General features: G+C 36.0%; 11 protein-coding genes across 35 annotated transcripts; 5 read left to right on the top strand and 6 right to left on the bottom strand.

Moving 5' to 3' along the window:
• The first annotated feature begins 5020 nt into the window (after positions 1-5020).
• On the top strand, positions 5021-24501 carry LOC121740452 (proton-coupled folate transporter-like). Its single transcript, XM_042133146.1, has 9 exons — positions 5021-5140; positions 6213-6426; positions 7439-7732; positions 9706-9858; positions 14415-14607; positions 15482-15583; positions 20360-20497; positions 22178-22261; positions 24224-24501. The coding sequence occupies exons 1-9, from the start codon at positions 5097-5099 to the stop codon at positions 24499-24501; spliced, it is 1500 nt and encodes a 499-aa protein (XP_041989080.1). The 5' UTR covers positions 5021-5096.
• A 2372-nt stretch (positions 24502-26873) lies between these two features.
• LOC121725466 lies at positions 26874-31922 on the top strand. Its single transcript, XM_042112469.1, has 6 exons — positions 26874-27063; positions 28790-28940; positions 29790-29901; positions 30786-30920; positions 31073-31286; positions 31709-31922. Exons 1-6 carry the CDS (start codon positions 26904-26906, stop codon positions 31861-31863), a joined length of 927 nt encoding a protein of 308 aa, XP_041968403.1. The 5' UTR covers positions 26874-26903; the 3' UTR covers positions 31864-31922.
• Positions 31923-35393: 3471 nt separating this feature from the next.
• On the bottom strand, positions 35394-42384 carry LOC121725465 (alpha-tocopherol transfer protein-like). The gene is made up of 6 exons (XM_042112468.1): positions 42184-42384; positions 40944-41094; positions 39823-39946; positions 38482-38616; positions 37709-37922; positions 35394-35718 (listed from the first exon to the last, which is right to left on the bottom strand). Exons 1-6 carry the CDS (start codon positions 42344-42346, stop codon positions 35564-35566), a joined length of 942 nt encoding a protein of 313 aa, XP_041968402.1. The 5' UTR covers positions 42347-42384; the 3' UTR covers positions 35394-35563.
• Positions 42385-68438: 26054 nt separating this feature from the next.
• LOC121740450 lies at positions 68439-74562 on the bottom strand. Its single transcript, XM_042133145.1, has 4 exons — positions 74443-74562; positions 73495-73563; positions 69236-69380; positions 68439-68599 (listed from the first exon to the last, which is right to left on the bottom strand). Exons 1-4 carry the CDS (start codon positions 74560-74562, stop codon positions 68439-68441), a joined length of 495 nt encoding a protein of 164 aa, XP_041989079.1.
• A 440-nt stretch (positions 74563-75002) lies between these two features.
• LOC121725282 lies at positions 75003-81156 on the top strand. The gene is made up of 5 exons (XM_042112173.1): positions 75003-75104; positions 75505-75708; positions 76189-76412; positions 79291-79440; positions 80848-81156. Exons 1-5 carry the CDS (start codon positions 75095-75097, stop codon positions 80932-80934), a joined length of 675 nt encoding a protein of 224 aa, XP_041968107.1. The 5' UTR covers positions 75003-75094; the 3' UTR covers positions 80935-81156.
• Positions 81157-88136: 6980 nt separating this feature from the next.
• On the bottom strand, positions 88137-95196 carry LOC121725284 (cysteine-rich and transmembrane domain-containing protein 1-like). 2 transcript variants are annotated; one of them, XM_042112176.1, is made up of 3 exons: positions 94921-95196; positions 93820-94134; positions 88137-88437 (listed from the first exon to the last, which is right to left on the bottom strand). In XM_042112176.1, the coding sequence occupies exons 2-3, from the start codon at positions 94119-94121 to the stop codon at positions 88260-88262; spliced, it is 480 nt and encodes a 159-aa protein (XP_041968110.1). In that variant the 5' UTR covers positions 94122-94134; positions 94921-95196; the 3' UTR covers positions 88137-88259. The 2 variants fall into 2 exon arrangements, with proteins under 2 accessions (XP_041968110.1, XP_041968109.1); XM_042112175.1 differs by having other exon boundaries at positions 88301-88437; positions 93788-94134; positions 94921-95111.
• A 3306-nt stretch (positions 95197-98502) lies between these two features.
• On the top strand, positions 98503-99091 carry LOC121725283. Its single transcript, XM_042112174.1, has one exon. The coding sequence runs from the start codon at positions 98640-98642 to the stop codon at positions 99045-99047; it is 408 nt and encodes a 135-aa protein (XP_041968108.1). The 5' UTR covers positions 98503-98639; the 3' UTR covers positions 99048-99091.
• Positions 99092-109857: 10766 nt separating this feature from the next.
• Positions 109858-112878, bottom strand: LOC121725281 (pyrroline-5-carboxylate reductase 3). 2 transcript variants are annotated; one of them, XM_042112170.1, is made up of 5 exons: positions 112747-112878; positions 112229-112491; positions 111740-111970; positions 110968-111179; positions 109858-109947 (listed from the first exon to the last, which is right to left on the bottom strand). In XM_042112170.1, the coding sequence occupies exons 1-5, from the start codon at positions 112826-112828 to the stop codon at positions 109884-109886; spliced, it is 852 nt and encodes a 283-aa protein (XP_041968104.1). In that variant the 5' UTR covers positions 112829-112878; the 3' UTR covers positions 109858-109883. The 2 variants fall into 2 exon arrangements, with proteins under 2 accessions (XP_041968104.1, XP_041968106.1); XM_042112172.1 differs by having other exon boundaries at positions 111030-111179.
• Positions 112879-118772: 5894 nt separating this feature from the next.
• On the top strand, positions 118773-242561 carry LOC121725279 (protein lap4). 23 transcript variants are annotated; one of them, XM_042112153.1, is made up of 38 exons: positions 118773-119103; positions 120828-120945; positions 160987-161155; positions 170698-170818; positions 171168-171460; positions 172912-173157; positions 173463-173632; positions 174662-174751; positions 175352-175449; positions 179289-179459; positions 181485-181604; positions 181959-182114; positions 188361-188430; positions 215710-215915; positions 216044-216177; positions 216652-216736; positions 217065-217254; positions 217494-217684; positions 218293-218404; positions 218707-219014; positions 219242-219340; positions 219692-219952; positions 223824-223934; positions 224140-224319; positions 225685-225843; positions 226431-226568; positions 226847-226939; positions 227386-227469; positions 228463-228582; positions 233317-234585; positions 234933-235038; positions 235754-235916; positions 237688-237708; positions 238110-238236; positions 238824-238919; positions 239216-239395; positions 240247-240289; positions 240944-241072. In XM_042112153.1, the coding sequence occupies exons 1-37, from the start codon at positions 118945-118947 to the stop codon at positions 240262-240264; spliced, it is 6432 nt and encodes a 2143-aa protein (XP_041968087.1). In that variant the 5' UTR covers positions 118773-118944; the 3' UTR covers positions 240265-240289; positions 240944-241072. The 23 variants fall into 23 exon arrangements, with proteins under 23 accessions (XP_041968087.1, XP_041968085.1, XP_041968093.1 ...); XM_042112151.1 differs by lacking the exon at positions 240247-240289 and having other exon boundaries at positions 218707-218819; positions 240944-242561; XM_042112159.1 differs by lacking the exon at positions 240247-240289 and having other exon boundaries at positions 233317-233481; positions 240944-242561.
• Positions 242562-244549: 1988 nt separating this feature from the next.
• LOC121725327 (putative inner dynein arm light chain, axonemal) lies at positions 244550-255292 on the bottom strand. The gene is made up of 6 exons (XM_042112219.1): positions 255137-255292; positions 252701-252832; positions 251208-251357; positions 246362-246490; positions 245498-245695; positions 244550-244637 (listed from the first exon to the last, which is right to left on the bottom strand). The coding sequence occupies exons 1-6, from the start codon at positions 255221-255223 to the stop codon at positions 244602-244604; spliced, it is 732 nt and encodes a 243-aa protein (XP_041968153.1). The 5' UTR covers positions 255224-255292; the 3' UTR covers positions 244550-244601.
• A 2420-nt stretch (positions 255293-257712) lies between these two features.
• On the bottom strand, positions 257713-264457 carry LOC121725328. Its single transcript, XM_042112221.1, has 5 exons — positions 264312-264457; positions 261570-261746; positions 258955-259052; positions 258289-258447; positions 257713-257795 (listed from the first exon to the last, which is right to left on the bottom strand). The coding sequence occupies exons 1-5, from the start codon at positions 264382-264384 to the stop codon at positions 257733-257735; spliced, it is 570 nt and encodes a 189-aa protein (XP_041968155.1). The 5' UTR covers positions 264385-264457; the 3' UTR covers positions 257713-257732.
• Positions 264458-265089: the final 632 nt, after the last annotated feature.

Raw genomic sequence — 265089 nt, 5'->3', positions numbered from 1 at the left:
TTTGTAGAACTACTGGTTCGAATTGAAAAATTATTTTTGTGTTGGATAGTCTTAGATATTGAAGAAGGCTTTAGGTTATATAATAGCATCACCCTGCAACCAATGAGGGAAGAAATAGATGAAGATGTGAAAAAACGGAGGAAACAATTAGAAAGTGCTTATCTCATGAACTGCTGAAGCAACTTTTATATTATTTGGCACAGTTATAGAATAGACCACGTGAAGGGACGGAGGCTATTTAGTTTTTGAGGAAAATGTACGGTTTCCGTGAAATTTATAATAAACGCGGGCGGACCCAAGCTTAACGTCTAGTACTACAATAAAATATTATAATACTCCCCACACCGGTTTCGGTGACGGTGGCCGGTTTCATTGAAACCAGACCAGGTACGCAGGAGTAATTTTATAGTGCCCAAGTGTGTGCGCAGTACACAAGAGCACTCTCTATTCCTTTACTCTCATAACCCAGTGGGACGGAAGATCGACACGACTGGCGAGAGATCAGGCGCAGGACCGACTTTTTACATGCCCATCCGACGCATGGATCATCTTACTTGTCAGACAATCAGGTGATCAGCCTGCATTGTCCTAACCAAACTTGGAAATAACATTTTTCCAACGCGGGATTCGAACCCACAACCTCCGGAGTCGAGAGCGACGCTCTAACCACTAGACCACGGAGGCGTTTTTTGGATATACTAGGGTTGTTAGGGTTGTTCTCGGTCTGACATACTTCTGAGTGCCTTGCAAACGTACCGTTGCTCTTCGCGATTCGAAAAGATAAGATTTGGTAACGGTAATAAGTCACGCAGAAGTATGTTTGACTGTGAACAGCCCGTATGTTGTAGTACAAGAAGTTCCGCTCCGCCCTGTTAATTATGTATTTCACATAAACCGTAAATTTTCCCGAAAAACAAAATAGCCTATGTCCCTCCACGTGGTCTACTTTATATTTCTGCTAAATAACATAAAAAATGCTTCAGCAGTTTGTGAGAAGCTCTTTCAAATAATTTTCCACATTTTTTCACATTTTCCTGTTTTTTTGCCCCTATTGGTGGCAACGTGATGTTATGTAGCTCAAGTCTTCCTCAATAAATAAGACACAAAACGAATTTTTCAATTCAAACCAGTAGTTCCTCAAATTTTTAACTTTATAATATGAGTATAAGTATGACTTACCATTCCTCATATTTATGAGGAATGGTACGTCGTATGAAAAAAGTGTCTGAATATTTTTTGTAGAGAATTCTAGGATCTACACTCTTGCCTTACCTATTTTTATGATAAAATGTAAAAAAAAAACGGGAAAAACATAATTTTCATACCTTTGACCTTTAATAAAAATTTTTGCACAAGGAGGATCGCCGGGGATTTTTGAGGTTTTATTTATAATGATATATTTAACGTCTCTACAAATTTTCAGCTCTATGCGAATTATTCCGAGGTTACGATTTTTTTGCGTCTAAATAGACCTGGCTAATCCTTTTCAGAAATCGTAGGATGATATGAATGATCGTAGGCTATTTTTATATTTTTTAAACTTTATATAATACGTAGGTCCCACTGAAGGTTTTGCGTAACTTAAAAGAACGACGTGTTATAACCAAAATATTATGTTTATTGCTTTTCAAAATACTCTCCTTTACATTCTAAATATTTTTTTATGCGATCGAACCATTTTTTAAAACAGGAGGACCACAGATCTGAAGGCATGTTTTCTACGTGCTGATTGAACGCTATCACTGCCTCTTCGGAGTTGGTAAAAGTAAAACCTCTCATTAAATCTTTAATTTTGCGAAAAATACAGGAATCACAGGGTGCTAGGTCGGGGCTATGTGCAGGATGGGTGACGAGTTGTGATTTTTCGGAACCTAAAAATGACTTTGTTTTGTTGGCTGTGTGTGAAGAGGCGTTGTCATAGTGTAGGAGAATGCGGCTTTTTGGTCGTCTATCGCGAACCTTTTTTAATATCCTGGGTAAACAAATGGTAGTATACCACTCAGCATTAACACTCTTTTGATCTCCAAGTGGAATTGTACAAATGGGATCTGTAGTTCAGAAAAAAAACGCGATCATTTTCTTACCAACGTTTCTCGCCTGCCTCACTTTTGTTGGCTTGTTCTCATTTTCAAACACCCACTCACAAGATTGCTGTTCTTTTTCGGGTTCAAAATAACAAATCCACGTTTCGTCTCCTGTGAAATTGTCATAAACAGCATTAGAATGTCCGTGGGCGTGCTTCAGTAGCATCTGTGAGCACCATTCCACGCGAGCCCGCTTCTGCTCCGCTGTCAGTTCATGAGGGGTCCAACGACAACAAAGTCTCCGAACTCACAATTCTTCGTGTAATTTTTTTTTAATTTGGCTCATACCAATCCCCAATAGTCTTCAAATCGTCTCATAGGTAATCTACGGGTTTTCTTCAATTAGCCGCTTAACAGTAGCCACATTAATTTCGTTGACGGCAGTTGAAGGCCGCCCTTCACGAAATTCGTCATGTAAAGAAACTCGACCTCTCTCAAATTCAATAAGCCATCTCCTCACGGTGCTCAAACAAGGTACTTCCCTCCCAAAAGCATTTTGAAGACGAGCAGCACAGTCTTGCGGAGAGAGAGAACTTTTAAAATCATAAAAAATCATCGCTCTAAAATCTTTTCGACCTAATTCCAATTTCGTTGCGTACGTAGAACTTTGATGCGTGATAAAAAACAATTGACAAATGATTTCCCGCCAATTTTTTTTATATTGCTAGGAAGGTTGCAACGTTTAAAAAAATATAACATTAAAAAAAGATCCGATTAGCTAGAAGTGCAAAACTTTTAGTGTGCCCCATGTATGTGCCACACCTCACGTAGTACACCGGTACCTACGTAACGGTGCGTAAAGATAATAACGGCGCTATTGATAAAAATGATAATTAAATCGTATATTTTAAGTTCGACTTCCTCATCTAACGACACCTTCAGACACAAATTAATTCTCAGGATTAAATGCATTTGGCACGTAAAATAATTATCAGTATCGGGTGATAATATGCTATCGAATTGAGATTAAAAGTGCGCTTGGGCCAAACGGACAATTAGCTTCAAGCAGACATTTTCCTCACTGTGTAAATTTATAACTTTTATAATATCTTGTTATTAGGTTACGCAGGTCAGAATCTAAAAATATATGGTCCGAAAATAGAACGAACCTCACCTAGGTTTTTATTTATTATATATTCGACACCTATAGTTTTAAATATGACGTACTTAAGTTAATTATATCTGCTTTTGGTGCATTGTGTTGTGTAATGTGTTGTGTTGTTCACAGTTAGGGTGAAGCCGCGTAAATGTATTTTCATACAAATCATGACTCATAAAATTACGCTCGTGTGAATCAAACAGGACTTTTGTATGAAACTGAATGCAGCAGAATTCTGCCGAACCGAAATTCTGCGACTTACAACTCACAAATTACGCTCGTTTGGCTTCGCCCTTACAATAACAAGTAGACTGTAGAACACAATAAATTACGGTCAACAGCAGAGATTATACCATTTAAACTCGGAATTATTATTTTTTAACAAAAATTAAAACCGACTTCCAAGGTAAAAACAAAAGTAATATACTTAAAAATAATCTAAAAAGAATCTAATAATTCTTATTCCTTATTATAGTGCCGTCTTCAGACTTCGCCTAAACGTAAACTATTTCTGTACTCAATCTTCGTACTTTTGAAGTCGCTACCAGCCCGGAAAAGTTCTGAGATCCTTGACATAGAACTTTTTTTTTAAATGAAATAAGGGGGCAAACGAGCAAACGGGTCACCTGATGGAAAGCAACTTCCGTCGCCCATGGACACTCGCAGAATAGGGTAATAGGGGAGGATAGGGATGGGAGGGAAAGGGAATAGGGGAGGGTAGGGAAGGGAATAGGGTAGGGGATTGGGCCTCCGGTAAACTCACTCACTCGACGAAACACAGCGCAAGCGCTGTTTCACGTCGGTTTTCTGTGAGAACGTGGTATGTCTCCGGTCGAGCCGGCCCATTCGTGCCGAAGCATGGCTCTCCCACTTACGCTAAGGTAAGCTGGTACCGACGTCAAAAGCATAAAATTTAGCCTATGTTTAGCAGAAATAATGTAGAATTCATTGGCTTTTGCTTGGAGTAGTTTAAATAAAGCCAAAATCCTCGAACTTGTATCAATAAGGATTCAAATGTTCTGTTGGGTACCTTCAGAACCAGGGTATATCCAGATGCAAAATCTTACTTTTTGGTAGTATATGCCTGAAACACTTCAGAAAAAATCAAAATCACCATATGTTTCCATATAAATTTTGAGGAGTTCCCTCGATAAATCATGGATCCCATCATCAGGTCACCACTTTTATGAACATGGTACCCAAATTCGAGTCAAACCCTATACAATACAAAAATAATTTTGTAAATCGGACCACAAACGGCTGAGTAATCGTTGAACATACCAAAAAAAAATACATACAGCCGAACGTATTACCTCCTCCTTTTTGGAAGTCGGTCAAAAATGATCGATCATCCGCTAAAATGGTACTATGAAACAAAAGCAAGAGCAGTGTGAATAGCCCCGATACAATGCACTCAGTTAAGTATCGCCAATTGGTATAATAGGGAGAGCCGCTGACTCTCACCAGTATCGCGACCAATACTGCTGAAATAACCGGTTTTGTTTCATCAATTTTTATAAAGGGATTTCTGGGCAGATTTTCTACTTATGTTAATATGTGTAAGCAGAAATACAAATCAAACGAATCTTATTTTGAAAAAAAAATAGTTTTATGTAGAGTGCAGGTAGGTGGTAAATGAAAGCACGCACAAAGAACGACTTTTCAATTTCAGGAATATCGAAGAATTCGTTCTTTGGCCGAGTTTACATGTCATAACGTTAGTAGATATGCCCAGAAGTTAATTTTACCAAACCTTATAATTATTGTACTATTTTATTGATTACGCATTGTCTTCTATATGCAAACACGGTATCTTATCGCAAACATTAACGGGAGATACGCGGACCAGACTGCACGCCTATTCGATAATGTGAACCCGTGTGTTGTTATGTGATATAGATATATGTGTAAAAATGACTGAGAGCACGCTAGACATCACGGAACTAGAGAAACTAAGGTAAATAGTAAATTTCGCCTCGTTTTTTTTATGTAATTATCAACAATTATAATTGTTGATTTATGGCAGGAAAATGATGTGCTTAAATATGAGTTGCTCAATGTAGACAGAATAAATAAATGTAGGCAGATGACAAACAAAGGCAAATTGTAGGTAGCTGATAATATTATATTAACATGTAACATACTATTGAACTCGTCTTCAATTATCATGTTGAGAACTATTAATGAATAATGTACTTAATTCAAATGCAATTAAATGTATCGGTCTGTGCGTCCTTCTCAAGCTTCAAAACTCTGAACCTAAGTATTTGAATATTTAACGAAAATTCATGACATACTTTGGGACTTGGGTTTCAGAGACGGACATAGTTTTTATGGAGAAAGATGTTCGGTTTCCCTGTAATAAACAAGCGCACGAACAAAGTTGCGAACAATATGTCGTTGATTTATAAAGATACGAATTTACACAATAATTTTATTTATCAAGAAGAAGTTATCCTTGTGTAACTGTTGTGTATCCTTGTCATTGACATTAATACAGTTCGTTTCGGCGCGTTAACTCTGCCCTCCATTTTGTTATCAGAATGTCGATATCATCAGATATACTATCTGTTAGGGTAACTAGACGTACAATATAGGCTTGGGAGAAAAATAAAAGATCTTTCTTATTAAGACGCAAAATTTTTGAGTTAAATTGTATGTTCATTAATAATTCATATTGACCAAAATGTTAATAAACTAATAATAAAACTACTAATTTAACTGCACCATAATATGTACATTGTACAAATTATTTGGGTTGAGTTTCAACTTTTTACTTTACAATATTTACAGCAAAATGAATTTAAACGGTAAAATAGAGAAAAAAATTGCCGCAAAAAGTTTTTACCTAGATAGGTACTAGTCCATTAGCAAAAATATTTTAAACATGCAAAAGTTGTATTTGTTACGTATAATGCAGTCTTATCTGTTGCTCAAGATGTTAATGAAAAATATTATCTGCATATCAACAAAACAGTAGGGGATTTTTTGTAATCTGTAGATCATATCACATCAGATAATTCCTCCAGGTCTACAAACTCGAATACAGGAGATCGGAAGGAGAGATCGGAGCACAAATGGCAGATGATACTGGAGCCCGCGCTCGTGGGAGCCATGATAGCCATCAACCTCGGCCAGACCTCACTACAGAACTTCTACCTGCGCACCGCCTGCACTGTAGACCTGGGGCTGTCAACAGAAGTCTGCGAGAGAGGCGTCGGAGAGGAATTCAGAAGTGCTGAGGTAAATTACTATAATTTGTTCGAATTCACTTTCGTTTATCTTGGAAGGCAAAGGGGAATATCCATACTAATATTATATTTGTAAAAGTGTGTCTGTCTGTATGTTACCTCTTCACGCCCAAAACTTCACCCATTTTGCTGAAATTTAGCATGGAGCTACTTTGAGTCCCAGAAAAGGGCATAGGATACTTTTTATCCCGGAAAAATACATGGTTCCCGTGCCATAAACGAATATTGTGGCAACGGAGTTGCGGGCGTCATCTAGTGCATGATAAAATGGGTAAATAGCTTTTTTCTGGTTCTATATTTTTATGTTATTTTAATGGAGGCTGTGGAAAGAAAAGTAGTTTTCCAATTAATTTCATTATTCTGCCTCAAGTAGGATCAAACCATATCCTTTGCTTTGAACATAATTTTTATAAAATCCAATAATAATTTCAAGCCGCACTTTTCTCGCTTAATCATAGAGAATTCATTTCTAACAAACAGAGTCAGATTACTGTTGCGTTAAAATCTCCACGGTCGACCTAGTTTCGGGAATAATCTTCATTAATTTTTCCGTTGCACCAGATAACGAAACCATGTTTCTGTTAATCCCCCACAATTTTATGTCATTTTGATTAAAAAATTTATTGCAAAAGTTGGTCAAATAATGCCAGTTGATTTAGAAAATTTATCTAACCCAGATAGTTGTTGCTAGTTAGATAATAGAGTTATTTGAGCGGTCAATCAACCACAGATTTAAGTCGTTTTGGTTCCTCTAATTTAACTTTATTCTAGTTTAAATTTTTCCATCTCGAAATAATTTGGCTTAGATTGAGTTCTTAAGCTGTTATAAGATACAAATTTATACTAAGATTAAAATTTTGTTATTCTGTAAAATACGAGTAATATCTAATTATTCTAAAATTCAATTTCTAAAAATTGTAGCAATGCTTACAGTAAGTAGCACTTAACTCAATAACATTATGTGATTAATCCACCCATTCACCCTATGACCATACATTTTACAGACAGCGAGTCAAATGGTGGTCTCCAGTGTGAACGTAAGCCGGAGTTTCGTCGGCTCCCTCCTGGCTACTGTGGTCCTACTCTTCGTAGGACCATGGAGCGACTGTAGCGGTCGCCGGAAGCCGCTACTGATCCTCCCACTGCTGGGCATGTGCGTGATGACCACTGGTGTGCTACTGATGCTCATCTTCCCTGGAGCCAATACCGCCCAAGTGTTGTACATGGTGCAGATTCCGATCTCGCTGGGCGGCAACTTTGGACTGCTACTTGCAGCGGCTTTCAGCCATATTGGAGATGTAAGTTCTATTCTTTATTTTATTTTGGTGCATTAGAAAATTAGATTGGTTTTTTAACGTCCATGCTTGTTGGCAGTTAAATAATCGGCCAAGTGCGAGTAGGACTCGCGCACGAAGGGTTCCGTACCGTTATAAAACGAGAAAATAGTGTTTGTATGAGAATGCCCCCTTAATTATTTAATTATTTTAATTTTATTATTAAATATTAAATAACAAATATAATTAAGGATTTTGTGAATATTTCAAGTGCCTACCTGTTGCCATTATGGATTACGAGCAAAAAAAGCCAAAAAAAAATAATGTTTGTTGTATAAGGGGGGCTCCCTTAAATAATAACTTTATTTTGTTTTTAGTATTTGTTGTTATAGCGGCAATCTGCATCTATTACCGTTCTTGAGTTACAGCCTGGAGACAGCCTGGAGACAGACAGACAGACGGACAGACAGACGGACAGACAGACGGACAGACAGACAGACGGACAGACATCGAAGTCTCAGTAATAGGGTCCCGTTTTTACCCTTTGGGTACGGAACCCTAAAAACGACAATACGAGTATGATTGAAAATAAAATAAAAATCCATGTAGATAACAAACTTGTTGCTAACTTCAAAATATTAAATCCTTACTAAGAGGTATGAGAGAGCGATTTTTTTATTTACACACCCCGTTTATTATCTCTTCGTCATTAAACTTTGTCATCACTTTTTTCCAAAAATGTGAAAATGATTCAATTTCGATGAAGGAAAATCACGTAATTTAATCACCATAACATAACAATTATTATTGTGTTAGATAACAATATCAGATATATCATCATTTCCAAAATAAATCTGATCTACAAATTTCTTTATCTTGTGTGTCAACTTTTCAAACAAACATAAATTAATAACATGTAATAATAAGTAAGTCATTATTTAAGTCCCAAAAAATTTCAGACTCATGCTCGAAACTCGAACTATGTCTGCAGTAGGTACAACTGTACAGTATTGGTATTAAGTCATCCTTTACAGGCAATAGACTAGAATTAACTCTTGTTAACGTTAGATAAGTGTTAAATAACACTTGTTGTAGTGCCAAGGGTCAGTGAGAACAGATGTTTGATTGTATGAAAGTATGCCCTCTATTTATATCCACGCAATGTGAGAGCGCTATCTCTAGATTGAACTCACAGTCAAGGTCGCAGTTACATTACAGTTAAAACTAAGAACTTGAATAGCCTGCAATCACTAATAGTCAGGGAGCCCTAGAACAATTATTTTTTACTACTATCAAGCTAATTTTTTTGTGAATAGCTACATTTTGATAACACAAACAACATTTTATTACCATAATCAACCAAGTTTTGTTGGTTACAGAACCCTAAAACGGAACCCTAACCAGCTGAATTTTTGTATGTTGGTAGGTTAATACCTAATAGTTATATAGCTTAAGAGTAACATCGTCCTACAAATTAATAGAACAATCCATAATATTTTAGGACCATCAAATCAAAGTATGAAATCCTTTCTACGTCTGTTAGCTACCACTTTCAAGATTTTTCGCAGATAAAAATGTTGTTTGTCTTAGCAAAATGAAGCTCACAAAAACAATCTTGATAGTAATAAAAAAAATTGTTATAGGGCTTCCCTGACTACTAGCTTCTTCTCTTTTTAGAGCTTTTTCGACATACTAGCCACTAACAGAATCTTAGCTAAAGACTAACATAATATTATAAATTATAAGCTATGTTGTCTCTGTATCCTATGCAGAATAAACAAGAATCCATCCATCAATTGAAGCTATAATAATAATATGGGTGATATTATAGCTTAAATTGATGGATTACTAGTAATTTTATTTATATTCATATTATTATGTACCCATATCTTCAAATTACTTTGATTGGAGGTAAAAATAGGAATTCCTCAAAACATTGCAGTACCTATATGAAAGTATGTAAGTAAATCTTTAAAATGTAGCTTGTCTGTTTTCAGCTATGCCACTCAACCGGTAGAGACGTGACCCGCACGATGGGCACGCACCGCGCAGCGATACAGATCTCGCACGTGGTGGGCGCGGTCAGCGGCCCGCTGCTGTACCGCCATCTTGGCTTCTACGGGGTCTTCCCGCTTGTGCTCCTACTACAGGTAGGACTGGTATTCAATATTTCAAGGTATCTTGTGCTGAAGAGACTCGCACGATGGGCACGCACCGCGCGGCGATACAGATCTCGCACGTGGTGGGCGCGGTCAGCGGCCCGCTGCTCTACCGCCATCTTGGCTTCTACGGGGTCTTCCCACTTGTGCTCCTACTACAGGTAGGACTGGCATTCAATATTTCAAGGTATCTTGTGCTGAAGAGACCCGCACGATGGGCACGCACCGCGTGGCGATACAGATCTCGCACGTGGTGGGCGCGGTCAGCGGCCCGCTGCTGTACCGCCATCTTGGCTTCTACGGGGTCTTCCCGCTTGTGCTCCTACTACAGGTAGGACTGGCATTCAATATTTCAAGGTATCTTGTGCTGAAGAGACCCGCACGATGGGCACGCACCGCGTGGCGATACAGATCTCGCACGTGGTGGGCGCGGTCAGCGGCCCGCTGCTGTACCGCCATCTTGGCTTCTACGGAGTCTTCCCGCTTGTGCTCCTACTACAGGTAGGACTTGTATTCAATATTTAAAGGTGTCTAGTCAAGGGCGTCGCCAGCCGATGGCCGGGGCAAGTTGACTTTACCTTCTACAATTCATACTTTTCTCATTCTCTATAAATGAGAAAAGTAGGTATGAATATTGAATTGTAGGTAAAGTCGACAGCACATGAAGCTTTTCACTTGTACCTACTACGAGCCTTACATCTATTACTAGATTTTAATGTTATATTGGTCGTTGTTTGCATTATATTTTATCGTTATTCTTCTGTGTTATAAACTCTGGCTGTGCTCTGTCCTTGTATGTTTAATAAAGATGTATTTTTTTTTTTTTTTTTGGGTACTTTTTTAGAATCTCTAGGGGGGGCAGCTGCCCCTCCCTGCACTTTGTGTCTAGTGTTTTTAATACGTAAAAGTAAAGACAGGTTTAATGTGGATGAGGTGTTTTGTGTCCAACCCAACCCCTAGACTTTTAACGTGGTCTACATAACAACGTTGTAATGAGAGAAAATGAAAGAATTATATGGAATATACCTTTCCATGTCTATTCCGTATGATCGGTCACCAATCAAGTCATCAAATTTGGCACCGAATACCGAGTAATTAATTACTTAATATTATCATACTAACAGTAAAGACCTATGAATAATGTTAACTCTTATTATATTTTATATTATTAAACTAGCGACCCGCCCCGACTTCGCATCGGGTATAAAAAAATATTAAAATCGATTCAGCAGTTTTGACTTAATGTATTCATTATTACTACCCGTGGCCCGCATCGGTAACGTCGCAAAAACTACTTCCAGCAATTTTTAAATCTTCGAAAATATTAATTTAAATCATATGCTGTAAGGGGCCATATAGATCTACATTAAATCAACAATGTATTTAAGTTATTTAATTGGATAAGGATTAATGCTGTATTTATTAAAATTGCTTCGAAAATTAGCCATTATTTGTCGCAAAAAGAAAATGAAGAAAAATGTTATTGTGGGATATCATAGATAGAAAGACATAATTATACCATCGCGGAGTTTTCTGTAGACCTTTTCAATGTGTACAATACTTGGTACATTATTTTGGTAAATCTCGTAGGGTTCAGCCTGCGTTTGCAATGTAAGCGGAAAAAATGTAATTATTTACGACATCCCATTGGAAACCCCAACAATAACAGTATTTCTCCACTATTTAATGAATGTTATTATACCTATAACCTTCCTCTTGAATCACTCTATCTATTAAAGAAAACCGCATCAAAATCCGTTGCGTAGTTTTAAAGATTGAAGGGAACAAAGGGACATGAGGGAAAAAAGCGACTTTGTTTTATAATATGTATAGATATAGATGCAACTAACTCTAATCATAATAGGTATATATCCTTACAACAACGTATAAACCTATAAACGTGAATGAAGCAAAAGTATGTCAGGAGCGCTGCAAGTAGGTTTCTATGTCTATTCCGAATCCATCAGTCATCCATTCCGTGGTCAGAGCGTGAATATGCCATCGCGACGGAGGGATGGAACTGAAAGAAGCATGCAGCATGTAATATCCTTGCTGAAGCAGACGGATCCGGATGAGGTGCCGGCTTTTGTGGCGAAAAAACTGCACAAGCTGCCGCCCGTGACGCTGGACCACGTCGACATCGTCATCCTCTTAAAGGACATCAGGTTCCTGAAAGAAGAGTTGGCCGAAGTTCGAGGTAGACTGCAGGCATCAGAGTCTACGATCAGCGATCTACGTAATGAATTATCACAATTATAGAGTGGTAATTCAATATGTAGGTCACCTGATGCCGCGTTCGTCACTCGCCGTCGTGGTGCGCAAGCAATCACGTTCAGCAGTGCAACAATCAAAACAGCCGTAATCGCATCGCGATTTTGTACATATTTACTGAAATATATAAGTACCCTAATTAATGTACAGTTCTAACTTTTGTAACATTAAAATCGAAAGTAAAGTGCTAAATCACTTTAAAACTCTTTTTAACACTCTTACCTTAAAAAGTCGCTAGAGTCCCGAGTCCCGACTTGCGAGTACGATACATGACAAAATTGTAACTCCACACACAAAAGGCTCGAAATTCACATTTTGTATAAATCGCTTTATTCTCTAAATTTCTTCTAAATACTACGTTTTATCAAGTTTTTACACTTATAGAGAACACTGAGTTCAATAAACATATGCGGATACAGGCGCACCAAGTATTCAATACTTATTAGTAATTTTTACGCAGCACATTTAGATGTTTTATAATAATTACTTTTTCACTTATTACTTATACAATTAAACCACATTGATTTATACTAAACAGCAATCCAACTTTCACGAATCTTAGCCGAAGACTGTAACTAACAATGTTTATTATGAAATATGTTCCACGAAATATTTCAAGTGGTTGGCGCGGGTCACTCGAGCCGAGGTACACTATAACTCTTATCGCGTAGTAGAAATTCTTTATTTTAAAACTAAATGAAGTTCGATCTATTCCATGTCCCTTGGTTTGCACTTTTGTTTACATATTTTATATTTTGTTTACATACGTAAGATAGAAGGTCAAGCGAGTTTTTTTTAAATTAACTACGAGAACTTTATAGATACGAGGTTCATCTTGGTACTTTCAACTTTTTGGATATTTTTTCGATGTATTAATGATTTTTTCTATTTGAATTTGTTCAAGTATGTACTACAAATGATAATTACTATAAAAGTTCTAATAGAGTAAAGTAAAGAGTTTATCGCGACAAAATACCTAAAATTCCTAAGACAAAAATGTATCTATAGTCGAGTCCACTATCTCAGCCGCAGCCTCGCCGACAGCCGCAGCCGAGACATCGTCGACGAGCTAATAGAGCTTAGAGAATACGAATTCTAACGCCGCGGCTACAGCGAACGATGTGACGGCTGCGACATCCGTGATCACAGCGACGAGAACAGCCTTAACGTGTTCCTTAGAGAATAGCCTAGCAGCCCGTCAGCACTTTCAGACGGGTCAACGCACGAGCACGTCATCGCCGCCACCGCCGCTGCCCCCGCCGCCCGCTCCCCGCCTGCAACGGAGCCGCGGCCGAACTACGCAAGTGTCGCCGCTTGCCCACCGCCTTCTCCCCCGCGTTCAAAAACAAAGGGAAAAAGGAGGCTCCCGCAGAAGAAAAGGACCTCCAAAAAGGACCGAAAACCCTCTCTCCAAAAAGGACCGAAAGTGCGATGATGACGGGTTTATAAGAGTGGAGAGGAAGAAGACGAAACCCGTCGTCCGCAACCATCGCGGCACCGCACCTGAAGGACCCGAGCAGCTGTTGCGGCGTGACACTCCCGCGACGCCGCTGTACGTGTCCAGGCTGCACTGGTCCACGACGGTCGAGCAGGTCGTGGACTACATCAGGAGAAAGACCCACTTCGTCTTGAGGGTCGAGCGTTTAGAGTCCCGCCACAAAGTCAATTTTAGCTCCTTTGTGGTGAGGGTCCCGACGCATCATCTACCGACCTTCTAGAAGGAGGAGTTCTGGCCGATTGGAGTCGTCTACAGGAGGTTCCGAGGACGACTTCCGAACACGTCGCGCCCCACGTCGCAGACAATACGTGTTTAGTGTTTAGTGCTTAGTGTTAGCTTTCGTTTATATGTTATGTATATTAGTCTATAAGGTATATATAATATGGACCAAGATGCGTGATTTAAATAAATAAATAAATAAAATAAAATCCTACGGGAAACGCTGGCGTGATATAACCAGTTTATATTTTAATTTTCACACACACTGATGGTGATGATGGTACTGATTCAGCAGACTAGCTTTGCTTACTTTCAGCTCAGAAACCGAAACAGAATAAAAAATATAGAGAAACTATTCTGGCATCTATCATCTGGTTCTGGCATCTAAATCTGGAGGAAAAACTAGTCTCAAATTATAACATTTTACATCTTGTCCAAGCTCATTAGTACTCGTACTTAGAAAATGAAATTTAAATAGCTTCATTAGTTCGGGTGCTATACGTTGAGGGTTAAAATCATTGAATGACACCCCTTATTAAATACTATGATGATATTTCAGGTGTCATCACTAGTATACGTGGTGGTGATGATAAAGGACGTGAACGTGAACGAGGACAACCAGGTGTCTGTGTTCAATTGGAGACTGCCGCTAAAGGCCATCCACTGCCTGCTGCGGCCGCGGGACGGACACAAGCGGTTCATCATACTGCTCATGATGGTGGTGGCGCTCGGAGACAGAATGCTGTTATCAGGTAGGTCAATAACCATGATCCCTATAGATTTAAGAGGATTCCACACCGCCGTTTTTCTATACAAACCTTGTCCCCTGTTTCCTCCCTGGATAATGCCGGTAGAGTTATGATTTTTTTCCTGAATATCTATGGCCACTATTAGCATGTCCCTATGTTTTCCTTTTTTTCATAATTTTATTATTAAAAAAGATAAGAACGTCCAAAAACCCAAAAAAATGGCCAGATTTTCCTCTGTGTTCAAACACCCAGAAAACAAAACTGGCTAAAATATACAGAAAAAATAAAACATAGGAACACAGCTCAAGCCTTCCTTTAATTCTTAATGAAAAAAGTACTTAAATCGGTTAAGTTTTGGAGAAGAAATCAGCGGACAACGAATCGAAGATTTTCTGTTCTTTTATTAGAACTTTTGTCGTGTTGTCTCTATCGCGCTCTGCGGTGGGAGACTTGAGATTGGTGAGACAGCAATACATTTTCAAATACCTATTTTCAATTTCTCTCTCCCCTGGTGTATCCTCTTAAGGCTTTTAGTTCGATATCATAGGCGAAAACTACACTGTTCCAAGGTATATTAATTAATAACATAAATACTAAAGATATTTTGACAAAGACAGATATTTGTGTAATCCTTTTATTCGTTTATTATTGTTTTAATTATTATTTATTGAATTATAAAAAGGTTTAAACTAATTTTACCAGTTTGTGAAGCCAGCCTTTGTGAGGTTCCGGAAAATCTCTAACAGATGGCGCTAGTAGTGTAATATTTCGATTAAAGTACAAAATAATATTTATAGTTAATTAAAATTTTAATAAATTTATACATTTAATACTCGTATATTTAATATAATAATAATTTATTTTCCCATTTTTTCAGCGGAGGTCCTGCTGTCATACATGTTCTTCAGAAACAAATTCCACTTCGACGACGTGTTGTTTGGATCTTACCTAGCTTATAAGAATACTATTAGCTTTTTAGGTATGTATATCACTATAATTATAAACATAAAAACATATTAGTCAAGAAGTTGTAGCAGAAAACAGGCTCGGAGCCTTCGATCACTAATATACAAGATACACAGTCCCATACAAAACCTCTCGAAAATCTGTCGCGGTCAAACTGTTCAACATTTTTTGTTGATTGTAATAATTTTAATAGTCCATTTTTTATTATTTTTTTTTAAATTCAAAGTTTAATGTATAAAGTGTGGAGTAATTATTTTTACTTGTAATATTATGTTGGTCTAATATGTTTAATTTTATAGTTAAGTAAAATATACATGTATACATTGAATATAAATGCTTAGAACATACAACGCTCGCTAAAGTCGGCTTGAAAAATTGTTCGCATCTTTGCCGTGCTATAACTGATATCCAATCTCCACATCTAACTGGATCTCGAGGAAACCTAAAAAAATATATATTCCTCAATAAAATAAATAATAATTAATAGCGACTCCACCAAATGGAACAGAAACACAGTGTATAACACATAGACATAATATAATGCTAAAGACCAACAAAGAGTGCGAGAGAGAAGAAAATCCTTTATGGAATTATAACAAGATGAAAAGAGAGAGGCAGTCTAATGAAAATTGTAACAACTTATATTTGACAGGTCGTCAAAAGTCGTCAATCGTTTTTATGCCCTTTCGGTATTTGCAATTTATTATTTAAATCGTATGTTATTTTCAACAAATACTATTATATATAACAATAATAACTTGTGCTGTGAGTGATTGCAGTGTAAATCATAGGAATAATCCTGAAAAATATACATTTCACCCGTAATTAATCTTCATGTCCTAATTGCTACGATGTGTTTATTTTTGCTATATTCTGTCTTTAGTTCTCTATTTCAAATAAAATATTGTGAATCCTCCCTCCCTTTTACTTTCATATTTTGCGTAACTAAAGGTACTATTGTTCCTATATTACACAAATTTTGAAGAAAAATTTTTCATCAAAATTTCTTACATATACGCTAGTGCTTGAATCAAATTTATCGATATGCTTATCGATATTTTACAATAACATAAATCTAAAATAAAAATCATTTACCTTTATATTTATCACCTTAAGCCCGGCCGCACATTATCCGAAATTTCTGATCAGAAAAATTCGGACGCCCGGCGGAACGCACTCTGTTCATACATTTTGTTGTAGACCCATCATACTAAAAGAATTTCTGACGTGTCAAAATGTATGAGCGGGGCGGGGCGTCCGAATTTTTGTGATCAGAAATTCGGAAAATGTGCGGCTGGACTAAAAAGGACATATTATCTTATTTTAACTAATATAATATAGTATAGTATAATATAGCTAATATAATATAACTACTATAATATAGAGTGACTCTAAAACTAGAGGAAGGTTTATATTTATATATCATAATCATTTGTTTTACAGATTCCCTCAAGATCCTCTAATAAGAGGAAAATGGCTGAAATTAATTGGGCGTGTTGGTTGGAATCCCAAGAAAAATTCAACAATATGTAGGCAAACATTTCATTGAAAATTTTAAAGAAAAATTAGAATAAATACTATTTTGGTTAAAGGAGCTATCCCAACTTTATTTGTGCCAGTAAGTTTGACATACTGTTGCACTTGTTACTGAAGCAATTATTAAAAATAAGCAATTATAAGCAATTAATGCTTTTTAGTTCATTTAAGATTATACTTATATGAACTAAAAAGTATTAAATAATCCTTATTCTGTACTCAATCTTCATAATTTTGAAGTCGGTACCAGTCCTAAGTATATAAGTTGCTGTTATACCTATTCTGTCAGAGAACTGGCGATTAGGTTAGCTGGTACCGATTGCAAAATAATGAAGATTGAGAACATAATTAATACTGAGTACAGAATAAGAATTATTTAATACTTTTTAGTTCATTTAAGTATAATATTACTATTGTCCTTGCCTTGGAAGTCGGTTTTAATTTTTTGTTTAAAAATAATAATTTTACTCATTTTAACTGTCCTTAACGTTTTCTATACTTACAGTTGGTGTTTTAAAAAATCAAAATCAAAATTGCTTTATTTCTGAACAAATCTAAAATAAAATATATTTTCAGAATACATGGTGCCTACCACCGGTTCGGTAACTAAGCCGACGAGAAGAACCGGCGTAAGAAACTCGCACGCCCACTTTTTACCAAAAAAAGTGAGAAAAAAAAATAATCTTTTAAAACAAAATTTACAATGCTGTAACTAAAAATTATACAATGTAAACATAGATAGATACATAATAATTGTAAGTCATGTAGAAGTAGCCTTGCAAGCAGTCATTCAGCATTCCCAAGATGTGCCATCAATTATGAAATCATTTTGGCTTTGGCACAAAACGTTCTTTGACCACTTTTTTAAATTTATTAATCGAAAGATTTTGAACGTTTTCTGGGACCATATTATGTTCCCATTTGAATATCAAGGAGTCACTTCGATTTCTCATTGTTTCCATCACCAGACCACCACTTTTGTGAACATGATACCTACTCGGAACAATACAATGTACAGCAAAAAAAAAAATTTGAAAATCGGTTCATAAACGGCGGAGTAATCGTTGAACATACATAAAAATATATCCACAGGCGAACGTCTAGACTCCTCCTGTTTGGAAGTCGGTTCAAAATAATTGTAATAAAATATTATGATATTTTATAATATGTATTTAATTTAAGAATAAAATATAATATACTATGTGTGTTGTTTACTTTCAACGTTTACTTTCAATGTAAGGACTGATTTACCAGATAGATTTTACCTGAGTAATAAATAACTTTTTAATGTGTTAAGTGTAAATTATTTACCCCTATAAGAACCTCATGTCATAACATATCCGACGATTGAAAAATCATTCCAAAAGAAAATGTGTATCTACTTTTCAATCGTCACCTTTTTTTGCCAATTAAAATTTATGATACCTAATTTGAAATACAAATCTATCAATATTGCATATTATTTATTTCTTATAGAAACTCAGGTAAAATAACTCGAACGGACTAAACTATCGATAGCAACTTACTATACTATCGATAGTAAAATATACATCACTAGCACACGCACACATTGACAGATCAAAAATGGTCACGCATTTTCGAGTTGTCAGGTGGTCTTTACGACAGTATATATTATGTCTATGGTATAACATGAACATTTCAAGTGGGCATGATAAACTACGATAAGTACCTTTAGTATGAGTATTCGCAATTGAGATGGTTTATACCTCGTGTTGATTTATTTACAACTTAATTTTAAAACTGTTTTTTGTTGATTTCTTAACGAAATACCAATATTGATAATACAATTGTATGAAATATATTAGGATAAAATTGGTACTTACCGGAAATATGAAATTCCATCCTTTTTTTGCGTTTTAAACGTATGGTTTTTACAATTGTTGAACGAGCACTGGGACATGTTTCCCAGCGGATCGTTCGAGCACTACTAAATCAAAAAGTCCACCAGAATGTTGCGTTTGGTGCTCTTTTAGTGAGGTCGTTTTTTGCCGCGGACTGTGTATCTTGTATATTAGTGATCGAAGCTCGGAGCCCGAGGAATAAGCTGGGAAAGCGGTCAACTAGATTTATTTTATCCCTGCATAAATATAGTCCGTGCAATCCACGAAGACGCGCCCCACCACTTTTTGGGTGAGCATCTTTCCCTTTGACCGTGACGCGTTTTAGGGTTCCGTTGCCAAATGGCAAAAAACGGAACCGTAGATTCGTCATGTCTGTCTGTCTGTCTGTCCGTCCGTATGTCACAGCCACTTTTCTTTAAGACTTCGCTTTAAGATTCTGATATAAAAATGCAAAAATTATTAAAAATTTTAGGGGCCCCCATAGATACAACTGAAACAAAAAAAAAATTTCATCCAAGCTATGCGTGTGGGGTATCTATGGATAGGTCTTTAAAAATCATATTGAGGTTTCTACTATCATTTTTTTCTAACCAGAATAGTTTGCGAGAGAGACTCTTCCAAAGTGGTAAAATGTGTCCCCCCCCCCCCCCCCCCAACTTCTAAAGTAGGGGCATTATAAGTCTAAAAAAAATATATGATGTACATTACTACAAAAACTACCAACGAAAATTGGTTCGAACGAGATCTAGCCAGTAGTTTTTTTTATACGTCATGAATGGTAAACCTTCATTAAATCAACTGAAATAAGAAAATAAATCAAAAACCTCTTAATTTCATAAAAATAAACCTTATTGGTGCTGCGGAACCCTTCATGGGCGAGTCCAACTCGCACTTGGCCGGTTTTATTCTTAATTGGTCTATTTATTGTAGTGTGCGCGTGCACTCATAGGTAATTAGTGTGTACCGATAACACTCAAACATTGGCGAAAGCTTGCACACATATATATAAACGATTAGGAGGAATAGTGGGGCGCGTCTTCGTGGATTGGACGGACTATACAAAAGTCGACGACCATTATTTTCTTAACTTAACGTTGAATTAAAGTTTATAAAACACCACAAAATAAAGGCATAACGTGTATTTGTGAATGTATTTTGATTTAATATGTACTTGGTTGCAAATATGTGAAGATGTTTGAAGAAGATCAAAAAAAGAAAATCAAAAAAAGAAAAAGAATATCAGTGCTACGATAACCAGCTGCTATAATTAAGCCATCAAGCCCCATAAGCTCACCGGTGAGCGAGACACAATAGAATAGCAATAGAATTCCAAGAATCCACGATCGAAGGATTAATATAAGTACATGAAAATTATCTCATTTCGTTTCCAGGAACTCTACTAATTCTGTCGCTGCTGAAGCGTCGCCTGCGTCTGTCGGACGAGGCGGTGGGCGTGCTCAGCTGCCTGTCGCTGGTGCTCGCCACATCCTCGTTGATGCTCATCACCAGCACCATTGTTGTGTTTATAGGTAGACTTCCTTGTATTTTGCATAGGTTAGGTTAGACAGGCACCGCAAGGCTTATTTTTTTGAGAACGAACTTAAAGAACGTTAATAATTCTATAAATTAGGAATTGGGTCTAAAAACCCCACATTGGCGCGGATACTAATACCCTGCGCCACCTGGCGGCCTACCACAACCTTTCCTAAAACTATCATGTTTCCAGAACACTTTGTTGTAAGATTACAATAACCTTACTTTGATTCGTACCATGAACTTTTTAAGGTGTATGAAAACAATCTTGTTTTATTCCTGCTAAGTGATGGGAAAGAACGAACGATATCAAATTATTTGTTTACATTTATCAATGGGTGGAAGTGAGATAGCAGCTACAAAGCGCTTTGTCTCTCTCACACGATTGTATAAACAAATGAATTGTCATGGGTGGAAGCGAGATAGCAGCTATAAAGCTTTTTGTCACTCTCACACGATTGTGTAAACAAATGAAGTGTCTAATTAGTCTAAACATATGTAGAAAAAACTTATTAGTGACTGTAGAGAATTTGAATGGTACTAAACCAAAATATTTCAATTAATTAAACCGATTCAGCGCTAAATTGTTAACAATAAGAATTAAATCAAATAGTGAAATTGTTGAAAAACCAATGCTGAAACCCAAATAAGACGTGAAGTGTTGGTGTGGTACGCTAAAACAAAAAAGTTTTAAGTGGTGTGTGAGTTGCGCGACTTTGAAGACTGTTTCGATATTTTCTATTATAAGGTAAATAGAAGGTACGTTTAGTAAATATTTAATACATTGGTTATCTCAAAACAAACGCCGTTTTTTATGTACATGGTTAACTTTAAATACAAATAAAGTTAAGAATTTAGTTGTTAATACATAATATGCGTAATTTAAAGTCGTACCGTACTCAATTTTCAAATATAATTTTACTAAAAAACAGTAAAAAATGCAAAACAATCTTAAAAAAGTTGATATTTCACAGCGGATTTAAGATCGCTAGTTTGACGTTAAAGTAATCTTGCTCATCTGTCAAACGGTGTCAAAATGGAGCTCATGGTACGCTGAGAGCGAATGAATCGGGACATGACGTCACAAAACGTCTTGACGGAACAATCATAAAGTAATCTTACTTTTAAGAGGTGATGGTACGAAATCATAAAGTAAGATTAAAATAATACTGCTTTAAGAGGTTGTAGTAGGCCCCCTGTTTCTTTTATAGCAATATATAATACAAGCTGTTCCCCGCGGTGTTACCCGCGGGTTTATAGTAGTGATCACGATGATGATGAATGTAATTTGCAAAGTAGCTTTGCGTTCTTAAAACAACAGTCCTCCGTAGACTATTCTTATGCCTTAAATCTGTGTCTAGACGTCAGTGCCTATTCCATCATTCCTCTCAAATAAAAATGACTTTCGACTAATGAATAGCAGAACAGCATGAGACATCATTTAGAAGCAATATACAGAATGCATACATTGCTATTCTAAAAAAAATAAGTCATTGCTCTGAAAAACTTAACATAAACCTAATATTTCACCCATGTGCCTAAGTATACAATGTAGTAATGGCAGTAGTAGTAGTAATCATTTTTTGCTTAAAAATAGGTGGTAAGGCCTGTAGCGCGAATAAGACCTTTTTTTCAGAATTTTGATACAATCTAATGATGGGGTATTTCTTTTTCAGTGCCAATTCTCGGCATAATATCCCAGGGATCTCAGGTGGTGCAACGGCCGCTACTAAACAAGCAGATTTTGCCAACTGAACAAGGTTTGTTCACAGTTTAATCTTTTACGTTTTCAAACGTTTACAGTTTTGATAACCACTGAATGGTGTAGCAATCTTATTACTTACGTACGTTGAAAATGTTGGTTTGACTTTGGATGTGTGGATTTTAAAAACCAGGAACAGCCTCATACCCACATCAAATTTAGGTCTTGCCCCCAGGCAACACCTAAATTTGACGTAGGCAAGATATATTTTGCGAAGCCCCCTGATGCATGATGCAAGGGGACGGATTTTGTTAAGAGAAAGATTTTTGATAGTCAAACTTTTATTTATAAAAATTTGAGTATCAAAACTTGTAAATCCTTAAAATATCCTCGTCGCCCACGCCTTACGCCGTCTCTAACAATTAACACAATTTTCATAACACCAGAGGAATCCCACGTGTAATTCCTCTGCTTTTGGATTGCTCTATAATTATACTATCATGTGATCTATGTGCTTGTATCACGCTTAATAAAAAAAACATTGAAGATTGTAACTCTGTCTTTATATTAACTAAATCGAGAAAAGATAATGTTTTTAAATGTATAGAGTCTGGTCCAAATTTCCACCATTAACGAGACCTATATACTAAAAATGTCTACTGAATACTGAGTCATTATAACCAGACCGCAATCGAAAATACCCAGTCAGTGAAAAGTTATGACTGAATAAAAAGTCGTGTTTTTTACCATTTTGTATGAAAAATATTGTAGATGTAATAAAATAGTGTTGAGTTTGGAGCAAATGTCCACAACCAATAACACTTACGTCATGATCTACTAAATACGGAATCATTATTACTGCACCTCAACCAAAAATATCCTGTAAGAAAAAAGTTATGACGGAATGAAACAGTTGTCTACCATTTTATTACCTACATAAAATAGTATTTATATGATCCATTGCACTTTTTAACTACTCAATCTATGTTATGTGATGTCGCTTGGCATTTCCTATTAGGTTTTTACTGAAATAGATTAATATCAAAGGCCGGCAACGCACCTGCAGCTCTTCTGATGTTGCGAGTGTCCATGGGCGACGGTAGTTGCTTACCATCAGGTGACCCGTTTGCTCGTTTGCCCCCTTATTTAATATAAAAAAAAAATATCAATATCAATATTTTCACTCAAAAAAATATTTTTCATATGGTCATAACTTTTTACTGACAGCTTATTTTTAATTTGTCTCATAATGAAAGTTCTATATATATTTAATGGACAATAAGTCAATATGGGTCTCGTTGGTGGTGGAAATTTGGACCACTTTAATCATTCTCCTTTCTCGATTCTTGTAACCTACCACTGTTAATTAATTTACTTACGTGTGATTGCGTTCAGATGCATAATATTTTAATTAAAATCATAATATTTTTGATTTTGTAATTATTTATATTTAATTATAAGTTTAAAGTGTTATTTTTAGTAAATAAGTACTAAAATTCACGAGAACTATCTTCAACAATATGACTAGTATAATGTAGGTACATGGCGTAGGAAAATAGTAGATTAGGTAATCTAACAACTATTTTCCTATGAATAATAAATACGCATGAGTGGTATTTTTTGGAGGCAAATTTATCATATAAATTGTATATTATTTGCGTATTGAATTACGTATAAATATGTACTTACATAATATTATGTTTTCGTAAGGGTCAACTCAGACCGCAACGTGACGCGTAGATGCCTTGTGATGCATTTCTGTATTGCCCTACCTACTGCCCTACGGTATAAATGTATATTTTTTGGTAAACTAAGATTTACCTACCAAGAAATTTACACATTAATAGCCATGGTCGAGATAATTTAGTATCAGAATATTCCATAAAAGTGAAGAAAGAAAAGCTAAATTACATAAAATGACGTCGTTTGGTTATGGTTCTGGTTATCTTATTATTTACAGCACTTTTAACTTTTAATTAACTTGTCGTGTTTATTTAATTTTTCCTTTTATTCTTTGCAGGCAAAATATACAGTGTGATGGGGGCTTTGGAGTCAGCGACGCAAACTATATCGTCCCCTCTCTACTCTCTACTATACACCAAAACGGTATCAGTGATGCCAGATGCCTGGCTGATACCTGGGATCTGTTTAGCCGTAATACAGCTTATAGCATACATACACACGAGGAGGCTAAATAAGAACACACAGAATAACGTAGCCCTCCCCATACTAAACAAAGACTGCAAAGAAAAAGACGAAAAATGTAACACAATTGAAATAAATAGTGAAACAAAATAAATTTTAAAGTATTTGTCTTATTGGAATCTAAAAAATTCTAAAATTCTACTAGTACTACCTTCACAGAAATTTATTTAAACGCAGATGGCGAAGCTGCGATTTGGTTGGGTTCATCTGCCGTCTGCGTTTGATGAAACGCGATTACCTAGCTACGCCATCTGCCTATAGCCACGCACTGACCAAGCGAGCAGCCACGCGAGGCAGCCTCGGGTATTTACCGCGGTACGCATGCCGAGGGGGACGGCCTCGGTCTGTATTTTTCTACAGAGGCTGCCTCGCGTGGCTAAACCGAGCCATCGTAAGGCCGAGCCAGAATCGATGCTCAGTTTAACTTGAAGTCGAATAGAGACCGCGCGTGCGTATAGTTTGCCCGAGACCACAATGAAGCCGCACATTCGGAAAGCGGTGACGACAACCACTGCCTTTTTATTAATTCAGCTATTGGAAGGTTCGTTTCTGGCTATCTATCCGCTATTTGTGTAATCAGGACATTGCGCATCCCGAAGTCGTATATGTTCACCATACAGTTGTATTATTTTAAGACACTGTTCTTTATCTATGACGCATAAGTCCTAACACGCAACGAATATGCGAGGCAAAACACTCCCGTCTTGAGCGCGGCAAACGTACCGAGGCGCCTTGAGCATCGACAAAAACCGACAACGCTCGGCTCGGGCCGCGGCACGCTCAGGCGAGGCAACGCATGCGTTTGACCGACTGAGCAACTGCCTCGCGTAGCTGCTCACTTGGTCAGTAAGCGGCTTATGACAAACTTTTCTGATGATTCATACTGATATTATAAATGTGACAGTGTGTCTGTCTGTTACCTCTTTACGTCCAAACTCCAAACCGCTGACCCGAGTTTGCTGAAATTGGGTATAGATACTTTGAGTCACAGGAAAGGACGTAATATAATAATTCCAGAATCCGATAAACGAATTTTAACGAAAAACGGAGTTGACTGTTGAGGGTATCATCTAGTACCTAAGTACCTACTCGGTTCGGAAAAATCCACGTAGCCTAGGAATACGAATTAAATGCATGAAGGTTAAAATATAAGATTTAACTCAATGGAGCTCCAAACACATGCTGTTCAACTAATTATACTTTTTTAAGTCTAGGTTATTAAAAATCTAGTCATTAAAAATTAAACGTACTTTTTTGCATCTTAACGTCATCGGATTTAATCATTAATAATGTTAATTTTAACGTAATCAAATATCATGACCTGAACCTTAATTTTAATTATTTACACTTTGCAACTAATAAAATATTTATGCCCAATTAACCATTAGGCTATAATCAACTTGTATTTAATAAAATAATTGAGGCAATATTGGCTGCGATTTACAGACTTAGGTAAAATCTTATGTTTTGTGCTTGTATTATTATATACTTTAGCATCACAATCATCGTACATACATTACTGATGCTAAATTTACAGTTTCTAACTAAGTAAATAAGCATAAGCGTAAATAGGCATAAATAAATAGTTTGTTACTTCTGCGCATACCAAGCACACTTGGCGTGGCCAAACCTGCCAAAGTAGAGAAGCAAAAGAATTGAATTACTGACTGTTTTTAAGTGCCCGATAGACGTACGAACTTAAAGTACGTGGGTTTTAACTTTGCAAACTTACTCGGCTCGCGTCACACACGAGAATCGCTCACAGTGGATTACCCCCCAGGCTCGCGGCTCTTTGCTGACACACAGGCGATTAAGATCCTCGAGCCATATCCGCGTACTCGTTACTCGCACGTCTGTCACCCCCTTTAGAGGCTAATTGTCATATTTCCTGTGTCAATCTGTCATTTGGTCTCTTTTCCCGTGAAAAGAAACCCTGTCTACTGTTATAGCCATACTGAGTTACACATAAAACAGGATAGAAAACAATAGAACATTAGGATATGAGATCGAATAGGCTGTGAGACCGTCTGCAAACTACAAAATATTTCAGCAACCCCATGGATTCAAAATACGTCTGTAGCACGTGGCATTAGATAAAGTTAGCCTTCAAAGTTCAAAGTATATATTGTATGGCCCTTTGTTGCCTTAAGTAAACCTAAAAATAAAATGATACACACATACAAAACATTTTTTACATATTAATATTATAAGTATAATCACAATTCACAACGTTTGAGCTGTTATTTTTATTACAGTCTGTCATAAAACGTAAAAAAATACAAATTTATTCTCCAATTAACTCAACCTTATTTAGTGTCATACGAGTTAAAACTGTTGAGCCTTTAATTTGTTTCGTTCATAACTTCGCCCGGCGCGGACTAGCAAGGTCCTGTAGCTTTTTACTGCTAATAATATAAACTTTTTTATTAAATATTATAAACAATAAGGCAAAGTTAAACCTGTCGATAGCTGCTTAGCCCTCAGAGATTGTATTCATGGAGGTGATTCCCAAAAATGAAGTGTTGCAGACACGCGCTGAAACTTTGGACTTTCTAAGAAAACAGTACAATTTGGACAAAAAGATAATACATGAGTCGATCAATCTTTTGGAGGAATGGTTGAAGAAGCAACAGCATTTCGTCGACAAGGATTTGGGTAAGTGTCTAACGAATTGAAGACAGGGTAGAAGCAACAATTTCAAGTTTGGGATATTGATTTGATATCAAAATGTGGATTCTATGTGTAGCTAGACATATTAGCTACCTAGCTAGTTACAAAAATTATGAGGAAAAAATTAGCTTTTATGCTGTAAAATGTTAGTTATCCACTTCATCCACTCATGTCTTCAATTTAGAATTGATAAAGCCTAGAGCAGAGGTTCCCAAAGTGTGCGCCGCGGCGCCCTGGTGCACCGTGGAAAGGCACGAGGGGCGACGTGAGTCGATCCTCCATCATTATCCGAAACCACAAATATTATAAAAAAAAATAATAATAATAATTTTACAAAGCAGATAGATGATTAAATATATGTTTGTTATTATTTACCCGCTTAAAGGTGTTAATTATTTATGTATCTTTTTCTAATAGCTAGGTAGAGTAGGGCGCCGCGCCGTGACAAAATATTGAACGTGTATCTGCGCCGCACGCTGAAAAAGATTGGGAGCCCCTGGCCTAGAACATTATCATTATGGGTCAGAAGCGAAGGCTGGCTCATCTTTTTTTCTTTCCTTCTTCATAGGGAATTCTTAACAATAGATAGAGGTTTTTCGATTACAGACCCGTTCAGACAGATCATAACGCCACTATATTAATTAATGTGTACTTATTCCACCGTAACGCATAATCTGATCTGATGCAAATGTAACTAAGTAATCCTGCGGAGTTAGATGGTTTAAGTTTTAAATTTTAATATAGATAATAGCTCAATAGTTAAGTACGACATGGTATTTTGCATTCTCGGTGCTGTTAGATTTTGTTTTTTTTTTTCGGCATTCCAGCACTCGGCAATTTTCAACAAAACTCTAAAACGGGCTTTTCAGTTCCCGATTTCTCGGAGCACGTACGCTAAAGACATTTTTCCATACTGGCAGGATGATTAAATTTTTTTCATTATTCAGTTTTCCGCCTCATTTTAACCTTGTTTCTGTTCCTTGACAGTAAAAGGTCAGGGTAGACCTTCTGTTCCGGTTATTAATGCCAATAAAACCTTTACGACATCGATACAATCACGATGCAATTATTGTTTATTTACCATAATAAAAGCAATTGAATAATATCACCAGTTTTTTTAAACCTGATTATTTTGATGCATGGTCCAGTGTCACTCTCACTTTTCATGATATTGAGGCATTACTAATAGAAACGTAGTTAGAACTCTTACGGCACTGCTTATCTTACAGTGTACTCTGAGTCTTTGACGAAAGGACATAATAGTACATTTTAAAACTTTTATTCAAGTAGCAAAGTTGATCTCATAATTGTTTTATTTTCGGGACGATATTCATTCTGCAAAAGCCTCGAAACTGAATAATTAACATATTATGACGACCTCTGTGGCTCAGTTGATGGGTTGTTGGTAGCTCAAGCGGGGGGTCGCGGGTTCGAATCCCGCCGAAGGAACAAAAAGTATTCAAGGTTCCTAGGTCATGGATGTGTATTATATATGTGTGTCATATAATAAAAATCTTAAATATATATAGTTATAGGATAAAGGTATTGAATATATTTCCGTTGTCTGGTATACGTAACACAAGTCCTTCAGGTAGGTACTTAGCACGGGGCCAGACTAACGTGGTGTGAACCGTACATAGATATTATTATTATTATTACCCCGTATGGTGTAATAAGATTAAACTTTACGGTCTATGATTTTGTTCTGCAGGTAGTGAATATTTAGAAAGAGCTCTGATTTTGGCGAAAGGATCAGTTGAGAAGGTGAAGAAGAAACTGGACAGACTCTGCACGTACCGAACTCTCCTGCCGAAATACTTTGAACAGTTCGACGCTGATATCTGTCGAGATTCCAAATATGTGTAAGATATAACTTTTTTCTTATCAATGGAAAAGGTAAAAAAAAATACAAACATAATATAGAATCTAAAGCCTTTCTCAAAATAATGTCGTCGTTATAGTTTATATAGGAGAAGGTGGTAATGTGGCCCCCACTTTGCTTTTACAAGCATTATTTAAAAAATATAAGAGTCAGAAACCTAAAAAATACATTAAGAGACTTCTTATTCGTTTAAACATGTCTTATTCGGGAATAAATAAAACTCGTGCAGGATAATCGAAAGTTTTAATTTTTCTTAATCAATCACATTTGGTATTTTGAGATCAATTAGTTATGTCTATTGTGATCAAGTGATGATAATGTGACCCCCCGGGGATGTCACATTAAATGTATTACACAAGTGAAACTTAACGGCAAAAATCACAAATGTTATAGTCACCTTTGGAGCCTCCACAGTCTACATAGCCCATTAGTCAAAAATTTGAGAATGTACCCATGGCTCTACAACCATCGAAATAAAATCATACACGATTAAAGTTTCACCGGTCAGCGGTCGCAAGTTTAAACTCGATCAAATGACAATCGAACTTGACAGCCTCTATTAGATTTGTATGGTGCTAAATTAGTAGCATGCCGCGAGCATCCCGTTCCACCAAAATTATACTGGATAGCCTTGTTAAAACATTAAAAATATTGAAGGGGGCCAATATATATACAGGGGCCACATTGCCACCTTTTCCCTGTAATATAATAATAATTTTCTTTCATGAACAAGTTTACCCGAAAAATACTAAAATTTAAAAATGTGATGCTTAGTATTTTACCTTATTTTTTATTCGGTGCTTAATAATAATAATTATTATTATCTTAGGATCGATGGACTACTGCCGAAGTTGACAAGTGATCACTACAGAGTTTACTTCCTGAAGATGGTGGGAGGAAAACCCGACGACTTGCAAAACTACTACAGATGGTGTACAGCAGTAAGAATCCATACTTAATTACTTCACTACATAGTATACAACAAAGTCGCTTTTTAGGGTTCCGTACCCAAAGGGTAAAAACGGGACCCTAGTAATGTAGACATTTTGTAAATCGAACGTATATAAATGCATGTGTCTATCTTCTACTTTTTTACAACCAAACCGTTAAGAATGCTTTGGTAGTTTGGTATGAAAATACATTGAGTTCCGGAAAAAAATATACTTACATAAAAACTGCCTAAAATTGACGAGATAGAACTTAACTTACTTGACTACTATTTACTATTCCATTTTTGCTGAGCCATTTTAAAATAGTGCGCGCCATAAACTAATAGGATTTTATTGTTCTTTTTTTTAATATTTATTTATTTCAAGAAACTTAAAACTAATACAATATATCCTCACAAAACCAAGGTTTATCGGCGACTTCGTTCGTGGTGTCATGTTCGTTGTCCTAAGCAGTGCCGGTTTTGGCGCCCTGGGCGAGATTCCTTCGGCGCACAGCGGGGCTAAAATGATCGCTTTGAAGAATCATGATATGAATCATAATATGATTCATTTTTCTAATGCAACTCTGCTTGCAATTCATTTCTGTATTTTTGTACTGATTTGACATTTGTCAGTTTGACAGTTTTGACAATTCATTTGCTGAATTGATTGAGAGGAATTGCTAAATGTGACCATTTTAGCCCCGCAGGGTGCTGGTAGTGCTTGGTACTACTAATATATATTCTGTGGTAGTGCTAAAAATTGTGACGCCTGCGGCGCGGCGCCCTTTTTTATCCGGCGCTCTGGGCAGTCGCCTAGCGTCGCCCCTCCAACTAACGCCGCTACTGGTCCTAAGTATTATAAATTATAATCTATAAGTACCGTATTATTTCCAGATGTTCGAATACCTCCATACCTACGATTACTGTAGCGGCCTGATAGTTATTTTCGACTACACTGAAGCCGATGTTTTGGATATTGTTAAGAGAACTGACATCGTCGACGTTCATAATCTTATAAGGATACTGGTGGTAAGCATCAGGCATTTATAAATTAATAAACATAACCCCAACGGGTCTGGGTTTTTTCTGGCATTGTTTTTTTCTACACACAGTTGCATTTTTAAACATCTCTAAGATTCTAAAGGATCTAACATTACATACAATTCTTATAATAATTTTAGGAAGGCTTCGGGGTGAGATTGAAAGGCTTCCACATAGTCTCCGACTCGAAGGTGATGAACATAGTAGTGAGCTTCTTCAGGCAAGCCGCCAGTGCTAAGATCGCGCACAGGGTGACCTCACACAAGGACTTCGACTCGATATTCCAAATCGTACCCAAGGAGATATTGCCCGCCGAATATGGAGGAAACTGCAAATCTATACACGAACTTCATCGTAAGTTTCAAAAAGATTTTTAACCATAAAGTTAATATACGTCCTGTATTAATAACTTTATGTTTTTAACTTACTTAAAAAGGAGATTATTAATTCGACCAGTATGTAAGTAATGTTTTGGGAACTGCCCAGTTTTTGTATTTATATTAGTCTATATCAGCGTCTGAATAAATGTGCCGAATTTTAAAAAGGTGTACGGGGTCATGGGTGTCGAGAAATGGATTCATAGGCAGTTGGCGGACCTAGTTACGTTATTTTGTCGGGTTAGCGCTAGTCCGTCTCTGGATAATAAGGATGTATATTATAATTTATACTTTTTAGAAATATATATCTAATAATAAATATATACCTTTAATTTGTGTGGTGTCTCGGTGGAAAATAAAGCCCGTTGCCTCTCTTAATGATGTAAACGTTTTTTTCAGTTGATTGGGTGAACGTTTTAAGTTCACCAAAATTCTCCGCGCATCTGCAGAAAATGAAGTCGATGTGTACTAACGAAGACTTGAGACAGAAGGACACGTTCAACAACGAATGCATGGGAATGCCTGGCACTTTCAGGACACTGTGTTTGGATTAGTCTAATTTGATAATACTATTTATTTGAGAGTAACAAGGAAATAAATTATTGATACAATTTTATAGGAACGTATGGCATGTGATATAAAATTAAATATTTTGTATACCTACTATTAAACATTATAATTGACCGTCTAGGGTTAATTATATTGACTGCGCCTGCATTTCAGTTTTATAGTCAAATAAATTGTTCAATTATATTGTTTAATTATATTGCACAATAGAATTGATCGTCTAGGGCCTAACATTTAGCTCAACTATAATAATCAGTGACGGATCAACCCTTAATCAAATTAAGCAATTGCCTAGGGCATCGGGTCTGAGGGGGCACCAGAATAAGGACAAAAAACATCCGTCCTTAGGCCATCACATCTCACTCTCACGTCACCAAAAAAACCACACGAAAAAAGTTTCTTAGGATAAAACTAATGTTTTTAGGTAGACCGATTCCACACACAGGCATAGATTGCTTAGGGCATGAAGTAGTCTTAATCCGTCACTGATAATAATACTTATATTATTATGACGTTGGAAGGGTACCATCTTACAACCTGAATTGTAACTAGATTAACAAACTAGACTGCAGTTTCTTGTAATTGTGTTTCCTTTTCAGATGTAAAAATAAAGTGTTGAACTTTGTACAGCTTTAAACTCTACTAGCGTCTTGCTCAATTGTTTTTCTCTTATAAGTTTTTTTTTTTTATATTAATTACCTTTTAACGTCATAGGAGTAACAATTTAAAAAATGTTTACTAAGAATTTCTATTATTTCTACGCAATATTACATTCATTAACATAATATGTTTTCTATCATAAAATATTTTTTTTAATTACATTAATTACAATGTACGTGCAACAGGTTGCTTAGGTATTTTCTTTCCGAAATTTATATTTTTCTGCTTTCCACTTCTATTAGTACTGTAAGAGACTAGATAGACATCTGGTTTTAGCAGCAGTCCAGTGGCGGGGCAAAACCTGATGTGGGCAAGATAAATTTTGCGAGGCCCGAGGACGCTAGAGGACTATCCTAACTTTAATTTTTTTTACAATTTTTGCCTTTTTTTTTCAACCGTACAAAAATTACTAGCCGTCTCGCCCTTTTATTATTTATTGTCAGATGAGTAGTTAAATCTATATATTTTTTGCGTATACGGACCATCGAGGCGCGAAACCCCTTGGACCGCGAGGCCGTATGGGCGGTCGCCTACATCGCCTACGCCTTCGCTGCCTCTGCAGCAGTCCATCGCTACGGAATCGTCGCGTCGATGACGATTTTAACAAAAAATTGTAAAACTCTAGCTAGAGTCTAGTCCTTGTGTCTGTCAATATTGTATGGAAACTGCAGATCGCCGTGCGGCAACCGCATCTTGCAGTCGGTCTCGACTGCAACTTAAACTGCCGTTTATGCGCCAGCCTTAATGATGATTAAACTTCAGTTTAATGAAGAGTCTGGCAGATAATGTGGCTTATATTAAAAAAATTTCATTTAATTAGAGGTAAGTCATTAATAATTATAATTCTAAAATCCAACTGCGACCGTAACAGACATTGTGCAGGAAAACATTTTACGAAAAAAAAAAATAATAAGACTTAATCAACTGTTTTCAATTTTTAAATAATTAACATAAATAGTACAACAATATTTCAATCTTTATGTTATGTAATTTACATTACATTTGTACAACTTATTTCTGTGTAGGTAATGTCTATTACACACAAAAAAAAAGTACTATCTTATTGATAACTTGTAAATCATGGCTTCTGAAATTATGTAGTATAACACATACTACAAGTAAGTAATAATTGTAAGTACCTATTAGGTAATAAAAATTACACACAAAACCTGAAAAATACGTACTTAATCGTCTAGAAATAATTTTGTAGTGTACATTGGACATAAAATATATTATCAGATGATAACCTACTACTTTTTAATATTGTAACAAAACTAGAACGTTTACAGAATATCTGTATCCGTTTTGTGTTTGGACTTAAAAAAAATTGATCACGTATCAGCCTTCAGGTTGAGGCTCAAGTGGCTTCCTATCCGTCTCCGTCGCAACTCCCATATCCTCTGTTTACTTTATAATATTTTGCATAATCCTCTCTCTCCATCCTATCTGCACGATAGATTTAATTTTTCCCACCCTCCTGAAATCCCGTGCAGATCCAGTATCAGAACTAACCTCTCCCTCCCATCCCATCGTACCAATTTCTACTCCTATTCCTTTACCGTGCACGCAGTCAGATTATGGAACTCGCTTCCCCACACTGTTCGTGACAGTCCAACTATCGCTGTGTTTAAAAGACGATTGCAAGAGCATTATCTTTATTCTCAATCACCGTAATTTGTATTATTATGTATACATATAGTATTTATTTATTATATTCATATTATTATTTATTGATTTTATATATAGGTTTTATATTATAGTCTTAGTGTAAATTATTATTAGTTCGATATTGTTGTATATATAGTTGATTTAGTTTAATTAGTTAATAGCTATTGTTTGTGCACGTCCTATCTGCTGTCTTTTAAATTGTATCTCTTCGTAGGGCTGCTGTAAGAGATTTCTTTTAGAAATGAGCAGTTCCTTTGTGTCGTCTTTCCGTGTTAATTATATCTTTATGTGTTTCTTGTGTACAATAAAGAGTTAAATAAATAAATAAAAAAATGTTACACTATATTTTTGGCTTATTAATCAATTGTGTAAATTTTTTGTTAGAAGAGATCATTATTTTAATACATTTAGATAATTGATTTTGTGTGGGAGGAGTACCAAGGAGATACACTCGTTTTCGTGAGGCCATTTCCGTTGAACCCTGTATACCAGCTGTATACATAATTTTAGATTTAGGGATTATTAGCAGCCTTTATGTCACGGTCACAGCAGCATCACATTATAAGCACCTCATAAAACTACCTTAACGAATATTTTAGCAAAGCCACGGTGACAATTTTGATTTGAAAAATCAAGGCATCACAGAAGTAAGTAGGAGTAAGTACTTCAACTAAAATCTCTGTATTCAGATCGTAGCGGTCATTAACCCTCTGGTAAAATACTTATCATATTTCACCGTTTTCTATACAAAACGTGATTGACAATAAAGTGATGTTTCTAGTCTAAGGGCGATATCGTAATTTACATACTCGATGTGAACTCATTATGAACACATAATTATATCACCTTAAAGTTTAAACTCATAAATAGTTGCAGTATATCATACTAAGAGTTACCAAAAGGTTTTCTGATGAATGTAATATAAAATTATGTGTCTTTATAATAGTTCAATTTTTTTTCTGAAGTTAATAGTTTTTGTGAGCGAGCATTTTCTCACAGCTCCTAGACTAGAAAGATCAATAACCACTGGTGCCACATTAAATTATTTTGACTTTAGACAGAATATATAGAATACCTAGAAAAGGTACGATGTCAAAGGATGTTTTATTTTTTCTTGACCCACAATTAACTATAGTAAAACAGATGAAACCTTGAAACAATTAATTTATTAGGTTGGTAATACATATTGAAAATTTCATATTTTCTTGTTCTACTATATAAGTATATAATACCAAGCAGGATTTAACTAGGCACCTCGTTCCAAGGAAACTTTTATAAAAGCAGGTATCAAGTTAATTTCCACGTGTAGGTAATATTGGAACTCCTGAAGTGCCAAGTAATTCTTAATTTAAATAATTCCTAATCTAAGCAGAGAGATCTGAAGGATCCAGGGGTTCCCATGAAGTCGTGGTTGAACTTGTCCTTCTGTCTGAAGTTCTCGTTGGTACATGCTCCTCTCATCTCATCCAGATGTGCACTAAACTCTTCCGAGCTCAACGAGTTAATCATGTCAACTGTAACGAAAGAGTTCATATTAGGGTCAGGGATTACTGCACGTTTAAGAAGTATTTTTATTTAACAGCCTTAAATGCCACTTGGTGACATGGTGAGTCTAAGAAGTTTGTTTGGATGTATGGATGTTTGTTACTCTTTCACGCAAAAACTACTGAACGGATTTTAATGAAACTTTACAATAATATAGCTTATATATCAGAATAACACATAGGCTACAATTTTAACCGACATTCAAAATGGGTGAGGTGTTATGTTCGTTTTTTTATGTTCAACGATTGCTCCGCCGTTTGTTAACCGATTTTCAAAATTTTTCTTTTGGTATGTAGGATATCCCCTCAACTGTGGACCACGCTCTAGGAGCTCGATGTCAAAAATGCGCGCATCTGTGGACCGCGCTCCTGGAGCTCGATTATCACCTTCGTGTATTATTTTAACCACAGTATATCGTAAACTATATCTTTACCGCTCTTACTTGCACAAAGTGTTCTTAATATAACAAAGACGGGCTATAGTCACTTCTAATGCCTCTAAAGCACACTTACGACGATTTCTAGAAGTTTCAAACTTGACCCTTGTCTTAAAATCGCGCGCGTACTGACAAGTTTTGTTTTTTGTAAAGCTTGTGGGTTGAAAAAAATGTATGGAGAAGTGTGTTTTTCTTATTGATGAATGTTAAATAACGTTTATTGTAAATTTAAGTGGTGACTTCGGTTTCATGATAAGTATTTTAAGCATAATATGCTACCAACAAGTAAGATTTTGCATCGAGGTATACCTGGTATACCGTGGTTCGGAAGGTGCTGAGAGAACTCCTGATTCTTTATAGATACAATTTTGGGAGTTTCGGCGTTGTTTTAAGAACGGAAAACATATTCTACTATGCTAATTACATTCATTATCATCATCATCTCTACCATATTATACCATACATCGTCCCATGGTTATGAGCCCATTATGACCCTGTTATTGGTACTTTTCAAAGTCTTTTAGATCGAGACTCGAGTTTGTCAAGCGATAATTTAAAAAAATCTATACCTAATATTATAAACCTGAAGAGTATGTTTGCTTGAACGCGCTAATCTCAGTAACTACAGGTCCGATTTAAAAACTTATTTCAGTGTTAGATAGCTCATTTATCGAGTAAGGCTATCACTCTAGACTAATACGACCGAAGACACTCAGGAAAATGTGGGAAAAACGGGGATAATATTAGAAAGGGTTTGTCTCACGAACTACTGGAGCAATTTTTATGGCAATATTTGGCACAGATATATAGAGTAGACCACGTGAAGGGAGTATATCTATATTTTTTTATGGGAATATTTACGCAGGCAAAGCCGCGCGGGACATCTAGTATATAATATTGGAATGCAAGGTAAACAGCCTAGAGCTTCATTTCAAAATGTAACAAGATTGTGGAATTAAAATATGACCCTGTACCAATATTATCTGACCTTCTTTTTTGTAACGCCAACGTGATATCACACCAACAAAAAACATAGCAAATGCAGTTTTCGCATGTGACTTTTCATTGCCAGCGGTAATAAATTACATGTAATTATTATTATGTTTGACACATAATATAATATTATAATAATTTAGACGAGGTCTAACGTGCTTTCTCAGAACTAAAGTCTACGATATTATCTTTTGGCCATGACAAGTAACGATACTGCATAGATTGCCGCTCGACGACCTTTTTGCTATATCCTTAAATAATAAGTTTTGTTTTATATCTCTTAATAGATATTTCATAATATTATACTACTGTATGTTAAAAGAAAATATTAAGCTTTTTATTTGTACAGTCATTTCATATACTAAAGTAGTATAGTATATTTAAATACAAACTCCCTCAGCTTTACAAAGAAAAGTTAGGTTTATGAAAGTTAGGCTTTTTAGCATGAAGGCGCAACTGACAAAAACTAACTAATAAAAGGCAGATACACTTCCGAACTCATTATGTTAATATGTTTGCTAATTACTTACTGTGCATTTGCTTTAAAGATTTTTGATGTCCATTTAAATCAGCAGGCAGAATATCTTTGGGGATAGATTCGTATAAAGTGTCGAAAGTCTTATGTAAAAATATACGTCGGCCAATTTTCTCACTGGTTGCCTGTTTGAAGAACGCTACGATTACGTTAGCAAGTTTTGAAGGAGTTACGATATGAATGCCTTTTAATCTTAATCCATAACCTTCCTGAAAAGTAGATAAGTTATTATTAAATATTTTATTGTTCTCTAAAACTCTATTCGATAGAGTTACTTTAAAATTAATGAAACTAACTAGTAGAGTTTCATCTGGTGAGAATCAAATAGTAACTAAAATGTTTGTTTACTTTTTGATTCTAGACAGATGAGTATTGCAACTTTGGAACAGTGCCAGATGTATCCTGGATATGAAATAACAGAACTTACAACATAGTATCTACTGGTTTGGCTTGGTCACAGTAGAAAAAGGACCACAAAAGAAATTCTAACAGATTTTAGAGAAAAACTGATAAGCTAGGAGGGGCATATCGAAGGGCAAATGAAAAGGCTTGAAAAAAAGTTCAACTTTTTAAGCTGTTTCATTATATTATAATATGTGAATGTGCTACAGCTTGGAAATGGGTTCCATGCAAAAATGCCTCTTCTCCTTTCCTGTGTCAATTAGTCATTTTGTATATATTACATAGAAGAAAACGCTTTCTATTGTTATTTGTTGCCTTGCTAAAGTTCTTTGGTACAACTTGTATAAGTATTAACTTACCACTTACCACTAGTATCTTAATAACTTGATGTACTTGCAGGATATCGAGTGTTTTAGCGATATCTATTACATTCGCTTCCGTGTAGTCCAAGATCATCACTACGCCATTGCAGTAGTCGTATGTATGGATGTATTCGCAGAGCTGGAAAATTATTTGCAATTTATTATTAGATATGCCTTAGATAAATGATTCATCTAAGAGATATGCGTTGCCCGCAACTACGATACGCTGAAAATCATCGCGTCCAAACCGTAATTTAAAACCGGGATTAAAACTGTCCTATAATATATTATCCTATTTCTGTCCTATTGTCTCATATAATATATTCATTATTCATAGTATATAAAGTTTATTTATCGAAATAGCTTCCTCGGTTTAAGCGTGAAGTGGTTGCTGATAGACTGCTAGATGCACATTCGTATTAATATAATATTGACTTATGGTTCGTACAGTACAAGCACCAGTTTTATTTATGTGACTCTTAAATCTCGTAAATGGTTTATAAATTTTATGCCAATGCCCAAAAAAATACCTACCTAGTACCTAGTACCTAAGTCTTTATACAAACAAATGAATTATACCGTCCAAATTCGAAGAATCTACCATTGACGTAAAAACTAGTACCTGTAACCTGTACCACGAGATTTTCATGTTTTGATAACTACGAACTTCTCAATATTATAATAATTAAGTAGATATCATAACTCATTAATCTAACTGCCACACTCAGAGACATTCAATTATGATTAAACTTCAATTTAATTGCGAGTTTGTTGTTTGACAGCAATAGTGTATGGGGTTTTTGTCAAAATTGTCATAAAAGTACAGTTATGTATTAGGTCCACCAGGATCTGATGGCAGATTTTCAAAAAATATCCTTGATCACTGGATAAATTGTTATATTTGCATGTTTCACACTCAGAATCAGCAGCTATAAGGAAAAAAAGGATCAAAATGTTTTATTTCAATTGCCGCGGTATTGCTAGAGTCATCTTTTCTCACGTTTCAGATCCTGGTAGACCTATAATGTCTGACTCTGAGTACGGCAGTAAGTGGCAACATCGCCAAACTGTGAAATTAATCGTTAATTCAAACATTCTTTCGTTGTATTGCTGTTAAAGTTGAAGTTAAATTCGGAGTTACTACGTGTGGTATTGGAAATATTCTTAAGGTACTATCAGAGATGTTGATTTCTATGCAGATTACGGAACTACGTAATTCGGTCGCGCTATGTCGAACCCATCCGACAGAGCAAATAACTAACAAGTACCAATGAATTGACATAACCCGACCAAATGACGTAGGTCCGTCAACTGCCTATGAATCAATTTCTGCGATGGTACTTACCGCTATGAAACATCTATAAAAATTCATGTTATCTGATGGTATTTTCTCTCCGTCTTTTTGGGTGACTTTCAGAATATACACTCTGTAGTGGTCTTCTGTCATCTTTGGTAACAAAGTGTCTAGCCTAAAAATAGTCATAGTATGTAATACATTTAATGTACTTATAGGTTAGGTATGTCTATACACAGATTACAGTGTGTAACAAAACTAATCACTTAGTTTTAGATAATACTTTAGGGTGTGTACGTGTTCCTCGTAGAAAGTTCACTGTGAAAGTAGCAGCGCTGAAAGACCAAATTTTTTTTTCGCTTTTGTATGGGGAAATTCGTGACGCTGGGGCGCTTTCCCATACAAAAGTGAAAAAAAATTGTTTATATATAACTTATTTATCGCACGGGAACCGTACATTTTACAAGGACATAAAGTATCCTATGTCCTTTCCCGGGACTTAAAGTATCTCCATGCCAAATTTCAGCAAAATCGGTCCAGCGGTTTGGGCGTGAAGAGGTAACAGACAGACAGACAGACACACTTTCACATTTATAATAGTTGGGGAGAGGAAGAGGGGATTTAGGGACAAGCTCGAGCGTGTCAGATTAAGCATGTATAGGCTTCCGACATGTGTCTAGTTATCATGGTATAGAAATCAGATTTCTCACGTGGTGGGTTAATTTTTTTTAAATATTGAAATGTCATCGCATCTGTCAGAAGATAGGGGATGTTAAGTATACCCCAAAGAAGCTTCCATATAAAGCACTAACGATTCAAATGTTAGGTAAGCCTGTAGGGACATTTTAAAATATAAAAAAATAAAGCTTCATATTGTCCTAACTAAGCTTCGCAGATATTTTATTTTGCACTAAACTAAATAATTTAGTCCTTGTTGCCTAAAATATATTTATAATTTACCTAAATAAGCTATTTTCTGAATATATTTAATTTTTCAAAACTTTAAAATGGCTGCAGTTTCTGAACCCACCGCTAAAATAAAAACGCTCTTATTATTTTTTTATCAGTTTTACCTAATGTACAAAACCTACTAGGTCTCCATGACGCTCGAGTGACTGCACAATTAGCACCTTCCCCTCCCATACATTTAGTATGGATATTATAGTACTCACAACATATCCGTTTCTTTTAAGGGCTCAGGGTCGAACATCTCGAAGTAAGTCGGCAGTAAAGTCCTGTAGGTACTCAGCACATCCAACTTATTTTTGACTTTCTCGATAGACCCTTTTCCCAAAATAATCCCTCGCTCTAAATAATCGCGTGCTAAAAAGTTATTAAAATACAATAATTACAATAATTCAATACTTTCAACAAGTAAGATTCAAATAAACTATAGTAATCTTATCTGACAGAAATAGCACGCTGCGCTCCAAAACTGGTATAACAGACATAGGCATAAAGGCTGCCAAACTGAAATGGGCTTGGGCGGGTCATATTAGCCGTATGCATCCTGACCGCTGGGCAAAGATCGCCACAGACTGGGTACCTGATGATGGACGACGCCGCCGCGGTTTACCTCGCAAAAGATGGCGCGATGAACTTGACACATACAAGCCAGGTTAGCCGACGGTGGCGATGGATCGGGATGAATGGAAGGACTTGGGGCAGGCCTTTGCCCAGCAGTGGGACTGCATAGGCTCTTAAAAAAAATCTTATCTAAGCAAGCACTGTTTTATACTAATCTTATATCTTTAAACGAGCAATTCTTGTATATATATAAATAATTGGAATCTCGGAATCGGCTCCAACGATTTTCATGAAATTTAGTACATAGGAGGTTTGGGGGGGGGGGGGGGGGTTTAGAAAATATCATTTTATTCGTGTTTTATCGAATACCGAGCGAAGCTCGGTCAAATAGCTAGTGACTATTAAATTAGTAACTAAATTAAAAAGTCATATAATATAGAATGAAATATGTAATTGTATGTAATTATAGAAACAGACCTCACACATCACAACGCATAAAAATATTCACACTTGAAACACAAAAAATGTAGACAAGGAAAAATATTGTTTAATATCATAGTAATAATTATAATGTAACTAGATGACGCCTGCAACTCTGTTGCGCCAAAGTTCGTTTGTCACGCGGGAACCGTACATTTTCCCGGGATAAAAAGTATCCTATGTCCTTTCCCGGGACTCAAAGTATCTCCATGCCACAGCAAAATCGGCTCAGCGGTTTGGGCGGGAAGAGGTAACAGACAGACAGACAGACAGACAGACAGACACACTTTCGCATTTACATTATTTGAAGAATGGATTTTAATTTTTAACCGACTTCCAAAAATTGGTGGAGCGTCTATATTCGGCTATGGATATTTTTTTCTTAAACAAACCCTACTAACTTACGATATTGTTTCTTCACAAAATGCTCCTGTTTCTTAATCCAGTCTTCCAGAATATTGATCGCTTCCTTCAACCTCAACGGATTCTGCAAATTGTACAGTTCCCGTAGATATTGTAAGGAATTGGGATTGAACTCCAGAAAATCGTTACTCGGTATTCGCTCCATGACTGTGATCTCCGATATCCAGTAACCGACTGATCACAGCATCGCTTGTACCGGTTTCTTAGGTGTAAGTTATGAACTCCAATCATAATACTTTATAATCTCATTTGCAAGACGTTCTTCCGAAATATGTAGCTTTGCATATTAAATATTCAAAATATGTTCGGGGAACTTGAAAGTAACAATGGAACTTCCTACTAGCATTAAGTATTCAATTATTTTTAAAGAACTGCTCTACTATTTTTATTATTATTATTAAGTAAAAATTATTGACCAAAGGCCTTTAGAAATTACGGCATGTGCCTTTATGACATTTTATTGTTACGTTTCAACAAGGTTTTAACCAAATGAACAAAAATAAAATGTAATTTTGTTACATCCAAAAAATTTATTAGTACTTAATTGAAAAATCAATAATATAAATTTTGCGACCTTTATAATATTAATATACTAAAATAAAATAATTAGAACTAAACAGTGCTTACAGTCATGAAAACAAATGGAAATAATATCAGGCTGATGTTTTAGTAGCTAGTAATAAAAATTTAATTACTAATACGTTTTATAATTTAATTATTATAAAACTTACGTTTTATAATTTTATTACTTAGCCAAGTCGCCTCAAAAATAATTTGCCAAAATATATTAGGTGGTAGGGTTTTCCCGACATAATATTTGAATAGTGATAAACTAAAAATAATTCAAATGAGTAGCATGATTAGTTTCAATTGTACGTATCTACCTCCAGAGTCCAGACATGGTCCAGACAGTGTCGGTTTTATTCTATACAAATTATAACGAGGAAAGGTTTTTTATTGTCATCGTTTATGCTTCGAAGGCATGGCCGATTCCGATAAAAGTTAGCATATACATAGAGTAGACTACGAGGAAGAACATACAATACTTTTGATTGGGGAATTTAGATGGGAAAATATATATTAAAACTATCTCGAGATACTCATCTTGTTCGGACATACGAAAAATGCAAAGGAACTGACAAATAATTATAGTATGCCCTTTTCGCGTATTTTGTTAATCTTTGCGGTTTTTATCGCATCTACAATAATTATTGACATTAGAAATAGTCAAGCAATCTAACAAAATTAAAATCAATAATATACTTATACTTTGAGTTACTTAATTCAATATATTATTATATTTCAAATAAAGCCCCAAAAATGAAAATCAGCCCACAAACGGCGGAGGTATCGTTGACCTACAAAAAAAACCACAACCAGTTTTTTAACCGAACTCCTTTTAAAGATACATGTAGTACCTAGTCGTTTTGAGGATAAATATCTATAAAAAGTAACGACTTTAAAATTATAATATGTAACCATTATTATTTTATTAATGTTATTAGTTATTACATTAACTACTTTATTATAAAAATAACAAAAGCAAAATATGAATAATTATAATTATTAACCATAATAATTACTTAAGTATACTGTACGTTACGAATTCATAACATATTTTATTCAAATATACATATATATTTCTTAAAATTCTGTAATAAACCACGGAACCTGATGCTAAGCGATAAGTCCTCTTTGGATAAAGTGCAACCCCATAGGAATTACATAAACAGGATGTAACAAAACAAAGTAATAATACTTTGCGGTGTGTGTGAATCCCCTGTATAAATTTCTCTGTGTAAGTAGCAGCGCTGAAATATTTTTTTGGCACTTGCCTATGCAAAAATAAAAAAGTAACTCTTTCAGAGTGAACTCTTATTTTCAAAGTGAACTCTGTAGCAAGTAGCATTTCTGATACTCAAAATTACCAGCCCTCTTAGGTCTTCGGTCTCCACAATTAGTCGGTGAAACACAACATAAGTATTGATTAGCCCCAGTTTTCTATGTGGCTGTAGTGTTGATCCGGTCGAGCCATAGTAAAAGAAGGGGAAGTAAGTTATCTTCATACAAAGGCACCGCACGCGGCTTGTATGTGTGCGTACTGCGCCATAGTATCAATGCGTCGCCACGTACGGCACACAACAAAATCTCGGCGGTACCAGCCTAGTAAAACTGGCCGAGATTTTGTTGTGTGCCGTACGTGGCGACGCATTGATACTATGGCGCACACATACAAGCCGCGCGCGGTGACTTTGTATGAAGATAACTTACTTCCCCTCCTTTTATTATGGTCGAGGTGGCCCGTTCGTGCGGAATCTTGAATATTCGACACTTTTTTATCAATACTGCAATGACGTCATAAATTAGTGTATTTTTGACCAAGTCCGTATCTGATGAAGTCGTAGATCAACCGATAAACAGGTTTCGATAAATCAAATCAAAAAACTTTATTTTACACTTTACAGTTTAAACTGCAAATTAAGCAGAGATTGGGACCACCTGGTAAGTACTTATCAGCCCCGCTCTTCCATAAAATATAGCATACTTAACAACATTAAACTAGGTAAGTAATCTAAAAATTCAAGTTAACAAAAATAAGATCTAGGCTAGGAAATTACATGCCAGTATAGTATATTATATATTAAGATGTGTGTGTGTGTGTGTGTGTGTGTGTGTGTGTGTGTGTGTGTGTGTGTGTGTGTGTGTGTGTGTGTGTGTGTGTGTGTGTGTGTGTGTGTGTGTGTGTGTGTGTGTGTGTGTGTGTGTGTGTGTGTGTGTGTGTGTGTGTGTGTGTGTGTGTGTGTGTGTGTGTGTGTGTGTGAGAGAGCGAGAGAGTAGGTGTGTGTGTGTATATGTGGAAGGGTGAGTGATTCGGAGATATATTTTTATGATTTATAAACCAGAGTAGGTAATCGACTGTGCGACGTGAAAGTGGAGTTATGTATTGAATAATCTAAACAAATATATTTTCAGCAACTTTTCAACCATACATGCAAAATAAAAATGGAAAATGCAGATGTATTTCATTATCAAAGAAATTTTTCTTTGATTTTTATGATTAATATGTAATATAATAAATTTACTAGATGACGCCCGCAACTCCGTTGTGCCATAACTCTTGCACAACGGAGTAACCGCGCGGGATTCGGGAACCGTACATTTTCCCGAGACAAAAAGTATCCTATGTCCAGTGGCGTAAATATAGGGCTGGCAAAATGCCACGGGCCCCCGACCCAAATGGGCAAAAATTTTTAAGTACATAACAGCTCCATCAATTTGCCACGGGCCTCGGATCTTATAGTTACGCCACTGCCCAATGAAATTTGGCATGGAGTTATCCATGCCAAATTTCAGCAAAATCTGTTCAGCAGTTTAGGCGTTAAGAGGTAACAGACAGACACACTTTCGCACTTATAATATTATTAGTAATATCAGTAATTAGTATATTAGTCATACTAATGTCGGTTCAATATTTATTTATTTATTTATTTATTTGTGTTAGGAAGACCAACAGCTATCAATAAAAATAGTAAATAACTTATACTAGAAAATAGGAAGCCAATTACAGGTCCTCACAAATAGATATACAGGATGAGTAACAAGTTCAAACATAACAGGCGCCACATACTACTAGGTATATTACAATGTGTAAAGTGAGACTTATTACTAAAGAGTCACAAATACTAAAATTTAAGCCTATACGTAAACATATTCTAACGTAAGTAACAAACACCGAATAAGGCCAATATAAGTGACAGTTGTATGACCAAACATTACTGGAGCAAGTATTCATAAAGCAGTCGCTTGGCTTTCACAATGCTAGTAGAAAACAGGTCTAAGTCTAAAGATTTAGAAATATTATTAAAGTTATTACCTGCGCGCAAGATAAATGAATTCTTACGGTAGTTAGTCGAAACTACTGGTACAAATATAGGGGGGTTAAATCTAAAAATTCTAGAGGGTACATTTAAATTAATTTTTTCTAAAATTACGGGGGAATCAATTTTATTGGAGGCAATCTTAAATCTTTAAAAGAAAAACTAAGTCGGCAACATCGCGTCTGATCTTGAGCGGAACCAGATGTTGACGTTTACACATTTCAAAATAATTATCGGAATCGTAGTGGATTTTTAAGCGATAACAAAGGTAACGAACAAATTTCTTTTGGATGTTTTCAATACGATCAATATAGTCATTATACATAGGATTCCAAACTTGCGAGGCGTATTCCAATTGGGGACGAACATAGGTACAATATAATGTTTTTATTGTTTTTATATCTTTGAAAGACGATGCACACCTTAGCACAAAACCGAGCGCTTTGTAAGCTTTAGATACTATTTGATCTACGTGTGCATCAAACAGTAATTTGGAGTCGTGGTATACTCCTAGATCACGAACTGACGTAAGACGTTCTAAAGGTTGTTGCTTGAGCGTATAACTAGTAAGAATTACGTTCTGTTTTCTCGAAAAGGTGACAACGCAGCATTTTGAGGGATTAAGATCGAGACAATTTTGGGAACAATACTGTTCTAGTCGTGTTATGTCGGCCTGCAGTGCAGATGCATCCGATTGAGACGAGATAGTTAAGAAAATTTTCATGTCATCTGCAAAGCAGAGCAACCGAGACGAATGTAAACAGCACTGAATATCGTTCACCATATTTATTACTAATTCCTTCAATATTCACTTTCGCCTTTATAATATTAGTATGGATAGCTGTTTCCCGCGACTTCGTAGGCGTTACCATAGTATAATAACGGAAATGGATAATTCTCTCCTTTTTATGGTCCCTTACTCAAATGGTAAAAAACGGAACCCGAGTACAAAGATATAATATCAGCCTGTCCGTCTGTCCATATCCAGGCAAAGCCTCCCTCAGGAATAAGAATTAAAACTCAACACTATCGACGCAACATGTTTTTGCTTGGCAACATTACCAGGGGGGGGGGGGGGGGTTAGAGGGTGGCTCAGCCCCCCCAAGTACCGGCCGGAGGCAAAGCCCCGCATGTTAATCAAACAACACGGAAAATCTGCATGTTTAGTTTTGGTTAGATTAATTTCACTTTAAATAAATAACTTTGTTGGATCCTAAAGGAGAATTAAAACGCAACACTAACGACGCAACACGTTTTTGCTTGGCAACATTACCAGGTGAGGGGGGGGGGGTTTGGGGGGGCGCAGCCCCGCCAATTAGGGGCTGGGGCAAAGCCTCCCACATATTAATCAAACGACACGAAAAATCTGCATGTTTAGTTTTGGTTAGATTAATTTCACTTTTAATAAATAACTTACTTTGATTCTAAAGAAGGAGAAGTAAAACTCAACACTAACGACGCAACCCCATTTTGCTTAGCAACATTACCAGGAGAGGGGGGTTTGGGGGGGCGCAGCCCCCCCAAGTAAGGGCAGGAGCAAAGCCTCCCGCATATTAATCAAACGACACGCAAAATCTGCATGTTTAGTTTTGGTTAGATTATTTTCACTTTTAATAAATAACTTACTTTGATTCTAAAGAAAGAGAAGTAAAACTCAACACTAACGACGCAACACTATTTTGCTTAGCAACATTACCAGGAGGGGGGATTTGGGGGGGCGAAGCCCCCCCAAGTAAGGGCAGGGGCAAAGCCTCCCGCATATTAATCAAACGACACGCAAAATCTGCATGTTTAGTTTTGGTTAGATTAATTTCACTTTTAATAAATAACTTACTTTGATTCTAAAGAAGGAGTAAAACTCAACACTAACGACGCAACATGTTTTTGCTTGGCAATATTACCAGGTGGGGGAGGGGATTGGGGCGGCGCAGATGCTAAGTTTGAATAAGGCATATATATCTGCAAAAACCGTATTCAAATCGGATCAGTAGTTTTCGTGTTAAAGAAAAAAGTTTTATACAAAATCTTGCCCCCTCTTTTGTCCCCTTAGGGGAAAAATTTTATACACCAGATATTAAATTGGAAAATAATATAATATGATGTAAGTTGAGAAAAAAGTTTGATACAAAATCTGCCCCCTCTTTGGTCCGTTTGAGGGGTGGGGGGGGGGGGGGGGGGGGGGAAATGTATACACCAGATATGAAGTTGGAAGAAGACAAATATATCTGCGAAAACCATATTCAAATCGGATCAGTAGTTTTCATGTTAAAAAAAAGTTTTATACAATATCTGACCCCCTCTTCGGCCCCCTTAAAGGGGTGGGGGAAAAATTTTATACACCAGATGTTAAATTGGAAAATACTCATCGCAGCCCCCCCAAGTAAGGGCAGGAGCAAAGCCTCCCGCATATTAATCAAACGACACGCAAAATCTGCATGTTTAGTTTTGGTTAGATTATTTTCACTTTTAATAAATAACTTACTTTGATTCTAAAGAAAGAGAAGTAAAACTCAACACTAACGACGCAACACTATTTTGCTTAGCAACATTACCAGGAGGGGGGATTTGGGGGGGCGAAGCCCCCCCAAGTAAGGGCAGGGGCAAAGCCTCCCGCATATTAATCAAACGACACGCAAAATCTGCATGTTTAGTTTTGGTTAGATTAATTTCACTTTTAATAAATAACTTACTTTGATTCTAAAGAAGGAGTAAAACTCAACACTAACGACGCAACATGTTTTTGCTTAACAATATTACCAGGTGGGGGAGGGGATTGGGGCGGCGCAGATGCTAAGTTTGAATAAGGCATATATATCTGCAAAAACCGTATTCAAATCGGATCAGTAGTTTTCGTGTTAAAGAAAAAAGTTTTATACAAAATCTTGCCCCCTCTTTTGTCCCCTTAGGGGAAAAATTTTATACACCAGATATTAAATTGGAAAATAATATAATATGATGTAAGTTGAGAAAAAAGTTTGATACAAAATCTGCCCCCTCTTTGGTCCGTTTGAGGGGTGGGGGGGGGGGGGGGGGGGGGAAATGTATACACCAGATATGAAGTTGGAAGAAGACAAATATATCTGCGAAAACCATATTCAAATCGGATCAGTAAAAAAAAGTTTTATACAATATCTGACCCCCTCTTCGGCCCGCTTAAAGGGGTGGGGGAAAAATTTTATACACCAGATGTTAAATTGGAAAATACAGTTAATAATATGAAGTTAGTCCATTGAAGAAAAAAGTTTGATACAAAATTTGACCCCCTCTTTGGTCCTCTTAGAGAGGTGAGGGGGGAAAAATTTATACACCAGATGTTAAGTTGGAAGAAGATAAATAAATCTGCGAAAACCATATTCAAATCGGATCAGTAGTTTCCGGTTAAAGAAAAAAGTTTGGTACAAAATCTTACCCCTCTTTTGACCCCTTGGAGAGGTGAGGGGAAAAATTTTTGTACACCAGATGTTAAGTTGGGAGAAGACAAATATATCTGCGAAAACCGCATTCAAATCGGATCAGTAGTTTTCGTGTGATGCTGGAACAAACATACAGACAGACAGACAGACAGACAGACAGACAGACAGACAGACAGACAAAAAATTAACTACAGTTTTGGCTTCTATAGCGATGTAGTAACAGCCCCCGCTTATTATTTTTTGGATATCTTTAATGTACAGAATTGTCATTTCTACAGTTTTATTATATGTATAGATGAACAGTTCGTTACAACGTTATTTAAAATTAGGCATTGGTGAATTTTTAAATTATAGTTATTATTAGGTTGCGTTTTACTATTTATAGTGAAACAGATGTAAGGTTTCGATAAAGTTTTTAGGTTTCGAGTTCCGAAATGAATTAATGAACTTTGGCTGAAGACCACGAAGAACAATTTAAATTATTATTTATTTATTGATTTATAATTGAAAACTAAGTATTGCCGTAACCTGTCCGTAGCGGCCGTTGACCCCCTGTCAAAAAACTTGTCATATTTCATCGTTTTCTATACAAACCGCGATTTAAAATGAAGTTACAGATGTTTCTAGTCTAGGCCAATATCGTCAATTTTATACGATAATACAAATATCGTAAATACATAATGCAAAATTGCATGCTCGATGAAAACCGAGTATGATATCATCATAACCGATGAGAACAGGTACATCACTTGGAATTCATTTATATATATACATATACGTACGGTGTGTACGTGTTCCTTGTAGAGAGTTCACTGTGAAAGTAGCAGCGCTGAAAGACGAAAATTTTTTTTCACTTTTGTATGGGCAAGGGCCCGAGCGTCACGAGTTTCCCCATACAAAAGTGCAAAAAAATGATGGTCTTTCAGCGCTGCTACTTTCACAGTGAACTCTCTACAAGGAACACGTAGACACCCTAAAGTATTATCACTTATTTTTGTTACACACTGTATATAAATCATAAAGAGGTGAAGATTATCATTCTTAATTATATTATCTATTAGAGTATGGAGAATGTATCAAAAAAGTTGTGGATAGCCTATCCGGCACTTTATCAGGAAGTGGTGAAACAGGTCCTCTGAATTACAATTTGGTTTCCCGATAAATAGACTATATAATATGAGCTGTGTCTTTATAAGAGTTTTATTTTTTCCTTACGTTAACTGGATACAGTGCAAGCATTTTTCATATAGCTCCTTGACTAAGAAGGTCAACGACCGCTGGGGACACCTTATTTCATTTTAACTATAGTTGTCACAAGTTTTCACATCTAAGTTACAAAAAAATTATTTTACATAGTGTGAATAGATATTTAGAGTGCTTTTTTAATTTCCACTTCATTGCTGGTTTCATGTAGATTAAAAAACATTAAAAATTATCAATTTATTGCAAAAATTATTCAAGGAACGTAATGACCTAGTTGTCTTTAAATAAAAAATGTTCATAGATATGCCGATATTTATTATGTTACTTATCATTATATCAATAATAATAATTGTTATTATCATTATTGTTGCTAGAAATTTTTGCGCCTCACTGTATTTGTTATCATTAGCAAAGGCTCAACTAAACTTCGCTTCACAAAATGTCCTTAAAAATATCATTTTTGCAGCCTTGCTTTAAATCCGTTTTTTTATCACTTAGGTATTATAAAACATTGAAGATCAATACGATTTGTCGTAATATTATAGTAAAATGTTATACTACGTACTCACATGCGGTTTTGCTCGATACTTTTACTACAATTCAAGTAATAATTACTGTGTGGACCGCAAAACTCTCGCTCGAAGGCTCGCATCGAGCTGGCTTGATGGAATTAAATATATCGATTTAGAATAAAACTATCGAGCAATGCTAAATGTGTGGGCGAAATCCCGAGCCGCGGGCTTTGCTCGACGTTATAGCTCGATCGAGCAAAACCGTATGTGAATACATAGCCTATCGTAGATTTTTTATGCAATAAAATTTAGTAAAATGAACTCCTTTTGGTTTTCGTAAGATATTTTTTAAGAATATTGTGTATTATTGGATAAAAGATAAACAAAAAAATATATACGTGAATCAATTTAAGAAATGAGGATACTATTACTTTATGAATTAAAGTAAGCATACTAGATGACACCAGTAACTCCGTTGCGTCAAAATTTGTTAATCGCGCAGGAATCGTACATTTTTCCGAGATAAAAGTATCCTATGTCCTTTCCCGGGACTCAAAGTATCGCCATACAAAAATTCTAAAAAATCGGTTCAGCGGCTTGGGCGTGAAGCGGTAACAAATAGACAGACGGATAGACAGACAAACAGACACTTTCACATTTAGAATATTATTAGTATGGATGAGGGACCTATCAGACAGAGAGCGGTCACGCGTTCAACCGTTCTGCGTCCGAGCGGTCAGTCACACAGGAGGAAATCTGACGCGGCCAGAACGCCCAGAACACAAAGAACGCACACCAACTGACACCCTCACAAACACTCAAAATACTAACATGAACGGACTTCACTATAAAATATAAATGTCGCAATAATTACTTTTCTACTGTATTGCAAGATGGTCCGGAGTCTCTGGTGTCCTGAAATACAGGCAACGCCTAGTTTAGGCATCAGTCTCCCACAAAATCTGTGTTTTATGTAGAATCTTTAATAATGGTGTAATTTTGTGGTGAGAAAATAAATATTTATTATTATTATTATTAAACCTGAACGCTTGAACGGTTGACCGCGTGACTGCTCTCCGTCTGATACTTCATTCATAATCACCTCGATTATTTGTCGGTCAAATACAATCAAATTAAAATGAAATCCAACTGTTATCACGTCAATCTGCATTTCGCTGATGTTCTATTTTTGAAATCGATGTTATCTTTATTATTGATATGCTTAAAATAGGTTAAAAAGGAAGTATCTAACCGATAGCATCTTTACCGATAAAGCGAAGTATAAAAACTAAAAGTCCTTGTCACAAAACACATTATCTCAGACGCCACTGAGGTTTACCAGTACTTGCTTTGTTGGTAATTAAATTCTTGCTAAATATTCAGGTAAGAATACAATAATAAATATACACAACCAGTGACCAATAAATAATTATATTCAAGTGTAAAAATGTACTCTCAATTTATTTCTGTTTTTATTGTATCTTCCATTGCTGCCAAAACGTAAAATAACATTTAACAATTATTATTTTGGAATATTGGATACATACTAATAATAATCTGCTCAAATTTCATGACATGCATCTATATTTTATGAAAAGTACATTAATTTATAGATGTTATAGATTTGTTAAAAGACTTATTTAGAAATTAAGAGGATACACCAGGGGCGAGAGAAATTGAAAATAGATATTTGAAAATGTATTGCTGTCTCACCAATCTCAAGTCTCCCACCGCAGAGCGCGATAGAGACAACACGACAAAAGTTCTAATAAAAGAACAGAAAATCTTCGATTCGTTGTCCGCTGATTCCTTCTCCAAAACTTAACCAATTTAAGTACTTAAAGCAAGGCTTGAGCTGTGTTCCTATGTTTTATTTTTTTTTTTGTATATTTTAGCCAGTTTTGTTTTCTGGGCGTTTGAACACAGAGGAAAATCTGGCAATTTTTTTGTGTTTTTGGACGTTCTTATCTTTTATAATAATAAAATTATGAATAAAAAGAAAACATAGGGACATGCTAAAAGTGGCCATAGATATTCAGGAAAAAAATCATAACTCTAGCGGCATTATCCAGGGAGGAAACAGGGGACAGCGTTTGTATGGAAAAACGGCGGTGTAGACTCCTCTTAAGGGTTGGTTTACGTTATGAAAACGCTGGCGGCAAGTTCGTAGCGCTCCCTACGTACGCTACGGGAGAGCTACGGACCGTAGAGCTTCTACGAGACCTACGAAAAATTATAAATTGTAATCTGGGAGCACGGCAGTGCTCCAGCCAAGCTTTTTAGCAAAGGCACGGTCGTAGCATACTTTTCTCGAAGCGGTTCGCGGCTTTTTCACACCCCCTTGTATCTTCGATGTTAACAAAGCTAGGGATTTAGAATTTCGGTGACTAAGAGCAAGTATTAAAACTAGCTTAACCTCCAAATTACATAACATTTCGATAAATAGTTTAATAGTTACGGATGATCAAAGTTACTACATTTTGTCACTCACTGACTGACAGATCTTCAAAATTCTAAGGTACTTCTAGCAGACTTAGAACCTTAAAATTTGGCAACAAGGTAGGTCGTTATCCATAATGAAAGGAAAAATTATGAAACTGGCCAAGTGCGAGTCGGACTGGCGTACATAGGGTTCCGTACCGTAAATTTGTATGGGAAAATCACAAGTTTATGCACTTTTTATTACTTATTATTAAAGTTGAAATACAATTAAGTATTTTCTGAAATTTTCAAAAACCTTACTTTTACCATTATGGATATAGAGCAAAAAAGAGCAAAAAAACGTGTTTGTTGTATGAGACCCTCGATTAATCATTTATTTTAAGTTGGACTATTAGTTTTTATAGCGACACAAAAGTACATCATTTGTGAAAAATTAAAATATCTAGCTATTGCGGTTCTCGAGATCTAGCCTCGTGACACAGGGACGGACGACAGACAGACAGCGAAGTCTAGACTCATTAGGAATAGGCTCCCGTTTTCATCCTTTGGGCAAGGAAACCTAAAAACTGAAAAGTATAACATAACTTTATTAAATAAAAGATAATATTTTTATGTTTGTGGCTTTGCAAGAACATTAAAAATAAGTTTCGACTTCATAATAATTATTTTACTTACAAAAGGAAAAATAGTGTTAACAAAGTTAACAATGAAACTATGATAATTAAATTCGATTAAAATATAAATGAAATCAGAACTGCGAATTACGATGTACACTCCATACTCGTTCGATAGATGGTGTAGCACTCCCTTTATATCGCGGTATCGCTTGTTTGCGGAGTATAATTATTATGGTTTAAAAAAATCCGGGATAGGTCGTAAATCTCAATCGAAAGTAACATCGGTGCACGAATAACCTCCTGAAAGTTCAAAAGTTGTTGGGCTATCGTCATAGAATTTGTACTTCGTAGAAGTACAAATTCTATGACGATAGGTATAATTGGCAATGAGCACTAGAGAAATAATCAGCGACTGATTGGATTTATTGGGTACCATCGTCCACATGCATCGTTACATTACTAAAAAACACTTTACGCTTGCCGTTTGTGTAAGTATGAACTACCCCAAATATGAAGTTTTATATTTGTTTTTCTTGTGCTCATTACCGAGCCACTATAATAATTATAAAATAAAGAAAACTATTGATAAATTCACTCAATGTTGATTTAAATTACAAAATAAGTTGAAGGCTTGGCTTGAATGTGATCAGAAAACTTTTTACGATAGATATATTGCATTGCTATGCAATATTTTGCTTGGCTCCTTTTTACATTTAATGTTTTGGTGGTATTTAGTTTAAACGATTTTTAATTGATATTTCATTTTATAATTATTTTTTTAAATACAAGATAGGTTAGGTTCACACGGCATAATCCTGCACGTTTCCTGCACGTTTTTTGCAGTATACGTCTTAACGAATAAACAGTGGCGCGCAATGGTCTATATACATAGGTATATTTGCTGCAATCGATGTATGAGTGTTAAATCGTATACTGCAAAAAAACGTGCAGGATTGTGCCGTGTAAACCTAACCTAATTGAAACAAAGAAATACACTTGCACCAATAATAATTATTATTAAATAAATGGAATTATTGTAGAATAACAATAATAGAGTACCTCTCTTGATTAACCTTTTTATGTTTGCCAGAATGCAGCGACCAGTGAGCAACCCCGCCATGGCTGGCTATCCCATCAACCCCACAGTACCAGCCCAGCCCAACAGGCAGTACCATGGACCATGCTTCGGGATGTATGCGCCTCCCCAACCTCCACAATACAGCTCCTGCTTCATATCAGCGGCTAGTTTGAGAGCACCCCATGCTCCAAGACAGTTCCAACCTCCAAGATATGATCCATGCTTCAAGTGATGTGGGTTATACTGTACGTTTTTGGAAGAATCTCAAAATGTTTTCTTGCGATTGGATTGGTTGGCGGCTGGCAGATGGTTGGAGATAAGTAGGCTATGGTATTCATAAAACCTATTTTTAATAAAAAATATATTTTATTTTAATAGGTGTTGGTTGGTTCTAGTAGGTACTTAATATTATACTCGTATAACTTACGTTTGATAGCTAAATACTTATTTTATAGCATTCGTTTTTATTCCATTTCCAATAGAACTTTTCGAAATACTTATAGGTACTTAAATATTCCAGGTTAAAAATAAGTATATAAAATATCATAATCATAATGTATGTAACTTTTTAATTTTTGTTATAATATTATGATTGCAATAATTTTATAATTTAACAATAATGTAATAATAGTTTGTATGTAGGTAAAGTGGTCATAAAATTATTTACTAAGTAATGTAAGTAATAAAAACAAACTTAAAATGTTATATTATTTTGTTCCCAAGCATGCTAAATATTATTTTCAATTATTATTATAAAGGTAATGAATTCAAATGCTTTTTATGTGATTTGTAATTTATAATGTGTTCATTTGAAGAACATAAAATATAACATGCATTTTTACAGCACTAAACAACTTAGAGCTGTACGAGTAGATTAGTGATTGGATTAAGGCGGGATTATAGGCAACTGACATTTTAGAATTTGCGACCAACTAGCTCAATAGATGGCGCTCGAAAGGTACATATTTACTTATCAAGCCGTCGTCGATTTTAATATTTTCAGAAATAATGTGATCACGTGGTAAACTCGACATACAGAGTAATGATTAACAGAGAGGCCATGTTCACAACTAAATAAACGAAATCTTTAATGATTTTTGTATTATAATAAAATTATGTATTATTTAAATATGGTGTTTATTGTGTACTCACGAACATAAAAAAAGTATTTCCTCATAATAATACAATTTATAACAAAATAAAGTATTACCCATTTAATATAGTTCACTAGCTGTTGCCCGCGACTTCGTCCGCGTGGACTTCAGTTTATAGCGCGCGATGTCAACAAAATTGGTGTCAAAAGCTTTTATAAAAAAACCCTGGTACCCCTTAAATCAATACAGCTGTGCAGTGTGCACACAATAAGTATTTCATTTTTTTATATTAAACTTTATATTTTATGCCAAATTTTAAAGCTTATTTAGCCCTCAAATTACACAACTTTACCAATAAACTATTTATCATTGATAGATTTAAGGTTACGTCACTGCACAGATAAAGTACTGAGTTATATTTTAATACCGTAGAATAGATATAACAATCGAAAAAAAATCGAAACTTAAATGTAAGATGATACCACGTCTTATAGAAAGACTTTTGAGCAAGCGTCAGCGCGATGTAGAAGACGCACGGCGCCATCTATTATGAATTGTTGGAACTAACTTAATTTGAACAAATTTACGCATTTTCACCCCCTTACAACCCTTTTTTCCAGTAAAAAAGTAGCCTATGTCCTTCCTCAGGTTTTAGACTATCTGTATACAAAATTTCATTACAATCGGTTCGGAAGTTTTGGCGTTTGGCGTGAAAGCGAGACTGACAGACAGACAGACAGATAGACAGACAGAGATACTTTTGGCGTTTGGCGTGAAAGCGAGACTGACAGACAGACAGACAGACAGAGATACTTTCGCATTTATAATATTAGTATAGATTATGTGCACACTGCATAGCTGTTTTTGGGTATTGATTAATTAAGGGCCGCGCTACACCGGAAGCACTTACCAGGGTTTTAAAAAGTTTTTAAATTTGACACAAATTTTGTTGACACCGCGCGCTATAAACTAAAGTCCACGCAGACGATGTCGCGGGCAACAGCTAGTTATGAATAAAAATAATATTATATAGTAAAGTAGGTATGATTAGTTCTGTTACAATAATAAAGTAAAAATTAAAACGCCATCTGTTTTCATATATTAGAATTAAAATGTTGATTGCATTGATATATTTTCTGGATGGAATATAGGCCAACACGGTACACTCGAACTCCTTTATTTTAGAGCGCCTTCTGTTGTCAACTTGTCACATATATTAGAAATGCAGTAGGAGTTCTATAAGATAAGATAGATTGATTATTATTATACCAAGTGATTATATTATTAAACATAATATTCTAACGTATTAAAAACTATAAACAAAAACATACTAACTAATAAGTATGATTAGTTCTATGTTACAATAAAGTAAAAAATAAAACGCCATCTGTTGAATCGTATTAGAACTAAAATGTTCATTGCATCGATATATTTCTGGATTTTTTATAATATTATACATAAAATATGTTTAAGATTTTTGAAATTTTATTGTAATACACATCCAAGACCCAGGAACATTGAAAACTTTTTGTTCCGCCTGCGGGACTCGAACCCAGGACCCCCGGGATGAGCGCTGGCCACGCGCAATGCGAATTAATTTTCATCGATATTTTCATGGAAATAAGATATTTTCCCACATCAAAATGTAGCCTATGTCCTTTCTCAGACTCTAGAATAACTGTATACAAAATTTCATTGCAATCGGTTCAGTAGTTTTGGCGTGAAAGCAAGACAGACAGACAGACAGACAGACAGAGATACTTTCGCATTTATAATATTAGTATGGATTGCATACGAAAATACGCCAACATTATGAATATGCCATAAAATAGTTAAAAAGAAATACCCCATTCATGATATTGGCGTATTTTCCATAGAAACATTGAATTCGAAAGTAACTCTTAGCACTGCTATTTTCACAGTGAACTTCTATATCTATTATCTATACATATTATAAAACAAAGCCGCTTTTTTCCCTCATGTCCCTTTGTTCCGTTTAATCTTTAAAACTACTAGTAGAGGAGTCGACCTTCACCGATCTGATAACCAGATGAGACATATTTTTTATCAAATATAATTTTTGATGAGGTAATAGTAGAGTTTGATGCGGCTTTCTTTAACAGATAGAGTGATTCAAAAGGAAGGTTTATAAGTATAATAACATTCATTATATAGTGGAGAAATACTGTTATTGTTGGGGTTTCTATGTGATGTCGTAAATAATTACATTTTTTTCCGCTTACACTGCAAACGCAGGCTAAACCCTATGAGATTTATCAAAATAATGTACCAAGTATTGTACACATTGAAAAGGTCTACAGAAAACTCTGCGATGGTATATGTCTATCTCTTATGGATATCCCACAATAATTTTTTTTGTTATTTACTTATTACTACAAATAATGGCTAATTTTCGAAGCAATTGTAATGTCGGCTGTACACTCTCACCGAGACACAATGAGGCGGCCCGAGTGCGAGAGTGTAAATGGGTGCGCTCGCCTCGTCTCGCCTGTCTCGGACCCTCTCAGTCCGGTGTCGGTATTTTGCGCCCGAGACAAAGGGTCTCGCGAGGAAAGCGAGCGCATTACTGTACACTCTCGCGTTTTTCACTACTAGTCGCGCCGCTAGACAGTGCAGAACAGAAAAATAACAACAATAAACGTCATTATCAGTCATTATCTGTGAGAAATAAAATTAAATATGATTAAAGGTCTTTGGATTACCATGATCGCTTTCGATGTATGGTGAATGGTGATCATCCACGTTTCCATCTATGTTTTCGCCATTTTTTTATTTATGTATTTTTAATATGTACTTATTAAATATTGTTATGTTAATATGTAAATATTTGATAAATATTTATAATAGATCATAGCATAGAGAGCTACGGCAGCTGCAAGAAAATTTTTTTCGTCCATCTCATAAAGAAAAATTAATAATGGTCCATCTTCTCTGAGTTCATAACTGCGATTGAACTAAGCTAGAAGGTACATGATCGCACTCGGGCATGGGGCTCTCGCACGAGACTCCCGCCCGAGAGCTCTCGGCGAGAGTGTACAGCCGACATAATAAATAAAGCATTAATCCTTATCCAATTAAATAACTTACATACATTGTTGATTTAATGAAGATCTACAGTGTGTAACAAAAATAAGTGATAATACTTTAGAGTTTAGGGTGTGTACGTGGACCTTGTAGAGAGTTCAGCAGCGCTGAAAGACAATTTTTTTTTTCACTATTGTATGGGCAAGGGCCCGAGCGTCACGAGTTTCCCCATACAAAAGTGAAAAAAAATTGTGGTCTTTCAGCGCTGCTACTTTCACAGTGAATTCTCTACAAGGAACGCGTACACACCCTGAAGTATTATCACTTATTTTTGTTACACCCTGTATATGGCCCTTTACAGCATATGATTTAAATGAATATTTTCGAAGATATTACAGACTAGCTGTTGCCCGTGACTTCATCCGCGTGGACTTCAGTTTATAGCGCGCGGTGTCAACAAAAATGGTGTCAAAAGCTTTTTAAAACCCTGGTACCTCTCAAATCAAAATACCCAAAACAGCCGTGTAGTATGCACATAATATATATATTTTTTTTAATTAAACTTTTTTATACCAAATTTTAAAGGCGCTTATCTAGCTTCACACAACTTAGCTGCATTACACAACTTTAGCTTTACCCTTATACTATTTAGTTTTTTTATTATTGGATGGAATGTTATTTATTATTGGTATGCTGTTGTTCCTGATATCTATGTTGGTAGGTGAGTTATTTGATAACGTGCATAACAATCGAAAGAATCGAAAAACTAAGCCCCACATGGTACCACCTCTTATAGAAATACATATGAGCAAGCGATAGCGCGATCTAGGCGACTCTTGGCGCCATCTGTTATGAGTTTTGGAACTAACTTAATTTGAACAAATTTACGCATAAACACCCCCTTACAACCCCTTTTTCCCGTAAAAAAGTAGCCTATGTCCTTTTTCAGGCTTTAGACTATCTGTGTACAAAATTTCATTACAATCGGTTCAGTAGTTTTGGCGCTGTTGTTTCTGATATCTAAGTTGGTAGGTGAGTTATTAATTAATAACGTGTATAACAATCGAAAGAATCGAAAAACCTACTTCAACATGGTACCACCTCTAATAGAAATACACATAAGCAAGCGATAGCGCGATCTAGGCGACTCTTGGCGCCATCTGTTATGAGTTTTTGGAACTAACTTAATTTGAACAAATTTACGCATTTTCACCCCCTTACAACCCCTTTTTCCAGTTAAAAAGTAGCCTATGTCCTTTCTCAGTCTTTAGACTATCTGTGTACAAAATTTCATTACAATCGGTTCAGTAGTTTTGGCGTGAAAGCGAGACAGACAGACAGAGATACTTTCGCATTTATAATATTAGTATAGATTTAAAAATTGCGGGACGTAGCTTTTGCGGTGGTACCGACCAATGCGGGGCACGGGTAGTAATAATAAATATAAGTCAAAACTGCTGAATCGATTATAAGGGACACATACAGACCCCAAAGTATTAATACCGAAATAGATTTAAAATTCTGTAAAGTAGATTCAAAAGTTCTAAGCTACAATTCATCATCGTCAGCTCGCTCACTGCTGGAAAATATAGAGCTTATTTTACGACATCAATGAGAAGGGTTCAAATATTTTTTGCGCTTGGATTTATTGCAATAGCTTTAATAAAATATAAGATGTAGACTCATGACGATCACATAAATGATCAAAGTAGGATCTCAGACAAAAACAAATTATTTGGCCTTTTTTTGCTCTGATGATAAATCGCGCGCGGGTCCGACTCGCACTTGGCCAATTTTGTTCCTTAATTTAATTAAAAGCATAAAAGTGGCTCCTAATTGCATAAAATGCAATCTCTTTACACTTTACTTTTAAATGCCGTCACGATTTGAGTGAATTTGAATTTTGAATTTGAGTGAATAATGACGTCACGATGCGAGTTTCTTACGCCGGTTCTTCACGGCGGGGTAGTTCCCGAACCGGTGGTAGGCAACGTAGTTTCTTCGTTCGACTTTCAAAAAGTGTATCATGATACCCATTTTGAATAAAAAGATATTTTATTTACTTATTTATTTTATTTTAATTCATTGGACATGGTCAATAAAATAACATAATATTATCATCTTACAATGTTTCGACACATACGTCATAATCTGTCTCTGTGTAGCGATACTCTGTACATTGTTTTCTGACTTAGCTGTAATAATGACTATTTACATATTTTTATGACTTTCAAACCTACCAAAAACGTAAAAATGATCGTTTGGTGGATGTAAATTATCAAATAGCATCTTATTTGGTAGTCTCTCACGAAATAATTAGGAAAAAAAACGATATTGTAATATTTGTAAACCAAAAATGTTGACTAGGTTCCGAAAAAAAACCCAGTCTACTGACTAGCGCTCAAGACGTCATATTACGGCGCTGTATTGTACTGGTATTCCACTAGTTAGACAAGTGTGACGTATTATAATTATATCTAAACATAGAGATATACGAAAAAGCACTGGCAAATATTCCGAAACGAATCAATGGTATGGGTCCACTGCAATTCTATACAAATTCTATACCTAAGGAGCTCTGGCCAGTATACAGGGATATATATGTGAACACACTCTAAGTTTTCTATAATAGACAATCAGTCACTGATTGACAGATTATTGACTGATGTCATTCAATCATTATCTATTAAAACACGTGTGGATTTGTTGTAGCAAATATTTAAAGCAAAATTTGCTTTTGAATATCAACAATAGGGATGATGACAAGTAACATAGAATATCATTGTGACAAGGTCAAAGATTAGCAAATTTTGTTAATAAAATAAAGAAATCACGGTAAAAAATAAGTGTTTCCAAAATTTCAGCTTGATAGCATTTGTATTTTTTTTGTTATGCGCCTTTAAAGTTGGATATTCAAGTCGAATTTTTTTTCAATTAAATTTCTTAATATTTGTATACAATTCGATAACTTATGCAATTAAAAGCAACTTTTGTTATGAAACCACTTTCATAAACGCAATATTTAATATACCTGTCGAACAAAGTTGTCTCCCGATGCGTACAAACTACGAAAGACTGACGTCAGTCTTTCGTAGCACTTTGTATGGAGCGTTTCGGACAGGTCTTTTTTATGAGATATTTGAATTGTCATATCTTGGTGAATTTTTAAGCTATCAGAGTCATTCTTTCAACGATGTTCCTATTTTTTAAGTGTCCTTCAATTACCGATAAGAAAAAAAAATAGTCATCATGCCTATTCGTTCGAATTTGTGATCTCAACGATTTATCATTATTATTGTTTTATTTATCAAAAACGAAGACAATGTCTGTCTTCGAAATCATAATTTAAACATTTTGGCATAAAATCATTTTTTCCTGTATTTGTTTTCGCTGAGTGATAGAAGAAATAAAAATTTGAAAGTATTATTTTTTAACACACTTTTTTTAGTGGTAAAATGGATATAAATCAAAATTTTAAGACAATGTCTACCTTAATAAGGAACGTAACAAACCTACAAAAAATGTTTGAATGCTTATAATTACTTCTGGTCAAAGATTTATCGAAAATAAAAACATGAATTTGCATAGTATAGGGCCTTAAAATTTAAGCACTTATTATTCAAATGCGTATAGACATTTAGCTTTGCAAAATAATATTGAGTGTTCTTATAACCCAAAAACTTTCATAGCATCTAAACACATCACATCTATTCACACAGCTCAGGAACTGCCACAATAACCGTGGCTAATATTCTTCCTAGTCGTATCCTCATGGCTGAGGGATGTGACCACCAAAATTTGCTTTCTTGGATAGGGCTCTCCACTTGTCTCTATTTTTGGCCTGATGAAATGCCTCCTGGAACGTGCAGTCAGCAGCCTTGACAATCGCGTCTGTCCATCGTGTAGCCACTCTGCCTCTGCCTCTTTTCCCCTCTAATTGCCCAGCTAGTATGAGACTCTCAAGATTATTAGGCTGCCGGCGGGCTATGTGGCCAAAAAAGGCAAGTGATCGTTGTAGACAAAGTGTGGACAGGCGGGTGGCAATTTTGAGTTGCTGAAGTATAGACGTGTTGGTCCGGCGTGCGGTCCAAGGGAAGCCGAGCATTTTGCGCCAGCACCACATTTCGTGGCTATTACTTAATATTAAATTTTCGTAAAAAATTCCATGAGTACAGCTTAATTATTACGACATAAATTGAATTAATTATATACATATTTGGTAGTTACTATAATTAAAAATATGTAAATATTTCATTTTTAAATAATATTTAATGTTTTAAATTAATTAAATTTGTTATTTCAATTTGCATAATATTATCTATTCTCGCGAACATGTTGGCATGTTAGCTTGAAAACAAGAATTGTATTGCAGGAATGCAAAATACAGATTTAATTGCATACGAGTATATTTAGGATTTGAAACAAAATATAAATTATGATACACAATCACACCGGAATGGCAGCGCAGCGGCGAGCATTTTCAGTGTCATATCGACGGTGGAAAGGCAAAAGTTACCAAGCGACACTAGGGGTCAAAATGAGTTATTTATATATTCGGTTTGTTATTTCAATTTGCATAATATTATCTATTCTCGCGAACATGTTGGCATGTTAGCTTGAAAACAAGAATTGTAGTGCAGGAATGCAAAATACAGATTTAATTGCATATATTTAGGATTTGAAACAAAATATAAATTATGATACACAATCACACCGGAATGGCAGCGCAGCGGCGAGCATTTTCGGTGTCATATCGACGGTGGAAAGGCAAAAGTTACCAAGCGACACTAGGGGTCAAAATGAGTTATTTATATATTCGGAATCAGCGAATTTTTCTCTATCGATTGGTCTTAGTCTCATGTCTCTACGAGCACATTTGATGTCGCTTAGGAAACGGGCATTTTTCTTATTTTCGGCGACCAAGCGACAACTTTTTGACACCTTTTAAAAAAGTAGGCATTTGGTAATATCTACATGTTTCTTTTTTTTTTGTTGTTTTTATCATGTTTTTAATTCAAACTACTGTTAGTAATTTGTGCCTTTCCACTGATGGTATCAATTAGGTACTTGGGTTTTACCTAAAATACATTTATTTATTCATGGTATTTTGGACTCTTTTACAAACCCTTGAGATATTTTTTCTGTCGTTAAGTATTTTTTAACAAACCGTAATCATATAAAAAATTCGATATAGTAAATTTTACTCGCCGAAACTAAGATAATAGTTGGCGCTTGGTAACCTTTTACCTGCCGTTTTATCTATAAATTTTGTTACTTGGATACCAATTGCTGAAATAATTATTTAATTTTAAATGTGGTTAGCCCAAACAAACACTTGACGTGTTGTCGCTTGTCCCCGCTGTAAATCATACCTAAAATGGTGGATAGTAACGGTTTTTTCGATCAGTCGTAGTTCCACTGTCGCTTAGGCAACCAGCGTGCGCGCTCTCGCGCATTTCCTTACTACTGTTTTGTGCGATACGACACTTGGTATCTATTAAAATAATTATGTTCAAGCTAATTTGTTTTTTTGAGTTTTCTATTTTGAATATAAGAACTTACCGATGTGGTAAGTTCTTATATTAATTTTATAATAAACTCATACCAAATATTTTACTGATTCCGAAGCAAAAGTTGATTATAAAATAAACGAATTTGTGAAGAGAATCGTCTTTTTATTTTGAACCGACTTCCAAAATAAGAGGAGGGTTCTCAATTCGATAGTATGTTCTTTATTTAGTTATGTTTGTTCGCGGATAACTCCACTATTTGTAGACCGTCTGTTGTAGTATAGGACATAGTTGAAATTTGGTACCACGTTCACAAAAGTTGTGATCTGATGATGCGATCCACGATGAATCGAGGCAACTCCTTAAAATTTGTAAGGAAACATGTACAGGGGTATTACCGTTATAGTGATTTTGACTTTTTCTGAAGGATTTCAAACATATATTATGTACTACCAAAAAGTAACATTCTGCAAAAATGTATACCTTGGTTATGAAGGTGCTGTACAGAACTTTTCAATCCTCATAGATAGATGTTCAGGGATTTCAGCATTTAAACAACTAATTTAAGCATAATAATATGTCAATATATCAATTTCATCAATTGTCATGATCATCATCACAAAGTTATTATGCCACGCTGCACGCACCGTCAATAATGACCCTATTATTGGTACATCTCATGTTCATCAATCAATCACATCAAAATAATGTGTATTTTTTTTAAATACACCCAGGTACAGTTAACTTTTGTGGTAGTTATATACACCTAGATAAAATTATTCACCACTGACTGCGTACAATATTATGCGTAATGGATATCTAGATAACTAAAAAAACCGGCCAAGTGCGTATCGGACCACGCGCAATATAGGGTTCCGTAGTAACGCTAGTTTTTGATAATTTTTCACCATCTCAGTAACATTTAATGGAATTTAAGCGAAAAATTCCTTTATACTATTCATACATTTTGTTTATGTCATCGACTATGACTAAATAACTTGTTAAGTCTTCTTAGCCGTGAGTGTTTTCCTTTTAAATTCAGCATCTTTGCTACTCCCGTGAATTTTTCACATTTCCATTAGACACATCCACAGCAGAATGGGGGGGGGGGGGGGGGGGCGCACTGGACTCTAACGTATTTTTCCACTTTAGAACTTCATATTTCACGAATGGACCCCGAAATCAGAAAATGATTTTTGAAATGAAAATGTTTTGGGATGGACACGAAAAAAACCGGCCAAGTGCGTGTCGGACCACACGCAATATAGGGTTCCGTAGTACCGCTAGTTTTTGATAATTTTTGTATAGTTACTGAATGTACATTTATAACGTGTTTTACATTACTAACAACATCATCTCAGTTACATTCAAAGGAATTTGAAATTTGAAGGAAAATTTCCTTTGTACTTCTACGAATACAGTTTTTTTAGTTGATCGACTATTACTCAATAACTCATGAATGTCTTCTTAGCCGTGATAGTTTTCTTTTAAAATTCAGCATATTTCTTACCCCCGTGAATTTTTTCACATTTACAGAAGCAACCGTTTAGCTGGTAGAAGGGGGGGACGGGGGGGACGGACACTAGACTCTAATGATTTGTTCCACTTTAATCGGAAAATGGCCTTTGAATACTCATAATATTTTTAAAAAAACCCATCCAACGACACTCCACACGGTGGGGTGGACGCGAAAAAAAAATCACCCCCGTACGCTTAATATGTATCGAAGGTGCCACAAAAAAAATTTAAAGGTTTTATATACTTACCATTTTGTCGGTTTGATTAAGATTCATGCCGAATTACAACTTTATAGGCCTTATAGTCTCTGAGAAAAACCGCGGACAGACAGACGGACAGACAGATGGACAGACAGACGGACAGACCGAAACTATAAGGGTTCCTGGTTGACTAGCCGTAAAAAAGAGAAAAATAAATTATTTTCAAACAAAAAATTGGAACTGACTTCCTCGGCAAAAACAAAATTAATATTCTTATGAATAAACTAAAAAGTGTTACATAATTTTTATTTTATAGTAGTGCCTTTTTAGGGTTCCGTACCCCAAGGATAAAAACGGGACCCTATTACTAAAACTTCGATGTCTGTCTGTCTGTCTCCAGTCTGTATCTCAAGAACGGCTACAGCTAGACATCTGTAATTTTCACAGATAGTGTATTTCCATTGCCGCTGTAACAACAAATTCTAAAAAAAAATAATTTTCCCATACAACAAACCTGATTTTTTGACCTTTTTTGCTAGATATCAATAATGGCAACAGCTAGGCACTTGAAATGTTCACAAAATACTCAATTGTATTTATACTTTTATAATTAATAATAAAAATAAAATAGACATATAATCCCATACAAAAAAAACCTATTTTAGCCTATTTTTGCTCTATAATGGTACGGAACCCTTCAAGTTGTGCACGAGTCAAACTCATACTTGGCCGATTTTTACGATTGGCCTAAGCCTCTAAACTATATTATCTGTACTCAATCTTCATACATTTTACAAGTTGGTAAGTAAGTTACGGTTCATTTAAATACTGAATATTGTTTTTACCGAACTCGGCTTCAATTATTTGTTTGAAAATTATTTATTCAAAGGCATATTTCAAATATTGTATACTAGATAGGTTTTTCTTTAAGTTAAACTGCTTCAGTTATTTTCGATTGCAGCATAACTATACTGAGCAAATTTCCTCACCGAGTCTAAAAAGTAAAAACTTTTGAGTTCTAGCTCAAATTTATTTGGCGGCAGGTAAATAATTACTTACACTAACAGAATTTTATTTGTCGTATAGTAAACATTGCTTGTTATAATAATGGAATATTATGAAATTTAGAACCCTTTGCTTGTTCAATAAAAAAAAAAAATCTCTACTTATCCCTTTTTGCTTCGAACCATTTGGAAAAATATATATATTTAGATATCTTTACTAGATTGAAAGATAAAACGTTTTTGTCGGTTGGTAACTTTTACCTGCTTCTTAATTTAGGTAAATTGTAACCAAACGCCACTTCTACGCTAAGTATGCAGAAATACCTATTTAATAAAGGCATTAAAATACTTTAACAATCCGTTGGAATTTTTAAAATATCTCTAATAGTTAATTTTCTACGATTTTTTAAAGAAAAAATGAATCTTTAATCGGCTCTCCTGTAAAAATAGCTATATGTCGCTTGGTAACTTTTGCCTTTCCACCGTCGATATATTTTATAAACATTCCCCCTTACTAATAAACGCTGTATAAGCTTTGAATAGTTTTACAGTATTTTGTCTTCTTCAATCCAATTGAAAATGTCACTTATGTGACAGGAACAAAACACTGTATAACTATTCAAAGCTTATACAACGTTTATTAGTAAGGGGGTACATCTTCAGTATTGTATACTCTCCATTACATAACTTACAACACATAAAAGGCTAGAGTTGAAAATTAATCTATAGTAACTGTATCGATATGATGCTATAAGTGATGACGCTGACTACAGTGCCTAGCAGCGTGGTGTAATTAATATGGTACAGGTTACAGGCGTTGAATTGAAGACGATTAGTGGTGACCAGCACTCGGAAAGTCTGGAGCACGCTCTTTCGAGAAGGATCTGAAGAAAAGAAAAAAAAAGAAAAAAACATTGTTTCGATTTTTAAACATTAATAGAACTATTCTATTTAACATTAGTAAGGTTAGGACAGTTAGGTAATACTAACTACTTACTAATCACTGCTTATGAAAGTGTACCTGACAGAGTTCGTCTTATGCTAAGTACTAACATACGGTTTTACTCGATAGTTTTACTCCAAATCGAGCAAAAACCACCATGTGGACCGCAAAACTCACAGCTCGAAGGTTCGCATCGAGCCAGCTCTAAGGCTCGCATCGAGCTAGTTCGATGGAATTAATATTATATCTAATTTCCTTCGATTTAAGTAAAACTATCGAGCAATGCTGAATGTGTGGACGAAAGCCCGAGCCGTGGTTTTTACTCTTCGTTTTTTTCGAGCAATCGCTCGATCGAGCAAAACCGTGTGTGAGTACTTAGCATTAGGTGGTTTTTAAATCAACAAACATCATTTTCAAGCTAGGAAGTTAACAAAATCTACTAGGTACTTCCTTCTATGGCATTTTAGCCTTCCATATAATGAAACAACATTGACAGCATAATTTAAACTGTCCTTAAGTGACTAGTAAAGTATCAAAGAGGTATGTTGTAATTTGTATCATTATTTAAGAAACTCACCAGCCTGAAAATCAATTAAATATTTGATGATGAGCAAGTCCGTGCGTTCCACTTGTTGGCGGATTTTATCATCAACATGGCATCCCAATACGAACCACAGATATATTTGGAAGCCTCTTATCACCTCCAACCACGGGATGGTCGCCTAAAAATAATTATTCTAAAATCGGGTACATAAGACAAAAACATCGGCCAAGCGCGAGTCAGACAGGATTTTTATCCATAATGGCAATTTGAAGTAGATAATATTGTCATTTTAACAAAGTTTTATAAGTAAGCACTGATTTACAAGTTAGGACCTGATTTTTTTTAGAAATAAGGGGGCAAACGAGCAAACGGGTCACCTGATGGAAAGCAACTTCCGTCGCCCATGGACACTTGCAGCACCAGAAGAGCTGCAGATGCAGCCTTAAAAGGCCTTAAAAAGGATGCTTTTTTCTTCTTTTAAGATGTTAAAAGATGGAATAGGGAGGGTAGGGAAGGGAATAGGGGAGGATGGGGAAGGGAAAGGGTAGGGGATTGGGCCCCCGGTAAGCTCACTCACCCAGCGAAACACAGCGAAAGCGCTGTTTCACGCCGGTTTTCTGTGAACCCGTGGTATTTCTCTGGTCGAGTCGGCCCATTCGTGCCGAAGCAAGGCTTTCCTCTGATTACAGCTACCAAGTGGAGTGGCGTGACAATGCACTCGACCAAGCACTCGGTATGTGTATAATGGTCTATGGATGTGCTCGGCCGAGGGCACTATCTCGCCACTCCACTCGGTAGGTGTAATCAGGCCCTTATTGGTTGTTTTGATTTTTCAAAAAAGTCGCTTTTTTGGTGTGCATATTCGCATCATGCTTCATCATTCTAGCAGCAACCATTTTGATGGAAGATTGAAGTTGGAGTGACATGACGTAAGTTAAAAGGACACTGGAACTGAACTACGATTTAGGAACCTCAGAAATGTGATGCTGCAATTAAGATAAGATCTAAGTTAATGAATCTTCCATTCTATAAATATCTTAAAATATTGTGAGTGAATTTATAATTATTTAGGGGCAACCTTTGTAGTGGTCATTTTTTTAAATAAGCTAATTGTTTTACGTAGAATAAAACGTGAGGCATTTAGCTTTATTCTGATGCAACAAGCTCTCAGACGGCTTAAAAATAAATCCTTTAAAATTAGAACAATTTTATGATCTGGGGGCACGGCCGTGCCCCAGCCAAGCTTTTTAACAAAGGCACGGCCGTACCATACTTTTCCCGAAGCGGTTCGCGCCTATTTCACACCCCCGTTATCTTCGATGTTAACAAAGCTAGGGATTTAGAATTTCGGTCACTAGGAGCAAGTATTAAAACTAGCTTAACCTCCAAATTACATGAAATTTCGATAAATAGTTTAATAGTTACGGATGGTCAAAGTTACTACATTTTGTCACTCACTGACTGACTAGCAGACTTAGAACCTTGAAATTTGGTACCCAGACAGGTCTTTATTCAAAATGAAAAGAAAACTTATGAAACCGGCCACGTGCGAGTCGGACTGGCATACATAGGGTTCCGTACCGTAAATTTGTATGGGAGCCCCCCTTAAATAATAAGTTTATTTAATTTTTATTATTAATTATTAAAGTTAAAACACAATTGAGCATTTTCTGAAATTTTCAAAAACCTTACTGTTACCATTGTTACGGTACATGGTATACGAACACGTAGTGCCATCTAGCGACAGACCAGCGAAACTTACCGAGGGAACACAGGCGCATGGTATGAGGTGCGCAAGTACATACTCGAACCTTCTAGAAAGTCCCAACATTTGTTTACGTGTTTACCGGTTTATTTTGTTTACGTGTTTACTACTTTAGTTACTTTTAGTTGTTTATGTTTATTGTGGTACATGCTCGAGCCTCCTAGAAATTTCCCACACTTGTTTACTTGTTTACGTGTATCGGGAACTTTCTGGAATTCGTCTCGCCATATAAAAAGCCGCAGGTAGACGGCCCGGCAGTTCAGTTCGATCTGAGCGATCTTCGAGGCGACAACAAGTGATCAATAGTGAGTGAACCAGTGAAACCTGCGACTTGGCTTACGACCTAGGACAGTGATAGTGCTTAGTGATTGGACCTAGTGATTAGTGTTTGGACTTAGTGCTAAGTGTTGTGACCTAGTGTTTAGTGCAGTGTTAATAAAGTCTTCAAGAGAGTCACCAGGTCTTTCTCTCCAAATCCTCGAACCCTAGCACGTAACACCATTATGGATATAGAGCAAAAAAGGGGAAAAAATCGTGTTTGTTGTATGAGGCCCCCCATCAATAATTTATTTTATTTTAATTGGACTTTTAGCTTTTATAACGACACCAGAAATACATAACAACGGTAACAGTGAAACAATAATCATATTCGATTTAAATATAAATGTAATCCGTACTGAGATACTCGTATACACTCCTTACTCGCTCGATATTTTTAATATTATTATTATTATGAAATAAGGTTTGCTCCTTTCCTGCGAGGAACGTCGAGATGCTTAAATCAGTGCTGCTATGTATTCAACGGTAATGCTAAAAATGACCACCTTCAAGTATTAGCTTAAGAGTCAATTATACTTATATATGAATATAAATCATAATAATCGACTCAGAACTAAGAAGTATTTACGTTACGTTGTCCACCTATAGAACTAACGAAGTCTCAAAGAAAAAATAAAAAGGAGATAGGGAATGGGTGCTAAGCTAAGCACAGAAAAGTTATAACGTGACCTGAAAAGAAAAGAAAAAAAAACCTTCAAAAAAGAAATGAAATCCCACCAAAACATGAAACGTAAAAGGAGCCAAGCAAAATATTGCATAGCTATTCAATACTTCTGTCGTAAAAAGTTTTCAGATCACATTCAAGCCAAGCCTTCAACTTATTTTGTAATTTAAATCAACATTTAGTAAATGTATCAATAGATTTCTTTATTTTATAATTATTGCATTACTTATTACTGCAACTATAATCATTAGAGGTGTATATTATTTATGTATATTTTTTTAATAGCTGGGCGCCGTGATAAAATATTATTGTGACGTGCAACTGCGCCGCAGGCTGAAAAAGATTGGGAACCCCTGGTTTACGTATTATAATATCATGGCTTTTTACCTTATTTTCCTGTTCTGAGCTTTTTACAATAGCATTTTAAACAATTAATGGTCTAGACTGTAGACGATAAACTAGGATAAAAACTAGCAACAATTCTTTCGACAAATTGCGTCATTTAGATATGACTAGCTGTTTGACCGAGCTTTGCTCGGTATCCTATGAAAATGACATTTTCTAGAAATTATTCCTAGCTAGATCGATTTATCGCCCCCAAAACCCCCTATATACTAAATTTCATGAAAATCGTTGGAGCCGATTGCGAGATTCCATATATATATATTGCTCGTTTAAAGATATAAGATTTATATGTTTTGTTAAAATATAATAACAGCTAAGTACCTAATTATGTATTTCTTCATCACTAAGTAGTATAATAAGATATAAAACAAAGTTGCGTTCTCTGTACCTATGTCCCTTTGTTAGTTTATCTTTAAAGCTACGCAACGGATTTTGATGCGGTTTTTTTAATAGATAGAGTGATTAAAAAGTCACTCTTTTAGCGCTGCTATTTTCACAGTGAACTTCTATATTATCTATACATATTATAAAACAAAGTCGCTTTTTTTCCCTCATGTCCCTTTGTTCCGTTAAATCTTTAAAACTACGCAACGGATTATGATGCGGTTTTCTTTAAAAGATAGAGTGATTCAAGAGGAAGGTTTACAAGTATAATAACATCCATTAAATAGTGGAGAAATACTGTTATTTTTGAGGTTTCTAATGTGATGTCGTAAATAATTACATTTTTTCTTTACAGCTTACATTGCAAACGCGACGCCCTACGAGATTAATCAAAATAATGTATACATACAAAATGAAAAGGTCTACAGAAAACGCGATGGTATAATATGTCTATTTCTTATGGATATCCCACAATAACAGATTTTTTCCAATTTACTTTTTACGAAAAATAATGATTTTTCGTTTCGTTCGATTTTTCTTCTAGAATAGAACGTTAAACGATAACACATAAAAACAATTGCAATACTACGCCTTCTCTTTTCAGGCCACTTACTCGTTGTCTGGGTTACAGAAACAGGCTAATATTGCAGCAGATAAGATACACTTATCTGTATTTTGTTTATGCAAGACACAGACTTAATTCTAATATTTGTACTAAAGAAATAGATGACTCACCTGATTGTTCGCTAATAGAGTGACGGTAATAACTGCGCTGGAAAACATCAACCAAATTATCAGCAGCACCTGAAAGAAAAAAGAAAAAACATCGTGTACAATTAATTCAGTTTTCTCCGTATCTAAGTACATTTTCTGGGAGAGTATAATTAATATGCATTAATGGTCTGTAAAATGGAGTTATTGGAATCAAGTTATGTTAAAATGGACATTGAAAAGGTTGGAAGTGCCTAGTGTTTACTGATAAACACGCCTTGCTAAATTTTAATAAGTAATCGGAACCCACGCTTTTCAGAAATCGGCTAAATCCATATTAAAGGTTACATATTATAGCTTTCTTGCGAATAAAAACATTTTTTGACACGTTTTATGAGCCAGGTACGAGTTAATTTTACAAAGTAATAAAAAGGGTTAGGTCATTCATACCTGTACTCCATGACATATTTCCAGTAGATCAAGACCAGTATACAACTCATCGTAAACGTTACATAAACACTTTAAATCTGCGTTTTTTCGCCGCTCGACGCCGCTAAAATAAAAGTCGGGGCTTAAGAAATAAACGTAACTTTTTGGTTTACTGTCGTTATCCTCTATGATGAAATTGTTGTTAGCTTTTCTAAAGCCTTCGAATGAATTCACTAGGAGATGGTTCAACAATTTCAGAACTGACAAAATTAAACACAGGTGGATTATTAAATGTAACATAGTTAGAAAAATTGGCATCCTTATCAGTAGTACGTAGGGTGGTCCGTCGAATACTATCTCCAAAATAATAAATGGAATAAAAATTAAGCTCTGCAATGCTATCCACAAATAAAATTTCATTGCTAACATTTTTACGCTTTTGCCGCAAATTTTAAGTTTCGATATAATTTTATTGAAAGTTTCGTAAAGCAAATACAGCGTCTTCCCATGAAATGCGTTGAGTATAATTATGACAACATTCACGATCATGTTGTTGAAAGAAGATATACTCTCCATGTGTTTCTCCCAATCTAGTTCAAAATGAAATTTAATAGCGAAGAGATGCGCTAGAATAAGTAACGTAGCTATCAAGAAGGAAAACATCTTGCTTTTCCAGTCCAAAGGTGACAAAAATGGCTTTCTAACGCCGAAAACTGTGTTTATCCAATTAAAAGAACTTAAATAGTCGTAGATCATTTTGCTACAAAGTTTAACGTGGTGTGCCTGTCGGAATCTAAGGTCTACTCAAGTATAACTTAAAACATTAATTTAAGGATATCAATATGAAAATTGTTAAACGCGATGTAAGATAAAGCATAATCGGGTTTTAATTTGTAGGTGACATGGTGGACATGGACATGGAGTTCTATTGATTGTAAATTAATTGCGACGTTATGAGTAATTTCTTTATCCTATAGCTCTGGCTACAGGATAAAGAAATGACTCTTAAGTGTCTCAGTGAATTCTTGGAAATATTTTCTTTATTATTTTATATGAAATAAACAATTTATCTTATCTGGCTTGGACATTTCTAGATAAAGCTGATTACAATACAGCGGCCGATAGTCACTCATCGAACTTGCAATAGTTGAAGATACTGTTTGTTTGTTATTTCAGTGCTTTGCTCTAGTTTAACATGTCACACAGTAAGTATTTCTATATTTTCTTATTCGTAATCGTCTGTAGATCATATTTTTCCAAAAATTCCATACTTGGTTATCTATCAAGTAATCGTGTGAGTAGTAGGGTATTTTGTACAGTTCCTACTTTGTTGTAGCAATATCCATAGAAAAACAATTTCAATGGACTTCTAATTCATGATTTACAGGAACCTAGTAATATTACATTTTATAACATTGTATTTTTTTATTTACCTACATTAAAAGTTGTTTTAAAAGGTCGTAAAATATATATATTTAACATTGTTTTTTATTGATATTTGTGTGATTCTCATTCCTCGTAGAGCTATGATTAATAACAAATCAAGCAATATCACTATCAGACAAATCCGTAAAAATTAAACTAATCAGGTGTCTCTCCTTTCAGTTCCACCCAACCAACCTTACTACGGCTATCCGCCGCCGAGTATGCCGCCGGGCTACACCTACGTGCCTACACCCGTAATGATGCCGGCCTACCCCCCTCCCCCGAATGACATCAACAACCAGCCAACATACGTCACCAACCATATATACCATCCGCCCGTTCAGGTGTCAGAGGTTGAGCCAACGCCCGTGATGGTGGTTGAGAGTAAGCATATTCTTAAAAGCTGTCACATATAATGAATAGGGTACATAATAAGTATAAAATGACGAAAACCGCAAAGCTAGGTCACAAGAGAGACAGTATTGTTCTTGAATAACTTGGGACAAAACGGAGTCTGTGAGTGGAAAAAACGGAGTCTGTGAGTAGAAAAAAGGGAGTCTGTTAGTTTTTGCATGATAAATGGTGCATTGTGTCGAGTCATAAGATTATTTTTCATAATATTTCCTTTCAACCAAAATACTTAGAACACTTTTGAAAGGTACAATTTTGTACCATCAGGGAAATTGATTCATAAAAAGGTGGACCTACGTAATTTTGTCGGATTATGTCAATCCCAGCCGACATTGATGAATGATAATGAACGACACTGACTTGACAAAGCCCAACCATATCACATAGGTCTACAATCTGCCTATGAATCAATTTCTGAGCGTGATACTAATTTTACCACCTCCATGATTACAGATTCACCCCAAGAGGTAATCGACTGGGCTCCTGCCACCACTTCCACTGCCAACTCCCTGATGACTCAAGCCTACTACGCTGGGAGGGAGGGGTGGGACGGCAGCCCCCTCTGGGTCATCAGAGCCCACCACAACGGCAACCTGGTGCCGGGCAAGCTGGCGATCCACCACAAGGCAGCGTATATACCCTTTGCGGGACTGGAAGTGCCGGTGCATAATTTTGAGGTAGGTTTGGTAATAAAAATGGTTATGCAATTTCAATAGCGGAAGAGTCAAAAAGGTGTTAGGTGCCACACCAAAAACTTAGTAGCAACCTCATCGTCATCATGTTCCTGATCTTGAATTGCTTCCTGCTTTCTTCAAATTGTCGGTCCATCGAGCTGCAGGGCGACCTACGGTGTGTTTGCCTCGACTTCATTCTCGTCTGCACGATGGATTATCGTCTGTCCTTCTGTAGCCATGACTGCGTCCTTCCAATTAACCTATACAATGTGTCTCGACACCGGTGTCCGATTCTTTAGTGTCATGATCTATGGCATATTTTATCGAAACTTGGCGCTCAAATTTTTTCTCTCTCTCTCACCGTTGTAAAATGGCAGCCATTTTAGTTTTTCTCGGGCTTTGACACTAATCTGACCAGTACTTCTCATATAAATATCCCATGAAGATAAAAAAGGTCTCATGTGATAGCTAAACTTGTGGACTACGCTTACACAGGCAATATGTTATTTTAAGGATCGGACACCGGTGTCGGGACACATTGTATAAATTAATTTATCCGTTATTTTATGAGCAATGTCGTAATTCCAGTTCTATAGCGATTAGCGAATGATATCGTTACGAATTTAGTCCGTCAGAGAAATCTTAAGCATTGCTATTTCCATTGCAACCTGAGTAGCATTGAGTTAATAATAATTTTAAAAGTTAATAAAACAATTAAAAATAATAATCTTAAAAATTTAATAAAACACTTACCGCCATACTCAGAGACATTTAATTATGATTAACCTTCAATTTAATGAAGATAATGTATGGGGCTTATGTCAAAATATTGAAGTAATTACATTTAAGTAATTAATGTTCCACTCTGAGTGCGACAGTTAAACTTATTGAATCTCTGGCTTCGTTTTTAACTCATAATAGTTTAGTAAGATAGCCTTATAACTTATCAAATACTTCCTTAAGCGAAGGTTATTCCCTAATTCAAGTTATTGAAATCATCCAAATAGTTGCATTCAATGTAAAACCAATAACAAGCTAGCGTGGTAGTTAATTTATTTATTTAATAGTATCAAGTCATTATCTCATTCATGATGGATAATATGATAATGGAATCCACGTGATGGACCTAATTGAGAACCGCCATTATCTTTATTATGTTATGTTTTTTCTGAAAAAATGTGGTAAGACCAGTACAATGCCGCGTGCTTCGATTTATCATAAATCTGCTAACAAATCATGAGCTGAAAAACTAGACAAGGTCTTATTTTTTACTTATATCAATTAGCATAATGGCAAAACAATGAATAGTTGTGACTCAGCTTATACATCTAGTTATAGTTAAACTGCAGTGTGCACATTTAAGAACTACACCTTTATTGCCTGAATTCAACTTAAACCTAAGTATTTTCGTAAATCTGTAATACTAATATGCATGCGACAAACAGCTGACCCTCACCACCAGGGGTTCGGCATACCTATTAGTTACTCCTATCCATCACTCGTCCGCATTCAGGGGTTGTTTTAGGTACTTGGCGAGCTAGATCTGGAATAACCTTTTACCCCCCTTTCGTGCTCTGCATTCTATAAATAATTTTAAAAACAAACCTTTTTTCCATTTTTTTTTGTTGTTTTCATATCGTTCACTATTATACATAGATATAATCTTTTAAAATTTTATCATAATAATTAAGTACTTATTGTTTTTTATGATACGTATAACGTAAGTTACCTCACATAAATTATTGCATGCCATATGTGATTTAAGATTTTAGTTCTTTTTATATATTTTATTTATTATATTACATAAGTTTGCCTTTATATTATTATTATCTGAAACATTTTGCATAATTTATTTTTAAACTGCGACACTGTAGCCTTGGGTGGTCTGTTTTGCGCCTGACATTTTGGATCCACAGAATATCAGGGACTGTGGTTATCCATAGTCGTTTTACCTGAGTGGACTCCATTTCAATGGCTTGAGCATTACACCTCCTACCTTCCCATAACACTCTTGCTTGCTAAGTTATAATTGAAATATTTGTTACTTGCTACATTTCTTATTTTTATTTTTTGTTCATTCTTAGTTAGGCTAGTTACAGTTCATATTAGACTACTGTTTTGTATTGCCATGTCAACATCATTTTAACTGTTCTGTGTTTTTTTTGTTTTTTTTTCTTGTAATGTAGTGTGGTGTATTGTCCAAAGTTCATGAATAAATGTTTTATTATTATTATTATTATTATTATTAATAATATAAAAATTATTTGACCAGTAAATCTAGAAAAACATATTTTTTTATATGTATCAAGAAACAAATAGACGGGTCAATGGCAGGCGTACCTATGAACACTCAATTATCTGTGAGTTTTTGAAATCCTTGAAAATGATACACTCCCCTTTTTTATAAAATAAGGGAGCAAACAGGTCACCTGATGGAAAGCAGCTACCGTTGCCCATGGACAATCACAACATTAGAAGAGCTGCAGGTGCGTTGCCGGCCGGAGGTTTGCAAATTGCAGGTCGTATGGGTCCGGAAATACTGCTGGTGACAGTTCGTTCTAGAGTTTTAGAGTGCGCGGCAGAAAGTTACGCGAAAAACCCACGGGCCCCCAATAACCCACGCCCTCCAGAAGAACAACACTAGTGAATTTGATGCTGATAACCCTTCAGCCTGTGGTATTTATCCAATTAACTGAAGCATGACTCTTCGAGACAACATTAACATTGAAGCGTACGCGACACATGCAAGCGCGCCAGTAACGCGCGCTTGCGTGTGTACGCTTCAATAGAATCCGGGGTTCTCAAGACACGCGTTAGCAAAGCGAGCGCTTCAAAACGCCCAATGTGTACCTGCTCTAAAGGTTTTCTCTAAACGTTTCAGGTTCTATGTGCCCAACAAAACGCCGTGCAATGGATCCCTGCCAATAACGGCTCCGTACCGCCGCAAGCAATCATAGCGGGCAACACGCACTCCGCCGAACCGCTCTACATCGGCAGAGTTAGACATAGAGGCTCTCTCACTCCTGGCAAAGTAAGTAATATTACTGTTAATTGTTGTCAAAATATCAGTGGCGAAAATCTTTCAGAGGGTATAGCCAAAATATTAAAGAGGCTACTATAATAGGTACGGATTTGCCTATTTTGATTGCCTATTGGGTAATACTTTCTGAGTATAGCTTAAAAACTTTTCAGTTCTTGACAATAAGGGCGATCGTCAGTGTAATGTTAAAATTGACCCATTGGTCAATATGCGTCCGTGTCGATGTTATAGCTACATAGTTACTATAATACAATTCGATCGTATATAATACGAGTGTTATGTTATATAAAAGCTTTTATTTAACTTGCTCTGTATGTATGTAAGTATGTATGTTGCGGTGGAATTTTGGAACTCAATTTTGAAGTCGATATTATATTTTTATACTTATAAACATGAACTGCATTGATCAAAAATTTAGTATGTTATTATTTTTAGCAATATTGCGTGAAATAAACCTCAACCTGTGAGTAATTTGAGTGAGTGTGCAACAGGCATGCGTAAAGCACCTCCCTCCTCTCCCACACTGCTTATGCGTACACTTGCATGCAAGAACCTGCAAACATCTCCACCACACAAGCAATAATGTTAGCAAATCCGTGCAAGGCCCCTCACCACCATGCAGGTTGAAAACCTCGACGCGCGTTTCGCCCCAACACCGGAGCATCCTCAGGATATTGACTCTACGAACAACGTCCGTCAAGTGCCAGAGGACTGAGGAGGGAGGTGCTGTACGCATGCCTATGCCTCATTTACTTACCTTACCGGTTGAGGTTTATTTCGTGAAATATTGCAAAAAATAATTACATACTAAATTTTAAGCCATGGATTTCTGGAAAGTATCGCCTGATTCTATTAACTGCACTGATCAATCAGTGAGTTAACGAGGCAGTCCTTTCTTAACATGAATAGACTTTGGACGCCTGTACGCCAAACCAAGAGGCTACCACAATGGCAAATCAGAAACATACCAGTTTAGACAACAATGTTCTGATATTTTATGCATCGCTTCGCTGAATATTATGGTGTCTAGGAATGTTGGTTGCGAAATTAAAATGTTTCGTAAGGTTTCGTAGCACCTCTACGATCGCGTATACTCATTGCGTGGGAGTTTAATTACTTTAATATATTTACCTATTTTCTGCTGAAATAAGCATGGCATAGACAAAATAGTTTAATTACTTTTATTTGTAATTCAGAAATTTAAAAAAAAAACCGCCAAACAACTTTAAAAAGTAATGAAATAACTTCGGGGTTGATTCTTAAAGCCCTCTTTTTCTCCAAATTTAAACGATTCTTTCAAACTGAAAGCATCAATTTAATACTTTGATTAAAAATAATAAAGTTCGAACAAGTTCGAATCAAAATGATTTTATTTCATATTATTCGTTTTCATTGCAGGTTCACCCCAGCCACAACTGCTGCTACATTTCCTTCGGTGGATCAGAAACATCTTATAGGCAATATGAAGTACTGTGCAGAGTCTAACAATAAGAAAGATGGCATTAAAATGAATACTTATGCGAAATATTATAATGATTATAAAAAACTAAGGCATGACAAAGAACTGTAAATAAAAAATACAAAAAAATATATGTGCGCCTGTCTGCTGGGGCAGGTACTCAATATATTCATATATTACGAGTAATAAGAGTATGTTCAGCCCCCCTAGATAAGTGGCAAAACGCTAACGCTAACGCTAGCGCTAACGCTACAAAATGTATGCGTTTCGCTCAAGTTTCGCTAGCGAATACTAATGTCAAATCCATACATTTTGCAGCGTTAGCGTTAGCGCTAGCGTTAGCGTTTTGCCACATATATAGGGGTCTGATACTTTTTTACTCAGTATTTTATTGTAAATGAAATATTTTTATGGATCCGGTCTTGTGAGATTGTTTTATTGGTTATGTTCTAATTTCATAAACAATATTTAATTTTGTGTAATAAAGAAGATGAAATATCGACGTTCAATCGTTCAATACCCTTTAAATTATTTTTCTCTCCTTCAATTTCAATAATTAACTATTATTGGTAAGGATTTAGAAGTCACAGTCAAGGTCAAATATGGTCAAATGAAGATAATAATATTATTTCGGTTAGGTCGGGGGCACACGCCGTTTTCTAAATAAAACAAATACTTAGCTGTATTACGAAAAAATACAAAAACGTGACGTTTAACATAATAATAATTTATTTGCATTACCAAAAACAAAGTTAAAATAAAGTTATTTTAAGTTGTAGTTTATTAATTTAGTCGTAGTTATCATCTGCCCATGGGTCCTGGAGCATCTTCGACGACCATGACGCCGCCACCTGTTGGTTCCTGGTGGAAGCTGTTGTCGTGGGCCTGATCCACCACGTTCACACCACCACCACCATCATCACCACAACACGAGCTACAGCAAGAACCCATATTTCCTGAAAAATTGTACATTTGAATAATATTGTACACTTTACATTGATCCGTAGCGGAACCGCGCGATTAGTTTACTTTAGCTACTTTCATAGCATAATGTCTTACGGCATCCTCTTGTGGGGAAACGCGGCGGACATTAATACAATATTAGTGCTGCAGAAGCGAGCTGTTCGTTCTATTTATAAGATGTCGTCTTTTGTATCTCTAAGAGAAAAATTTAAAGAAATAAGAATTCTGACCGTCGCATCTCAATACATTTTGGAAAATCTCTTATATGTTAGAAAGAACATAAATATTTTGAAAAAGAAAAGTGATAATCATAATGTAAATACTAGAAATAAGAATAAGTTAGCAATACCAATGTTCAGACTAGCCAAAGTAAGCAAATCCTTTAAAGGCCAATGTATACGCCTATACAATAAAATCCCAGAAAATGTTCAAAATCTACCATTAGACAAATTTAAAAAAGCAGTTAAAGAATGTTTGTGTGCAAAAGCGTATTATAAAGTCAATGACTTCATCGAGGACAGCACACCTTGGGAATAGGGTGGCTCCATGCAGGTTACTTTTCTTTTATTTTTGTTACATAGCTGTAAGCCATAACTTTGTAATTTTCCATTTTTTTTAGTAAAAGATGGCACCGTGCGAGTTTCTTACGCCGGTTCTTCTCGGCAGGGTAGTTCCCGAACCGGTGGTAGGCAACGTAGTTTCTTCGTTCGACTTTCAAAAAGTATCATGATACCCATTTTGAATAAAAAGATATTTTATTCATTTATTTTTATTTAGAACGGGATGCATTTTACATTCTAATTAAGAGTTAGGCTGTGTTTCCACCAGAGATTTGTTGCGAGGAATGTGTTTTTAAGATCCAATAGAATCGCTGCGCTGAGGGAGGTCACGTCAATGAAGTGATTCTATTGGTTCTCAAAAACACATTCCTCGCAACACATCTCTGGTGGAAACGCAGCCTTAGGCCTCCCACACATAACTGCGAATTCGCATCGCATCGCAAATATCTGCAACATAAAATTAAATTAAGAAATTAAAAAGAAACCGCCAAGCAACTTTAAAATGTAAATATCCTCTTGGATGAGGCCGTCAATATGAGTCCAAACATGAAAACTCCACTTTGGGTTCATACGGAGCTCGGCTCCTATAGAATCCAGGTGATGCTGCAGCAGCAGCATGCAAATATATTTACTGTTTATCTACGTCTTTCGCTAAGTACTCACATACGGTTTTGCTTGATTGAGCAATAACGTCAAACAAAACCCGCGGCTCGGGATTTCGTCCACACATTCAGCATTGCTCGATAGTTTTATTCTAAATCGATATTTATAATTCCATCAAGCCGGCTCGATGCGATGGTGGCGATGGTCCACACAGTAATTATTACTCGATTTGGAGTAAAACTATCAGACCGCATGTGAGTACTTAGCATTACTGGTTGTCGCAATTAAAATGAGCCCAAACACGAGACCTCTGCTCTAAGTTGGTGAGGAGTCGGGCTAGGTTAGGTTAGTCCTATCAATTACCAGCTCCAGGTCAACTTTCCATTAATGTGTATATGTTACCGTTAATGTGCGTAAACCAGTAAGACTGTAGATTAACAAGGTATTGTGCAGATTACCTGGATGAGTTAATTAAAGTTCAAATAGTTTATTATTATTAAATTACATAAAACAGGTTCTTGTTTGAATAAAACATGTAATTTAGCTGTAGGGAATTATTATAAATAGAAAAAAAAACAATCAAAACAGCAACAATCTTAGGTTGACAAGCATAAGTAAGCAAAGTTTTTAGGACTATTTATCTAGGTAAAGTGCAATTAATATAAGGCTTTTTTTTATTTAAATTTCACATTTTATCTGGGAATCTGCAGATTACCTACCTAGGTAATGTGCACGTTAACGTATTCTGCATTCTAACGGTAACATAGTTATTATATTATATTGATAAGTGTCACGAACCAGAATGCAAAATATAAAACCTAAACGACTGCAAGTTGCTAATCGGTCTATTAGGAACCAGATAAACCGATGCTACGATGCCGCAGACAGACAGACAGACACGTCAGGACAGATTACGATGCGATGCAAATTCGCAATTTTGTGTGGAAGCCCTTATGCCCGTTTTCACCAATCGCCACATTTACAAATTTTCACCAACGCTTACTTATGAAGGGGTTCACTGTGCTTTAAAGGTTAATTTATTGGATAGATAGAACATCCTACTTCCTACTAATATTATAAAGGCGAAAGTTTGTTTGGATGTATGGATGTATGGATGTTTGTTACTCTTTCACGCAAAAACTACTGAACGGATTTTAATGAAACTTTACAATCATATAGCTTATACATCAGAATAACACATAGGCTACAATTTTAACCGAGTTAATTATAAAAGTGCTGTAACATTTTGCTGTAAAATAAAAACCGGGCTATCCCTTACTAAAATGTACGTCTAAGCGTAGCAATGCGTTTCTTTTATACCTACCAAAAAACTAAATTTATGATTGCTAAAATTAGGCCAAAAAGTACAAAAATATTACTCACCAATTAAATAGTTATTTTCAACAGACTTTCAGCGTGATAATTAGTTTCTCTTTAGTGCCTCTATTTTATGGCCAATCACAAAATATCGACCATTGGCAACCAAAACTTAAAAAGTTTTGATTTCCATTGCTGTGTGTTGATAAGATATTGTTTAATCTTGTTCCAAGAATGTTATCAGAGATAAATACTGATTCATTTGTAATGTCCTGTGTTCCACGTATTATTACCTGCATTTATTAGCACTTATTTAGATACTTAGCTCATAAAAAATTTCATTTAATTACAGTTAAGTAGGTAAATAAATTAATATTCATTCCTAAGTGCAGCAGTAAAAATAAAATTATTACACTGAGACAATTATTTAAATATTGAAATTAAATCATGGGAAAAGTAATAATGGAAATAGAAGTTTAATTATTATTGTTAAGTTATATTTAACTTACATAACCAAATAAACCTACGAATAATAAAAACTAAAATAAACTAAATACCTACGTCTTATGAGTTGTTAAAGTTAACTATTACTTTTAAGCGCCTATTGTGGAAAATTAGACACGCGAAAATTTATTACTTATAAAACACTTTTCCAGGCATCGTACGAATAATAAAAAAGCCTGTACACTGTACAGCTACGTTTCTAGCTTATACAAAAAATCGGCCAAGTGCGAGTCGGACTTCTGCCCTAACTCTCTCAGTGAAGTAATGTAAAAGGAAGTGACGTATTAGGTAAAACTTGCATTTATTACTTATAGGTATACTATCGTTATATTATGGCATACATTTCTGTCTAGAAATCGATTACTAAGTAATTTTAAAATGAGATATCTATTGCTATCAGAGGATATTAGTTAGGTACTTTATAATAATTAATTAATTAGATATTAGGTACTCATTAAACCATTCTTTAGCTCACGTTTGTGATAATAAGGGGAAAAATAAAGAATCCACATAATGTAGAAATTAACACGTGATATTTATTGGTAAAAGATAACAATATTGATTAAAGATATTATAAATGATAACACGAACACAATTTATATCGATACTAGAGTCGCTAGAAAACCTAGCACATAGCCTTGTGCTAGGTTTTCTAGCGGTTAATAAAAAATAACTTAAGAACAGAAAATAGTAGACATTATTTACATTAAATAGTTATTCTAAAAGTAAGGCCTCAAAATAGAAAATACCTAGATATATTATTTGACTTGCTGCTTTTTTGCATTTTGAGCCTATTGTCTACCTAGATATAATTCTGATCAAATCCAAATGCAAAGTCGAATAAGTCTATTTCAATATTTTTAAAATATTTTTTGGTGTATTAACATCAAAACTACTACTTAGATATAATATAATAATTATAATAATTTATATTAGGACCCAATTACAAAATATGTTTTATTTGTGAATGTTGGAAAGTGATACTTACACAAAAAAAATATTTTTACAAACAAAAGAACACCTACACACCTACCTACACTAAAAATATTTGAATCTGGAACTTTTATTAACAGTCTTACAGACTTTTTATTACATCGCTTAATAACAGGTTGCTGCTGTATTTTCAATACATTATTAAAGTCGCAGCGATTTCTTAAGCATTGTTTCTTATAAATAAATAAAATAACAAATAAAGTTAGTCTTCATGTACCCGGCATGGCGATCATGGACCTTGCGACAGCAATTGCGATCCTACAGACATGTTCGCTGCGGGACTAAAACAGATGGTTTTTTATATGGTGCGTTAACTGGCCGATTAGCCTTATACTTAAACTCTCCACCCGCGCCGCGGTGGTATGGTCACAGAATATAATATATTAGTAGTACCAACAGAAGTCCAACTCGTGAAACCCGTTTAAAAAAATAACAACTCTTGCTGCGATACTATAAAGTTGTGTGTGGGCATTGTCCAAAAAAAATCACATGTACTTTTTATATTTTTTTTCGTTAAAATAGGGTATTTTAAGAATATAAATTAAATAATTTTGAAATACATTGGCTAGTTTTTTCTCAATAAATTTTTAAAGTTTCGCTCTGACGTCATCATCGGCCGCCGATTGACCTCTGCATATGTTTTAAATTTCCTTTCAATCTTATTTATAATGGCTGGTTCGTCAAATGCAAGTTCTCATTATGTGAAAGCTGATATGAGAAGCTTACCAAAAGTTCGAAACGTAATGTTGGACGAATTTATTGCTAATTTAACGCCATTGAAGGTCAAACAAAGGTTAAACGTATTTGTTCAAAAATATAAGTAACTAATGGGTATTTTTTTCGTTTATATACAGAAAAACGATCACTGACCTTATTCCTCGAAATGTTTTTGTAATGAGCAAAATTAAAAAAAATGGACAATCCCCATTATATTTGCCTACATGTGCGCTCTCTTTCTATCGCGTAAGAGGTACCCTTTCTGACGAAATCAAGATTGTCACCTTTTAGAAAATAAAATAATCTTCTTTTAATTACTATAGCTACTAATAGCAAACTTTTTTATAGTAATAATCAAATTTTAGTAACCCAACGTATATTTTATAATAGTTTTATATTCGATTATAGTGTAGGAGCTGGTCAGGATTTTTTTACAACTTAAACATAGTAACTTGTGTTTATTTATGTGTAGTATGCGGTTTGTTTGTAACAAATTTATTTGCTATGTTTGTGTATTTTTTTATCTTTTTTTGTATTTTAAAGTCTTAAATTACTTTATTGAAATATTTCTTTGACTTTTTTCAATTGTTCATATTTATCAGATTAATAATGATTATGTCGCAGCGGCAAATCAGTACGTAGATATATGCGACGAAAAAATCTTGCGCGCGCGTCACCGCTCGCTTGTGAGTCCCTTTTTTTTTAATACTTGTTTCCCCCGTACATTATACAGGCCAATTTTCTGCCTTGTTTTTTCTTTTTTACATTGTTCATTTTTTATAAGTCTGTATTTTTTTATTAACACTTTAATATTTTATCTTCTATGCTTTTACATATTCTATACATTCAAAGTACCTACTGCATTGCGTTACATAATTTTGTTATCGATTTACATTTCTATTCTTTTTTATTTACATCCCAATCCGTTATTCATTACATTTAATACGTTCTTAATTTTCTATAATTACATACATCACACACGAGTGTCCGATTTGCGCTTATATTAATGCTTCTAATTACAATAATAATTATTATGCTATTATATGTCAATGGGAACCAGTTTGATATTTTATTTATGTAGCTACTAGTTGCCAATAGATGTTGCAGTGCCTTACTATCGCCGATAAAATATTATATACATTACGTTATATACTTCTATAAATATATGAATTCAAAGTTATAAACTTGTGAGTCCCTTGTGATCTGCCCCTTTAAAGGGGTACTTACAGTTCGATACCTAAAGGCGCGAGTGGGACAGGCCTGGTATGGTGCTTATTGGCCTAGTAAAGGCATCGACCAATATAAATGACTGTAACTATGCGAAAACTTAAAAATTTGGAAATCCACCTATCAATATCGACCGTAGAACAGTTAGTGTTCATGGTGCTGGCTTCGCCCTGGATTCCCACTATTTACTTGAGAGATACATGCAAAAATATATGTAAGGTCTTGTAACCCGAAACCGCACTGAATTAAAGGTTTATTTAACAGCAGAAATTGCACAATATCTAAGTTGTCTGACAAAAAATCGTCAACAATATTTATAAATATTGTTGACGGTTTTTGTCAGACAGACAGCAGCAGATATTGTAAAATTTTCCTTACGTTGCTGTCGCAAGATACAAAACCACACTTCCAGTCCTTGCTTTTTAAACACGTTATTTTTTGGAATGGATGCCGTATGGTGCCTATATCTATCTATAAGGGGGAGGAGGTCCGTATCCCCCTGGCGGCGGTCGGGGGGGCATGTTAATGACGTCAACGTGGTGGTGGTGGACCACGTGGGGGCGCGGGGGGTCGGAGCAGCACTCGCAGCATAGACACGGCACGCAGCAGCAGCAGCACGGACGACACGATATGTTACAGCCCATCCTGGAAAATGGAAATTTTGGGGTTAGGTTATTTTGATTGCTGGCGTTTTTTTTCATTTTTCTGTCTATTCAATTTATTGAAATATTTGTTTCATATTAATTCTTATTAAGTATATTCTATAAGAACGACCATGACGATGGTCGATGTTAATAAATTTCGGCATATTTACGCGCTGGCCTTCCTACATGGGTGTGCATTGTGATTTGTGACTATAGAGTAAGGAGTCATAACTCATAAAGTCATAAACTTTATTATAATAAGAGTGTTTTATAATATAACTTGTGTTTGTCAAGTGTTTATGTACTTACTAATAACTAAGGTAAAAACCCACTGTAGCTGTTGTTGTTTCATGATTGACGTCAACCGACTGTATATGGTCCTGTGGTATCAACTAGCAATACGACAGCATTAAGTGTAAAGGACATCAAATTATTTTGAGTTTAAAAAATACTAGCTATTTGACCGAGCTTTGCTCGGTATTCGATAAAACATGAATGAAATTACATTTTCTAAAAATGATTCCTAGCTAGATCGATTTATCGCCCCTGAAACCCCCTATATACTAAATTTCATGAAAATCGTTGGAGCCGATTCCGAGATTCCAATTATCTATACTAATATTATAAATGCGAAAGTATCTCTGTCTGTCTGTCTGTCTGTCTGTCTGTCTGTCTGTCTGTCTGTCTCGCTTTCACGCCAAAAATACTGAACCGATTGCAATGAAATTTTGTACACAGTTATTCTAGAGTCTGAGAAAGGACATAGGCTACATTTTGATGTGGGAAAATATCTTATTTCCATGAAAATATCGATGAAAATTTATTCGCATTGCGCAGGCCAGCGCTCATCCCGGGGGTCCTGGGTTCGAGTCCCGCAGGCGGAACAAGTTTTCGATGTTCCTGGGTCTTGGATGTGTATTAAAATAATATTTCAAAAATCTTAAATATATTTTATGTATAATATTATAAAAAATCCAGAAATATATCGATGCAATTTAGTTCTAATACGATTCAACAGATGGCGTTTTATTTTATTTTAGTTCTAATACGATTCAACAGATGGCGTTTTATTTTTTACTTAAATATATTTTATGTATCTATACTTCTATACTAATCCATACTAATATTATAAATGCGAAAGTATCTCTGTCTGCCTGTCTGTCTGTCTGTCTCACTTTCACGCCAAAAACTAATATTATAAATGTGAAAGTATCTCTGTCTGTCTGTCTGTCTGTCTCGCTTTCACGCCAAAACTACTGAACCGATTGCAATGAAATTTTGTATACAGTTATTCTAGAGTCTGAGAAAGGACATAGGCTACATTTTGATGTGGGAAAATATCTTATTTCCATGAAAATATCGATGAAAATTAATTCGCATTGCGCGTGGCCAGCGCTCATCCCAGGGGTCCTGGGTTCGAGTCCCGCAGGCGGAACAAAAAGTTTTCAATGTTCCTGGGTCTTGGATGTGTATTAAAATAATATTTCAAAAATCTTAAATATATTTTATGTATAATATTATAAAAAATCCAGAAATATATCGACGCGATGCAATGAACATTTTAGTTCTAATACGATTCAACAGATGGCGCTTTTTTTTACTTCGTTGGAACATAAAACTAATCATACTTATTAGTTATTATGTTTTTGTTTATAGTTTTTAATACGTTAGAATATTATTATGTTTAATAATATTATCACTTGCTATAATAATAATCAATCTATCTTATCTTATAGAACTCCTACTGCATTTCTAAGGAGTTCGAGTGTGTTGTGTTGGCCTATATTCCATCCAGAAAATATATCAATGCAATCAACATTTTAATTCTAATATATGAAAACAGATGGCGCTTTATTTTTTACTTCATTATTATAACAGAACTAATCATACGGTACCTACTTTATTATATATTATTGTTTTTATTCATAACTAGCTGTTGCCCGCGACTTCGTCCGCGTGGACTTTAGTTTATAGCGCGCGGTGTCAACAAAATTTGTGTCAAATTTAAAAACTTTTTAAAACCCTGGTAAGTGGTACCCCTCTTAGGGCCGCGCTACACCGGAATGGCAGCGCTGAAAGTGCTCGCCTCGCCGCTGCCATTCCGGTGTAGCGCGGCCCTTAATTAATCAAAATACCCAAAAACAGCTGTGCAGTGTGCACATAATCTGTACTAATATTATGAATGCGAAAGTATCTCTGTCTGTCTGTCTGTCTGTCAGTCTCGCTTTCACGCCAAACGCCAAAACTACCGAACCGATTGTAATGAAATTTTGTATACTGATAGTCTAAAGCCTGAGAAAGGACATAGGCTACTTTTTTACTGGAAAAAAGGGTTGTAAGGGTCGTAAATTTGTTCAAAAAATTCATAATAGATGGCGCCGTGCGTCTTCTACATCGCGCTGACGCTTGCTCAAAAGTCTTTCTATAAGAGGTGGTATCATCCTACATTTAAGTCTTGATTTTTTTCGATTGTTATATCTATTCTACGGTATTAAATAACTCAGTACTTTATCTGTGCAGGCAGTGACGTAACCTTAAGACCAAATTTCACCAACGACTGTTAAAGTTAATGCTCGAATTAGTATCACGTTAGCTGTTTTGTTTTTCATATGAATGAAAGAGAAGACAGGATATTTTAACAAGCTGTTAACACTAACAGACGTTGGTGAAATTGGGGCTAAACCTATCAATGATAAATAGTTTATGGGTAAAGTTGTGTAATTGGGGGGCTAAATAAGCTTTAAAATTTGGCATAATATATAAAGTTTAACATAAAAAAATGAAGTACTTATTGTTTGCACACTGCACAGCTGTATTGATTTAAGGGGTACCAGGGTTTTTTTATAAAAGCTTTTGACACCAATTTTGTTGACATCGCGCGCTATAAACTGAAGTCCACGCGGACGAAGTCGCGGGCAACAGCTAGTATATTTATATATATACAAGAATTGCTCGTTTAAAGATATAAGATAAGGTATGTGACTAGCTTCGTTATAGGTATGTTTAGTAGTAGACCTACATGTTTTATAATCTATACATCTATACATATAAATAAAATTGGAGTGTTTGTAATATTGAAAGAACTGTTTTTTACTAGATGCATATGAATGTATATATGCTACATACATTAAAACAATTTTTTTTTTTAATTTTTGTCTGTATGTCTGTCTGTCTGTCTGTCTGTCTGTCTGTCTGTCGGTCTGTTTGTTCCGGCTAATCTCTGAAATGGTTGGAGCGATTGTGACGGGACTTTTTTTGGCAGATAGCTGCTGTAGTAAGGAATAACTAAGGCTACTTTTTAACCGACTTCCGAAAAGGAGGAGGATGTATTTCATTTTTTTTATAATTGTTCGCTGAATACTCCGCCATTTGTGGGCCGATTTCCAAAATCCTTTTGTTGTTGAATGGGATGTAGCCCAAATTTAGTAACATGATTATAAAAGTGGTGATCTGATGATGCAATCCATGAGAAATCGATGGGACTCCTTGAAATTTATATTGAAACACATAGTTATTTTACGTTTTTCTGAAGGATTTCAAGCTTAAACTACCAATAAATAAGAATTTGCGCCGAAGTAATACCCTGGTTCCGAAGGTGCTGTACAGAACTCTTGAATCCTTATAGATACGGCATACGTGTTCGGCAATTTTTAAAAATAACCAACCCTAAAGCAGATTTGACATATTCTTGGCGATCCTAAATTTAAACATACGACACGCTAAAACAAAAACAAAAAGTTGAAAAACAAACAATTAGTAAACCAAATAGTACTAGCCACTAGGTCTACTCTGCCAAAAGTACTTATGCAAAATTTTAACGTGCGACTTGCGACTTGCGAGTAAGATATTGTAAAAGGAAATTGTTGATAAGCAACAAGCAATGATTCGTCACAACTGGAAAATGACAATGATAACAACCGGTAGGAAATCGGTATCGGTCAAGCGAGACGATGTCTCAATGCCTTCGTCACCATTCCAAGGCTTACAACTTAAGCCTCGTCAAGTTAAAATAATATAATTATATTATTTTAACTACGTCATTTTTGCCAATTTACGCGCATGAGAAGTCGGCATATACAGGATGTAACAAAATAAGTGATAATACTTTAGGGTGTGTACATGTTCCTTGTAGAGAGTTCACTGTGAAAGTAGCAGCGCTGAAAGACCAAATTTTTTTTTGTATGGGGAAACTCGTGAGTCGTGACGCTCGGGCCCTTGCCCGTACAAAAGTGAAAAAAAAAATGTTCGTCTTTCAGAGTTGCTACTTTCACAGTGAACTCTCTACAAGGAACACGTACACACCCTAAGTATTATCACTTATTTTTGTTACACACCGTATTAGGGAAAAGGATGTAAGTAGAGAAAATAGTTTGCATAGGTGTTTACAAAAAAATGTCAAATTAGCAATTTAGGCGTGTGAACTGTGATATCGGCATGTATTAGGGGAAAAACGTAGAGAAAATGCTTTAAATAAGGGCTTTATCAAAAATCTTACGCACAACACTTACAAATCATTCTAAATTTTGTTAGTCGTGCTAAAATGCGAAAACTGATGAAACGATTTGGCTAATTTTAGTCTTGATATATTCGTGAAAGTTCAGTTCAAATATCTTACGGAACCCTATATTTTCCAAAATAAAAAGTAGCCTATGTTACTCGTTAATAATGTAGCTTTCGAATGAAGAAAGAATTTTTTAAATCGGTCCAGTAGTTTTTGAGCCTATTCATTACAATTAAACAAACAAACAAAGTTTACCTCTTTATAATATTAATATAGATAGTATATATATATATATATATATATATATATATATATATATATATATATATATATATATATATTGAAGAATTGCTCGTTTAAAGATATAAGATAAGATAAGAACGTGGGCGAGGGCGCTGCTGGTAAAGGAGAACTGTCAAAAATTGCGTTTTTGTATGATGACAACGTTAGTTCCTTTTTTCGCCACGTGCATTTAAAGCCTTGTTGAGCTCTATGGTTATGACTTATGGTTAAACATGGGGTCTTGATGGCGTCAATTTTTAAATTTAACCAAAGATTTGACATTTTGCATTGTAGTTAAAGTACTAACCTAACCCACCCTTAGAGACTGCTTCATCTCCTCCACATATAAATATGTCTCTACATATCCGCCCTACGGGCTACGCATTGGACATTGGTAACCAGTAAACTGGTATTGACAAAAAGTTATGACTAAGAGTAAACAAGATGTAGGTACGTGTATAGACGATAAGAAAATTAGTAGAAACGACAGGCAAAAGCGCAAACAATACAATAATAAGTGCAGCAAACAATAAAAGTCCCCGAGATGAATCAGCGAAGCGAAACGTACCTTAATTATTGCGAAATCCTTCTCATCTATACATGGGCTGGGGCGCGTACGGGTCGTGGTAGGGCTGGGGATGTGGGTAGCCCCCGGGTGGGGGGTAGCCTCCAGGCGGGTGGGGGTACGCTCCAGGTGGGGGTCCAGGCGGAGGGGGGTAGAAGCCAGGTCCACCCGCCTGCGGGGGATGCTGGACGACCACGGTCTGGTGCGGCGGCGGCTGCTGCTGGCCGCACGCGTTGGGACACAGACACGGCACGAGGCAGCACGCGCTCAGCGCCAGGCAGCACGGGTTACAGCAGACATCACAATCGCCGCAGTCGAACGACAAACAAAGCCCCATCTCACACCTTCAGCTACAAAAAACCGAGTGACTAAACAACGAGCGCTATCGCGAGATTCACTTCGTTTGAGCGATTTTCGACTCTATACGCGTAGTTATAGAGGCTATTACGAATTATTTACACCCTATCTAGGGTATGTAATTTATCTATTGATAAGAGATAAGGTATTTTGATGTGATATGTGTCGCGTTTATATTTTATTATTTTTTATCCGACTTCCAAAAAAGAGGTTATAAAGTTTAGCATTCGACGTGGAATTAAAGCCTACGCTACGTGAATCATTCGGCCTTGTCTAAGGTCGTACTCTACTTACAGTTCTTTAATGTTGTGATAAAAAAAATTGTTAACAAAGGCAAGTTTTTTAATCCAAATAGAGTTATAATAAATAATGTGCAGCTATACCTTTCAAGAATGGGGTGAAAACCTATTTTATTATTATAATTTAAACCATAAATATAATATTATAATAACACATCGTCGAAAAGAACTGGTGATGTTGAAATATACCGATTCGGATGCTTTGTGTTAAGCAGTTTGTTTGTGTGAAAACTCTACGTTATGTAGAGTTCTTTCGTCCTATTTTTGATCGACCGAATCTATTAGTATAAGTATAGTTTATTTTAAGTTTTCACCTTGAGGTTGTATGATAATATCTCGCTTTATTATATAAAACAATTGACAGATTAACAATAAGTACTTAGTTATTTACTACTTGTTATTTTAGTACAAAGCATCTAAAATATATTTTTCAACATTAAAGGATACAATTATTATTATTATTACTACTTCTTAACTCACCTGCTATTTTGTTGTCATTTAACTCTCTATTTTAATTGTTTCAGTTAATTACTAGAGCACTTGAATAATAAACGACTCAGTGACAAATGGCATAAAAAGTAAAATAAAATGAATCAGCCATGAGGTGACTCCGTCGCGGGAAAATGAATGACGTCTGCGCTTGCGCAGGCGCCAACAAATACTGTTTATCTCGCTCTACAATTTATAAAACCAGACGTAAAAAAAGGACGAAGCATGTCATGAAAACTACTACATTTTCCGATATTATTTCGAAATAATAAGCAGGGTTAATCTATTGGCACTCATTTACAACTTTACTTGTACGTCCCTGGATACATTAACACCGCCTTAGTTTGGTACTCCGTCATTGTATCGTTGTAACAATAGGTTATAAGGCAGCTCATTTTGCTCAACATTGAACTGAATACGAATCACCTTGCTGCGGAATGACATGACCAAATGCATTAAAATTATGCGCAAATCAACATAATATTTTACTTATGCTCATATGAACGTATGAACTAGGGATTTTTAAAAATTACAAAATATGTTTATTTAAGTATTATAATTTATTTTATTTTGTTTCGCATTCGCAATAAATAAAGATTGGTGTACCTACTAAAATATATTTGGCTAAAAACATTTAAAAAAGTTGAGCGTTCTTTTCTGGAGTAAGAAAATATTTCTCCTCTACCTAAAGTACTCTACCTAAACTCTACATTTATGCAGTAGATCTTGTGCTTAAAAATTATCCACACTTAGTGCGTATTTTTAATACACCTTGATGAATACCATTTTTAGGGTTCCGTACCCAAAGGGTAAAAACGGGACCCTATTACTCAGACTTCGGTGTCTGTCTGTCCGTCTGTCTGTCTCCAGGCTGTATCTTAAGAACCGCTATAGCTAGACTTTTGAAATTTTAACAGATTGTGTATCTGTTGCCGCTACAACAAATACTAAAAAAAAGATACATACAGCCGAACGTATTACCTCCTCCTTTTTGGAAGTCGGTCAAAAAAAAACAAAACAAAAGAAATATTTAATTTCTTCCATACAACAAACTTAATTACCCATACAAAAAACTTATTAGTTATTACCGTACCGCTATAGAGCGAAAGTAGACAAAAAGTTGTGTTTTTACATAATCCATACTAATATTATAAATGCGAAAGTATCTGTGTCTGTCTGTCTGTCTGTCTCGCTTTCACGCCAAAACTACTGAACCGATTGCAATGAAATTTTGTACACAGTTATTCTAGAGACTGAGAAAGGACATAGGCTACATTTTGATATGGGAAAATATCTTATTTCCATGAAAATATCGATGAAAATTAATTCGCATTGCGCGTGGTCAGCGCTCATCCCGGGGGTCCTGGGTTCGAGTCCCGCAGGCGGAACAAAATGTTTTCAATGTTCCTGGGTCTTGGATGTGTATTAAAATAATATTTCAAAAATCTTAAATATATTTTATGTATAATATTATAAAAAATCCAGAAATATATCAATGCAATGAACATTTTAGTTCTAATACGATTCAACAGATGGCGTTTTATTTTTTACTTTATTGTAACATAGAACTAATCATACTTATTAGTTAGTATGTTTTTGTTTATAGTTTTTAATACGTTAGAATATTATGTTTAATAATATAATCACTTGGTATAATAATAATCAATCTATCTTATCTTATAGAACTCCTACTGCATTTCTAATATATGTGACAAGTTGACAACAGAAGGCGCTCTAAAATAAAGGAGTTCGAGTGTACCGTGTTGGCCTATATTCCATCCAGAAAATATATCAATGCAATCAACATTTTAATTCTAATATATGAAAACAGATGGCGTTTTATTTTTTACTTTATTATTGTAACAGAACTAATCATACCTACTTTACTATATACTTAATATTATTTTTATTCATAACTAGCTGTTGCCCGCGACTTCGTCCGCGTGGACTTTAGTTTAGAGCGCGCGGTGTCAACAAAATTTGTGTCAAATTTAAAAACTTTTTAAAACCCTGGTAAGTGGTAACCCTCTTAGGGCCGCGCTACACCGGAATGGCAGCGCTGAAAGTGCTCGCCTGCTGCCATTCCGGTGTAGCGCGGCCCTTAATTAATCAAAATACCCAAAAACAGCTGTGCAGTGTGCACATAATCTATACTAATATTATAAATGCGAACTACATTTAGGTCAGGTCTTATATTCATAAATCATAAGCAAGTCTGAAGTCACACTCTACGTATGAGAACACGTCTCTACTCCGCTATGAAAGAAATACTGCTATAATGTCTAACTAGGCTGAATTACGCCGGCGTAAATTCCGCCGCGTTTACGCCGTATTTCAAATGCATACAAAATACGGGCCGAACGCGAGGGGTGACAGTTGATACACTAATTAATACGTCGCGTTCCGTCCGTATTTTGTTTGCGTTTGACATTTGCGGCGGAAATTACGCCGGCGTAATTCAGCCTAGTGTGTTTAGACACTTAGGTATAATAGCCATAGTGAAATAATATTATTATTTCACTGTGGCTATTATACCTAAGGCAGTATGTGTTTGTGTAATTAATAACGAGGTTTTACTTACCCGCCACTTACGGTGGTAATACGACAAAAATAAGCTAATGACATTGTGTAAAACAATGTTATTTTTCTGAACTAAGTATATTTTTGAGTGTATTTAAACAATTTTTAGAACGAAAGTAAATGCTACTTTTGTTAAAGGCAAACACAAACTCCTACACAAAGGGGTGAAAATAATAATATGATTATTTCCACTCCTTTGTGTTACGATAGTAAACTAAATAATTAAATACCCTGCAGAATTTCATATGCTAATTAGTAATTACTTAGTATAATAATATGACGCATATAGGTAGCTTTACATAGGTAGGGTACTAGGTAGTAAAAACAAAATATGTCAGTTATCATACGCGTCGTCAATACACCCCACTATTTTTAAAATATCGCAGACAAACGAGAAGATAGTACGCCTTATGCTGAGTGGTTTCGTTGCTTTAGCCTATTAAATACGAAAACAATCGCAACCTGCACGTCTACAATTTACAAATGAACAGCGGGTCTTTCAAATCACTGAAGAAATTAATTAAAACTTCTATTGTAGTCAGGCTTTAGGGGAAGGCGTGGTTAGGCGACTGCCCAGGACGCTAATTATAGTGCTAGAACCGGCACTGATTGTAGCCAGTACTTTTATTCTAAACCCCTGTATTTCAGGATTAGCAATGGCAAAATGTAATGCGATAATTTCATGAACAGGCGCAAAAATCGTTGTATGTGTATCTGGATTCTGGATTCTATATACTGCCTATTTCTGTTAATGGCAATGGCAATAAATATCAGATGCATTTAATAATGCACCCAATAGTTACGAAATAAATAGGCATAGGTAAAACAGTATCAATCTCACTGAGAGTTAAATACCGCTAAAATATGAGTTAATAATACACATTCTACAGTTATCTTAACTATATTTAGCTACAAAGTTTTTAATGAAATACAATATTTCAGAATATAAAAACAGACACAATTGCGTAATCCGCCTTCAAGTAACAGATGCAAAAGAAACAAACAAAAATGTAATCACAGCTTAATCTTCATAATCTTATCGGGGCGTACGTCACTCTAAATCAATGCCAAATTATTTAGTACAATCTGATCTCATAAAACGCGTAACACGTAAAACATGACATGAAGTGATGAGCGCCGAGGAGTACCCTTTGATCGCGCTGACAGAAACTACCAGAGCGTACGTCGCGGAGGTGGCAGCAGATGAAAAACAAAGAAATGTCGAACCTCCTCGGACTATCCCCTCCGGCCTGGGAGAAAGGCTTCACAGCCTGCCTACATTCCAGGTGAGACCCAACTGGCGCAAGCTGCGGCGAAGTCTGCGACGCATCAACTGCTTCAGGAGCGAGGAGGAGGAGGTCCTAGTAGAGGTGCCGAGGCATAAGAGTATAGACATCGGCGTCGGCCTGGCTAGAAGGATGTCCCTGTTTATATTCACCAGGAAAACCGTGTGCACGCACCCTTACCACCCCTTCACACCGTCGCAAACGACACGGAAAATATTCTTCCTTCACGACGATAAAAAACATCCTCAATGATTGAAACTGAACGGTGGATTTCATGTGAAAATTAGTGGAAGTGTTTTTGAGATGTGGTGAAAATTTGAGACCGAGGATTATTTTTTAAGTTATCAGACTTTAATTATTATTATTGTGATTTTATCTACAATGTGATAATGAAACAGTGAAAATGAATAAAACATTAATCGAGGGACGACGTACAGTGAAAATGTAATTGAATAAAACTGACGACTGTTATTTTTTTAACTAACTCCTTACATAATAATATGTAAATCGGTAGTCATATTAAAGTAATTATATTCAGGGCAGTAAGGGCTACTGGCGCCTGTGTGCAAAAAAAAGATTTTGGCGCCCCTTCCGTAAAAATTTTTGTGTCCTTGTTTTTGGCGCCCCTAAAGATGGCGATTTGGCGCCCCTAGAGGATGGCGCCCGTGTGCATTACACACATTGCACATATGGTAGCGGGGGCCCTGATTATAATCAGGGCCCCCGCTACCATAGGTATGTGCAATTTAGTGCCACTTTGCCAGTCTGGGTTTAGCCATTGCTGAAAATAATTTGTTTAAATATATATATATATATATATATATATATATATATATATATATATATATATATATATATATATATATATATATATATATATATATATATATATATATATATATATATATATATATATATATTTTTTTTTTTTTTTTTTTTTTTTTTTTAATTTTGGCATCAAACAGTCATATACAAAAGAAATTCAATATGTTGTAATATTTTTTTACAATAGACCTATAGTGCCGAAACATAATATTTAGTGAATTTTGGAGAGACGCGTATATGATTAAGATTGACTTAAAAGTTAAAACTATAGCTTACACTAAACCAAAGATGAAACTTTTTTTAATACATGCATGAGTATAGCTAGTCATTGCACCCTGTATGTACAGGTACCATGAATAACTGAAAAATACAAAAAAATAATATATAATACAATTTAGTCGATCGAGTTACATATCTATAAATCATAAAATTTCAGAAGTACAAAACTCAAACTATGTTTAGTCTACGTTTAAGTTCTAATTTTAGGCTATTATTCAAAATATCAATATCGGTGAAGTTTCTGTTATAATTGTCAGTGGAACGGTATAAAAATGAGTTACGAGTGTAAGTTTTACGGCCATTCCCAATATTTGATCTATCTCTGGTTTTGCCCTATTAGGGATAGGAATAGCTCACAATTGACATAAAATATATGTCTCTAATGTCTAATGTGAGCTATTCCTATCTCTAGTAGGGCAAAACCAGAGATAGATCAAATATTAGGAACGGCCGTTAGAAAGTTTCGGAGGAACAAATAGGGGCTTCTTACGTGAGGGTCGCACAGGTAGCCGAGAATGAGCTTTGAACGATATCATTGATAATAATGTAGGTGAATCAGTAAGTGCGTTTAATATTTTATATAGTTGTGTGATGTCGGACATGTTACGTCTGTCATAAAGAGCTGTTAATTTGTGCCTACGCAGGGTATCTTCATAAGGTTCATCGAAAACATTTAGACGGTAGTTAAGTGCTTTTAGAAATTTCTTTTGAATATTTTCAATCCGATTAGTGTGAAACATGGATTCCAAACTGTACTACAAAAATCTAAAATAGAACGTACGAAGGAAAAATAAAGAATTTTTAGAGTATTTACGTCTCTGAATGGTTTGCTAATACGAAGAATGAAGCCTAAATTACGATAAGCCTTACTAATAATATGATCAAAGTGATTGCTAAATGTTAATTTAGAGTCCATAATTAGCCCGAGGTCTCTAATGGTCGGAACTCTCTTAAGAATAGAATTGTCAATAGTGTAGTCAAAATTTATTGGGTGGGTATTTCGTGTGTAGGACATAATGAAGCATTTGTCTATATTTAGGAACAATTGATTGATTCGACAATATTCAAGTAATCTTAATAAATCATTCTGCAGCTTTGAGCAATCCAGTATGGATTTTATCACCATGAAAATTTTCGTATCATCAGCATAAAGAAGGTGATTACTATGTATAAAATTAAATCCAATGTCGTTTATGTAAAGCCTAAACAGTAAGGGCCCCAAATGGGATCCCTGGGGGACGCCGGAAGGTACAGGTAGAAATCGAGAACAGTAACCTTTAAGATACACTGTTTGGCTACGATTTTTATATAAGAATTGATCCATGCCGTGTTGCCGTGCACACCGGCTCTCGCAAGCTTTTCGATCAACATATCGTGATTTATTTTATGGAATGCTTTAGAGAAGTCGGTGTACACGACATCCACCTGCAGGTTATTGTCCATAGCCTGAGCCAAATACTCAGTAAAATTTAACATATTACTATCTACACTACGATATTTGAGAAAACCGTGTTGATGTTGGGAAATATGGTTACGAAAAACAAGTGAAATTTGTGTGGTAACAATTTTTTCTAATATCTTACCCAAGACACAAAGCTTAGAAATGGGCCTGTATTCTGTTATGTGATCTTTTTTATTGTTCTTGGGAATCGGGGTTATGATAGATTTTTTCCAAGTGCGAGGAAAAACACCTGATGCAATTGAAGTGGGGAAAATAATCGTCACTGGCTTTGCAAGAGCTTCGGCACATTTTGAAATAAAAATAGGGTGAATGCCATCAGATCCAGCTCCCTTTTTAGTGTTAACTTGCTTTAATTCCTTTAAAACAGTGTCAAAATCAATATTTACGGATTTTATGTCAACATTTGAGAGAATATTATTATGTAAATTATTATTTGTTCCGGGATTATTTCTAATGAACACAGAATTAAAATATTCATTAAAGGCATCACAAATTTTGCTACCAGAAGACAGAATATGGCCCTTGTATAACATTCTTTCTGGAATTTGATTCGACTCATTTTTTGATTTCACGTATCAAGAAGGACTTGGGGTGATTTTTAATATTATCTTCCGAAAACTTGATAAAATTACTATAGCAATCTAGGGACATTTTTTTAAAACGGCTACGTACTCGTAGTATTGAGAAAGTATGATAATCTTGGGGATTGCCATAGGTTTTCCTTTTTTTGTGGTACTTATGCTTTTCGTTCGATAATTTTATAAGAGGTTTAGTATACCATGGGGGATACTTTTCTTTAGTTGTTTGTGTGTAAGAGGGCACAAATTCGTCAATTGCACTATTAATAATACTGTAAAGGTAATCTGTCATAGAATCGACATTATGGCATTTGGCGAGAGATGTTTCCCAGTCTACAGAGCTTAGTATCGTTTTGATTGAGTCGTAGTCGGCTCTGAAATATTGTCTTTTAACTACGGAGGCTTGCTTAAGTGTAGAACAATAACATATTTTTATGTCAAACTCGATAGCCTTGTGATGGATCATGGAGGTCTTCTGGTACAAGAGGGCTTTCACATGGTGAAATATGACATGTTGCATTACTAAACACTAGATCTAATACCTAATCTATTATTATGGTTAAGTTGACTGTTATATTGAGATAATAAAGACAGGTTCATAAAGTCTGCAGTTAAACAAGCTAGTTTATCACTAGTAGTACAGATATCCATCGAATTAGAGTTATAATTATATTCCCAGCTTGCGTGGGTTATATTAAAATCACCAATTAATACATAAGTATCGTTGGTGTTATTTAAAATAGATTCGCTTACTCGATCGTAAAGCGACAATAAAGTTGCTTCGTGTCTATTACCGTGCGGAATAGAAGTGCAAATAATGTGTAAATACCGGTTAGATGTCTCGAGGTATCGCGCGGCAGACGTGCTGGCAGGGACGTGGCTGTTATCGCGCAACGGGAGGGAGACCCATACCTCCTCTCGCCGCCTTGGACAGAGCTCGCGGCGCACGGCGATCAACACACCTCCCCCGCGGCTATGACCTGTGTCTAAACTATTACGGTCGCATCGATAAAGTTCATACCGACTATCAAAGTATTTGCTGTTATGAAAGTTGTCGATGAGCCATGTCTCTGTAATGCATATAACATCAAAATTGTTGTTTAGGACTTCTCTTAAAAATGTGTGTGATTTCGTGCGAAGACCCCTCACGTTCTGATAGTAAAATGATAGCTTAGTGTTATCGAATTATTTTTATGATTATATAACAAGTACAATATGTCGACGTTCCACTAACATTTCTTACACAGTTTACAATAGAATTATTATAGCGATGAGACTTATACAATGTAAAACAAATCAATGATACTATAATAGCTAATAATTTAAAGAAAAAATCTAAATCGACCTTGAATAGTACGATTAACAATACAAGAAATTGTACGAGAATAGTATGCAATTAACAAAAACATATTGTAGTCATTTAATTTTAGCGAGATCTGAATCAGTAGAGATACAATATATTTTAGAAGAGTCGGTTTTAAGTACTAGGATTTTGCATTCAGACACCCAGACATATTTGTAGTTGTTTTCAGCGGCGAGTTGGCGAACTTGCTTATGTAATAGTTTATTGTATGGAGTCAGGTGGTCGCTGAAGTATATGGGTTTCGACGGTCCATCCATCCCAGCATCGGCAGTGGTCAGCCCCCGGCGCGCACGGACATCAGCCAGCATATCGTTTATCGAGTAATTGCAACATTCGGGCTGCTTGCACTTTTTGAGTGTGATACCAGCACTAGGGTCATCTCGCAGCTTAGACACATAATATCGTTATCCTTCAATTTTAATAAATACAAAAACGAAAGGAAGAACATGATATATATCTTAATATATAAAAATAAGTCGGGTTTTCCTTCCTGACGCTTTAACTCCAAAACGCACGAACCGATTTCCACGGTTTTGCATTCGTTGGAAAGGTTTCGGGCTCCGTGAAGTCTATAAAAAATCAGAAAAAACTTTAAGAGAAAAGCAGGAAAACAGGGAAAATCATTTTATGGCAAAACAACATTTGCCAGGGCAGCTAGTTATAATTCACTATAGCCCAGGATCCAACGACGCCAGGATTTAACTCAGAAAAACATCTTATTGTCAATATCAATGTCATATATTATTTATAAAAATACCTACTAAACATACTAATTTAACAAAACTACTGCAGTAAAGCTAGATTGCTAAATACTTTTTACAGCGGGACTTCTGTCGTTATGAATTGACTTTTACTCAATGCAAAACAATGAAGATGGCATAAAGGGACAATTATTAGCCGGATGCCCGGATACTGTTATACAAATAAAATTACCTTCTTCAGAATTTTATAAGTAGTATTACATACTTAATATAACTACGGATATATATTTTAATTTTTAATACTTATACTTAATTATTTCATTACAAATATATTACCAGATAAATATCAGATAAGTACAGTAAAAATATGGTAACACAACAATATAACAACCAAACAACATTTCTACAGATATAAAACAATTTAAAAACAGTGACATTAAAAGCAATAATGTTTTCTATACCAACCTCATACCAACAATTTAACACAAATTTATCAACATTTAGATAAAGAAAAACCGGCCAAGTGCGAGTTGGACTCGCCCATGAAGGGTTCCGCAGCAACAATAAGGTTTATTTTTTATGAAATTAAAAGGTTTTTGATTTATTTTTATGTTTCAGTTGATTTAATGAAAGTTAAATTAAAGTTTACCATTTATGACGTATAAAAAAAACTACCAGCTAGATCTCGTTCAAACCAATTTTCGTTAGTAGTTTTTTATAGTAATGTATATTATATGTTTTTATAGTAACACATATTTTTTTTAGATTTATCATGCCCCCACTTTAGAAGTTAGAGGGGGGGGACACACATTTTACCACTTTGGAAGAGTCTCTCTCGCAAACTATTCAGATTAGAAAAAAATTATATTAGAAACCTCCATATGATTTTTAAGACCTATCCATAGATATCCCACACGCATAGCTTAGATGATTTTTTTTTTGTTTCAGTTGTACATATGGGGACCCCTAAAATTTTTAATAATTTTTCCATTTTTGTATCAAAATCTAAATGCGGTTCACAGACTACATCTACTTACCAAGTTTCAATAGTATAGCTCTTATAGTTTCGGAGAAAAGTGGCTGTGACATACGGACGGACAGACAGACAGACAGACAGACATGACGAATCTATAAGGGTTCCGTTTTTTGCCATTTGGCTACGGAACCCTAAAAACCGGCCAAGTACGTGTCGGGCCACGCGCAATATAGGGTTCCGTAGTACCGCTAGTTTTGGAAAATGTTTGTATGGTCAATGAACGTACATTTATAATAACGTGTTTTACAATACTACTAACAACATCATCTTAGTTACTATCAAAGAAATTTTAACGAAAAGTTCCTTTATACTTTGCCGAATACATTTTTTTAGTTGATCGACTATTACTCAATAACTTATGAAGTCTTCTTAGCCGTGATAGTTTTCCTTTTAAATTCAGCATATTTCCTACTCCCGTGAAATTTTTCACATTTCCAGAAGCAACCGCTTAGCTGGTAGGTAGTAGGTAAAACTAAATATTTCACAAATGGATCCCTAAATCGGAAAATGATCTATGAATACCTACTCATAATATTTTTTTTAAAACCTATCCAACGACACCCTACACGATTGGGTTAGCGTGAAAAAAAATATTCATCCCCGCTTGAGGTGTGGGGTTTTTAAGAATTTGTGTACCATTTTGTCGATATCATTAATATATTATGTGTATTAAAAATAAATAAAATAAAATTTGTTTTATTTCTGTATAGATTTTAAGAAAATGCTTTCAGAATGTTGATACTACTGGCCTACCACCGGTTCGGGAACTACCCCGGCGAGAAGAACCGGCGTAAGAAACTCGCACGGGGCCCACTTTTTTACCAAAAAAAGTGAGAAAAAAATTAATCTTTTAAAATAAAATTTACAATTCTGTAACTTATAATATTCATGCCAAATTACAGCTCTGTAGGTCCTCATAGTCTCCGAGCAAAACCGCGGATAGACAGACGGACAGACGGACAGACAGACATACAGACGAACAGACGGACAGACCAAAACTATGACCGTTCCTTGTTGACTACGGAACCCTAAAAAGCACAAAATAATAAAATTAAGTAGAAAAAAACCATCAGATATATATAAATCAATTAGTAACAAAGCCACAAATTAATCGTAATACTGAGTTGAAATACTTAAGTAACACTGGGTTGCACCAGCTAACTTTAACTGTAAATTTAACTTTATCTTTAACTACAGTGCAAAATGTCAAATCTTTGGTTAAAGTTAAATACGGCGTCCTTACCTCCGCTCATACGTGAATTTCTCCGGTTAAAGTTAAGGTTAAAGTTATAGGACGCCATATTTAACTATAAAAATAACTTTAGTTAAACTTTAACTTTAACCACACCTCTGGTGCAACCCAGTCTAAGTATAAACTTCGAGGTATTTGTTTGTACATAATTAAAATTAAAATAATATCGCATCTGTCATGGATGTTGAATAGCAAAATAAGTGGAAAAAAAAGTCATTGTACTGAAGTACCATCAGAGTCAGACAATTAATTGATAGGAACAATCGATAACCTAGGTTATTTGGTGACGCAAATAACGCAGGTCCGCAATCTGCCTATAAATCAATTTCTTTGGTACAGAATTGTTAAGGTCCAATTTTATCAACGTCTGTTAAAGTTAATGCTCGATTTAATATCACATTTCCTCTTTCATTTTTCATATGAATGAAAGAGAAGACATGACATTTTAACAAGCTGTTAACACCAATAAACGTTGGCGAACTTGGAATTTAAAGCTTATAATTTAATACTCTAAATAATTAAATGGTTTGCATCTGAGCAGCCATTTACTAATAATAAGGTCCAGACTTAGGCAATAGACATTATTTGCTACTTCTCCGACAAAACATTGTTACATACAGTATACACACAATCAATAATATTATGTCACTTGCAAATTGCAAGTTGCAATACCAATATAATAATCATAATATTAATACGCGAACGAAAAACTTTGTAACCCTTTTTACGAAAAATGGGGAAACGTAGGTGCATGAAATTTTGCACAGTTATAGTTTATATGGTGAAGGAGTGCATCGAGCTAATATTTTTTGAAATTATGCTTTTATCATACATTTTTTTAACAAATAAAACTTACACACATTACAACACACACACTAGGAAAAATGACAGATTTTTGATTGACAAGCCTATACATACGAATTATACTCTTTTAGTTATGGTTGAAGTCTGTTGACAACAAGTTGACAAATTGAAAATGGATTATAGTTTTTTTTTATTGAATCTATGATACTATTAGACAATGTTTACACGGCCAGTCTGAGATCAGCTGAGTCCCAGAGACAAGAGTTGAAAAGAAAATGATAAAGTCAATATTTTTAACAAAATTAGGTAGTAGTCCTAATGTCGTTGAAACTAAGGTCGAATTTCGACCATTGGGCGATCTCTAGTACTACTAAATACTTGTCATATTATGGTAAGTCATGTTCTGAAATATGCATGGGCGTACCCACTACCCAGGTTCTGGGCCACAGGGGGGGGGGGGTTGGAATTTGCATGGCATTGCAAATTCTATGAAGCTACTAGATTTTCGATAAAAGTACGTAGTAAGATACTTAGTAGGGACGTCAACATGATCCAGGGGGCGGGGGGGAGGCAGCTGCGTCACACATAAATTTGCATTTATGTGTGACGTCGTGACTATATACATGGAAATATGTATATAGTCACGACGTCACACATAAATGCTAATTTCTTATTAAACAAAAACTAATGTACAATATTTTAGCGTCCAATTTTTAAATTGATAGGTAATAAATTTTGGGAAAAAATATAATGACTTATGACCACCAAAAATGCACTGATACCCTAAACTTGTTTACCAAAAAAGGATACTTAACACCAAAAAAAAGAAAGTCTAAAATTGCAATACTACCAGCCATTTTAGTCAAGACAACACTTCAAATTGTAATCGAACACCAAATATAGTAAATGATCACCAAATCCTTGTGAGCAAATCAATGCGATATTTCTGTCCAAATAACGATTGACAAAAAATGTAAGCATATCAACAAAATAATCGGCCAAGGCTAGTAGGACTCGCGCACGAAGGGTTCCGTACCATTATAGAGCAAAAAAAATATGTTTTTGTAAGGTATCCCTTAATTATTTATTTTATTTAAATTTGACTATTATTTTATTAAAAGTATTAATACAATTGAATATTTTGTTTACATTTCAGACGTCTACCTGCTGTTATCATTGATAGCGAGGAAAAAATGGAAAAAAATCACGTTTGTTGTATTATAGCATTTTTTGTTATAACGGCAACCGAAATACACAATCTGCGAAAATTTCAACTCTCTAGCTATTACCGTTCTTGGGTTACAGCCTGGAGACAGACAGACAGATGGACAGACTTCGAAGTCTTAGTAATAGGGTTCCATTTTTTACCCTTTGGGTACGGAACCCTAAAAAGTATTATAACTCCATATTATGTTATATTCAGCAATTTGGACCTGAAGAAATAACAGACGGACACCTATCCTTCCCAATTTAAAATATTAGCATAGATGATGAGAGTTATACATACATACTAATGTGTCTGTCTGTCTGTAACCTCTTCACGCCCAAACCACTGAACCGATTTTGCTGAACTTTGGTATGGAGATACATTAAGCCTCTTATCATTTTATTATTATTTATTTACGATAATCAAACAACGAGATGTAATTCTTTTGTTTCTCATTTTAAAATTAAAATGCACCTAGTTCGGTTTTTATTATTTATTATTTTCCGGTTAGCAATGACTTTTTTGTTCATTTTTCTTGAATAGCATAGCAAAATGAAAATACTTTGGTTATAATTTAACACTAAAATGCTAATATAATGCTGGTGATCATTTACTAATTTGGCGATCGTTTATTACCTTTTGGTTTAACAATGATTTATTTGGAGTCAATCTGCATAAATAGGATAGCGAGATGTTAAATCTTTGGTTATTAATTCACATTAAAATGGTGGTCTGTATTTTGGTGATCGTTTACTATTTGTGTCTGTGAAATGTTACTATTTCTGGTGATCAGTTAAGCCATAAACTTTTGAGTCACAAAATGTGGAATGGCAAAACATAATTATATTTTTGCGGAAAAGTAGTTAAACATAATATTGAATATGCTAAATTAGTTCCAAATATTTAAATTTTTACTTTTTAAAATTTAGTATAATAATATCTATGGACGCTTCACACCACGTCAGTCTGGCCCCGTGCTAAGTTCTTGTCTTACGGGTACCAACTACCAGACAACGGAAATATATAGTGTTACGGTACACGGTATACGGACATCTGGTGCCATCTAGCGGCAAACCAGCGAAACTGATCAGGGGACACACTACACATAAATCCCCTACTCGAAACTAGATGGCGCTAGGTGGTACACGCTCGAGCCTCCTAGAAAGTTCCCATACTTGTTTACTTGTTAACGTGAATCGGGAACTTTCTGGAATTCGTCTCGCCATATGAAAAGCCGCAGGTAGACGGCCCGGAATTCAGTTCAGTTCGAACAATCGTCAAGGCGATTTCGGAGTGAAGACAAGTGATCAATAGTGAGTGAACCAGTGAAACCTGCGACTTGGCTACGACCTAGGACAGTGATAGTGCTTAGTGTTTTGGACTTAGTGCCTAGTGTTGTGACCTAGTGTGTCCTTGTGTGACCTGGACTTAGTGAATAAAGTCTTCAAGAGAGTCAGCAGGTCTTTCTCTCCAAATCCTCGAACCCTAGCACGTAACAATATAATACTTTTATACTATAATAACATACAAAACTTTAAGCTATGGATTTCCGCAAAGTAACGCCTGATATTAACAACTATTTTACTTTTTACTTATCTCCATCGTCCTTAATGTGGCTGCTTCGATTGCATTTATTAATGTCGCCCTGCAATACAAAATAATTATATAAATATAATTAAATCGAAGTAATTTACATAATAATATTATATTATTGTTAATTATTATATAATTAATGAACCTACACACACTCAAAAAATATAACGCTATCTTTAATGCCATCAAGACATAATTAAATTCATTAGTGGATGAAGTGGGTCGTTTTTAACATAAGGGCAATTATTATAGTCTGTCATCCCTTTCAAATCAATCTAAGAAAACCGGCCAAGTGCGTGTCGGGCAACGCGCAATATAGGGTTCCGTGGTACCTCTAGTTTTGGAAAATGTTTATATGGTCAATGAACGTACATTTATAACGTGTTTTACAATACTACTAACAACATCATCTTAGTTACTATCAGAGGAATTTGAATGAAAAGTTCCTGTATAATTCGCCGAATACATTTTTTTTAGTTATAGTCGACTATAGGTAATACATATTATATATTTATTCCTCTATGATATTACTCAATAACTTACGAAGTCTTCTTAGCCGTGATGGTTTTCCTTTTAAATTCAGCATATTTCCTACTCCCATGATTTTTTTTCACATTTCCAGAAGTAACCGTTTAGCTGGTAAAAGGCGGGGCCACTGGACTCTAACGATTTTTTCCACTTTAGATCTTTATATTTAAAAAACCTATCAACGACACCCCACACGATGGGGTGGATGCGAAAAAAAATTCATCCCCGCTTGTATAAATAGGATCAATGAAATATGATAATTTAACACATAACATTTATAGATCAGCTATATGATCATATATAAATGATAATCTAATATACCCCTTAGTAAAATGACTTGGCTTGGCTTTACATAAAATCCTTTTTTTTTTATATCAAATCATTTTCTCGGTGCCTACGCCTCCATTTTTTATGTTAAAAAAACGTCAATTTTCTATTTGTTAGTTACCCACTTCATCCACGCATGTCTTCAATTATTATAGTAAAGCTTTACTGGAGCTACATACTAATTTCTATTTTTATTTCTATTCAAATTGAATAATACCTAATTTTTCCCGTTTCAAGAGCTGTTACTCCACATATAGTAGATCCACCGGGCGAACACACCTCATCCTTCAGTTGTGCAGGATGTTTTCCAGTCTGTAACATCATTTGACCACTGCCCGCAACCACTTGTGCTGCCTGTCTCAACGCAACTGCTCTCGGAACTCCCTGCTTCACTGCTCCGTCAGCCAAAGCTTCTATAATGATATAAACCTGAAAAATATGAATTGTTTCTTGTACTATTCAAACGTTCAAGTAAAGGCAATCGGCCAAGTGCGAGTCGGATTCGCGCACGGAGAGTTCCATACCGCTACATACACCATCGACATAAGAAGCTATATGGACACGAAATGACCACGAAAGACGTCTGCCTTCAAAATTTGTAAACTAAAAATGGCGGATTTTACTAGAGATGTCACTGAATAATAAAATAATATCGATATCGATATAAATTTTTTTTATTTTTTTTATTCAGAGTCTCTAGTAAAATCCGCCATTCTAGTCTTTTGAATTCAAAGACCTATTAGGTCTTTGCCTTTACTATTATTTGGAAAAGTATCGATATCGATATTTTTTTATTATTCAGTGACATCTCTAGTAAACTCCGCCATTTTTAGTTTACAAATTTTGAAGGCAGGGGTATTTCATGGTCATTTCGTGTCCATATAGCTTCTTATGTCGATGGTATTTACATATATAAATTCGGGCCTTACTTATAATCAACTGAATGTGAATTATTATGTAACAATAAAACCTTTTTTTTTTTCACTTACAAAAGCTGGTCCACATCCAGTAAGAGAACCTAGAGAGTCTATCATTGTCTCTGGTATTTGGTCAGTAACGGCAGATTTGCTGAGTAGTGCCTTTAATAACATACAATCTTCTTGAGTGGCCTTTGCATCAGGTGAATAAAGACAGGAGCCAACACCAACCATCATAGGCGTATTGGGCATGATCCTTATAACCTTTATACATGAAGGGGGAGGTAATATTGATTGTAACGCCTAAAATATAAAATATATTATATAATATACATTTATAGCTTAGTATTTTTTCTATGTTTATTGTGAAATGTCTAAAATATATAAAAAATATTATATTATATAATAAATTCTATTGATATTAAGAAGTTAAAACAAGATCAATAATTAAAAAGAAAAAGTTTAAAAAACATTTCCATTATTAGAAAGTCTTCCTCTTTTCAAACTTCAAATGAGTCACAAATGATAAGTAAAACAAAGAAAACTTTACAAAAAGTGTACCTGGTGCACCCTCTCAATTGTAATTCCTACCAGCATTGAGACTAAAATTTTGCTAGTACCAATTACTAGGGGCCTTGGATCATTTATGACACAGTCACTTAATGCTGCCTCTAACATCCCCGGCTTCACACCCAAAAACACTACATCACATTCCAACAGAACTTCTCTGTTACTTGTAGTGACATTTGCTCCAATATCTTGCCAATGCTTAAGATTTACTATGCGAGGTCCTGACACCCATATGTCAGAAGGTTTTTGAGCCTCTAAAAATGTATAATAGTTATTATTTTGGTTTATAAACTAGCAAAGATCTCTAACCTATAAACTAGTGTTATCATTAGGCACTATCGCCACTATGGCAAGTGGTTTACATTTTAAAAAATCTACTAAAAAAAGAATAAATCTAAATAATAAATAAATCTATCTTAATCTATTATTAAAAAGATAATATACCTAGCGGAATATTAACCATTAAAAATTAAAAAATATTGAGCCACGAGGAATTAGTTGTTACGTACCATTTCGTAAAATACCCCTCATAATAGCTGTAGACATATTTCCACCTCCAATAAAACCTACTTTATAAGACATTGTTTCCATATCGTATTTATAAATTCTTTGAACAGTAATAAAAATAATATTATATTTGTAGCAGTGGCACCAATGATATTCTAGAAACTCATTGAGTGGCACAAAAAAACTAAAATTTAGGTAATATTATATTCAATAGTTTTGCTTGTTGTTAAAAAAATGTATATATTTATTGGTATTTTAAAGAACTGTTACATACGACCACAATAAATATTAGCACAATTTTCCGATTTCATTAAAAATTTATCATTATTTTCTTGGAATTATTTTAATCAAATTCCGAAAAAATGTGCGAAATAAAAATTGAAATGTGAAACCACTGACTTTGCCACTGACCAGTGTTGCCAGATGGTCTCGGCGCCATACCCGAACTAATTTGATTTCCCCCTTGAAATCTAGGGGAGATTACTTTTTCTTTTAATATTCAATAAAAATATATTACATACTGAACTTTATTACAGCTCGAAAAGGCTTTATATGAACGTGGCGAAAAAAGGAACTAACACTTCTATCATACATAAACGTCATTTTTGACAGTTCTCCTTTACCAGCAGCGCCCGTCGACATCATTGACATACCTATTCATTTAAATCCTTGTCAATCTGTATTCAATATTCATCTTTTCAACATCTCAAATCTCGACCTCGATTAGTTGTGGCGCTCAAGTAATTTAAAGATGGTAAAAAAATATTACGAACGTGATATTTGGCAAAAAAAACTGTATTTGACGTGAATTTTGAATTTCCCCTAGGAAATCCCCTAAATATTTTTTTCCCCTGTTTTGCCCCTAACTTGGTCGAAAACCCCCTAAATCTAGCGGGAAATCCCCTGATCTGGCAACACTGCCACTGTCAACAAAGTGACAGATGTGTCAAATTACATTATTTTTTTCTTATTATGGCACTTCGGCTATTTAACCATTGCCAGTGTCGAGTATATTTTTCGTTTTTCTATATTGTCGTCTAAAGTCTATATAATTTTAAAGTCTAAAAGGGCCCATTCACGGCAGGACTGCACGGCAGTCCTGCATTTAATGGGCCTCACTGATTGGTTCACACTCGGTGTTCCCGGCCGACAACACCGAGTGTGAACCAATCAGTGAGGCCCATTCAATGCAGGACTGCCGCGCAGTCCTGCCGTGAATGGGCCCTTTAAGTAAAAGTCAATAAAGTCAAGAAGTCAAGTCGGTCGATTCAGTAAAGTGGCTTTACTGAAACTTTTGATGGAGTTTTGGAGGGAACACTAAATAGCACGTTTCTGGATATCGTATCACTTTCCTATACTTGTGCACGATAAGGAGTATCTAATGTTTAATATCCTACCAAATATATTACACATTAAAAACCCTTAACACAATTTTAGGAAAATAATACAAAAACCCAAAACATCACTCTTTCATAGCGGCTCTACAAGATGGGCCAGCTATGACGGTAGTCGCTGGCCTCACACCGCCCCTGGCGGCGTGGGCCTCGCACGGGCTCACGCAGCACAGCTGTTTATTTGTAAAACTAATGTTTTCATTAAGTAACTGTGCTTTCAGTTTTAACTTAAAATTATTTATTGTTCTCAGAGCACGAAGGGGTGGCAGTTTTGATTTATATTCATTACTAGCTGTTGCCCGCTACTTCTTCCGCGTCAGCAAAATGTGATAAAAAAAGAAAACGAAATAGAGAGAAATTTTCCCCTTCTTTACCCAAATAGTCAAAATGGGATCTTGTTAAGGACGCTATCACAAAAATTATGTCAAAAATTAGCAGGTCAGTACGAATATCGACCTTAAGTACATTAAAAAGTACGTTCAATACAGCGCGCCTTGTACAGTGGCGGTTACGACGCTCGCCGCTTTCTTGATAGGGCGAAAATGTATGAAGAAATTTGGGAGCGTTTCTTATTTTCTTATAAATGGAAATGTTATTTATTTTTATATAAAATATTTAGCTATTCGCAGCGACCACATAGCCTCTAGACGCCTAATGCAAGGCGAATACTTTCAGACAATATGTAAGATTTATAGGTCTTACTTTAGATAATGACAGCGAAATCTGTCTTAGTATCGACCACATCCGTGACCCGTGTACATCTCGTGCGTTTCATACAAAATATTTTTTACTGTAAAGAATCAATTTATTCAGAGGTCAAATTACACTGGTCTAAATCCATGACGAAAGCATTTGACATAAGTCATATCCTTTTCTATCAAATACAAATTAGTAATGCTTATCCTTTCCTCCGTTATCGTCACGCGTCACTAGTGATGTGATACCAACTATCTTTCAGAGGTATATTTTTTTTATCGAAAATCGAAACAAAGCGTGATATGCTCAAGTCATTTTGAGTTGGACTGTTGTTAAACAAGTGATTAATGATTATAATTTATAGCAATAAAAATTATCGACGATTACTGAGCTCTGTAGTACCAACACTGTTTTTGCCAATTTTAGTAAGAGAAATATGGATAAACCATCCATCTACTACCAGGGCCCCCGTAAGGGCTTCTGGCGCCTGTGTGCAAAAAAAGGATTTTTGGCGCCCCTTAGGCAAATTTTTTCGGTCCTTGGTTTTGGCGCCCCTAAAGATGGCGATTTGGCGCCCCTAGAGGATGGCGCCCGTGTGCATTGCACACATTGTACATATGGTAGCGAGGGCCCTGTCTACTACTACTATATACCCATCACAAAGCGTAGTTTTTATGTATGTAGCCTATAATATATTATCACGCTAAGACCAATAGGAGCGGAACACCAATGAAGAATGTTTCCGAATCGGGTGATTTTTCCTATTGTGCTGAGTAAACGATAAAAGTTTCGCAAAAATCATATAATATCACATAAATTTTGCCCTTGGAAAGATTAAAAAAAGTATATATAATTTGTAAGTACGTAAGTATAGATACTTTTTTAATATAATCCGAAGACGTTTTTGTTTATCTAAAGAAGCTAGCCACAATTATTAATAACCTTTTTTATGCTAAACAAAGGTTGGCAGCTTTTATTTGCATCTCTGTAAAACAGATGAACAGAGATGTGTTTACGTTGTAAGAAGTGTAACAAGGAGAGAAACAATATAAGCTGGCTTATATTGTTTATTTATATTAGGACGTATTATGACGCCGATTTTGGGCGCTTGACAGACGTTCTATACTAGGGTTGTTGAGGAAGTGATTATGAGGAAGAGGAGGAGGAAGAGGAATTGTCACGCGCAAATTTAGAGGATGCGGATGAGGAAGCGGATGAGGAATGGGATGATAGAAAATTGTAAATACTAGCGGACCCAAGCCAAAAGCATTTCTCCAGTCTATTCATAAATAGGTACATTACATTACACAAAAAAATAATTAAAAAGGCATTTTCCAGTGGACCAAACTATGACTCTAAACCATTCTCAAAACACACACAATAAAGAATCATCAAAATCGGTCCAGCAGTAAGGACTTCTTCTTACTGCTGCTGCTCAGTAATATACACAACACACGCACACAAAAATAAACGGCCAAGTGCGAGTCGGACTCGTGCACGAAGTGTTCCGTACCGTTATAGATTAATTTAATTTTGTTTTTAGTATTTGTTGTTATAGCAACAACAACAATACACAATCTGTGAAAATTTCAGAAGGCTAGCTATAGCCTTTCTTGAGATACAGCCTGGAGACAGACAGATAGACGGACAGACATCGAAGTCTCAGTAATAGGGTCCCGTTTTTACCCTTTCGGTGCGGAAAGACATCGAAGTCTCAGTAATAGGGTCCCGTTTTTACCCTTTCGGTACGGAACCCTAAAAAGATGAGTGAATGATACTATTTTCGCGCTCTGGCGTGTGCGTTGCCATGATTGGACACGCGACGTGCATGCGCAGTGAAATTCCTCATAAATTCCTCTAAAATTTTGAGGAAGCGATAGCGGAAGAGGATATTTTTATTTTTATTTATGAGGATGTGGAAACGGTTGAGGAACCCAAAATATTGCGGAACTTCCTCATTATGAGGAAGCGGAAGAGGAATCCTCAGCAACCCTATTCTATACTTTAAAATAAAAAATAAATATGTACTGTTTTTTTTTATTTCTTTTGACAAGCGCTTCTCGTACTTCCCATCACTAGTTCTGATTTATGACATGCCGTGAATTTGAATTGGCCAATCGTAATGCATTTCTTCTCTCTCCCCCGCGTCGCTTACCTCAGCACATTGACACAATAATTCGTTAAGAGAAATCAAAACATTAGGCGTCTATTGGGTTATGTGGTCGCTGGCTATTCGTATAGGGGACTTAATAAGCAACAATTTTTTTGTATATTTATTTTCCTTAGTTCAGTGTATTTAGCTATAATGTTACCTAATCAAACCCCATTTTTTTATATTTTGCGATTATTATAATGGATAAAACGTATTTATGTGAAAATTTTGTAAGCGGCTTTATATTTTTATAGTATAGACATGGAGATGAATATATTATCTTTCATTTGAAACCAAAATATCCTTGCAGTGTGACTCCTAATTCTTTAAAAATCTGGTACCGTACCAGAAAATCGCTGATATTTGTGAAAAAATGTGATAGCGTCCTTAAGTAGTTGATCAAGTCGTAGATAAAATCCCAATACTGTAAAATCTTAAGCGGGGAATTGACTACTGGGCTGCCCGCGGGCCACCCGGTCTGGCACAAGTCTGCCCCTTGCCCCTATTGAATACACACAGAACAGGCAAGTCAGTCCAATATATAGAGAGCTGCAGCTCGGTCGTGGACTCATGGACTCGACATTCTTTTTAACAGAAGATAGATCAGCATCGGCATTGATTTCTTTGGATTTTTCAATAAGTTCGCTGTATTAGCAGCATTACGTAGATCGGTGTTCATGTAATCCTTGCTTTCAACTTTCCACAAACAAGGATGCGACCGGTAAATGGAAATAAACGAATGTCAAAATTGTTTTTGTTGGTTTTTCTTAAGTTTAGTATTTGTATTGTTTACAATAATATGTTTCAAAATAATATTTTAAGTGTACTCTAGTCGCTCTCCAAGGCGCAAATGACGACGGGCCGCCCATTGCGATCATTCATGTACAGACTTGCCCGTGCCCGCGCAGGAAAAATGCGATCTCGCGGGCAGGCTGCGGGCACAGGCCGGCGGGCATATCTGTGCCCGTATCTAGGAATTGACGAGCAGACATGCGACAGACCTGCCCGTGATGGGCGGCCCGTAGCGGGCGGCCCGGTAGTCAATTCCCCGCACTAAGGATAATGAATATGAGTAAAAATATTATTTAAAAAAAAAATTGAAACCGACTTCCAAGGTAAAGACAATAGTAATTTTCTTAAATGAACTAAAAAAAATAATTTATAATTCATAATATGTTCTCAGTATTTCAGAGGGGTTAGTGCGAGACGCGAGTCTTATTCGATCCGACGCATCGAGAACGTTAACGTGAATTTGTATGGGATCAAAGCAGTATCCACGTTAGCCAGTAGATGGCGCTGCTTTGATTCCATATAAATTCGCGTTAACGTGCTCGATGCGTATGATCGAATAAAACTCGCACTAACTGATTTAGTGCGGATAACTCGGCAGCGGTGCCATATATGTTTTAAACGTGTGGCGTATGAAACGTGAGTGGTGTCATTTAAAAAACGATAATTGTTTCTCCCTCAAATTACACTTTAGAAGGTTCTACTCTGAACAAAACCATCTTAATTTTCCACGTAGAGCATGCCTATATGCTTTGTTTTGTTACGTACTCTTACTTAGAAGCCCTGATATTGAATTTTGCAAGTATATCACATCCCTAGATGGACGGCAAAGTAGGATAATTTGTGAGCTATGTCCATTTCGCAGTCCTGCACGGCGGACTGCAATGCAGGATAGTGAATAGGCCACTTTAGTGGATTTTTTTTACTCAAGAACCTGGCGCCTGGCGGCTGGCAACATTACTCTTGTCAGTTTACCATTTTAAAAGTCTAGTAACACTTGCAGTTTGTGGCTTCATTTTCGTGGGTGAGGTGTTCTGTAAAACTTACGCTATATTTTGATGTCGATGATCTATAAAAAATGCTGCCAAAGTGTTAAAACCGTGCAAGTGCTCAAATATGTGTCGTGATAGTGATTTATCCATTGATAGCTCCGAAGTGTAGTGTCCAACATGTTTCGATGTATACCTTTGTTTAAATGTAATCGCCAAGTGGAATGTGTAGACAAGCGGCACTGCTCGTTGCCTACTGTGCCTGAAGAGATTTTACGATATTCTAGGAGCTTAGAGGAGCTTTTCCTCGATGCCAATCATATACGTGACCTCCCTAAAGTGAGTATTTATTGAAACTTTTTGAGCTACACTAATCCGTGGGCGTTCACCTTATCAAAGTTGTAAATAGTATTGAAGACTAATTGCCGTTGTTAGTAAACTGCTACCCGTTTTCTTAAACTGTCCTTAGTCTCGGTGGTAGTAGTCACAAATGAACTCTAGAATGACTCAAGACTTAAGAGTCTTCGAAGGTAAAGCAAAATGCAAACTTCATATTGATAAATAAGTAGTGATATTATTATTAATCTCATAATACGAGCTAATGAATTAAAAATTCTAACTCTTATTATGATAGCATTATGTGCGAGCAAAGCTATAAAATAACTAAGTAAAAAACCATAGAAATGACACATAAAATGCCTTGGGAAAAGCATTTAGACATAAGAGGCACAATTATTTTGCTATAGAGATACATTATGTACTTTAACGGAATACTCAAGATTGTTTGTAGCGAAAATTATTGTAAAACCAGTTCTTATACAATCAGCTCATTCTAAAATATTCAATTTTAAGAAACTGGTTTGATGTCAATCTGGTTTAAGCTGTAGCATTATTAGCTTTAGTATGTTATAATAATAGTAAGATGGTCATAATTGATAGCAAATTATAACAACTATAGTAGTTACTTTTCACTTGAATTGAGCGAACAAAACCAGACAAGTGTGTGCGAAAGTATTTTTTTAATCATCTTTTTTTGACCCATCTGCATCAACCCCTGTTAATATTTTCAATCAAAAACCGGTTAAAAAGGCTTCAAAAAGTACATTTTTAAACAAAACCTGATTAGTTCAGTAGTAGTAGCAGTAGTTCATATTAGTTTTTTAGCCACTGTTTAATTTTTTTTCTTGCGGACTAATCTGGTTTTGTTCGCCAGCTCCTCAATCAATCTATGTGATCAATGTATGTGTCTAATGCTAAGTACTCACATATAGTTTTACTCGATAGTTTTACTCCAAATCCAGCAAAAAACACAGTGTGGACCGCAAAACTCACAGCTCAAAGGCTCGTATTGAGCCGGCTTGATGGAATTAAATATATCTAATTTCCTTCGATTTGGGGTAAACTATTGAGCAATGCTGAATGTGTGGACGAAAGGCCAAGCCGTGGGTTTTGCTTGATCAAGTAAAACCATATGTGAGTACTTAGCTTAGCGTAAGAGCTAGTGATATGATGAGAGCATAAGAAGTGTAACTAGGAGAGAAACAATATAAGCTGGCTTATATTGTTTATTGCCTTGACAGACGAGAGGTTAATAGATAATATCTAATACAGTCTAATTTAATGAGACGATTTACCAAATAAAATATTGACAGAAATTTATCAATGATCAACTAAAAGACCCTGAATGAAGTTTTAAATATTATTATCATTTAGCTTTCCTTGTGCACTTGAATAAAAAGTGGCCCAATGAGGTATACAATAGTCTTTCCCCTAGCTTTCTTTATAATGTGCTAGGGACCTTAAAAGTCATATCATAATAACCCCACCGTTAGGGATCAAACCATGCATGCATCCTTTGCAGTAATAATCTAAGGTTGACCTATGAGGCCTCGGATAGTCTAATATGACTAGAGTCTAGACTCTGTCTATCCGAGTATGCAAAATCTATGATCTATCAATAAAATAGTTAATTGTGCCAGATTTTGCATACTACGCAGTATATTCAATCACTCCCTATTTGACTAAAAGACGTAATTGTAAATTAATTTGTTTCTTTGTTTCAGAACTTCTTCAGACTACATCGACTAAGAAGATTAGGTCTTAGTGATAATGAAATTCATAAACTTCCATCTGACATACAGAACTTTGAAAATTTAGTTGAATTAGATGTATCCAGAAATGGTGAGTACCTACCTACCTACACATTAAATTATATAATGTAACATTACAATTAAATGCATTTTTTAATTATAGTCCACTAAGGTGGAAATCAAGCCTTCTACAAAAATTCCTGGGCCCAAGAGTGAAATCTTGATCACTCTCAAAATCATAAAATAGCTATTATGATTTTGATTAACACTTTAAAACCATCTGAATTTCAAACTGAGATTGTCAGTTAAATTGGTTGTAAAAATAGTCTAAAAATGCTCATTGAATCTAAGTTAAGTATTGATCATAAACATAATATTATCAGCTTACTTACAATGAAGAACTCTTATCTTACAAACAACATTTTATCTTTCTTTCTTGTATAGCCATGTGAATAAAGTGGAGTGAGTATGTTCTGAATCAAATGACTAATATTTATTTTTAAATGTATTTCACAATAATGCTTACAAAACATATTTGTTTATAATAAAACAATTTTAAATTACATGATGAGAATTGAGAAGCATACCTTACTGACCTTCTGACACGTAGATGTACTATATGTTATCAAACAATTAATTAAGGTGACGCTGCGTTAAAGTAAAAAACCGTGTTGGATATTTTTTAGATTGCTTGTTTTCTATGAGAGGCCGATGGAACAGCAAAAAATGGAAAGGTCGTATGCGACAAAATGGTTTTTGTCGCGTAATTTAAAAACCATAAATTCATTTCATATAAGCTATAAGCACATTAAAGTCACGTATGCTTGAAACAATTTATTTACAAATTTTGGAAGCTTAAATCACTCTCCTCTGTTGCCAAAACAGGAATCCTTTTTTTACAGATGTCTTTTTGATTGATTATTCTGTGTTATGAAAGTTGACCAATCGTGTTATGCTATGGGTAATTCAAAGACAAAGACATGATTTCTTAGCTTTAGTCATTGCTGAGAAAAATCGATATCGCTACAGCCAAATCATCAAGGCGTCGCCTTAACAGAGTGTAGGTACTAGGTATGTTGTAATAAGTGTCAAGTGTGTGTTACTTAGTATTGATGACCACACGAATTAATATTAATTGGATAATCTCATCTCTATAAGCAATAATTCATAATTGCCATTGTTTTCCTGGACTATCATCAGCTCATTCCCGATTAGGGAATTTATTTCTCAAAATTCTATCAGTATTTTTCACAATGTTTTGGATTTCACCAAAAATACGAGCTATGTAACCTCTCGCCTTTAACGTAACTACTAGGCTACAGATGCTTGCCCTAAGCTGGATGTTTTTGGTAAATATGTGTATTTAAATATTATTACTGGATGAGATCGAATACGATTTTCTGCACCTTCGCTTCCTGAAGACTGTGCCTATGTCATGAATGTCTCAGTTTCGATCAAGTTAAAAAAAGACTCATTTGACTTGGGCATCTTTTTTTTTACTGCTAGCAATAATCATCGCGTCAGATGACTCCAACAACTCTGGTTAACCGTTCCAACTTTCCTTTCACAGGATTACGAGAGCTTAGGCATAGTGTCTTGTGTACTACGTACAAACTTTGGAACGACCGCTAACGCCTGGAGCAAGAGAGCCTTTTAAATACGTTTTTCAGAGTTGGCTGTCTTATGTTACACATATTAGGTTGAGATCCTTTGGCAGTCGACCAACGGAGATGAGATCTTGAGCACAGTTCCGTGCTCGAGGGTTGATTGCAACTTCAATCTCACGTTCTTAGTCCTTTATCTTCCAATGAGACTATAACTTCCTTTAATAAATTAGTTTTTTTGTAATAAGTACTGGTAGCATTAGATAAATTGATTCATAAAAGGATGCGATTGCAGTTATATCAAGCCCAGCCCAGTAGGCCTACTACGAAACCGTTTTGAGACTCAAACAATCGGACGAGAATGCCGCGTCCTGCTCTAATAACGTCATTTCACGTCTGTTAGAGTAGGACGCAACATTCTCGTACGATTGTTTGAGTCTCAAAACCGTTTCGTGGTACGGGCCCAGATTACGGTCAAAATTAACCAATGTAGTAAATATGAAATACCCAACCAATTTCTCGGTTTGCTCAAATAGATGAAGTATTAACCCCGGGCCACGAGGCGTAGAATTGTCTGCTATTATTCCTTGTAGTACTACGGAACGCTAATAGGGGTAGAAAATGAACATAAAAAAATTAAACCAGACATTCTTACGTACACGTTTCCGTCTAGAGTTTTTCTTTTCGTCTGTGCCAGATGGCCATAGACTTTTTTAAATCGCAAGGATCAAAATTCTGAAAAATCTTCTCGATGATGATTAATTCAGTGTAGTCAGTGTGTTTTAGTTCGGCCTTGTGTTACGCGAATCGCGATGATCGCGGCTGCTAACCCTCACTTAACGCTCCGCTAAATTATGCATTCGACGTTATAACTTATAATGCTGTAATTTTAAATTTTCATTGCCAGTTCGCTACCGCAAATGTTTAACCCTGTATTGTAATGTTTTCCGTACAAAAAAACCTATTTGCATTTGCCACTCTTTCAATTTTTAATGCAAAAAAGAAAAAAAAACCGGCCAAGTGCGAGTTGGACTCGCCCATGAAGGGTTCCGCAGCGGCAATAAGGTATATTATTTTTATGAAATTAATAGGTTTTTGATTTATTTTCATATTTCAGTTGATTTAATGAAAGTTAAATTAAGGTTTACCATTTTTGACGTATAAAAAAACTACTGGCTAGATCTCGTTCGAACTAATTTTCGTTGGTAGTTTTTGTAGAAGTAGTATATCATATTTTTTTTTAGATTTATCATGCCCCTACTTCAGAAGTTAGACGGGGGGGCACACATTTTACCACTTTGGAAGAGGCTCTCTCGCAAACTATTCTGGTTAGAAGAAAATTATATTATAAACCTCAATATGATTTTTGAAGACCTATCCATAGATACCCCACACGCATAGGTTAGATGAAAATATTTTTTTTTTGTTTCAGTTGTACGTACCCCTAATTTTTTTTATAATTTTTCAATATTTTTATCAAAATCTTAATACGGTTCACAGACTACATCTACTTACCAAGTTTCTATAGTATAGCTCTTATAGTTTCGGAGAAAAGTGGCTGCGACATACGGAAGGACAGACAAGACGAATCTATAAGGGTTCCGTTTTTTGCCATTTGGCTACGGAACCCTAAAAAGAACCTTATTATCGAACTTCGCAACTCGTAAGCGCCAGTTTTTTAAGAAATTTCGTCGTTACAGAGTATTTCTTAATATAGCGACACGGAAAAGTGTTTATTTACGAGTTACTTCCTCGAGAATTTATTTTAAAACATTCCATTTCTTAAAGTCATTGCACTTTTGTTTTTCATTCATATTTTATGTCGGACGGTAGTTTATCGACTAAGATTAAATTATTAAATCAGGTCAGAGTGTTGGCATCACTACGGCTTCATTCATTAAAGTATTCTATGTAAAATATGTGTATGGGTTTTATTTTGTGTGCTGATAAGATCAAAGAGAGCCTTATTATCTGTTGCTCTCTGGAATTCCATGGCTTTTATTACTGTCGATATGATATCGTCATCACTCGAGATATATTAATATTTAACAGTGAGATATCGGAAACTGTATTTGCTTTGGTTCCTAATTAAATTAACTTTTTAAGTCTGGCTCTGCAATGCTTAGTAGTATGGAGAATCGCTTGATAATAATTATTATCAAGCGATTGATATTTGGAAAACTTATCTCTAATATATAAAATTCTCGTGTCACAGTTTTCTTTGCCATACTCCTCCGAAACGGCTTGACCGATTGTCATGAAATTTTGTGAGCATATTGAGTAGGTCTGAGAATCGGCCAACATCTATTTTTCATACCAAAAATTATTTATATGGCAAAACAACGTTTGCCGGGACAGCTAGTAGAGTATAAAACTAAACGCTAAAAACTCTCATAAACTCACAACATAACTCTTACTCGTAAATCGTAATACAGAGTCTCCGTTCCATCATGTAAAAATTAGAATAATTAGAGCAGGTGTTCCCAAATTTATTTTGTCTACTGCCCACTTGCGAACAAATTATGTTTTAGCATCCCCATTGTTTTAATTAAAAAGAAATATATATCCACAGCCGAACATATAACCTCCTCGTTTTTTGGAAGTCGGTTAAAAATGCATCCAGATGAAACAAATCACCCCCCAAGCCTCTCCACAACGTCCCCATTTTTTTTTTCTAGGTCCCACCCTCTAGACCTTCAGCGCCCACAAGACTGACTGACAGAAAGACTGAAATAGAGTTTCAGGAAATATTGTAACCATGTTAAAACAGTATAATAATGTCGAATATTGCAGTGAAATCAACGTTTAAATACGAAGGCTTTATTAAAAGGCTGGACCCGTCCCCGAGATTCGCTCAGATTTCCCCCGAGTAATTACAGAATCAGTTTTATTTGCCCTTTGGAAACTATGGAGGCCCTCAAATACAATGACGTTTTTAAATACCATCAGAGAAATATATTTTTGGGCAGACTATTCGGCCGGGCTATGTCATGTACAATTTTTTTTATGAAATAAGGGGGCAAACGAGCAAACGGGTCACCTGATGGAAAGCAACTACCGTCGTCCATGGACACTCGCAACATCAGAAGAGCTGCAGATGCGTTGCCGCCCTTTAAATTACACAAAATTTAAGTCGTGATCAATATCAGCTGGACTTGCTATCCCAACTAAATTATGTAAGTCCGTTGAATGCCTAAAAATTAAAAAAAAAAAACATTTCGGCGATAATATGTAACATACTACCGTATGGCGTTATACTTACCTACTGTTCCTGAATTTTGCTGAAAAATACTGGGTAGATGATGAAAATGGTCGTGTATGAAAAGACTTCTGAATGTGGAGCAAAAAGTACAGGATCGCTGTAAATGGAGGTAGTTTGTGTCTACCCCCATGGGAAATCGGCGAAAGCATTTGTATTCTTATGTATGCGACGTGCACAGCTGAGGACAAACATGCAATTTCGCATTTTTAAAAGCTTTTATTTAACTTGCTCTGTATGTATGTAAGTATACTATGTTCGGGTGAAATCTTGGAACTCAATTTTGGAGTAGATATATTTAACCGATCGAGCTGAAATTTTGCAGGCACGTTTAGTTTGGATGACAATGCATGATATTGTATGTGACATCACTCTAAATCCAATATGGCCGACCATCCAAGATGGCGAAATAGTTATTTTCTATGAAGTTCTACAATATGGATATTAAATGAAAGGGCTTTTTGTGAGTAACTCGAAAACGAATGTAATGTCATACTACATCCAATATGGCGGCTCATCCAAGATAGAGGTATAGTTATTTTTAATGCACTTCTGCAATATGGGCATCAAATAAAAGGACTCATTGAGAGTAACTTGGAAACGAATGTAATGTCATTCTACATCCAATATGGCGTCTCATTCAAGGTAGGGGGATATAGTTATTTTTAATGCACTTCTGCAATATGGGTATCAAATGAAAGGACTCATTAAGAGTAACTCGGAAACGAATGTAATGTCATTCTACATCCAATATGGCGGCTCATCTAAGATAGGGGAATATAGTTATTTTTAAAGCACTTCAGCAATATGGGTATCAAACAAAAAGGCTTATTGAGAGTAAATTGAGAGTAAATTGCGTCGCGTCGTGTCGTGTCGTGTCGTGTCGTGTGCGTGTCGTGTCGTGTCGTGTCGTGTCGTGTCGTGTCGTGTCGTGTCGTGTCTTCTTATGTGAAGTTAAAATCAGTCGGGCATTAGAAAATGCCTTGTTGAATCCGGTCATTTTTGTTAACTGATATTTAATTTTTTAGTCGTGAAATTAAGTACGATTTCTTAAAGACCTAAATTAAGTTAATCAGATTTTAACAAATTCTTGAAACAAAACAAACTACAATCAAGCAGACTTAAGAAATCTAGTCAGAGATTTAACTAAAAAACAAAAAATAAATTATAAGCAAAATCTTTTTGAAGAAAAGCGTTTATTTAAGTACATACTTTAAAAAGAAGAAAATAAATTTTCCCTTAAAAATTCTAACTATTAAGTTATAACCTCAATATATTATACAATTTGCATTATAATAAAAGCTTGTCGCGAGACTTAACAATCTGTCAATATTTAATTACTTACTTTAATAAAATAAAAAATATAATATCAGTTTACTCAGTTAAATTGGCACTTACTAGTTTATTATTATTAACAAATCACGCGACAAGCTTTTATATATAGTTAGAATTTTTAAGGGAAAATTTATTTTCTTCTTTTTAAAGTATGTACTTAAATAAAACCTTTTCTTCAAAAAGTTTTTTGCTTATAATTTATTATGTTTTAATTCCTGAACCCTATTTCTATAATGTTCATCGAAAAAATATCAATGTAGTTTTTATTATGTTTATTAGGCTTTCTCGAGGATGCCAAACCCATCTTAATGCTTCAACTCCCAAGCGGTCACATTCGACCGCGATAACAATAGATTTCCACGAATCCACGCTCGAGGATATGACAATTCCTTAATTTATTTTCTGGAGGCATCTGTGTTTGTTTGTTTGTTCTAATTTGTATGCTTGCGAAAGACGTAAATGACAAAGCCTTGGACGCAATACAGTACAGCAGTCATTCAATTTAATGCCTAGGATTGTTCTGCCAGTTAGATGTAGCCTTTATCAATGTCACGCGATTCCACATGCGATCACATCCGTTTACCAATTATGGTTCAATGGTGTTGATTTACATCAATCATAACGACCAGTACGTGACAAAAATTAGTATGAGTTTTCCACAATAAAAGTAGCACGAAGTATTTAGTAAGGAATGCTCGCTTCTAAGCCATTAATTACGCTTAAAGAATTTCTGATTGTATTGCATTATCAATTATCCTATAAAATTCAATCTCTTGTTATATACGCAGAAGTCAGCTAGGCACCTCGTTATAGAGAAACTTTATAAACGCAGGTGTCATGTTAATTTCTGCGTGTTATAATAACTCCCACACCGGTTTCGATGACGGTGGCCGGTTTCATTGAAACCAGGCCAGTTACGCAGGAGTAATTTTATAGTGCCCAAGTGTGTGCGCCGTACACAAGAGCACTCTCTATTCCTTTACTCTCATAGCTCGGTGGGACGGACGACCGACCCGTCACACGACTGGCGAGAGATCAGGCGCAGGACCGACTTTTTACATGCCCATCCGACGCATGGATCATCTTAGTTGTCAGACAATCAGGTGATGAGCCTGCATTGTCCTAATCAAACTTGGAAATAACAAGTTCCAACGCGGGAATCGAACCCACGACCTCCGAGTCAAGAGCCGCGCTCTAAACCACTGGACCAAGGAGGCGTGTTCTGCGTGTTATAACCTTCGAGTATACGGTGCACCGTGCACGGTGCAGGCGACATAATATTTCACGCTGATGATGCTAGTGCAACAAGTTCACGGTTGGTGAACTGATTGCAATCCCAGTGACCCGTGCAGATGGACTAGATTTCCTGTTACCGAACCAGGGTTGCCAACGATGGATGCAAATCCCTCGCAATGGAGACGAACATACGAGACGTTTGTAGAGTTTGTCAACCCTTGCGGGCGTATCGCTCCGATGTAAGCTATATTGAATTCGCCGTCATAGTTTAAATACTTTTCTGCGAATTGCGATACAATTTGGATGATTGAAATATTATATTGCAATTTTGGTGTACGAATATAGAACACACGGGCGTATATATAGCTTTCATAAGCGGCCAAGTGCGAGTTGGAATCGCCCATGAAGGGTTCCGCAGCAGCAAATAGGCAACGTAGGTTTAACACAACAAATAACAACATATATTATTGTCGAAATTGGACAAGTAAGATGGATAGTAATGGGGGGGGGGGGGGGGGGTCCGGACCCCCAGGACACCCCCCTTATATACGCCCATGATAGAACAAAATGCTTGGACTTTTATTCAGGGCATTTCGACCGTCAACTATCAATTCAAATATTAACTCTAATATATATTAATACATCGCACTATAACGCAAACTACTAACTAGGTTTATATTAAAATGCCAAACTGCCTATATTGTGGGATGAGGTATGGTTCTACGTCGAAGGCCATGCCCCTAAATATGTAATACATATGGTTCAATATACGGTAAGTATGTATAACGCGGCTAACCGCTCTATATTTAAACTCTACACAGACGCCCAATTCTAATTTTATGGGTTTCGTTACGCTCCCCATAAATAATACAGGTGTGATGAAGGTATTTACGATCGTTTATTATAATTTATAATTATGTCTTAGTACTTATAATACGACATATAATATATAAATGACATTGCATTACACTCATTCGATGCGTCACTCCGTCACCACTCGTTTATAATGGGACCCGAGTGATTAGGAAAGTTATAAAATAATAAGGCACAAATGTGCACCATTAAACTACTTAGAAAATTTTTCAAGTCCATTAGAACCATTCAAAAACTTTGATTTTGCTGTAGGACACTGAAAAAAGTCTGAACTCGCCAGAATACTGAAAAAAGAAACCTAACTCTGTAGACGTAGTTTACCTATGTTGCACGATGCAACGACGCTGCTAAGCGATTTTCATCGGTCGAGCGGCGGTTCTATTCTAGAGCTTGAAAGACGTAGTTAAGGCGACGCCTTGATAATTTGTCTGTAGCGATATCGATTTTTCTCTCAGCAATGACTAAAGCTAAGAAATTAAAGTTCATTGTCAGTATTCATCATGTCTTTGTCTTTGAATTACCCATATGCTATGGGTAACACGATTGGTCAACTTTTTAACACAGAATAATCAATCATAAAGACCTGTGTAAAAAAAGGATTCCTATTTTGCCAACAGAGAGTGATTTAAGCTTCCAAAATTTGTACATAGATTGGTTCAAGCATACAATTTAATTTGCTCATAGCTTATATGAAATATATTTATGGTTTTTAAATTACGCGACAAAAACCATTTTGTCGTTTACGCCCTTTCCATTTTTTGCTGTTCCATTGCTTGTTTTCTATGAGAGGCCGGGTCGAGAAAACAAGCAATCTAAAACATATCCAACACGGTATTTTACTTTAACGCGGCGTTACCTTAATACCTTTTTTTTACGTGGGAAAATGCTTTACGCATTCCCGGCGAATTTGGGATATCGTCCGGGGTATGTGGGATGCCCTCTATTCTACCTACTGAAACCCCATGGTGCTCCACTCCTCGCTTTAGGCAGAGTTGCGAGTGTAACTTTCCGCAACTCTACCAGCACCCGTAGCATGGCTACAGTAGAATTACGAATGTATCTAGACAAACAGCGGAGATAAACTGAAGGTGCCGTTCCCATCTTTACCGCGGCTAGCCGCGATCGACAAAAATCAATTAAAATGAAACTTTATGACATAGAATATAGTCTACGCTATAAAGTAGGCTTTTATTTGAATTTTTAGGACTATAGTCTATGTCATAAAGTGGCATTATGTTTGATTTTTTGTCGATCACGGGTAGCCGCGGTAATGATCGGAACGGCGCCTTCAGTTTATCTCCGCTGTTTGTCTATAATTTCGTATTTCTACTGTAGCCATGCTACGGTTGCAGACGTAGTTAATACCTACTGCATGCGCTTCAAATACTGGTTTTGCCAAAAGGAAAGTTAAAGGTTACTAGCGGTAGTGTATCCACATTCTACTACGGTAAGCCTGACTTCCGCAAGCCCACGGCGAGTGCTTTCCGGAATGGTTACGAAACAGATAAGGTACAAGCGATAAATTACCTGCAAGAAGCCGCATACCACGATAACGAAATAGGCCAACAGAGGAATTCCAATTTTTTAATGATAAACAATGTGCAGAGCTATAAATAATAACTAGCGGTTTAAATAATTAATATTGTCGATTTGTCAAATACTTACAATACAGCCTTATGTGGGCAAGTTAATGAATTTTTATCATAACATTCATAATCAATTTTCTAGATGTTAAGCGTAAATGGATAACCTTTACGTTTATCTAATTTTTTGACAGGACTGGTATGATACTTTGTGTTGCGGGAAAGGTCATAGAGTCCAGAAAAAAATTACTTTTCTCGCGCCATGAACGAATTTCGGCGCATCGAACTTGCGGTCGACATCTAAAGTTCAAACTGCTAGTCGAGGTACAAAACTTTGTATAAAATGTCGATATAGCCCATAATAAGCCATAATAGTAAGCCCATAATTTTGTGGTTACTATTTGTCCATACTAATATAAGTGCGAATATGCGAAAGTGTATTTATCGTCTATCTGTTAACTCTACGCCCAAACCGCTGAACCGATTTTGTTGAAATTTGTTTTGGAGATACTTTGAGTCCCGGGAGTGGACATTGGATACTTTTTATCCCGGAAAAATTGACGGTTCCCGCGCTATAAACGTCATTTAGTACATAATAAATGAAGATACATGTAGAAGTAATGTAAGTGAGGTCTGTCGTCGGATGTTGAACCTGACCGCATTGTCCGCTCCCACGCCATTGTGATGCCATCTCCCATGACTTCTTGCCATCGGGAAACCATTACTGATGGATTCAATTGATATTATCAGCATCATCATTATCATATACTGTTCATAACAGGGCCTCGGCCTTCCCCAGAGTTAGATAAGAGTTAATAGAGGAGGTTTTTAAAACGGCCTTTTTGCTTACGCGGTGTGGTTATTGAGATAACTTAGTATGTATCCAGAATCGTGATAAAAAACATCAAAACTGTTTTAGCTATGTTGCCATTTCTCGGCCAAGTATCGGCCACTTGGCTTATTACCGGGATAAACAATTCCATGTCACTCTGCGTCTGAATTGGATCGGTCGCGCCGAGGTTTTTCTTTCCTCAACTGATATTTTAATATGCGACCTACTTTTTAAATATCAACTAGTTTAATAGGCATTATAAGAATATTTTATAACCGAAATTGTATTATAACATACGCAATAGGTCATTGAATCATCAGACCATGAGATCACTCTCAAACCGGTTTATTAAAAAAACCGGGCTATAAAATTCCCATGTTTATAGTATTATCGTTTTAAAATAAACTTCTATAACAATACTCTGAGAATAATGATATCTTATATCTTTAAACGAGCAATTCTTGTATATATATATAATTGGAATCTCGGAATCGGCTCCAACGATTTTCATGAAATTTAGTATATAGGGGGTTTCGGGGGCGATAAATCGATCTAGCTAGAAATCATTTCTAGAAAATGTCATTTTCATCGGATACCGAGCAAAGCTCGGTCAAACAGCTAGTTATTATACAAAGTTGAAAGAGTACTTAGTACGGAAGTACGGTCTATCCACAATCCACATAGAGCTGAAATAAATGAAAATTTTAACTGTCAAAACGAAATTGCTATTACTGTTTTAAAGTGATATCAGCTATGTTTGAAGTATTAAAATTATATTTAAAGTCCTATTTCTAAGAATTACATATTATACATAATTACATGTGTATTTCAATATTATGTAGATTATAGTGTCGTAGAGCTATAGATAGAGCTCATATAAGCACAGAATACATATTAGTTTAACAAATATAAGTCATATAGCTAATGCTATGCTGCAACATTGCACATTACCTATAATACAAGCTCTACTCTTGTATCTTAAATTATATTTTACTAGAGATCGCCCAATGGTCGAAATTCGACCTTAGTTTCAACGACATTAGGACTACTACCTATATTTTGTAAATAAATATTGACTTTATCATATATTTTTTTCAACTCTTATCTCCAGGATTTAGCTGATCTCAGACACGCCGTGTAAACGTTGTCTGTGTGTCAATCTAAGATTCAATGAAAAAAACTATAATCCATTTTCAATTTGTCAACTTCTTGTCAGCAGACTTCAACCATAAATAAAAGAGTATAATTCGTATACAATATATAGGTTTGTCACTCAAAAATCTGTCATCTTCTTGAGTGTGTGTATTTTAGTGTGTGTAATGTTTTATTTGTTAAAAAAATTTATGATAAAAGCATAATTTCAAAATAATATTAGCTGAATGTACTCGTTCACCATATAAGTTACCATATAAGGTAATTTCATTCACCTACGTTGGCGCATTAATATATAGATGTGCAGTAATGTTTAAATGTTAAATATTACAATCATCTTTTATTCATTAAAACAAAGTTAGGAATGTTGTTTGTAGGTGCTGAAAGAAAAATAATTTCAAGACAGCGAATAGCGATCTAATTAACCGAATGAATGAACTTTGTTTTCAAGCGAAGCCAAATGTTTGATTGAAAATGAAAGTTATTCTAATTGGAATACTTTATGTTCATTTAAATAGTTCATTTGTCTGCTGTTACTAAGTTAGCCATCATTACATTCAGAACGCAAAGTTTTGACATGCGCAAAACAAAATATATGAACCGTACATTTTGTATTTTGTAGTAACTAGAGATCGCCCAATGGTCGAATTTCGACCTTAGTTTCAACGACATTAGGACTACTACCTATATTTTGTAAAAAAATATTGACTATCATATTTTTTTCAACTCTTGTCTCTGGGACTCAGCTGATCTCAGACTGGCCGTGTAAGCATTGTCTAATAGTATCTCAGATTCAATAAAAAAAACTATAATCAATTTTCAATTTGTCACCTTGTTGTCAACAGACTTCAAACATAAATAAAAGAGTTTAATTCGTATGTATAGGCTTGTAACTCAAAAATCTGTAATTTTTCCTAGTGTGTGTGTTGTAGTGTGTGTAATGTTTTATTTGTTAAAGAAATGTATGATAAAAGCATACTTTCAAAATAATATTAGCTCGATGCACTCCTTCACCATGTAAACTATAACTGTGCAAAATTTCATTCACGTTTCCCCATTTTTCGTCAAAAGGGATACAAAGTTTTTGGCTCACGAATTAATATATAGATAAAGGTATCTACGCGGTCTACGTACTCTATCAAAATGACTTCTGTTTTATTGCAAACTAATTTAGATTTCCTTTATATTCTTCGAAGTGAAAAGTGAAAAAGTTAAAACTCATCGAAAAGACATGATAAGACAGGTGGAGAGTAGACTGCTGCGCCGCCGCGCCGGCCGCGGCACGCCGTGGGAGTTATCTCCTACTCTTCCTACCGCGTAGCATAAATGTATGCCTGCAATGCATTTCGTTTTCACTTCTATCGGCACTCCCGCAGTGCAAACTGTTACGTTTTTCATTATATTTATCTTGTAGAGTAAAACCAATAATCATCCGAGACTACACGTCGCGTGGGTGTGACTAAATACGATTGGTCCCGCGATAACATTCCGATAATAGTAGTAAATAGTCATAGCTTAATGACATTGTGGAAACGCTTTAGTAAACAAACGTAAACTATACATCAAAAAAAACCGGCCAAGTGCGAGTTGGACTCGCCCATGAAGGGTTCCGCAGCAGCAATAAGGTTTATTTTTATCTTAATTTAACTTTCATTAAAACAACTGAAATATGAAAATAAATCAAAAACCTCTTAATTTCATTAAAATAAACCTTATTGCTGCTGCGGAACCCTTCATGGGCGAGTCCAACTAGCACTTGGCCGGTTTTATTTTCTATTTGGCTACGGATGTCCGTCTGTATGTCACACCCACTTTTCTCCGAAACTATAAGAGCTATACTATTGAAATTTGGTAAGTAAATGAAGTCTGTGAACCGCATTAAGATTTTGATACAAAAATGGAAAAAATATTAAAAATTTTAGGGGTCTCAATTATAGGTACAACTGAAACAAAAAAAAATATTTTTTTCATCTAAGCTATGCGTGTGGGGTATCTATAGATAGGTCTTAAAAATCATATTGAGGTTTCTTATATAATTTTTTTCTAACCTGAATAGTTTGCGAGAGAGACTCTTCCAAAGTGGTAAAATGTGTGTCCCCCCCCCCTCTAATTTCTAAAGTAGGGGCATGATAAGTCTAGAAAAAATATATGATGTACATTACTATTAAAACTACCAACGAAAATTGGTTTGAACGAAATCTAGCTAGTAGTTTTTTTTATACGTCATAAATGGTAAACCTTAAACCAACAAAAAAATTCTTACTAGCTTTTCTGGCTGACTGAAACTGACTGTCAAGTGTCAGCCGCTGTTCGTAAGCAAGTGGTGCCATCTAGCGGCAAACCAGCGAAACTGATCAGGGGACACACTACACATAAATCCCCTACTCGAAACTAGATGGCGCTAGGGTTGCTCACATGCTCGAGCCTCCTAGAAAGTTCCCATACTTGTTTACGTGTATCGGGAACTTTCTGGAATTCGTCTCGCCATATAAAAAGCCGCAGGTAGATGGCCCGGCAATTCAGTTCGGTTCGAGCGATCATCAAGGCGATTTCGGAGTGAACACAAGTGATCAAAAGTGAGTGAACGTGAAAGTCTTCAAGAGAGTCAGCAGGTCTTTCTCTCCAAATCCTTCGAACCCTAGCACGTAACAATATTATACGCATGTATTCAAAAAATAGTACAATGCTCGCTCAATTTCGGCGCCTGCACGCGCAGCCTAAACGTTAAATTCCTGAAAGTACAAAAATTCCCATCGACTAAAATATTCATGAATTGCCTGCGAAACTTTTTAGTAGACACTCGTTCTAATTGTGAATGAATAATTCTATGAATAATTTATTCCAAACCAGGGTAAATGTTTTTTATTCTGTGCAGAAATGTAGTGCACTTTAAAGTTGAGTTTTGATTAAAATAAAGGTTTTAGCTTGTGCCAGTTTTCCTGTGAAAAATGTTTCTTTTGAGAGGGAAAAATGTTTTTTATGTTTCAATGTAATAAACGTTGCTCAGTATTATAGCAAAGAAAATAGAGTCAAGCTTAGGCCCAATTTCACCAACGTATGTTAGTGTTAACAGCTTGTTAAAATGTCATGTCTTCTCTTTCATTCATAAGAAAAACGAAAGAGGTAACGTGATACTAATTCGAGCGTTAACTTTAACGGTCGTTGCTGAAATTGGGGCTTAAAGTTTGATCTTTTTGCTAGACAATAAGATCTTTGGTATATTTTAAACACAACTTGCTGATACGGTTAGTATTATTTCCTTTGTTATGTGCAACGTGCATTTTATAACATATTTTTCGAGCGTACGGAATACGGATCCGCCTAGCTAGTAGGAGTTGGAGTTATTAGTAGGTTCATATAAGTTCGTAAACAAGCACTGCATGCTTTGCATTTTTCGTGAGTAACTACCTCCGTATATGACTTGGCAAGTACACATTTTTGTAAACCGCTTTTACTTTTGATATAGGTCAGATAGCCTTTTTAAGGTGTCCTTTTCAAGTTGTAGAGTGCAGACTGAATTTATTATTTGTCTTCATTTTTAAAATGAGTCACGCTGCCAATTACTACTGCATTGAAAATAATGATGCCATTAGTTGCCTATAACGAATACGAATTAATACTTTTTTAATGACACAAGAAGACTAACGAGCAACGAATCTGATGAAAAGCTGACACCCGCAATATCAGAGTTGAAAGTGTGTTGCCACTTGCCGGCTTTTTAAAAGAAAATACTTCTTGAAGAAAAATCGGTTCGGAAATCTTGTTGAGTACAGTCCATTCTAAAGTTTTACTTTGCGCTGTAGAAAGCTTTTAATCGAACTTACTCACCGCGAACTTTAATTTAGTTAGGGTCGGATTATATGCGTCCGCGCTAAGGGCGGTTTGGCCGCTACACCGCGAGATCACAAGCGATTGAAGAAGATTATGAAGATAAATCGTTATATTGCATATTATATGTATTTAGGTAAAGCCATAGGGTCCCAATGAAGTCACGAATTCTTAATATTATGTTATATTCGTATTTTAGTTGTCTTTGAACCCCAAGCATCATCCCGGCTTCTAATATCCGCGGGGCTAAAATGGTCACATTTAGTAATTCCTCTCAATCAATTCAGCAAATGAATTGTCAAAACTGTCAAACTGACAAATGTCAAATTAGTACGAAATACTACAGTGTGATAAGGTTAAATATGAACGTGGGCGGAGACACTGCTCGAAAAGGAGAACTGACAAAAATAACGTTTTTGTATGATGGCAGCGTTAGTTCCTTTTTTCGACACGTTCATTTAAAGACTTGTCGAGTAGTAGACATGAATTGCAAGCAGACTTGCATTTTGCAATTTAAAAAAATGAATCATATTATCATGATTCTTAGTGTGATTCTTCAAAGCGACCATTTTAGCCCCGCCGATCGCTGCTCATGTCATAACTCATAACTGAATTCCATCGGTGTCGTATTAGGGTCATCGCTGACCTATTACATATGAGGTTCGCGAACGGCCATTGTGTGCTTCCATTACGGTGCGCGGTGGGCCGGCACAGTCACTTGTTTTGTTTCAACAGCTCAATAAAGCCTCATTCCGAGCACCGCGGACCAATCGACTCTTTTTTAGATCACACCTAGTTTAATTGGAATAGGTCATTTCTGTTGTTCTTTTCATTGATGTGTTAGATTGGTCGTCTGGCTACCGTTTTGCGAACTCTATTGTCAAATTTTTTAAATACACTGTTCATTTCTCTACATATGCCTCGTTCTTTTTATTGGCCTATACTATACCTTATCCGTACCTAATGTGAGGAACATATCAAACACAGGTTTGCTCAGTTAATTGGTCTGTTAAATTATTACGATACATTCTGTGAAGTTGCTGGTACCTTGATTTTATTATGCTGACGTCCTAGTAGTAGGTTCTAAATTAATCATAACTCGTAGACACGTCTTTTGCGAATTCAAATAAAAATTTGGTTATAACTTATAACCTACGTTATCTTTACATTTAAAATAAGTCGGGTTTTCCTTCCTGACGCTATAACTCCAGAACGCGCGAACCGATTTTCGTTGGAAAGGTCTCGGGCTCCGTGAGGTCTATAGAAAAAAAATCAGAAAAAACTTCAAGAGAAAAGCAGGAAAACAGGGAAAATCATTTTATGGCAAAACAACGTTTGCTGGGACAGCTAGTAACTTATATATATATATATATATATATATATATATATATATATATATATATATATAATATACAAGTGGATATTAAAATGAACAACTTGAAATAATTGGCCGTTCTGATCTTTCCTAATGAACGTTGTTTTACGAAATTGAATTATAATAATTTATCATTACTTTTATCGGGCCTATAAACAAAAGAGAAAAGTTGTGGATTTTATAAAGTTTTCATTTTAAGGCTTCAAAAACAAGCGAACAATGTTTATTGTTCAAAGCTCGCCGAGCTAAGAGCTCTCAAAGAAATTGTCGATTTTGCTAAACATTTTTCTCCTTTTTATTGAGTTTTCGTGGATATAATATTTTTGTTAATTGCTTTCTCAGTCGGGGCCTGTATTTTTAATTTGGTAGGGTTCGTTGGCATCCCTTCATAATCGAAAATTGCGATATTTCACTTGGAGTCTGGAGAGATCATTACGGAGCTTTTATCTTTTCCGGAAGTCTGAGATAACAGAAATGTGAATCTGAGTATGCTTTGATACTTCTTTTGTTACGATCGTTCACTTTGATAATTGTAATCCCTGAATTGCGTTTCGATTGATGGACCGAGACCAAGATTTCTATTGAGTAAGGACTGAGGTAATCTGCTCAAACATTTGAGAAGTTGTTAAAGTGGACACTCAATATTGAAATAAAGAATATTGATTTTGGGATTATAACAAAATTTGCACAGCTATTTATTTTTTATTTAGTTACAAGTTAAAATAAATAAATGCTTCAAATGATGCGTCGTAATTCCTATATCAAATTACATACTATTCTATGGGTAATTTGAAATAGTACCTTCATTGTGGTTAATTATGACAATTTACTACCAGAACGGCCTGCATTAAGATGCTATAATACAGTTGCACTAACCGAATTCGTGATAAAATCAATCAATAATGCAACCATTAACCTAATACTAATAGGAACGCTAATGCGAAACATAAATAGGCGTAAGATGGAGGATGGATATTAAGTAATTTCCTGCACTTCCCGCACTTGACGCTATTTCTGGTCGTGTGCTGCGGCGGATATTACTCCGACATTTGTAAATGCCCCTATAGATTGTATAACTGTCGCGTGCGACCGGCGGTGCGGCGCGACAATGGGCATTGTCCAAAAAAAAATCGCATGTACTTTTTATATTTTTTTTCGTTAAAATAGGGTATTTTAAGAATATAAATTAAATAATTTTGAAATTCATTGGCTAGTTTTTTCTCAATAAATTTTTAAAGTTTCGCTCTGACGTCATCATCGGCGGATAATAATTGACCTCTGTAGTGTTTTAAATTTTCTTTCAATCTTATTTATAATGGCTGGTTCGTCAAATGCAAGTTCTCATTATGTGGAAGCTGATACGAGAAGCTTACCAAAAGTTCGAAACATAATGTTGGTCGAATTTATTGCTAATTTAACGCCATTGAAGGTCAAACTAAGGTTAAACATATTTGTTCAAAAATATAAGTAACTAATGGGTATTTTTTTCTTTTATATGTATACAGAAAAACGATCACTGACCTTATTCCTCGAAATGTTTTTGTAATGAGCAAAATTAAAAAAATGGACAATCCCCATTGCGTACCTATATATGACAGTCGCAATGTGAAATGTATTTTGAGAAAGGACTCGCAGTGTCAACGAAACGATTGTCCCACCAATATGAAACGTAACTTGCTGTTAAATCTAGAGCCTAGAGGCTGAGCCTGTGGACTATCAGCTGGTTTTAAACTAGAACATTTAACTTTATACGTGGGAGAGCCATGCTTCGGCACGAATGGGCCGGCTCGACCGGAGAAATACCACGTTCTCACAGAAAACCGGCGTGAAACAGCGCTTGCGCTGTGTTTCGCCGAGTGAGTGAGTTTACCGGAGGCCCAATTCCCTTCCCTATCCTCCCCTTTTCCCTTCCCTTCCCATCCCTACCCTCCCCTATTATCCTATTCCCTCTTAAAATGCCGGCAACGCACCTGCAGTTCTTCTGATGCTGCGAGTGTCCATGGGCGACGGAAATTGCTTTCCATCAGGTGACCCGTTTGCTCGTTTGCCCCCTTATTTCATAAAAAAAAAGAACATAATATGGCTGCAATTCTAAACAGAGTGTTGAGACTTGAGAGTTTACAAGAAATCATGACTCCACAGTCATAGTAATCATAACGTTTAAGTATATCGAAAATGATTTGAATATAAATTCTGACAGCTCCTACTTAACTTTTTTTTTATGAAATAAGGGGGCAAACGAGCAATCGGGTCACCTGATAGAAAGCAACTTCCGTCGCCCATGGACACTCGCAGCATCAGAAGAGCTGCAAGTGCGTTGCTGGCCTTTTAAGAAGGAATAGGATAATAGGGGAGGGTAGGGAAGGGAAGGGAATAGGGGAGGGTAGGGAAAGGAATAAGGGTAGGGGATTGGGCCGCCGGTAAACTCACTCACTCAGCGAAACACAGCGCAAGCGCTGTTTCACGCCGGCTTTCTGTGAGAACGTGGTATTGCTCCGGTCGAGCCGGCCCATTCGTGCCAAAGCATGGCTCTCCCACGTATAGTACCGTATACCGTATTAGTAACATAAGTGGGAGCTGTCAGAATTTACATTTACACATTTACATTTGAAAATTTTACGATTATTTTGCTGTCTATAAAAACTAAGATCTACCTTTCTGTAGGCTTCGGCAACTTGAGCCTAGGCTGACTCGTTCGCCGACGTGTGCGAGGCTGTAAGTATGATAGCCCGCAGTTGTCCAGTGTAAAAGGCCACTAATACTTGAAGTTGTCAATCGTGTAGCCAAACTGGATTTGAGTATTTTTATGTCGATAATTATTGTGTAATAGCGCTACTGGAATGCGTAGTTGAAACAGCCCTTTGCGTTTACTTGAAGCCGTTAGCAACTAACATATTTTCTTATAATTTACAAAAAATGTTACCGTAAACATTTCTTTATCCGTTCTATCCGTAATCTTTTCTTTGCTTGCCTGATGCCTCTAAGGTTCTAGAATAGTTAAAGCTAGTAATTTCTTAAATAGTTAAAGTAAATGGTATAGGAAAATGTTAAAGTAAATAATTTACAATTTTAAACCGTATAATACGTTTCATCTTCGCATAACAACAAAATTCTTCGTGTGATGTTTAACACAAGCTTCACATATCTTAGAAACATCCAACCGTCACATAAACAAAGCAATGCACTTAAGAATCTTCCCCTTACCAATAACATACCCAAAATAGACCATAGGCACGCGATGTTCTTTCAATGTATAAATTCCATTTATATTGGTTAATTTCTGTATTTTAAAACTTTTTCTTAATAAATACGCATTATGAAGTATAAACTCTTTAAAGTATCTTAGATATATTTTTTATAGATATCTCAATCTCACAGGAACATAATGGCCAGTTTACATTATTCCAATCCAGTAATCCAATCCAGCGCTGGATTACTGGAACAATTTTAACAGTCACTGGAATGCACTAGAATGCAATTCCATCAATCCCCAAGCGGCAGCCGGCTGCCGCATAACAATTGAAAATCTATTGTATCTGCGAATTGCGATACCCACGATGGATGCTACTACTTTTGGGACCTATTAGAAACAAACAAATCTTTCCTCTTGTAAAATATTTATGGTGTATAGATGTTGATATAGAGTGCACACTACACAGGGATACAAGAGTATTATAATCTATCTATATATATAAAACTCAAAGGTGACTGACTGACATGGTGATCTATCAACGCACAGTCCAAACCACTGGACGGATCGGGCTGAAATTTTGCATGCAGGTAGTATGACGTAGGCATCCGCTAAGAAAGGATTTTGATCAAATCCAACCCCAAGGGGTTAAAATAGGGGATGAAAGTTTGTATATAATAATACTTCTTAACGCGAGCGAAGCCGCGGGCAAAAGCTCGTTAATAATAAATAGAACAGCTCATATTTTATATTCAACATCACGCTTAAGGGGGCGACTAACCCTAAAGTATCGATTTTATAATTCATTTTTATACTTGAAAATAAGCCCCGAATTGTTTCATTTTCTAAAATTAGATCGTACATTATATTTCCGAGAATTCGATCTGAGCAAAAACACGATATCTTAAAATTTTCTTGATAGAAAAAAAATCACGAAAATGCATCTAATTTTCACGAATTTTTTATTTATTGCCATAACCGTGCATTGAACTGAGTTAATATTTTAACACATTGAATAAAATTCTATCATTGAGAGATCGACCTAGCGGATTTTTAAAATGTTGTAAGTATATTTATCGAGTTATTGAGAAATAACTAATTTGGCGATGAATCCGCGTCGTCCTTTTTCACCTGGCATATGAAAGACGGGCGTGAGTGTGAAGAGAGATGGACAATGTTTGATTTTTTGGGTTAGTCGCCCTCTTAAAGTTACTCAGATTGAGTAAAAGGAGCATACTCTATTCTATTTTCTCGTCGTCAGTAGGTCAATAATATTAATATGCGGTGCATTTGCCAAGGAAGGATATCCTAAGCGGAAGCGCATTTGTACGGCAACTGTTTAAACGATATGTGTAACGAAATGGTTGTGTAGACTCGTAGAGTCGGCAAAATAGTTATCGTTCCTAAAAACACTTAAAAATACAACCGCAAAACTTTGCACAGCTTTGGTAAATTTTTAGTTTATTTTGTTCTTCTCTACGTCTGGGTTAAGACCTGTTTTGTTCGCTAGAACTTAATTTTTCTGCTTAGCAGAAAATATTGTTGAGCGCCTCTTTAACAGTTTGGGGGTATTGGAGTGGTAACTTCGGAATGGATAACCGTTAAAAAATAGTTCTACATTTGCGAAAAACTTGTCATTAAGAATTTCTATGCAGTAAGAGCACTCGTAAGTGAAGGCGGCGCAAAATTTTAAGGTAAGTAGGTACTAGGTAGCTCGAAAAAAATTAAGGGAAATGCGCAGTGTCGGCTAAATTAGGTATTTTTCTTTTTGATTGGGTGCAAAGGAGTGAACGGGGTTGCCACCCCTACAAATAGAACAATCCATAGTTTAGGACCATCAAACCAAAGTATGAAATACTTTCTATCTCTGTTAGCTACCACTTTCAAGATTTTTCGCAGATAAAAATGTTGTTCGTCTTATCAAAATTAAGCTACTCACAAAAAATTAGCTTGATATAATAGTATCTAATAAAAAAATATTTATTCTAGGGCTCCTTGACTTTTACCCTCCTCTTTCGACGAGTCTCAATTGTGCCCAACAGAACATCCTACAAAAATAAAGCGCTATTTGGAAAAGCCTGTCACGACAAATTGTACTTGAAAGTGTTGTTACCCGCCGTACCATAGTTTACGGTCGCTAGCTGACAAACAATTGATGACACACCCGTTGGAATGCTCGTTTGTAAAACCGGAAACCGGAGCGCGGTGCCGTTACTGTGTTTTGTTAAACTAAGCCTAGGCTGTCTAGTGTCTAACTCTAGGGTTTCTAAAGTTTTAGGCTAGATTTAAATTGGTTTACATGGTAGATTGGTTTGGTATCGACCAAACTACGGAAACTATGGACCCATCTATCTTTTTACCCCATTACTATTTTTTTTAACTTGGTTTCCATTCATGGAAGATTTGTTTGGTATATTAGTATCGACCAAACTACGGAAGCTATGGACCCATCTATATTTACACCCCTTTCTAATAAAAATAATTAGACAGCGAATAAGCATGCCTACAGACTCTGTTTTCCTTTTTTGGCAAAGGCTAACACGATAGACATAGACAGTGTTCCTTGAATAGTCAAACGCTCCGTAAAATATATATTTTTAAAGGGATATTCTACATCTAAGATAGAAGAAGGTGCCTGCTTAGCAAGGGGATTGTCGATCTAGAAGAAAATGAAAGAGTTGATCTGCAACATGCGACGGCGTTTCTAAAGAAGTCACTCCAAACATTTTTACATACCACATTGTATGTAACAAGCAAAATATCAACTAGATAGGATTAAGCAGCTGACAAGGTATCGTGCGACTTGTTTGACCGTAGATAATCGGCCGGTTTACCGCTAGTCCGCTACAACACGGAGTATGAAATTCCATCTCGCGGATTCAAATGCCCAGACCGTGATATTATGTGCTTGTGTTTCCGCGATTCTCGCCGCTTTTAATTTTGACGACCTCTGTGGCTCAGTGGTAAGCGCGTTGGTAGCTCAAGCCGGGGGTCGCGGGTTCGAATCCCGCCGACGGAACAAAAAGTTTTCAATGTTCCCGGGTCTGGATGTGTATTAAATATGTGTATGATATAATAAAAATCTTAAATATATGTATAGTATAAAAGTATTAAATATATTTCCGTTGTCTGGCACCTGTAACACAAGTCCTTTAGGTACTTAGCACGGGGCCAGACTGACGTAGTGTGAAGCGTCCATAGATATTATTATTATTATTATTTTATTTTTTTTATATACAAATTGCAGTCGTCTGTGGGCTTAAAAACGGCCATTTCCTCTATTTTCCTCTCTATTTTGTATATTATTGGTACCTAGCAATTAAAATTAAAAATTCATCTTAAACCAGTTATTGTCCATCGCGCCTTCAGCGTACTTATACACGACGCTAATTGAGTTAAAAGACATAGCAGAGGGTAGGGGCATTGTAAGTATATTCAACGTCGCGTCGTGTGGTAATCGTATATTTTGCAGCAATATAAACTACCCCTGGATGTCCGCCCCCGGGACTCAAATTTTTCCTATGGCAAATGTCATTCAAATCGCTTCAATGGTTTAAAATTAATATTGATCTTGATAGTACATATTATATCATAAATCATAATTCATACCCCTTACGTTTTGTATCGAGTATCCCCCAAGGTAAAACTTACAGTAAAATAACCTGTTTAGTTAAAGCTTATAAGTTTGACATAATACTATCTGTGTCACAATAAGCTTTGACTTTGAGGCCAATCGGACCACAAAACAATTTGTAATAAAGTATTATTATTACGTTTACATAGTAGTGTGTGATTGACATGAGAAAAGGTTTAACGGAAACGTTATACTTCATGTAAACGAGACGGAAAAAAATTGGGATTGATACTTACCTACAAATAGGGCTGTATCGAATGATCAGAAAGGTATAATAATAATAATTACCTCCCACACCGGTTTCGGTGATGGTGTCCAGTTGGAAACCAGAGCAGGAGTAATTTTATGGTGCCCAAGTGTGTGCCCAGTACACAAGAGCACTCTCTATTCCTTTACTATCATAACCCAGTGGGACGGACGATTGACTCGACTGGGGAGACTGGCCATCCGACGCATGGATCATCTTGTCAGACAATCAGGTGATCAGCCTGCATTGACCTAACCAAACATGGAAATATTATGTAACTGCAAGTTTCCAACGCGGTAATCGAACCCACGATCTCCGAGTCAAGATCCGCGCTCTAAACCACTGGCATAATATTATGATTTACTAGCTGTCCCGGCAAAAGTTTCTTTGCCATATAAAGTATTTCGGCCGTATTATTTTATTGAAGTGGCTAAATAAGTATGTCACCATGGCAACGTCCATCGCTATCCCGTCGCACAAACAATGGTCGCCGTCAGTCTCGAGTTGTAATAATTTACTATTATTTATTCAACAAATGCACTTATCAATATAAAAAGTACCCAGTAGCCGATTCTCAGACCCACTGAATATGCATATAAAATTTGGTTAAAATCAGTAAAGCCGTTTCGGAGGACTACGCGGCCTAACATTGTGACACGAGAATTTTATATATACGATAATACATTATTTTGACAGATAATGTATGGAGCTTATGTCAAAATCGTATTCAATTATAGTAAAAGTAATTCGTCTCTGAGTGCGGCAGATAAGTTGTCATATATATTTTACAACTAGTAGCTAGTTGCACTAAATTGCTATGTAAGTGATTTTGCATTAAACCGGTAATTAAATTCAGTGTTTGTTGCCTCTGGCAGCTACGGTATTTGTAGGACAAATATATTGTATCGCCGACACCTGTGGTGTACTTTTAAACCCTATTACCTTAGCGATAAGGTTGAAATGTAATGAGCCGGGGTTGGAGGCGACTGTGCAATCAATCGCCATTCAATAAACGACCATTACGTTTACTACCAGTCATTTGTATTGTCTAAATATTACAAGCTGACGAATTGAAGCAATACGCGCTGACAGTTGTCAATGTTTCATTATATTTAACGAATGACGTTCGTTATTGAGTGATTTTAGTAACTTGAATATTCGAGAACCACTGGCCATCCAATTAATCGGGTGTTAGGCATGTAGATTGTAGAGTCAACGTTGAAAAGGAGGTCCTAAACTAAAATGATAAATGTGAAAGTGTGTCTGCCTGTCTGTCTGTCTGTTTGTCTGTTACCTCTTCAGGCTCAAACCGCTGAACCGATTTCGTTGAAATTTGGCTGGGACATACTTTGAGTCCCGGGAAAGGACATAGGACACTTTTTATCCGGGAAAAATTTACGGTTCCCGCGCGATCAACGAATTTTGGCGCAACGGAATGACGGGCATTCATTTAGTATTTTATATTAATTCGATTAGATACTTCTGGCTTCTTTGCGTTGCCCACAACGATCGATCCAAGCGACTACGAACTTGTAGAGCTGTTTGTGAAACAACTTGGCAATCATGGTGGCAATCGTAGTTATCAATCGTGAATCGTGATTCGTGGCCCAACTTCAAGACTTGCCTCCTATAGAAACGTCTTTGAGATATTTTCTGAATATTATGATATTACCATCTCCATGGTAAAAGGCGCCATTTTAAAACGAAAAAGGTAGAGAGTAATAAATGCAAGCAAATGTTTTGTATTCAACAACCGTGCTTTGTTTTACTACGAATATGCGAAAAATTAAAGCTTGATCATGAATGAAACCACGAGATTATTGAACCCAAAACTTGGCACAATGGTGCTGCTAATAACGCGGTAGTGAGCTTTTATTTTAAGCTCTTTAGCGGGCTTTTGCACCCTTTGATCAAAGCTTTGTAACGATTTTCACACACAGCAATATTGGGTCGCCGGTTGTGCCATCGAAATTAACAAATTAATAAAACATTGCTCTTGTAAATTGCAATCAATTTTTAATTTAACACTAGCTATTTGACCGAGCTTTGCTCGGTATTTGATGAAAATGACATTTTCTAAAAATGATTCCTAGCTAGATCGATTTATCGCCCCCGAAACCCCCTATATACTAAATTTCATGAAAATCGTTGGAGCCGATTCCGAGATTCCAATTATATATATACAAGAATTGCTCGTTTAAATATATAAGATTACTAGTGTTAAATCATTTTTGATCGTCTATTTTATGTCAATGTACGCAGGTACATTTATTTTCACAAAGATATACTACTCATTTGTGGCAATCACCAGGCCACGTCAACAAGACTTTTCTTTTGTACGAGGACGCTTTAAAATATTTAAACACCGGGCAAATAAATAAAAATAAATAATACTGCATCTTATGGTTGGCATACGTGGGTAATCTGGGTACTTACCAATGTGAATGTGCGATGCAGAATCTGCCGTAACAAGAATCTGTCCAAACCAGAATCTGTCCTAAGACGAACGAGCGCGTATTTTGTTCGACGATTGACGTTTCTGGCATAAATTCGATTTGACGTGTGCAGCACGTCGGATTTTTATCGGATTATTTACTGTATGTGCTGCTGCTGTACTGTATCTGCGCCGACATTTACGTTAAATATTCCCTATTGAGTTGGTGTGTAATGTAGAGTCAGACTTGGTTCACACTGTACAATCCTGCACGTTTTTTGCAGTATACGTTTTAACATTGACACTTCGATTGTACTGCAACAAATCGTGCAGAAAAATCGACGTGCGAATGGTTCTATACACTATGTATGCGCCACTATTTATTCGTTAAGACGTATACTGCAAAAAATCGTGCAGGAAACGTGCATGATTGTGCCGTGTGAGGTCGGGCCTCACAGTGATTGGACATTCTAAATTGCTTTATTAAATCGATATGTGCTAGAGCTATTTGTATACGAATTTTATATTTTTGTTCACGCGCTTCCAATTGAAGTAGCGTTTGATTCCGAAATTATATTGGTTCAATATGTTATGTACGCTTGTAGAACGCACGTAGTTATTATATTCTCTTTGGTAGAGCGCGTTTGTTTTGCAGTTATGCGATTCGTAGAATATACGTACCTTGACTCTTGAGTTATGGTTTTGTTTTGAAGAATTGCTCGTTTTGAAATGCTCAGGTGATGGGGTAGCTTAGGCGTGATTGTGAAATGCTATCTGATATATATGTATACAATCCATACTATAATATTATAAATATAAAAGTGTGTCTGTCTGTTAGTTCTTCACGCTCAAACCGCTGAATCGATTGTGCTGGGTATGAAGATACTTTGAGTCACTAGAAAGGACGTTGGATACTTGTTATCCTGGAAAAATGTACGGTTCCCGCGCGATAAATCAATTTTGGCGCAACTGAGTTGTGGGCGTCATTTAGTTTCATATATTTAAAATAATCGGCCAAGTGCGAGTCGGACCCGCGCACGAAGGGTTCCGTACCATTATAGAGCAAAATTAGGCCAAAAATTGTGTTTTTTGTATTTTTAGTAATAATATTATTATTAAATATTAGAGTACACATATAACTAAGGACTTTGGGAAAAATTCAAGTATGTACCTGTTGCCATTATTGATAACGAGCAAGAAAGGCCAAAAAATCATATTTGTTGTATGGGAGCCCCCTTAAATATTAATTTTATTTTGTTTTTGGTATTTGTTGTTATAGCGACAACATATATATACATAATCTGTGAAAAATTCATAAGTCTAGCTACAGCGGTTCTTGAGATACGGCCTGGTGACAGACAGACGGACAGACAACGAAGTCTTAGTAATAGGGTCCCGTTTTTACCCTTTGGGTACGGAACCCTAAAAAGGATTAATTACTTACCATACTGACTATAATTATGTAGATATAATCTATAGTATCTGCTTTCTACGATTGTTTGTTTGTTATGAGATCTTTGTTGTGACACTCGGTGACACCTGTTGGAGAAGTTTGCTAATGTAAAACAAACTTTCTGTGTATATTTGAAACATGGCGGCATTCGCGTAAACGAAATAAGTTTGATTTGTAAGCCCGCCTGTGACGTCAAACGAAGTAGACAAACTTAATAATATAGGCGCGGTAACAGAACGGTTTTGTACTGCAGACTGTTGAGAGATTTTACCTCAAAAGGATGTTTATTTCTGATGACAAAAGGAACATTTTCATGGAAATCCTGAGGAAATATAAAGACTAATGGTTTATTCGTTTGATCTGAGCCCGAAAGAGAATCAAAGAAAAATCTACGAAAAATCGATAAACTGTACAGTGACGTAATGTAAATAAAGACTAGAGTTGTAGATTGTTGATACAGCCCGGAGTAGTCGTATTTTAATAAAAATTTTGACGGTCGCGATTAGCCGCGGTAAGGATCGGAACGGCCCTTAAGTTTATGTCCACAGTTTGTCTATACTTTCGCATTTCTACTGGTGGTCGTGCTAGCCCGGCTGGTGTATTTTCAGTCAACGGCTAGTCTACTGCTCGTCCAGACACTATATTCACAGATAAGGATATTCTAAACATAATTTTTACTGTCTACCGCTTCTTGCTGGAGAGTATTTCGCAAGTTCGGAACGTAGTGCGAATTCACCGCGAACAGTAGTGTCTATAAGAGTTTTGTTTATAGAAAACTGCGGTCGGCCTCGGGCTAAGTTTACAATGTTACGTCTTAACATAGTACAATTATAAATAATTTCGCGGCTGTTTGTGTGTCCATGTGCCAATTAGTTTGGCCGGCCTTCGGTCCTTGTTTCGCGACTTATTTATGACCTACGTTAGTGCTTTAGTGCGTATTCGAATCTAGACTACGGTTTAACGGTAACAGGTGGCCAAATCCATAATTAACTGGCCTGTAAATTATAGAAATTATCCATGTAAATTATCAATTTGAATTAACAAGAAACAAATATAGTCATAAAGGTACTAAGCCTATACAGTTTTAGCATCGGTAAAGCAACTTTTTTTACGAATCCTACGTAGTCGTGGCATGTCTCAATAACAGTTCAAGTTGGAAAAAGGTCGCATTGCGAATTTCAAAAGCGTCATTCCCATACTTGGGCACAATGCTAATGCCGTACTTGCATTACATCACTCATTGTAAGTGCGTACGATGAAGAATTTTTTTCTATCTACAGCTACATCTATAGTCGTATGAGTAAGGCTAAGTGCTGAACTTTCGTATTACACATTCATATTACACATTCATGTTTTGCTTACTTACAACCAGCGGTTCTCAAACTTTTTGTTGTTTTGAAGGACCGCAAAAAATAATATGTTTTCTAATAAATTGTCTCCTTGCTGGTGTCTGATGACATTTCTAAACACAATTGATGTATCGCTCACGAGTCGCGGAGGCCTGTGCGGAGCCTTTAATGTTTCTGAGGTTTCTGACAGTTTATTACACTAACTTTGTTGATTGCTTAAATTTTTTGACGCTAGCCTTACGCTAGCCAATCTAAAGCGATAGTAAAATATAGATAAAAGAATTAAAAACTGGGCATAATTGTACCTTCTAATATGCGAGAATTGCCTAAATCTTTTTTTTTTCTAAAAATAATGCTCTTATCAAGTCTTATCAGTTATCACATTATGATAAGTGTAGTTATATGAGTAGGTATTTATTATTCATCTGTTTAGGAAAAATCTCGCGTGCTAGTCCTGTCCCAGTTAACCAGTTTCAATGTGTACATAAATTATTGTGGACTTGACTCATTACCGCAACGCATGATAATACGGTGTCAATGCTATACCTAGTACCAGTTATAGTACCTACTAGGTGGTACACCTACATGTATAAACAGGAAAATCTTATACTTATATAAAATTCTCGTGTCACAATGTCAGTAACCTTACTCCACCGAATCGGCTTTACTGATTTTGATCAAATTTGACATGCATATTATGCAGTAGGTCTGAGAATCAGCTACTGGCTACTTTTTATATTGATAAGTGCATTTGTTGAATAAATAATAGTAAATTATTACAACTCGAGACTGACGGCGACCATTGTTTGTGCGACGGGATAGCGATGGACGTTGCCATGGTGACATACTTATTTAGTCACTTCAATCTATACTAATATTATAATTCTGCAGAGTTTGTTTGTTTGAACGCGCTAATCTCAGGAACTACTGGTCCGATTTGAAAAATTCTTTTACTGTTGGATAGCCCATTGATGGAGGAAGGCTATAGGCTACATTTTATCACGCTAAGGCTAATAGGAGCGAAGAAATAGAGGAAAATGTGGAAAAAACGGGGGAAATTGTATGAAAGGGCATATTTGAACGCGCTAATCTCAGGAACTACTGGTCCGATTTGAAAAATTCTTTTAGTGTTAGATAGCTTATTGATTGAGGAAGGCTATAGGCTATATTTTATTACGCTAAGACTAATAGTGGCGAATAAATAGAAGAAAATGTGGAAAAAACGGGGGAAATTATATGAAAGGGCTTATTTGAACGCGCTAATCTCAGGAACTACTGGTCCGATTTGAAAAATTCTTTCAGTGTTAGATAGCCCATTTATCGATATAGGCTATAGGCTATATTTTATCTCGCTAAGACTAATAGGAGCTCAGAAATGTGGAAAAAACGTGGGAAATTATATGAAAGGGCTTATTTGAACGCGCTAATCTCAGGAACTACTGGTCCGATTTGAAAAATTCTTTCAGTGTTAGATAGCCCATTTATCAAGGAAGGCTATAGGCTATATTTTATCACGCTAAAACTAATAGGAGCAAAGAAATAGAGGAAAATGTGGAAAAAACTGAGGAAAATTATTTGAAATTGCTTATTATCTTAAGAACTACTGGAGCAATTTTTATGTTATTTGGCAAACATGAAGAATAGACCACGTGAAGGAACAAAGGCTATTTTTTGCGGAAAAATATACGGTTGCGTGAAATTCCTAAATTACGCAAGCAAAGCCGCGCGGAACATCTATATTTATATAATAAAATCGTAGGAAAGTCAATTCTGTACATTGAATATTTTTGTACAATAAATAATACTTGGGATGTGATCTACTATGCTAACGCGGACGAAGTCGCGGGCAACAGCTAGTAAAATAATATAGGCGAAAAACTTTATATGGCAAAAGAACGTTTGCCGGGACAGCTAGTATACGAGGGCTGCTATTTATGTATCCGGAATTAAAAAAAGAAACAAACATATATCATTTAATATGGTTTTATTGCTTTTCAAAATATTCGCCGCGATGATCGACACACTTTTGCATACGCTGGAACCAATTTTCATAGCACTTTTTCCATTCTGATTGAGGTATCTCCAAAACGTGCATTTTGAACGCATCAACAGCCTCTTCGCGGCTCGAAAAACGTTGACCACGTAATTTGTTCTTCGCGTATGGAAATAAAAAGAAATCGTTAGGTGCCAAATCAGGGCTGTACGGCGGATGACCAGTCAATTCGATCTTTTGACCCTCCAAAAACTGAGTTGTTTCAGCTGAGGTGTGACAGCTAGCATTGTCGTGATGTAATATGATTCTGCGTTGTCGGTTGTCCTTTCTTATTTCTTCAAAGACTTCTGGTAAACAAATGGTCGTATACCATTCAGAATTAACCGTTTTACGATTCTCTAATGGCACTGTAGCCACATGTCCATTAATTCCAAAAAAACAGGCGACCATTTGCTTCAAAGTACTTTTTGCACGAGTAACTTTTGTTGGTTTCGGCTCATCTTGGAACACCCACACCGTTGACTGTTGTTTAGTTTCGGGGTCATATGCATAGATCCAAGATTCATCACCTGTGTAGATATTATAAACGGCTTTTGACGTACCACGGTTGTATTTTTTTATCATTTTTTTGCACCAATCGACACGAGCCCGTTTTTGATCGATTGTCAAGTTGTGCGGAATCCAACGCGAACATATTTTTTTTACAGCCAAATGTTCGTGTAATATCTTATGTATGCTCGTCATACTTATGCCTAAGGACGCCTCTATCTCGCGATATGTAACATGACGATCACGCATTATTAGTTCCCGCACAGTATCTATATTTTGTGGGACAACAGCTGTTTTTGGGCGACCTTCTTTTTTTTTCATCCGTGAGCATAGACCGCCCACGATTAAACTCACTGTACCAGTGATAAACAGTGGTTTTTGATGGTGCTTCATCTCCAAAAGTTGCGGTGAGTTGAATAAAGCACTGTTGTTGATTTAGCCCACGCCGAAAATCGTAGTAAATCATTGCACGAAAATGTTCACGCGTTAAATCCATGGCAAATGAAGACACGCAATTTTCAAAATGACGCCACAATGGAAAAATAATTGACAGTCACATGAAACAAAATGTATTCTTCAACCAAAGAGTTCTATTTTCAAATGTTGTAATTACTTTTTAAATATTGTTCTTGTAAGTGGCCAGTTCCGGATACATAAATAGCAGCCCTCGTACAAATAAAATAATAGGTAGCATTACTAACCTCTTCAGGTTCACTGGTACGCGTACGGTGAAGGAAAACATCACGAGGAAACCCGCATATGGATGGTCCCAGGACCCAGACGTAATTAATAAGCTATTCATTCCTGTGGACTATGTGACACAAATATGCCAATCCGTACAAAAGGGAAAGTATATAAAATGGCGGTAAGATCTGCAATGCTATATGCTTCAGAATGTTGGACAGTCAAGTAAACACATAATATATACAAAAGCTCCTCACCACAGAAATGAAAATGTTACGATGGTCTGGAGGGGTAACTAAACTTGACAAAATTAGAAATGAATATATCCGGGGAAGCTTCAAGATAACTCCAGTGTCCGAAAAACTGACCGAGAGACGCTTAAGACGGTATGGCCACATTATGCGCAGAGACGACAACTACATTGTCAAAAAGGCGTTAAGTCTCCCAGAAGCTAAGAGAGCTAAGGGCAGACCACCAGCCACATGGTGGACCAGTATGACCAAAGCACTAGCTGTAAATAAATTGCCTAAATCGACAACCCAAGATAGAATTTCTTGGCGCAAATGTACTAGGAGAGCCGACCCTACGTAAAGTGGGACTGAGCTAAGAAAAAGAAGATTCCTGTGGACTAGGCCGACTATGTTGCAAGAATGCGGTATGTCATATGTGATTGAGCAACCATACGTACATTAAAAAAAATCAGTTCCAGGCACTTCAGCATTTGAAGAGTGGTTACTTCGCTCGGATATAATTACTACATTTAAAACCATCCACAATGGAAGCAAATGCCTGAGTTTTTTGTTAGGTCCACCTGTGCCAGTGGTTAATGTTAACGCTGGGTTGGTAGGTACTACTAATATATATATTCTGTGCCCTGGGTTGAATAATATTCATATCTCTCGATCTTCGTATTTGTCGAAGAAAAATGAAATTGTTTTAGTTAGTCTTTTTTTTCAAACCAGTTGTGTCATCAAGGGCCGAGCTAATTATAGTAAGAAAGCCAGCGGTTATTAACTGCATCGAAGCTGCATTGCGTATCAACTTTGAACTTTCAGCGTTCTTGATTCAAATTAAAGGTCGTCGAGCGGCGTGAAATTATCTACACTACTATTATAAAGAGGAAAGATTTGATTGTTTGTTTGTCTTGAATAAGCTCCGAAACTACTGGACCGATTTGAAAGATTCTTTTACCATTGGAATCCTACATTAATTCTGCTGAATGTAGGCTAAATTTCATTTTTGGAAAAAAATAGGGTTCCGTAAGATATTTGGGATTTTCGGACGCAAGGTGTAAAAAATCAACCAGAAATGTTACTTTTTTCGCGTACGCTGCCTAAACTATAAAAGATAGAGGCACAATAACCATTTTTTTATAAAAAAATCTTGAGCTGTTTTTGGACTACATTTAAATGCCTTTATTTTGCTCATGACATTAATTCTTATCAAAATAAATTATTTCATTACTAAGTACAGTTAATGTAGATAATATTTGGTCTTTGAATGATTAAAATTGGACGTTTTCCTTTATATAAGCCCTATAGAGGTAAGAACGACCAGATACTATGGAGTTTCGGTTGCTATTACTTTAGAAGGTTTCCAGTTCTGCAGGTCTACCTTACGTTCAATAAAGTTTAAAGATCAATAATTTTATCTTATTTTCTTGCGATATCTGTAAGAATCTCATGTTCTACTGCCAAATTTTTGTGACAATTGCTTCCCATTTCCAGACATCGCAAAATTTTGGATTATATTTGAGTTTGAGGTGGTTCGGCAGGTTCTTTAAATAATAATTTAGCTTTCTGCTTCTCTCTCTCTGCTTTCTATAGCTATTTTCGCCATCTATCACCAAAACTAACAACCTAAACGCTACTTTTGGGCGTGATCAACTCTATAATGTGACTGACACTACAAAAATATTTTTTAGAGTTTAGGTGTTATAAAAAAAGATGACAAATTTTTAATGCCAGTATCATTTGAGTAACGGCGTCACGTAGGAAAAATTCTAATTTTATTGATGTACTTAAAAGTAGTTTTACTGTAGTTAAAGGCAAAAGTAATGTTTTTTATGTGAGCGACACTACAACTCAACACTGTGATCTTACAAGCCTATTATACCTTTTTAAAATGAATTTTCCCGAATCTCAAAAGCTATATCGGTATTTAACTGTGTGAACAATCAGGGTGCAACAAAATATGACAAGAATTTAAAATAGATAGCGTGAAAACTAAGTCAGAACTTCATCACACAAAACCACACTCAGCCGAGCTCACGACATCATCTCATAAATAGCAGTTTTGCTAGAAAAGTAATGCTTAGAAATTGTTGCTTCTATAAAATATTAATAGTACCATAATGTTGCGACTATAATTAAGTATATTTAATACCAAAATCAGGTATTTATTTTCTTAGTTTATGGTAGACTTTTACATGGAACTGCCCATATAGTAGTTACAGGCTAAATAGTGTAAACCATTTTTATGTTCTGCTTAACATAAAGATTGACTAAGAAATAAAGATTGAAAAAAAATTATTTAAAAATCAATGTCCACCCGTGCGAAGCCGGGGCGGGCCGCTAGTAGATTCATAAACAGACTAGAGGTCGTCTGGTGGACTAATGTAGACCTTTTGATTTTAAGTTCAAGTGTCAACTCAACTCAATATATTTTTTTAATAAGTGACCGAACTGATGGTGTTTCTTTTATTATTTTATTTTTAGTTTTTATTAAGTCTTAGTTCTTACTAATTTTTGCTTTTAGTTTTACGACGCGTTATTCCGTTTCTGCATGATAAGGCGGGCTTGAACATTTAGGAATTCAAAGAGGATTTGGTCATTTTCTTGTGGTGCGGCGATTATGATAATTGATAATGTCGTAAACCAGACTAATAATAATAAAAGTGTTACTGTCTCTTCATCTCTAAGACCGCCGAACCGATTTTGATATAGTTTGGTACAGCTACAATTTACAAAGCATCACTACTTTGTGAAGTGTAGCCCTGAAACGGACATGAGATATTTGTATCTCATAGAGCGTTTGTGCACTACACGGAATTTTACCGTCCGGCGTTCATAACTTTCACGTTTGCCATATAAATAAGGTAGGAAATCGAGATGCCGGACGGTAAAATTCCGTGTAGTGCACAAACGCCCTAAAGAGATGTGCGGTTCCTGCACAATTAAAAGTTTTCAGTTTGAACGAAGTTGCGAAGTTGAACATCTCCAGATTCGTCGTGTGCGCAAAATGGAAGTTTTTTTCTTCTTTTAAATATCAAAGTTTCCAGAAGCCCCCGATGTCTGAGAGGAAAATTTCTTTCGTTAATTATTTATTCACGGTATATTCACGGTGGCTGTTTATTAGAGGTGAACTCACTTTGTTACTGAAGGTACAGTTAGTTTAATAACTTAAATAAGCCCCTACTTAGGCTGAAATGTGGTAAACCGGGTGTCTTTGACTGTACAGTAGTCAGTACGCCGAATTATACAGAACTTGCGTTCATCAATAGGGGACGTGTTTTGAATAAATTACAATTTTTTACCGTAAATATTTTTCTACACAGCCATGCTCTGGAATAAACCGGTGTGGTTCTGCGAACTGTGGGTTTGCCGAATCTATTTTCTGGAATATTTTTCCTTCTATGCAGAAAGAATAAAGAATTTCCAAGCAAAGGCTTAGTTAACAGTGTTAACATTGGTTCATGCTTTTCGCAGTTTTAATATTTTTATATTAAGAAAAGTTACCAGTATGGTTTCTGTTTATCGAAGTTGTATTAATTAAGTAAACATCTTACCTTATGGACGTGACAGAGGGTAGCTAAGTACATAGTAGGTACTAGGTACACGCTTAAGTAAATTGCTCAAGTTGTTGCGTCAACAGAAGATGGTCTTTAATGTCAACTACTTATAAACCTTTTATCTTGTTAGGTCACTTATGTGCCCTATTATACGAGTAACGACGCGCTTACGTTAGTCTAGCAAACATGGGCGGGGATCTGTTAGTAGAAAAATAACCTGCAAATATCAAGTATGAGTCGGTCACAGTGGGGAAAACTCTTGACGTCTGATTGACAAGAGGCATTATCCTATGTTACATCCAAGGTAACCCCGTGGGAGTGGTCTTTTGAAATTCCTTTTCCAACCCTGATTATAAGAAAGTGTTTACTGGTAGTCTACAGTCTCCTAAAGTTTACGAAATACCAGTGGTCCAGTTGGACGTAAAATCAAAAATTGTGTCAGTGGTCATATATTATATAGTTATAATACTATAATATTGATCATGTCTAAGCTCTTGCTCAAATATGTATACATATATAATTCCTACTACTACGGTCGCGGTAGTAAATACTTATATATGTACTAGCTGTTGCCCGCGACTTCGTCCGCGTGGACTTCAGTTTATAGCGCGCGATGTCAACAAAATTGGTGTCAAAAGCTTTTATAAAAAAACCCTGGTACCCCTTAAATCAATACAGCTGTGCAGTGTGCACACAATAAGTACTTCATTTTTGTATATTAAACTTTATATTTTATGCCAAATTTTAAAGCTTATTTAGCCCCCCAATTACACAACTTTACCCATAAACTATTTATCATTGATAGGTTTAGCCCCAATTTCACCAACGTCTGTTAGTGTTAACAGCTTGTTAAAATGTCCTGTCTTCTCTTTCATTCATATGAAAAACGAAACAGCTAACGTGATACTAATTCGAGCATTAACTTTAACAGTCGTTGGTGAAATTTGGTCTTAAGGTTACGTCACTGCCTGCACAGATAAAGTACTGAGTTATTTAATACCGTAGAATAGATATAACAATCGAAAAAAATCGAGACTTAAATGTAAGATGATACCACCTCTTATAGAAAGACTTTTGAGCAAGCGTCAGCGCGATGTAGAAGACGCACGGTGCCATCTATTATGAATTTTTTGAACAAATTTATGACCCTTACAACCCTTTTTGCCAGTAAAAAAGTAGCCTATGTCCTTTCTCAGGCTTTAGACTATCTGTATACAAAATTTCATTACAATCGGTTCGGTAGTTTTGGCGTTTGGCGTGAAAGCGAGACTGACAGACAGACAGACATACAGAGATACTTTCGCATTTATAATATTAGTATAGATTATGTGCACACTGCACAGCTGTTTTTGGGTATTTTGATTAATTAAGGGCCGCGCTACACCGGAATGGCAGCGGCGAGGCGAGCACTTTCAGCGCTGCCATTCCGGTGTAGCGCGCTGCGCGGCCCTAAGAGGGGTACCACTTACCAGGGTTTTAAAAAGTTTTTAAATTTGACACAAATTTTGTTGACACCGCGCGCTATAAACTAAAGTCCACGCGGACGAAGTCGCGGGCAACAGCTAGTTATGAATAAAAACAATAATATATAATAAAGTAGGTATGATTAGTTCTGTTACAATAATGAAGTAAAAAATAAAGCGCCATCTGTTTTCATATATTAGAATTAAAATGTTGATTGCATTGATATATTTTCTGGATGGAATATAGGCCAACACGGTACACTCGAACTCCTTAGAAATGCAGTAGGAGTTCTATAAGATAAGATAGATTGATTATTATTATACCAAGTGATAATATTATTAAACATAATATTCTAACGTATTAAAAACTATAAACAAAAACATAATAACTAATAAGTATGATTAGTTCTATGTTACAATGAAGTAAAAAATAAAACGCCATCTGTTGAATCGTATTAGAACTAAAATGTTCATTGCATCGATATATTTCTGTATTTTTTTAATATTATACATAAAATATATTTAAGATTTTTGAAATATTATTTTAATACACATCCAAGACCCAGGAACATTGAAAACTTTTTGTTCCGCCTGCGGGACTCGAACCCAGGACCCCCGGGATGAGCGCTGGCCACGCGCAATGCGAATTAATTTTCATCGATATTTTCATGGAAATAAGATATTTTCCCACATCAAAATGTAGCCTATGTCCTTTCTCAGACTCTAGAATAACTGTGTACAAAATTTCATTGCAATCGGTTCAGTAGTTTTGGCGTGAAAGCGAGACAGACAGACAGACAGACAGACAGACAGAGATACTTTCGCATTTATAATATTAGTATAGAAGTATAGATTAAAATGATAGTAAACTACAATGTATTGTATTACACTGTCAGCATTGGATACTTACTGACAGTGTAGACCGCAGAAGCTTGATTATCCAATAATAGGAATCGATTATTGCAAGCAAGACACACTATAGTATATTATTACGTTATATAGTTTGCATTAGGTACTCTAAACTAGGTCAAAAAGGGATGATGAATTTATAGTGAAAAACGTTGTTATTGCAGAGAACGCCTTGAAGAAAATACAATTTAATGAGCTAGCTCAGTTTATAAAGTTCCATAACTTTATTAACTGAGCTAGCTCATATATTTTTTTTATAAGGAGCAGTTTTTTTTTACTTTCATAAGAAGCAGTGCCTCATATATTTTCAGCTTAATTTATTCCATAATAAATTAAGCTGAAAATATATGAGGCACTGCTTCTTAGAGTTTCTCACTTAATAAGATTTTACAGGACACTGATATTGCATGATAATTTATGCAAAACATTTTCTTAGAAGGCTCTCTAATAATGAAAATATCCTGGAAATTAAGTGGTCTTGAAATGAGGTCCAATTTATTAATTACTTTATGTAGAGAGGAGCTCTAACTACACAGAAATCAGGCTCTAATCAGGAAAATCTAGACGGACTATTATTTAAATGAATATACCTAATCTCTACTATCTATATATTAATAGGTACGCGAGCAAAAAACTTTGGACCCCTTTTGACGAAAAATGTGGAAACGTAGCATGAAGTTTCGCACAGTTATAGTTTATATGAAGAAGATGTGCATCGAGCCAACATTTTTTAAAATTATGCTTTTATCATACCTTATTTAATAAATAAAACATTACACACACTACAATGTGCACATTACGATATTTTGAATGACAAGCCTATACGCACTAATTTTAATACTCTTTTATTTATGGCTGAAGTATGTTGTCAAATTAAAAATGGATTGTTGTTTTTTATGAAATCTGAAATAGTCAATACTTACTTTAAACCATAGACTTATTTATATACTGTCGTAAGTTTATGCTTTAAACGGTGGGGCCAAAAGAAGAAGAAGAAAGTCAATATTTTGGTAATAGAATATTAAGTAATAGCATTGAAACTTATAATTAAATTTAAGGTCGAATTTAGACATTCTTTAAATCCCTATGATCGCAGTAGAAAATAGAAATGCGATCGTATACTGATAGACTTTAAGGACAAAACCGTTCGATTCTTTTGTAAACGATAAACGATATAATATTTTTTCAACATTATATAGTTTGCAGACATTCTCTACACCTGCAGTTTACCATGAACACACTAGAAATGCTCAAGAATATTGATAGATTTTAGACACAAAACTATTATAAATACTTTTTTTGTGAAAACATTAACTGCTAAGCATGCTGACATGATCTCATCACTGCGTATCCTTTGCAGACATTCCCGACATCCCCGAGGACATCAAGAAGCTCCGCGCGCTGCAGATCGCGGACTTCAGCAGCAACCCCATACCGCGGCTGCCGGCCGGCTTTAGCCAGCTGCGCGCGCTCACCGTGCTCGGCCTCAACGACATGTCGCTCACCAGCTTGCCCAGCGACTTCGGCAGGTGAGGAATAAGCCACGAGTTGACTGACAAGATATTGACCTTGTCTGCAATAATCATGTATGTTTGTGTATGACCACGAGGCCGGCCTCAACGACATGTCGCTTAGCAGTCTGCCCAGTGACTTCGGCAGGTAAACAGCTTCCTTACTCCCGACAGAATCAGAATCGAATCAGCTCGACCTCAAAGCTTTTGCTACTTCCGACATTATAGACATTATTGTATACTAGCGCAAAATCGTGTTGCGGCTCAATTTGGAACTCATTCGATCTCAACGGCTTTTCCTACTCCTGACAGCTATACTAGCGCACGATCGTGCTGCCGGCTACCGCGGCTCAATAAGAAAAAACTAATAAGACTCGTAAATCAAAATCGTATTAGTTTCGGAGGTAAGAACGCAGACTAGTCACAAAGTCAAGTTAAATCATTTTGATTAATAGCAAGAAGAAAATGTGAACACAAAGCTATTACTAAAGCTAAGCAAGATAAGAAAAATAAAACATGGAATTAGTGCAAGACGCTAAACCGTGAACAGTTGGTGACCTTGACTGCGTTCAGCGTTGATCTACCTGTGTTTGTGTGTAACTTCATAGTCACACACAAACATACGTGAAGTTCAAGCCTCATAGCAAAGCTTACTATTAGTTTGCAATTTTGCACTGACGCAACGCGCCGTGTGGATTGGCTCTTAGGCGACTTCCCGCATAAGTGAAAATACAAGCATGAAACCATCCAAAGAACGAAAACCCTTGTGTCCAAGTGGTCCGAAGTCCTAATTGAGTAACTTTCGGCTACGCTCATTTTAAAATGAATTTGTTCCAGTTAATAAAAACTTCCATCAAGTTGAAACTATAAAAGCGTTATTTAGTGCTTAAGACTGCAGTTAAGTTTTTCACACCCAAAGAAATAAATCTAGGACGTAAAAGTTTATGGAGAGAAAAAGAAAATGCATTACCACAATCATTCAGAAACATTATGTAGGTACTTGTGCTGCTACATGAAAAAGCTGTTACGCGTTTGCTCTAACGTTCCATAATATTATAGTCTTGAAGTGAGGCAATTATGTACAAGACATTGGTTAGTGTAAGAACTAAGAGCTTTAGTATGTTGGCGCTCGGTTGATCCGTTACCTACATAAATGATCTTATAATAATATATTATGTATATTATAAATAGTAGTAGAAAACCTAGTCCATGCTAGTTAATTTGCAATGGATCAAAATAATCATCCCAAATGAGTGACTGGTCTCAGATACTTATTTTCATTATGGCATAATTCATTAACAGCCGTTCCTAATATTTGATCTATCTCTGGTTTTGCCCTACTAGAGATAGGAATAGCTCACAATTGACATAAAATATATGTCTCTAATGTCTAATGTGAGTTATTCCTATCTCTAGTAGGGCAAAACCAGAGATAGATCAAATATTGGGAACGGCCGTAAGTAAAGATATCAAGTAAAGATATGAAGTAAAGATAATAAGTAAAGATAATAGAAACCAAATATATTATTTAGCGACCTGAATAGCGAAACTATTAAATAGAAGAATAAATAAAAGAGCAAAGTACAAAACCACAACGCAATAACACATCAACAAACACAAAAACAACAATATAAATTATATTGGAAAAGCATATACATCCATTGCAATTCCAGATACCGTTTGCTTGAAAGCTTTTAAAGTTTTTGCAGGACCTATCTAACTGCTAACAGCTTTCTGAGCGAGTTAGCCAGCTGATGGAAAAAGTTGTTAACGAAATTATTGGTGTTTCTAAGTTCAAAAAATGCTGGACTCTGAAGCAAACATAATAAAATAAATTAATTAAAAGTTTTTATACTTTTCCATTTGTAATATTGTTTTGTTTTACCTCAATAGAATAATTGGTAAAATATGAGTTTGAGGTAATTTTGAATCTGTATTCTGAATGAAACTTAAGTATTTCAATCTTTTTACGGTTTAATCCGAGCCCGCCGAGAGCAAGTCCTAGGATTGGAGCAAACAAAGTTTTATAGAGGGCATTCCTAAATTGTGCAATATTCATATTTTTCGTATCTACCATCTTTAAAGTTTACGTTGTTAGAGGCCTATGTGTGGAAACTGGCGAATGGTAATGAACAATACATTCGTAACAGGTTGTTAATGGGTAGCATTGTTCTGCGTGAGAAGTTACGGCAATACGGCTTACTCGTTAAATACGTTTTCACGAAATCTGAGGGGAATTTTACGGTCCAAAGATGGGCTTGAGTAATACAATCTAAAGGTCATTTATATTTAGTACCTGGAAGCCTTGCCTAAAGTTTAAGTAGCAAAGCTTACAAAGAAACCTAGCTAGATGGTATTTTTGACCCAAAAAATGCAAGAAATATTTTCAGCCGTTGCCAGTAAACTAATAAAATGTTGCTGCAATTTTGTTTATAGGTGCTCTATCGGTAAGAGATGGCTGCCATAAAAATATGAATGTCCTAAAGAAAAATAGTTTTCTAGAGTATTTCACCGTAGAATAAATAATACGGACGTCGAGTAGTATTATGCCTTTTGAATGGAGTCAAAACGTGCGTTGTCGGAACTCGGAAGTTAGGGTAGAATACAATAGCACAAAGAAAGGTCTTAAGTTTTGCGGTATGTAGTCTTCCAGTCCAAATAGTTTGGAGCATGCACAATTAGTTCCAACTGCCTTATGATGTCTGCCGTGGGAAAAGCGACATTTTGTTTTGTTAAAATCATTGCTTTGCGTTATTTATTATTTTTGAAATTTGAATGAATTTATCAAACTCATGTTGTCCCACTTGTCTGCAACTTTGCTTGCGCAGTATTTATCGCGCTGTATATTTGCTGCAATCATATACATACTTTTTCTGGGTACCTATCTGTAGTGTGGTCGTGAAGAGTTTTTTTTTTATACTGGTAGAATCAAATCTCTTAGCTTCGCTTGACCTGAACCATTGTTTTCGCACGCCGAATCGTCCTAATAACCGAGTTCATTCACAATGGTGTAATTACTTGGTAGTGTTGGTACAATTGAAAGTAAACGTACCGGTTGAGCCGCAATTAACAGTACTGTTTTTCGCCTAAACTTTACGGTAGCGTTAACTCAAAGCGTTACTAAATGACGCTGAAAAGTCTTTTAGGTCATCGCTCTTGATTCGGGCTAACTTTAATATGCAATGATTTATGAAATTATGCAGTAAAGTTATTAAAATTACGTAATATTTTATGTATAAAATAAACATAAATTTTCCTGAAAATGTATGCAATTTTATAGCATATCTACCTAATTAAATACATTCAAACAACTTTGCTTTCTCTCTTTCGCAATGCACTTTAACATTATGTACTTGCAAATTAAATTAACTTTTGAATAAATAAAAAATATTAACACAGCTAAGTAGTATTACATTTGAAAAATGTCGTATAATACTTAAGTACATGGTTCAGTTACTATAGAATTATAGCCTGTCCTCAAATCTATTCAAATACGGCAAACAAGGGATACCTCTAATTCCTGATGGATCGAGTCCCCAGAATTAAACCTTTTATCACGTTCATTATCCAACCCCGATCAAATGACCCGATTGAAGACCGTTAAGTGCACTACATCCCGAATGCTCTACCTTTTAACAGCGATTTAGCTGAGTGTTCCTCTGTTGAGGGAGGGAGAACCGTTGTTATCGCTTCACCCACGAGCTAGGGGGATTGGGGATATTGGACGTATAATGGGTTGTATAGTATTGTATGATTGTGTTGGAATTGATCGGAAATCCTTAGGTACTTTATTATATTATAATTGTGTGAGTGTCTGTCGCTTGAACGCTTTAAGCGCTGAACCGAGTTAGATAAGATTTGGTATGGTAAGACACTTTGAGGCCTAGGAAAGGACATAGGAATGTTTTCATCGATTTATGGTTTTGCGGGACAAACGAATTTCTGTGTAATGAAGTTGAGGACATCTTTTACCTAGTTATTTATAGAGTTAATTGAGTAAATAATATACTGCTGCTTACATAATGCTATGAGCATAATATAAAGGGGTATTATTACAATGTGGAAAAGTCGTCAAAAGTTATCGCATGAACGCTATAAAAATGCTCTAGAATGCGGGCCTTACGCCGCGCTGCGCCGTATAAATGCCACAGCATATTTCCTCAATTTATCCAATATTTTTCGCTTAGTTTGAGCAATAAATCCACAGATTGCGTAACTTTGAGTCTGTAAAAAACAATAATATATTATACTGCTTTCTATAAGGAGTGTAGAGTATTAATATATAAATATCGAATATTTAAATCCTATCCAACACAAACGTTAAGCTGATAAAACTTTCAAGTATTGTTGTGTGCCGTCGGTTTTCTATTATAGATTTCAGATCACAGGTTTCTATGGGGTTGCAAGAGCAAAGAGGATTGGAGAGTGTTAAATGTGTTTAGTCTATTCAAAGCTAGAGATCCGCGTGTGGTAGAAATTCACCCATAAAATCAAATCAGTTTTCTTTGATTTGTCAAATCAAACGTTAGATGATAAAGTGATTCTGTTATAATCATGAACAAAAATAACAACAGTCAGTTTCCCAGGTCCATAAGCTCGTATTGCTTTACTTAATTTTCGTAAAGTTCTTCTCAAGTTTTCTGCCTCAAGTTTTTGCTGAGTGCAAAGTTTTTGGTCCTATTTCATCAATTTCACATGCGCCTCCCAGGTGGGAGGCGCATGTGAAATTGGATGGATGGATGGATTGGATGGGAGGTCCCATCTCCTATCGTGTATATGCCACGATTGAGGTGTAAGGCTCGACACGCCATTAATATTTCAGACCTTATTGCTGCCTTTTAATTAGAGCTTGTTTAATTGCCCGACCTACTTTGGTTTACGTAACGGTGTTACACGGTATTTGCCGTACGTGGAGGGTTTAGCTTGTGATTAATAGATGTACGTTATAATATTATAGGCGAAAGTGGTCCTCTTTGTCTATCTTTATGATTGTTACCCCTTTATAAAAATAATCTGAAACGATTTTGATAAACTTTGGAATGAAGATACTCTTGAGTTCCGAAAAGTTCCGAAAAATCAACACGCCATAGTTTCATGGCATAAAAGTAAGCTCGCGATACGCGAGTTTTAGCGCAACGAAGCTATATAAATCTCTACAAAGCATCGGATTACTATTTTACGGAACTTCTGCTTTGCCTGCCTTTTGCAAATAACCAAGATGTTTGAATATTTCATGAAATATCCTCACACGTTTCATATGTCGCAATCTCGCAGACTCGGCTTCCTTTCGCGAATGCTGTGAAAGAATTTAATTTACCGGAAGTCCAGGTCGATATCAAAAATTCTCTTTGAATGCGCCCCACTTTATGTACTGGTAAAGTTGTCAAGTCAATGTTTACATTTAATCAGACAATTTCTGAAGCGGACAGTATGATGCAGATTAAACGCCTTAAGCCAGCGCTGGCCTAAATCTCACAATAAAGCCATAATAAAGGGTCGATCTCCAGTTACCTTAAAATGATTGCGTGGATTAATTGATAATTCAAAGTACGTGTGTGAATTTTAATTATGCATCGGATTCCAAGAACGGCTGCTTTGTTTAAAAACAGTTTTGCAATGTTTAATTATTATTTAAAGCCTGATTTCGTAACCACATAATTAATGTAGACAGTATTTCTTAAATAGTTTAGTCTTATTAAAAAAACCCTTGGCGATAGTGACATTCAGCAATAGTTCGGCACATACATTTTCACACTTTCTGCGTTTCAACCATAAAGTTAATAATTGAATGAATACCTAGCGGAATAATCTTATATCTTTAAACGAGCAATTCTTGTATATAAATATATAATTGGAATCTCGGAATCGGCTCCAACGATTTTCATGAAATTTAGTTTATAGGGGGTTTCGGGGGCGATAAATCGATCTAGCTAGGAATTATTTTTCGAAAATGTCATTTTATTCATGTTTTGACCGAGCAAAGCTCGGTCAAATAGCTAGTAATAATAATAATAGCTCCCACACCGGTTTCGGTGACGGTGGCCGGTTTCATTGAAACCAGGTCAGCTACGCAGGAGTAATTTTTATAGTGCCCAAGTGTGTGCGCAGTACACAAGAGCACTCTCTATTCCTTTACTCTCATAACCTAGTGGGACGGACGACCGACACGACTGGCGAGAGATCAGGCGCAGGACCGACTTTTTACATGCCCATCCGACGCATGGATCATCTTACTTGTCAGGCAATCAGGTGATCAGCCTGCATTGTCCTAAACAAACTTGGAAATAACATGTTTCCAACGCGGGAATCGAACCCACGACCTCCGAGTCAAGAGCCGCGCTCTATACCACTAGACCACGGAGGCGTTGAATAGAGAAACAAAGGCCTGAGCAAGAGAGATGTCACTATCAGTAACACTGCGTGGTAAAAAGAGACGTGTGATACATGACAGCAGCTCTCTTTTTTTGACGTCCAGTCGGCACGTGCCGCACGTTGACAATTAAATCTCATAGAATTCATGTTCAATCATGCATGTGTAAGTGTATACGTACACATATTTTTACACACAGATGAAACCAATTTCGGTTTCGTTTGACAGCTCGAGATTGTTGCTCTATTCCGCTAGGTATATTAACTTTATGGTTTCAACTTATTTTTCAATTTCATTTAAAGTTGCCAATGGCGCAGAGCCAATAAGGTTTTTATCCTGCCATATCTTGAGAGTGGCTCTGGTGCGCACATCGCAAATGTGATATTACTTATTCATAGCTATCGTTGAGAACGGGATGTTTCTCTTGGGAACGTACCTTCAACACATTAAGTGCTAATTGCATACCATTTCACAGACTTGTTGTTTTACTGCCATCGTTAGAATTATGACAGCATTTGGGTACAGTTAACTTTATCATAATATTGTAACATACCTACTGACTTAGATATCCAACTGGAAGACTGTACTTTTTGGGTGAAAAATAGCAAATGTTTTAAGAGCCTAAGCTAACTAAACAAACGTAAGACAATTAAATACGTTCAGTAGTTTTTGAGTAAAGGAGTAACACAAACTTTCGCCTTATTTAGTGTGATAGTATGATTTTTATCGAGTAGCATTCGTATTTTAAACCGAACCGAATGCCATTTTGCCTGTTTTATTCTATCAATATCATACAGAAACGAAATGTAATCTTAGGATTACATTCTTATTGATTTGGCTTTGCGTTATGAACCGCTTTGTAGGATTTAAACTCAATATGCGGTGTGGCTATACACTATACAGGATAGTTACTTGGTCAATTCGTATAAATTGATAATTTCGTAAAAAAATCTAGAGATAAAAATTGCATGACATTAAACAGCGCTTCGCTCGGTTACATGGCACGATGGCTTTCCCAATTCATATATTATGTATTTCATTCTTCGCTTCTTTGCGAAATGGTGGAATGCTGTTTGTCAATTGCCCGGATTCTACACTTTTTCGACAGGAGTATAAGTATTCAATAGCATTTTTGATTGGTTAATACATGATATTAGTCAAACAGAATCGCAAGTGAAAATATAAACTCCTGTCAAAAAACCTCGTTAAAGTAACCTCCGTCGTAAGTCAAGACATTAAAACGCAACGGAACCAATAATTCGCAGCTTCATAATGGCTGGTCGTGTTTTTGCCACCTTATCAGAGTGCACTATGTGTATCAGTCGCCGTGGTTGTGATTCATCTGCGTAATACCTGAGGTTTTGTACGCGTTAAGTACTTTGACATTAGCTTAGGAATGTGATCTCAAGGTTACACCGTGTTGTGCGCACTATCGGCAAACAAAAACGTAACCAATACGCCAATGAGCAATATTGTTTGTTCATTCTGACCGTGATCGTGCCTAAATTCATCATGTCATTGATCCCAGGCGTTAGTTTTATTTGAATTTATAGAATTGATGTTGTATTTATTACTACAACTTTTATTTACCGCAGATATTCAATTGAATATTGGAATTACTTTTCCCAATTGCCTTCCATTAGAACGATTTGCGTACAAGATAGAGTATGGAGAATCTGTCAAATAAGTTAAGCGTACCCATGGGGATACTCTCCGGTTTGAATAGTCCTTTATTCTAAATCCATATTATAAGGATGAACGGAAGAAAAGGGGATGGGGAATTCTACCGAATACCCCATCCCCTTTTCCCGGCGTAAAAGAAAAGACAGCGAGGTAGGTAGAGTCACAAGACCGTGCAGACAGACAATTTAAGGCCCTGTATTCCCAGAAACGGACAGAAACGGCGCAAAGCGTGTGACTGAAAGCGTACCAGCCGAACCTTTGCGCCTGCTATTTTATAGTTTTTTGATCGTCGTTTTTTTATACATCAATTAAATTGAGTCAAAAAAACGAATCGCCCTAGATATATTCTTTGTCTTTAATTCAGTGCAAAAAATATCTGAAAATTCCAAATAATTTGGACATAGTATGGAAATTTCGTTAAAAGAAGAGATAACTTTGAGATTTTTTTCTATCGAGTGAAGTTCATGATATTGTGTAATGGAATATAAATTCCACTGTGTTAGATCCTTAACTAACACATATATTTTTTTCAGAATTTAAATTACTATATTTTTGTGTCTACTGTCACTTTTAAATCTTGAAAATCGTCCGTTTCTGGGAATACAGGCCCTTAATTGGCTGAGAGCACTGTCACGCCATTCTACTCAGAAGGTGTAAAGGCCCAAAGAGATGTGCTTTATTAATAGCATGATTTACTAATTACTAAGGCCGGTATAAATAGTCAGTACTAAAGATGCATCTCGGTCTCAAGACGCGGTTCGGCTCTATGATTGGTCCAAATTTTGACAGCCAACCAATCACAGAGCCTGAACCGTGTCTTGAGACCGAGATGCATCTTGAGTACTATTTATACCGGCCTAAGATACATGAGTCGAGAACCTTGTTATGAATTTGCGAAGTTTACTAAGGTAGCATATCACGTAGTAGGTAGAGCTGCAGAGCAATTAGTAAAGATACCGATTCTATATAAACAACCACATGCGACCTCGACGAAACACGTTTGTTGCGATAACATGATTTGCGAGTTGTGACACAAGCGAAGAAATTGCTTTTATTTCAATTTATGGATGATGTTGCCGACATTAAAGATTCTATTTGATGTAATAAACGTGATGTATTGGGATTCAATTTATTTGACGAGAACAGATGATCGAAGATTGTTTCTTGATTCAGTCAGAGCCGTAATGTGAAGATAATGCTTTTTATGGGCAGAGAAATCTTTCCCGAAGGGGAGACTCTTTTTACATTTATCATTTTATTACTAAATAAGCGTAACCAAAAAGGATAGTTTTTCTATATACATGAACGCTCAGCATAGTGTGGCATAGTATAAATTGGTACTACTAATATATATTCTGTGGTATAAATTGATTATTTCTATGGAAGAATAGACAAAATTACAAATAGACAATTATTCCTTAAAACTAGACGTATCTATTCTTTCGCAGTTCTAATGTGACTGCGTGTGGTATATTTAATTATTAAAATTCAATGTTTACTATTTCAGTTTGATGTCACTACAGTCGTTGGAGCTGAGAGAGAATCTACTTAGATCATTACCAGAATCACTGAAGAACCTCACGAAATTGGAGAGGCTAGACCTCGGGGACAATGAAATCGAAGAATTGGTAGGTTTTTTTAACTTATTTAATAGTTATCCATGAAAATCTACAATTTATAATATGAAATTCAACAGTTATTTTACTGCCTAATTTTTATCCTTGGAGTATAGAAACCTTGTTTTCTTCCCATGGTCTTGCAAAAAAACGTAGACAAGTATTTTGCGAGGCTTAAGATATCGCTTCTTTTATTTTCATTTATTATTCACATATCAAGTTGGAGATTACATCTGTGCAACTGAGTTTCAAAGACGTGCATCGATGTCACTAGAGCTCCAAACTCAATATCTGACAATATTTTGAATGATAAATCAATAATAAATATAGAGGCAATAACGTAATTTATGTTTAATTTCAGCCCGGGTTCGTTGGGGAGTTGCCTGCGCTTCAGGAGCTCTGGCTGGACCACAACAAACTGCAGTACTTGCCCAGCGAGATCGGCAACCTCAAAGCCCTAGTGTGTCTGGACGTTAGCGAGAATAAACTAGAGAAAATTCCAGAGGAGATCGGCGGGCTCTGCTCACTGACCGACTTGCATTTGTCGCAGAACATGCTAGAAACCGTACCGAACGGTATAGGAGACCTATCCAAGTTAGCTATATTGAAATTGGACCAAAATAGACTGCATACGTTAAATGAAAATACTGGAAGGTATGTATTGTTTTGCAGTGTTTTTTATGAGAGAGGATGGAAAACTAGGAGATAAACTTTACAGGTGGTAAAGTTTATCTCTCTGTCCGTCATAGAGATACACTTTTCCACCGGTAAAGCGCACAATTCCTCTAAAGTCTAGTAAATGCTCTTAAATTGTGAAAGGACAATGGAATGCCATCCATGACTTATTTTCCCACCTCTAAGTGCTGCCGATTTGTATTTAAACGTTAAAAAATCGGCTATTACTGATTTTATTGGGGACTGTTTTATTAAGGCCTTAACAAAAATGTGAAATTCAGTAGAATTCAACGCAAGTGTCTTTTCTAATTCTGCTTTGTCTTACTGGTATTACCGGCATTATTTGGGCTGTAGGAGCCTACTTTTTGTCAGCCTACAATATTACATCCCTAACTTGTAATAAGTGTACCAGCATACTCCAACAAAGGATCAATTAGTCCAATCTCTGTGCAGCTCTGCTTGTTGACTGACGTCTCAAAGGAAATTGCAATGTTCAGTAATTAAAGTTTGATTCGCAAACTGTTGAAGCTTCGACAGAATCGTTAAAGTTTACCTGCCGCTCCTACGCAGGTGTTTAAAATAGTTCACAAGTTCTTGTACGTAACTCTATTCTGAACCTACGGTTCATAATTATATTGCAAGGAACTCTGATAACATTTTATGAATTCCGAAGTTCAGAAACGATTTTTTGGTAATATTTAAAAGTACTTATAAGGGCTCGCACACCACCTTTATCATTCCACCAACAGTGTATATCGCAACTAATTAAAACTTGATCTCTTAATAACTTGATCTCTGAATAAGAGTAAAGATTTGTGAATTTGATCATACATAGTTTTACGTAATACATTGAGATTTAATGGTCATGGTTAAGATAGGGCCCAAACTACTAATTAAGTATTTAATGTATTATAGCATAACGTGTACCATGTTTTTTAATTCCATATTCTGTATTGTCCATCGTGAGAAACACTAGCGATTATGCTAAACACATTTAACCACGACTATAGCGTAAAAGAGGATTAAAAACGCCATAAAAATTACTTACGTAAAGTGGCAGTTTTTATACCATAATGGATTAACAAGAAATAAGCGTTATATTTTATAAATTTTAGTCCTTATTTATGACCTAATTGTAATGTAATGTGTAACACAATTAGTGCCCCACTGATGAGCACAGGTCTCCTTTCCATAAGTCCTGCGGGGCTAAAATGGTCGCTTAAGAGAATCATATTATTAATCATAACATGATTCATTTTTTTAAAATCGCAAAATGCAAGTCTGCTTGCAATTCATGTCTAGTAATTCGTACTTTTTGATTTTTTGACAATTCATTAGCTGAATTGATTAAGAGGAATTGCTAAATGTGACCATTTTAGCCCCGCTGTGCTATGTCAAGCTACTATTAAAAAAAATTATTTTTATTTTAGGTGTACGAGTCTACAAGAGTTGATATTGACGGAGAATTTCTTAATAGAGTTGCCCAAATCGATCGGGAATCTCAAGGAGTTGACGGTACTGAACGTAGATAGGAATTCTTTAGCCGAAATACCTTTGGAGATAGGCAATATGACGTTGTTGGGTGTTCTCAGTTTGAGGGACAACAAGTTGACGAAATTGCCCAATGAGTTGGGCAACTGTAAGTCCCTACATGTATTGGATGTTAGTGGCAACAGGTAAGAAAAATGTTTGAGATTTGCTTGTTAAAATATCGTACTTTCTGTTAGAAATACGATGAACAAGATAGATATATTAATATATCTTATTTTACCCAGACTTTACTTTTAACATAATATATTCGTAACTCAAAATCTTATTTTGAAAAATTTAGAGGAGTAGCTTTTAACATAATAATAAAAAAATATATATTTTATAGATATGGTAACACAGTTTTTATTTGCTATACATATTATTTAATAATTATGTTTAACCTGAGCCAGCTAGGAACAAAATTATAATTTTATACATGATCTCTTTCCAGGCTTAACTACTTACCCTACACACTAGTGAATTTAGAATTGAAAGCGGTGTGGTTATCAGAAAACCAAGCGCAACCACTACTTACCTTCCAAACCGACAGGGATGAGGCAACCGGGGAAAATGTACTCACATGCTTCCTATTACCCCAACTGAGTTATACACAGCAGCCAGGTAAGTGTGCGATATACTTAGAGCTTGCTGCTTTAAGTGTACTGACAATTGTATTTGATTTTAATGAAAAACAAATTAAAAATGGCGTACAACCTGATCCAAAGGTTCAACATTTTGGATCCTTGATCCTTAGCCAATCTATCGATTATTTCTGAATTCAAAAGTTGGTGTTATCAAGGAACTGCTAAAATCAAATACAATTCAAAAAGCTTTGTAGGCAGCAAATGTTAGATTTCACAATTTTTGTAACAGAGAAGAATAGAGATAAAACTATGGATTCGATTTTGGTCGACTCTATTTTTTCTCTGCTTCTCTATGCACAAAGAAGTAGTATTTTAGTCTTTTTACCAAGCGGTAACTTTACTGCCTATAACTTTTTTTATCAATCAAGGTTTTGTATATATAGAGGAGGCAATGCGAGCATAAGCATAAAGTAATAAAAATGTAGAAGAAATTGTTGTATAATATTGGCCTCCGTAGATATAACAAAAACCTTTGTTGAAATTCAAATGTTTTTTGTCCGTTGGTGATCTTTTTATGACATTTTTTTCTGTAAATGTTGTCTTTTGCATTTGCTTCTTGTGCTTTTGTTTAATTATGCAAGTGTCAATAGCTATTTACTTTACAAAAAAAAAAATTCAATTATTCTCTAACTTTGAAGATTTCTTATTAATAGAAATTTCGTGATAACAGTCACTAGGGCGTGGACAGTCGTAATCATAACAATGCAATGATATAATTGATAAGTTTTGATAGACAGTTATCATGATTAAGTAATGACAATAAATAATAAGTAATTGAAATCCTTGTAAATTCATTTTCCCAGGTAATAATAATTAATATAATTTGTTTGGTTATTCATTAAAATGAAAATATCTAGGTGAAAACAGTTCATAAAAAATATATAAGTTGAATAATGTTGATTTCAAGTTTCCTAGATTTTAAGTAAATAGCTATTGACTGGTGTTTGTTATGTTTTTGCTGTGTAAATAAACTAAAATTATTTGACAATTGTCACACCACGAATAGAATTGGATCATACGTCAGAGGTCGGCAGTGGCACATGGTTCAGGGAACACAGATTTAATTCACAGTCACAAGAGCTTGATAGAATTAGAGGTAAGTTGTATGATCGATCTACTCCAACACCGCTTTGTAATCTATCCAAACAAAAAAAATTGCGTTCACAGAATGCGTGCATGCACGCATTGCTTTTTTTTTTTGCAAAATTCGTAAAAGCAAATTTGCACACACGCAAATTTGCTTTTACGAATTTAGAATAATTTTTTGGTCAGATTACATTTTTAGACTTACTTGTAGATAGATATAAGTCATTTTGAAGTAGGAAGCAGAAGCTATATGTAGATGGTATATTCCTACATGAAAAATTAAATATAAAAATTAAAAATATATGCTTTTGACATACTACCAAACTTCTGTTTCTTATAAGTAGTACTTTTTTTTTAATTGAATACAATGTACCTACTTTTATGTAAATAGAATTATTAGTAATTTGTACAACTGTACACATACAATATAAAATTAACACACATGTAGTTATAATATGGTACATTATAGTCAAACTATATTTTATTCTCAATTTGAATGCTTTTGTCGATTGTCACGCAATGCAATGTTGTGTTGTCCTGTTTTGATTACATAATTCTTCTTTTACTTTTGCCTTCTCCCCTTCCATTTTTAACCAAATATGCTCAACAGAAACTCGGGATCAAGACTCAGACGACGATTGGGAGGAGAAGGAAGCGTCTCGCACCATATCCGTCAAGTTCACTGAAGACATGCCAGAAGCGAAAGAGGTGAGGATATGCTGTTGTCTCTTTCACACTCGAAAAATTTCGTATCGAAAATCTAAAGCTTTCTATTATCGACGTTCAATGAGCGAATTTAGCTTAACTGCAAAATCTAGGTTTAGGAGAGCGGGAAAATGGTTTAGGAAAAACGTGTACGAGAAATTTACGCGTCAGCGTGCGTACTTGGCTATGAGTTCGTTGTTAGTTACTCTGGAATAATATTGCCATAATTAAATAATGCATTATCAGTATTAAATATTAATATACAGTATAAATACGTAGTGGTGTAGATATTAGCTATAAATATTATGAGTTCGATTTTATGTTATACTTAATGTTTTAATTTGTATATTTTATGTGTAATCTATTAAACTATTTTAACCGTCGTCTAAAAAAGGAGGCTCTTCGTTTGTACAATTTTTATATTTTGGTTATTGGACCTTATATATTATTGTATTTAATGTAATCTAATAAAGTTGTATTATATTTGGCTTTTAATGTTTTATTTTTGCATTTGTATGTTTTTTTTACTAATTTATTTTAATTAACATAACTTACCACTAGCTAAAAAGATACATATTAATAAAAAGGTTTTACACAACATTATAATAGCTTCGTCTAATCACCGTATTCAGGCGATTAGAACTGTATACAATTGCAGGCACTGATCATGCTGCAGGCATTTGGCAGATACCATCAATATGTAGATTAAAAAATGCTTACACTTGACAGCTAACCTTAAATACTTGGTGCTTAAATACAGGCACTTCCAATGTATAAAATGTTTCACATATGTAGTTAGTTAACCGAATCTAATATATTATTATTTGTAGACCCATAGTAATAAAACTATGAGAAATAGAAAATATAATATACTTACATAGGTTATAATGATATTTTACATTAGTACTAAAACCTACAAACTCGAACACTAAAACTATGAATAAAAAATAGAGAATATATATAAACTAGTAAGTAATGGTAAGCATGATAAATATTTTAAATATAACCTATTTGTAGCCAGTGGTCGCAAACCTCACAGTAGAGTTGCTAGCAAAAATTAATAGATTTGCTAATAAATATCAAACTCTAGGCCAGAATCCCGAAAGGATGATGATGATTATAGGTACAATTACTAAAAAAACCGGTAGCTTCGAGACCACTTCTTGTTTAGTTAATACAATCAGGCGTTACTTTGCGGAATCCATAGCTTAATAAACCTCAACAAACTTTACTTACAGGTTGAGGTTTATTTCGCGGTATATTGCTAAAAATAATAACATATTAATATTTTTTATACTTACCACTTCTTGTTATAGAATGCCTCGACAATACAGTTGTTCTTATCATTATGAACCTGATGGGTGTGATATTAAATTAATTCTCTAAAGATAGCATTTGCAAATATTCCTTGCACTGTGTACAAGATAAGATATGAGCCTGCTGCTGTATTGAATAATGTGGGAAAATAATGAAACAATTGGTTTTGTTGCACTTTATTCTTTTAAAAAAATCTACTTACAGCCCATTTGCAGTCTATGATATTGATTGGTGTGTGATGCTGCAAAAAAAGTGATGAAAATATTATTCTGACTGCTGCACCACAGAGCTAAATTAGCGAAAGTTAGTTTCACAAAATGCTGCATACGTCTTAATGTAATTCCCTCAATCTTAATGTATATAGCCATTACAATAATGTTATTTTTATTTCTTTGCTGTGTTTTTTTCAAAAAAACTTTAAAAAAAAAAAAGAAAATTGTTTTCAAAAAAACTTAGCTTGAAAGTGTTGTCTGAAGTGTAAGCTAAGGTTTAAAGAAAGTACATAGTAGAGCGTTAGTTAAGGGTAGCCCGTAGCAACTAGAGATGTGCCGACTGGTCGGTAAAGCCGACTAATCCGGCCACTTTTGCAGTCGGCGAATAGTCGGCAAAAAGCGCCGACTATCCAGCTTTTTACTTTTTCATTTTTGCTACTTATTGGAATTACATTTAAGAAAAACCTTGATTATTATAATGTGTTAATATCACACTTATTCAGTTTTATACTTTTTAAAATTAAATGAAGTGTTTCTGAAATTACCTGCTAGTAAAGAAATATATTTTTTAAAACAAATTAAGTATGTATTATTAAACCAAGATTGCATGTAAGTACCTACATGAAATATTTTCTGAAAACCATCAACTGTATTACAAAAACAAAAAAGTAACGTATGCGAAGTAAACATGACACGATCCGACAGCTTCGCAGGCGGCGTGTGTGACAAACCCGCGAATCAGCAGTAAAAAAGTGTTACGGAAACTTCCGAAACCATGATCGGCTTGCATCGGCCGATTAGTCGACTTCTTTACAGCCGACTAATCGGCTAGTCGGCCAAAGTCATGATCGGCACATCTCGAATAACAAGTAAGGTTAGGTGAATAAACCGTTTGTCTTAAAGGTGTAAAAATGTTAGTTAAGGGTCAATTTAGCGTATTCAAGTAAGGTTAGGTGAATAAAACGTTTGTCTTAAAGGTGTCGTCGATACAGGAGGACAGTGAGGAAACCTCCGACTCCTTCTTCGGCGCACAGTCTATGCTAGGGCTGAAGCGGCCCCTTAACGCGGTCCGCAAGCTAGTTACCACACAACGGAGGACTTCCCTACAGAGGCTATCCTCTATTACTAACCTCGCTGAGGTACTGACGAGAGGAGTGCATTCATTTATACACCTAAGGCCCATTTGCGCCTGGCTACAGTTAATCCTGTGTTAAATATTATGGCCGTTTCTCTAGTTTCTCGTATGAAAGAATAGGTATGATATTTTAACACAGGTTTAGCTCTGATTGGCGCAAGGGCTTTATTTGTGATTTTTTTTGCATCAATATATACCTAATGGTTCCCATACAATTAATGTTTTTACATAAAAAAACAATTTTCAAATTAGGTTAAACTTACCTGGGTAATACTTTTATTATATCTTGATTAAAATTGAAGACTTTTAGACATTTATTAAGAATATTAATACAGAAACTATAAAATGATTTTATGAATGCACTCCAAAAATGCCTCCCGGTCCTTCGTTTAGTTTGCATAGTAGTGTACCTCAAGGCATGTTCAAAGGATACTGCACGTTCGCACCGCGCACGTCGTCCCACTGTGGTGGACTTGTGATATCATCATTCATTAGTCATTACGCTTAATAGGTTAAGTGGCTTTATAATTTGACACACGCCCTATGAAGTAATGTAGAATTTTATTAGGGCCCGCTTCCGCCAGTCTGGGTAGTCGGTTGTCAAATATCATGCTGTCTCTTTCTTTAATAGTAAATAAAAGAGATAGCGTGATAGTCCAGGAATTTTAATTTAGACTGGTGGAAATAGGCCTAGGATAGTCGACATGATTATGGAAAATAGTTTCTTGAAACATTAGGTTATAGACAGTGATTTTACAGTATTATGCATTTTAATTCTTTTTGTAATTTTGTATTCATTAAAATAATGTGTTATGTAATGTATAAAAGAGCATAGTAGCTTAGAAATAGTTTTACACAAAAATCATTAGGATTTTTTAGATTTTTTTTATCCGCTTTCAAAGTTACAAATTAGTAGAGCAATCACTTTACTTTTTAATTCTTATCCATTTAGAAATCTATGCTATGGTTAGTCTACCTATCGGATTCGACATTTATTTCGATTCAGATATTTTAGTACCTATTTCTCTAGAAAATTCCTTCAAAACTTCGTCTACCAATAACTTAACTCTTAATAGAAACTTCGCTCAGCACGTTCCAAATTCGATTCGCATGGGCGCATGTTTTTGATTCGTGTGCGTAAATTAAAAAACAAAACTCATCCAACCCTTACTTTTCAGACGCCGTTTGTGAGACAGAACACGCCACATCCGAAGGAGCTGAAGGCTAAAGCTGTGAAACTGTTTACTCGGACTCCGGAGCAGCAACCTGAGAAGCCAGTAGATCCGCCCACTGTGAATGGAACCATCAAGTCGCCTCCCGAACCCGTGCAGGCTACAGAGTTTGTTAAAGTAAGTTTTTGTGCATGGTTAGTAAGAGCGTATATTTTCATTGATACCCAAGTAACCAATAAGCAATTTAGAAAATAATTGAATACAAAGTTCTTACGCCAAGAACAAACGTTTTTGACTGATTTTGACACATTTGGAAATATCACTATTTTATATAACGTAGCTACTAGGTACGCTTAGATCGCTTTCGCGCTACGTCTGATTCGAATCCGAGGTAAGAAGTGTGTGAGTAAGCTACCATACAAATAGTACTACGTCTACTTCGGATCGGTATCGAATCGACGAAAGTGATCTAACTAAACTTCCAGTATTAGACTCCTGAGACTCTATTTCATTACTGGTATTATATTTCACTCTTTTGAATATGACTTTAAAGGACATACAGCTGCCTTACTCCCGACAGAATCAGAACCGAATGGAGAATCGAATCAGCTTGATCTCAACAGCTTTCGCTACTTCCGACATATTATATACTAGCGACCCGCCCCGGCTTCGCACGGGCATAAAATAAATTTTGGCCTAAGTCACTGAAAAAATGATTAAAATCGATTCAGTAGTTTGATTTTAAATAATTTATATTCATTACTACCCGTGGCCCGCATTGGTCGGTACTGCCGCAAAAGCAACTTACGTCCCGCAATTTTTAAATCTGTAATATCTTCGAAAAATATATTCATTTAAAATTAAAATCGTAATAATTATGCTGTAAAGGGCCATAATCAATAATGTATTTAAAGTATTTAATTGAATAAGGATTATTGCCGTATTGGTTAAAATCGCTTTGAAAATTAGCCATTATTTGAAGTTAAAAGTAAATGACAAAAAAATATGTTATTGTGGGATATATGCTTCGGAACGAATGGGCCGGCTTGACCGGAAAAATACCACGTTCTCACAGAAAACCGGCGTGAAACAGCGCTTACGCTGTGTTTCGCCGAGTGAGTTTACCGGAGGCCCAATCCCCTACCCTCATCCCTTCCCTACCCTCCCCTATACCCTTCCCTTCCCTTCCCATCCCTGCCCTCCCCTATTACCCTATTCCCTCTTAAAAGGCCGGTAACGCACCTGCAGCTCTTCTGATGCTGCGAGTGTCCATGGGCGACGGAAGTTGCTTTCCATCAGGTGACCCGTTTGCTCGTTTGCCCCCTTATTTCATAAAAAAATAAGTAATATACCATCGCGGAGTTTTCTGTAGACCTTTTCAATGTGTACTTGTACTATTATCTATTCTGTGGCATTGGTAGCGCCCACTTCGAAACGGGTATAAATCGCAATATTTTAATTTCGCCATAACTTCTAAGCCAAACGTCCAATTTTATTCATTCAAAGAGCAAATATAATCTACATAAACTGTACTTAGTGATGAAATTATTTATTTTGATAATAATTATTAGCATGAGTAAAATAAATGCGTTTAAATGTAGTCAAAAAAAAAAAACAAGATTTTTAAATAAAAAAATGGTTTTTGTGCCTCACTTGACATAGATAGGTATATTGTGTCGCGGACATTTTTGTAGATATTTATAAGATCTACATTTACTTAGAACATTGTATAGTTCTATCTTTTATAGTTTAGGCAGCGTACGCAAAATAAGTAAATTTTCTGGTTGTTTCCGAAAAACTGAAATATCTTACGGAACCCTATATTCTCCAAAATAAAAAGTAGCCTATGTTACTCGTAAATAATGTAGCTTTCGAATAGTGAAAGAATTTTTAAAATCGGTCCAGTAGTTTTTGAGCCTATTCATTACAATTAAACAAACAAACAAAGTTTACCTCTTTATAATATTAGTATAGACTAGCGCAAAATCATGTCGCGGCTCAATTTGGAACTAATTTGATCTCAACGGCTTTTCCCGCTCCTGACAGCTATACTAGCGCACGATCGTACTGCGGCTCAATTTGGAACTAATCAGACTCGCAAATCAAAATCGTATCAGTTTCGGGGGTAAGCACCAGCTTAGCAGTTAAAAGTAATGCAAATAACTTTCAATCCGTCTTTAATTTTTTTTTCTTTTCTAACAGCCTGTACCAGCGCAAGTGGTAACGGAGGTGCTCCCGGACGAGGACAACTCGTACGACAATCGCGCGCACGAATCCTCCGAAGGCGAACAGGAGGAGAACGATGATTCCGAGGAGCTCGAGGTATGTTAATAATTAATATTCATAAAGATATATATTACGGATATCTTATTCATACTTGCTGTATTCGTCTATGCAATGGAAACGACACTTGACAGAAAAGGACAGTATGATTGAGATATTCGTCATGTAAATAGATGAATGATGAATTTGGGACTCACGGTGTTAACGATATGGTGGTATCGTTGCGAGGGGCAGCACGGCGACACGCCGCACCATCTTAAGTTACACAGCAGATATCTTATTCATTGAAATGACACTTTATGAAAAAGGACAGCAAGTAGCAATTATAAATGAGATATGCGCCGTGTATTTTTTAGTAGTGCATTTTGGGGTTTATTAACGTTATGGTGGTAGCGGGGCGAGGGTCGGCGGGTGGCGTGGCATGGCGTTCGGGACAAGGACGGCAAGATCACGGGCGGCCGCCTGCACCGCCGGGATACTCCACACCACCTTAAGAACAAGCGCATCAACACCATCGACGCGGGCCGCGCCAGAGATCTCATAGCGCAGGTGCTCATGAGAATGTCGATCTCTACCGTCTTTTCACTTTTGGTCATTGACCGCACAGGGCTGGTTTTATTGATAGCTAGATGACGAAAATTGGCTTATCGCACGAGACCCGTACATTTTTTCGAGATAAATAGTATCTATGTCCTTTCCCGGGACTTAGAGTATCTCCATGTCGAATTTCATCAAAATCGATTCAGCAGTTTGGGCGTGAAAAGGTAACGGATTGAGGCGATTACTTTAAAATACAGCGGGGCTAAAATGGTAGCTTTGGAGAATCATATTCTGAATCATAATATGATTTTTTTTAAATCGCAAAATGCAAGTCTGCTTGCAATTCATGTCTAGTAATTATAGTTTTGTGCGTTTTATGATGATATGCGTGACACATTATAATTGACAATAGTAGGGAAGTTACCTAACAAAAATTAATCGATAGTTTAAAAATATCGAATCACATCGTAAAGGAATTGCAATCGAAATTATCGATTTCGTACTGACATTTCAGTGGTGCCGGCGATTTAAGATGGCCGCCCTTTATCGATTTGATTTCGATTCAACAGAGTCAATCTCTATTAACATAAGTTCCGTTTCATGCATATGACTTTTTTCAAATATTTTCGTAACAATAATTTTATACTCCTATTTCACAGTAAATATTTATAATTTTTATTAATAAGTTAGAATTTAGCATCTTTTCATTTTTATTCATTTACAATTATAGGAAACATTTGTTTTGTAGATGGAATATAATTTATTACATTTTGATTTTTTTTGTTTTCTTGTAAAAAAAACCCGTAGCAAGGAACATGAAAACTGTCACTCATATCATCTTAGAACGCACAAACTATAGTACTAATTTGACATTTGTCAGTTTGACAGTTTTGTCAATTCATTTGCTGAATTGATTGAAAGGAATTGCTAAAAGTGACCATTTTAGCCCCGCAGTACACTCAAAAGTAGTTAAACCTCGCAAAATCGTCAAATCAGCAATAACATCAGGGATATCTTAATAATCTTAATATCACATGTCCGTAAAATAATTAACCTTTCTGTAGAAAGTGCATAACTGCTTTTATTTAATATTTTAAAATATTGGCCACATTAGTATAGAGAGCGCGGCGCAAAGAGATTTTATTTGAGTTAGGGCCTGTTTCACCACTTCCTGATAAGTGACGAATAGGCTATCCACCAATTGACTTGACAGATCAAGTATGGAGAATCTGTCAAAAAAGTTGTGAATAGCCTATTCGACACTTTATCAGAAAGTGGTGTAACAGGCCCTAAATATAGCTAGATACTGTGCCTAAACGTCTTTACGTAAACACTAGATAATATATTATGGCTGATATATCCATTTTAGCGTACGTTATAATATAGTAAAATAAAAATGATGTCATGATTCATTAATAATAATATACCAGCCGTTATCACAAAGATAGTAGAGATCGATACAATTGATGTAGCCTGTGTGTTGTGGTTGCATGTGTTGCTTTCAGTTAGCTGTTAGGTTAACGTTTCTTTACATATTATTGCTTCTTTGTTGGTTTTTAAGCTCTAACGTGCTGTTCTCATGTTGCTTATGTTATGTTCGCAATACATTTAATGTGCTTACCTCATTTTTATTTTGTTGGCTTAAATATAAATTACGCTTTTAATAACAGAGACAGTTGTTTAAAGTAAAATATAATTCAAAATGGTGTATTATTAAAGTACAAATAAACTTGAAAGTAGAAGTAAAATATAATTCAAAATTGTGTATTTTTAAAGTAGAAATAAATTTGACACAGAGTCTTGAACGCAACGAACTGTGGTTCCATCGAATTACAAGTACTAGAGATCGCCCAATGGTCGAAATTCGACCTTAATTTCAACGGCATTAGGACGACTAATTATATTTTGTAAAAAATATTGACTTTTATCATTTTTTTTTCAACTCTTGTCTCTGGGACTCAGCTGATCTCAGACTGGCCGTGTAAGCATTGTCTAATAGTGTCTAAGATTCAATAAAAAAAACTATAATCCATCTTCAATTTGTCAACTTGTTGTCAACAGACTTCAACCATAAATAAAAGAGTATAATTCGTATGTATAGGCTTGTCACTCAAAAATCTGTCATTTCTCATGTGTGTGTATTGTAGTGTGTGTAATGTTTTATTTGTTAAAAAAATGTATGATAAAATCATAATTTCAAAATAATATTAGTTCGATGCACTCCTTCACCATAAAAACTATAACTGTGCAAAATTTCATGCACATACTTTTTCCCATTTTTCGTAAAAAGGGTAACAAAGTTTTTCGTTCACGTATTAATATTATGATAACGCTTTGTCATTGTGTTCAAAGTGTGTAACCTACTAAATCATACCGAATTCGTCACAATGCTATTCACACAAGTACCTAGTATCTAAAACAAATTTTAGTATTCTACAACAATATTATAATATGATTAGTAGAGCTGGACTTTGGAAACCTCTTTATTATTTAATAATTAGAACTTAATAAATACATAGTCATTTGGGAAACGTAACATACACTCAGTCGCACTTGTAGAAATATTAACAACGCCCATATCGTAAAATTTCTTCTTCATACCAAACTTCTATAGGGGTTAAAATATATCGCGTAAGTATATCAGGAACTCAATAGCGTTATTCATTTGTTAACGTGTTTGACGTTACCCAATCAAAAGTGCTATTGAATAGATAAACTCCTGTCAAAATCCCCAGTAACAGACAAAACAAAGTATCCATTTGAAACGTACAAAAGAATGTTATGACAAACATTATGCAATATAAATAGCTACCAACTTAGTTTACCTCATGACCCATAAAACTGAACTGAGCTAGCGTTTCTGATTTGTACTCTCTGTAGTCTGCACTGTTCCGCTCTGCCTGTTGGATGTTTTTTATTCGCTTCAAATTCGTATGAATTATGAGCGCTATAGGAAGCTAACCTACTTCGTAATAGTTGCAGGTATTACAGAGTATGGTGTAAACTTCGTACATTCATATTTTTAGTCATTGTCTTTTGTTTTTCATGTTACAAAATAGGTAAACTAATACAGACATAAAATACTTATTCTTGTATGAGTCATCTTAGACATTAATCTGAGATGTTTTTTAATCTCTTTATATTTTCATGTAATAATAAATGTGGTAATTCCCCAACTTTATAGCTGTTGAGTAAAATATAATGTTGATACTCTACAAGTAAAAAAACTTCGGTAGAGGGTAAAATCAGGTTTAAGTAAATGTCTCCCAGACTTCCCATCTTCTTGATTTACGAGATCCTTACTACAGTTTCAATATAATAACTTATCCTTCAAGTAGTCTTAATATTCGAAGGACAAGTAATTACAATAGTAATAAAAAAAACTAAAACGATTGCTAATAAAATAGCACTCACGAGTCACGAGTCATTACTTCCAATGACAATAATCTAGCGGCTATCCCGTCATAATTTGAATTATAATAACTAAGAGAGAACAATACCTGGGCGAGGTAAATTAATTGTAGAGTGACGCGCACGAGATCGGCATCAAGCGATCCATCACGATCGTATCTCGACCTAGCGGCAGGGGCGTAGCTAACTAGCTACCATATATGCCGTATCATAAATTACACGGGCCCCGAGGAGGCCCAATGTGCGTAAGAGAAAATTAATAAAAACTGCATATTTTTTCCCAAATGACGAAAGTAAAAAGACACGCATTTTTTTCATTCCCGCGTTAAGCGTTAAAAGATGGCAGCACTCTACATCGGTTTATTGTGAGAAATCTTTACCCTTAACATTTTATACGGAGGGGCCGCCGATCCACGCTATGCTTCTGGTTAGCGGGGAAAAGCGATCACGGAATCGGACTATTGTCTTGTGAGACGCATCACGCGTATGAAAACTCAATGTTACTTGGCGTTCGCGGGGAAATGCCCGTTAAATTAAATTGCGAGCGTGGGTAATTGTTGGTTCCGGGCTGGTGGGCAGCCCTCGAGCAAGACAGTCGGTACCCAGTCAGAGGCCTCATACAATTTACGATGTTCCGACGAAGTGTGGTGCGAAAAGTGTGTGGACAATGAGGTGTCTGAAAACGGCGGGGGGATGGCTCGCTCGGGTGAGGAATTCGAACGAATTTAATTTTTTAAGTTTGGAACGCACGTTCCATTCGCATAGGAAAACCGTTATTTTAAATCACTTTCCTGGTTCAGTCGTTTCGACACATTTGAAAAGAGATTGCATTAGTATTAGTATCGTTTTGGGAGAAAACAAGTGTCTTTTTGTCTGTCTTGACAACGACCTAAGAAAACAAACTAACATCAGACGCATACCAATTTAAATGTTTCTCTTATTTACATTTAAATTTTAAATCATAATAATTTGGTCGTATCAAATATTTGTTTACGTTTAAAATAAATTCAATATGAATAGAGATTTCGATATAGATAGTTGTGTGCTTTATTTGGCTTGGCTTCATCTTGATCGTGCTCTATCGTACGTACTGTTACTTTATGCTATTTCAGATACACTTTCTCGTACTTTATTTGTTTTGTATGCAGGTATTTATGTTGTTATGTCCGCTGAAATGTTAATATAGCTTTGGTAAAGTGAAAATAAATATACATAGTATAGTCATTGTATTGTCGTAGGTCTAAGTTTTTATTTTGGTTAGCTTTAAATGTTTTTCATTGTGTTTTTTTAAATGATCAGTTTGTGATTGCCGTCATTCTCATGCTCATCCACAACAAAACTTTTTCACTTTTCATTTTCAGATTCGTTGAATGTAACCTTATTTTTTTGTTTGTGCTTATATCTACATCAGATTTTGTATGTTTTATACCTAACTTATAATTTCTACAGTTGCCGCTTCCTACATAATATGCTAAGTTTTGTTGCCTTTTGATTTTTTATATAGCATTTTCAGAAGTTCTGATATAAACTTTATACTGACGACATAATATAGTTCACTCTTATCTGACCATGAACGGACTACCAATCGTTCAGAGCTATACCACTGAATTTCTCCGAGAGTGAACCCATGTTGTCAGTATAATGATCCTTAACCCTCTGCCACTGAGGTGGCGTTCTTGTAAATATTCTACTGAGGAGTAGTCTGTCAGACGTAAACTTTGATTATCAATAAAAATTTTATGGTTAACTTTTTTAATTAAGTTGTTTAGATATAATATGTATAGTATTATATAAAAACTCATTTTAATATTAATTATGTTAAATGAAACACGTAATTACGAAAATATTAAATCTTTATTATCATAGTAATAATAGGAACATTTGTCACAGCCTCCTTTAAAATATTATTTAAAATAAAACGTAGCATAAAATCAACACTTTTAACTTAAATCAGTCTTCTTTAAACATAAAATTAACCAAAAAAAGCAATAAAAAAGAAATCCTTAGAGTAGTTTTTTTTTTATCAGCCTTGAACTTCTCTATTATGTCTTCACAAATTTGTACGGAACATTGCAGACAAATAGGTTTTGCGCAAGCACAACAGGCAAATCTTGTTTTATTTTCAATTTGCTTGGGCGAACTCGACATAACTTCCTTGTTGATGATGATTCAGGCTCCCTGGGGGGTGGAGGAGGTTAATCATTGCCTAGTACACGACGTAAAGTCATTCTCAATTCTCTAGGTAATCTTTCATTATAAACTCTTTGTTTTAGTGCAGGGAGTACTAATTCTCGAGCAAAATCCTGATCTTCATCTATCCACTGCAGAATTTGCTGGTCATTCAAAATGTTGACGTTTTCAGGAGCCTTTCCCTTCCTTGCAGGTCTATACTTTGAGAGTTGCTTGCCATCTAAAAGCAATGATAATAAATGTAGCTGCGCTAAAAGTTCAATCATTAATTTACTGACCAGACGTATTTACGACACTGAAATTATAGCGATTATATGAAATTATTATATGAAATTATAGCGATATTACTGACGTTACGTCTGCCAGATCCATCATTTATTACTGACCTTACGTCTGGTAGACACCAAACAGCTCTAGCTCCACACATACACGCGTTGCAGCTGCCTACACTGCACTGGCGGGCGGCTTGCGTCCACGCAGGAAGGTACAGAGAGAGACAAAACTATACGGCGCGAATTGGCAACGTAGCAACTACTCATAGGTATCCTGGTGTCTGTCAGACGTCACGTCAGTGGCAGAGGGTTAACATAATATGATAACTATCATATAGCGTGTTATTCGTGTATCAATGACTAACGATCTCACTGTTTGCAGGCGATAAAGAAACGAGAGCAACACGAAACGAAAACCGACGACGAGGAGGCCGCAGACGACGCGCCTGATGGTAAGTGTCACCCTCATTAAGCGGCGGATATTGTCACGGAACACCGAGCTAACGGTATTGATAGATTTTCCGAGGCGTATGTCATAAAATGTGTCATCATTTAAATGGCTTATAAAGACATTACTTAAAACTTGATATGACAACCTTTGATTATAGACTATAATCAAAGATGACAACTTCACGACTTGAAAATCGGACCGATCAAATTAAATTTGAATTCAATGTTTTGGACTTTAATGAACTTTTGGGTTCATTGCAAGTATTAGGACTAATACTTAGACTTTAGAGTTAGGATGTTGATTTGTCCTTTTCCACGACTTTACCAGAAAGAGTTACAATATTGAATATTTCAGTTTTAAAAAAATCCATTTCGTTTTCAAGCGACACTTAACGAGAGCAATAAATAATATAAAAATATTTAGCGACTCGTCTTTTGCTGTGTATTTTTGATACAAAATAAAAACAAACTATAAAAAATACAATATAGATAGTAGAGCGGATAACATCTACCATAAAATGAAAGAAGATATCGTGAAAAAAGATAAAGGTTCGACATCATAAGCGACGAGACACGATGCGCCGAGAACAGTTGCGACACGGTCGTGACTCCGTCGTGTAATGATCACGACCGTCCGTCACTTTGCCGCCATTGTGTGCACAGCTTTACGCTCGCTCTAGAATTTATATTGTGATCCTGGCTTTACGTTATAAAGCTTGTTTCATAATGTAAAGAGTAGTATAAAGCTGGTTCCACGATATAGATTCGAAATATCAGTATAAAACTAGTTCGCAGTGAGGAAAATAAATTCGCTTTCACAATATTATTAACTCGGCTTCATACTGCTCCGTATTAAATTCTTACTGTTCCTTCTAATGCTTCTTAATTTTGAATTCTGGATAATACTTTGATTTTCTCAAATTTCTTGTTGATGTTAGTATCGTTTTTTGTAGTGTATAAGTGTGTTAATCTAAGAGATAGTATTTGTAAGGGGCTCAATTATTAATATCTAAATACTGAACGTCACGTGACCGTCTTTACTACCTTCCATAATTGTTATTATGTCAATATTTTCGGGCTCACGGTTGCCATAGCAATAATTCAAACCAAAACAAGAAACCGGTTACAACCAGTCACAAATAATTATTAGGAAGTGTGCACAATGAGTTCAGTTTCCAATTTTATTGGTGGTCAAGTGTGTAGTGTAAAGTGACTGATAGGTATAATAATTATAACTCCCACACCGGTTTCGGTGACGGTGGCCGCGGTTTCATTGAAACCTGACCAGTTACGCAGGAGTAATTTTATAGTGCCCAAGTGTGTGCGCAGTACACAAGAGCGCTCTCTATTCCGTTTTCTCTCATAAGTCATAACCCAGTGGGACGGAAGACCGACAAGACTGGCGAGAGATCAGGCGTAGGACTGACTTTTTACATGCCCATCCGTCGCATGGATCATCTTACTTGTCAGACAATCAGGTGATCAGCCTGCATTGTTCTAACCAAACTTGGAAATAGCATGATTCCAACGCGGGAATGGAACCCACGTCCACGCTTTTAACCACTGTACCACGGAGGCATTCAATGATAGGTATGAAGACATATTGAGTACCTAGATGAAGTTGGTAACTATATGGAAACTGTCGTTTTCTTGCATAAAATATGGAGGATTTAAGACCGGGAAATTTATTTGAAATGAAAACAATGAGAATTCTATGTTTAGCCACAGAATATATATTAGTAGTGTTTAGCTAAATATATTAACTAGATGAAAAAGTAGGTAAGTTATAAAGTTTGTTCAAATTATGAGGGAGAAAATTAGTTATTGCTCTTATGTTTTAAAGTTCTAGTTACCCACTTCATCCACCCATGTCTTCGTATAAGACATTGAAGCATCACAAGAACGCGACGTTAGTTTCTAAATGACCAAGCAATTTCCATGTCAGCTCTGCACTAAATACCACTGATAGTGAAATTATACTTGTAATACAGTTAACTATTATAATAAAAGGCTGTTGACAGCTTTGCAACTTTGTAAGTTAATGTTTTCAAAATGGCCAAAAAGTGCTCTTCTGCAACTTTGTAAAGTTAAATGTTCTGTTTTTGTTTAAATTGTGTTCTCGTTAAATCGCAGTCAACTGATGGAAGCGTGATGCACGAGTTTTCCACGATTTCGAAATATCTATCGGTCTTATTGAGACATCAACTATTAACTTCTCTTTCCTGTCTCGAAAGAATTAACCATGAACATTCGATACAAAAATAATTACCACCTATGTGATATAAATTGATGTTAATTGTAAAGTTCATGCCATGTAAATTAAATTATTTAATTCGTACGAAAGAAAGAAGAAAATCTAAATTTTATGAAGGTACTAAATGTAAAAATTTCCTCAAGGCAACAATTACTGGTAGAGTTTTAAAGTAACAGAAAATATTTGACTTTGAATAACGATACCTAATTGCAAATTGAGTGATCAGTTTTGATGTGAAAATATAAATGATTCTTGCCTCTCGGTTCCAAAAGTTTATTATCTATTCACGTTTTGGTTAACTTTTAACACGTTAGCCAAAACAACTCTATTAGAAAGATTAACTCGAGTCAGTCAAGAAATCTCTAAAACTGGGCATAAGTGAAAATAAAGTGGCTATACTGTGTAGGCGTATATGAAATATTATGTGCACAAGCTCCAGTTTTTGAAAGCCTAATTGATTGCATCGACTTTATCGATATAATTTATGATGTAGATTGCATTAAGTTACACTATGTAATTCGAGTTTTATTGAACTTTAATACGTTACGCAAACCGGAAGGGGATCAATATGTGTAACTTGGTCAAAATCCAGATCTGCTTTACGTATATGGAAATAGGTGTTGTAACTCTTAATTGCATGTTTAAGGATTCTAGTGCATACAGAAGTGACCTAGATGACATAACTTCCTCCGCTGCCGAATGTTTTTAAACTTGCAAGTACTATTTTTAGCCTGTCAAAGCCAAGGCAAAGTCAGTCAAATTTCTTTCTGTGCGCAACACTGCAGCACCCATAATTTTTTCATTACCTTTATTATTATGAAAATCTTTCGATTGATCAAAATTATCTGTTCGGACATTACCAACAGAAACATTAACATAATTGCTAGTATTACGTTTGTCATTAGTGTACATATTTGTTCAGACCCTTGGCACACACTCAAATTTCTCTGCAACCGTTTTATCACGTTTTCGTCGTGTACTTTTTCTTCAAAAATGTTAAGAAAGCTCCATATAAAGTTACGCTTAATATGCCAAGATCCATCGAATCTCATGTACAGTTAAGCAGAGAGATTAAGAAGGAAATTATGACGGTAAACATTTTAAAGTTTAATAACGTCTTAAACGTTATTTAATGTATTAATTAAACTTTGTTGTAATTTTGTGTAATTAAGAATCACTTTCATCTTATCTCATTTTGCAACTCGAGACCGGGGCTCTTGCGAAACTGTTTTGTTTTGGTTCCCAGGTTTGTAGAAGAATTGTTGGCTTAAGGTTTAGTATTTGGGTGTTACCCTATATCGCGTAAAAGGTCGCAATCATATCGCGTTCTTATCAGTTTATCTGGTACTCGACGTTCCGTTTTGCCACATATTTTCTGTTACAATCAGTGCTCGGGTGGATTTCGTTCGGTTTGCATCTTAAAATGCCAGTTTTATTGTAATATTAATATCGCGTGAGGCATCGTTGGCTGTGCGATAGAAATTCTCATTATCTGTCCAAGTTACGATGCAAGACGGACGATTTTGTTTTGACTGTGCTCCGTTAGTTTGACTTCGGTATATTTAAAGTGCAATGTGAAATATCGACCTGTTTCTACGTTTTGCGTGTGATGTTGTGATTACTCACTTAAACGTGGGCTATTTTCTATTTAGGTGGTGTTTACTTCCCATTACGTTTGAAATTAAGTGTTCAAAAAGATTTACAATAGTAAAGTTCTTTGTTCTACTTATTTTATAGAGGAAAAGAGATTAATCTTTTGTGATTATTTCTTCCGGTATTTTATAAACAAATAAAATATTATTGCTAATGACCTCGTAGATGGTCGTTATGAATAATATGTAAAGTGTGCTTTGGTTGTCAATTATTTTTATTGTCACCATTATTATGAACATAGGTATGTGACTTCACATAAACTATTTACCGGTTCAATAGATAATTGTCTATTAGTATCGCTTGCTTAAGTATTGTGTTCGAACTTCGAAGGTCGTCTTAGCTATTGTTGAGTTATTACCATCGTTCGTATACACATCGTGATACCTTACATGTACAACGGTTACGTCACCTGTATTAACGGAGGCGGAGATTTTGTTTTTAATGTTTTTTTCTTAAATATTAAAAAAAAGTTTAAAAAATCAACACTCATTGATATTTCATAAATAAAGATTATGTAAATTTTAAAATATTCCGAATAACGTCTCACACAATGGTCAATCTTCATCAATATTGATAGATATTTATTAAAAAAACTAGCTCATTTCTAGTCGTAACTTTTGAATTTTAACCAAATAGCGGTAACAGGCAGTAAATGTCACATTCCTCCGGGCCATCCTTGACAAATTTGAATTTAGATAATCGATTGATATAGAAAATCGATCGGTCCGTCGCGCGGAACTGTAACATAACGTTTTTTGTGACTCACCATAGTTCATTCATGACTAGATTCTTTGTTAAATTTTAGTCTCATCATCCTCTTGTTAAGATAGTTATCTCATTTTGACATCTGCTATATCTTACAATGCATGTTTCTTTTCCCTGTATTTCTCTAAACTAACTTTCTTCTACGGCCATTATTCAATGTTCCAAAGTTGAACTACACTATCGAATGTCATGATCGTACATTTCCTTGGATGATAAGGCGCACAAATTGTTTACACGCCCTATTCTAGCACGTATAATGGACATAAATTATGTGTGCAACCTGTTTTAGTCATGTTATTGAACTGGTCATATCTTATCGTACGTAAATATTGCCTTTAGCTACATGTTCACGGCATTTTAAGACAGATCGTTAATATAAACAACGGATTTAACCCAAGAGTTTGTTAGGATTCTAATTATTAAAATCATATTAGTTATTAGTTATTACATATTATTTTATTTCTTATAGTTTAAACTTTCTTAACTACTATTTAACAAGAAGCTTCAATTTCACTATTCATTTCTTTCAAGAGAATGCGTCTGTTATCGATAAGATGCTATCATCGATTAATTGTCCATTGTTCACCTGCCTACTTCTCTACTACTCGTTCCAATTAATTTGCCCCATGTTAGGTTTCTCTTCCATCGAGCCCGTTACCTCACTTTAATTATATATTTTCTAAAACGAATCGGTATTCGAATTGAACTAATAGATTAAATTGAATACTAGTGGCCGGTCGGTTCTCTAATTAATGACATTTATCTTGCAAATTTTGTTTTCTCTATAACATCGTAATGAATTGCGATTTAACCGTTTTCACTTGAATTCAAACGTCAATGGACGTGGAAGCAATTAAAATTCTCAAAATGATCACTAAAATATCTTGATCTTGCGATAAATATGCAGATTAAAACACCAACACACAGAATAATAAATCAAATTAAAAGTAATATTGATGGTATACTAAACTATCTATATTCGCTATAATTAATTTGAAAGATTGTTTTTAAAGTGAGCACTTGAAATTGTGAAGATGGATCTCGAATTTTAAAACCAAAAGTGTTAGAATAATGAAAGACAAAAGACTAGAGGTGAAATTGAGTGTGCGTGGAGATGGGTCCCTAACTAGGAACAGTGCACGAAGTAGCACAAGAAGCAACCGTAGTAACCTGAGTAACAGTAGTTCTGCGCTGCCCGTGAGCGAGATATTCGCCATCGACCGATATGCCCCGCCGCAAAACCGGGCGTTCGCTATACTCGACAAGTATAGAAGACAACCGCAGCTAGAAGGATATCCGGCGCAAAGCCTTCAAGCGCTGGACCAGTATGAACAGCCGAGGAATATTTACGGCTTGAGACCGAGAGAAATTGAATTTACGCAGCCCTTACATCAGTATCCGCCCCGTTATCAGCCAGTGTATGTTGACACGGCGAATCTAGTGTATGGCACGCTACCACGGGCTGGTCGATATGGATACGAGGGGAATGTTCCCAATACGGGCAGCAATTCTATGCCGGGACGATCTTCGTTAAGACGCGTTCGAATCAGTGAACGACCGACGGTCTTTGGATATGGTATGTTGATTTGCCACTTCAAACGTTGATATAAGTAGCTATTATAGTAGGCTCTATGTTAGTGGGAATTGTTCATTACAATTGGCCCAATTTTATTGTTAGATCTTTTTATGATTTTAATTATAGCTTATGTCAAAATTGCCCAATTTTATGGAATGCTTGAGGCGTGAGAATTTTGATCGCGTCGTGTACAGATGCTGTCAAGCCCAGTGTATGATTTTCAAAGCTTTTAATAACACACCGGATTTGTCGGCGACTGTACTTCCTTTGTGGCTCATTCGACCTTTTGCCATGTGAAGAAAGGACGCATTAAGCTTTCTATTATCTAAAGCTCTTGAATTTCTATCACATGCATTATCGTTTCGATAAATCTACGGCAAATATAAAATCAGCATTGCTGATACATAGCCTAGAAAGTTACTTTGAATGGAAATCATATACGAACTACATTGTATATTTACTTAGCTATGACCTACAAATAATCTACTTTCAGCCACAAACTGTACAATATGTCTATGATTTATAACCTGCATCTAGCAAATGACTTATTGTTGGTGCAATTTGGTCCAGTGTTGTAACTATAGAGCGTAGACCCCAGCAGGTACAGATCTTGATACTTGTAATTTGAATACTGTAATTTCTATTGTGCGCAATTTTCTGCGGAGAGCACGAAAAGGGCTAACATAAATCTACGTCAAATCATTGTATGCGTTTGTTGCGGGAACTGCAATCTTATAAAGCCCGTCGAATCTTTGTTCAAAGGCTCAATTAATTTTGGTACGTTTGATTACAATCACTGAATAAAACAGTTTATGAAGGGTTTTTAAACGTGTCGTTGATAAGTTCAGTAGGTCGATATAGCAACCCTTCGAGGCCAACAATAGCACCAGCCGACCCGTATTATGCGCTCTAATGAGTCCCCAGCACCTATAACTGGACACGTTCGCTTGCCAGTCCAGCTATGGTCACTTTGAAATAAGCATCGAAAAAAAAAACAAAAAAGTAAAATAAAATGGCTATGACGAAGTCTGCCGTTCGCGGGATAATGTGTTCGATTATGGAGTTCACCTTCAAAGCAAGTAAGGGTTTAGAGATTATTTTTCACGTTCTTAGAATGTTTTGTTATTTGAAGTTATGGCATCGTATATTCAATACATGTTTACTTTACTTCTCTTTACTTAACCTAAGAATATTTTAGACAAATTCTTAACTGATTTTCAAATTCTGTCGAATCCACAAATTATGTCGAAATTAGGATTCTCCTCGTTTTAAATCTGAACTCATTCGCAAATTGGAAACAAAGAAATCCAAAAACAAGTACCGCTACGTATTTGTTATTCCACAAGTTCAGATGCTATCTTTTTGCGCTTAATATCGTGAACCCAAAACCAAACAGGTTTTCAAGGTTTATCGACTTCTTCCAAACAAAACACAAAAAATCAAACGAGATTCTTTCTTATAGGGTTAGACTAGATAATGATTTCAAAGGAGTAAAAATTGCTCTGGACCGCGTGGAATTCCTTGCGTCATGCTCATCGGATAATTTGAAGGATATAAAACGACATTTAAAAGTAAATAACAAAAGATTTATAGTTATCTAACTACGAATAATAAAAACTAAGGAATCGTAACTCCCATACTATTACCGTTTTAAATTTGGTTCGTTTTGATATGTCATGTAACGTCAGTCAAGGTCACCTAAATATTGCAAATATATTGAAATGTGTACCTAAGGCTGGCTTCTCACGGCGTGTGATATCACAAGCCGCGCCGCGCCGAGCCAGCTATTACGAGCGAGCACGAGCCACCCCTTCTCACGGCGCGTTATATCACAAGCCGCGCCACGCTGACAAACGTTCAAGTAAATTAAACTTTATTAACACGTTAATAGGATATAACTTTGCTCTAAGTCACTACGTTAAATAAGTAAATTTTAATGAAATGCAACTTTTTGCACTAGGCAACTAGGTTGCATTTCAATCTATGCCGCTAATTTTATTATATTAAGTTTAATTCCTTTATTTCGATAACAGATGCCGCTGCTTGGCGGCTACATCGCGCTATAGCTAGCACGAAGATATTTGTTATAGGTATAAGGTGATTAACTAGTATGTAAATATTTCCATTCACACTCACTCTTGGTGTTGTAGAATTATCATGCCAGAGCGATTTTAGTCCCAGGGTAGCCGTACAGACGGATTTTGTGATGTTGTCCTCGAATAGAAGCGTCATTCTTCCACCAGTACAAGTGGAAACATAATAATAATAATTATTGTGAGTTTTAAAAGTAGCGGGGAACTGGGAAGGTTTTATTATTATTGTTCGGAATCGTACATCCTGCAAGCTTTCGTCATCATTCCACGCGAAAAACATACCAACATCAATCGATAGCCGCCAAGCAGCGGCATCTGTTATCAAATAAATGAATTACACTTAATTTAATAAAATTAGCGGCATAGATTGAAATGCAACCTAGTTGCCTAGTGAATAAAGTTGCATATCATTAAAATTTACTTATTTAACGAAGTGACTTAGAGCAAAATGCTATCTATTATCTTGTTAATAAAGTTTCATTTTACTTGAATTTTTGTCGGCGTGGCGCGGCTTGCGATAATACGCGCCGTGAGAAGGCACCATAAGGTACACTTTTTTGACAAGTATTGTGGAGCATGTTTTTTGACGGAGTTACTTTTCCTTAGTTTTTATTATTCGTAGTTATCTAATATATAAAATTCTCGTGTCACAGTTTTCGTTGCCATACTCCTCCGAAACGGCTTGACCGATTCTCATGAAATTTTGTGAGCATATTGAGTAGGTCTGAGAATCGGCCAACATCTATTTTTCATACCAAAAATTATTTATATGGCAAAACAACGTTTGCCGGGACAGCTAGTAGCTCTATAGATATAACTGTAAATCTTTCATAGTGTGTTAGAGTTGTTTTGGCCTTTTAAGCCTTTTCTAACGTATAAAGACAAAACATAACTATAACGTCTGTATTAATCGAAAATGTGTAGTGTGAATCTTTTTAAGGTAAACATTACATTAGTGCTTTACTATAACATCTAAGTTTATAGCTACAAAAGCTTTAACAAAGATGCATATTATCAACTTAATAGCCTTACGTAAGATCCAATCAATAGAACAAGAAATGTTTTCCGTTCAATATTATGTTGTTACCGTTATCAGATAGAAAGTACAGTTCTCCCGGCACTGATCAAGCTAAATAGTAACCCTTCATTTGTACGAGAGCTTTTTTAACGCGCTATCTATCTCGAAATAAATCACTCGCGCCTATGATTAGATTTGACGTTTCCTGGAAAGGTGCTTGTGAATTTTGGTAACCGCATTTGGACTTCTCAAATGTCTGTAGCTCAGAGCAGTTTAACGAATTTCTTATGTTTGTAGAGTTATCTCTATATCAGAGTTAAAAGATTTTTGTGGTGTCGATAATTTAACTATGTTTAAAAAATGTTGATCACCAAATTGTCGTTTTTTATGCGGCTTTATATGGGCTCATAATGGACAAATACAATCGATCATGAATATTTACAGGCGCATCTTGGTCTATGAATTAAAAAAGTTGCGCTATCATGGCTGCAGAGCCTTTAAATTTTTACGCTCGTGTAAATGAGGTCTGTTACAGACGAGTTTGGGATGCACGAAGGCTGAACTCGTGCACTGATGGCCGATAGGGCACGATCGCAAAGGTGAACCCGCTCTCGGAACGTTATTCCATTTTAATTTGGAGTCAGGTTCATATTTGCTTTCGGGTAACGAAAGGTCGTCCACGTAACTAGTCGTGGGACAGCATTTCCCCGGCTATCCTTTCAACACATTTTTGCAAATTGTAAATGACGGAAGTTCTGTTACTGTCGCTTAGTATAAGTTAGCAGAGGCGGCACATCCGTATTCCGGATAAGCTATTCGTTAGAATATACTGATATAAAGCGTTTGTGCGATGGTTTTGTTCTTTTTTTCTTCAAATATTATCATTTTTATTTCTTGCTCTATTATCTACAGGATGTAGAGTATGATACGTAATAAATAATAATTATATTGATCTAGAATCTAGTCAAAAATATTGTAGTGAGTAGTTAAGTTTTAACGTAGAGATAATATTATGCGAGGAATGATATTGTAATTTTTTTTAATGAAATAAGGGGGCAAACGAGCAAACGGGTCACCTGATGGAAAGCAACTTCCGTCGCCCATGGACACCCGCAGCATCAGAAGAGCTGCAAGTGCGTTGCCGGCCTTTTAAGAGGGAATGGGGTAGGGAAGGGAAGGGGATAGGGGAAGGTAGGGAAGGGAATAGGGTAGGGGATTGGGCCTCCGGTAAACTCACTCGGCGAAACACAGCGCAAGCGCTGTTTCACGCCGGTTTTCTGTGAGAACGTGGTATTTCTCCGGTCGAGCCGGCCCATTCGTGCCGAAGCATGGCTCTCCCACGTATGAATTTAAATTATAATTTAAATAATTATGCAGAAAAGTTAACAGTCTGTTTTATTCATCAAACGTTGATATAATATCTACTTACTGATAATTTTGGTTTACCACACAAAATATCATAATCTTTAACTGTTTTATATTATTTTGCACATTAGAGTTTTTATGACAAAAAAATAAGAAAATAATTGCTATGGTCCAAACTTGGAATCTCGTGAACGGTAATGTACACTCGTGTAGAAAACAGACTATCATGGCTAGTAAATCAAATTTGATTATACGTCACTTAAGTCTTTATTATACGAATTAGCGTGCTGTCAATCATAGACGTGAACGTAAATTAACAGACTCCACTTTCGAAGCGGAATGTCATAGAGTAATGTTAGACGTGCCATTAAGTTGATTATAAAAAAAAAAACTCTCGCTGATCGTAATTACAGTGTAATTTGCCGTGTTTTCTTAAGCGTGCGTCTCTAAAACGTTCCTGCTACCGCGTTACTTTATCTGATCACTGATGTGATACTTTTCGTTCCGACCGTACGTTGATGTTATCTAGAATATTCTGTTATCATATTGCACATTGGTATTTTATCTGCGGAGTTATCAGAGCTCGCCTCTCCGTGCCTTTTGTAGCGGACCTTTCTCTAATTATTCCATTTGTACCAATCTCGCCGTAATATTTCTACGCTAGAATTTCTCCTCTGTTTTCATGTCAGTCGGTAGCCGCATAAGAATTTGCTAATCAACTCAGGGAGTTATTAAGTACAGACTTCAGCAAAAGTGTAACTTAATACACTTATCCCTTTATATCAATTTTTTTCAACTGAATTCCTCGATAATTATCTTGAATTAACAAACGGGTTTTGAGTGCATACGTCGACACCCAATGCACTCAAACCAGCTTAAAATGAAATAAAACAGGTGACATAGAATAATAAAATATTTTTATTATTTCTAGAGTCTTCATGAACATTTACATAATGATATTAAAGAGCTATCCTAAATATGACTCTAGTGAAAAATGCATTATTTTTAATGAAAATTTAATCTTTCCAATAAACTTGAAAAATAACCATTAATCGTTTGACCACAAATCGGAAGGCCAATAATATGTTTGACATTAACGCTGGTGTCGACGATTGTACCTTGTGGTTTCATGCACGGCGCGGGAACGGATCTTGAAAGTGAACCTGTGAAATGAGTTATTCAAGCACGTCCATTATATGATACCTCAATACGGATGGACTTTTGTACCCAGATTGTATTATTTAATGCCACATTGAAGCAGCTTTGTTCCTTGTGCGATCCAGTACGTTTACTAGCATACAGCAATATACAATTCTCATATACTTCAGATTATCTAGCAACTTAGTATTAATTATATAATATAGTTTAAACAACTGATCAACTTTATCTATGCGAATACTATTTTGTTGTTTGATAGGAAGCGGTTTGGATCGAAAAGGGAACGAGCTGAATTAATGCTGCATTACTAGAATCACAGTTCTGTCTACAAACTCTATTAAGAGCCCATATGACCCTAACTTGACTACATACATTAACCTAGATCTCAAAATCTGTAAGGTCTAGAAAACTGATTTTTTGACACAAGTAACTTCAGTTCATAAAGATTAAATGCTCAAGACGAAAACACGATTACTCAATAAATGCTCGATAGTTTCTTTTTTACAAAAAACCTTGTTTTAGACACATTTTTGCTTGGATCTTCGAAGTTTGCTGACTTTTCTTTAATATTTTTTAATATCTAAAAAGGCATTGATAAAACCTAAATTTGCTCAAAACACTTTTTTCATAATCATTATAGTTCGTCTTTTATTCAAGTAAAACTAACTCGGCGATGATTCCGCGCCGTCCTTTTTCACCTGGCATATGAAAGACGGGCGTGAGTGTGAAGAGAGAAGGACGATGTTTGATTTTTAGAGTCAGGTGAGCTCTTAAGCTATTCTACCTCTAACATGACTTAACGTCGACGACAATTTTCATTATCAAAAACTTCGACTCAATTTACAAACTTTGTAAACAATGCTCGAAGCTGCATTAATGTTGCATAAAATAGTAGAATTGAAGTACTACCATTTACGATTCTTGAAATATTGGAGCTTACATCCTACATTCTCTTTAGGCTGGTTCTAGCAGCCTCGGGGTTCTTTAACGCGATATTTTAAATCAAACTCCGATAGATTAATTGCATAATCTTATCTACTAGATTCATGTGACTTATTAGTCATTAAAACTATATTTCTATGTATTTAAACTCTCTTTTTTCATTTAGTAAAAGTGGAGTGGACAAAGATAGAAAATGATTTCGTACAATATTATGTACTGACCTCTGACAGTCACAACTCAGATCCTTACGCCTTTATCTCCTGATTACCTTTCATTTCATTGAGCACAAAAAATATTTTCATTATACAATCTAATCTTTTTTATAACATAAATATAGCATAATCTTTACGGTTCCATTACGATGGTAGTATAAATATGCCGAAATGACCCTACCTGTACCTCTACCTTTCACCTCATTTGTATGGCGCGCACGTTAATGTCATCGCAGACATAAATAATGATCTCGGTTACATCGTGTATTTAGCTTTTTGTATCATTCATCACTACCATGTCAACATGACAAATTAACATGTTTTGACTCTGTGACGGATTAATTGATAAGTTACAGCTCTATGGGGAACAGCTCTCGATATTCAACGTGATCTAATCCCTCTGATATTAATCGAGTGTTTAGTAAGGCATATCACTTAATTATCCATCGCGATTAGTATTTGCTATATAAACCGCCACATTGTAAAATGTCGCTCGATAGACAGCTGCTTCACATTGATGTCATCTTACTAGGATCATTTGCACTTGGTTGACATTGTCATGGGATGGTGGTGTGACATGTGAGTGTCTTTGTACGCAATACTGTCAAATAAGTGACACTTTACAAGGCGGTGCTATAAGGTTCTGATGGTCTGGATGTATGTAGCCAATTTGTGAATTTTGGGTAGAGTAATTTTAATCGACAATTTTGAAAACCTTTAATTAGTTTTGTCCCTTTGGCTTCACAAAAAGTAGGAACGAAACCTCCGAATAAGCTTCTATAAGGAGATGAAACAGACACTTAAGGCCAGTTTCGCCACTTTCTGATAAGGTACCGAATAGGCTATTCACAGTTTTTTTGACAGATTCTCCATACTTCATCTGTCAATTTGAGTGGTGGATAGCCTATTCGGCACTTATCAGGAAGTGCTGAAACAGGCCCTCACTCTACTAACGCACCTATTAATAAACCTAGTGCAGCATCATTAATCCTCGGAACAGATAACAGTTCGTTATACAGTAGGCCATTTGCATTTCCGATTTCTCTGCCGATGTGAGCCAGCCGTCCTCCCACGGCGCAAAAATATCCCCACGAGACCCGTTATGTGCAATTGAAATACTAACAAGGAGGTAGAAACTGAAACTCAAAATGTTTTTATTCAGAATATTTTGTTACAAATATTTTCTGATCGTTGTTACTACTGGTGCCTACCATTATAAGGTACCACCAATAGGTATAGCTTTTTAATCCCTCGATCGTGGATTCCTGAAAATCTATTGTTTTCGCGGTCGAATTTGACCTCTTGGGAGTTGAAGTAAGCGTCAACCATATTTTAAGTGGGGCTCGATGTTAAGATATTGTTAATAAGTAATTTGTCCATTACTATAATGACTACGGAAAAACGTAGCTTATTGACACCTAATTTGTTGGACCAGGAGTTTAGCCGCTACAAAAACACATACATTGATAGATGCATAAAATATATGCTGATAGCTGTATACATATAGCATAATATCTTTTCAGATTACTTGTATTCACTTAATAGTTAACTTATTATAACTATACAAGATGTAAAAAAAACTAAGTGATAATACTTAATAGGGGTGTATGTGTTCCTGACATAGAGTTTACTGTCAAAGTAGCAGCGCTGAAAGAGTAACCTTTTTTTTTTTTACTTTTGTATGGGAAAATGCATGACGCTGGGGCGCTTGCCCATACAAATCAGAAAAAATTGCTCGTTCAGCGCTGATACTTTCACAGTGAACTCTATGTCAGGAACACAAGTATTATCACTTAGTTTTGTTACAGCCTGTATAGATATGCCGTACGTGTTCGAGTTAGCTATTAGAAGGCAGTTTTCCCGTGCTTTTACTTATACTGCTGAATGCTATAAATGTTTTATGTAGATTATTAATTAAACTGCCTCGTATTAGAAAGCATAAATCGATCGGTTCCTGCCTTCAAATAATCTGCTGTTAAACTGAAAGCAGTCTCCCGATTACAGTTTCTAATTTTCTCCTACCGCGGGCCCGAGACCTGTCGACACATCTTTTGACACTAACTAGCGTTATTATGCTAGGAATAGCTGTAGGTAATGAAATTTCTCGATAATAAATGCGTTTAAAATTCCTTGCGTCGGCGCGTGAGAAAAAGGCACGAGAAATATTATTCACGGTTTCTGAAACTCATAAAAGTTGACCTAAGTCTAGGTCTTGTAGAGCTTTCTCTGAATTGTTGAGCGGAATTAGCTCTGACTCAAAAGATTGCGACAGTTGAATGACTTGAGTAGCCAAACTTTTTCGACGACAAAGTTTTTGGTCCTATAGAAAAGTAAAGTTCTCACGAATAGAGCTTTTTGACTCTTTTCTGTAGTGTGAAGATTCAACCTTTATTTATGATTAGTTTTACTATTAGAGAAGAGAGTAGTCTTAATTAAGATATCGTTATTTTTTTCCAGAACGAATTGAATTTGAAGAGCACAAGTTTTGCTTTTTCCCGAAGAATTCACTCGTAATTAAAGAAATGCGTATCGTCGTAAAAAACGTCGTTAGGAAATACCGTGCGTGACTTCGAACAGGTCAAACTAAATTTTTCTCTTCGGAATTCTATGAAGAATCAGCAATTTGCTTAATTTCATCAGGGGAATCGAACGTCATAATATTTATCTATAGGTCTTTTGAAAACGTTTTCTAAAAGGTATACCTAAAGGTATACTAGTAAGGACATATTATTTGAGGTAGTTTAATGGCGTCGTTATTGTAATAGCTCATTCGATAACATGTTGACTTTACTGGATCCTAAGTACTAACATTCAGTAGGGCACTTAGTATGTATGACAAACTTTTATTATAGTAGCAAATAAGCAACCAAATAAGTATATGCGGGCAATAAACGGCATAGAAATACTAAGGTATGTTAAAGTTCTAATTACAGAATAATATGACAGCAGACAGCACACCTGCCTAGATAGAGTAATTGCCTCCATGTGTTTTCTACGTATGTTATTAAAATTTGACCTTGAATTGTAATATAGAATGTAGACACTACACAGTGAGAAGGTGATAAAGCTAACGGTTTGGTCTTTGGAATAAAGAATTAAAAAAAATATTTTGTATTTACTAATTTAATTTGTAAAAAAAACTATTATCCTTATCTACCAACATGCTCTCATAGATTAAGCTTAGTGACGTAAGGATCGTCTGAAATCGAAAGCTCATTTCGACAATAATGAGTGGTTAATGCGGGGGTAAAAATAAAAGAGTACGTGCGTACGGGTTGGTACTTTCTATTTTTAATCGAATAGAGAGGAGGCGCCGGCGCTTACAGCCTCCGCGGCCGTGCAGCTCTATGCGCATTCCGTCAATGCGCCTCAGGCTGCGCGTACGCACGCGACGTAAACACTAAACAGTACCCTCGTAAATAAAGCCGGGCGGTGACCGTTGTGGAATGTTCTGATTGATCCCGACTATAAACAGCAACCCTGGGTCTATACAAAGGATACAAGACGATGGGGGTGGTTAGGCGGAAGAAACGTGAGTGTTTTGTTTTCTGTGCTATTTTTGTAGTGGTTTTAGTAGGTTCAGTGTTCGTTTTGGTTAGATTTGTTTGTTTTTTGTGTAGGTACATCTTATATTGAAAAGTTGGAAACTTTTGTTATTGTGTTAGCCATAGTTAAATAAATAACTAATAAGTAATTAAAAATAGTATCTATACGTGGAATATAGATTTGCTAAAAGCTACAATCTTTATCTGTTCGATCTGATAATTCCTTGTAAGAGCTTTTTTTAATATTTGTCTTATAAATATTTTTTGAATATTCCTGAACGGTTGAGAGTATGAGAAATTTTATAAGCTGTTGCAGGCGTCAGCTGTCGTATGGAAGAACAGCTGGTAGGCTTTAGTCATATTGGCGATTCATAATGTTACATCCCCATAATTTGAGCTTTTAACATGTGCTCGAAAATTAAACCAAAATTTCATCGTGATGCTTAGAAAATTCTTAGGTATAATCAAATTCGTATTATTAATTTGTAAATTATGGAATGATTAATGAATATTCATAAAACTGTAGACGTTAATGGAAAAGTTTATTGAGGTAGGCCTATATCCACAGATTACATGCAAATTGAAACAATCTGAATTCGCCGCTAAAAGTGAAACTACAAAATGGTTCGTTGCTTAATTGGTAAGAAGTTATGTTTTTATGTTGGTGAATAAACATTGGTTTGTATGTGAAGGTTAAACGCTTGTGTGATGCGGTCATCGAGTGCGCATAATAGTCGAATATTACGTTGTTTTTCGTAACTTTTTTGCCCACGGTACGGAGTACTATTATAATATATTCTGTGCCCATGGGTTCGTGGTTTGGGCATTTTGTACGTCGCGTCAACAGAAAATAAACGGTGGGCATACTAGAACCTTTGTAGGCTTTTGCTGGGATTCCGTAGATCAGTGGCTTATTTGATCTAATATTTTATTTCTGTTTTGTATAAAACTACGTACTTACATATTATTTAAGGGGGCGACTAACCCTAAAGTGTCGATTTTATATTCATTTTTATACTCGAAAATAAGCCCCGAATTGTTTCATTTTCTAAAATTAGATACTAAGTACATTATATTTCCGAGAATTCGATCTGAGCAGAAACACGATATCTTAAAATTTTCTAGACAAAAAAAAATCACAAAAATGCATCAAATTTTCACGAATTTTTCATTCAGTGCCATAACCGTGAATTGAACTAAGTTAATATTTTAACACATTGCATAAAATTCTATCATTGAGAGATCGACCTAGCGGATTTTTAAAATGTTGTATATTTATGGAGTTATTGAGAAAAAACTAATTTGACGATGAATCCGCGTCGTCCTTTTTCACCCGGCATATGGAAGACGGGCGTGAGTGTGAAGAGTGAAGGACGATGTTTGATTGTTTGGGTTAGTCGCCCTCTTAAGTCCATATTACTAGCTCTAAAAATACGACAAATTATTTGCCGAAATTAAGATGTCTAAAAAGTAGTGAGTCTAATCACTAATGTAAGTATTATATTTCAAGTTAATTAATTTTGATTAAATGTTAATTGCTACTAGAAAGCAAAGACTCTAAGAGTTTCCGCTGTGTAGGTGTACCTATACAGACATTTAAAATTTAAGTAAAATTTTGCTTTAATTTGTATATTTTATTAAAGCATGTAAAAGTGAAAGTAAACGCATAATAATTGTACCTTTACATGTATTTTAGAGCTAGCTCTGAAACTTGTGAAAACTTAGCAGTTAGCACGTAATAACTAAAATATATGACTATAGGAACCACTGCTTGCTTAATGCTTATGTTTTGAATATATTATAGTACAGACTTACATACCTTAGGGTTTTCCTCTCATGACAAACTTACCTTCGCTAATACTGCATCGTTTAGAATTATTTTACCTATGACCTGATCTTTATGAAAATTACTTAAGGATCATAATCTTAGAAACCCAGTAGTAAAATAACTTTGGCCTAATATATTTCCTTATTATTTTCATAACAAAAATTTAAAGTGATTGTTCAACAAGCATTTGTAAATTGTTAGGAATTTATTGAGCTTATACGAGGATAAATTGTCCAAATGGCAAATATTGATATAATGATGTATTATCTAAATATAGCCTATTGTGTGTAAAGCAGAACAAAACAAACAAACCTTGGTGTAGGTGCCAATTGGTTAGTACAAAGGTGTTATAGGTACTGATCTATGTACCATCAGTAATCCAGTAGCTACATTACGTACTACGTTATATGACTTACTTGAAGATTTGAAGGTTTATGGTACTTGAGTGCCCAAAAAGGCCAACAAGTAGGTAGTGTCTGAGCAAAGTCGTCCTCATCTTGGGCCTCCTTCGGCCTAAATAATCGGATAAACCGTCGGCTTTGGCCGAAAGTAATACATAATTGTGTAATCGAAGGCGTCGGCTGCGGCCAGAAAGAAAACTTTCTGCAAACTGTCTATTCGCTTTGTCTTGTCTCCTTGATAAAAAAATACCGATGAACCTTTTACTTGAACTTCAAAGTTACAACTTCACTACAATCTGCGTATGCAAATAATAATAAAATATTATTTACTACCAAAATACTTGTATTATTGATAATATTCATCTAGCTAAGCTGCTGCTACTCTAACTCGCGTTATTTACGCGTATGCTTACGACTAGAGATGTCACGAGTATTCGGCAACTATTCGGTATTCGGCCGAATAATACGTACTATTCGCTCAAATACCGAATACCAAACCATGTTAAAAAACACGTTATATTCCTCAAAATTATGCATTTATTTCCAAATTACAAAACTTTGGTAATTAAAATTGATCAGTGATAAGTTGTGATGATTAAAAACAAACTTTTCAGAATTTTTTGGTAGCAAACGATTAGATACGCTTTTCATCGTAAATGTTACCAGCCTTAAATTACCTCTCGCTATACACGCTACTTCCAGGAGATAAACTTTGGCAAATTTTGAAAGGTTTGGATATTGTTTCTCGTTTGCTAATTACCACTTGTAAGGATCGGCCTTCCGATCTAGATAAACTGTTTTCAAATTAAAATCCAACTCGTTTGACGCAAATGACTCTTTGAAAACGCAACGAGGAAAACAGTTGCGACTTGTCTTAATCCAGCTACCGCGCCCCCGAAAAGTATATAGTATATTTATTTAATATATAGTATTTCGTGCCGAATATTCGGCGACCGAATATTCGGCGCTTCGGCCGACTACGTTGCCGACTATTCGGTATTCGGCCAATTCACTATTCGTGGCATCCCTACTTACGACCCTTACTTGAAATATTCTTTATTGTGCACACTTATAAAGATACAAATTAAGGAGTACAAGAAAAAGGACAAAATATTCAGGTGTCACAATGGCGGCCTTATTACTAGGTAGCAATCTCTTCCAGTAGTCTTAATAATTTAAAGTGTAATTTAACTCACAACAAATGCATGGATTATGATTAAGTATTATTTTTACAGATAGCTAAATAATTTACTTGTTGATTTATAAAAAGATTTTTACTCTTTTCTTTATTATAGAACTCTTAGAGATTCGTCACGGGCCACGGCTGCCATTTCAAATGGAATAGGCTTATAACTTCGCTGACCTCAGTACCATCAATCTCAATAAAATTTCTCCTAGGATCATTCGTTTCGCTGCGTATCGTATAAGCTACCGTATCTTGTACGTATTTTATTGCTTATAGATCTTCACATATCAAACTTTATGGATATAAGTTATGTATGACATTCGGAATTATTAGTTTATTATAGTTTCGTGTAGAATTCTAAATTTAAGTAATATATCTACCGTGCAGCGTATAAGATGTGAGTTTTAACAAATAAACCTGAAATAAAAAATCGGCCAAGTGCGAGTCGGACTCGCGCACGAAGGGTCCCGTACTGTTATAGAGCAAACATAGACCAAAAATTGTGTTTTTGTATGGGAGCCCCCCTTCTTTTTTTATTTTAATATTATTCTTAAATATTGAAGTAAACATATTATAATTAAGGCCTTTGTGAAAATATCAAGTGCCTACCTGTTGCCATTATTGATATTTGATATCTAGCAAAAAAGACCAAAAAAATCACGTTTGTTGTATGGGCGCTCTTTAAATATTAATTTTATTTTGTTTTTAGTATTTGTTGTTATAGCGGTAACAGATATACACAATCTGTGAAAATTTCAGAACTCTAGCCATAGCGGTTCTTGAGATACAGCCTGGAGACAGACGGACATCTTATGAATAGGGTCCCGTTTTTACCCGTTGGGTACAGAAACCTAAAAAAGTAAACACAACTGAAGTTACAAATGTACTTCAATCGTATGGTTTAACAAGAAAGGGTAAAAGAAAATGTGCAGTCGCATTGCTCCCTCACAGACGGATACGAATAACGAAGACATATTATTATTCTTTCTGTTTCTTCTCTAACCTATAATAAAATATTTTCTTCTATGTCCCTTCGCCTCGTACAGTCACAATTTTTGTAACGCATATCTGACCATCTGCATCATGGTCCCCATGTCTAGCACGTGTTTAAATATTTACGACTACATAGTTACTATTTGCTTGGGACTGCGGTAGTCTTATGTGACAAAACCAATAAGAACACCTTCACGTAAACTTTTTTCTACTTGTTCATTATTCTAAAGCCCTCTTATTAGGACAACATTTACAGTTAAATCATGGACAAATTTAGACATTCTCGTTAGTCGTTACTCGTGGTTTGTAACGTAATCTTAATATTCTGTTATCTAAATGTTGCCCAGAAATACCGTCACGAAGGCACGACTCCGCGCCCGCGGTAACTGTCAAATCGAGAAGGGCCTCATAATTAGTAGGTGCTAAATAATATTCGCTTTCACCTGTCGGTCAATTATCCTAGTGTAATAAGATTTCCGTCCGTCTGATAAACTGGAGTCACGAGTCTCTATCACGAGGCAGGGACAATGGTATACATGGTGGGAGTGAAAGTAGCGATTGGCCATTGTTAAGGATACGGATGCGACGATTCTGGACCACTTGATTTCACTGTCGTATCCATTTATCTCGTCGGATTGTCGTGTGAACGTTACCCGTTCGTATATTCTTTTTCAATGTCATGATGTCGACCCCTGTTATGAACCGCAAAAGTTGCAAGAATGTCTTTAATATGATTTTTCTCAGCTCTGCTCTTTTGTACAATAAACTATTGAATTAATAATTTCTTCCTGCCACATTTATTGCAACGGAAGCCCCAGATTCTTGAATACCTATAATATCTAAATTGCGGAACCATTATATTAGAATCCGCAATTTGTAATAATATTCGCGGTCACATCACTCGTTGGATATTTAGAGCATTATGTAGTTTAATATGGCGCATCGCATTGTCTTGCAACTGTCACGGGGTCACCAATTACTGGACATGTGGAGCACGCAACAATGAATCGCCAAGGGAGGAGACCTTATTAATTGCATTGACCTTAAACGGAGACCTAATTGTCAATGCCATGTTGCACGTTGATAGGTGACATCGCTTGTGGCGATTCTTATGATTTGCCAAGGGCAGGTAGCACTATTTTACGATGAAGGCAAGAGAGTGAAGGCATCGCCCGTATCATTAGTCGTTTCCTCAATATTCTCTCCACTCGATTCAACCTCAATCCTCAAAAATTATGTCATTTGTTTTACAAAACGTCATCATTTTTAAGGATCGCTGTTCGAGTCGAGCGTAGGAAATCTCGAAAAAACGACAAAAATAAAAAGCGCGGCGCCTAGTAAAAAAAGTAATTAATATGGTTGTAGCCAAAAGGAGAGAGGTAGAATCCTTATGGATCCTTATACCCGGCTCATAAGGATTATGTCGGTTTTTACAGGGAATGTCGACACCAGTTAGATATTATGGTTATGTCGCCGTAGACTGGTTGACAACAGCTATGATCACTTATGGAGCCTGCCCATAGTTCAACCCTCCACATAGCTTATGCTTCGAGAGGTTGATGTTTCCTATTGAAAATGACTAAAATTATTGGAGATTTAAGTAAACCCTGATTGATCACTTACATATACAGCTTTACCGAGCTTACCTATAGTTTCAAGAGTTATCAACCGTCCACAAAGCTCATGCTCCAAGAATTTGAAAATGACCAAAATTATTGGAGATTTAAGTAAACCCTCATTGAATATGACTCTTTCTCAATGAAGGTGTAAAATGTTGCAAATTCCACCGTATCAAGTGCACGTGGATCGTGTTTCAATGCTTTCCCTTGATTCGAAGTGGAGACGTAACCGCTACCTTCACAGACCGCAATGTCAGCGAGGCCTCGCCTCATTTAACTTGACACACTGCGATTAGCATATTATCATGGGAAAATTTGTCCTAGACACGACTAGAATATTCCAATACTACGATTATCACTTAGTACCGAGTCTTCGCAGTAGATATGTAAAAGAGAGACAAATTTTAGTAACAAAATGTCAGAGTTTCTTGACCAGAGTTCGATTTTTTTCCGTAGAAGGTTTATCCTAGGAGTAGCTTCTCTCGGAAGTGGAATACACAAGAAAGACAAATCAAAAATGTATCTGTCTCGGGGGTACCCCGAGACAGATACAGAAAATTATCTAGCTAGGTATCCCCGATACCTAGCTAGATAATTTTCTGTACCCCAATACCTACCCAGTACACACAAACTTGATGGAAACAATTGCAGCCGTTGACTAGAATAAAATTGTATATTACAGGTTTGTCTCGTTTAACCTTTAGCCACTGTATCACCAAGAAATTTGTCGTCACCAAATAGTTGCAATAGTCCAATAACAGAAAGTATTTTGATTGTACTACTCCGCATAACATAGCGAACAATGACGTCGTAAAATGCGTTTGCTAAAGTATTGTCTGCCTTAGAAGATTTATCTTCGGAACGAAATGCCTGTGTCGATGTGCATCCATTGCATAGACGATTTCTCATTCTGAATCGTGAAGTTCATCTTACTTTGATGAATGCATGTAATTTAAAGTTGTGGTAGAGCGATAAATATAATAGTGTTGTCGCCTTCAACTATGTTCTTTGTCGCACAGAAACCGTACATTTTTCTAGCATACTGATTACTGCATAACTATCTCGGGACTCCAAGTATGTCCATACCAAATTAAATGTTAAAGAGGCTACAAATACACATTTTGGCTTTTTAAATATTATACTATGAAAGTATAGGTAATATTATGCATTCAGAAATATAATAAAAATATTAGGAACACACACAATTATTAATAATTATTGATAGGCATGATAATATATTGACTAATTGTGTAAATAACTTATTCATCTGCCGTGTAATATTTACATGAACAGTTGTTTTGTAGCTCGACGTGAGCACGTGACACATAACATTGTATGATAATATGATGTGACATTAGTTTCCAAGAGTAACATTAGTTATCAAACTAACAAATAGCTGATACTCCAGCATAAACAGGCGAGCTTTGAATGTAATGGAAAGCGTGACCACCAAGCTTTTCTCGGTGTTCTGTTTAATAACTTTTTATTGTTATTAGCGTTTGATTCTTGTCTATAATTTGTAAAATTGCTTTCGGTACAGTTATCGAGAACCCTTTATTTACGGTGAAAGCGTGATGTTATTCGGTACTTGTTGCCTGTCAATATTAACCTAATATCGGCCGGCCAATCTGTTAAACAATTTAAACTCTTTGAGCGTCGAGCTTGGAGTGAAATAGTTTGAAAGCTTTTATTGAGAGTTGATCATAGACGTATAATAATAGACTTGGTATGTGACAAAAAGCGTACTGAAAGGAGTATTTTGGGTTCTATTTAAAATTCCCTAAGGCTTGATATTCACATTGATGGCTTTTGTTTTTGCAAGAAGATTCATTCCGCCTTGCCCTATTCTAAGGTAATATTTGGAGTCGTCTATTTATTGTAGTAAAGTATTTCAAAATTAGCAGCCTTATTTCTTTCACAAGATATCTTAATTTGAACTTAACTTAGCGGACATTTGTAAATACTTAAATAAACTGTTCTTCTTGTTGTTCACTGTAGGTATTCGGTAACTTCTCTCGGAGAATTTCCGACTTATATTTTAAGTTATCTTAATTAATTTTATAAAGTTTTTATCAACATTTTATGGACAGCGCATCATAAAATGATGTACTTTATATTAATAAACTGGCGAGACGAATAATAATTTATTGTGAACAAAACAACTCTCTCTTTATGAAACTTATGCATAATCCAGATGTTTCTTAAAATAATTAAATGAAATAATGAATAGTAAATACATATTGACAATAGGTTTGCTTTTTGGGCTAATAGGTAATAAAAATCTCTAGTCATTCCTATACACTTTACATTTTTAGCATCAAGTTGGAACAGAATGATTTCTACCTGTATTTACTACATCGTCATAGTAATAGACAATGGTATAATTAATCAAAATCGTAACCTATTCGTTTGTGCCAAAAGTGAAACATTTATTACGGCGACGAGAACATTAAAACTATACACCATTAATAATAATGATGCAACTTTCGCAAAGTTTTTTTCTGAGAAAGTCTTAACTGGTCCTAATGACTAACTACTGCATACTGTTCACTCTGAACTCTAATGAATAAGGAAAAAGTGTAGATGATACTGTCAACCATTCTCAAAGTGTGCTCCGCGGAGCCCTGGGGGCTGGGGCTATGCAAAGCACTTGCAGTAGCTCCGCCAGAATCTCGAGGAGCCTCTACAAATTAACGAGAGTACTAGTAATAATGAGTAAAATCAGCGTTGCCAGACGTCCCAATTTTGGCGGGACGTCCCGATTTTTTCATCAAAATTAAATGTCCCGCGCGGGACAGACTCAGTCCCGCTTTTCGGGGGAAAGCCCGAACCGAAGAAAGACCTGTGCGTGATGAAGATAAGTGTGTGGGGGCGTAGAGGGGTGGATTTTCTTTGGTTACTTTTGCTATCTATTGTCACGTAAACGTTATTTTAACGCAAATAAAAAGATAAAAATTCAAAAAATGTTTGATTATCTTTTTTTACTTTGTCCCGCTTTTGCCTGAAGAATCCCGCTTTTTCAATCAGAAAGTTCCAAATTACCCAGGTTCTGTTCTTGTGTGTTATCATCCAGGTACTTATACATTAACTGCCATCTACAAAAATTTTATTGCTCTCAAATTGTAACTTCTCATAATTATATAGTTAAATGGGTAACGATAATAAAAAATGTTAATGATTTAAGATTTTAGATTATTCGATTGTTTTACTTATGAATTATTTACTTAATAAAAATTCCAGCACCTTTCTGAATATTTTCTAAAGCTTATACGAGTTAATATTACTTCATGAATATTCACACATTGAGATTCTGATACTTTTACATTTTTAGAGAAACAAATGTAAGGGTATATGTATAACACAACATGTACAACTTTTGTTCAGAACTTAACAAAGTTCTCAACAAAAGTTATATTACTGACATACTTATCACTGAGAAAAAAGTTTTAACTAAAATTGTGGTTAACATGTAGGTAACTGCTAAGATAATATTCATTTGTTTATAAAAAAAAACAGTAGCATAAATCGACAAATATACAGTATTTAACATAAATCGAAATTAGACAGTAGAGTTTATTGGCGTATGCGTAAGCGCACCTTTCTCCGTCATTCACTCTGTGGTTGGAGTCGTGGGAAATAGCCTGACTTTACATCACGCCCTATACCTTCATATATTGAGGTTTGAAATAGCCTATTGTATACAGAAACTTTATGATGTTATAAAAAACTTGAGTGTCAAGGGACACCCGAATGGGATGAAGTTATTTTTTATGTTCAAAAAACCTGTACTTATACATAATATATGTACACTCAAAAAAAATAATAAAAAATCCATCTATTGATGCCCAGGAACACTAACAACGCGTGGCTGTTTATTTAAAAAAAAACGCTATCTAGTTGACGCACAGGAATACTCACTATCAACGCCCTCTGCCCCTAACATGCAGGTGCTAAAAAGTGTCGAGGTCAAATCAAGGTCAAATATCGGTCTGTCTAGCCTTCAGATTTACGCCGAACGCGCGATAAGGAACTTCGTTCCAATAATGTATAGGAAAATTTTCATATTAATTTTATGTTCTTCGAAATGGGTACAAATATTTCATTTATTATGTAAAAGTGGAAGTTTTTTGTTTTTCGATAATGGAGCCTCTACAGACATGTATTTATGCATTCAAATTTATGCGTTCTTCAAAATCGTTTTACATCTTTCTATATTGAATTTATTATACAATAACTTATCTTAACTGCATTTATGCTTCTATCTTAAATACCCATGAAAATTGGTATTTAAAGCTGCTATAGAATATAATATAGGTCAATAGCAGCTCAAAAACCATTTTAATCGTTTTTTGAGCTGCCATTGACCGTTTGAAAACTTTTTAGTACCGATAACCGGTTGACTGTTTAAAAACAGTTCATATAACAAAATTCTCGCCCTCAAAGTTTAGATAATTAAGTACTTAAACGATTAGCTAATGGATGCAACTTCTAAATATAGGACTTATTTAGCAGTAAGTTTATACCTTAGATATACGAGTATTTTAGCAATAATACAACTTAAGACATTTTCTCGAAAATATATTTATTTACAATTTCATTTTAATTTTTTACCATTTTTGGTAAAAATATAAAAGTTAAACACCACAATAACCCAATGTTATCTTTCTTTCCAGGCGAATCAGTATCTGAGCGCGCCGACAGCGAGGCTCGTATATTGAACGAGCAGCGATGCATAGAAGTACGCATCGCGCGGTCGTCCGGCGGGCTCGGGCTCAGCATAGCCGGCGGCCGCGGCTCCACCCCCTTCATAGGCGACGACGACGGCATCTTTATATCGCGGGTCACGCCCAACGGACCCGCATACAATGCTGGACTCAGGGTATGTGTTGTAATAGGTTACTCTAAGGGTGTTTACACATCCTAACGACCAGCAAATAGCAATGGATTAAAGTCTGTAAAGCGCGGTCGTCCAGTAGGCTGGGGCTAACATCTCCCCACTTTTCCCAGGTTGGTGACAAAGTGTTGGCGGTGAACGGTACGTCAGTGGTGGATGTGGACCACTACTACGCCGTCGAAGTGCTCAAAGCCAGCGGTGCAGTACTCACTCTAGTGATCACCAGAGAATCACCTACATCCACCAGGTATAGTATGGTTTTGTAATAGGTACAAGTTCGTCTTTTGAATCAGCTCTATTTGACTATTTTGAAAAAGCCAGAATACGCGCTAATAACATTCCTGCGCAAACGAATAAGTGAAGTAGCGATGGGTCAATAATGTCTTCCTACTTTTTCGACCGGATTAAAACACATTATTGTATGTTTCTAGACTTTAGAGATATACCCCCTTACTAATAAACGTTGTATAAGCTTTGAATAGTTATACAGTGTTTTGTTCCTGTCACACAAGTGACATTTTTAATTGGATTGAAGGAGACAAAACACTGTATAACTATTCAAAGCTTATACAGCGTTTATTAGTAAGGGGGATAATATTTATGTTGATAGTTGTTATATTCGGATGTTCTTGAGTCTTGAATAAATGATAACATAATATAATTCTGCATAAGTCAAACAATAGTTTTATCAGCTGAATACATCGTGATTGTATTGTTTCAGAACACACAGCCGGGCGCCGAGCGGCGCGAGTCATCATTCCGTGTCCAGCACCACAGACACTATTTCCACGTTGGAAAATGGACAGGTACGATACTACCAAAATTGGTTAATTAAAAAGTCCAACTTCCGCTAGCCCAACTTAATCGTTAAAAAAGAATGACTTTCGAAAGATAAACACTTACTTTATACAAAATATAATTAAAACACATAGAAAACACGATATCGAATGCACAGTCCCTAACCTAAACCCAGACTAAAGCTAGTGGGCCTTCAATGTTTGTAAAACTATCGAAATTCGAAATTTAAACAGGCTATTATGCGTTTGTCTTTCGTGTTTGTAGATAATCTAGCAAATTCTAGATTCGTTTCATATTTCATAAACATTTATTTAAAACTCTACTTTCAAATTTCAGATACCGACCGGTCGCGGGGTGCCGATGAAGCCGCTCATCATCAGCAACCAGTACGCGGAGGAGTACGAGCCAGAACAGAAGGAGCCAGTGGTAACCCAGGTGGTGCAGACTGCTGCGCCGACGCCGGCGCCAACGTTCCAGAGGTTACAGGCGTCGCCGCCGCCCGCCACACAGCCTTATGTCCCACCGGGTAAATCTATATTTATATTGTAAATATGAAGAGTTTTATTGTTCGAACGAACTAAGGAAGTGATGGTTTGTTTTTTTTTTTGCCGCAATACACGAACTGTTTGAGCGATTCGTGTATTGCGAATATAACTGAAAAACGCAGATCGCCTTGCGGCAACCGTATCTTGTAGTCGGTTCTCGACTGCAAGATACGGTTTGTCTATGGTCAGCTTCATACTAAATCATACTTTACACTTCCAGTGTACCAACAAAAGGTGTTGGTCCACACGACGCTGATCCGCGACGGGTCTGGTCTCGGGTTCAGCATCGCAGGCGGACGCGGCTCCCCGCCGTACCGCGACGACAGCGACGCGCTGTACGTGTCGCGCGTCTCGCCGCTCGGTGCCGCCGCCAAGGACGGCAAGATGGCGGTCGGCGATCGGCTAGTGTCGGTATGTATCTATACTTCCATATTCATAATTCTATACTTCCATACTAATTGTTATGTGTCTGTCTGTCTGCCTGTCTGTTACCTCCTCACGCCCAAACCGATTTAGCTAAAATTTGGTACGAAGATACTTTGAGTCCCGGGAAAGGACATAGGATACGTTATATCTCGGAAAATGTACTGTTGCCGAGCAATAAACGAATTTTCGTGCAACGTAGTCATCTAGTATGAAAATAATCCTAAACCTTATACAATAAGCCCTGGATTTGCTCAGCAGAATTATTATAATATTATAAAATCTGCCGCTTGACGCCTGTTGCACTGCTGTCACAACTCGCAAGATACATTAGTAATCGCGCGAATAAAAAATTAGCGTTGAATAATATGTTATATTTCGTCTTTGCGTTAAAATACCATGAGTTATATCCATGCACAAGTCAAAACAATGCATGGCTGCTCATGGTATGTTTTACTATTTATCCACTGTCTAAACAGTTCGTGTTTGTTTTGCAGCTATGCGTAGATGACTGTAATCTTACTTCTAATAATTTTCTTGAGTAATTATTGTTACTTAATACTTTGCATTACTTATATGTATATGTGTGTTTTCAGATAAATGGCGTTGACATGGAAAACGCGCCGCATGAAGCTGCAGTCGCCATGTTGACTGGTCACGAGAGATTCGTGAGATTAGTACTGGAGAGAACGATCACATCCGATCAAGGTAACGCAATATTTAATCTTTCGATCAAACTTTTATAATAACAGCATAGTAATGCTGTTATTATAAAAGTTTGATCGCTATTCTTTTATAATAATATATTATTGTAAAGTAATAACTCAATTGTTAAAACATGTAGTCGTTTATTTGTAAGGATATTTATTGAAATGATATAAACAAAGTAGACACCATGGTAACCGTTGTTGACGTTATTGGTGTCACAGATAATGTAATATATATAATATATTTAAATACATAAATAAAAATGTAATTAGTGCAATACATTTTTTTATTTAACGTTTCAGGCGAGTTGCCGTCCCGAAAATCCATATCCGAAGAGATAAAAGAGCTGAAGTCGAGTCACACCAACATCAGCGCCGCGTCGACACCCAAGCCGAGCGCGAACCACGTCCCGCCGGTCGGCAACCACACTACGCGGGTCTCGCACGCTTCACCGCAACCGCACGTGCAAACGGCACAACCGCAACCGAGGCAGCAACCTCCGCAACCGACTTATGCACCCATCACAAAACAAACACAACCACAGACCCAAACTTTCGCACCAGCCGCACCGCAACCCGCACCGAGAAAACTCAGTCAAACGAACGGAACGGTAAGGGAACCGAGGGCTTTTCTGTCGCTTAGTAGACGTCCAACGTTTCTCTGAAATACACTGTATATAGAACATAATTTACACCGACTAAAATTATATAGTTTTAATTGATTATAGACTAACGTTGTACTATATTATCGTAAAGTGTAATTATTATTTGAATATAAGATCTGATGCTTCGAAGTAGGCTCGAAGCGGATAGTTATGTTTCTGATTGTTGACTTCAGGCGGGAACCAAACCGGCAACTAACAGTACGAGCACGCCTCTAACTCCCGGCGCCAATAAATTGCACGGCTCTAGCGACGACGTGTTCGACGATATTCAGGTAAGGCGCTGTCCATACTGCGCTTCACAGGTGGCGGGCGACACGTTCACATACGCTTACTCGAGCTTTCGCTAATTAGTTGCATCTCGTAACCTCACACACGTCCGGAAACGTTCGTCGGCGACGAATATCCCACCCGCCACGTCACTAGATATAGAGCTCATATCTACTGATGATGCGGTACGATATTCGCCGCCGTGCATGCGCCCGGACCTCACCTTTTCAGCTTTCACGGTCGGTTTTCCGTCCTCCCATTGTGAATGTACGCTTGTTATTTTGTGTTGAACATCAGATCCGGGCGACACCGCTCGTCTGAGATCGATAACTGATGCGATGTGAACGTGTTAAAAGCCGGCGCGGCCGCTAACGAACGAGGACTTCCAAGCGATGATACCCGCGCACTTCCTGGGCGGCGCGCGCGCGGAGGAAAGCGTGGCGGAGGGGGGGACGGGCGTGAGCGTGACGGTGCGGCGGCCCCGCCCCCCGCCCGCGCTGCCCGCGCCGCCCGCCGCGCCCGGCCGCGTCACTGAGACCATCACCAAGTCGACCTTCACCGAGACCACCGTCACCCGCGTCACCGACAACCGCCTCGTCGCGCCGCTAATCATAGAAGTAAGATATCAGACGAACTGTTTTATTATAGTGTTTGAGACGAGCTACAGCTCGAATAGGAACGGACAGGTTTAAGAAACTGTATGAAAAAAAATCAGGGAGGACCATTTCTAATAGGGACTGGTCTTACTCTCTATAATTATAATAGTTATAGAAACTTTTTGATTGACGCAAAATGCTTACATAAGATAGCGGGCAATTCTTGTCAAACCTGTAACTTCTGCAATAAAATCAAGCTTTTTACCGCTTACTTAAAAATATATTTTAACTTTAACGTGATCTAAAAAATAACCATAAACAGGATTAATTGTGTGTTTTAACGTTCTGTAATTTATGCTGACCACATAATATTGAGTGAGCGCCGTGCGTGCAAAATCTAACGCGTGAAAAAAGTTACATCCACCTAATGTGTTACCAGCGTTATTTAAATTCAATTAACATTTTAATTTTTTTCTTTGAACGTTTACATACTATGGCCGGTTCGGGAAGTAACCCAGTGAGAAGAACCGAGGTAAAAGACTCGCACGGAAATTATGTATGCCCAACTTTGTGTCTTGATAATAAAATAAAGACTAGAACGAGCTAAGCGTTCGAGTTCGTCTGTGCGTTCAAGCCTAATAAAATTATGATCTGAGGTAAAATATGATGCGGAAGTCTGGCAAAAAAAGTAGTTACAACATATTCATAGTATGAAAGTCTTTCAACAAAAGGGAATAAGTAGTTTTTATTGAGTAAATGTTATCAAGAATTATGTTCAATTAATTATTTAGGATTATTTAGTTTGTGCAATGCCACTGTATGACGCTTAAAAATTATAATATTATAGTTTAAGCTATATAGAAGTAAATATCTGAAGCACAATAAAAATGTATGGTTTTATATTTTATAATGAGATGGTGTGATGGGTTTGTTATTCTTAAAAAAATGATGCACTCTTTTGCCTTGCATGAAATTATTATAATCAAACATACTATTATTGTATTAGATATTTTTATCGTATCCTACAATAGTTTTAAATTGAACAATCTGCTGGTATAGTATTTTGGGGTAAGGATTATTGAGAGCACATAATATAGAGCTTGTCGGTCGGTCGTAGTATTCGTATATATATTAAAGTTTGTAATGAGCCACGAATTTGTTCAATATAATAATATTGTTGTGTCCGGCAAGGGCCACACGGCACACTCTGTGCCTGAAAACAGGAAATGAAAAGTTTCACACACATTATGTAATTTTATTATTGAAAAAATAATAATTTTCATAATATTCATTCCCTATATACGAACAAAGTGAGTAACTCATCTGAGCAGGCTCATAATATTCCAAGAACACTCTTAGGCTGCGTTTCCACCAGAGCTGAGCGGAGGAATGTGTTTTTGAGAACCAATAGCATCGCCGCGCTGAGCGATGTCATGGCAAAGTCATGTCAATGTAGCTATTCTATTAGTTTTCAAAAACACATGTCTCGCAACACAGCTCCGCTCAGCTCTGGTGGAAACGCAGCCTTAGTCTTGCCTCTCTATGTATTGAGCAACAATTTTACGGACAAACAGATATTTTGATATAATGACGAGGTTTAAAGTTTTACAAAGTTTTGTTTTTTTCATCTGTGTTTGCGCGTCTGCTCCATCCTCCCTCGATTTTAATTTAATTAAAAAAAAATAGTATACCTATCAGCTTAGTCCTTATTTTGTTCGCTCTCCATGTACCATCGTGGAAATTGATTCCTAGGCAGTTGAGTCGAGTTCCTACGTCATGTGGTCGGCTTATATCAATTCAATATTAGCTGCGATCGATCGGATGGGTTTGACTTAACGCGACCAAATTACTTAGGTCCGCCATCTGCCTAGAAATCAACTTCTCTGATAGTACATATTGTTATTGGGAATTATTCTTTTCATTATTACCTATACCTAGGTCATAGCGTAAGAGATTTCATGTCATCTAATACTTTTTAAGAAACCGGAATCCCACCAAAAATATTCAATATTTCCATCGTAAAAAGTTTACAGATCACATTCAAGCTAAGTTTCAACGTATTTTGTAATTTTACATTAATATTCAGTGACTGTATTGATACTTTTCTTCATTTTATAATTATTATAGCAACATGGCAATAGTAGTCTGAGATTATTTTGGATATTTTATATACAATGTGTCCCGACACCGGTGTCCGATCCTTTAATCTCATGATGTGTGGCATATTTTATCGACAAATTGGCTCTCAAATTTTTTCTGTTTCTCACGGTTGTAAAATGGCAGCCATTTTAGTTTTTCTCTGGCTTTCACTCTATCTTACCAATACTTCTCATGTAAATACCATATGAAGATAAAAAAAAGTCTCATTTGATAGCTAAACTTGTGTACTACGCTCATACAGGCAATACGTTATGAATTTCGTGGAATCAAACAAAGAAAAATCAAAGAAACAATTTGTATTTTTTAATAAATGGTTTTTATAGTAAATTTTGCGCATTAAACTTGTTCTTTTTCATTTAAAAAAGATAGAGGAGGTTTTCATGCTTTATAAATTCCTTTACTTCTATTTTCTAAGTCAGATAGTTTAGAAGTTATAACTATTTTCTTATGAAGTATTGGTCAGATTAGTATGAGAGCTAGAGATTTTTTTTCCCAAAGGTTAGAGAAAAAAAATTGATAGGCAATTTATCAATAAAATATGCCATACATCTTAACATTAAAGGATTAGACACCGATGTTGGGACACATTGTATACAGTGTGTTAGTGTAAACATCGTTATCCTTGAAACCATCAAATAAGCCCGTCAAAAGGAACAACTTTTTCTATGAGAACAATGCTGGGAACTCAAAAAAATCCGTCTTCATACCCATACAAATTGCCGATTTGGGCTATTTATGTAAATAATTGTAATGTTTACCCGCATTACAATTATTTACATAAAAGGATGACGATCAATCACGGATGTCTGTCCCCTGGAAGCCTCCTTTGAAATCTCTGATTTTACTATCTCAGGGAAATGCAATGTGGTTTACGAATTACGACTATTGTGACATTTACAACACATACATTTCGTAGAGCTATAAGTAGCAAAAACTGGTACTATTAGTATACGTATGGATTTTACACCTATAGTACCTAGTCTAGTTAGTTCCCATATCAGTAATCCCTATATTTTTACATAAAAATAAAATTGACGTTGCGATTACGCGGCGAGCGAGCTACTCTCCGTGTAACTTCAATGTCAATTTAAATAACCAGTGAACACACTTTTTATAATTATTTTGAACATGGTTTTACACCCGCCTACCCTGGTTTCAAATATTATTGCTTTATAAGGTCCGGAAAATACAATGCATGCTAATATTATTAATTGTTGGGGTATATAAGTTTATTATATATATTTTTGACATACTTTTACACAGCAATAGGTGTAATATAATATTGTAAAATATTTACCCGGACATCAACATGAAATTAATGCACGAAATGTATCAGACAGCTAATTATTTATGTATGATAATAGATAATATATTATTCAATGCGGGCTTAATTATCATCAACGCGCACTATATTTTGTATTGACAATGACAATAATTGTTTGTTTAACGACGCCGCGAACGAAGAATAATCAAATTTTCTGCCTCACATGCCAAATGGTAATTCCCCTGTATTGCATCTCGTTCTAATGCTTTTTCGCGACCTGCGGCGTCGGTTTGCAAATCTTTTAAGATTTATTTCAATACAAATTAGTTCAAATCATATTCTGCAATAAAACATGAACTCAATTGCAGAAGTACAAAAATTTATCATCAGGATATTTTTATACAATTACTTAGTACAACTTCTAAGTGACGTAAATTCTCGGTTACAAGTACATATTTTTTGTTACAGGAAGTCACATTGCTAAAGGAAGGTGGATCTCTCGGGTTCAGTATAATTGGCGGCACAGATCACTCCTGTGTCCCGTTTGGTGGAAAAGAACCGGGAATTTTTATATCACATGTAAGATTTTAGATATGCAAAAAAACAAAATTAAGAAATCTGTCATTGTATGAACAATTAATTTAATTAAAGGCATCTATAACTGCCTGGGCTGTTGATAGTATTATATAAAAACAGAAAACTATTTAACACACAATACAGGTTGCTACAAATAGTAAAATCTAAAAATTGTAAACTGTGTATCATGAAAAATAATATAATACAGGTGGTGCCGGGTGGTGTGGCCGCTCGGTCGGGCAAGCTGCGCATGGGTGACCGCCTGCTCGCCGTAAACGGTACGCCACTTGCGGGCGCGGCGCACCGCGACGCCGTACAACTACTGCTGCAACCTGGACCGACGCTGGCTCTGACAGTCCGACACGACCCGCTGCCCGCTGGTTTCCAGGTCTGTAACACAAGCTTGCATATACGGTTTCTTATTTCTGAAATAAATTTAAATGGACCAAATATTATGGCTGATCTAGTTGTATCAGACAAAATTGCCGATTTAACTTAGGAGATAGATACAACGGACAACGTAATGGTGTGTGATGGTCGATGGAGTAGCATTTTTTAATGTTCAGTTAAACTGAACTTACTTTGAGAAGTAGTTGCGGTAATCTTAAGTATGCAGATTTTTTTAAATGTAGTATTGTTTTACTAACATCGTGTTATGAAATGCCCATATTTTCACGTATTGTCGGGCATCTGTTTCGTTCTAGTATATTGCATGACTGCGATTGTTGACGACACCGAGCATATAACTTATCAAGTTATGTTTACAGTAGTATTACTTGAACGCTTCTGTAGTTTTTGGCGTTTGAAGTAAATAATTGTGCAAGGATTGAAAGCCGTTTGCGCTGCCGACTATCGCTTACACAACATACGACGCTTGCTGCTTAGGATTAAGTAAACTGTTTTGTCGTTGTCAAACATGTAAAGTTAGCATCATTGTTCCACATCTAACAGGTTATAAGATATCAGTGTGTTTGTTAAAACGTATATGGAGGTGTTAAGTCGTTGCTAAAAATCGTTACCTTGTTTGTTCCACACGTGCTCACGACGGCCTACTACTATACAGGGTTCAGTACAAGTTGAGATTGTTGATGCAATTGTAAGTGAAACATTTCCGAAACGGTCCATTTGTGTGTTTCATTTTTTTGTGTTCCATCCCACTCCGGATCGCGCTATATCGATGCTTTTAGCCGAAGGATATTTTTCCTAAGGTCTTTGCTCAGACTGTGACTTTAGTTTCGGCGTGGACACGTAATATTTGTTCAATATAAGAATATATTACTAACTAAAAAATACCTTGCGACGCTTGACATAATACATTTCAAAAATAATTAAATGACTTACGTAATTTAAATACGTACGCATAAGCGTATACGCTTGCGAGTGTATACGCTGGGAATAGTTTTCAACGTATGCGAAAAATTATTTTTTAAATAATAAGCTTAAAAACTAGTTTTTTTGGTTATAATCGTGTCCACGCTACATCACCCTACTTTTCGCTTACAATCTCAAACATGCATAGTTCTTTAATACCATTAAAATTTTTTTTTTCTTTCTTATGAAGTTTTCTTACAGAGAAGTTCTGTGGTTTATTTTTACCCCCCAAAAATCTTGGTGTTCATCGAATATGCATGCGTTGCATGATTGTTGTTAAATGTATTGTGCTTTTGTTGTGATTTGATTGATGGTGTGGTGATTTAGATATCTCAAAATATTTTCAGGCGGCCGTCTAAATAGTGAAAGTGTTTGTTTTCAGGAATTAACGATCGTTAAACAAGAAGGAGAGAAATTGGGCATGCATATAAAGGGCGGTCTGAATGGTCAGCGCGGCAACCCTAATGATCCTAACGACGAAGGAGTTTTCATATCGAAAATCAACAGTGGTGGTGCGGCAAGGGGAGATGCAAGACTAAAGGTATGTTTTATCTATTACCTTTTATAGTAATAAACAGTTTCCGCTGGTGATACAAAGCTAACGGCTGCAGTCTGAGACATTTTGTGATGATTAAATTTAAATTTAATGTAGAGTTTGACAGATAACGTATGTGGCTTATGTCAACATCTTCATTTAGTTACAATTAAGTAATTAATATTCGTCGCGGCAGTAAATTACGTTACGAAGCGCTACATACTATTAATTAGCAGCACTCAAGCGTATATATATATTCCTGCTTGATTTTACGGTCGGATCTTAGGATATATATTATAGACTATTTCCAATATTAATCCAATAAATTGTATACCACGTAGCGCTTGCGCTGTGTTTCGCCGAGTGAGTGAGTTTACCGGAGGCCCAATCCCCTAACCTACCCTATTCCCTTCCCTACCCTCCCCTATTACCCTATTCCCTCTTAAAAGGCCGGCAACGCACTTGCAGCTCTTCTGATGCTGCGAGTGTCCATGGGCGACGGAAGTTGCTTTCCATCAGGTGACCCGTTTGCCCCCTTATTTCATTAAAAAAACTGTAACTAATAAATTGTGATTTGTGTATTGTTGTACCAGGTCGGTATGCGTCTGCTGGAAGTGAACGGAGTGTCGCTGCTGGGCGCGTCGCACGCGGAGGCGGTCAACGCGCTGCGGTCGGCGACGCGCGCGCCGCTACACCTAGTGGTGTGCCACGGATACTCGCGGGATAAGTCGGTACGTTCATTGTTTCTCTAAATACCTACATAATATTATATCTGGGAATAACAACTTGTAAACTTAGCCCGTAAGTTTTCAAAAACAGGCTGAGGAATGAAGGGTGCTTTGTTGCGTCCCTCGATTGCTGAATAGGAGCATTTCTGAAATACAGATGGGTTATTAAGCTTTGGAGTTTGCGCAAATTGTAAATCCGATACCCCAAATTTTTGGCCTTCTTGCTGCGATTAAAAAATGTATATCATTGTATATATTTTAATACAAGCTGTAACGTACAGGTGGGCAGCGAAAGCGGAACAGCAGATACGGGAGGTTCTCTATCTCACTCCACGTCAAGCCTGGACAGAGATGACTCGTTGCACCAACCATCGGTAAGACAATTTACTACTATTGTCTGTACATATACATAATATCTTATATCATCTGTTAGTGTAAACACCGTTATCCTTGAAACCATCAAATGAGCCCATCAAAATGAAAAAAAAGTTGTTCATTTTGACGGGCTCATTTATATACTTTTTCTAATTAACGATTTTCATGAAATTAAGTATATAATAGGGGGTTTCAAGGGCGATAAATCGATCTAGGAATCATTTTTAGAAAATGTCATTTAATTCATGTTTTATCGAATACCGAGCAACGCTCGGTCAAATAGCTAGTATTAAATATCGACGCCATTTTAATTATTATAAAGGTAATTTGAAAGCCACGTTATGAAAACTATTTATACTTTATCGTAATTTCAATTAATATAAATATAAAAAGTGAGATGGATAGATCATAGCCAATGATCTAACTTTAACTTGCAATTTAACAGGAGCAGCGTGTACAACAGGACTTAGTTGAGTTTGAATACGAGAAACAAGTCGCCGAAACGCGAGGAAAATCGACGCCGGAAAAGGTAGTTTCAATATAATTTTAAGAAAGTGTTTGTTCACAAGTGGTCATTAAATGTAGTAGCCGTGTCATGGACTTGACAGAGCAAAATGTGGTGCGCTACGTCCTTAATTCGAGTAATGATAAGCGAATTCGTGACATCTGTATTAAATCATTCATGTTGGTTGCAACACCAAACTGTATGATTATTTATTATGTATGTAACATTCGTAATGTAAAGCTATAGCATTTTTATCAATATCTAATAATAAATAATTTAATAAAAATGCTATAGCTTTACATTACGAATGTTACATACATAATAAATAATTATACAGTTTGGTATTGCAACCAACATGAATGATGACACCCCGACACCCCGAGCCGAAGTCTACCAAACAGAAACAACGTTAGACGAATGTTATGTGTTTTTGGTTACGGAATTTCTATGGAGGGTAGATGGAGGAGAACTATCTTATATGGGGGATATTTGAAAAAGTGTCCAGCTGTACGCAGTAAATAAGTTTAAAAATCCTCCAAGAGTGGCACTAGCTGCAGCAAAGGTTAGTAAATGAATGTAGCCGTTGGTGACAACATATAAATTGAAGTTAGCGAAATAGCCGAGTCACAGAGTTATTGGATTAATACCAATATATTTTGAAAAATATAACCTAAAATAGCTGAAATAAAAGCTGCTAAATGATTCATTTACCCTGTTGCTACTGTAGCGCCACCCTAATTTAACGCATTTCAGCGAACACTTTTTACATACTTACAGAGATAGTTCTCCTCCATCTACACTCCATAGGAATTTCTTAATTTGGTCGCCGTGCACAAAGCCCATGATAAAAGCTATGCAATAGCTTAATAATTATTATCGATTCCTTTTTCGATACTTACCTACTTATCGATAATCACTATAAAATTATAAAATAAGGGGGCAAACGAGCAAACGGGCCACCTGATGGAAAGCAACTACCGTCGCCCATGGACACTCGCTCACTATAAAATATTCTAGGTGATGGACATAGTGCACGCGGTAGAGAGTATCGCCCTCGAGCCCGGGCCGCCGACGTCGCCCGAGGCACAGCACAAGACCACCACCGTCGTCATGTCCAAACACACGCTCCAGCCTCAGGTAAGCGGCGGCGGGCAGCGGCCAGCCTAGTGGAGCGTATAGCGGGGCGGACAGCGAAGCGCGGATAAAATTATAGATTTATTATAGTCTTGTAAAGAAGCTATATAATTTTCGTTTTAAGTTGAAATAATTTAGTAGGTAGATAGTTTTAATGAGTTATTAATTTAGATGCATGTTCACAATGTTGAGTCATTATTGTAATTTTATTAATATATTTGATTCATATAAAAATGTTCAGTGTTAACAACTCAATGTCACGCTGTACGCTCCAAACGTCTAATTTAAAATTATAATTACTTTTAAATTTTTAAATAAAACCGTATTCTACTTGGCTAAATGATTTTCTACATTATTATTGCTCTTAATATAAATCTTAAAGAGATTAATATTTGCTTCTACTGTAAATTCAAACTGAATATTAGTATAGATAGTAAATACAGCATGGATTAACTATGTAGCTCTGGTTAGTGCTAAAATGCAAGAGTAAAGGATCGAAGTATTAAATATTGATTTGATAAATGCACGTAAAATATAGCATGCACCCAGTAGCGTAGCTTGCATGAAAATATTTCTATTTACTTTTATGTATTATAAATTTAAGTACTGTATGTGTAATGTATATCTTCCAAAATAAATGTTAATAGTGTATCGTTGACCACACTGTAACGCTATCCTTTCAAAGTCTTCGTATTGTTTGCGTGGTAGGCTAAGTATCGAGGCCTGTAGCATGTGCCTTTGATGTATTTGTGAGATACGTTCACGACCTCACGAACATGAATGGTATATCGTGAAGGACTAGCTTAGTGGATGTTGTCGTGTGTAGGGCCACCACCTCCGTCGTTACTCACATAACACTTCCGTTGCAGAACGCAAACCCTGACGGAATGGAAGGAAACACATAGTACGGCAAATAAAACGTCTGTCCAATTAGTGTAAATAGATAAACGGGGATCGTTTTTATTCAAAATTTTATAATGTCAATAAGTAGGTTCATATATTCAATGTATAAATGTATCTTAGAGTATTAAGTTTCGTAATTTTATTGTATTTGGGGTTTTAAATTGTTAACTGGGTATAGAATATAAAATTTGTTTTAGTATACATCAGGCATTTCAGTAACATTAAGTACTTTATTAATATTTCTTATGGTTTTTCTAATATTTGAAGCATTTAATTAAGTCGTTGTGGGCAAATATTCTTATCTTAATATTTCACTTCTTTTTACCAAGGCTACTTCTTGATTAAAACAGCCTTTAAGTGTCCGGGTGCCATCGCAGTTCTCACATAAACGTAATACCAAGATAATTTCCCATACGAGAATATTTACCATATTTGAGTTATTATTCAGCTTAAGATAGTAATTACCTAGGTTCCTGTATAAAGATTCACTTCAAAATATTTACATAAATACCAAAAATATGAACGATTACAATATGAATTGAAATCGTTCATATTTTTTGATATGTAAATATTTTGCAGTGAATCTTTGTACAGGAACCTAGGTAATTAAGTATTATCTTAAGCTAAATAATTACTCAAATATGGTTAATATTCTCGTATGGGAAATGATCTTGGTATTACGTTTATGTGAGAATTGCGATGGCACCCGGACTATTAATATGTATATCTATATAACTAAGTGAAATATTTCTGTTCACTTCTCATCTTTTTAAGTAAAGATTAAGAGAAAGAGAACTAAAGTATAAAAGTAGTTCACACGTATTTTTATTGCTTCAAAGTTTTAGAACAATATAATAAAAAAAAGCCAAATTATTTAACATATTTGATTTACGTGGGAGAGCCCTGCTTCGGCACGAATGGGCCGGCTCGACCCTCCGGTCGATAATACCACGTTCTCACAGAAAACCGGCGTGAAACAGCGCTTGCGCTGTGTTTCGCCGAGTGAGTGAGTTTACCGGAGGCCCAATCCCCTACCCCTACCCTTACCTACTCTCCCCTATTCCCTTCCCTTCCTTACCCTCCCCTTACCCTATTCCCTCTTAAAAGGCCGGCAACGCACTTGCAGCTCTTCTGATGCTGCGAGTGTCCATGGGCGACGGAAGTTGCTTTCCATCAGGTGACCCGTTTGCTCGTTTGCACCCTTATTTCATTTAAAAAAATATATATTTGATTAGAAATTTGCTTTGAAAACGTAACTCAGACAAAAACGTCTTAATATACTCATAACTTACAATAATACTACCAAAACCAGACACAATTGATTGACTAAACAAAAACTGGCCTGACAGTGCATTATTTTACTGTACCTAACAATGTACTTACTATTTTACTAAAGCATTTTATACAATTATATACACTGATATTAACTTTTACAGCTTACAATAATTAGAAAACTATGAATATAATATTTTGATGCCTATCTATACCTATACTCTACTATACAGAAATTCAGTACCAAAATGTAATCAGTATTCGAAATTAATTGACAATACTTTGTGGTGAAATTAACGATTAATAATATTAGTATCGGAAATAATTCCATTTCATTATATAAGCGAGATAAGCTAGTAAATTTATACATTTTCATAAATATTGTCAATTAATTATGCTTCCACTATATATCATGAAATATCTACAACACATTGTATTGTACCTGTATTTATAATACATTATAAAGTCTTGTGACCAATATTATGTAATTTCAATAGTACGTTAAAGCCATTTTGTATTGGATTAGTGTTCGTATCCATTTTGTACTCAAACCCTCCTAGCTTGGCCTATGAACTGAATTACTTGTCTCTCTATTAACGTATTTTCGTCTGGCTTACACCCGCCTCAAAAATATGTTTTTCAAAGCAGATAGGAGACCGTTAAGTTCAAAGTGCACTTAGTGTTACATTCATTTAAACTATTAGTGCCGAAACTCACAAGATTACCATAGACATAGTAAAAGGAGGGGAAGTAAGTTATCTTCATACAAAGGCATCAATGCGTCGCCACGAACGGCACACAACAAAATCTCGGCCAGTTTAGCTTCGTGGGTACCGCCGAGATTTTGTTGTGTGCGGTACGCGGCGACGCATTGATACTATGCAGCACACATACAAGCCGCGGGCAGTGCCTTTGTATAAAGTATAAAGATAACTTACTTCCCCTCCTTTTACTATGCCGTAGATCACCGGCTACGTTTCCACACATTTTGTATAAAAAATTTGTGACCTAACGTAACCATGTTACTTTGCCATACATTTAATTGTAACTGCGTTAAAACTATAGCCGTCAAGGTTGTTATGACATACCCAATTGAGTTACGGCACTTACCCGTATAGTGTATGTATTAAATATATCGTCTATACTACCATCGCCAGAGAACACTTTCTACCAACATAAACACAATAAACAAATTGCATTCCAAATGGCATCATCGCAGTCACTTATAGAACAGTTAGGGCCTGTTTCACCACTTCCTGATAAGGCTATCCACCAATTAACTTGACAGATCAAGTATGGAGTATCTGTCAAAAAAGTTGTGAATAGCCTATTAGGCACTTTATTTGAAAGCGGTAAAACAGGCCCTTAGAGTTGCATAAAAGGCTCCTTTTGAATTTAATAAAAATAGTTTATAATAGGCAAATTGTAATTTTAATGTGCTGTTTATTATTGTAACTATAAGGGATTCTAATAAATATTTTATTGTTATGTTGTTATTTATTTAGACTTATATGACGTACTTATAAGATATTGATTTTAAAAATAGTGTTAATATATTTCTGTTGCAATATAAAAGTACTTCAGCGCTGCAGTTGCTAATGTGAAAAATATGCTGCATTTTATGGTATTTGTGGACATTTCGTAAAATATATGTTGTATTTATTTGCGCTACAGAGTCCATGTAATTCACAAAGTCCTAAAGCTCAAGTAGGCGTGGCCGTGCGTTGCATACGCATATTTGCGTGCACGTTCCCCTAATGTGTCAATTTCTTATCATGTGTATAAATTATACAAAAGCGCCAATGTGAATTACAAGAACTGCTGCTTTATGTTACCCATACAGTACCGTATATAATCAATAATCGTGTTTAGTGTAAGAAGTGGTACCTGATGATTGCTGTAAAAGTTCCACTTAAATTTATTTACTTAATGCTAGATATTAATAATGGCTATGGCTAGAATATTAAGTTGCTAGTGATGCCCCTACTCAATAATGTGTGTTCAACTCACGCATAACAAGCGATGTTTTGTCAGGGCCGTCACAGATTGTAACCAAAGCTCTCTGCTTTATATGAAACAATATATTCTATTTAAATACTATTGTTAAAGTACTTAAAGTGAATTCATGTTTACATATCACTGTGCTGTATTTTCATGTTGTTTTTGTTGTTTCATATATAAATCGATGTTGTTCTAATTACTGCAATATTTGCCAAAATTATGACTGCCATTAGTTTCGGTGTTTACGCAAATTCCATGTTATCTTTGTATTAAAGTTTGTATACAAAATTATTCCAATTGAAATTATATTTTAGGGTTGAAATACATCGTTTTCATAACTTACTGGATTTTTAATGTGTATTTTTAGTTGACGCGTTTTTGTGACATTTATTTTGGAAGATTTGGTTACCGCTAGCGTTAGTTTTGCCCCATTTGTTTTACGCTTTTTATGTTGAACATTTTCGTGCAAGTCTATAAAGGCACGGAAATATGGTACTCTTAAAGTCCACCCACTTAGCTGGCAATTACATTGCGAGAAGTACATTATGTTGATTTGGTTAGACGTCGAGTGGGCAAGGGGCGCCGGCGTCGGACGCGGCGCTCCGCACGTCGTCGCCACTCACCAGCGCCGCGGCGGACCGGGACGGCACGCCCGTCGACCCGCCTCCGCACAGACCACCAGCTAAACAAAAACCACAAGTGCCCCGCAAGCCACAACACAAACGAGTTAGTTTCACCCAGGAACACGACGATCGACAGCCTCCGAACGACCAGACAAACTCACGACCCGACCCGCTTAATCCGCATGGAGTCGCCAGGGGAACGAACACTAACGATGCATGCAAACCGAAACCCTCCATACTAATGCAAAAAACCGGTAGCGATCTCGACACTTCCAGGACTGTAGTTCGTTCCGATGAGTTTATAATTCCGCCGCCGCCTCTGTTCGCCTCCAAAGTAAGTCAGAGCCACTTAATACATCAGAAGCCCCCCGAGCTAGATCTCCCCCTGATAACGATCATTCCGGAGCGCATCGTCCTCCCCGAGCCCGTCGTCGCCGAAACGACCGTTCCGTCCTCCAACTCGACGAACTCCCCCGAGTCGGAGTTACCCCCACCTGTAAATTATAGCGCTCATCCCAAAGTAGTTTCATCGCTCCGGCTAGATGATGACATGTCGCAATCGCCCATCTTTTCCACGGTGCCCCCTAGTCAGATCTTCCGGACCGAGTGTCCCGAAACCGACGAGGTTTTCGATGAGTCCGTCAGTCCGAGCGGGGAGCCCGAACCCCCCGAACTTCTCCAGGCCCACTACGGGACGCTTCCGAGCGTGTCGCACGTCCCCAACTCCCCGTGCTTCGTGCATCCCGATAAAGGCTACTTCACGGACCCAACGAATCGGGCATCCTTGACAGATTTGAGGACCAGAAACTTATCTCCAAATATGGTCCACTCGGCCACCTATCCGCCCATAAACCCCTACCCCTCTCTGACGACAGTAGCGGGGACGTTCAACCCGTACACTTGCACCGTGCCTACTCACGTCTCATCCGGCGACACGTGCTCCTCCCCCTCCAAACCGCATCTGTCCCCGTCCATAGTCAGTCACGTAGAGAAGGACATCAACGCTAACGTTGCGCCCACTCTTTCGAACAAATCGAGTGATAGTTCCAAAAATGTACAGTCGGAAAGAAGAGTTCGTTTTAGCGATACGATGACCACGCCGGAATGCGATGTCCTTAACAATTGGGAGCCAGCGAGAGAGGGGAGTGTCTCGTCCATCCCGACACCCGCATGGAGCAGCAAAATCAAATCCTTCGCCGTCGGCGAGGTAAACATTACTGTACGGCATTACCCACCACACCGCTTCTTATGATTGTGTTCGTCGACAACCCGATAACCGACCGAGACACGGAGCTCATCTCCCCTCATTCCTGTTTCGTTACACGTACGGCCACCTATCATTTTAATATATTTTGCATGCTACCATTACTTACATTTATAATACTAATTTATGCACATATTTAATTTTATTATTTGCATGGGTGTTTTCGAAGTGGAGGGCTTATCATAGCTTGTAAATATTATATAACGCTTTCAACTTCATTCCTGTATCGTCATTATTTTAGTGGATTCCTGTGGAATAATTTTACTTACAGACCGATGTGAAATTTGCAGGCTTCCCCACCTCATTCTGGTAATTTTGTGAAAGCCTCTGTCAGCGATAAGAAGAAGTTCTTCGAGAACGCAATGGAAGAAAGTCACAAGACATCGCCAAGACCAGGTTCGTATTTAATGGATGTAATCCTTGTTCAATTACAAATATAATCTGAATAGCATACTGATCAGGTCTAAAGTTCCCTTTTTACATCAGGACAGTTTTCTAGATTTCATTACAAATTATACTATGTTGAGTATGGTATGTCCCATTCAACCATTTCACTAAATGACGTTCAGTCATGAGTAATTCAATCAAAATAACTAATTTAACTAGATGACTGCAACATATCCATTGGGTATTTCATTTCAAGTCTTGTCAAACAAAGCTTACTATATTATATTAGGTCAACTAAGGCTCTCATTAAAGTTAATGTTGCTATACTTTTCAGTTTTCACTATGCAGCCATCTTTCATCTAATCTAATATATAAAATTCTCGTGTCACAGTTTTCGTTGCCATACTCCTCCGAAACGGCTTGACCGATTCTCATGAAATTTTGTGAGCATATTGAGTAGGTCTGAGAATCGGCCAACATCTATTTTTCATACCTAAAATTATTTATATGGCAAAACAACGTTTGCCGGGACAGCTAGTATTATATAAAATTCTCGTGTCACAGTGTTTTTGCGCGAACTCCTCCAATTCAACTCCTCCAAATCAACCGATTTTATTTAAATTTTGTATGTACATTTGTTACGCCTGAGAACATGTTTTTATATAATTTACATGGCAAAACAATTTGCCGGGTCAGCTAGTTTTTATATAATGTCTTGTTACAGAGAAGGTATTCACGTTCCTATCAGCGGATGAGGTGGAGAAATTGAAGCAGGAGGAGGAGCGCAAGATGGCGACGTTGTCCCGCAGCGAACAGCGCGCCTGGTCGCCAGAGGGACACACCGACAGCGAACTGTCCGACGACGAGCCCTACGAGAATGGCCACAGGTAATAGACATGATGGCTATTTTTTTAGGGTTCCGTACCTAAAGGGTAAAAACGGGACTCTATTACTAAGACTTTGATGTCTGTCTGTCCGTCTGTCTGTCTCCAGGCTGTATCTCAAGAACGATGATAGCTAGAGAGTTGAAATTTTCACGGATTATGTATTTCTGTTGTCGCTATAACAGCAAATACTAAAAAACTTGATTTTTTGGCATTTTTTGCTCTATATCATTAATGGCTACGTAGGCACTTGAAATATTCACAAATTACTTAATGGTATTAGTACTCTAATAATTGATAATAAAATGAAAATAAAATAACTATTTATAGGCGGCTCCCATATAAAAATACATTTTTTTGCCTATTTTTTGCTCTTAAATGGTACCGGAACCCTCCGTGCGCGAGTCCGATTCGTAATTAAAAGACCTCTCAAAAATAGAAACATCGGTGAAAGAATGATTATGATAGCTTAAAAATTCTGCAAGATATGACAATTAAAAAATCACGTAAAACAGGCCTTCCTAAAACGCTCCATACAGTGTCAGCGAGCTATGACGTCACGCCTCGCAAGTTTCTATGCATCGCAGGAGAACTTTGCTCGAAAGCTACCTATATTAAGAGGATACACCAGGGGCGAGAGAAATTGAAAATAGGTATTTGAAAATGTATTGCTGTCTCACCAATCTCAAGTCTCCCACCGCAGAGCGCGATAGAGACAACACGACAAAAGTTCTAATAAAAGAACAGAAAATCTTCGATTCGTTGTCCGCTGATTCCTTCTCCAAAACTTAACCGATTTAAGTACTTTTTTCATTAAGAATTAAAGCAAGGCTTGAGCTGTGTTCCTATGTTTTATTTTTTTTGTATATTTTAGCCACTTTTGTTTTCTGGGTGTTTGAACACAGAGGAAAATCTGGCCATTTTTTGGGCTTTTGGACGTTCTTATCTTTTTTAATAGTAAAATTAGGAAGAAAAAGATAACATAGGAACATGCTAATAGTGGCCATAGATATTCAGGAAAAAAATCATAACTCTACCGGCATTATCCAGGGAGGAAACAGGGGACAACGTTTGTATGGAAAAAAGGCGGTGTGGACTCCTCTTAAAAATTGCGTTTTCGGAAGTGGTTCCATAACAAAAGTTGCTTTAAATTTTATAAGTTATCTAGTGGTAAATAAATATTAAGTTAATCTTAATATATTTAAAAAAATCGACTTGACAATCCAACTTTGAAGGCGCATAGCAAAAGAATACATAAGTTATAAAGCTAAAATCTTATAAATGCATATTTTTACCGTTATATCTTTATTTTATTTAAAAAATTGCTAATATTTGACCATGTCAACATCCCTATTACGGTGACTCCAGGGCTCTGATTCAATGTGCAATTCGACTCGGATTCGGAAACTAGACTAGCACGAGTCGTGCTAGTCTAAACCTCATCGCGTGACTTTCAATGAACGCTCGCTGTGCCAGGCATTGACCAATGATCGCACTATGAAGTTTCTGAATCCATGTCGAACGGGAATCGTGAATCGCCCTGCAGGTATAAATGTTCACGATTATAAATGACGAGTATTGAGTATGTAGGACTACCGATAAAAATAAACGCGATCAGCTATGACTTATTAATTTTGTCAACAAACTTAAGTAAATGGTAAACAAAATATATTTACTATTTACTTATTGTGGTCGGCATGTATTACGAGTATATAATTTTAATACATTACAAATTAAAAATAATGATATTCTAATTAATTAATTTAATTAAAAGCCGGCGACGGATACGTAAACGGTTAGTATATATGCCCGTGAAATGCACTCATCGTATGCACATTTTGATTTGTCCCACACTGACCATTTTGTATGTCAGCCCTTTGACTGCCGTATTTAATCATAAAAAAGTAGAGCCTACAAAAAAGCTAATATAATTGTAATCAAACTAGCTTTTTCCTGTAAATGTTTTTAACTTCCTGAAAACGTGTGGTGTTTCAGTGTTTTTGTTTGATTTTAAGAAAAGTATGTTACAATGACATGGATATCTCATTACACGATTTTCATCTTTTCCAGCTTGTCGTTTTTCAACCCCAGCTTTTTTTCATTCTTGTTCTCGTATGTGTGTATTTCAGTGTTTTTGTTTGATTTTATGAAAAGTATTTTACAAATAAATTGATGGATGTCTCCTTCGATTTTCAGCGTGTCGTCAGGCGCTGTGAGCCCGTCAGCGAAGTCGCGACGACGCGCAGGCACGGAGGAGGACGCTAGCACGCGAGCCGCGCGCCGCGCCGCGTGGCGGGCCGCTCGGCTGCGCTCGCTAGAGCAGGTATGCACGATCTCACATTAATACCCAAGTGGTATATGTTTTGTACTGCGCGCAAGCTCTGAATAATCGGCCTCGTTTAACTATGAATGACACAATTATTAGTCCTTCCCGCAATTGTATTTATAACAAAAGTACAATATGATTCCAGTGACAGACTTTCACTTTTTCAGCAAGTTTTGTTGCTGTGGACTATAAATTGTCACCTTTTTATTTGCGAACCAAGGTCAAGGTCAATAATAAACAAAATTTTGCTTCGCTACATGGTCGCCCGCACACATATGCGTTTCTGGTGCGTGCGTGAGTGCGTTACAACTTATACAAGTACTGTTCGTTGACATACATATTTTGAGACTTTCGATCATTTCAAGAACGATAATCGACCTCTAGTTAATTTTTATCAAGACGTAGCCCTTGGCTTGTGAAAATTATGCACAAGGATACCTCCTGATATTTTTTACCTCAAGTAACACATAAAAAAATAACAATGTAGAAATGAATGTTAGAAAATAATATTGTCAAATAGTTATATGTCTAACTGTAGGAATTGTTATTCGCTTACTGTGGTCTAACACTTAATAACATTTTAGGACGCGATTGAATCACAAAAAGCGATTAAAAGCATGGTTGGTCCTGCGCATGAGATTATAGGGGAGGTGCCTGCGAGAGACAGATCGCCTCCCGAGGTAAAATATACTGTATTACCTAGTATTAACTCTTAAAATATTCTGATGGAAGTAATGAACTAATGAACGAGATTTCAATTTAAACGGTGCCGACATTTTTGTATTTCATTTTAAAAATATTTTGACATTTTTTAATTAATGTGGCATCGACGACCGAAGTTATTTCTCATTAATTCCATTTAGATGTGCAACCTAAATGTTAACATTGTCCATTAACTGTGGGATCCGGGGTACCTTGTGACGTCCACGTGACCTAACCCCGCTTCGTGTATGTGAATTGGCTTTACAAATTATAGAAATGGCCCCTGCCGCGAATCGCGTTGCGTACTAAACCGGGGCCGATTCTGGCCGTCAAGGAGAAGGAAAAGTTGTTAGACGAGAGAATTACCGTCCGGACCGAGGAATACGTCTGTCCGACCACGGGCGATACTAAAGTCCGAACCGTCGAGTACATTGAGAAAGTCATAGAGAAAGAGGTACAGGACGCGTTTGTTTTGTAGCTGCGACACTGCGAGGTGGACGCGACACGAATGAGCCGGGTTCGGGTGGTTTTCTATCGAAATTTTCCCGAATCGATTTTTGAGAATAGCAACACTGACAGCCGCACTCAAAAACATTTAATGAATTATGAAAATGTGTGAATTTTATGTCAATTTCTTCATTTAATTAAAGTAATTAAGAAAAAAAATCGTACATAGCACTATCACTACTTGCTTTTACACTCGCACATGAATTTTTCACGTGCCAGTGTAAGACAAGAATTTTTGTTCAGTCAATTTTTATTTATGCCAATAATATGTGTTGCTATATCAAAATTTTGGGCGAATCGGTAGAAAATGACTACAATTCCTTGGTTCTTTCATGCCGCTGTTCTGTTGTTTATACATTTGACTACGCTTAGCTTATGCGACAGATGACAGATGACATACCTGACTCGAGTTTTGGGGCCTTGGCACAATAATAGACACTCGTGCAACACGAAACGCTGCTGTAGTTTTACAATAGTAGTCGACACTTAGAAACACTAATATCTGTGTACATATCGATTTCAGAACACGCAATAGAATCAAATCAATATTTAATAATATTTATATAGGTTTATTTTTTTATATCCCCGAATTAAAATGTATACACAGCAGATAAGTGGTTGCTATTTTTTTCATACAAAAATAGCAACATTATTCGAAATCGTTGTGTAAATATTTTTAGGGGAATAGTCTCATGTATATTCTATATTTGTATAATTATACATGCGACTATGTATATGTTTCCACGTGTGTTGCATGATATTTCGGCATGGCATGCTAATGTTTTGTGTATTTGTCAGACAATACCTGGATTCTAGTGACGGATTTGCGACGAATAAAATGGTTTGTTCCGTTTCTTCCTTGACTTATTAACTCTCAACTCTGTGCCGATTATTTTATAACTCATGATATATTTTAACACTAACTTGCTAGAAAATCTGCACTATGTGTAGATGCATTTTCATCTAAATGTAAAAGAACTATTTAAATGAAATAAAACTGATTATTGTATTTACGTCTTTATTGTCTTGAGTTATAAGATTTTTGTGTAATTTAGCAGTAAGCAAGCAAAGTGAAAGTTTCTGTATTTTTTTGTTATTTACGTAATTTAAAAAAATAAACACAATTTGCCTTCTTGCTGCATCGTCCTATCGCTTTATACTCATCACCTTCCACGCTTCATATGTTGCATGTAACATTATAGTGATTCAATCATACAAAATGTAACTCTAACACATGGTATTCCATCTATTGTTACTCAAATCCGCTTGAAAGATATAATATGTGTGGAATATAGTTAGAGTTGTATTTTTTGTTTTTATTATTAAAACTGTACATAACTACTCGGTTTCTATATGAGTAGTAAAATTAACTCTTTTCGTCAATTAAATTACTTCCTTCATCAAAAGGTTGATTTACCAAAGCTAGGTCATGTAACATAAAATCATACCATCACCCACTATGTTAATCTTTGATATTAATTTTATTCTATCCTAGGTCGAAACGACGCAAGAGAAGATCATATCGTTGGAGCTAACTACTAGTCCGAGTAGCGAGACGGCTCCTGACCTAGACCTGGGGGCGGAAGCGGAGGCGGGGGAACATTCTCTCCAGCCGGATATAGTACAAGTCGTCAATCCGCTGCTCGACGGCGGCGCGGGGCGGGTCACGGCGATACCGGTCGGCCCCGCCCACCGCCTTACTAACGTCAACGAACAGTAAGCCAGCTGGCGTATACGTGCAGGTGGCATAATACGCTCGCAGTGTGTGGCAGATACGACGTATACGTACGGCACGTGGCATAATACGCTCGCAGTGTGTGGCATATGTGCCGTTTTTAATTATTAAATATCTTGTGACTTTTGGACGTAAGCATTAATGGGAAAGGATGTCAACGCAATATGTCAGTCCTTCGGTCTTCGTAACAGCATAATATTATTTTGGTTGAATATAGCTAAACTATTGTATGCGCTACTTTCTACGTAATTTAACGATAATTAATTGGGTGATTGAGTGGCAGCTAATAAAAGTGGAAGTAGTAGTATTGTATCCAAAAATCAATATCATTACGTTTTAAAATAGCTAAAACCGTGGTCATAATAATTACATAATATTATGACATAACACTTCGAGCGTATTATATGCCAAGTTCGTTGTGACGTCACGAACCTCGGTACCTTCGGTAGACGGTGCGGTAAAGTCCGCCTATATTGTATAGGGTTGCCAAATTCCTTTCATTGTCCATTTTACATAATCTAGATGAAAACTTCTTCCGTAATGTACACGTGTCTTGGATTTTAGAGTATTATATGTACGTTTTTGTATATTATATTACAGTTGTAAATTTTAAACGTTCACATCATAGTTATGTATTTCGTATCTGACGACCCATGGTTCTCCCATGACAATTCAGTCGATCGATAAATTCGAACTTGACAGCAGTTAATAAAAACACAATTTCACCAACGTATTTGGTATTGTTTGTCTCAATCGTTACTTTAATTTATATTAGGAACGATAGAGATAACATTATATTTAAACAGGCGTTGGTGAAATTGTGATTAAGCCCAACAACGTCAAGTCACAAGTCGCCATCGACAGCCAAAACTCGGTGTCGATCGTCGAATCTCGAATTCGACCATCAAAACCGTCAAAACTCGGTAAAAGATTTCTTCGATGTGCCAGCGATCATGTACGATTTCCACCATTTGTATTATAACTGTGATAATTAATATAGAAATCCACCGACTCTCACTTTTTGTTCACATGGAAGATTTCTATTATCGAGTTACTTTACACTTATGTTGTTCGATCACAATTTTTATTTTTCTACTACAATTTTGCGGCCAGATTTTAGTTCTATTTTGATATCTATCTTGAAATACTTTACGTATTTTTAATATTTTCATTCCGTGCGAGTTCTTTTTTATTTGACTGAATGCGTGATGCTACTGGAAAACTGTATGTTGGATTACTGTTAATTTAGATTAATTGTTGTGAAAAATATTTTAATGATTCTATCGATGGATTACGGAGTAAAGTAGATCATGTCCATAAAATATGGAAACACGGTCGGCAAAAGTTCCGGGGCTCCGGAAAATTGTTGGACCGTCGGCCGATACTTATGAATAGAGTGAAGTCGGCAGCGCGTCTGCGCCTCGCCGCGAACGTGCGACCGACTTCAGATATTTATACGTCGTAAGTACTTACGAAATTTTAATGTGTAGATATTGTTAACATGCGTGATTTTGACTTGTGTGTGTATTTGAATGGATGCTATCCACATTTTATGGGCATGTCTTTTAATAATTTATTCGCCGTATCCGGCATCGCACTCCCATACATCTAAGTGTACCTATAATTTTATTGAAGTTTTACTTAGCGAGTTTTATTTTTATTGTGTAACGTCATGTTCAGTATTCGTGTAAGGGGGCCTTATTGCGCTTAACTCGAACGATAAAATGATTCGATGACTTTTATTGGACATCGCACAAGCGAGAGATTTTTAACTTGTCCGTCCGTTCGGATAATCCGCAGTAGGGCCTCCGGTGTATCGATAGATAATTTTACTGTATTTTTATTTCATGTATGTGGTGCCTTAATTCCCGGATAGATTTATAATGTTACAATTTTTAATAAAATTTAGATTGCATTTTAAATATTTCAATTAATTTATAATAAAATAGATTCTGCATTTGTATCTGTACGATGTATATTTCTTGTACAATTTCTGAACTTGTGGGTAGTGTAGTACACCCACAGAAATAAATCAAGATAGAACGGCGACGCGCGTGCGTTGCTAAGGAATCGATCGTGTCAGTTTTTGCTTTGCTTTTAGTGAGAAAAAATAACTTACCCGTGGCAAGAAATACCTCCTTTTGACCGATTCACTTTCGTACTTCTGTTTTTACAATTAGACATTGCACAATGAGGCATTTTTGCACAACCGCTCCGGTGTAATCAAGTCGAATGAACAAATGAATGAACGTTCAACAAATCTTGCTCACTTGTGCAAGATTGAAACCCGCGTACTCCACCCGCTTAGCCGTTCTATCTTGATTTATTTCTGTGAGTACACCGGTTAAGCTATGTCAGATATGGGCAGATATCAGACGGCTATTTTTTATTTTATTTTCGTGTCTCATAATTCCTACACTCGTTAACATCTAACACAAAAAGGAAACATTCACTCAAGTGAATCTTCGTCTGATATCACCTTAATGAGACAGATATTTGGTGTACTGCAAGCAATGCGAGAATGTTGAGTGTCTTTGTATCTTTTTAAGTCTCTTTAGCAATGTGGATTGTAAACTAATGAATATATTGTATGTTTGTCCAATAAATGGTTTAATATATTTTAATAAAAGGATTTTGATTTTTATTTAGAGGGTAACACTGTTTTTCCATACATTACAAACGTATTCCCCAATTTACTCCCTGGACAATGCGTCTAGAGAAATGATTTTTATACAATATTGGGATCTGTTAAAGCTATGTCTCTACGTTCACTAATAAATAAAAAATATGGCCCTTCAAAAATCGCAAAAAATGACTGCCCCGTATCTCAACAATCCACCGACCACGAAACAAAATATTTGAAAGATCTATGATAAAATAAAAACGTATAGGCATAGACTGACTCTTCCTGAAGATATTTAAAAAATAATAATTTGATAGGCTCTATTTTAAAGGAGGAATCAGAGGACTACGTTCCCTCGATTTACTGTATATTCTGTCTCTATCACAATACACGTGCCGGCGCAGGGTGAAGCGTGATGGCAATAGTCTCTTCGTTTGAATTCTATACTGCACCCGCGTTCTCTCCGATATTTCTGCGCCATAAATTAAGCTGTGCAACGACACAACTGCGAAAAATGATAGAACGAGATGCAACATTACGTCATGACGTATGAGACAGTAGATCTGTTAGCTTTTTCTCGTTTCGGCTTTGTATTGCGTTGCGTCGGTGTTAAAACTTAGAAACAGTTGATTGTTAAGAGACCAGTGAAGTGTGGATTCTTATCAACTCATTGATAAGAATCCTCACTTAATCAAGATATAATTATTATCACAATTACATATTTACAAAAAAAAGAGCTAAGTCACGTATACTTTTATTTATTAATTGTAAAGTAGGTATATTTTACGTATTATTTTACTTCTTTGGTGCTATTATACCTTCCAATTGTGCCTGAAAAGAAGACGATATTTCATATTACATCATCATGTATGGTATTGTCCTTTTACTTCTTTGGCGGCAGCCTAGACATTTATAATTGACTTATCTTTATCAACTTAAGTATTCCTATCTTTGTTGTATAATAATATGATAGATAAATCTTCATAATCCTATTGTTCTCCACGAGTGGTATCAAGACAGCGATAGCATGTTCCTCCTAGGTTGGTAATACTAATATAATATATTCTGTGTCCTAGGCTCTACCTTACATCACAGGGTTTTCATGGTTGATTTTTTATGTAAAGGCCGCACAAACAGGCACGGCTGGGCCTCCACCTACGGCCTCGCGATCTAAGGGGCCTCGCGCACCTTAGACCACAAGGATTTTTTAGAATCAACGAGTTCTGATACTCATTTATAAATATTTTGAGTATCAAAAAATTTTTTCTCTCAACAAAGTTCCGTCCATTTGTGTAATCCATCAGGGGCCATTCTCGCAAAATATATTATGTTGCCCACGGGCCACGCCACTGGCTGAAGACTCAAGTGGCAAAACAATAGCTAGTTACCATTAACGTATTACCGTGAGATCTACCAATAAAAACCCCATGTCACTGATACGCATACACACGCCACGCTCCTCTTTCTTGGATTGCAGGGCGAATCACGATTTCCTTTCAACTCGGATTCCGAATCTTTAACCGAGCGCGCGGTCACTAGTGCCGGTGAGAATCGACTGTCTAAATGGCAATCGCCGCATGCCGAATTGCCATTTAGACGTCGTGCATCGTGCGGCTATAGTCACCCGCCACCGCGTCACCCGGCTTGGATGTCGCGCAATGAAGTTTCCGAATCCGAGTAAAATCTTTAACCTTGAGTTGCGCATTAGTTTTCTTTAGCGCCAACAACTCTTCCTGGTGTCGTTTCTCCTCCGCAGCTCGCAGCTCCGCGGCTCGCCGCTCCAGCTGCTCGGTTTTCTGCCGCAGCTCCAAGCACTGCTTCTCCAGGGCAGCTCGTTCCGCCTCCAGCTTAGACACTTGCTCTATCAGGTCGCACTTGCCTTGCTCCGACTGTAAAGGTACAAGTTGGAAGCATGCTACATGAAGTTGCAGCAGACGACGTCTTCGCGACACTTCACACTACTGGTTTCTATGTATTTTTATGAATAAAATATGTCGCTGCGGAGGGTATTTCATAGAAATTCATACAAACCAGTAGTGTCGCTGCGACACGTCGTCTGCGGTTGCTTCATGTCGCCCGCTGCCAACCGAGACCGTAGTGAAGCATGATCTAGATTTTATTTAGAGGTATAGTCAGAGACACTACAGCTTTCATAAAATTAAATAATAGTGATCCGAAGACGCGAATCGTCGATTAAACATTACTTAGACTTAAAACAAAATCTAAAAACATAATAATATATTATTATGAGTAGCTTCAAAATCCATAAAATACACTCATTTTACCAATGGCCTACTTCTCAAGGTGGTCTCTTCTCTGCCTTAATTTTGTGTCCCGTTGCTGAATGTAGCAGGGGCGTAGCTACCGCAGACCGCTATAAATTAAACAGAGCCCCGGGCCACACGTGCCTTAGCAAAAAATAATAGACACTTTCCATTTATTTTATTCAATTCACAAAATATGAAAACAGTAAAAAAGGCAACCTTTCCTATGGGGCCCCGCAAAGGCGTAGCGTGCCCTTTGGAATGTAGTGAACTAAGTATCTGGCTACCAACCTGCAGGGCCTTCCTCATGCCGAAGGCTATGGAGCTGCAGTAGAGCGTCTGGTAGGCCTCCATCGTGATCCGCGCCTCGTCGCGCACGCGCAGCAGCAGCAGCCCGCGCTCGCCGCAGTTTATCGTTACCTGTCAACAAAACTAGGTATCAAATTGAAATGGCTCCTACCCTATTTTCCTCTGATTAAATCCTTTGGCAAGTCTCTCAGGCACACCTGTATTTATCAAAGGGTTTTTGTTGTTTGGATACCGCTTTCCGCAAATTAATCATCATCTGCCCTAGCGCATCAATGCATTCGAGCTTCGAGCGATAAAATTTATGCTTATTGATACTACTATTAAAACGGGTAAAATATTATGTGAATTCGTGAAATACAGAGCCGATTTAAAAAATATTTCACCAACAAAAAGAAAGCTATGTTGTTCATGTCATCGACTATCCTCTTAGGTTTCGCTGAAAACACGTAGGTGAGTAATTCCGCCAAAATGTGTAGCGTGACTATGTGGACAAAGTGGTCAATTTTCAAAAATATTTTTTTGATTATAGTTTGAGTCGACGCACAATTTCTTAAACTTCTTGAAATAAGTGCGTTTTTCTATAAAAAATAATTAGTTTATAAAATATCGCAATTTTTATTAGGGGTGGTGACTAAATCTTGTCCATTTAGTTACAATTTTATATTTTGGTTTTCTTTGAAAGATATATTTTTTTAATTTATTATTAATATTTTTCATTATATTTTGGGCAACATTCGAGAATATTAAGTAGTTCTTCCTATATAAAAAATATACCTACTCTTTGTAACGTTAACAATGTTAAATTCAGATGTTTATACCGTTGCGTGACTTTTCGTATCAAATGGAGCACAATTTTAACTGTTTAGCTACCTTAAAACACTTTTTTTTCAATAAAACTAGTCTTGCATGTAATCGTGCTCATAAACTTAATTATTTTATTAAAGTAAATTAAATATTATCGATGTTTTTCGATCAAAATCCGTGACGATACAAGGTCAAAAATTGTGACCGTGACTAAATAGGAAATTTGATAGTGACTAAATTGAAACATAGGGATAACGTGGTAGAGCTATGCTTCCGCACCAATGGGCCGGCTCGACCGGAGAAATACCACGGACTCACAGAAAACCGGCGTGAAACAGCGCTTGCGCTGTGTTTCGCCGAGTGAGTGAGTTTACCGGAGGCCCAATCCCCTACCCGATTCCCTTCCCTACCCTTCTCTATTCCCTTCCTTACCCTTCCCTATTCCCTCTTAAAAGGCCGACAACGCACCTGCAGCTCTTTTGCAAGATGTTGCAAGTGTCCATGGGCGACGGAAGTTGCTTTCCATCAGGTGACCTGTTTGCTCTTTTGCCCCCTTATTACATAAAAAAAAGTGTTCACACACACAATAAAATATATCTAAAAGTGAGGGATCACCGGGAGCTTGTAATGTAATGTTACAGAGTCCAGCATTACATCAGTGAAGGAGGAAAACCGAGCATTACAATGCGCACCTTGTAATGACACAATGTGTATTATCTTGATACAACTTGTAACATAAATGCTACGTGACAGTCTACTTGCTATGTAATGCTCAAAGTCGAATCTATAATATTACAATACACGCGAATGCACGAGGCAGGGAGGTAGTATTGAAAAGTAATACTCAAAGTCGAATCCATATGTTGCATTTCACGTGAACGCTTGTCAATCAGGGAGGTATTATTGTAATGTAATGCTTAGAAATAAATGTAATGCTCAAAGACTAATCTATGATGTTACATTACATGTGAATGCTCCCGGGGAGGAGGAGCTTTAGGAAAATGAAAGAAGTGTTAAAAAAAGAATAAGTTTTATATTGTATCATCATGATGCAACTTGCAACATTTAATTTCAATTTATCTCTGTGGCGTTTTACGTTTAGCTCGCTGGGCCGGTATTAGGCCATCCCTGTAAAAAATGACCCATAAAAAGCTGAAATGTGAAGCCCATAATGTGAAAAGCAAAGTAAAAAACAAGCAGTCATATTTTTCCATCTAAAATACACAAAGCTTATTAACCCCGCATAAAAAAGTACTAATAAAAAACTGTATGAAAATCGATTAAACTATTTGAGATTTTCAATGCAAACATAATATAAGCCTATAAAATACATACTGACATATATACATACAGGCGAGGCGCAGAGTCAAGGTATGTTTTGTTTAAAACAGGGATATAAGAAATCCCTCTTTTTTTGTTCGGGCTAAAAGTTATATTAATATTTGTATCCTTTCTTAACCGACTTCAAAAAAAGGAGGTTATCAATTCGACGCGTATGTATGTAATATTTCCAGAACTGCCCAATTTTCGAATATTTTAGTCTATATCAGCTTCTGAACAAATGTGCCAAATTTCAAAAGCGTATGTATGTAGGTACGTATGTATGTTTTTATGATTGTGTTCGGATATATCTGGAATTACCGCTCCGATTTCAGTAATTCTTTTTTTGTTGTACTAGGTATTGTTCAACTTAGGGAATAGTGCAAGTTTTATCAAAATCGGTTTAGTAGTTTTGGAGATAGGGAGTTTTAATTATCAATGACGTACAACTTTGAAGTCGGTTTTATATTTTTAAAATACAGATTATTATTATTATTATCCTGTTAAAATCACAGTAGGTTTATCAAAATAAACATTTTACAATATTAAATAACACAATAACTCCTTTTTACAAAATCGAATAACATTTCTTATGAACTACGCCTTATGTGTCCATTTCGTCACCGAAATCTGTGCCCTAATATGTCACGAAACTAAATGGACGTGACGAATCCTGCTTTGTCGGAGTAATTTGCAAATTGAAAATATTGCTTTCGCTTAAAAAGAACATAACGCAGTTTTAATGCACATTAAAATATATTAAGCTTTCAATAATAATATAATTTTCATAAGCCAACTTACCGATTTTACGCAAATATCGAAACTAAAGTGGACTTCTTATTTGACTTCGCGGGGAGCACGCTTCGTCGTCACAGGTTTTGAAAAACTTACAGGGGCATGATAAAATAACTGGCCCTTTTTAAATTGATAATGAGGCCATGACGAAGAAATTAAAAGGGTTTTGGTGGATTTAAGCTCAGGAGGCCAGAAAAATGCGTGACTAAAGTGGACTGTCCACGTAACTCAAAATGTTGACCAACGATATCGTCAAGGATTTTATTGTATTCTTATAAAATAAAACTATTCTCTGACAAATCAATTAAAAAATATATTATTGGTCTTTTTGTAGACTCAGTCATAACAACTAATAGATGACATCAAAGAAAACGAACATCACTAATAGTAGACACCAATATGAACTAATAGTTGACATAGAACAATAAGTACATTACATTTTACATTTTTCCTATTATTAGGTATTTATTTGCCGTTTTTCAAAAGATTTCATTTACTTCATCATAGTAACTACATGCATATGAAATATTATCCACGTTGTCTCCAGATTCTATCCAATCTTCTTCCATGCTAAAACTATCTTTCCTTTTATTTTTATTTTTCAGATATTTTTTCCAAGCAAATTTATTTTCAGTCTTTAGTCTTCATGCTTCTATGCCTCTTCTTCTTTCTTCTTTCTTTTCTCAGCTGTCCTTTTTCTTCTTTTTACTGCTAAAAAACTAAAGCAATCGATTTTTAGATCAGTACAAGGTCTAATATGTCAATTTTTAGGTACAGTAGTTCTAATTTGTTAGTTTGTTAATAGAATTATATTTTCAGAGAATAGTGTTGATATTTGCAGTAGAATAAACTACAAAATAACTTTAGTATGTATTGCAAAACTAAAAGATGAGATCCATGTCATCTATTAGGTTTTTTACATTTTCAAGAACTAATAGTAGACACCCTTTATATTGTTAGGGAAAATTGATAAAAAATCATAAATAAACATTAATTAGTGTATACAACATGGCCATTAATCCAATGAAATCAATAGAAATTACAAAAAATCAAATAAATGTATTCAAAACTTACGTGCAAAATTTCGCCTTCCTTAACCTATTTGCTAAGAAATTGCCGAGCGCGTGTTGACGCGCTCACATTATTTACGAAAACTGATCCCATTTTAAAATTTTGTTCCCGAAGGTGTCCCTAATATATTTTTTCACATCAACAGATAGCTTGAGAAGCTTATAAAATTTATAGTATTGAGAAGAAATTAGAGTAATTCTTATTTTTATGGTATTTTTGTCGTAAGTGTCATCTATTAGTTCCGAGTCTACCATTAGTGCTTTTACCTTAGTTTAAAATAAATGAATATTACAGTAGTATTACAAGCTTTCAAAATATACCTTTATCATAGAGCTGAAATAAAATGCAATAGGGAAAATTTAGGTTGAAAAATTTACAAAACATGTGTGACATGCTAAAATCATCGGATTTTTTGCGAACTTTTACTCATGATAAATTAATTAGTATGGTAATTGTTGATTAATATATTTATTTGTAAAGGTAATTAACCCATCTTTTACGGAAAAAAATATTAATGAAATAGGCTCGTAATATTTACTGATAATCACTTTAAAAGTGCTGTGACATCAGCTTTTCCTTTGGTACACATTTACACGGAATGATTCAGGTACGTAGCCACTAGCAACGCTGGTCAGCTGACAGCTTGTATAAACTGAACCTGGAAGAGACAGCTTCCAGCAGATAAGGCTGCCAATTCGAACATTTTGGTATTTTTTACCGACTTTCAAAAAAAGGAGGAGGTTCTTTGGTCCTCTGTGGATACATTTTTTTTGTTAATTAATTATTCTAACTAATTGTACCTATTGTGTTGGAATAATAAGTTAGCTTTTATATTAACCTGTCTAATGAGTTCATCGAAGCACTGCGTGTAGAGCTGTCGGCGCACGGGACAGATGCCGGTCTCCCGCGCCTGCCGCTGCTGGAGACGCGTGTCCAACATCTCCTGCAGGTTCATCACGTCCAGCCGGGTTGCCGGCGTCGACGATATCTGGAATATCGTTGCTACTTGCTATTTAGCCGCGTACTGACCAAGCGGGCAGCCTCGCGAGGCTCGGGCTGCGGCACGCTCGAGCTCGAGCGGCTTGGGCGAAGCACGTCTTGAGTCTTGACCGACCGAGGATTTGCCTCACGAGGCAGCCCTGCGAGGCTGCTCGCTCAATCAGTAAGTACGCGGTTATTAAGCTATTAAGCAAGGTTGGGTAAGAAGTACGAAATTTTTGTGTTGCCATGTACCCAGGGTCCGATCTAATTATTTAACAGCTCCGGGTAAATATCATTGTATTCGCTGCCCTCTACATACAGAAAACCATATGTTATAAGCTAGTTTTTAGGGGTAAAGTGGGGGGAGTATTTAAGTAAAATATACTTAAATATTTCTATGTGATGTGATGGACCGTAGATGGCTAATCACTAATGGCTAGGTTGGAAGATACGAAGAATTAAATTTCGATGCCCGTCATTTTTGCCGCTCTGGGCAAATGCTCGGCTCGCCCCCCTTAGATCGGGCCCTGCATGTGCCGTCGCCGACTACTGATTTGGTATGAAGAGTGGGTATAGAATACCTAGGTACTTCCAAACATGGTGCAATAGCCATCATAATCGACCACTCTGAAGTCTAGACACGTTGGGTCCGCTGAGTCTTTGTTCCGTGCAAAGGAGCTAATGATCACTACGTACAAATTATATGTTTAAGTTAGATATAGGTAAAGCTACCAGTTACCACAAAATTGATAGATTATGTTCACAATAAGTAATTTAAACAACGTGTAACAAAACTAAATATTAATACTTTAGGGTGTGTATGTTACATATTGTATAAAGTTCACTGTGAAAGTAGCAGCGCTGAAAGAGAAAAGAGAACGAAGTTCCGTAACGCGCGTTGCGAAAGGGGGCTAGACGGAAAAAATTGTAACTACACATTTTTATTATTTCCTGCGCTGTAGGGGCAGAGGGCGTTGATATTATTCCTTGGCGTCAACTAGATGGCGTTTTTGAAAATAAACATCGACATCTACCGGACGTTTAAATACATTTTATTACAGTTCCACAAAAGTGTCGTTGTTTTTTAATAACTTCATCATTCCATCCGAGTGTCCCTTGACACCTCTCAAGTTTTTAACTTTTGTATAGGAAAACTCCTGACGCTGCGACGCTTGCCCATACATATCACAAAATAAATTTACTCCTTTAGCGCTGCCACTTTCAGAGTGACCTGCATACAATGGACACATACACACCCTAAAGTATTTTGACTTTGTTTAGTTACAACCTGTATAACTTTTCTTTCACTTTCGACCATAAGGCCGTTAATTAATGTGGCACGCTAATTACCCTTTGAGTCCATATCTGGCCATCCTCCTCCCACTCCTTGGGCGGTAGTATTGCGTTCAATATCTCCTCTGTCTCTCTTTTCGCCTCAGTGGGTATGCAGGGCTGTACAGCTGCCGCCGTTCTGGGGGAAGCCTGATCAAAAATACACTCATTAGAAGCTAATCATCAGAAAACTCATCAGAAGCATACAAAACTAGTAAAGCAATAAGGTAGATGATTTTCTGGTGGACTGTAGAACTAACTTGAATACCGGAAATAAAAAAGGGGTAGGTAACTTACCTAAACCTAAGGTAAGTGCCAAAAACAAAATGTAGAGGAATTGTTGATCAAAGTAGTACTTAGCTTATCTTCGTCATAAATTTTGTTTATTTTTTTAAGTTAAATAAGTTTACACTTATTACGATAAAACCTCTTTGTGTAGAAAAAATAAAGTATTTTACTTATCAATTACTACAACAAAATTACATTTTAAATTGACAAATCTAAAGAAAACCCCAATAATATGTTCAATTCTAATTAACTTAAATAAGGCTGTGCCATACAATAAGTTTTAAATCTAAATTCCAATAGTTCCAATGTTTGTTTCGGTAAATTTGCACTTTGGATAGGTATTTAAAGTTTTAGATACACAAAGACTAGTGGCGTGATATTATAGTATAAGTAAATACTTAACCAAAAACAACAAAGTTACCAAATTTTGGAGTCAACATAATATTAAAATACCAAGAAAAAATAATGAAAGCAATAAAACATTATTCATACTATTCTATTTAAAATAGCTTCATAACGCTTCAAACGCCGCTTCTTCCCGAAGCGGTTTACAAGTTACAACAACAGGGTGCTATGTCCAGTGTCCACCAATTTCATAACATTGGCGGCACGCTGGCAGGGACGCTCCTCCGCCTTTCTTAAAAGATGTAAATACCAAGCAAAAAACTACGCTAGTCACTTAATGCTTATTTTAGGTTATTGACGATGGCACATAGATGATAGAATACATTTCCGCTAAAAAAAACGTTTCGAAAATTTTACTTACACCCTTTTTTATTTCCGGCATTCACTTATATAAAGCCAATTATCATAGCCACTTACCTAGATATCAAACGATTGTTATTAATATTTATGATTAAATTATACTTGAACCTATCTTAAGTTTATCGTTAAAACCATAAATGTGTACGACGATATTAAAATGTTCCGGTTTATATAACGTGACTGAGACGTGACCATACGTCCCGCTTTGTCCCGCTTTGGCAAACAGACCAACATAATTTTTGTCTATTTTACTTTATTATGGTACGGAACATTCGTGCGCGAGTCACACTGGCCGACTTTTATTTTATTTTATGTATAACTAGCGACCCGCCCCGGCGTCGCACAGGTATAAAATATGTAGCCACTGAAAAAATAAGATCCTTCACGTGGTCTACTTCTTATCAGTGCCAAATAACATAAAAATTGCTCCAGTAGTTCGCGAGATATGCCCTTTCAAATAATTTCCCCCGTTTTTCCACATTCTCCTATTAGTCTTAGCGTGATAAAATATAGCCTTCCTCAATAAATGGGCTATAATTTATAACACTGAAAGAATTTTTCAAATCAGACCAGTAGTTCCTGAGATTAGCGCGTTCAAGTTAGCCCTTTCAAATAATTTTCCCCGTTTTTCCACATTTTCCTCTATTTCTTCGCTCCTATTAGTCTTAAGCGTGATAAAATATAGCCTATAGCCTTCCTCGATAAATGGGCTATCTAACACTCAAAGAATCATCAAAATCCGTTGCGTAGTTTTAAAGATTAAAGGGAACAAAGGGACATGAGGGAAAAATAGCGACTTTGTTTTATAATATTATGTATAGATTCCGCAGATGTCCCGCTCTGACAAAAAAATATGGTCATGTTAGGTTTACCACTTCTATACCTTATTTTCAAAGAATACGGCTGAAAGATAATAATAAACTATCAGATGTATTCCTCAGTACCTACGCAGTGGGAAACCCAAGAATGTTTACATTTTAGCCATGTTTATTGTTTACATTTCTGTTCAAGTATAGATTTTCTAGCCGTTCTAAGTACAATGTAGGACGTTGGTAAAGTCTACGTATATGCAACAGGTTATGTATTTGTATCAAGACTTTACCTTTTATCACAGAATATTCTTAAAATATCATATTAGTAGTACCAACTTTTATCTTAAAATTCTTCAACTACTTACCTACTTAGTACTTACTCGCAAACTCTGGTTAATGGCATCGAAAAAAATGATCGATGGTTACCACAACTCACAAGCGTAGCGACTAGCGTGCCTTGGTGGGGCGCCGTAGAAAAAATTGTTTAGGAGCCCTCAGGATTCAGGAAAGGTAGTTTATCGTTTTAAGTTTTAACGCACGTTGGGGCCCCGCAAATACGGCGGTAGCTATGCTCCTGATGGTTACTTACAGTTTTCTCTGGTTGTCTAGTAACCAGCACGGGGTTGTCGTAGCGCACGAGCGTGTCTTCTGTGGAGTTTAAGGTTTTTTCAGTCATGTCTTAATCGTATTTTTATAGAGTATGTTTTATTAGTATTTTTACTTGTTATTGGTTAAGTTGTTTACGTTTCGTATGATATTTTGTTGAATCGTTGCTAAGCGATTTTGTCGCTTAGTGACAGACAAATAATAATCTGTGCAAATAATAGATAAATACAGAATATGTAGTAGCCAGTAGACACAATATCACTGACCTCCATTATACAAGTATAATGGAGGTCAGTGCACTAGTAGGGGAGGGGAAGGTGCTAATTGTGGAGACCTAGTAGGTTTTTTACATTAAGTAAAACTGATAAAAAAATAATAAGAGCGTTTTTTATTTTAGCGGTGGGTTCAGAAGCTGTAGCCATTTTAATGTTTTGAAAAAGAAAATATATTCAGAAAATTGCTTATTTAGGTAAGTAAATTATAAATATATTTTAGACAACAAGGACCAACTCATTTAGTTTAGTGCAAAATAAAATATCTGTGATGCTTGGTTAGGAAAATATGAAGCTTTATTTTTTTATATTTTAAAATGTTTCTACAGGCTTACCTAACCTTTGAATCGTCAGTGCTTTATAATATGGAAGCTTCAATGGGGTATACTAAACATCCCCTATCTTAATCTGACAGATCCAATGCCATTTCAATATTTAAAAAAAATATATAATATTTTAACCCAGCACGAGAGAAATCTGATTTCTATACCATGATAACATGTCGGAAGCCTATACAAGTTTAATCTGACACGCTCGAGCTAGTCCCGAAATCCCCTCCTCCCCTCCCCAAATATTAGCTTCGGTGGAAATTACTTAAAAACGTACGCAAAATATAATCCATACTAATAGGTACTTATTATAAATGCGAAAGTGTGTCTGTCTGTCTGTTACCTCTTCCCGCCCAAACCGCTGAACCAATTTTGCTTAAATTTGGTATGGAGATACTTTGAATCCCTTTTTATCCCGGAAAAGTATACGGTTCCCGCACGATAAACAAATTTTGGGCGCAATGAAGTTGCGGCCTTACAAAAAACCGGCCAAGTTCTAGTTAGACTCGCCTATGAAGGGTTCCGCAGCAGCAATAAGGTTTATTTCTATGAATAAAAGGTTTTTTATTTATTTTTATATTTCTGTTGATTTTATGACAGTTAAATTAAGGTTTACCATTTATGACGTATAAAAAAACTACTTGCTAGATCTCGTTCAAACCAATTTTGTTTGGTAGTTTTTATACAGTGTGTTTGTGTAAACACCGTTATCCTTGAAACCATCAAATAAGACTGTCAAAATGAACAACTTTTTCTATGAGAACAATGCTGAGAACTCAAAAAAATCCGTCTTCATACCCATACAAATTGCCGATCCGGGCATCCGTATGGGTATGAAGACGGCATTTTTTTTTAGTTCCGATTGTTCTTATAGAAAAAGTTATTCATTTTGACGGTCTCATTTGCTCTCATTGCATATATATATATATATATATACAGTGTGTAACAAAAATAAGTGATAATACTTTAGGGTGTGTACGTGTTCCTTGTAGAGAGTTCACTGTGAAAGTAGCAGCGCTGAAAGACCAAATATTTTTTTTACTTTTGTATGGGGAAACTCGTGACGCTCGGGCCCTTGCCCATACAAAAGTGAAAAAAAAATTCGTCTTTCAGAGCTGCTACTTTCACAGTGAACTCTCTACAAGGAACACGTACACACCAGGGCTCGGAACCGGTTTGAAAATACCGGTTTATTTCGGTTAAAAACCGGTAAATATATCGTTCTTTTATTTACCGGTTAAACAAGCGAACGGTTTTTATGTAACCCAAATGGTAAAGGTTACCGGTTACTAACATTTAGTATATAGGTAGGGTATTTCGGGGGCGATAAATCGTTCTAGCTAGGAATCATTTTTAGAAAATGTCATTTTATTCGTGTTTTATCGAATACCGAGCAAAGCTCGGTCAAATAGCTAATTTTACTTAAATAAGCAATTTTCTAAATATTTTTTCTTTTTCAAAACTTTAAAATGGCTTCAGTTTCTGAACCCACCGCTAAAATAAAAAAACGCTCTTATTATTTTTTTATCAGTTTCACCTAATGTAAAAAACCTACTAGGTCTCCATGACGCTCGAGTGACTACAAAAATAGCACCTTCCCCTCCCCTACTAAAATAGAACAATCCATATTTTAGGACCATCAAAATATAAAAGTATAAAATCCTTTCTATCTCTGCTGTTAGCTACCACTTTCAAGATTTTTCGCAGATACAAATGTTGTTTGTCAGCAAAATGAAGCTACTCACAAAAATTAGCTTGTTAGTACCTAATAAAAAAAAATGTTCTAGGGCTCCCTGACTATATAGATAAAATAAAAAAAAATTAAATCAGTGAAATAACTTTATTAAAATCACTAAACAAGTTTTCACACGCAGTAAGTATATCATTTAACGCATTCTAGAAATTAATTATTGGAGGATAAGCATTTTTAGGCCTACAAATTACAATACAATAAACACCAAACTTGAGTTTTTTTTGATTACTCATGGAGAAGGTTAAATTGAATCAATATTACAACGAAAGTTGTTACTACGCTGAAACTCTGAAACAGAAGTTTTAAAAATTGTTAGATATAAGTAAGCCAAATAGACACAATATAAGTAGCAGCAAGGTGATTAAGTATCTAGCAATATCATATAAGTAATAGTTCATGAAGACCTAAGCGGCCGCATCCGGCCGCGATAACAATAGATAAGCTATTGTGTCTCGTTATTCCACGATCGATGGGATAGCAACTGATGAAAAATTATACACATTCTGCTGCAAACTCAAAACTAAAACTCAAACTTTTTTGTTCAGAATAAATAATTGTTTACAATTTACATAATAATATTATGTGTTCTGATTTCTGAACGTCGTTACTAGTTACTGGTGCCTACCACCGGTTCGTATAATTTTCGCCTGTTGCATACCTACCTGTTGCAAGATGAGATCGCCCTTCGGGTAAGGTGTGTTACGGCTTGCGAGACAGACGATCTGCTCGCTTTGTGTTTAAAATAGAACAGAAAGCAAGCAGATCTATCGTAAACACGTACCGTAACTATGAAAGTTCTAGTTAACGAGAAGGCTCCGAGTGGGGAGAAAATGTTCTTGACTAAGGACAGCTGTTGCAGTATGTCTATGGCTTCCTGGAGCACCCGCTTATTTGCCGACTTAGCAGCTACTTTGCATATTATGGCTTTTGATTTTTCCATCTGTAAAATTATAAGAAATACTATAAGATTCGTGAGAGGGGGCTGCAGTAGTTTCCGTTGATGGGGGTAAGAATAAAATAATCCTAATAGTGGATTATCTAAATCTAGGTTTTTGGAGATTTTGGACCACGTATGGACAAACCCCCAATCTTTACCAGTGACGGATTAAGACTACGAGTATTTGATGTCCTAAGCAATCCATCCCCCTATCCGTATGTCAACTAGAATTGGTCTTTAAACTTTTACCACCTAAAAACATTAGTTTTTTCCTAGAAACTTTTTTGGTGTGGTTTTTAGTGACGAGAGAGTGAGACGTGATGCCCTAAGGACGGATGTTTTTTGTCCTTCTTCTGGTGCCCCCTCAGAGGTGATGCCCTAGGCAATTGCTTAATTTGATTAAGAGTTAATCCGTCACTGATCTTTACAGAATTTAACCTAGAAGACAGACCCTTGTTGTAGAACATTACGACAAGGGCCAAATTATATAATGACTTGTCTTGAACTTACTTCTGACTTGACGTAATGGCACGCTTCAATGCTGATCATAATACAGGACAAGTTGTACAGCACCCATAACGTTTGCAGTATTATCGATTTTATCTTACCTAAAATACAGTTATACTAAGGCATAAAGTTAATATACCTAGCGGAATAGAGAAACAAAGGCCTGAGCAAGCGAGATGTCACTATCAGTAACACTGCGTGGTAAAAAGAGACGTGTGATACATGACAGCAGCACTCTTTTTTTGACGTCCAGTCGGCACGTGCCGCACGTTGACAATTTAATCTCATAGAAATCATGTTCAATCATGCTTGTGTAAGTGTATACGTGCACATATTTTTCACACAGATGAAAAGCAATTTCGGTTTCGTTTGACAGCTCGAGATTGTTAGAATTAAAATATTATCTGTACCGTCATAAAACAGTTTTCGTTCCCTTTCCGATAAAGCGGAAAAAGATGTTAAGTATTATTTACGACATCAGATTAGAAACCTCAAAAATAACAGTATTTCTCTACTATTTAATTATTGTTATTATATACTTACAAACCTTCCTCTTTAATCACTCTTATCAATTTAAGAAAATCGCATCAAAATCCGTTGCGTAGTTTTGTGTGGCATGGAGTGATATATACGGCCGTTCCCAATATTTGATCTATCTCTGGTTTGACATACAACCGATCGCAGCTAACATTGAATTGACATAAAATATATGGCTCTTATGTCTAATATACAATTAGTTGAATCGACAGATACTGAAATTAAAAAAAAAAAAACTGATTGTATTGTATAATATATATAATTTATATATTACCTATTATTACTTATCACTCCACATCACTACAAGTACGTACTTAGTAAAAAACAAAGTCGCTTTTTCTGTCTTCATGTCCCTTTGATCCCTTTAATCTTTAAAACTACGCAAGGAATTTTGATGTGGTTTTCTTAAATTGATAGAGTGATTAAAGAGGAAGGTTTATAAGTATAATAACAATCATTTCCTCGCGTGATGTGTCAAACGAGTTGGATTTTTATTTGAAAACAGTTCGCCTAGATTGGAGGGATCCTTACACTAAGGGTCCCCGCAGACTTACAATTTAAAGTTGGCCGACTATCGTACAAACCACATGAATAAATCAAGATAGAAGCGCCATTCGCTCGTGTTCATACAAATTGGAGCGACATGGCGCTTCTATCTTGACCTATCTCTGTGGTTTGTACGATAGTCGGCCAACTTTAAATTGTAAGTCTGCGGTGACACTTATGGTGGTTATAGGCCTCTTGGAGATCGTTGCTAAGCTACGGCAACGCCGCGGGCACAATAGACATAATTCTGTCTACTCTGCCGCGGCTTGTTTGACGGCGGAAACTCACGGGCGCTTTTCTCATATGATTCTCATACAAGTCACTGCACTTTTTTGGTGATTGTTTATATTTTTAGCACAATAAAAAGTATTGAGCCAAATTATCATTGATTGTGGACTTCATCATATTTCCGCAGACTTTTTCCGCGGAAAATCAGTACTTATCGAAAGCTATATTTACTTAAATATACACGATCATGAAATATTCTTTCAAATTCATTGAATATGATTTTTTACTTTGTATTTATTTATTTGTAAGATCATCTTCTTAGTTATTACTTATTACTAAAACAGGTTGTTTACCTAATTAAAAATTATAGAGCACAAACTAATTCCAAAGCAATCATGTTCATGAAGTCTTCGAAATCCATGATGATGGAGAGCGAATCATCCGTGTAAAAGTAATACCACAGACCAGAGTAGGTAATCGACTGTACGACGTGAAAGTGGAGCTATGTATTAAATACTTAATCTAAACAAATATATTTTCAGCAACTTTTCAACCATAGGTACATGCAAAATAAAAATGGAAAATGCAGATGTATTTCATTATCAAAGAAATTTTTCTTTGATTTTTATGATTAATATGTACGAGTAATATAATAAATTTACTAGATGACGCCCGCAACTCCGTTGTGCCCTAACTCTTGCACAACGGAGTAACCGCGCGGGATTCGGGAACCGTACATTTTCCCGAGGCAAAAAGTATCCTATGTCCAGTGGCGTAAATATAGGGCTGGCAAAATGCCACGGGCCCCCGACCCAAATGGGCAAACATTTTTAAGTACATAAAATTGTTCAACATTTGAACCGAAATGTGTACTTATACTGTATAGTGAGACTGTGAGAGGTTATTTTCTGAGGCTGGTAACATCAAATATGCTGAAAATCATCAATACCAAAAATGCTGAAAAGCTTGTTTTTATCCATCATAACTTACCACTGATCAATTTTAATTACTTACTAAAATGTTGTAATTTGGAAATAAATAAGTAAGTAAGTAAGTACATAATTTTGTGTAATAATAAATCGTATTTTTTTACATGATTTGGTATTATTCGGTATTCGACTAAATAGTACGTATTATTCGGCCGAATACCGAATAGCAATAAAATAAGCCGAATAGGCCGAATACCGAAATTAGTTGCCGAATATTTGTGACAATTCATCTTTAATTTATACCTACCCGTGCGAAGCCGGGGCGGGTCCCTAGTTAATAGTTATAAATTATATAAAACTTTATAATTGTTTACTTACCTTCCCTTATAACTATACCTAGCAAATAAATTGTATAAGTGGTGAGATTGAAACGATGCGCAAAAATAGCAAAATATAAAGAACTCTCTTTGTCGTTAATAACGAATATGACATCACACACTGAGCTGTATTGCACACCGTATCCGTTGATGGTCTGTGGAGATAGTTTGGAAGGCTCTGGAAACAAATATTATAAGCATTAGACTTTTTTATTTTAGCCCACCGCTAGGTAATAAGGCCTACGTTGGCTACAGGGCTAAAATGGTCACATTTAGCAATTCCTCTCAATCAATTCAGCAAATGAATTGTCAAACTGACGAATGTCAAATCAGTAGAAAAATACAGAAATGAATTGCAAGCAGAGTTGCATTTTGTCAATCATAATCATATTATGATTAATATCATGATTCTTCAAAGCGACCATTTTAGCCCCGCAGGTCTGTGGTCATAAATCATAATCCGACTATTATCTTCTTATACGTACTCCTCCGAAACGGCTTTACTGATTTTTACCAAACTTTATATGCATACCTATTCATAATTCAGTAGGTCTGAGAATCGGCTACTGGGTACTTTTTATTTTGATAAGTGCATTCGTCGAATAAAATATATATAATAGCAATGATATTCTATGTTACTAACGTAACTAGATTGGAAGTTTACGGTAGCAACGCGTTGCCACTTCGAAGATGCCTGCAGGCATATCTCACATACATAATGACAACGAATATATGACTTGACAGTGTCTTTTGAACAAAAAAGTGGTTACGCATTTCTGAGAATCTTTTGTAAGACATTGCTACTCTAGTATTTTAGAAACTCATTGTATAATAGTAAATTATTACCACTCGAGACTGACCGCGACCATTGCATATTATAATAGTAACTAAGTAGGTATGTATTATTTAATTTATTTTGCTTTATGGACTATCTATGTATTATTTTGCTTTATGTTTTGGACCATTGTTGGTGCGACGAGAATCGGGATAGCGATGGACGTTGCCATGGTGCCATACTTATTACTTAATTAGTCACTTCAATTAAAAAATAATATGGACGAAATACTTTATATTATGGCAAAACAATGTTTGCCGGGACAGCTATGAGCTAGTCTTGACATATTATTGTACCATTAACAGAGTAGACAGAACTGTTTACTCTGCCAATTATTGAAATAATTGTAGAGTAATAAATACGAAGAGAATCTCTACAATCCTCTGGCTCTACTACAATGCTTAAAAATATGTATGTGACTCATGATGATACCGTAGCGGATGCCAGTATCACGAGAATCCGGCTATCTATCAAAAGCATAACTGTAAAGTCCCCGATGTCCAGTCGTTTAAAGCTACACTCTCAAGTTGGGTCTTGGGTTCGACTACTCGATATTACAACAATAATGTTATTTCCAAGTTTTGGTTTATTTGGATATTAATGCAGCCTGCAGGCTTACCACCTGATTGATACTGTCAATGCATTTATCAGTCCCACTGGGTTACGAGATTAAATTCACGAGTAAAGAAAGGGAGTGTTCTTGTGTACTGCATATAGGTAAAATTTTCGCCCCCCCTATTATTATATGGACGCTGCCGCCGTGGCCTATACAACCTATTTATAAATCGGCTGAAATAACTCCATCATAATCGGCCTTCACAAAACCGGCCACCGACAGCGAAACCGATGTGGGGAGCTATTTTTGACCGACTTCCTTAGGCCGTGCTCAAACCAAACTGACTGTCAGCCGCCGAATGTGAGCAGGCTCACTGTAAGCCCCAGTGTGAACGTGAAAATAAACAGTTCTTATCGAATGTCCACGCTTAGATACGCCTAGCGTATCTAGGCGTATCTAGGCGTAGTAGGGAGTGCCTCCGCTGCCGGCGCGGCGCCGGTTGCCGAACTGGCTGCCGGCGCCGTTTTCCGAAGTTTGCCGAAGTCACGCAATGTTTGTCGAATAGGCTGCCGGCGCCTATTCGGCAAACATCGCTTGTCAAATGACAGAATAATTATCAAAAACATCAGTCTACAAAAACACCAACACTAAAGGACTATGAAAAGTACAAAACATAATAAGGTCATAATGTGAGGATTCATATTTTAATGGTAGTGATGATGATGATGATAAATATGATCTGCATAGAAGCATAATATAACCTTTGCTTCTATCATAGCTTCTATAAACAACGCTGAAACTCTCTAACGTGTAGGTATAAGGAGTCCGAAGTTTTGTTCAGTACCTTCGGAAGTATACCACGTGGTATACTGTGGTGCAAAATCTTAGTTTTTGGTAGCTAAAAAAGGTAGTTAAGCTAAGGTACATGAAAATGCATCACAAAAAACTACAATATCCACAGCCCAACATATAACCTCCACCTTTGGAAGTCGGTTAAGAAGTCGAATAAGTATTTGAGAATAATTATTTCTTTTTTTGTTTACGGGCACTGGAACCTAACATTTTACGCATTTTCAACGGTTCCTATTTTGAGTGCCAGCGCCGGCAGCCGTTGTTTTATAATATATCTCGGTTGCCGGCAGTTACTACCGCCGGTTCCCATTACTGATATTTTTGGCAGCCGGCGGCCGGCGCCGGCAGCGGAGGCACTCCCTAATAAGTAATAACGTAAGTATTGTCGGTTAGGCGTGAACGAAAAAGTTCCCTCACATTCGGCGGCTGACAGTCAGTTTGGTTTGAACACGGCCAGGTATGCGCATAATATTATGCCTAATGTACAGCATTATAATTACCTTTCACTGTAGACAAATACACTGTAAGTCTTTGATTAATAGCCTTTAGCGTGTGATAAATCGCCATCATCATGAAGCTGAGGTGATACTTCAGAAAAGTTGAAACACAGAGATACCAAGTGAATAGGAAATGACGTGCCCACGTAGGTTTATCTGCAAAAACGTAGCACTTGGTTTGGTAATACTTAAGTACACAGTTTTATCTCTGTGATCTTAGTAGACCGGGAGATGGTGACACAAAATACTAGATCATTTGGACCAGTAGGTACGGCAGTTCTTCAGGGGTCTAATTACGTAAATGATGGTAATAGCGCCTGCACCGGCGGCCCATCGCGTGGGCGCTAATCGTTGTTCCACAAAAATACTTGTATTTTCAGATAGTCGAAAAAAAAGAAGTAGGCGATAGCGTAATGCCATACATCTAGGGTGTGTCTTACAATATTAATTTAAATAAAACAATTCAACCATTTGTACCAGGCTAATTTTTGCATAGCTAATCATCGTCGAGTAGCCATTCACGAAAATCACCTTGCCATACTTTTCCGACAGTTCCCAATGGCCGCCATACCACTGCAAAGGAGCCCACACCATTGGGCCGCCGCGAGCGCTATGATCATCATTTTCCTTTTTGCCTTTAGGTAGACCCCTGAAGAACCGCCATACTGGTACAAATGACCAAGTATTTTGTGTCACCATCTCCTGGTCTATAGCACCTACAGTGCAAAATTGTGGATCAGATTTTACATATACACATCAATAATGTGCCAAAAGCGCCGTA

The sequence above is a fragment of the Aricia agestis genome, chromosome 3, assembly GCF_905147365.1.
Source record: "Aricia agestis chromosome 3, ilAriAges1.1, whole genome shotgun sequence".
NCBI lineage: Eukaryota > Metazoa > Arthropoda > Insecta > Lepidoptera > Lycaenidae > Aricia > Aricia agestis.
Note: the sequence above shows the minus strand (reverse complement) of the source record. Positions and strands in the feature narration are given on the sequence as shown.

What these genes read in the sequence shown, in the direction of transcription:
- LOC121725465 (XM_042112468.1), bottom strand. Translation starts at nt 42,346, where the DNA reads ATGGAGCGAATACCGAGTAACGATTTTCTGGAGTTCAATCCCAATTCC. An exon ending in TTTTGTGAAGAAACAATATC is followed by an intron (nt 41,095 to 42,183) that starts GTAAGTTAGTAG and finishes ATAACTTTTTAG; the next exon opens with CACGCGATTATTTAGAGCGA. An exon ending in AAGTTATTAAGATACTAGTG is followed by an intron (nt 37,923 to 38,481) that starts GTAAGTGGTAAG and finishes TCTACTTTTCAG; the next exon opens with GAAGGTTATGGATTAAGATT.
- LOC121725284 (XM_042112176.1), bottom strand. Translation starts at nt 94,121, where the DNA reads ATGGGGCTTTGTTTGTCGTTCGACTGCGGCGATTGTGATGTCTGCTGT. An exon ending in CCGTACGCGCCCCAGCCCAT is followed by an intron (nt 88,438 to 93,819) that starts GTATAGATGAGA and finishes TCCATTTTCCAG; the next exon opens with GATGGGCTGTAACATATCGT.
- LOC121725466 (XM_042112469.1), top strand. Translation starts at nt 26,904, where the DNA reads ATGGAGGTGATTCCCAAAAATGAAGTGTTGCAGACACGCGCTGAAACT. An exon ending in TTTCGTCGACAAGGATTTGG is followed by an intron (nt 27,064 to 28,789) that starts GTAAGTGTCTAA and finishes TTTGTTCTGCAG; the next exon opens with GTAGTGAATATTTAGAAAGA. An exon ending in ATCTTATAAGGATACTGGTG is followed by an intron (nt 30,921 to 31,072) that starts GTAAGCATCAGG and finishes TAATAATTTTAG; the next exon opens with GAAGGCTTCGGGGTGAGATT.
- LOC121725327 (XM_042112219.1), bottom strand. Translation starts at nt 255,223, where the DNA reads ATGACTGAAAAAACCTTAAACTCCACAGAAGACACGCTCGTGCGCTAC. An exon ending in TCGATGAACTCATTAGACAG is followed by an intron (nt 246,491 to 251,207) that starts GTTAATATAAAA and finishes TTTTGTTGACAG; the next exon opens with GTAACGATAAACTGCGGCGA. An exon ending in GCATGAGGAAGGCCCTGCAG is followed by an intron (nt 245,696 to 246,361) that starts GTTGGTAGCCAG and finishes GTACCTTTACAG; the next exon opens with TCGGAGCAAGGCAAGTGCGA.
- LOC121740450 (XM_042133145.1), bottom strand. Translation starts at nt 74,562, where the DNA reads ATGTTTTCCTTCTTGATAGCTACGTTACTTATTCTAGCGCATCTCTTC. An exon ending in CTTCTTTCAACAACATGATC is followed by an intron (nt 73,564 to 74,442) that starts GTGAATGTTGTC and finishes TTTTTCTTTCAG; the next exon opens with GTGCTGCTGATAATTTGGTT. An exon ending in CTCTATTAGCGAACAATCAG is followed by an intron (nt 69,381 to 73,494) that starts GTGAGTCATCTA and finishes AATTATTTTTAG; the next exon opens with GCGACCATCCCGTGGTTGGA.
- LOC121725281 (XM_042112170.1), bottom strand. Translation starts at nt 112,828, where the DNA reads ATGGAAACAATGTCTTATAAAGTAGGTTTTATTGGAGGTGGAAATATG. An exon ending in GAGGGGTATTTTACGAAATG is followed by an intron (nt 112,492 to 112,746) that starts GTACGTAACAAC and finishes ATACATTTTTAG; the next exon opens with AGGCTCAAAAACCTTCTGAC. An exon ending in CAATTGAGAGGGTGCACCAG is followed by an intron (nt 111,971 to 112,228) that starts GTACACTTTTTG and finishes TTTATATTTTAG; the next exon opens with GCGTTACAATCAATATTACC.
- LOC121725328 (XM_042112221.1), bottom strand. Translation starts at nt 264,384, where the DNA reads ATGATGATGGCGATTTATCACACGCTAAAGGCTATTAATCAAAGACTT. An exon ending in GTATTTGTCTACAGTGAAAG is followed by an intron (nt 261,747 to 264,311) that starts GTAATTATAATG and finishes ATTTGTTTCCAG; the next exon opens with AGCCTTCCAAACTATCTCCA. An exon ending in AGGTATAGTTATAAGGGAAG is followed by an intron (nt 259,053 to 261,569) that starts GTAAGTAAACAA and finishes ACTGTATTTTAG; the next exon opens with GTAAGATAAAATCGATAATA.
- LOC121725279 (XM_042112146.1), top strand. Translation starts at nt 118,945, where the DNA reads ATGTTTCGATGTATACCTTTGTTTAAATGTAATCGCCAAGTGGAATGT. An exon ending in ATATACGTGACCTCCCTAAA is followed by an intron (nt 119,104 to 120,827) that starts GTGAGTATTTAT and finishes TCTTTGTTTCAG; the next exon opens with AACTTCTTCAGACTACATCG. An exon ending in ATTAGATGTATCCAGAAATG is followed by an intron (nt 120,946 to 160,986) that starts GTGAGTACCTAC and finishes TATCCTTTGCAG; the next exon opens with ACATTCCCGACATCCCCGAG.
- LOC121725283 (XM_042112174.1), top strand. Translation starts at nt 98,640, where the DNA reads ATGAGCGCCGAGGAGTACCCTTTGATCGCGCTGACAGAAACTACCAGA.
- LOC121740452 (XM_042133146.1), top strand. Translation starts at nt 5,097, where the DNA reads ATGACTGAGAGCACGCTAGACATCACGGAACTAGAGAAACTAAG. An exon ending in CGCTTGTGCTCCTACTACAG is followed by an intron (nt 9,859 to 14,414) that starts GTAGGACTGGTA and finishes ATGATATTTCAG; the next exon opens with GTGTCATCACTAGTATACGT. An exon ending in CACCATTGTTGTGTTTATAG is followed by an intron (nt 20,498 to 22,177) that starts GTAGACTTCCTT and finishes TTTCTTTTTCAG; the next exon opens with TGCCAATTCTCGGCATAATA.
- LOC121725282 (XM_042112173.1), top strand. An exon ending in GCCCGTGATGGTGGTTGAGA is followed by an intron (nt 75,709 to 76,188) that starts GTAAGCATATTC and finishes CCATGATTACAG; the next exon opens with ATTCACCCCAAGAGGTAATC. An exon ending in TGCCGGTGCATAATTTTGAG is followed by an intron (nt 76,413 to 79,290) that starts GTAGGTTTGGTA and finishes TAAACGTTTCAG; the next exon opens with GTTCTATGTGCCCAACAAAA.